We start from the raw sequence: 239218 nt of genomic DNA on the forward strand, positions 1-239218 counted from the left end.
TATTAATTTGTCAATTCAGTTCAGTCTTTTTGTCAATACAGTGATCCCTCGCTATATCGCAGTTCACCTTTCGTGGTCTCGCTGCGTCCTGATTGGCTAAGGGACTGTAGACCACTGTCAGTCTCCTCTGTGCCGCGTCTCCTGTACAGTACAGAATGTGTTCAGCCAAGTTTACATAATTGTTGCATCAACATAACAGCAGAGTGGCGACAGGACGAAGAGGCACGGTCAGAAATACATGTGAGTCACTATTAATTAATTAAACAAGACAAAAATGTGCGAAAATGTTAATGCCTTCCTGAGAAAAGTGTATAAAGTGTGTGGTGAGGGGTTTTGCAGCCTTAAAACATATATAATTGTAAAAAATAAAGCTGACCACTTCGTTGATTTCACCTATTGCGGGTTATTTTTGGAACGTAACCCCCGTGATAAACCAGGGACCACTGTGCTTCTGGGTTTAAAATGAGAACGTTGACCAGAATCCTATTATTAAAACATAAGCTACAAATCTAATGCGAATCACAATGCTCCTCAGAAAAATCACAATAAGATATTTTTCCCAAATTGTTCAGCTCGAGCTTGTCTTTCTGTGTAATCTTAGCATGGCATTATAAAACACAATTAGAATATGTCAGAATAACAAACAAGTACACAAGCACACACGGACCATGCTGTTGGACCAGACTGAATCATAAGACAGCTTCCTGATCAAGAGACCCCCCCCCCCCCCTCCCCTCTTGTGAGCAGACGCACAGCAAAACAGCCATTCAGCAGTGGGATGGATCCTGACTACTAAAGAGGAAAAGGGCGAGTGAGGGACACCGAACACAGAGGTGAGATAGTGAGAGAGAGAGAGGGGGGAGTGGGAGGCGGGCGAGAGCAGCAGGAACGCGGATACGACTCTACACGGCACAATTTTAAACCTCTGTGTTAACTGGACTTGCGCCTGAAACGTGGAAGAGGTCTTGTTTATCATGTCACTGAAGGGGTGACTGTGACGCTTCCTATGTGGGATCTGAGGGTCTTTGAGGAGGTGGGAGCACGTTGGTAAGCTGGTCGGAGGTCTCTGACTCTGACCCCCCCATCTCGTTCCGTTTCAAAGCAGAAAGCAGCGCAAAAAAAGAAACACACGGAGGTGCCGGTTAGGGACCAGCAAGCCGCCTCAGTCTTTATTACCTCCATTCACAAAAGCATCCCATTATCAGCGCGATGTAGAGGCATCGGAGGAGGAAGGGTCCCATTCACCGCTTTTGGCTTAGCTCCTCTCTCTAAACGTTAGCTCTTTTCATAGCTTCTCTGGTCTCCTCTTGCTCTTCCTCTGTGTTTTGTCCCTCGCATGCATGAGGACCTTTTCACGCTGCTCAGGACTCAGAAGAAGCTGCGTTTCTTTGGGTTAGAAGTGGGTGTTTCTGAAGCTGTCATTTTGTTTAGTGCCGCTACAAAGGGACAGCTGAGCGGGGAGAGGCGGCTTTGGAGATAATCAAATTGCTGCCTGGAGGAACAAGAGGGACCTGGGACTACAGAGACAACAAGAACAAGTAAAAGGTGAATTGTGATGAAAGCGAAAGTGCCACACAGACCGACGTGCGTTTCGCTGGAGTGTTTCTGTGGGAACATTGCCACTTCTTGAACGCTGCCGGGTGGATTGTACTGTTGCTAAGCGAAGACTATCTAAGTTCTTTGGAAGAGACAGCAAGGACACATCCACAACCATGAAGGGGAGCTCTGAGGACAGCATCGAGACCATCAGGCCCTCCAACCTCCAGGCGTTCGCCAACATGTCCACGCTACATGGCATGAGTCACATATTCGCCTATGGACACATGACGTTTCGGCGTTTCCTGTGGTCGCTTTCGTTCTTGGGTTCGTTAGCGTTGTTGATGATCGTGTGCATGGACAGAGTTATATACTACCTAGAATACCCTCACGTTACGAAGTTGGACGAGGTGGCGGCTCCCAACCTCACCTTCCCCGCCGTCACGTTCTGTAACCTCAATGAATTCCGTTTCTCGAAAATCACCAGGAATGACCTCTATCACGTGGGAGAGCTGCTGGCGCTCCTCAATAACAACTACCAAATAGCCAACCCGCACCTGGCCGATCCCGAGGTGCTTTCCGCCCTAAAGGATAAAGCCAACTTTCAAAACTTCAAGCCCAAGCTGTTTAACATGACGGACTTTTATAACCGGACGGGACACGACATCAAGGATATGTTACTGCAGTGCACCTTCAGAGGAGAGGACTGCTTCCCGGCAAACTTCACCACAGTAAGTTCCATGTCTTTGTGGCTCTTTTCTCTGGAATATCTGTCATCGTTCCTCGCCTCAGCGGACAGCTCGGCTCCTGGGAGGTTTTGATGGTTTGGGTTCATGACGGGTCAACGTGAGCTTGGGTTTTTGGGGGAAATTTGGAGACCGGAAGAGTAAGATAAAGTTTATGTTTTTGTGGCGTGACTGTTTGGTTAGTTTGACAGTGGTGGAAGAAGTAGTCAGCATTGTTACTTAAGCAAAAGACACTGGAGCAGAAAAAATACTCAAGTAAAAGTATCATATGGAAAAATCTAGTTAAATAAAAGTATTAAAGTACCAGTTTAAAAATGTACTTAAGGAGTAAAAAGTAGAAGTATTTTGTGTAGATTTTGGGGTTTTATAAAGCTTCAAATGTGGTGATTTTGATGAAGATTTGAGCTGAATTTTAATTTTAATTTTTTCATGTTTTTATTTGTATATTTTTGCTTGTTCAAATTCTGGACGTGTTAAAAATAAACCCTTAGCCTTTTCAGCAGGTCTCACACAATAATAAAAAATACTTTTACTTTTCAGTACTGTTCAAAAATATACTGGAGTAGAAAGTACAGATACTGCTCTCAAAAGTACTGAAGTAAAAGTATACACTGAAGTAAAATATTTAGGTGTCTGTACTTTACTTAAGTACAGTACTTTAACTACTTTTACTTCGTTCCACCACTGAAGTTTGAAGACAACTTTCAGTAGAATCAATCATTAGTTCGTACTTAGTCGATACACGTTTACAAGTCTAAAACCTCGTTCGTGTTCAGTTGTTTGCTGCTATATTTAGAGTTTAGTCAGTCTCTGCTCAAGGATCTCTCACTATAATTAGTTTTTGAATCGTGGAAATGTTGTGATATTTCAGTATTTCTGTGTGATTCCAAAGATGTGCAGTTAAATTTTTATTCTGTTCTTAGTGTTGCTGATGCTATTTATCTCATATTTGTTTGCTGATTTTTTTTTTTTTTTTTTTTGTACTATTACTTTTAAAGGTCCATATGATTCTATTCTCTTATCTGTTCTAATGTTGTTTCCTCATCACAAACAGACCTGGAGTTTGGAGTTTTGTTTCATTCACATGTGTTTAACACACAAACACTGCATATTTAGGCTGAGTTCTTCTCTCAAACAGAAAACACTCTGTTCCACCTTGTGATGTCATCATGTGGTGATGCAGGAAGTGCCCCACTGTGTTTTAAAACTCCACACACCTTCACTAGAATCATTTGGAACATTTCAGCTCTGGAATTGCCAATCGCTGCTGAACTAAAGGTAAAAGGAGCTTGAAAACCAGCACTTCATGACATCACAAGGTGGAACAGAGCATTTTGAGCTTTGGAGATGTAGACAGATTAATAATAAAGTGTTACTCAAACATGTGTGAATGAAACAAAACACAACTCCAGGTCTGTTTTTGAGGAGGTAACAGCATTAGAACATGGATTAAAGCTACAAGAGTCAGTTTTGTGTGATATAGGAGCTTTAAATGATTTGGCACACACATTCTTCCTCATCTGTAAGACCCCGGTGTGTTTGTTTAGAAATAAACATAAACTGTCATGTGCAGTGTGACTCCTGTTGTGTGGATACGGCTCTATGTATGAAGCCTGCCATTAATCATGTCTCTGTTTATTCAAATAGATTGTATATTCATCTTTTTTCTGCTAAATACTCAGAAGACGAATGCTGCGTTTTGTTTGCCTTAGCAAAACACCTTTATTTGATTGATTGAGCTGTAGTTCAGACAAAAGGACGGCCGTCTCTCTAAGGGATTACACTTATTTTGGAGTCGCTTTGTTAATTTGAATGCAGCAGAACTTTCGCACAGATGGATAGTTTCCAGATGAACGTGGCAGGTAATATTCTAATGGTACAAGGGTCATTTGTCAGAGTGCTGTAGTGTCATGATAACACATTTAGAAGCACTATATAATGCTGCAAATGTACATGGTGATAAAAGATAATATTGAAACTAGTTTAAACCACTGACAATAGCAATAATGCAAGATACTCACAGTAAACTGATTTTAAATGAGCAGTATAAATGGGTTGTAAAAGTCATATTAATAGCTAAATAAAGCAATAATTCGCCATAGAAGTGACTTTTTCAACCCTTTACAGCCTGAATCTGATCGTATTACAACAAAATACTCCAAATCTATCCACTCTTACAAAGCAAATGTAACGAGATAAATCCTGAGCCCTAAAATATATAGTTCTATCTTTCATATCTAGAACGGTATGGTGATATAGTGAATATGGTGACAGGCCTAGTGGTCACTATGAGGTTTACACTGGTTTCTGCTAATTTTAAAAATCTTGTTTAGTGTTTCTTTTCATTTATTTTTTTATATTAGCTGTTTGTAACGTTTCTACTACTTTTGCAAGTAAAGTATATCTGAGCTGTATCAACACCACAGACCTTATAAAGCAATGGACTGAGTAATTGTGACGTTACCCACAGCGTTTGGCTCCAAATGAAGCTCATCAAGGCTAGCAGTTATAGCGGCCAATTTGGAGAAGGGTTCCATATTTGGAATTCCGACTGCAAGTATCATAGCAACCAAAGAGCGAGGCTGCTGAAGGTAACGCCCCTTTCCCCCCACACCGCTAGTTTAGCAGGGAGCTAACACTAGTGGGAGCGACCTCAGGGAAAGAAAGCGCCTGATTTGTCTGTTATTAATGTTCATATCTTGATTTACAGACACAATAGTGAAATAAAAACCCCAGGGTCATATAGAGTGGGTTAATATGAACATTTAAGACCAAAATGACGAGTCTGGTCTGACAACAGCAGAGGTGTTGGAGTCGGAAGTGCGTCCATGATCACTTCCTGTTTAGAGCACGTTAGCTATGTCCATTTATATATACAGTCTAGGGTCTATCCTCTTTAATCAACTCTCACAACCCCCCCCCCCCCCCCCCCCCCGTGCAATTGTGTTTTGAGCAGTGTCTATGAAGTACTCAGTTTTGTTAAGTAAAAGTACAGATACAGATACAGGTACAAAGTTATTAAAGTAAAAGTATCACATGAGAAAATCAACTTAAGTAAAAGTATTAAAGTACCCGTTTAAAGATGTACTTCAAGAGTCAATCAATCCAATAAATTTTCTTCCGAATTTTTATTTTTGTTTTGCTCAAAGCAGAAGGTTGAACCCGAAAACTTCAGTCAGGATATTTCCACGAATATGGTCAAAATAACCCTGCTTTTTATTTTTCAAACCAATTCAAAAATATTGTGGAGTAGAAAGTACAGATACTGTTCTCAGATGTACTTAAGTAAAAGTAAAAAGTACACACTGTAAAATGTACTTAAGTAGAAATTCTTTACTATTTGTCCTTTGTTCCGTTGGTTTTGAGTGACTTGGCGTTGTATAGTTCAAGTCTGCTCTTATAATAAAGCACTCATTTCAGTCAGACTTGTTTATTTTATTATATTCTGCCAATATGAAGAACTGGGAATATCTTCATGTTCATTTACATTTTGTTCGGAGCCTCATCACCAGTGACGTGAGCCGAGTCGTTCAGGGGAAGCTAATTGCTGCTGTGCTGTTTGATTGAAAATGCTTTCCATGTTTAATGAGACGGGAGAAAGAGTGAATGAAATGAGACGATGCTGTATGTTGACTATAGAGCAGTATTAACAGTTTGATATCCTGATATTATGGTCTAGTTTAATGTGCGTTTTTGATTTGTCTTGGTCATGTCTGTTTTTATCTTTCTCACCGACAGATGTTTGAGGCACCACTTTACAGGGCTAAGAACTACTGTGTCTACTGTCTATACTGTCTATTTTATATTTAATTTTAATGCAGGCGACATCCACAGACTGTATAAAGAAGTGGACTAAGTGAGCGCTCGGCTCCAGTCAAATGAAGCTCACTGAGGCTAACAGCTATAGGGGACGTTTTGGAGCAGAATTCCATATTTGGAATTCTGACGCGAGTATCCTAGCAACCAAAGAGCCAATCAGGATCGAGGTTGTTGAAGGCTCCTTTCCACCCACATTGCTGGTTTAACAGGGAGCGTGCGCTTAGCAACCCTGTCAGTCAAACCTGTTGCTAATGCTAGCTGGAGCGGCTTCGGGGAAAGATGTGAAATAAAAACTCCAGGATCATGTAGAGCAGGTTAATACGAACATTTAAGACCAAAATTACGATTCTGACAGCAGCAGTTACAGAGAGAGGAGCCACAGTTTTTCAATGTAAAATAAATTGGAACCAGAGTCGATGGAACTGGAAGCGCACCCAAGATCACTTCCTATTTGGAACGCAGCGGCTAGCAGGTTAGCTATGTCCATTTATATATACAGTCTATGGTCAGTGCATAACCTCTGTAACTTCTTTCTCCTCTTTTCTCCTTAATAAAAGTTAGTGGTAGAATAACAGGTTGAAAAGAAATATAAGGTTCTTTAGTTTAAATTGGGCGAGACTCAGTCCCAGTGAATAATGGGTTGATCTTACATCGTGAGACTCTCGTTGTTTGGTCAGAGCAGGTGAAGCACTGCCCAACTACTGTGAGACTGAGGGAGCAGAGTTTGTTTTAGAGCTGGAGTGCTGCCAACAGGCCCATCGCTGTCCCTCTGTGTTCTTACTACATCCCATAATAATGTCCCATAACTTCCATAGTTCATTCTGTTCCTGTTCTGCTGGAAAATGACAATTCGATGTTATTGCACTGTTGTTGGTTTAGCAGCTTCCAGTCGTATATTACAGTCCACTGGGAATAACCATAGACTGTGTATATAATTGGACATAGCTGACCTGCTAGCTGCCGCGTTCCAAATAGGAAGTGATCATGGGCGCACTTCTGGCTCTATCGGCTCTGGCTTCAATTCACTTTACATTGAAAAAATGTGTCCCCTCTCTCTGTAACTGCTGCTGTCAGACTCATCATTTTGGTCTTAAATGTTCATATTAGCCTGCTCTACATGATCCAGTTTTAAGTTTTTTTTCTCACTACTGTGTCTGTGAATCAAGATATGAACATTAATAACAGATAAACAGGCGCCTTCTTTGCCTGAGGTCACTCCTGCTAGTGTTAGCAACAGGTTTGAGCAGCATCGCTAAATGCCTGCTCCCTGCTAAACCAGCGGTGCAGTCGGGAAGGGGCGTTACCTTCAACGGCCTCACTCAAGATGGGCTCTTTAGTGATGATGCTCACGGTCAAAATTCCAAATATGAAACTCGGCTCCAAATTGGCCCCTATAACTACTAACCTCGATGAGCTTCATTTGACACTGTGGGTGACGTCACACTCACTTAGTCCACTTCTTTATACAGTCTGTGCGAATTATAAACAGTTTTACTAAAGCTGAACATAAAGATGTGTAAACGTGTACTTAAAGTCCAGGTAGTTTGTTGTATAGTTCTCTACGATGCTCCACTCACACACAGGAAGAAGGGACATTAAGCTTTAGATTCAGACCACTCCAGGAAATTTTCAATTATTTAAATTCTGTCCCAGGCGTCTTGGGAAGGATTTACAATGCAAAGGATTGTGGGAATGATGAGCTTTGACCTTGAATAAATGAAGGAAGAATTCCATTAAGCCTGGGTTATGATGCAGAGGAGGAGGTAGCACCACAGTGTTTAGAGTCATAATAGAAGTGTGAGAGGAGGTGGCCGCGTGTGTCCTCACTGCTTTTAACTACTTTAATCCGATTAAACCATTTTCAGGGCCTTGGTCACCGCTGTCAGGAAACACGTTTTTGTTTGTGTGTTCTCCGGGTTGAGTTTGACAGTAATTGTTCAAATGGAATGGCTGACACTGTTGTGATTACACACTTGAAGAGATTGAAATTCGCTAAGTTCTTAGGTCAAAGAACTTGTTGAATTTCAAAAGCACAGTCTGAATACTGTTATTACCATGTTAGATCGTTTTAAAGATACGAAGATACAAACACTGAGCTTTAATCTTTTCAGGTTAGAAATTTTCAGCTACAGTTTGTATTATTTAAATTATGTTGTGTACCAACTGTGCTATGCGAAGTGTTTTACAGAATAAGAAAGACATTAAAATCACAGAGCTGCACATTTGGGTAATTTCAGCTCTGGAACAGTCAATCTCCACTGAACTAAAGGTAAAGGAGCTATTAATTTGAAAACTACCACTTCGTGACATCACAAGGTGAAACAGAGCATTTTGAGCTTTAAAGAAGTAGACAGACTAATAATAAAGTGTTACTCAAACATGTGTGAATGAAACAAAACACAACACCAGGTTTGTTTTTTAGGAGGTAACATCGTTAGAATGTGGATTAAAGCTCACAAGAGTCAGTTTTGTGTGATATAGGACCTTTTAAGTACATTTATAGACTTTAAACCAACCTCAAAATTTGAACCACTGTTGAACTGGTAAATCCCTGTTACTGTCTGTGAATGTGACCTTTATGTATTTCTTGGCATGTTGTGAGATAGAAAGGCGGAGTCTGGCTGACAGTGTGTAAATGTTCATTATCATAAAGTAATAGTGCAGAGGTAACTGGACTAAACCAGGGACAGCAGCCCTTCCCAATCCTTTGACAGGATATTACTGACGTTTTTCATCCAGGCCATGAAATTAAGATTCATAGTCAGTTAGGTGGATCTGGGTGTATAAAGGTGTAAATTTTCTTTCGTTATTTGATGTATAAGACAGCTGGGGCCCATGGGAGCAGCAGAGACAGGAGACGCTTACCAAAAGTGACTTGTGATCTTTTTATTATGGGCTAAAGTCGTTAACATTTACAACCTCGCCCCTCTCCTTAACCTCACTGATGTATTAATTAGTTTTGGCTACAAATCCCCATCAATATATTATTAAAATGTTCCAATATGTGTGTGCTGACACGTAACAATAGGCTATAGCACGCTAGCTAGCTCACTGTCTCAAAAATAGACTGTAAAAAGAAGTGGACTAAGTGTTTGGCTCCAGTCTAAGCAAAATAAAAACCCCAGGATCATGTAGAGTGGGTTAATACAAACATTTTAAGACCAAAATGATGAGTCTGACGGCAGCAGGTACAGAGAGAGGGGACACAGCTTTTGTGTGTGTGTATGTATATATATGTATATATATGTATATGTATATATATATATATATATATATATATATATATATATATATATATATATATATATATATATATATATATATATATATATATATATATATATATATATATATATATATATATATATATATATATATATATAAAAACAAAAATGTCTCTGGTGTTTCCTTGTCCACTGTTTGACCCTAACCCCCTAACCTCTGACCCCTGACCCCTAACCCACCTGCAGCTCCCTGTCCACAGTCTGACCCTAACTCCCTAACTTCTGACCCCTGACCACTAACCAACCTGCAGCCCCCTGTCCACTGTCTGATCTTTAAATATTTATTCATTTTATTGTGACTCTGCAAAAACCTCATAGAGATAAAACTGGACAGGAACCAGTGATGCTAACAGTGAGGTAGAGGGCGCTGTTGTGCACTATTTAGGTGTGATTTGGCTTTAAAAGTAAACCAGCACACATGTAACTGAATTTGAAATGGTATCATCTACTTGTGAGTTAGCCTATCGTAAGTTAGTGCATCTTAACACATAGAGTTTGTTCCAATTTTCTAAAATAATAAACTTTTGCATATAAAGTTTGCTGAGTAATAGATGGAAACTGTATTTTCTTCAGTTTAAACCACGGCGTTCGAAAGCTTTAGAAACTCAAAGGAGCATTTACAAGGACATTTATTTGGGTTTTATCGTTTTACAGTATTGTCTGGTAAACCTTTGGAGGAGCTGGGTGTTTGGGGAAAGCAGCTTCAAACAAAGACAAGAAGATGGCTGACTGCAAAAAGCCTCATGATATTTCCAAAAGATGATGATTTGTGAGAGCTCAGCAGAGTGGCACACAAGTACACTATAGAAACTCCAAAGCCGCAGGAGCTGGGAACGGAGACGGCGCCTTATCTGCAAAGTAAGAGAGAGAAGTCGTGTTCTGACAGATACCACTCTCTACAATACAGAACAATGCACCGTTAAAATTGTTCCGTCCAACATGTTCTCATACCCCAGACGTAACGCCACTGGTTCATCAGGTTTTTGTTAATCATGAATATTTGCATGTTGTTTGATCATTTGAGCAGTGTATACTTCATTGATCATCAGGACCTTTACTCTAATCATAAATGTTGGAATGTTAGCAATCATTCTGACAGCTTGTAAATGGTATGTTTCATAGACTGTATATATAAATGGACATAGCTACCCTGCTGGCCGCCGCATTCCAAATAGGAAGTGATTATGGGCGTGCTTATGACTGTATCGACTCCAATGGCTCCAATTCACTTTACATTGGAAAACTGTGGTCCCTCTTTCTGTAAGTAACAAAAAAAAAACAAAAAAACAACAACAATATAATATTGTTTATTTTGGCTCCTTAATAGCTGTTTATTTGACCTTTTAAGTTTAAAAGTACCATTGTATTCACCCAGTGTTGCACTGGTTTGACTTTGGTATGATTTTTCTATATATCTGAGACCAAGGTATTTGAAAATGTCCAAATAAAGTTAAAATAATAAAACAGGCTAATACTGAGCCTTTTTGTATTACTTTTTCTAATGACATTCAAATATAGGATTAGAATGTTATTTAATTTCACTGGTTAATCTTGTTTTGACTTAACTCTTTCTTCTCGCCATACTGAGACAAAACCGAGTCACGGATATTATGGCCTCATACATGATTTGTACCTATGCTGTGTATTAACTTTGAGCTTTTAGCTGGATGACCCATGCACATTACATCCGTTACACTTTAAACTTCAAATATTTTTAGTCTAATGAAGTTTCTCATAATTAATTTTAATAGATAATTTTTCAGACCAAATTTGTTTTCATCCCTGACAGTTTGGACTGCTCACTAGTGCCTCAGAGTGGCATGTTTAGACTGACACGACATGTTTAGACTGGTCTAAACCTTGGTCTAAAAAACCTATCTGTTAAAATAATCAATGCTTTCTGTTCTGTCCCTGTCAAATCAACATACTAATAAAATCATGTTTTAGAGCTCCGAGGTTGTAAACGTTTAAAAGAGCTAAAAGTGTCCTCTAAGTTATGTACATTTTTACCAATATGAAAAAACAACTATGGTGAACGAGGTCGCCAAAAGTTCCCACCAACATTACATCACACATTTGTGATGTATTTTGCATGTATTTCGCATCCATGTTTCTGCTCATCCAGGGCCACAGTAGCTCGGTAGGTAGAGAATCTGTCCACTGATCTGAAGGTTGACCGTTCGAATCCTGCTCCCATGTAAACTGTTGTTGTGTCCTTGGGCAAAACACTTAACTCACAGTGCCCTCTGTGTGTGAATGAGTGAGTGGTTCCTTGATGTATAGTGCTTTGAGTCTTGAAGGTGGTAAATGCTAAGGTTTTTATATAGCACTTTTTCATTACCATATATCAATGTATATTTCAGGACCTTTACTCTAATCACAAATGTTGCTACACAATGTTTGGAACGCTGGCAATCATTTTGACAGCATAAATAGTAAGTTCAAATACAAAAATGAAAATACGTTTTAACCTCTTCCTAATGATTCAGCAGATCTTCATCAGCTCATGGTTCTTGGTGTGCGTTAGCCTGGCTGTGCTTTGTGAGTCAGTGTTTTGGTCAGTTTGGTTTTGAAGGACAGCAGACATGTGTTCCAGAGTCTTAGTGATGACAGCACAATATGTGAGAAAGAGACAGTTGCCGGTATGTTCTCTGCTCTGTTCCCGAGTAAGGAGAATCTTTACTGGAGCTAAAAATAAATGCTCCATCTTATTGAAAAGGCTGCAGGCAAACAATATTACATTTGGGGAAGTTGTTTTGAAACCAGCTGCTGAAACGGCACCAACATTTTTATTTCAACAACTCAAAATTTGTCCTAGTATCTACTTCCCTTATTATCAATTCAATTCTATCTTTATTAAGCACACAATATCTGGTTGATAGTGAAAAAAAACAAAAAAACACAATAAAATGAATTAAAATACATTGCACGTGTCTGTATAATCTTACAGAGCACCACATTGGGCAGAGCTTGAATGATCCTATTATTCAAATTCATGTCTCTACACCATAGACTGTAGATATAAATTTACATAGCGAACCTGCTAGCCTTTGGGTTCCATATAGCAAGTGAGCATGGGCACACATCCAGCTCCATTGAGTCTGGCTGGGGTTTTATTTCACTGTTGTGTCTGTAAATCAAGATATGAACATTAGTAACAGACAAATCATGCGTCTTCTTTCAGGCGTTAGCAGCAACTTTGATTAACAGCGCTGCTAAGCGCTCACTCCCCGGTGTGAGTGGGAAGGGGCGTTATCTTCAACAGCCTTGGTCCAGATTGGGTCTTTGGTTACTATGATCCTCACTGTCGGAAATATGTCCAAATATGGACCTTGGCTCCAAATTTGCCTCATAACTGTGCAATATCAAATTTTCAAATCTTTAACCATGTTCTAGTCGTTGCTTCTCATTTCGCTGAAGTGGCTTGAAAATAATCTCTTATTTTCAAGACGCCATTTTGTCATTCTACTCCCATTTTCACCTCCACTGGTACATTTCTTTTATTTAGTCGTTTTAGATGGATATTGTGATTTAAAATGTGTAAATTATAACATAGTTTTCCACAGGGGTCAGAGATGAGAACCATAGAGACACAAGCATAATAGGACTGATTTAAAATAAATGATCAGAAGACCAGCTGAACCTCATTGGACTATTCTGAAAGACTGAATATAAAACACTGTCAAACTCTGCAAATTCTTTCTCTTGTAGCTGTGCCTCAGGTGTGGTCAGTATTCAGTAACAAAAGAATGGGAACAATTTAACTTGGATCATATTTGACATCTGAATAAATGTCATTGTTCATTGTAATTATTTAAAAGGTTTGAAAAGCAGGAGCAGTTTGAATCAGATCCAAACAGGGAGTCGCAGCTTGATAGATCCACTGACCTTTCTTTAAAAACACGACTTCTGGAAGTGTAACTGAGAAAATAACAAAGAATGCATTTTGGTCAATCGATAAGATTTCACAATGATTCCAGCTTCTATTTGTCTGATTAAATATGAATGAAACTTTAGTGCTGCTGTTTGGGTTCATGCATTAGCATATGATTCTGTGAGAGAGAGACTCAAAGGAACCACTCACCCATTCACACATCACTGTCAGAACCATAGACTGTATATATTGATGAACATAGCTAACGTGCTAGCTGCCGCATTCCAAATGGCAAGTGATCATGGGAGGACTTCAGACTCCATCGACTCTGGCTCCAATTCACTTTACATAAAAAAAAATGTGTCCCCTCTCTCTGTAACTGCTGCTGTCGTCATTTTGGTCTTAAATGTTCGTATTAACCCGCTCTACATGATGCTGGAGTTTTTATTTCACTATTGTGTCTGTAAATCAGTGCTTCTTAATTATTTTCTATCATGCCCCCCCTATAAAGAAGAAAAAAAATTCGCGCCCCCCCCCCCGAAAAAAATAAAAGAAATGAAATTATATAATGCAATTTAATGAAATATCAAATAAAAAAATAAAATTAAATAAACATCAAATGAATAAATTAAAATTAAATAAATATCAAAATAATACATTAAAATTAAATAAATATCAAATTAAAACAAGTAATTTAGCAATTTGGTACGCCACCTTATATGATCAGTGCTTGCTGCTTTAAGTGACATTTACAAAGTGGATGATTGTTGGCAATATTTGGCATGTTTATGCTGAAAAAACTCCAGCGTCTTATCAGCGTGACTGAGGTGTAATGAGGCGTCTTAACTTATTTGGCTTCATACTGTCCGCTGCCAACATTTTCAGACACAGCAGACACCGGTCTGTCCTCGTGTCCCACCGGAGTCACAGTGAAGCCAAGTGCTAAATATGCTTCATCAGACTTCCTCGTCTTATTTTTCAGGTGACTTTACCTCCGTCTATATCCGCCTTTCTTTTCATCCCTGTTACAATGTTTTCCATGGTGTCTCTTTAGCAAAAGTGTTTCTTGTTCACTGCCCTGTGTCACGATCTGTTCGCTCTCTCCTGCTCTTTGCTGTGCGCGCGCTGCGTACAGTACTACAGTGTCATACGCGGAGTCATACGCGCCCCCCCGGTATCTCACCGCCCCTGGGGGGGCGTGCCCCACTATTTGAGAACCACTGCTGTAAACCAATATATGAACATTAATAACAAACAAATCAGGCTCCTTCTATCCCTGAGGTTGCTCCTGCTAGTGTTAGCAACAGGTTTGATTGACAGTGTTGCTATGCGCCCGCTCCCTGCTAAACCAGCGGTGTGGACAGGAAGGGGTGTTGCCTTCAGCAGCCTCACTCTAGATTGGGTCTTTAGTTGCTATGATACTCGCTCTCAGAAATGGGCTTCAAATTGGCCGCTACAACTGCTAGCCTCAATGAGCTTCATTTGACTGGAGCTGAATGCTGTGGGTGACGTCACACTCCTTTAGTCCACTTCTTTATACAGTCTGTGGTGTACACAGACACCAGAGGTGAGATGGGTTAAGTGTCTTGCCTAAGGATGCAATGACAGTATTCATCTGTGGAAGCTCGAATCGCACGGTCAACCTGATGAAAGTAACTACAAAAGCAATGAGATTTGAGATTACTATTGTGTTCTATTTTATTTTTTTATTGCAGTGGACTAAAGACATGTTCTGCCGATTGACTGGTTGATTATAAAGGGGGCGTGGTAACAGCTCTAAGTCAAGTCTCGACCTGCAGGGGGAGTCGGTGATGGAAGAAATACTGTTACTTAAGTAAAAAAAATACTGCAGCAAAAGTATCACATAAAAAAAAAAAAAAAAATCTATTTATGTAAAAAGTATTTTCAGCTGATTTTAAGAAAGTTTCAAATGTCATCATTTTGATAAAGATTTGAGCTGAATTTATTCAACAGTATTGAGTGAATAAATCTTTTTTTTACTTATATATATTTTTGTTTTGCTCAAACTCTGACCTTGTAAAAAATAAATACTCAGCCTTTTCAGCTGCTGTCACGCTATGATAAAAAAAAAAACTTTTACTTTTCAGTCCTGTTTAAAAATGTTGTGGAGTAAAATGTACAGATACTGCTCTGAAATGTACTGAAGTAAAAGTAAAAAGTAAAGTACAGATACCCAAAATAAAGTACAGATTCTTTTGAGGTCTGTCACATGACCACAGTTCTCCCATCAGCTCATCCCCTGGTGATTCATTGTCGTCTTTCTCTCTTTATGATCCATTGTCTGCATCATCACATTGAGAAATATCTGCTCGCTCTGACTCGTGCTGCTCATCACAGACTGCGGCCAGCTGTAAACGCTGTCAAACCTCATGTGAGCGGAACACACACTGTCACTGCGCTGTTAGCATAGCAGAAGAATGTTATCAAACACTGTGGCTGTGTCAGACTGTCCACTATCCCCTACAGGGGGCACTATATAGAGGTCACGCCATTTTCAATGGTGTCTGAATTTCCAGTTGGTGAGAAAAAAATTTCCCACAATGCACCTTGAAAAGTAGTGGGCATCAGTGGTCACTAGGCCAGTCAATATAGACCACAATGCATTGTGAGAGTTGGAGAAACCACAGTAGACAGAGACAGGTCTTTAACTGGAGGTGAAGGTGCTGGCACAAAGGCGCACCAGCACCTCCTGTGTATGTTTTAGAATATTCATGCTGTTTTGTGGTGTGGCTGTTCGCTCTATAAGTGGCGGCCTATCCATGCCATGCTCTTGCACCATGCTCTGCGCCTCGCCCTCTGCACACCCGGGACACGCTCCTCGCCCTCCACACACTTTGGACATGTTCCTTGCCCTCTCCACACCTGGGACGCGCTCCTCAACCTCCACAGACCTGGAGGCACTCCTCATCCTCCACACACCCGGACGCGCTCCTCGCCCTCCGCACACCCGGGACATGCTCCTCAACCTCCACAGACTCGAGACGCCTTCCTCGCTCTCCACACACAGCTGTGTGTCCGAATCTCTCCTTCAATGAGTCTCCGTAGACCCTGATAAAGAGTGCAGGGCTGCGGAGTGAGTGAGGGGTCAGGAGCTGGGGGAGACATTCAAACACACCTCTTATGTCAGTGGAGCGCACAGTAGAGCCGCTTGCTTGATCTGTTAGCTTAGCATAAGAACGCTATCAAACACTGCCATTGATCTTTGCATCTTGAGTAAGAGTGAGCCAGGAGAACTCCCTTCCCTCCAGTAGATAAGAATTGTAGACATAATAGTTAACTGTATCTCCCCCAGAACACACACAGCATTTTGCACCTTCTGTTTGCATGAGTGCCTTTTCCCATTAACGTAACACAGCCACAGGGGGATGGAACACAGATGAGCATGTCTCGGAGTAAATCGATTCCTCCGCCTACACGTTCAGAATGTTTATTAATTCCCTCCAAATTTTTCCGAGCGCTTTAAAGTAGGTGACTCATTTGGTCCCTCGCATTTTAGTTCATCAAGCCTCTAATCTCTCTGACAGCACTGAGCGAAACATCATTGAGGTCGTCATTGGCCTGATGATGACCCCTACTGGAGGACCGTATATAGTGCTACAGCGGTTAGCTCGTTAGCATTCATGGGCTGCTCTGGCCTGTTTATCATCTTCTCTAAATCCGGATTACTTGTGCGATGGCCAAATTGTCAACATGTCCCTTTGTATCGGACAAACTTTGTTCATGAGAGAGAAGGCAGCGAAGCTCCTGTGTGCACATGAACAACGACATGAATAATGACATGAACGACATGCTTCCACTCTCAGTTTGTGTATTAACAGAACATGGATATAACAAAATTACCTTGCTGTTTTGGAAATATGTTGTGTAATGGAAAATTTCAGACTGTTAGCTTTTACTTTAATATGGAAAAACTGTGTGTGTGTGTGTGTGTATTTGTGTGTCTGGCTGTGTTTCTAGATTTAAATATCTTAGTTCAATTCTCTGTTGCTCCCATAGACTGTATATATAAATGGACATAGCTAACCTGCTACCCACCACGTCTCAAATAGGAATTGAAGTCAAGTCATGAAGTCATGGCCGCACTTCCGGCTCCATCGCATTTTGAGCTTTGGAGATGTAGACAGAGTAATAATAAAGTGTCAAACTCAAAATGTGTGAATGAAACAAAACACAACTCCAGATCTGTTTTTGAGGTAACAGCATTAGAACATGGATTAAAGATCACAGGAGTTAATTTTGTGTAATATATGACTTTTAAAACTTCAAATAGGTGATTTCAGGTTTTTCTAACTAAAAAAGATTTTCAGTGAAGGAAGTCAAAAATTCTAAAGCACAAAAGTCAAATGCTGCATGTGGCTTTGTGTTTAGTTTGAGTCAAACGCATCATGGTTCAGTGACTCTGGTTTTAATCTCTTTCTGTTCTCTGCCGTGAGATGGAAAAATTGGCAAAAAGAAAAAGCAACGTGTTCTTTTTAATTAATTAATTATTATTGTATGAAAAGGCCAAATAACCGCTTTATCTTGAAACATATAGACTGTATATACAAATAGACATAGCTAACATGCTAGCCGCTACTTTCCAAATAGGAAGTGATCATGGACGCACTTCTGGTTCCATTAAGTCCAATTCACTTTACATGTTAGTTTTATGATGATTATTTATTATTATTTATGTTTTGATTTGTTGTAGTGTGATTTTAATATGTTTCTTATTCTGCAAAACAATTTGAGTTACTTTGTGTACAAATTGTGCTGTAGAAATAAACTTGCCTTTCCTTTATATAGAAAAACTGTGTCCCCTCTCTCTGTAACTGCTGCTGTCAGACTTGTCATTTTGGTCTTAAATGTTTGTATTAACCTACTCTACATGATCCTGGGGTTTTTATTTCACTATTACGTCTGTAAATCAAGATATGAACATTAATATCAACAAATCAGGCGCCCTCTTTCCCGCTAGTGTTAGCAACAGGTTTGACTGACAGCATTGCTAAGCACTCGTTCCCTGCTAAACCAGTGGTGTGAGTGGGAAAGGGCGTTACCTGCTCCACATTAGACGCTATAACCGCTAGCCTCGATGAGCTTCATTTGACTGAAGCTGAAAGCTGTGGGTGATGTCACATTCACTCAGTCCACTTCTTTATACAGTCTGTGTTTGAAATGTATTTTATATAACCAGAGATTGCTCAAAGTTGGGCAGGTCCCACACTTATGAACGACTCTCCAAACCACTCATTAAAGCTTAGTTCAAACAGATCAGAGGCCAGCACATTTCTTAATAATAAATTGGGTTTCTCTCTTGAGTGTTAACTAAAATGGAAGTTGGCCTTCTTCTACCTTGGGCCAGTCTGTTGCTATGGCGCTGATCGGTGCTTCAGTGCTGTCCAATTATAGACTGCATTACTCTACTCCGGCTCTTAAGGTTGCATAATTATGGTGTTGTGTCCAAAACTCGCATCAGCAGGAGAACGTGGGTAAACAGTGTGAGTACTAGTCTGTGTATATTCATCATTTAGTTTTGAATGTGATTGCAAAATTCTTCAAAGTAAAGTGGATTTGGCAAATACCTGTACTTCTTCTGCATTTTTAGAAGGGTCCAATTTAACATCGCCTTACGCAAAGGTAGGGGCGTGTGCAAAAATAACTATATCAGGCACATCAACACATTTTGAAGTTTGATATATCATTGAAGTGAATATAAATGAAACATTATAATATTGAAACTCATCTCTGCCACTGACACAAAAAATCTAAGAGCAGATTTAAACCTAAAAAATATAAATCTACAATATTGTTAAAAATCATGAGCTGCAAGAAATAAACAGCAGAATGAAACTCTTTAGTTGTTATTTTGAGTCTGTAATGAGTTTCAATCTTTAACTAGATATAGTCGGCCTCGCCCCCATGTGCAACTTGGGCTCTGGAACCGAACTCGTGGGTGAGCGTGGGCGAGCTGATGTGGGCTTGCACATTACCCCACAGCTCAGTCGCCTCGTGTTAGAGTTCACCCCAGTGAATGTGAGGGTTGCGCCCCTGCACCTTTGGGGCAGGGACAGGTCTCTCACTGTTGTGGTGGCCTATGACACACACAACACACAACAGCAGTGCAGAGGACTCGGCCTTCTTGGAGTCCCTAGGAGGGGTGCTCAGTGCCCATGTGGGTAACGACAGTGACACCTGGAGGGGCGTGATTGGGAAGAATGGCCTCCCTGATCTGAACCCGAGCGGTGTTTTGTTATTGGACTTCTTTGCTAGTAACAGTTTGTCCATAACAAACACCATGTTCGAGCACAAGGGTGTCCATCGGTGCACGTGGCACCAGGACACCTTAGGTCGGAGGTCGATGATCGACTTTGTTGTCATGTCATCTGACCACCAGCCGCGTATCTTGGACACTCGGGTGAAAAGATGGGCTGAGCTGTCAACTGATCACCACCTGGTGGTGAGTTGGAGCCGCTGGATAGACTTGGGAGGCCCAAGCATATCATGAGGGTCTGCTGGGAAGCCCTTTGGTAAGGGCTGTCTGGTCCCTGTATGATCGGAGCAGGCGCTGTGTTCGTATTGCCTCCACACAGGCCTTTCTGTGTGGAGTTTTGCATGTTTCTCCCCGTGACTGGATGGGTTTCCTCCGGGTACTCCAGTTTCCCCCATCAACCAAAACATGAACGCCCTTCGAGACAACTGTTGTTGTGATATTGGGCGTTACAAAAATAAAATGAATTGAATTGAAGTCAGACCTGTTCCCGGTGCATGTTGGACTCCGCCAGGGCTGCCCTTTGTCACCGCTTTTGTTCATTATATTTATTGGCTTTATCCGAAGTCACGGTTCTCGACCAGAAAAAAGTGGCTTGCCTTCTTCGGGTGGGTGGTGAGTCCTTGCCTCAAGTGGAGGAGTTTAAGTATCTTGGGGTCTTGTTCACATGTGAGGGAAGAATGGAGCGTGAGATTGACAGGCGGATCGGTGCATCGCTGCATCTGCAGTGATGCAGTCGCTGTAGCGGTCCGTTGTGGTGAAGAAGGAGCTGAGTCGAAAGGCAAAGCTCTCGATTTACCGGTCAATCTATGTTCCTACCCTCACCTATGCTCATGAGCTCTGGGTAATGACCAAAAGTACGAGATCGCGGATACAAGCGGCCGAAATGGGCTTCCTCCGCAGGGTGGCTGGACCCTCCCTTAGAGATAGGGTGAGGAGCTTGGAAGGAGCTTGGAGTAGAGCCGCTGCTCCTACACATTAAGAGGAGACAGCTGAGGTGGCTCGGGCATCTGCTCAGTATGCCTCTCTAGGGAGGAGGTCCCAGGGAAGACCCAGGACACACTGGAGGGACTATGTCTCTCGGCTGGCCTGGGAATGCCTTGGGGTCTCACCAGAGGAGCTGGAGGATGGGTCTGGGGTAAGGGGAAATCTGTGAGTCCCTGCTTAGACTGCCCCCACGACGGATAAGTGGAAAAAAAATGGATGGTTGGATGGATGTCCCTTTGGTAAATCCATAGACTGCATACAGAAATGGACTAAGTGACGTCACCCACAGCATTTGGCTCCAGTCAAATGAAGCTCATCGAGGTTAGCAGTCATAGGGGACAATTTGGAGCAGAGTTCCATATTTGGAATTCTGACCGCGAGTATCATAGCAACCTAAGAGCCAATCTGGAGCGAAACTGTTAAAGGTAACGCCCCTTACAGCCCACACCGCTGGTTTAACAGAGATCTGGCAATCAAACCTGTTGCTAACGCTAGCAGGAGCGACCTCGGGGAAAGAAGGAGCCTGATTTGTCTGTTATTAATGTTCATATTTTGATTTACAAACACAATAGTGAAATAAAAATCCCAGAATTATGTAGAGGGGATTACAGTGCCTCGCTATATCGCTGTTCACCCTTTGCGGTCTCGCTGTTTTGCAAATTTTTCCAGTACAATTCTACATGCTTTTTTACATTGTATGAATGTGCATTGTGTTCTGCGTCCTGATTGGCTAAGGGACTGCAGACCACTGTCAAGCAATCTCTTCCGTGCCGTGTCTCCTGTATAGTACAGAATGCATTCAGCCAAATTTACATAAATGTTCAATAGACACTACATTGGAGTGGCACCAGGATGAAAGGGCGTGGTCAGAGGAACTGTGAACTACATGTGAGTCACTATTAATTAATTAAACAAGAGGGAAATGTGAGAAAATTTCAATGCCTGTCTGAGAAAAGTGTATAAAGTGTGTGGTGAGGGGTTTATAGCACATAATAATTGTAAAAAATAAAGCTGAATACTTTGCGGATTTCGCCTATTGCAGGTTATTTTTGGAAGTAACCCCTGTGATAAACGAGGGAACACTGTATACAAACATTTAAGACCAAAATGATGAGTCTGACAGCAGCTATCACATAGAGAGGGGACAGTTTTTCAATAAAACGTGAATAGGAGTCAATGGAGCCGGAAGTGCACACATGCTCACTTCCTGTTCGGAACACGACAGCTAGCATGTTAGCTATGTCCATTTATACATACAGTCTATGTTTAATTCACTTTCTTTTGTCTAAGTGTGTTTTTACATTACAGTGAGTATCAAACGCTATCATATCATAGCCAAATCTATTTCCTTATTGCAGATTTATGTTTAATATGCTCTTTGAAGGTTGTTGATTAAAACATAATCTGACGTCTGTATCATCGTTGGATATGTGGCCTTTCCGTTGTTTTTGTTTTGCTTGTTGCTGTTGTGCCTGTTCCTTAGAGACTCATTACAGCGGTGAAACTGGAGGATATAAAGTAATCGTTTCACTTGGGAGCAGTTCTCAGCTGTCTGACTTTTTCGGAACATTAAGTTATTGTGTTTGTTTTGTTTAGGCTCCTGTCCTTGAAGCGAGATGTGGGTGTACTTTTACAACAGGATGTAAATTGTCACTATTCCAGGCAAGGCTAATAGTTAAGATATAAACTATAACTTAGAATAGTCTGGATGTTTCCTATACTTGTACAGTTGAATATTGGAGGAAGATATAGATTCCTCCCAAACTGCTGCTGCCAGGGTTGATATAATGAAGTTACCTGACAGTTCACATTGTTAAATCAGACTTATTCTGCTAATTTTCACCATGCTATAGTTGTTTCTTCTCATTTACCCTCTTAAAATTATTTTTGAAGTGATTTGTGGGTGTTCGTGAGCTTTAATCCATGTTATAATGTTGTTCCCTCCTCAAAAACAGACCTGGATTTGTGTTTTATTTCATTCACATGTTTGGCTCAGACACAGAAGGGAAAAGTGCAGAAAAAGGCAGGGCAGACAGGGATCATGACAGGTCTATAATGACATGACATGACATGACAGGTCTATAATGTGTGTTCAACCCTTAAAGGCTTGAACATGTGTGAATGAAACAAAACACAACTTAAGGTCTGTTTGTGATGAGGGAACATTAGAACAGAGATTAGAAAACAGAGATATGGGCCCTTTAAGTAACTCCATAGAAAGTTTAAAGTGGCCTCTTGTTGTACCATCATAATTTGCTGCAGCGCTAGTAAGTACTTTGTGTGGAAATGACCTTAAATGAGTCATCATGAACATCTGAAGTGGCTTTAACAACAGCAAACGGACTGGAGGGTTATAAAGTAGGACGCTGAAGGAACTGCAGACTAGAAGAGATATGCAAACACAATGTCATAGGCAAGTGTTGCTCCCATAGACTGTATATATAAATGAACATAGCTAACCTGCTAGCCACCGCATTTCAAAAAGGAAGTGATCATGGGCGCACGTCGACTCTGTCGACTCTGTCTTCAGTTCACTTTACATTGAAAAACTGTGTCCCCTCTCTCTCTCTCTGCTGCTGTCAGACTCATCATTTTGGTCTTAAAATGTTCGTATTAACCCGCTCTACTATTGTGTCTGTAAATCAAGATATGAACAGACAAATAACAAACAAATCAGGCACCTTCTTTCCCCGATGTCACTTTCACTTAGCAACAGGTTTGACTGACAGGGTTACTAAGTGCCCGCTCCCTGCTAAACAGGAGGAGTGAGTGGGAAGGGACGTTACTTTCAACAGCCTCACTTCGGACTGGCTCTTTGGTTGCTATGACACTAGGGGTCGGAATACCAAATATGGAACTGGGCTCCAAATTGGCCCCTATAACTGCTAGCCTCGATGAGCTGCATTTGACTGGAGCCGAACGCTGCGGTGCACGTCACATTTGCTTAGTCCACTTCTTTAAACAGTCTGTGGTGGATCCCAGCAGCATATTGTTATCTGTAATTGTAACAACCTTACCTCAAACGTGTTGTTTCGATGCTTGTGAGGAGGAGTGGTGACTCATCTGGTTTGCATTTTCTCTTTCTGCATTTATCTCTAAAAAGTGTCTCCATTATTCAGCCCAGTGCAGACCTTGGTGCCTTCTGTCTCTTCTGTCTCTTTTGTTTCTTCTGTGGCTTTGGCGATTAGAAAAAGCTGTTGCTGATTCATTCTGTGCACAAAATATTTCACTTTATCGCAACTTACAGACATTAAGACATTGTCCCAACTAGCAAACGGGATATCTTTCATCGTGTTAAATGGCTCTGTATGGTTTTATCAGCAGAACATTCTTGTCTTGTTTCGTTTTATTTAAAAGTATATCAACTTGCACTTGAACCTCCCAAGGTCTATACTTGTTTACATCAAGGAGCCACTCACCCATCCACACACACATTCATACACCAGTGTACACAGACACACAGACTGTGCTCCAGTACAGAGACATATGGAGTGGAACAGTCTCAGATCAAACCATTTTAGTGGAACTCTGAATTTTGAGATCAACCAAATCTGGAAGAGTTTAATACTTTAACTTGCAGCTGAGGTTCATGTTTTTATTTAGCATTGGTTTTGTGGAGGTCCCGCTCTGGAGGTCCTGCTCTGGAGGCCTGTGTTAAACATAGACTGTATACACTGCCTGGCCAAAAAAAAAGTCGCTCCCAAAAAAGGTCACTTACTCTAATATTTGGTTGGATTGCCTTTAGCTTTGATAACAGCACACATTTCCTCTGGCATTGTTTTGATTTCGCTTCTGCAATGTCACAAGATTTATTTCCATTCCGTGTTACATTACTTTTTCACCATTGATGATGTTCGAGTCGCTGCACAAAGCCTTCTCCAGCACATCCCAAAGATTCTCAAAGGGGTGAAGGTCTGGACCCTGTGGTGGCCAATCCATGTGTGAAAATTATGTCTCCTGGCATTGTCATCTTGGAATATGCCCGTGTCATCAGGGAAGAAAAAATCCATTGATCGAATAACCTGGTCATTCAGTATATTCAGGTGTCAGCTGACCTCATTCTTTGAGCACAGACTGTTGCTGAATCTAGACCTGACCAACTGCAGCAACACCTACATATTTGCTTAGTTAAATCCAGGTGGAGACTTTTTTTTGGCCAGGCAGTGTATATAAATGGACATAGCTAACGAGCTAGCTGCCGCGTTCCAAACATGAAGTGAGACGCGTCATTTTGGTCTTAAATGTTCGTACTAAACCACTCTAAATGATCCTGGGGTTTTTATTTCACTATTGTGTCTGTAAATCAAGATATGAACATTAATAACAGCCGCATCAGGCGCCTCCTTTCCCAAAGGTTACTCCTGCTGGCGTTAGCAACAGGTTTGATTGACAGTGTTCCTAAGCACACACTCCCTGCTAAATCAGCGGTGTGGGGGGGAAGGGGCATTCCCTTCAACAGCTCCAGATTGGCTCTTTGGTTGCTATGAAACTCGTGTTCGGAATTCCAAATATGGAACTGGACTCCAGATTGGCCCCTATAACTGCTAGTCTCGATGAGCTTCATTTGGAGCCGAACGCTGCGGGTGATATCACACTAACTTAGTCCACTTCTTTACACAGTCTGTGGTTTGGACACATGTAGTCCTATGTTAAACGTGTTGCTGTCTGGACACGTATAGCAAATCTTAAAAATCTTAAACATGTTTCATTGGCTTATTGCCTGTAAACCTTGCCATCTGCATTTACCATACATCATGAGTGTGTAGTAACATGACAAACAGTGTATACTGGTGTAACGAATACAAAAAAAGAGATGCTTTTGTTTTGAGTGAACCATGTGACGCCTGTGCACAGACCGTCAGCCTCTCTCTCTATGCTTAGTCAGGTCCCACACAGCAGAGCCTCTTCCCTGTGTGCTGCATATCAATGAGAGTCCGGCCTGACCGGCTTTATCTGCTCTGCTCCCAACTTAGCTCCAGTTAATGACGGCAGAACCACTGGGGGTGAATAACAGTGAGTTAAATACATGTCAAAGAGCCACCTCCATTTACCAGGAATGTGTCATCTTTGGAGAGCTCAAAACCAGATTTCGGTTACTCGTATATCCATCTGGTATGGTATTTCTGTAGAGCATTTTTAGAATTGCTATTTGACGTATGGGCTGGCCTCAAGGTCTTTTCCCGCTGTTGGATGTACTAGTTCGTGTTTATGTTTTTCGTAGCTCATAAATATAAGTAAATGGTTGTAGTTTGGCTTACTGCAGTTGTTGTTAGAAAAAAAAAAAAAAGGTCTGCATTTTCATCACTTATATAATCCTCCGTCCACTAGGGGCAGAAACAATTACTCATATAGCTTAAGGTGCTTTGTGGCAGTGTGGGATAAACCAAAAAAAAAATAAAATAAAAAAAAATGCAAATTGAATCAGGCATTTTGTTTTTCCTGTCACTTCTTTTAATTTCCAAATGGCAGCTGTTATGTGAGTTTGCACAATTAAAATGTAATCAGGATTTTATGAGGAGATAATAGCTTTAGAATAAGGTTGATTTTGGCCATGCTGCAACTCATCATCCAGTGTTTGGGCATGACTTCTGTTTCCTTCCCATCAACAGAGCCGCGGGGGCAGGTTAAAGTCTTGGATTGGATTATTGACAAGGGCCGAAATGGCACAGTCTCAAAATGAGTCATTCAACGATCAGATCATCATGGCCACCTCAGAATAGATCAGAGAAAGAGCAAAGTGTGTCTCCAAGGATCACAGGGAGCTACTGTATTTAAAGGGCCCACATTAACTTAAGGCACCCATATTACACTGTGTTCTGATCTCTATTCTAATGTTGTTTCCTCATCACAAACAGGCCTGGAGTTCTGTTTTGTTTCATTCACACATGTTTAACACACCCTAGACCCTGCATATTTAGGCCCTGCCTTTTTCTGCACTTTTCCCTTCTGTGTCTGAGCCAAACATGTGTGAATAAACCAAAACACAACTCCAGGTGTGTTTTTGAGGAGGGGACAGCATTATAACATGACTTAAAGCTACAAGAGTCAGTTTTGCGTAATATAGGACCTTAAAACTCAACTATTTCAGTTTTCTAAGCATATATATTTATAGTGAGACTACGTTCCTCTTCTGTATGACTACACTCTGAAGGGTTCACTGTCACTGCTTTTCTCATAAATATCAAATGTGCATCAGATCACTGAGATGTCTTGTTAATTTACTCTGTTTTCTTACAGAGTAGTGACACCGGCTGTCAGCTTTACTTTGCAGACTGTGGTATGAGCAGTGTGGAGTAAGAACCTTCAACAAACCCGTTACTTCTTCCCCAAAGTAAAACAAAAATCCTTAAAAATCCACCCAGCTGCCTTTCCAAGTAAAAAAAAACGATCTATATTCAGCCTTATTCGTCCTGCAAATCACCAAATGCACTCAGAGCGATCGTTATAAGCTATGTTCCTCCACAGAGCTCAAATAATGAACTTCGATTTTAAAGCTACCACCTAACCCTCCCTCCACCTGGCCTTTGTTATACCGGGGTGGGTCGGCCAGTTAAGTTAGAGATGGTAGCTTTAAGAGAGAGACGTTACAGCATTTATCTGACAAGACTTAATCTACAGAAGTCTAAAGAAGTAGAACTAAAAGTACAGAGCAACAGATGGAATTTCTATGTTTTTAGCATCCCATTTACACTCTGTAGGTTTACATTCTCTCCATCTATAATCGCTCTGAATTCAGCTGTGTTTTAAAACTCTAAAACACGGTATTAACAGCTCAGTGTGTGCTTTGCTAATCTTAATTGCTAGTGGAGAAGCTAATACAAGGGTTTTAAATGTGCAATAGAAAGAACAGCCTTGGCTCTTTCATTATCCTAATGAACTCATTATGTACACGATAATTGTCCTCAGTCGCTAAACCGAACAGAAGCTGTGGGCAGTCTCTCTATACATCCATTTTGTACATTTCACTGGACTATAGCAGTTATAATTGGATTTCCGATAAAGGTGCGTACTGTTGTGTTGACTATTTCAGCGTCTTCACTTAAGAAAGGCTGTGGGAGAAAAATCATAATGACTTTGGAGTCCTGTAGGATGGACGCTGCAGAATGGAGTTTGTTGGTGGGGATCAAACACAATCTGTATAAAGAAGTGAACTAAGTGAATGTGACGTCACCCACAGTGTTCGGCTCCAAATGAAGCTCATTGAAGCTAGCAGTTACTCCGGCCAATTTAGAGCAGAGTTATGACTGCAAATATCATAGCAACCAAAAAGCCAATCTGAAACTAAGCTGTGGAAGGTAACGCCCCTTCCCGCCCACACCACTGGTTTAGCAGGGAGCAGGCGCTGTCAATCAAAACTATTGCTAATGCTAGCAGGAGTGACCTTGGGGAAAGAAGACGCCTGATTTGTCTGTTATTAATGTTCATATCTTGATTTAAAGACACAATAGTGAAATAAAAATCCCAGGATCATGTAGAGCGGGTTAATACAAATATTTAAGACCAAAATGATGAGTCTGACAGCAGCAGTTACAGAGTTACAGTTTTTCAATAGAAAGTGAAGCCAGAGTTGATGGATCCCCCAATTCCTGTTTGCTCACGGGTTAGCTATGTCCATTTATATATACAGTCTATAGCAGGGGTGTCAAACACATTTTCACCGAGGGCCACATCAGCAAAATGGCTGTCCTCAAAGGGCCAGATGTAAAATAGATGTAACTACTTTTTAAAATTGTTAATTAACAGTTTCTGTATTTATTACTTATTCAAGTTTCAAATATTGCATATTCATTTGCATAGATGTAAAAATATGGCTGTGTAACGACATATCTCTTGATAAAATCACATGTTAAGACCATCATACTTTTAAATTTACCATGTCGAGGGCCACATAAAATGATGTGGAGGGGATTTCGCTCCCGGGCCTTGAGTTTGACACATGTGGTCTATAGGATGATATGTTCTCACTGACCTTAACCTGTTAAATCTGCTTCTAAATGAAACAATGTAACATATTAAATGGGCTGTGTCTGCATGTCCACACTCTTCTTACAGGGGGCACTGTTTAGGGGTCACAGCATTCTTTAGTGGTGTCTGAATGTCCAGTTGGTAAAAAACTAGTGCACTCAAAATGTCCCACAATGAACCTTGAAAAGTAGTGGGCATCAGTAGTCACTAGAACGGTCAGTATAGACCACAATGCATTGGATCAGTTTTAAAAACAGCAGTGGACAGAGACAGGTCTTTAACTGGACACAACACGACTGAATGAAGCAGATAGAAGTTCTGGTTTATCTCACTGTGGATCCTGATTATGAATAAAACTCTCTGAAATAAAGCGTTATGGTGTAAAGCTGCTAGTGTTATCCTCTTTAGCATGGACTGTTAACAGAGCAAGAATTTTCACATCTCATACAAAAAAATGTAAACTCCACGAGATCCAGTTTGACGTAAACATGTCTGATTATTATTAGTCCATAAAGACTTGTGCCAGTCCAATCTGATCAGTATTTATGCCACAAATCAACTTTTATCAGAGTTTAGACTAGACTTTTTCACATGAGTCACATGACCTGAGTCACATAACCTGAGTGTAGTGGGCTGTGTGAATCTGTGAACGAGGTTCTGTAGAGTCTGATTAAGAGAGCAGGTCTGTGGAGTGAATGAGGGGTCAGGGGCTGGGGGAGACATTCGGACCCAGCCAACAGCCCCGCCCACTTACAAGTCTGCTTCAGTCCCAGAACTAAATATTACATTATTTTTTCCTGTAGACTTTTTGAAAAATTCAAAGGCATCATGCAGGCTTACCAGCTATGTGCTAACTATTATCTATAATGCTGTTGTGTTGAGTCCAAAAAGCACATTTAAAACACAAGATTAAACAAAATATTTTAATAATTTAGCAGTTTATAAAGTTTCAGAAAAAGATTTGAAATTAAATTATGGCTCTGGAGAACCCTGAGCTTTCAAACTTTTTATATTATTTTTTTTTTTGAAGTCCATCCATCCATTTTCTTCCGCTTATCCGGGGCCGGGTCGCGGGGGCAGCAGTCTAAGCAGGGACTCCCAGACTTCCCTCACCCCGGACACGTCCTCCAGCTCCTCCGGTGGGACCCCAAGGCGTTCCCAGGCCAGCCGAGAGACATAGTCCCTCCAGCGTGTCCTGGGTCTTCCCCGGGGCCTCCTCCCAGTGGGACATGCCCAGAACACCTCCCTAGGGAGGCGTCCAGGAGGCATCCTGAGCAGATGCCCGAGCCACCTCAGCTGGTTCCTCTCAACGTGTAGGAGCAGCGGCTCTACTCCGAGCTCCTCCCGTGTGACCGAGCTCCTCACCCTATCCCTAAGGGTGCGCCCGGCCACTCTGCGGAGGAAGCCCATTTCAGCCGCTTGTATCCGCGATCTTGTCCTTTCGGTCATTACCCAAAGCTCATGACCATAGGTGAGGGTAGGAACGTAGATTGACCGTTTACCACAACGGACTGATACAGCGACAGCATCACTGCAGACGCTGCACCGATCCGCCTGTCAATCTCCCGCTCCATCCTTCCCTCACTCGTGAACAAGACCCCGAGATACTTGAACTCCTCCACTTGGGGCAGAGACTCACCACCCACCCGGAGAGAGCAAACCACCTTTTTCCAGTCGAGAACCATGGCCTCGGATTTGGAGGAGCTGATCCTCATCCCAGCCGCTTCACACTCGGCTGCAAACCGCCCCAGTGCCTGCTGCAGGTCCTGGCTCGAAGAAGCCATCAGGACAACATCATCTGCAAACAGCAGAGATGAAATCCTGTGGTTCCCAAACCAGGCCCCCTCCGGCCCCTGGCTGCGCCTAGAAATTCTGTCCATAAATATAATGAACAGAACTGGTGACAAAGGGCAGCCCTGGCGGAGTCCAACATGCACTGGGAACAGGTCTGACTTACTGCCGGCAATGCGAACACAGCTCCTGCTCCGGTCATACAGGGACCGGACAGCCCTTAGCAAAGAGCCCCGGACCCCATACTCCCAGAGCACCCCCCAAAGGACACCACGAGGGACACGGTCGAATGCCTTCTCCAGATCCACAAAACACATGTGGACTGGTTGGGCATACTCCCATGAGCCCTCGAGGACCCGATGGAGAGTATAGAGCTGGTCCAGTGTTCCACGACCAGGACGAAAACCACACTGCTCCTCCTGCATCCAAGGTTCGACTATCGGTCGGATTCTCCTCTCCAGTACCCTGGAATAGACCTTACCGGGAAGGCTGAGGAGTGTGATTCCCCTGTAATTGGAACACACTCTCCGGTCCCCCTTCTTATACAGAGGGACCACCACCCCGGTCTGCCATTCCACAGGTACTGTCCCCGACTGCCACGCGATGTTGCAGAGACGTGTCAGCCAAGACAGTCCCACAACATCCAGAGACTTAAGGTACTCAGGACGGATCTCGTCCACCCCCGGAGCCTTGCCACCGAGGAGCTTGCCAACCACCTCAGTGACTTCAGCCAGGGTGATGGACGAGTCTGCCTCTGGGTCCCCAGTTTCTGCTTCCTCCTCGGAAGACGTGACAGTGGGATTGAGGAGATCCTCAAAGTATTCCTTCCACCGCCCGACAACATCCCCAGTCGAAGTCAGCAGCTCTCCACCCGCACTGTAAACAGTGTTGGTGAAGCACTGCTTCCCCCTCCTGAGGCGTCGGACGGTTTGCCAGAATCTCTTTGAGGCCGTCCGATAGTCCTCCTCCATGGCCTCCCCGAACTCCTCCCAACCCCGAGTTTTTGCCTCTGTGACTGCCCGAGCCGCGGCACGCTTGGCCCGCCGGTACTCATCAGCTGCCTCAGGAGTCCCACGAGCCAAATAGGCTCGATAGGACTCCTTCTTCAGCTTGACGGCATCCCTTACTTCCGGTGTCCACCACCGGGTTCGGGGATTGCCGCCACGACAAGCACCACAGACCTTACGACCACAGCTACGAGCAGCCGCATCGACAATAGAGGTGGAGAACATGGCCCACTCGGAGTCCATGTCTCCAACCTCCCCCGGGATCAGGGAGAAGCTCTCCCGGAGGTGGGAGTTGAAGACCCCCCTGACAGAGGGCTCCGCCAGACGTTCCCAGCAGACCCTCACAATGCGCTTGGGCCTGCCAGGTCTGTCCGGCTTCCTCCTCCGCCCGCGGATCCAACTCACCACCAGGTGGTGATCAGTTGACAGCTCAGCCCCTCTCTTCACCCGAGTGTCCAAGACACGTGGTCGGAGGTCAGATGACACGACAAACAAAGTCGATCATCGACCTCCGGCCTAGAGTGTCCTGGTGCCATGTGCACCGATGGACACTAATGTGCTCGAACATGGTGTTTGTTATGGACAACCTGTGACCGACACAACAGTGAGAGACCTGTCCCCGACCCGAAGGCGCAGGGACGCGACCCTCTCGTTCACCGGAGTGAACCCCAACACGCAGCGGCTGAGCTGTGGGGCAATGAGCACGCCCACACCAGCTCGCCGCCGCTCCCCGCGGGCAACGCCAGAGAAATGGAGAGAAGTCTTTTTTGTATTCCTCAGCTGAAGTTTACGCTCTGTTGTTACATAATAATAGCCTCTATTCTGGTGAGTTGAAGTCTTTCTCTCAAACTTTGACTTCGTGTAAATGATGCTCACACCCAGTCCCATTAACCACGTCCCCTTCCTCCTCAGTACCAAAGCTCACACTGTCTAATGTCAATATTTACTGGAAATTCGCCTCCAACACTTCATAGTTGGAGGCTACGCCCAGTTCAGTGGTTTTAAAGCACATGAAATAGGAAATGGGCATGAGTGCGTCTCCAGCTCCATCGACTCTGGCTCCAGTTCACTTAAATTTAAAAACTGTGTCCCTCTCTCTGTAACTGCTGCTGTCAGACTTGTCATTTTGGTCTTAAAATGTTTGTATTAGCCAGGTCTAAACCAGGACTGAACCAAGACTGAACCAGGACTAAACCAGGACTAAACCAGGACTAAACCAGGTCTAAACCAGGACTGAACCAAGACTGAACCAGGACTAAACCAGGACTAAACCAGGTCTAAACCAGGACTGAACCAAGACTGAACCAGGACTAAACCAGGACTAAACCAGGACTAAACCAGGTCCAAACCAGGACTGAACCAAGACTGAACCAGGACTAAACCAGGACTAAACCAGGACTAAACCAGGTCTAAACCAGGACTGAACCAAGACTGAACCAGGACTAAACCAGGACTAAACCAGGACTAAACCAGGTCTAAACCAGGACTGAACCAAGACTGAACCAGGACTAAACCAGGACTAAACCAGGACTAAACCAGGACTAAACCAGGTCTAAACCAGGACTGAACCAAGACTGAACCAGGACTAAACCAGGCCTGAACAAAGACTAAACTAGGACTAAACCAGGACTAAAACGGGACTGAACCAGGACTGAACCAGGACTAAACCAGGACTAAACCAGGACTAAACCAGGACTAAACCAGGACTAAACCAGGACTTAACTGGGACTGAACCAGTGGGAGACAGTGGCTCAGTGGTTAGAGCTTTGGTCCCCCAACCCGAAGATGGGAGGATCGATTCCCCCACTCGGACAAAGTTCTTTTAGGCAAGACACTTCACCCACATTGCTTAGTATGAAAGTGCGTGAATGATTGGTCAATAGTGAAGCTTGGCAGTCTTGCTTCTGCCAGTCTGCCCCAGGGCAGCTGTGGCTACAATAGTACCTTACCATCACCAAGTGTAGAAGTGAATGACTATAGAGCAGCGCTTTGTGAGGCTTTGACAAGCCTGTAAAGGGCATTGCAAGTGTAAGGCATTATTATTGTTATTATTATAATTTAAACCCATACTGAACCAGGACTAAACCAGGACTAAACCAGGACTAAATAGGTTGGGTCCAGGACAAACGTGCATTCATTTGCAGATATAGTTCAAGTCTGTAGGGCCAGAGCCCCCTCCAGACTAAGGGACAGAGGGAGGTCATCCAGGACAGGTGGGAGGTTCATCCAGGACAGGTGGGAGGTTCATCCAGGACAGGTGGGGGGTTCATCCAGGACAGGTGGGAGGTTCATCCAGGACAGGTGAGGGAAGGGAGGATCTGGGTCCACAGGCTCAGGGCACAGAAGGGGCTTCTGGGGTCCAGTCAAATATATTTAAGTATATTTTTTTTAGTACATAAACAGTTGTATAGTTGTGCCTTATTGGACCTCTATCTCTTTTTTCTGCTTATTTTGAATGTTTATTATCATTTTTGCTTTTGTTCTTTGCTAATCCTAATGTGTCTAAATAATTTCCCTGGTGGATATATTGTCTGTGTCCAAGTCTCATTAGGATGTTTTCAGATTTCACGTCTCCTCTTTCTTGTCGTCTTGATAAAAGTCCCACCCCCCCCAGGCCTGTTCTGGCAGACGGGCGCTCGGATGATACCAGGCAAGTGTGAAACGGCTCCGTCAGCCAGCAGAATAACGTCCTCCTGCCTCCAGTCTCACAAACACACCTCCTGCCAAAACCCTCCCACTACAGTGCCACCTGCTTGTCTGTCGTATCCCCGTCCCCGGCCAGAAAAGTCCCACCACTGGACCTCCACCAAGACCCTGGCGATGACTCGTATGAACAGAGTGTCCCCTGAGCCAAGTGTTTAGCTAATCGTCTTTGTTTGGCTGTAATTAAATCATGGGACTGAATGAGCAAATTATTTATCGAGTCAAATCACTTTCATCAGTTAATGGCACTTTGCTCAAGTAATCGTGTGCTGCAAAAGTGATTTTAAGATCCCCTGTTGCAGACAAAATGTTGAATATTGCACAGTCCATTCTAGCTTCACTACAGAAAACTGCATTTCAAGATTCTCTTATACACCTTCATATAAATAACATGAACACCAAATTCTGCTGTAAAGGCAGATGTCAAGTGATTTTAAGATCCCCTGTGTGCTCCTCATAGACTGTATATAGAAATGGACATAGCTAACCTGCTACAAACAGGAAGTGATCATGGGCGCACTTCTGGCTCCAATGACACTGGCTCCAATGCACTTTCTAATGAAAAACTGTGTCCTCTCTCTTTGTAACTGCTGCAGCCAGACTTGTCATTTTGGTCTTAATGGTAGCGGTCAACATACTTATTAAAAAGGGGGTATTATGCAAAATAGAATTATTTTGTTTGCTTTCTGTTTTAACGTTGTTCCCTCATCAAAAACCTGCCTGAAGAGGTTTTTGATGTCATCCATGCATGTTTGAGTGATGATATCTCCTGAACCCTCCAAACTGGAGGGTTATTTTGTGCAAGGCTCCGCCCACAAGCCTACATCACCCACGCTCAACAACACATAAATATATAAAAGCCTGATGCATCAGAAAACCTGTCAAATATTACATTTATGAATTAGAAAAATCCAGTCACCTGTAAAGCACCTGTTGCACACGTGTACACTGGGAAAGGTAATGAAGTACAGGTAGAAAATGATAGTAGTTAAGAACAATTTTTAGGCATCTCTACTTTACTTAAATACATTTTAAAGTGGTGCTTTTTACTTTTACTTCAATACATCTGAGAGCAGTATCTGTACTTTCTACTCCACTACATTTTTGAATTGGACTGAAAAGTAGAAGTATTTTTTTTATTGTGTGAGACCTGCTGAAAAGGCTGAGGGTTTATTTTTAATACGTTCATAATTTGAACAAAACAAAAATAGACAAATAAAAACTGAGAAAAAAAAACAAAAAAAACAATTCAATTGTTTCTGTTGTACAAAATCTCAAAATCAAATCTTTATCAAAATCACCACATTTGAAGCTGTATAAAACTCAAAATCTGAAATACTTTTACTCTTTACTCTTTCAGTACATTTTAAAACAGGTACTTCAGTACTTTTACTGAAGTAGATTTTTCCATGTGATACTTTTACTTGAGTATTTTTTGCTGCAGTATCTGTACTTTTTACTTTTTACAGCTGCAGACATCACACGGCCGACTCTGTTTGTCACAGCACAAGAATAAATGTCTGAACAACAAACAACAGCTGTGATTATTACCAACAGTATTTAAAACACACAGTATTCAAAATCACACACGGAGTTGTGTTTTGTTTCATTCACTCATGTTTGAGTAACACTTTATTATTAGTCTGTCTACATCTCCAAATCTCAAAACGCTCTGTTCCACCTTGTGATGTCATGAAGTGGTAGTTTTCAAGTGAACAGCTCCTTTTACCTTTAGTTCAGGAGTAGATTGGCAATTCCAGGACTGAAATTCCATCCATCCATCCATCTTCTTCCGCTTATCCGGGGCCGGGTCGCGGGGGCAGCAGTCTAAGCAGGGACTCCCAGACTTCCCTCACCCCGGACACGTCCTCCAGCTCCTCCGGTGGGACCCCAAGGCGTTCCCAGGCCAGCCGAGAGACATAGTCCCTCCAGCGTGTCCTGGGTCTTCCCCGGGGCCTCCTCCCGGTGGGACATGCCCAGAACACCTCCCTAGGGAGGCGTCCAGGAGGCATCCTGAGCAGATGCCCGAGCCACCTCAGCTGGTTCCTCTCAACGTGTAGGAGCAGCGGCTCTACTCCGAGCTCCTCCCGTGTGACCGAGCTCCTCACCCTATCCCTAAGGGTGCGCCCGGCCACTCTGCGGAGGAAGCCCATTTCAGCCGCTTGTATCCGCGATCTTGTCCTTTCGGTCATTACCCAGAGCTCATGACCATAGGTGAGGGTAGGAACGTAGATTGACCGGTAAATCGAGAGCTTCGCCTTCCGGCTCAGCTCCTTCTTTACCACAACAGACCGATACAGCGACCGCATCACTGCAGACGCTGCACCGATCCGCCTGTCAATCTCCCGCTCCATCCTTCCCTCACTCGTGAACAAGACCCCGAGATACTTGAACTCCTCCACTTGGGGCAGAGACTCACCACCCACCCGGAGAGAGCAAACCACCTTTTTCCGGTCGAGAACCATGGCCTCGGATTTGGAGGAGCTGATTCTCATCCCAGCCGCTTCACACTCGGCTGCAAACCGCCCCAGTGCCTGCTGCAGGTCCTGGCTCGAAGAAGCCATCAGGACAACATCATCTGCAAACAGCAGAGATGAAATCCTGTGGTTCCCAAACCAGGCCCCCTCCGGCCCCTGGCTGCGCCTAGAAATTCTGTCCATAAATATAATGAACAGAACCGGTGACAAAGGGCAGCCCTGGCGGAGTCCAACATGCACTGGGAACAGGTCTGACTTACTGCCGGCAATGCGAACACAGCTCCTGCTCCGGTCATACAGGGACCTGACAGCCCTTAGCAAAGAGCCCCGGACCCCATACTCCCAGAGCACCCCCCAAAGGACACCACAAGGGACACGGTCGAATGCCTTCTCCAGATCCACAAAACACATGTGGACTGGTTGGGCATACTCCCATGAGCCCTCGAGGACCCGATGGAGAGTATAGAGCTGGTCCAGTGTTCCACGACCAGGACGAAAACCACACTGCTCCTCCTGCATCCGAGGTTCGACTATCAGTCGGATTCTCCTCTCCAGTACCCTGGAATAGACCTTACCGGGAAGGCTGAGGAGTGTGATTCCCCTGTAATTGGAACACACCCTCCGGTCCCCCTTCTTATACAGAGGGACCACCACCCCGGTCTGCCATTCCACAGGTACTGTCCCCGACCGCCACGCGATGTTGCAGAGACGTGTCAGCCAAGACAGCCCCACAACATCCAGAGACTTGAGGTACTCAGGACGGATCTCGTCCACCCCCGGAGCCTTGCCACCGAGGAGCTTGCCAACCACCTCAGTGACTTCAGCCAGGGTGATGGACGAGTCTGCCTCTGGGTCCCCAGTTTCTGCTTCCTCCTCGGAAGACGTGACAGTGGGATTGAGGAGATCCTCAAAGTATTCCTTCCACCGCCCGACAACATCCCCAGTCGAAGTCAGCAGCTCTCCACCCGCACTGTAAACAGTGTTGGTGAAGCACTGCTTCCCCCTCCTGAGGCGTCGGACGGTTTGCCAGAATCTCTTTGAGGCCGTCCGATAGTCCTCCTCCATGGCCTCCCCGAACTCCTCCCAACCCCGAGTTTTTGCCTCTGTGACTGCCCGAGCCGCGGCACGCTTGGCCCGCCGGTACTCATCAGCTGCCTCAGGAGTCCCATGAGCCAACAAGGCTCGATAGGACTCCTTCTTCAGCTTGACGGCATCCCTTACTTCCGGTGTCCACCACCGGGTTCGGGGATTGCCGCCGTGACAAGCACCACAGACCTTACGACCACAGCTACGAGCAGCCGCATCGACAATAGAGGTGGAGAACATGGCCCACTCGGAGTCCATGTCTCCAACCTCCCCCGGGATCAGGGAGAAGCTCTCCCGGAGGTGGGAGTTGAAGACCCCCTGACAGAGGGCTCCGCCAGACGTTCCCAGCAGACCCTCACAATGCGCTTGGGCCTGCCAGGTCTGTCCGGCTTCCTCCTCCGCCAGCGGATCCAACTCACCACCAGGTGGTGATCAGTTGACAGCTCAGCCCCTCTCTTCACCCGAGTGTCCAAGACACGCGGTCGGAGGTCAGATGACACGACAACAAAGTCGATCATCGACCTCCGACCTAGAGTGTCCTGGTGCCACGTGCACTGATGGACACCCTTGTGCTCGAACATGGTGTTTTTTATGGACAAGCTGTGACTAGCACAGAAGTCCAATAACAAAACACCGTTCGGGTTCAGATCGGGGAGGCCGTTCCTCCCAATCACGCCCCTCCAAGTGTCACTGTCGTCCCCCAGGAGAACAACGGAGTCCCCGGTTGGTGCACTGTCTAGTACCCCTCCCAGGGACTCCAAGAAGGCCGGGTACTCTGCACTGCTGTTTGGCCCGTAGGCCGACACAACAGTGAGAGACCTGTCCCCGACCCGAAGGCGCAGGGACGCGACCCTCTCGTTCACCGGAGTGAACCCCAACACGCAGCGGCTGAGCTGTGGGGCAATGAGCAAGCCCACACCAGCTCGCCGCCGCTCCCCGCGGGCAACGCCAGAGAAATGGAGAGTCCAACCCCTCTCAAGAAGTTGGGTTCCAGAGCCCAAGCTGTGCGTGGAGGTGAGGCCGACTATATCTAGCCGGTAACGCTCAACCTCTCGCACAAGCTCAGGCTCCTTCCCCCCCAGCGAGGTGACATTCCACGTCCCCAGAGCTAGTCTCCATGTCCGGAGATCCGGTCGTCGAGGTCCCCGCCTTCGACTGCCGCCCGGATCTCTCCGCACCCGCCCCTCATGGCTCCTCCCGCAGGTGGTGGGTCCACGGGAGGACGGCCCCACGTCGTTCCTTCGGGCCCCATAGGGAAAGGCCTGGCCACCAGGCGCTCGCTGCCGAGCACCCACCCCAGGCCTGGCTCCAGGGTGGGGCCCCGGTAACGCCAGTCCGGGCGACGTAACTGGCCTCGCTGTTTTTCTATCCATGGGGGCTGAAATTATCCAAATGATTCTAGTGAAGATGAATGGAGTTTAAAAACACAGTGGAGCACTTCCTGTATTACAATATGATGACATCACAAGGTGGAACAGAGTGTATTCAGTTTGAGAGAAGAACTAAGCCTAAATATGCAGGGTTTGTGTGTTAAACATGTGAATGAAACAAAACACAACTCCAGGTCTGTTTGTGACGAGGAAACAACATTAGAACAGATCAGAGAAGAGTGTGATACGGGCTCTTTAATTTTCCTCATTGATGCTTTTTGAAATCTGTCTCACGGCTCCAGACATTCAGTGATTGCAGATGAGGCTCAGTTTGACCTTTTTAAATGGAGTTTTCCTTAAGAGCAGTCGCCAGAGACTCGACTTAAGGCTTCAATCTTGCAGATCTAAACTTTGACATTCACAGCCCCATGTTTATTCCATCGATTCGGCAAACGCCAATTCCCCGTCTCTCCCAATCCATCTGGTCCTTTTCTGTCGTATACCTGCGTGTGACAGTGAATACAAATCACATACGATATTTAAACTGTGATAACGTTTGGGTGAATCAAACAGGCCCAAAGCAGATGCCTCGTTTGACAGGATGAAAAACGGCTAATGATTAGTGTGAGGAGACTTTCCCTGCTGTCTGTGGTGTGAACGACGCACTTTACCGTATGCTCAGAGGTGACGGGACATGATTCCATATTATCTATTTATTCACAGAGAAATGATTCAGATTTGTCATGTCTGCTAAATGTTTACTTTGTGTCTGTTCTAATGTCATTTCCTCATCACAAACAGACCTGGAGTTGTGTTTTGTTTCATTCACACATGTTTAACACACAAACCCTGCATATTTAGGCTGAGTTCTTCTTTTAAGCTGAAAACACTCTGTTCCACCTTGTGATGTCATCATGTGGCGATACAGGAGTGCTCCACTGTGTTTTTAAACTCCATACACCTTCTCTAGAATCATTTGGATCATTTCAGCCCCGGAGTTGCCAATCTCTACTGAACTAAAGGTAAAAGGAGCTGTTAACTTGAAAACTACCACTTCATGACATCACAACGTGGAACAGAGCGTTTTGAGATTTGGAGATGAAGACAGACTAATAATAAAGTGTTACTCAAACATGTGTGAATGAAACAAAACACAACTCCAGGTGTGTTTTTGAGGAGGTCACATTATAGCATGGATTTATTGGGTGTAATACAGGACCTTTAAATAGTGTTGGTAATAATCACAGCTGTTGTTTGTTGTTCAGACATTTATTCTTGTGCTGTGATAAACAGAGTCGGCCGTGTGATGTCTGCAGCTGTGGAACAAGTACTCCATTTTGTTAAGTAAAAGTACAGATACTGGAGCAAAAATACTCAAGTAAAAGTAAAAGTATCACATGAAAAAATCAACTTAAGTAAAAGTATTAAAGTACCTGTTTAAAAATGTACTTAAAGAGTAAAAAGTATTTCTCACAGACTTATAAATCTTCAAATGTGGTGGTTTTGATAAAGATTTGAGTAGAATTTTGTTCAACAGAAACAACAGATTTTTAAAAAATCTGTTTTTATTTGTATATTTTTGTTTTGTTCAAATTATGAACGTGTTAAAAATAAACCCTCAGCCAGATCTCACACAATAATAAAAAAATACTTTTACTTTTCAGTCAAGTTAAAAAATGTAGTGCAGCAGAAAGTACGGATACCTGGTGGTTCCACTCTGCATATTAAATAATCTTATATTTGCAAATTCTGTCCTGAAACAGTTTCAAAAAGACATATTTATAGAGATAAAGTCGGTGTCTCTCGGGTGGAGGGCACTTGACTGTAGTTCAAGGCCGCTCGTATCGTTCAGCTTTAGTTCTTCCAAGGACCACCGCGTCAGACCAGCTCAGAATGGGACATATTTATAGAGAAAAGATTTGTGTTTTCGAAGTCAAAAACTCGGCAGAGAGTGTTGCAATTTGTGACGGGGCGGCCTCTCACTGCCTGCACCCACCATCCATCACGAAGCCGCCGTGACCAGCCGTGCGAGCCGCCAACCCCCGCTGGAAGTACGCGCCAAACAGCACACTTAGCGGATTAATGGACATCTTCATTCACTTCTCTTTTCAAACAAATCAAACCCTGCAGCGAGCTCTTTTTCCAGCAGTGTCCCTTGGATTGGACTTCCCTCACCCCAGACACTTTGGTGAGAGGAGGTGGTGTCTGGGAACCAGGAAGTCTGGGTGTCCCTGTTTAGACTCCTGCCCCCGCAAACCCAGCCCCGGATAAAAGGGGGCACTTCCTGTCACTGAAGTATCTGGGGTGAGGGAAATAGGGATGGTACGATAAACGATAATATCATTTATCGTGGTAAAAAGGTTGACAATAATCATTCGTGGGACTTTTTATATAATCATGAAAATGAAATCAGCAAGAGAGAGAATCGCCGTTATATCACGGGACATGCACAAAAAAGCTGCTTAACGACAGGGCCGTCGACAGGGGAGGCAAAGGGGTCTGTTGTATCAGGCCCCAGTATCTTAGGGGACCCAGAATTGTGAGGCTTCTTGACCCGGGCCCCAAATTTTCTATGGAGGGCCCTGCTCATTCATAAAGTTCTCCGCTAGATTGTAGTTGTTTTCACTGATAACAAAGTACAAGTCTAGAACAGTCGTGTAAACATGGAACTTATTCATAACAGTTCAAATTATAATCATTCATATCCATAATATTTTTAAACCGTTAGCAACTATAATCATTAATCTAAATTATTTTGGCCATGATAATTGCGACACAAAATCTCAATATCACCCCATGCCTAGAGTGAAGTCCCTGGAAAAAGAGCTCGCCGCAGGGTTTGATTTGTTTGAAAAGTAAATGAAGATGTGTATTAATCTGCTAAGTGTTGTCTGGGGAGGAGGAAGTCTGGAAGTCCATGCTTAGACTGCTGCACCCCGATAAGAAGAAGAAAATAGATGGATGTCCCTCAGATCGATGGCCATTTTAACACGGCGGGAGGGATTTAAACATGTGACAAGCGCTTATATCTTTATCAAGCTTCTCAATCTTTGTTCTATTTTTAATCTTGTTCTGCTACGGATAACCACCCCTGCTGCATTGTGGGAAAAATCAATAGGAAGCTAAAGCCTGCGTTGGTTTTGTCAAAGAGCTGATGTGAAGCTTGCAGACACGTGGGTACGCTATGGCGGGCGGTGACGACGGGGCCTCATCATCCCTTTGTTCAGGACTGAAGCTCGCGGCGAAGGCGTTTTTCAGCAGGTCTGCGGCTGTGTTGGACATGTGTAATTACCTGGGTCTCTGTAGGCAGGATTAGGCAGAGAATTAAAATAGCACAGACACTAACGGAGAATATGAGGCTCTTTTAGGTGAAGTTCAGTAATCCAGTACAAGGAGGCGCTGTCAGGGGAGGTTGTACTTGTGTAGCTCTGCGTTTTAGACATGAACCCAGTGCGCTCAAAATGTTAAAAATGGAGTGTGTTGTTGTGTCATAGTCTTGTGAGAGCAGTTTGGGTCAGATACACAGTAGTGACGTGATGTTAATGAGCACGTCGGCTCTTTTGAACAATTCCTTAACGTGCATGGTTGGATCTGGATCTTGTTTTTTTAAAAGAGATTCGATTCTGAATTATTCCAAAGGGTAAACTCTGTGCCACTCTCAGTTTGAACCATTTTAAACACATCTGAGCCTCAGTCGATTCTCTGTGATCAGTTTGTGGATAAAATGAGTTCTCACACTGGCTTCTGTCATATAAATAAAAAGCAAAAGAACCAGTTTTTTGAACGTCTCTTTCAATTGAATGGATCCAAAAGATTCAGATCCCATAAAAAAGCTGAAAGTCCCATCACTACTACACAGAGATAAGTATTAGTTATTAGAACCAGGGTAATTACTGTATAAAAGACGGCATGTGTGTTTCTGTGTCTCTGTAAATCAAAGTTGTCCAAATTGCTGTGTAGTTACTTATGACCTCCTGTGCGTTCTCCATCTGCTGTGCTGGAACAGGGGGCGGCGGCGGCGATGGCAGTGGCGGTGTGCTGTTGCCGTGGTGATGGGTGCATCTGTTGCATGAGCCTGACCTGTGGATTGGCTCTGTTTACAGTTCTCTGACACACCTCTGAGCCTGTGACCGGGGCGTGTCGGGGACATCCTTGTTTTGATTTCACTCAGGTTCCTGCAGTTCACAGCTCTCAACTTCACAGAGGTGATACATCATGGTGGCGGCGGTGCTTACGGCACTGAAACGATTGAGTGGACACAGATGGTTTGCACAGTTTGCAGCAAGAGAAGTCAAAAGACATTTTAGTTGAAATTAATTGAGTTGAGTAATTTGAGTTTTTTGTAGTGTGTTTTACTCATACATACTCACTGTAGCTTTAACTTCCTGACATGAAAATGGCTGGGGAATATTTGCAAAGGTAAGAAATGTGCTGGTTTTTGATGAAATTATGGCTTCCCATATTCCACGTAATATATGATGTGGGGCTGGGCAATTTGGAGATCAAACAACGAATCTGGATCTCTGACCGCGAGTATCATAGCAACCAAAGAGCCAATCCAGAGCCAGGTCTTATTATAGATTCATGTTATTTATACAGTCTATGGTTACAGCTCTAAATCTAAAAGCTGGATTTGACAAGTCTGTAGCAGCATAAGCACATTGCCAAAAGCCAGCCTCATATTTCTATTACTGACAGATTTACAAAGCGGAGGAGAATCAGCTGCTTTATATCTCCTTAAACGACTCCGTCAAACGCACAGTGGCACTTACACATCAAGGCTCTGACATTAGACTTTTCTCTCTGGGTTTCTTGTATATAAACCATAGACTCTGTAGAAGTGGACTAAGTGAGTGTGATGTCACCCACAGCGTTATGACCTATGGTCTGCTTTTATTTGGACAGGGATAGTGCACAACAATACATTGACCTTAAAAAACAGGAAAGGTGTATGGTCCCAGGTTATAGCATACAATAAATACTAGTTTCCACCTGTAGTCCCTGGACAGACATGTTAACAGTTTGGTGTAGATGGATGAAAGACCTGTAAACATATGGCACACACATCTAATACAACAGATCTCACCCCTCAAATACGCCATTTCTAAAAATATTCAGTTCACACAGACACACATACACACACACACACACACACAATTTCACAAATCAGATGTACAAATACTCATTTCTTTCATACACATTCACTAGTGGGTGCAAACTTGCCTTCATATTAGTCATTTCTTTGTCACATGTGCAAACCTTTGAAAACTTGTGCATGTTATAATCTCATTTGGCTTTAACTATTCCACTAACTCACTCCTACATTTTGGAATGCTGCACTCTCCTCTAGAGGTCGCTCTAGTGACTTGTCTGTGTCCGCAATGCTGGTTTAGCAGGGAGCGCGCGCTTAGGAACAGGTTTGATTGACAGCATTGCTAACGCTATCGGAAGCAACCTCGAGGAAAGAAGGTGCTAGATATGTCTGTTATTAATGTCTTGATTTACAGATACAATAGTGAAATAAAAACCCCAGGATCATGTAGAGTGGGTTAATAAGAACATTTTAAGACCAAAATCATGAGTCTGACTGCAGCAGTTATAGAGAGAGGGGACACAGTTTTCACATAGAATTGCTAGCTGATGGAGCCAGAGCGTGCCCATGATCACAGGAAAAAAAGGGAAATAACTCTGCTAAATATTTTTCGACAAAGCAAAAGGCGGATACTCTGAGGATTTGAAAATGAAATATAAAAACTATTTATTTATTTACCTTTTTTGTTTAAAATTTTTTTAAAACAACAAAAATGAAAACATTGAATGAGAGGGCGTGTCCAAACCTTTGCCTGGTGTTGACGAACAGAATCTCGCTTGCCTCCGGTGTCTTCTTGATGTCATCTGGATCCATTTTTCAAACCCTTTTCCAACACATGTTGCATAGATGCTTAAAAGTTGTTGCAAGCTTCACATACGTCTGAAGTAGTAAAGATTTTGCAAGAGCCTTGAAAACTAAAGCTGTAATTGTTTTGAGAAAGAATGCATGTTTGATGTGTGCAGTGGGGCCATGTGATCGCTCACTCTGACTTTATGAAGAGAACTGAAAGTAAAAGGAAGAAAGAAAATACAGTGCCCATAAAGTCTCTTTACAAGTTTAAAATGTAATTACAAAGGCAGTTGATGAGATACAGTTGTCCAGTTGTGGAATGTAACCCTCGCAATAAACGAGGGACCACTGTATATTAATTAGATTTGTTCTGTTTTACTCAGAGGTTATAAAAGTTTTTAATCACATGTCCAGTCAAGTTATTGATCCATTTTTCTTCCACGAGGTGAGTTATTGCAAATGTCGACCTCGACCTTTTGACTGACTCCGTGCCACCACAACCATAGGACCTTCAACCAACCAGCATTCTCCAGCAGATGGCGCCCCACAACACTGGGGTCTGCATGTTTGTGAGTTCCTCAAACATTTTCCAGACCGTAGGATTGGATGAGATGGATCAATTTCATGTTCACCAGTTACCACACCTCTGGATTTCTTTCTGTGGGGCTGTGTTAAAGATGTCGCGTATGGAACAAAGATACGGGACATTACTGAACTAAAGGAAAACATACAATAGCGATTGAACCAGTGATGAGGCTCTGCTACAGCGAACATGGCAAGAAACCCAGTCCTGTCTTGATGTGCTTCAGGAGACTAATAGAGCCCAGGTAAAGGTGCATTAAACAGTTTGGAAAACACTGAGTCCAACAGAACAAGTCTGAGTAAGGTACCTGATCAACTGCCTTTGTAATATTGTTTTTAATAGTAAAGAGACTTTATGGACACTTTCATAATGATCTGTGTGTCCTGTGAACCTGTGAGGAAAAACCCAGGCTCATTCTGCTGAAACACAAGCTAATCACACAACTCAGCAGAACTAAGCCCCTGTAGCTTTAATATGGGCTGAAGCTGTGGATATTTTGGGGCTCAATATTTAAAAAGTAGATTGATTTAGGGTATTTATGTTGTAATACGATAAGATTTAAGCTGCAGAGGGTTGAAAAAGCATCTTCTGTGGATGATTACTGCCCCATTCTGCTTTTAATTTGATGCAGCTCATGACACTTAATGAGACTGTTTCAAATATTACTGGGATTATTTTGCACTATTGTTATTGTCAGTGGCATTAAACAGTATTACTCTGCAGCCATATATATCGTGCTTCAAATTTTTTTATCATGTCAGACCTATGCAGAGATGACTGCTGTTGTGATGTTTGCGCACACTGGTGTATGAATGTGTGTGTGAATGGTTGAGTGGTTCCTTGATAGACCTGTCACAATAACACATTTTGAAGTTCAATATATCGCTGAAGTAAATATAAAAGATAAACAATAATATTGAAGCTCATTCACGCCACTCACACAAAAACTCAAGAGCAGATTTAAACCACAAAAATTATTATAAACCTACAATACAGTGGTGCCTCGTTATATCACCTTTTGTGCTCCCGCTGTTTTGCTGATTTTTTTTAATGCAATGTTGCATGCTTTTGTTTTTTACAGTGTATGAACGTGCATCATGTTCTTCGTCGTGATTGCCTAAGGGACGTGCTGCTTCTTCTGTACAGTACAGAATGCGTTCAGCCTAATTCACATAAATGTTGGATCGCAGTGTGAGGCTGAAGTGCTGTATGTTTGCAAGTTTTCTCCCCGACAAAACCCACAATGTCGATGAAAAGTTCCACACCGACAAAGACATCTGCACCCGCACCTAAAAGTCAGAGGAAGATGCTAACCATCACAGAAAAAGTTAAACTTCTGGACATGCTGAGGGAAGGTAGAAGTTCCGCAACTGTAGGGCGTCATTACGAAATAAATGGATGGATGACAGCAGCAATAAGTTTTAACAAGGAGCAAAAAGGGTTGTAACTGCAACAAGACTATCGTAAGGATGGAGTCTGCTTTAGCCTTGTGGATCAGTGACTGCAGGAAAAAGCACATTACGCTGGATACCAACATCATCTGCACAAAAGCTAAAACGGTTTATGAAACCTGACAGCGATGACATTCATGACAGTGAAGGGCAGGATGATGCGGAGCTCAGGCCATCGACGAGTCCTTTTCACACAGTACCAAGCCCATTTAATGCCAGCAAGGACTGGTTTGACAAATGTCAGAAACACTTTGGACTCAAAAGTGTTTTCCTGCATAGAGACTAACTATGGTCTTCACTCGGAAAAAGACACCTGCACCAAGGCCTTCAGTGGAAAAAAAAATAAAACACTACAACGGAGCGGCGCCAGGATGAAGAGGAACTGTGAAATACACCTGAGTTACTATTAATCATTTCTTATGTGTCCAACCTCGTAGGTTGATCATTAAAGTTAAATTAGTTACAGTATTTCTAAAAGCTGTCATTTTTATTTACAGTACAGTATAGTATTTGGTTTCGTTCTATAATACTGTCCTTATTTAACATTATTAAACATATATAATTATTCTAAAAAAAATAAAGCTGACTACTTCACAGATTTCGCTCATTGTGGGTTATTTTTGGAATGTAACCCCTGTGATAAATGAGGGAACACCGTATTGTTAAAAACCATGAGCTGCAATAAATAAACAGCAGACTGAAACACTTTAGTCATTAGTTTTATGTGACCGAGTAAGTTATAAATTCAAACTTTTACGGCTTAAATCTTGCCATATAGACAAAAGTAATAGATTAATAATAAATTTCGACCATTTACCATGTGGGATAATGACCTAATCTCTGCTTGGAAATGTTATAGTTTGATAGTACCTTGTATCTTTCCCATTTCTCCAGGACAGAGCTGGTATTGGCTTCACACTCGAGCTGATGTAAATGTAAGCACACAAGGGTTCGTTGTGTCTTTACATTGGCTGCTCAGAGGAATGGCGGTGTTTGCTCGGGGATCTATTAAATGGTTTCTGATAAGCCCCAGTGGAATTTGCGTACCTAAGGCAGCTGTTCTTTGCTCTGACTTTAAAGAAGTTTAGATGAGAATATCTGGATTTTAAGGCTCGTAGAGCTGCTGGGATGTCCTTGAGTTGGATTTTTTAATACAGCCATGAAGTGCGGCTAGAATTGAAATGGGCTGATAACGGAGCCGCATCTATCGAGCTGAAGCTAGTTTATTATTGACCAAGGCCTTTTGGTGCCAACGAGCAGTGTGTGTTCAGTATTTCCTCAAATTTACTTGTGATCTCATGTAATAAACCAAATATTTTTTCTTGTTTTTCATTATATGGCTTTGACTTCATAAGTAGTCACATTTTTAAAATAGAACTTTTCCACCTTCAAGGCTTAAAGCTTTTTACATCAAGGAACCACTTACCCATTCACATACATTCTCACACACATTTACACACACACACACACACACACACACACCCACACACACACATTAATACACCATTGTACACAGACACTGGGGGTGAGGTGGCTGGGAGAAGTGTCTTGCCCAAGAACACAACGACGGCATTAATATGTGGGATCTGGAATCACACCGACAACCTGTGGATCAGTGAGTCTGACCGCTCTACCAATGATGTTTATGTCAAGAGTGGGCTTTGAACCACCAACCTTCAGATCGTGCTGAACTACAGTCGGTCTTTTATGATTTTTAAAAGTAAATTTGCATTAAAATTGATTTTTTTTATGCATTCACACAGTCACATATCAGCTCTACGGAGGTATGGTCAGGGCACGTGCAGATGAAATGGTATCGCAGTGGCTAAGGTTCAGACGTGGACTACCTACGATTTTGTTAATTTGAAAATACCTTTATGTTCCAATCACATTAGTAACATGAACGATCTTGAGCTGTTATAGCACCACTGTGTAAAAAGTATAGTACATAAACTGATACTGTGGTGTTTGTCCAGACCAACCCACTGCTTAGGCCTGACAGCGTGAGGTCCTCTACGGTCTAACAGTCTGATGTCCTCTAGGGCCTGAGAGTGTGAGGCTCTCTGTCCTTGGGTCTGACAGTGTGAAGTTCTGTGTCCTTGGGTCTGACAGTGTGAGGTCCTCTTGGGTCTGACAGTGTGAGGTTCTCTTGAATCTGACAGTGTGAGGTTCTCTGTCCTTAAGTCTGACAGTGTGAGGTCCTCTTGGGTCTGACAGTGTGAAGTTCTGTGTCCTTGGGTCTGACAGTGTTAGGTCCTCTTGGGTCTGACAGTGTGAGGTCCTCTTGGGTCTGACAGTGTGAGGTCCTCTTGGGTCTGACAGTGTGAAGTTCTGTGTCCTTGGGTCTGACAGTGTTAGGTCCTCTTGGGTCTGACAGTGTGAGGTCCTCTTGGGTGTGACAGTGAGAGGTCCTCTTGGGTCTGACAGTGTGAAGTTCTGTGTCCTTGGGTCTGACAGTGTGAGGTCCTGTGTCCTTGGGTCTGACAGTGTGAGGTCCTGTGTCCTTGGGTCTGACAGTGTGAGGTTCTCTGTCCTTGGGTCTGACAGTGTGAAGTTCTGTGTCCTTGGGTCTGACAATGTTAGGTCCTCTTGGGTTTGCCAGTGTGAGGATCTCTTGGGCCTGATAGTATGAGGTCCTCTGTCCTCTTATTGTCATCCTGCAGTGAGGAATCTTGGGTAATTGTAGACTCTGTGTTCAAACTGGACAAGCACATTAGCTCTGTCATAAACTCCAGCTTCAGTTGAGGCTCGTTGCTAAAGTAAAGTTCTACCTTCCACAGGAGGATTTTGAAAAAGCAATTCACACATTTGTAACATGGCATCTGGATTATTGTTATAGTTTGTTTGTGGTCGACTAGGGCTCCTTGCAGCAGTCACAGAATGTCCAGACTGCAGCTCGACTGACACAAAAACTAAGACACGAGACACATCAGGCCTGTGTGTGCAGCTGCACTGGCTCCTGTTTCATACCAGGTCAATTCAAAATGTTCTTGACTGTGTTTAAACATGTTCAGTCTATGGGTCCTCTTTAAACGTGTACACTCTGTGGGTCCTCTGTTTGCACTCTATGGGTCCGTCTTGTCGTAACGACTAACCAAAGAGACAGAACTCGGGGGAAAAAGTTTAACAAGGCTTATTTACGTTTCAAAGTGCAAATGAAGGTAGATCGATCAGTGGGTTGAAAGCGGGGTGTTTGCTGTGGTCCAGGGATCGTGAACAGCAGAGTCTGAGACGAGGTGAACAATACTGGCAGTGAAGAGCAGAATCAAAGACAGAGGAGCTGAGCGGGTCCAGGGAGCAGGATCTGGGGAGGAGCAAGATATCAAATTTAGAAAAAGTCACAAATAACAAAAACATGAACTGAGCCAAGCAGAGTTATACCACAAGGGATACGTGGACGATCTAGCTCTGAGTGTCAGGTCCTGACTCCCTTTATCCTCCTCAGGTGCAGCTGATTGCAGATTAGGTGCAGATGTGCACAGGAGGAGCCCAAATCTCCACCCAGCTCCAAGCTCAAATACAGAAGGGAGGGGGAAAATACTGTAAAAAAGGACAGGACAGACTGGGATCATGACAACTCTATGGGTCCTCTGTTTGCACTCTCTGGATCCTCTGTCTGCACTTTGTGGGTCCTCTTTATCTGAGGGAGTTACTGCAGCCCTATACTCCACCCAGAGCCCTGAGGTCAAAGGTCAGCTGACCAGCTCCTGCTGCTGTGCCCAAAGCCAGGCTTAAGACCAGAGGTGACACAGCCTTTTCTGTGACAGCGCCGAGACTATGGAACAGCGCCCTCTGCCTGTCAGATCCTGTCTGACAGGCTGAGTCTTTAACATAGTTTAAGACTAGACTGAAAACCCACCTCTCCCCCCTGGTATTTAACACTAGACAGGATGTACAGGTGTTTCATTGTTCTGTTCCTATGTATCGTGTATCTGTATATTTGTTTTTTGTGGACTTTTTATGTAAAGCACTTTGGTTCAGTTCAAGCCGTTTTAAATGTGCTATAGAAATACTGAGTTGAATTGACATATCTATATCTTATTTTTGTACATTTTCATAATTATACTCGTTCTCCTGTAAGAACTAAATGGTGTGAAGGTTTCCGTTGCCTGAGAGCCACAGGAGGCGTTGGATGAGGCAGAGTGACACAGAGCTGGAGTTCAAAGGTCATGTGCGAAGGCTGGTGGAGGATTGTTTAGCCTCCAACCAAATGAACAGCTGATGGAGCTCATTATCAATGCATGAGTGCTTCATCAGGTCATCTGTTTTAAACACTGCCACTCTAATGCTCCAGCCATAGAAGGAGCGACACTGTAAATGGGTTTTGGAGATGATGCTGGTGTTATCACTTTAAATGAGTTTCTAAATAATGTTTTTCTTCCTTGAAAATTATGTATTCTATAGATCATATATAGTTTAAGATGTCTTGTTTCATTTATTTGTGTTTTAACAAAAAACACTGAAATGTGACTGGAACACTTTTATTTAAAAGATCCTACTTTACACAAACTTGACTCTTGTTGCTTTAATCCATGTTCTAAAGCTGTTACCTCAAAAACACACCTGGAGTTGTGTTTTGTTTCATTCACTTATGTTTGAGTAACACTTTATTATTAGTCTGTCTACATCTCCAGAGCTCAAAAGACTCTGTTCCACCTTGTGATATCATGAAGTGGTAGTTTTCAAGTTAACAGATCAGAACAGATCAGAGAATAGTATGATGTGGACACTTTAACGAACATTATACAAATTATTCCAGAACTTCTGTAAATAGTTAGTGCTAGAACGCAGTGAACAAGATCGCTCTGTCTATATTCATATATAGAGAGTTTGAAAATTCACAAGGTCAGTTAAATGTTATCTAGGAAGTAAACACAATTTCCTGAAAAACAAACAAACAAACAAAAACATTATGAGCTTGATAAGTAAAAGAAAGGCCATGTTTCTGCTTGAAATATTCAGCTCCTGTTGTATGAGACCGGAGGGAATGGCTGAACCCTGTGGTCTCGCCTTGTGAAAATAGGACAATTGATCTTTGTGGCTGTATCCATGATGTTTTTGCCTGTTGGGAGCTTTAGGTGGCGCTAAAGGTCAAATTGAGCTTGTGTAGATTCAAGATGAGACCTGAAAATATAAATACAAATCTTTATATGTTGTGTACAAAATCCCAGTGAAAAAGCTCTTTCTTGCTTTCCCACTCCAGACTCCCACACACAAGCACACGTCAAACCACACAAAACAGACACTGCCAAACAGGTCCTCCAAAGCATTAGAATTACACTTTGCTTTTAAGTCGGCATCAGAGCCTTTTTGAAGCTCTGCAGGGTTTTAAAAGCACCTCCACCAGTCTTAACAAAATAAAAGAACCTATTTAGCATTCAGAACTGCACTGGCTTTATCTCATTTAATTATTTCATAATTACACAGCGTGAAGGTGGGGCAGCCATGAGTATAGATCATGGACTGTATATATAAATGACATAGCTAACCCGCTAGCTGCCACGTTCCAAACAGGAAGCGATTATGGACGTGCTTTTGGCTCCATCGACTCTGGCTTCATTTCACTTTCTAATGAAAAACCACGGCCCCTCTCTCTGTAACTGCTGCTGTCAGACTTGTCATTTTGGTCTTAAATGTTCATATTAACCCGCTCTACATGATCTTGGGTTTTTATTTCACTATTGTGTCTGTAAATCAACATATGAACATTAATATCAGACAAATCAGGCATTAGCAACAGGTTTGATTGACAGAGTTGCTAAGAAAAGGGGTGTTATCTTCAACAGTCTTGCTCCTGCTTTTTGGATGCTATGATACTTGGATTTGTGTTTTCACAATACTAAAATTTATTTGTATTTAATTTTTTTAATACTGATACCGATACCACAGTGATCTTTCTTTAGACAATAGAATGTGATACTAGTCTATGTGTCTTATACTTATTCTGATACACGCAACATCATCTAAAGATATTCAAGAAAGGTTTATTTCTGTCCTGCCAATGGGTCTTTTTTAGTATCGATACTTACTCAAATGAGTATTTAGTTTTGATACTAGTTTTAATATTGATTTAGTATCTGATTTTCAATACTTTTGAGAATCACTGGCCTTATCTTGACACATTCTATAAGTATTCTGTCTGATATTGCTGAAGAAGAATCCCCTAGGGCATTGTGGGATATTGAACTGAAGGCCAGAGGCATCATGGGAACAGAGCACATGCTGACATCACAGAGGGAGCTGTTCCATGATGGATCACAGTGTTGTTCTCGTGTGTGTCATGTTTCAGTTAATGACTTGCTTGGAGGCAGAAGACAACAGCATTTAGCTTTAAAGGCGTTCTCGGTGTTCTTCTGTTTGTGTTTCAGTATTTTTCTTAAAGACTCCCTTGGGCATTTTCGCTTGTGGGATGGGACTAGACCTGTCACTATAATCACTATATCCACTGATTGTTTTATATATGAAGCTGGAACAGTATTTTTGTGGTCAATATTCATCGTGTTACTTGTCTTTGCATCACTGGGGAATTTTTGGTTATTTTTGTCTATATGATCAGATCTGAGCCATAAACGGTTGAATAAATAACTTGCCTAATTACAGATGCAAACTAACGACTAAAGTGTTTTATTCTGCATTTTATCAGCAATAGACTGTATATATAAATGGGCATGGTTAACCTGCTAACCTCTGTTAAACAGGAAGTAATCATGAGTGTACTTCCAGCTCCACGTCAACTTACACTGAAAAACCGTGGCGCCTCTCTCTGTAACTGCTGCTGTCAGACTCATCATTTTGGTCTTAAACATTTATTTTAATCCGCTCTATATGATCCTGGTGATTTTATTTCACTATTTTGGCCTTAAATCAAGATATCAACATTAATAACAGCCAAATTCTAGCGGGAGCAACCTTTCCCTGAGGTTGCTCCCGCTAGAATTTCAAATGTCTAACTCTGCTCCAAATTGGTCGATATAACTGCTCTAGCTTCGATGAGCTTTATTTGACTGGAGCCAAATGCTGTGAACTTTAGTCATGCTTCATTGTTCTATTGTTTTAGATGTAACTTTGCCAAATGCTGTTTATTAATTGAAAGAAAAACAAATTATACTTTTGCCTCTTGACAGTTTATCCTGGTAAATAATGAGCGATGCAAGGCCAGCAGTGGCCCACACAAATAAATGTGTTTATACAACTAACTTTTGCAGCAAATATATGCAGTGTTGTTGGGATGTGCTACATACAGGAACATCTGAGTCTGCAGAAGCTGCTCCCCCATTGAGAGAGTGCTGCTGACTTCAGAGCCGACATGCCGAGCCCCACAGTCCACAGCCAGAGGAGAGTGCAGTGTCCAAGATGCAGAGCCTCTTTTGGTCAGTCCTCATTGTCCTACAGAGCCATAAGCCTCTGGAACCCACTCCCACATGAAATCAGATCATGTACAAACTGTGAAATGTTTACACGCCTGAGCAAACAATGGCTTTTAACCAAACAAACATGTGCACATTAAACTGCCTGTATGAATGCAGCAACATGAACTGTAAATATGGAAATAATGTGAGGATGTGGTGACTGAGATCACATACTGTATATATAAATGGATATAGCTAACCTGCTGGCTGCCACGTTCCAAATAGGAACAGAGATCATGGGTGCACTTCTCGCTCCATAGACTTTGGCTCCAGTTCACTTTCTGTTGAAAAACTGTGTCCCCTCTTTCTGTAAATGCTGCTGTCAGACTCGTCATTTTGGTCTTAAAGTATTCGTACTAACCTGCTCTACATGATCCTGTTTTTTTTTTTTTTTTGCTTTGTGTCTGTAAATCAAGATATAAGCATTAATAACAGACAAATCAGGCTTCGTCTTTCTTCAAGGATGCTCCTGCTAAAGTTAGCCACAGATTTGACTGACAGTGTTGTTATGTGTACGCTTGGCTCTTTGGTTGCTGTGATACTTGTGGTCAGAACTCTCCTCAAAATTGACCCCTATAACTGCTAGCTGAATGCTGTGGGTGACGATTCGGTGCCAATACAGATTGTATTTGATTGACATGTTTGCCATTTATGACATTACCCTGTTGAGTGACTGAAGATAGAAACCGGTGATCTTGCTTTAACCTGTACAAATATATGGCCTAGTTGTGTAGGTTTGTTTTTTATGTGCATTGTCCCTTATAAATAAAGTAATAAACTTTAAAATAACTCACTAAAGCACAAAAAAACAAAAACAAAAAAACAACAGAGGGGCTATGGAGACGTGTTTCAGAACTGATTCAGACCTGAAATAGACCTAAATTAGACCTGATTCAGACCTGCTTCAGACCTGAATTAGACCTGATTCAGACCTGCTTCAGACCTGATTTCAATCTGATTCAGACCTGAATTAGATCTGATTCAAACCTGATTCAGACCTGATTTAGACCTGATTCAAACCTAATTTAGACCTGAATTAGACCTGATTTAGACCTGAAATAGACTTTATTTAAACCTGAATTTGACCTGATTCAGACCTGCTTTAGACCTTAAATAGAACAAATTCATACCTGCTTCAGACCTGATTTCAACCTGATTGAGACCTGAATTAGATCTGATTCAAACCTGATTCAGACCTGACTTAGACCTGATTCAGACTTGATTTAGACCTGATTCAATCCTAATTTAGACCTTAATTAGGCCTGATTTAGACCTGAAATAAACCTTAATTAAATCTGATTCAGACCTGCTTTAGACCTGAAATAGAATTGATTCAGACATGCTTCAGACTTGATTTCAACCTGATTCAGATCTGAAATAGCCCTGAATTAGACCTGATTCGGACCTGATTCAGATCTTCAAACATGCTTTGGTCCTGGTTTGGTCCCAGTGTAGTCTTGGAACTGTTTCATAAAACACTCAGAGCAGTGACATCTGGCTGGACTTGTGTTGTAATCACAGCCTTTTTCAGCGGTAGCTTTTTCAGAAAATGGACTTTGAAGTGTCACAAAGAGCACTGAGGCGTATCCGTGTCCTCCTCTCTATTTAAGATATGTGCTCAAAAAGTCCTTCCTTCAGAGTCTTTTTTTGTTTGGAGAAAGTTTGGAGAACCCAGGGATGGACCCTGTGTGACCCCAAATAGTGAGGTCTAATCTAATCAATTTTCTGATGAAAACTTGATGCCACTTTTGACGCTCATCATTTCTGCCCACTCACAGCTGTCACTTGAGCACTGCATTTGAACTTTGAATGAATATAGGTTTATTTAATAGCCCTTAAAACCAGGGATTGGTCTGTCCCTGCTCTGTGCTCAGACTTTTAAGAACATTTCCTGGGCAGGTTTTAAGTCGATAAAGCTTGCTTCCTTTTCTAAAAGTTTTGACAAGTTAAAAACCCAGAGGAATGTTGAGGTTGGCACATTTTTGTTTTAATATACTGTTGCTCTGTTTGTGAGTCCCCCAGTGAGTAAAACCAGTGCTACAACAGCGACGTGCAGCTGGAAACATTAAGTAATGTAAAAAGTTATTAAAGAGTTTAACTATGAGGCCAAAGTGCTTGTTGTTACAGCAGTGAACAAGTTTGGACTGGAACTGTACAGAATGATTTTGGTGTGTGGTTCTCTCCCAAGAGGCAAAATATATGCAACTTTTATTGGAATTATAATAATAATGGCTTACACTTGTAATGCGCTTTTTTCAAAGCCTCTCAAAGACTGACTATGACTAAAGTCATTATGCATTCATTTCCACACTTGGTGATGGTAAGCTACTATTGTAGCCACAGCTGCCCTGGGGCAGACTGATGGAAGCAAGGCTGCCAATCTGCATTTCATCCATCCAAGCAGGGTTGGGCGTGGTTGGTTCCTGGATGGGAGACCGCTGGGAATTCGAGAAGCCACAGTGAGGCGCCAGTGGCAAAAATCATCATTTCATTTCATTTTGTCCTTAGGCAAGACCCTTTCATCCACATTTCTTAGCATGAAAGTGATATGTGTTGGGTCGGAGGGGCTGATGATTGGCAGCCTCGTCAGTCCCAGGGCAACTGTGACCAAAAGAGTAGCTTACAAACAGTGAATGTGGAGTGAATGAAGAATGCATGAAATGAAACTGTGAAGTGTCTATTTAAGAATAAGGCATTATTATTATTACTACTAGAAAACATGATGGGTCCTTATAAATTACTTATGGCATAAATGCATTATTCTGTTCAAGTCTGTGGTGTTTATAGCTTCAAGTTGACAGGTGCCGGGACAGAGCTCCAGTCCTGTGAACAAAACACGATTAAAATTAACCCTAATGGAATTTGTATTTTGAATATTGATATTATTATGGTTTTATTTATATATTTTAATATATTTTTTATTATATTTGTTACAATTGTAAGCTCTTTTTTGGCACAAAGGTTAGGGGAAAAAGAAAAAACAAACAAACATTGTGTCTACTAAACTAAAATATTTTGTGTGAAACTTTAATATGGCACAGTAAAGTAGTTTGAAGACTGGATAAAAAGTCCTGTTGTTAATAGTGACTAATGAGGCTGCGTCTCTGTATTCCCAGATCTGAAAGACACGGCAGATTCTTCCAAACAAATTATTGTGTGTTCAGCCCACCCAAGGCTTCTGGAACCATCCCAGACATTTTGTTCCACTCTCGTCTGAATTTCTCAGACTTGTTTAACGTCCTATTTGAGTACTCTTCCCCACCCGTGTGCATCAGCAGGATTTCAGCTGGATATATTTATTTTTTCCATCTGAAAATCTAATGCAACCCAAGTGTCATTTCTTGGTGTTTTGTAACATTTTCCGACACGTCTGCAGAGTCTTCCCCAAAGGCCTGAAAGCGCGAGATCCCGTGGCGTTGTGTGATTGATGTGGCCGCTCGTGGTCGATGTGGCGTGCTCAGTGATGCGACGGCGCTGTGTGGAGGTACCGCTGCCGGAGCCCATCCGCGCAGCAGCTGGTCACACTTGTTTCCTGTCACTCTCTTCTTCTCTCCTCATTGCCACTCAGGGGGTAGTTTGCGGGGGACGTTTTGGTAGAATGGCAGGATTTACTGGACTGCTTTCAACCAAAGGCTAAACCAGACATGGGTAAACTATGGCCTGGGGGCCATACATGGCCCTTTGGGCTTATTAATACTGCCCAACGAACGTGAACAAATTATATTAAAATAGGTAAGAGTAAACCTTGTTCACTGCATCCAACAGATTAGTGTGTGGATGCAAAACAACTTTCTCTATGTTTCTGTGGGCCAAAGATGATGACTTCAGTCTTGTCTGAGTTTAGCTGGAGAAAGTGTCAACAGTCACCTCTTTTCTCTCTCTCTAAATCCTTCAAGTCAGGCTAGAAATCTAGGGGTAATAATGGACTCAGACTTGAACTTTAACAGCCACATCAAATCAGTAACATCTGCAGCTTTTTATCATCTAAAAAACATTGCAAAAATCAAAGGTATACTGTCAAAGCCAGACTTAGAGAGACTTATTCATGCAGTTGTCTACAGTAGGTTAGACCACTGTAACAGCCTGATTACTGGCCTGCTTGTGTACAAGTCTCTCCATGGCCTAGCACCAAAGTACATCTCTGACATGGTAGTGCCATATGAACCATCTCACACTCTGAGGACTTCAGGGACAGTCACCTGCTGGTGCCCAGAGTCAGGACTAAACATGGGGAATCGGCGTTTCAGTTTTATGCAACCTTGAACAGTCTTCCTGAAGATGTGAGACAGGTCTCTACTTTGACAATGTTTAAATCCAGGCTCAAAACAGTTCTGTTTAGCTGTGCATATGACTGAAAGGTTTTTATTCTGCACTCTTCTGTTTTAATGTTAATTTTATGATGATTATTTGTGATTATTCATGTTTTGATTTGTTTAATTTTAATGGCCTTCTTATTCTGTGAATTACTTTGAATTACTTTGAATTACTTCGTGTACAAATTGTGCTATACAAATAAACTTGCCTTGCCTATATTTACTTCAGTGATATATTGAACTTATCGTCACAGGCCTATCATTGCGTCTCAAGCCCGGTCAAATATGATCGTCCAATCAGATTCATTCTTTTCAGTGGTACATGTGAATCAAAGGAGCTCATTGGTCACCTGTGATTTACAAATAAAATCACATTTATCTCACCTCAGATTAACAAAGTTTAGGCTTCGCTTAGTGATTCTGCAGAAATTCACTATGTTTTTCAGCCTCATGTGAGATTTTTTCCTTTATTTTTACAACAGGAGCAACCTCGGGTAAACAAGGCGCCTGATTTGTCTGTTATTAATGTTCATATCTTGATTTACAGACAAAATGGCAAAATAAAAACCCCAGGATCATGTAGAGCGGGTTAATACGAACATTTAAGACCAAAATGATGAGTTGGACAGCAGACGTTACAGAGACAGGGGACACAGTTTTTCAACAGAAAGTGAAATGGAGCCTGAGCCACTTATTTGGAACACGGCGGCTAGGAGGTTAGCTCTGTCTTTTTATATATAGAGTCTAATGTGGACGGACCATCCCTGTCTAGTACGCCTGTCAATCACACACAATTTTCGGAAAGTATTGAAATGTGTACTCTAGCGCTGCTTTGGTTTATGTGCTGGTTTCCAGTGACGCTATGGAGCGTTGAAGTTAATATAAACAAACTTGTGGAGATAGAAACCTGTACCTCTGAACGCCTCCACTGGGATGACTCTATTTCACGCTTTCTACGCTCGCTCTGTCCATTAAATTTAAATGAAGCTTGACTCTGTATAGCGTCTTCTTGACCTTAACCACAGCACTTGATATAGGTAGGCTAATATATTTTCTCTGACACAGAAAGCCTTGAAGCAGTCCTGATGTTTTCTCCGCTTTAATGAGATGCTGCTAGTGCACAACATCAGCCATGCACTGAGCGACTGGCCTCTCTGCTAATAAAAATATGTACAATTTATATGGGAACGCTCAGTGATTCAATCTACAGGCTCCATGTAGAGCTGCTGGATTTAAACCAGCCCTATTGTGCTTGTGTCTCTATGGTTCTCATCTCTGACCCTTGTAGATCAGTATGTTAAAATTTACATATTTTCAATCAGAATATTCATCTAAAACTATTTTATTATTGGCGACAGTAGATCAGTTGGTAGAATGTTTGTCCAATGACCCACAGGTTGGCGGTGCAATTCCAGCTTCGACAGGTGAATGCTGTCATTGTGTCCTTGGGCAAGACACTTAACCCCCTCACTCCCAGTGTCTGTGTACACTGGTGTATGAATGTGTGTGTGTTTGTGAATGTGTGAGTGGTTCCTTGATGTAAAGTGCTTTGAGCCTTGAAGGTGGAAAAGTTCTGTATAAAATTGTGACCGTTAACCGTTTATATTTCATTAGTAATGTGTTTGATTAATATTGCGTTATAACACTCTGATTTAAAAGCGTTTCTGGCGTTGCTCCAGATTTTGAGGGGCAGAACGAGCACGCATCATTTGGAACATCAGCTGAGTGATTGTATTTTTCATTACAACATTTTTTAAATTGAACACGGTAATAAATGAAATCACAATTTTTAATCGGGTTAATTGCACAGACCTGGCTTCATCTGATAATGAGTTAACTTCTCTGTAGAATAATCATCACGAGAACATTTGGAAAGCGGATTGGGATGAGAGGATGAAAACAGAACTGGAAAACTGGAACAGGAATAAGCCAAAAATGGTGTGTAAAAACGTTTTTATAAGCTGTATAGAGAGTTCTGTCAAATCTGCAGTTTCTTTCAGAATAAGTGCAGATATGGGCTTGCATTTCTGCTTGCTGATGAAATAAAAATGTTACTCAAGGCTTTAGTCCAGTCAGTTAACTTTTAGAATAACTATTTTCCTGCTGGATTTGATTATGTTCAAACCATAGACTGTATAAAGAAGTGGACTAAAGCGCGCCCATGATCTCTTCTTATTTGGAACGTAGTGGCTAGCAGGTTAGGTATGTCCATTTATACATACAGTCTATGTGTCAAACAGTCAGTTGATACAGTGGGTGTGGAAAGTATTCAGACCCTCTTAAATGTTTTCACTCTTTGTTATATTGCAGCCATTTGCTAAAAAAATAAATAAAAATAAAAAATCTGCTGCACTTAAGGTTCCTAATAGCACAGTGGCCTCCATAATCCTTAAGTGGAAGATGTTTGGGATGACAAGAACCGTTCCTATAGCTGGCCGTCCAGCCAAACTGAGAAATCGGTGGAGAAGACCCGGGTGAGAAAGGTAAAGAAGAACCCAAAGATCACTGTGGCTGAGCTCCAGAGATGGATAGATGGAAGAAAGTTCTAGAAAGTCAACCATCACTGCAGCTCTCCACCAGTCGGGGCTTTATGCCAGAGTGGCCCGACAGAAGCCTCTCATCAGTGCAAGGCGTGGAGCTTGCTGAAAAACACCTGAAGGACTCCAAGATGGTGAGCAATAAGATTCTCTGGTCTGATGAGACCAAGATAGAACTTTTTGGCCTTAATTCTAAACTGCATGTGTGGAGAAAACCAGGCACTGCTCATTACCTGTCCAATACAGCCCCAACAGTGAAGCATGGTAGTGCCAGCATCATGCTGTGGTGGTGTTTTTCAGCTGCAGGGACAGGACGACTGGTTGCAATCAAAGGAAATGAATATATATATACATATACATATATATATATATATATATATATATATATATATATATATATATATATATATATATATATATATATATATATATATATATATATATATATATATATATATATATATATATATATATATATATAATTTTACACAGAGACACATTGAGGCTGGAATACAGTTAAGTCTATTTACTTTTTGACTTTTTAAACTCAACCTTTTCATAAAGTTATATTTGAAAAGTCACAGAGCACTTTCTGTTTCATCTTGAGGGATTTTTCCTTTTACATAAGACCAAGTTTAATTTGGCAAAAATGTAAAATCCGCAAAATCTGACAAACCAGTAAAGTGTTTTTTGAAGTAATTTGTGATTCTGCTTCAAAGGACACTCAAATTAAAACTGACAGCTTTTGAAATGAAACCCAACATGTCGAGAAAGAGTTTAATATGAGTTTAAATAGTTTTAGTTGTTAATGTTACTTTAACTTGGTTCAGATGTTTAAAAAAACCTTTATAAATAATGTTTGAAAGTAGAATGTTGGAAAAACTGTGTCCCCTCTCTCTCTTTGTAACTGTTGCCTTAGTCCACTTCTTTATACAGTCTATGATGGGATCTGGAATCGCACCGCCAACCTGTGAATCAGTGGATCTGACCACTCAGCCAACGATGTTGATGTCGAGAGCGGGATTCAAATGACCAGCCTTCAAATCTGTGTACAAATGCTCTACCAACCAAACTACTGTTGCCCCCTATATTCATATTGATATAACTTTTTGTTATTTAGAAACTACTGTTACTCTACCCTTAACAAGGTGTTTGTTAATTAAAAAGGCGGCAATATATTTAAGATTCTAACCAAGCGAGTTATGTTCTAGAGAAAACTGTCCACTTTAAGACAAAATGGTGGAACAGAAGCAGCGTTTCCTGTTTCTGCCTCACTCACCTGTTTGCAATCTCCTAAATCTATTCCTATTTGGTGATACTTGAGAGATGGAGAGAAGATGGAGAGATAAGATGGAGAGATAAGATGGAGAGATGGAGACATGAGCGATGATTCACTTTCCCCAAAGCAAAATGCTAGGGGCTAACTGCAGAACCTAACGGACATTGTTTAATCAGATCCTGTCAGTCTGATTTCATTTCGTGCCACTATGCGATACCTAAAATGAAGATGGAGCTCTCAACCGCCGCCGTCCTGATCGTCTGAAGAGACGACGCCATTTTCTTGGCACATAAAGAGCGAGGGCTATCTGTGAAAGCGCAGTGAAAAGCAACAATAATCATGGCCATGTTTATTTCCCTGTCAAAAACATACTGCAGCATCAGCGACGTTACCAACAAGGTGAACGGAGGCATCGTTTTGTTCTCATTGTGGCATCATTTACCTAAAATATAAACTGTCCTCAGGTTCAGCTCAAAGACAGAATGTGTGATAGTTTGGTTAATTCTTATTCTCATAAAACTCCTGTGCTAAAGTGAATACTGAACCACAGACTGTAGATGTAAATGGACATAGCTAACCACGTTCCAAACAGGAAGTGATCATAGGTGCACTTCCAGCTCCATCGGTTACATCGGCCCCTCTCTCTGTAACTGCTGCTGTCAGACTCATCATTTTCACCTTAAAATGTTCGTATTAACCCGCTCTACATGATCCTGGGGTTTTTATTTTGCTATTATATCAGTAAGTCAAGATATGACCATTAATATTAACAGACAAATCAGGCGCCTTCTTTCCCTGAGGTTGCTTCTGCTAGCATTGGCAACAGGTTTGATTGACAGTGTTGCTAAGCGGTACGGCTAGGAGGGGGTGTGACCTTCAACAGCCTTGCTGCAGATAAGATAAGATTTTATTTAGCTATTTCGTCCATGAATCAAGATATGAATGTTAATAACAGACAAATCGGGCAGGTGTTTGTACGTCAATGCTAACTCTAATACAAATTTTGAGGCATAAAGTATATTAAAATAACGCCTCAAAACTGAAATCATGTACATATAAAAACAATCAGGTAGTCTTTAGTCTATGCCAGGGGCGTCAAACTCATTTTCATTGAGGGCCACATCAGCAAAATGGCCGCCATCAAGGGCCAGATGTAACTGTGGGGCAGTATAAATGTCACTAAATGTAACCAAATGTCACATAAAATAAATGTAACTACTTTTAAACTTGTTAAATAACTGTTCCTGTATTTATTACTTATTCAGGTTGCAAATATTACATGTCTGTGCAACTACGTATCTCCTGATAAAATGACTGAATACTTAGCTCCATGTCTTTCACAACCGACCCCACCTGAAAACACAAAAAAATATACAGGTTTTTCTTGTCTTCACCTTCACCTTTCTTGAAACTGCCCTCCACGTCGACAATTTTGCTGCAAATATTTCTCAGTTCCAGTTGTTGGGAAAATCTCAGTACTTTATGGTTAATGCACACATTAACATAGCATGGACTTATTTTAAAATGACAGTTATGCTTTTAATTTACCTTCTCACGGGCCACTTAAAACAAAGTGGCGGGCTGCATTTGGCCCCCGGGCCTTGAGTTTGACATGCATGGTCTATGCTTTTAATAAACATTAGTATTAGCTTTGAGACACAGTGAGCTATAAGTTATAACTGTACAGAAAATGTTCAAAATGTTTGTTACTATTAGCTATAAATATGTTTTTGCTGTGCATCTGGATAAAATGCAGCTTGTGTACTAAACAGTTTCTCCTCCGATCGATGTTTCTTCTGCCTGTATAGATTTTGTTGTTCCGTGAGACAGTTTCTGCCTCGTATAAGACTGAACCTAACAACTCCAGCTTCTTATTTCCTTCATCAAGAACAACAACTGTTTCAAATCACTGGCTGCTCTGTGCATTTTGTAGCAGTAAAACGCCTTCATTCTCTCTGTGTATTATCTGAACACTTAAAGTAGGACTAAAAACAAAAACTCAGCCAAGGACCATATTTCAAATAAACTAAACTGGATAAGAAAAGAGTGAGGAAGGTGGAGTTGCATGGCCTGGGGGTATCCACACTTCAAACTCCGCCCTTGCAATCAGGTGTTTGTGATCAGAAACACCTGGGTGTAATCAGGCCAGTCCTGTGTGGTGTCACCAGCTACTTGAAATTGCAGAGGCCACTGAAGGCAGCACAAACCACAGACTGTGTAAAGAACTGGACTAAGTAAGTGTGACGTCAGCTCCAAATGAAGCTCATCGAGGCTAGCAGTTATACGGGTGAACTTTGTCAATCAAACCTGTTGCTAACACATCAGAGAAAGAAGGCGCCTGATTTGTCTGTTATTAATGCTCATATCTTGATTTAGAGACATAATGAAAGCATAGTGAAATAAAAACCTCAGGATCATGTAGAGCGGGTTAATACGAACATTTAAGACCAAAATGACAAGTCTGACAGCAGCAGTTACAGAGAGAGGGGACAATTCAATATAAAATGAATTGGAGCCGGAACTGCGTCCATGCTCACTTCCTATTTGAAATGTGGCGGCTAGCAGGTTAGCTATGTCCATTTATGTATACAGTCTATGCTGCAAAATCTTGATGTTTTTGATCAGAAAGATGCAAATGTATGTAGTCTGAAGTGAAACTAACTTGGAAGAATGGTAGAGTGGTTTAAAACACCATATACACAGTTTAAATATGACACTATATGATTTTTTCTGAGAGATTTAACTAATGCAGAGACTGAAGCTCCTCTCCTCCTCCACGTTTCTGCTCCACTGAAGCGGCACTTTGCTCTTTCCGATAGACACACCTCAGTTCTGTGTCTTTCTGCTCCTATCAGCCCTAGTCAAACACAGCACTTCCTCTTCCTTCAATTTTGGCTTGACCCTGTGTCCAACATTCTGTGTTTAATTACCCCAGACCTCATTAGACTGTAGCCCGGTGCTTCAGTATAAAAGAACAAATACACATGGGGTTTTAGGTTGCATATTCAAAATGGGTTCCTGGTGTTCGTTTGAACCTTCTCGACTTGACAAGACGAGCTTCATAATTAGTACAGGAGCGGCGGTGAAATGATGTGTTTGAGCTCTGCGTAATGATCATAATGACGTTTAAATGGCGCCAGTACCTTCCACAGCGTTCTGCTATATGTAAACGCCATACCAGGGCTAATTTGAATTCCATTTGTCTTTATCAGCACAAGACAAACGCATTGTTCTTGTTTTTCTGGAATACAGCTGCAGCTCCGAGTTGAAATTACCAGCCTGTTGCTCAAGGCTAGACTCAGTGAAAACATACCCTTTTCCGTTTCCTTATATGGGGTCTCTTTCGTGTATGTAATCTACTCAGATGTTTCAGGTTATGAAAAAATGTCACAGAATGGATTTATTAAAAATACGTTTCAACTGTTCTTGTTGATTAACATAATTCAGTATGTCAGGTTCAAAACCAAACGCAGTTCAAACAATAAAAGTCCCCCCCATCCCCCTTTAGATATCGTTCTGTTGAGTCCTGCTGCGACCTTTTCACTAAAGACAGCCGTGTAATGAGAATTAACAAAGCCTCAAACTGATAACGCAACATGAAATAAACCTAATGGGATGCTTAAATAAAACATAATTCAGAAGTAAAGTCATTTAACTGCAGCGAGCAAACGCATTAATCCACAGTGACGATACGATCTCGTTTCAACCTTGGGAGGAGCAAGAAAAAAAAAAAAAAAGGTCAAGGTGATGATTTTTCCATGTACCACTAGAGGGAGTAACACAGGGTCTGTATTTTCTGGTTCAGTGCTTTCGTGTAGGTGGAGTAGACCTTGGTCTTACTCTCTCAGTAAATGTGAGCATCCTCCTTTACAGAGAATCTAAAACGGCTTTTGGAAGCATGTGGTTCTAGTGTCAGGATACTAATGTTTCAAACTTGATTTTCATATAAAGGAATTAACATATATAGACAATATACTGTGATTTTCATGGTAGTACTTTGTGTTCTATTCCCATGTGTGTTATATGTGTGTAATCCTCAGTGTGCAGTAGGTTCATAGTGGTCCATGGGTGTGTACTAGTCTATGTGTCTTATACTCGTGAAAGATTCAGCTCAACATCAATATGAACAAATTTAGGACTTTTTGAGTATCGACACATACCAAAAAGGAAGATCTAGTTTTGTTACTAGTTTTAGTATTGGATACTTTTGACAATGCTAGTTTGTGCCAAGACGCATGTCAACTACTTAAGTCTCTCTAACTCTGTGACCACCGTTCAGGGGTCACGTGGTCACTAGAGCGGACAGTATAGACTGTCTGCTGTTGTTTTTACGACTCCAGAGACAGGTCTTTAACTGGACGCAACACGACTGAATGAAACAGATAGAAGCTCTGGTTTATCTCACTGTGGTTCCTGATTATGAAGAAAACACTCTGAAATAAACTTTTATGGTGTAAAGCTGCTAGCGTTAGCCACTTTAGCTTGAGCTGTTAATATGTTTCCACATCTCAGATTTAAAAAAATGAATAACACAGTCCATTTACTAATAAACTTGTCTGATTATTATTAGTCCATAAAGACTTGTGCCAGTCCAATCTGTTTAGACTGGTGGGTCTACACTACTGTCTAATGAAAAATACTCAATAGAGACTGTTCGAGGGGCCCCTCTCTGTACTGGGCCCTGGGTAAACACTGCCCCTGGTTTGAGATCAAGGGGGACATGGGGAGGTCTTAATATTTACTGTTGTTTAAATAATTGGACTAGTGGGACACCTTGTTCTCTCCTTGAGTTGGATAAGACAGACTATTCTACAGACAGAAGTAACTGTTCTGGCTTTAATCTGCCTGATTATTTTCTCAGGTTCCTCTGGTAACAGAAATAAGGATAATAAGGACACAGTTACACTCTCATTATTCACTGGGATCTGAGACAGAGTTAAAATGACAAATTCACTCAGCAGCCCTGGCATATGTTTGAGCAAAGATATTTGTGATGCCAACTATGGCAATGCACTCTTTTAAAATCCTGTAATACGTTTGAGGCGGTTTCAGATCTGATGAGTCTGGCAGTCTGTGTGTGAGACGTGTGAACATATCTCTGTGACAAGTTTGGCAAAAGACAGAACTGAATCAGTGTAAACCTGTGTTCATTCATGGAGGCGCATTCTGCTTCTCCTCGCAAAAGAGATGACTCGAACCTGTAATTACTCATGGCACAGAATCATATTTATTTTCATTTATTTATTTAAAACAGGGACAGTGAACAGAATACATTGATCTCAAACAGAAAAGATGCTCTGTACCAGATTTGGCTCCTTTCCGTGTGCAGTCCTTGGGCAGATGCAGGACACATTATTACATAGAAATACCTCAGACAACAAGAGTAAAGTGTCCTGAAAATAAACACTGTCCCGTTCATCATGAAACATTTAAAACGTCATAAGTTTATCACTATCTCCTGAACGTAGTTGAAAGAGTACAAAATACAACACAACAACATGATCAAGAAGAATTTCATCAGTCAAACACATTTACAGCTGCATAATGGGCTCTGTACACAGGAGCACGCTAGCTAGCTCACTGTGTCTCAAAGCTAATGCCAACTTTTATTAGAGCGTAAAATATAAAATAAACAACCTATTAAAGCTCAAATTGAGCAAAGTAAATACTACCCCATTGTTTTATGTGTAGATTATTTCAGTTTGTGGTGTTAGTTTAATAATAATGTGCCTCAAAATTATCATTAGCATTTGCATTAGCATTGAGACACAAACATGTCTCTTTCCAAACACAGGAATGTCTCTGGTGAAGTATTCATTTTTTTTGTATTTGTCAGTGACATCCATCTGTAGCTCCCTGTCCACTGTCTGACCCTAACCCCCTAACCTCTGACCCCTGACCCCTAACCCACCTGCAGCTCCCTGTCTACTGTCTGACTCTAACCCCCTAACCTCTGACCTCTGACCCCTAACCCACCTGCATCTCCCTGTCCACTGTCTGACTCTAACCCCCTAACCTCTGACCTCTGACCCCTAATCCACCTGCAGCTCCTTGTCCACTGTTTGATCTTTAAATATTTATTCATTTTAGCGCGACTCGATAAAAACCTCATAGAAATAAAACTGGACAGGAAGTAGTAACGCTAACAGTGAGGTAGAGCGTTTAAAGTCATATAGCATTTAAGAGAATGGTCAGATCAGACTTGCAGATGTTATTTACAGATGTTATTGTGTTTTCTGTGCATTTATTTTGTGCTGACTTGTACGTGAGGCCCTTTGGTCAGCTCAAGTTGTTTTAAATGTGGTGTAAATAAATATAAATACATTTGAATTGAACTGATTACAGATGAGAGATGTTACCGTCTCTTAAAGGAAGTGTCTTAAAGGGGCGGCACTGTGTAGCAGCTGCATTTCAGATCAAAAATCATATTGTTTAATTAAGTAGAACAAGTTGTATGGGTTACAAGTTGGGTTGGGTACGTTACAGCTGGGGAGTGTCTTGTTTCTTTTAGCCACCACACTTCCATCAGTGCTCCATATTTTTAAAACGAGGGGGAAACTAACTAATAAAAAAGATAAAACTTTTACAGCTCACTTTTTATCACCTGTTTGTTTTGTGTTGTGGGTTTTCCCTGCAGCAGGTGTCATAATGATAACTCCATCTACCTCAGCGTTTCATTGTGTTGTTTTATTTTTGCAGATTTTTTTCTATTCAGTGTTGTTAAAAAATGTTTCTTATTTTATTATTTTGCTGTTGGAATGAATCAGAAATATTTGTGTTAAGATTTTCTGTAGCAGTATATGGCACTTTTTATTGTGATGGGGCAACTTTTAAGAAGGAGGAACAATATTTACACTGCCCCCGGGGAGAATCTGTCTACATCTAGTTTCACAGTCTGAGGGAGTGAAGTGTAAGTTCAACCAGTAATCCAGTGTTAGAAGATGTTTGCCACGTGACTGTTTGAGAGGCAAATATAATCAGTTATGCACTGATACTAGTTTTTCCCAAATGAGTAGGAGTACTTTATTTTGAGTACTCACCGATAAAAGACATTATTTTAGAGGGGTTCATTATTTCATGGAATGATTTCATTAGAGTACAGCTGCTTTTTCACTGGAGACCTTATCAAGGGCTGGTTTAAATGTCTACTAAAATCACTGTAGTTTGGGTTAATTCCAATACAATTTAGAGAAGTACGCGGGGGTTACGTTCTAAAAATAACCCACAATAGGTGAAATCTGCAAAGTAGTCAACTTTATTTTTTATAATTATTCCATAGGTTTTAAGGCTGCAAACCTCTCACCACACACATTATACACTTTTCTCAGACAGGCATTAACATTTTCTCACATTTCTCTTTTGTTTATTTAATTAATAGTGACTCTCGTGTATTTCACAGTTCCTCTGACCGTTGCTCTTCGTCCTGGCGCTGCTCCGCTGTAGTGTCGATCCAACATTTATGTAAATTTGGCTGAGCACATTCTGTGCGGGTTGAGGCCTGGTTTTGTGTTGTCCATTGATGTTACTCATGTATTTTTATTGAAGAGAAAGTAACTTCCACTGAACTCCGATGTAAAAAGAGAGTTACAAAATTTTTATTTGCAAAATAATAATTTGCTTTGCAAAATCGTTTTTACAGAAGTAATCAAACCAACTCATTTTCAAAAATAAACGAAAACCATTTGGCTCCATCTTTATGCACTGCCTCAACTCAGCACGTTTCCCAAGCGTGTGCTCTTTTCCTCGTGCGTGCTATCACTGTTAAAGTGACGGTAACATATTTACTTAAAACTTAAATAATAACAGTTCTAAGATAATTTAACATCAACACTGATGCAATAAAATAAATGTATCTTATGTATATAAATCATCTCATGTAAACATAAAACAGCATTTATAACAAAATGTCAACACTCTGTAAATTTGCATAATTATATATGAGTTAAACTTGGTTCCCACACATTCTGTGCCGTGCGGGAGATGTGATACAGAGGAGATTGATTGTCGGTGGTCTGAAGTCCCTTGTCTGGTTGGGACGCAGAGCACAATGCACATTCATACACTGTAAAAAAGAATGTAGAATTGCACTGGTGTGTATTGCACCAATCTCGACACATTACAATATGTGCACCAGCAAAGAGATGCCACGTTAGCTGCTACTATAAACACAAGCACTGCGCTGAAATCCTCTGTGAAATATAAAAAGAGTCCTAAATATTTTTCATGTGACAGTCATGTGATTAAAGATGATCTTAATGTTCAGAAGGGTAAATGTGCCTCTTTATGGTCAGCTTCTCACAGCTCAGAGCCTCACTGCTTAGAGGAGAGCTATGAGCATCAAATGAGACGCTCCATGCTTATAATAGTATGGACTCTTGGTATCGGCAGCACATTGATGAGTATGAGTGCTGGCACCTGGTATCGGTTTTGTTGCATCCTCATTATATTTGCCATACTTCCTTTATGGCGTTCATCTGTCTCTTTCTTACTCGTGTGCTTCTACTTGTTCATAAATGAATGAGAAAAGGCTGTATGTCTGGCAGATTGGTGATGGCTCTACGATGATTTCATTTTCTTGTTGGTGATAAAATCTTAACGATTAAGGTTAATTAAAATCACTTTCTGTTACGGCTGCTGCCAGAAGCTTTGGCTTTGTTTTGACATTTTTAGCGCCATCAAAAATCTAATTACGCCTCATAAACTTTTTCTACTCAAAATAAGCACTAACCCATTTGCAGAGAGGTTTGATCATAGATCACACTCTAGTTTCACTATTGTAAAAACTCTATGGCATAATTAGACTATTTAAAATGTAATTATGTTGTATCTACGCTTCCTCCTCGTGTTATAAAAGGTGCTGGTGTGGGCTGTAGCCATTACAGATTATCACTCATCCAAACGTCTTTGCACTTTACACCTCACATCCTCCAATGATATTTTCAATTTACATCTAATTTAACTGACACAGCAAAAGCCTCCCTCAGCCTCCCGCAGAACCGCTCACAAACCCAGCCGTAAATCGTCTCCAAGTGTCTGCCTCGCTCGCCAGGCTCAAATCTTGTTCTATAAATAGTCTGGTTGGTTTCATGTCAGAACGGGCTGAAAAGGCTGTCCAGCGGTATGTGCGCCACATACCTATAGCCGATAATTAGCAGCAACAAATGCTGTGTGCTAATTATCTGAGAGAGGGGGCGGACACCAGTGTATGGAAACAGAGCGTAGACTGTGTGCAGTGCCATTCAGGGTATTTCAGAGCCGTTGCTATAGTGAAATTCTATTTTCTCAATATATAAAGAAAAGGAGTAAATGAGTGTGACACCATCCCCAGTGTTCAGCTGAAATAAAAACTCCAGGATCATGTAGAGTTGGTTAATATGAACATTTAAGACCAAAATGACAAGTCTGAAGGCAGCAGTTACAGAGAGAATGGACGCAGTTTTTACATAGAAAATGAATCTGAGCCAGAGTCGATGGAGCTGAAGTGCTCATGATTACTTCCTATCTGGAACGCGGATGCTAGCAGGTTAGCTATGTCCATTTATATATACAGTTTATGGAAGAAAAAAAAAACATATTGCTCGATCTCTGTCAGTTTATGTTCACACTATTACGAATTTATCCAAGCTGCGATCAGGTGCAATATGCTGTATATACACAGTGATGGAACAAGTACTCCATTTTGTTAAGTAAAAGTACAGATAAAGGAGCAAAAAAATACATAAAAGCATCACATGAAAAAAATCTACTCAAGTAAAAATATGATAATACCCATTTAAAAATCAGCTTTTTTTGTTAAGCTTTTTATGGTTTCAAATGTGGTGATTTTGATAAAGATTTGAACTGAATTTTGTTCAACAGAAACAATTGAATCAATCGTTTTTTTCTCTGTTTTTATTTGTATATTTTTGTTTTGTTCAAATTCTGAAAGTGTGAAAAATAATATAAGACTTTTTTACTTTTCAGTCCAGTTCAAAAATGTTGTGGTAAAAGTACAGATACTGCTCTCAGATGTACTCAAGTAAAAGTAAAAAGTACACACTGTAAAATGTACTTAAGTAAAGTACAGATACCTACAGATTTTAGTGCAAAGTATAGTAGTTGACTAGTTTTCCTTGATTATGTTCCACCACTGTGCACTGTAAACATTTAGCGCCCCCTTGTGGTCAGGTTAGTTCTTTCAACCCAAGTATGAATGAACAGAAAACTCCATTTTTGTTGCAGTAGGAATGTGTGGCCTTCTCCTGTGAATTTGACATGAACCTATTTAAGCCATATTTGAGCGTCTCTCCCAAAACGGTGTGAGCAGAGAAACGCTGGCTCCGCCTCCAGCTCACTCCATCTGCAGCAGCATCATGATGGAGACATGTGTTCAATAGAAGGAGAGGTTAACCCTAGGCCATGGATTCTGCTCTTTCTAAAATGAGACAGATCAATAGAACGGATAGGAGCGAGAAGGACGCTTGGGGATACAAACACATCTAGCGCCACCGTGGGTCCAGGCTCATGCACGAGGGACATGAGGAAACGCTTATTTAACCCTGTTTTAATGGAATCTACAGTACATATGTTGGTGTGTGAAATTTGGTGTCACGATTCCCATGGCCAAATGAAGTTAGATTAACGATTATATCATGATAATTATTCAAGCTGCAGGCAGTTTAAAAATGTTCTGGCTATGAATCGTTGTCATTTTGATATTAAGAATAGTTTCCATATTTAAACAGCTGTTATGGTACTTGACTTTGTTATCACCATAGAGTTCCAAACAGGAAGTGATCATGGGCGTGCTTCCGGCTCCATCGACATCGACCAGCATGATCCTGGGGTTTTTGTTTCACTATTGTGTTTTTATTTCACTATTGTGTCTGTAAATCAACATATGAACATTAATAATAGACAAATCAGGTGCCTTCTTTCCCCGAGGTCGCTCCCTCTAGTGTTAGCAACAGGTTTGATTGACAGTGTTGCTAGGCGCCCGCTCTCTGCTAAACCAATGAAGTGGGTGGGATGAGGCGTTAACAGCTTTGCTCCAGATTGGCTGTTTGGTTGCTATGATACTCGCGGTCAGCTCCAGATTGGCCCCTATAACTGCTAGCCTCAATGAGCTTCGTTTGGAGCCGAATGCTGTGGGTGACGTCACATTCACTCAATCCATTTTATACACTTTACTTTATACAGGCTATGGTGAAAACAACAGTGATCTAGAAAAAAACGATTACTGTCAAACCTTTTTAATGATAAACGATATTCTTGTTGTTTTGCCCATCCCTGTCCTACACTCACAGACACGCTCAGCCGAGGGAACATTATTCATATCTATAATTTATGTTAAAAGCGTGTACATATTTTTATCTTTGCAAACACATTTAATACCTAAAATGAAGCTCTCTATTGATGCTTTGGAGCCACATCTATATTTACCCTGTGACTTTACTTCTGTACGCTGTTTGCATATGTGAATCTACTTTACATAGCCATTGCGACTGTAAGTGAGACCCAGGCTTGACACGTGAAGCCCACACAAAGAGTGCATATGTGGGAGTGGAGCCTATGCATCTGCAGCTCACCATCTCCTCCAGTCTATTAAAAAAAAATCCATGGAAATCACCCAGAATGCTAGTCTCTTTGCACCAAGCCCTATCACAAGCAGCCTACAGTCTAACGTGTTCCCATAGTCTGTGTAAAGAAGCGGACTTAGCGCCTGATTTGTCTGTTATTAATGTTCATGTCTTGATTTACACACACAATAATGAAATAAAAAAAAAGAAAAACAGGATCATGTAGAGTGGGTTAATACGAACATTTTAAGACCAAAATGATGAGTCTGACAGTAGAAGGTACAGAGAGAGGGGTGACAGGGGTTTTTCAAGTTGACAGAGCTGGAAACGTGCCCATGATCACTTCCTGTTTGGAAAGAAGCGGCTTGCAGGTTCACTATGACCATTTATATACAGTCTATGCATGTTCCCCACATTGCAATGCATGAGTAATATTTCACTTCCCTCGAGTATCTGATGAAGAGATGGATGACTGATGAAGAGGTGGGGGGCCTTTGTGTTTCCCAGCCCCCAAAGCTCCCAGCGAGAGTCTCCGCAGCTAATGATCCTTGGCAAATTAAAAAGTAGCAGCCCTGAAACCAAAGCCATTCTGTTCCATTCATCAGAAACACGCCCATCTTCAGACCGAGCGGTACCAACACATGTTCTATCAGCTGTTTACCCAACCTCATCTCCTTAGATACGAGAGAAAAGTGACCTATGGTGGTAATGTCACGGAGGCATGATGCTTGGTGTGCTTAAAAAAAAAAAAAAACTCAAGCAAAACATGGGAAAATCCACTTAAGTAAGTACCTGTTTAAAAACATACATAAAGAGTAAAAAGTAAAAGTATTTCACACAGATTTTGAGTCTTATAAAGCTTCAAATGTGGTGATTTTGATAAAGATTTGAGTTTTTGTTTTCTCTTTTCTGCTGTTGTGTCTATAATGTTATAATGTTTATCCAACATGATTAATTACAGTGTAAATGTAACATGTGAGCCATTTTGAGAATTTTTATGTTCCTATCTCATTCTGTATATAGTTTTTGCGAGTTTAAACAACTTTATATAAACTCTAGTAACATAACAGCCATGCCACCATTTTGTAATTCAAACTCAACATACTTTGCTAGCATTGTAGGTTAATGGGGAACTACCATATTTTCCGGACTACAAGTTGTGCTTTTTTTCTTTTCTCAGTTTGGCCGGGGATGAGACTCAGAATATAAATCGCATCTGAGTATATAATTTCACATCTTCATTACGGTCACACTGACAACCATGTTTTTTCATTATTATGCATTTTTTGACTTATACTCCAGAGCAACTTATAGTCTGGAAAATACAGTATTTCGCTATATTAACCCTTCGTGGTCTTGCTGTTTCACTGATTTTTCCAATGTAATTCTACATGCTTTTTTACAGTGTATGAATGTGCATTCTGTTCTGCGTCCTGATTGGCTAAGAGACTGCAGACCACCGACAATCGATCTCCCCCGTGCTCCGTCTCCTGTACAGTACAGAAAGTGTTCAGTCAAATTTACATGAATGTTCAATTGGAAGCTGGAGACGGATATTCACAGAGGCGCTTGGCTTGATCCCTTTTTGTCTTGTCTTGCGTCAATGGAGAAAAACCTCATCAGTGGCCTCCAAAGAACACACAGGAGATTTGATGAGCGGGCAGCTGTTCTGTACAAAAGAGCTGTTTTTACTGTACTGAGCCTTGAGACGGGATAACTGTCTGTTAACGGCTCTAGATTACATAGTTAGATAGTTATAACCTCAAACGTAAGACTACAGCTTACGACTCTGGGTGCATACAAATTACAGGTAAAGATTATGGACAGGCTCCATCTGCTGGTGACAGGAGGGATGTTAAAATAATTAAAAGCAGCATGGCTATCAGCAACTCAGCATTTCTGCAGCATAAAAAGTTCGGTGTGTGACCCATAGAGGGCCTTGCCCCATTCAAAACAGATGATTATCTGAGCGACAGTGGCTCAGTTGGTAGAGTGTTTGTCCACTGATATGAAGGTTGGTGGTTCAAATCCTGTTCTCGACATAAACATCAGGAGAGGTTGGTATGGCATTAAACATATCTATCTTTATGGAGAAAAGTAGGTGACAGTAGCAAGAAACATCATTGGTTGAGCAGTCAGATCCACTGACCCACAGGTTGGCGGTGCGACTCCAGCTCCCACAGATGAACATTTTTGTTGTGTCCTTGGGCAAGACACTTAACCCCTCTTGTCCCCAGTGTCTGTGTACACTGGTGTATGAATGGGTGAGTGTTTCTTTGAGGTAAAGTGTGTTGAGCCTTGAAGGTGGAAAAGTGCTGTATAAAAATGTGACTGTTTACCATTTGATTTGAATTGCATAATTGCTATGATGACAGAGGGTGGCTGCCATATCGTGAAACCCATGAGTGGGATTACTCATTCAGTAGGTAGGTTTGTGAGCATAGTACATATTGTAATTCATCAATGTTTGTTGTTTGTTAAATAAATGAAATTATTTTTTTGTTAATACACCAGAGTTGTAATGTTTTGGGTGCATTTGCTTAATCACTCAAACTTTTAATTTTATGTCTATCGCGCTGTCAACAGTAAAGATGGGATAAAAAATGTAGAACAAGTAAAAAGTACATTTTGCTACTGAAGGCCATTCTCAATGAGTTTTGAACAGGGGCAGGTCTTTGATAGAACATTTTAGTTTACTGCTTCTCAAAGCCAATTACTGGAATGAACAGTAACTAAAACATGTTTCTTTGCTCTGTGTGGATTTCCATTTTTGTTTTGAACCAATGAACTCACAAATATGGTAAATGGTCAGGTTTTTATACAACGCTTTTCCACCTTCAAGACACTTAAAGCTCTTTACATCAAGGAACCACTCACCCATTCACACACACACTCATACACCAGTGTACACAGACACTGGGAACGAGGGGAGTTAAGTGTCTTGCCCAAGGACACAACGACATTAATCTGTGGGAGCTAGAATTGCACCAACAACCTGTGGGTTGTGGATCTGACCGCCCAACCAATGATGTTCATGTTGACAGCGGGAAGTGAACCACCATCTCATTAGTGCATAAATGCATGGACCTCATTGGACCTGCTCAACGTTCCAGGTGCATCCCACAGGGGCAGTGCAGTTTCTCAGGGACAGTTTGTGTCCTGTCCCACTCTAAGCCACATGATAAAAAGCTTATCAGGACCTGATCTTTTTAGGTCACAGCGAGAGTTTGAAATGATGGCTTTCACAAAATGAACTTCATTTGCCTCCTTGACAGCGGCGTCCCTCATGTCCAGCACCGGCTGGTCTGAAGAGGATTTCTTATGGTCAGGCGGAGCCGCTCTGTCTCCCATCGCTCACCACGGCTCGGGGGGTTCAAGTGAAGGCCCCTTTCGCTGGAGCATGGAATGGACCAGCTCTGCTCCCTGCCTCTGACTCCAATCTCGCACATGACTGAACGCCAATTAAACGGAGGAGTCTCAGGTGTCAGACGTTGAGGGCTCTTCTGGAACGGCCTCAAAACATTTACAGACTCTCTTCCTGTGTTTCGCCTCAGAGACAAACATTCATTTCACAGTGGAGATAGTTTTGCTCATGTCACAGAAATATCAAAAGCCTCCCAAACAAGGGCGACGTCAGTGGGGTGCATGGGTGGGGTCTTGAGGGGGCACTAGCCTCCCCTAGAATGGCCAATGCTCACCCATTGCTCCCTCAAATATATTTTCCCCGCTTTCATAACACATCCAATTTCAACTAAATATGTTCAAATGGTGACCACACAGCCTTCAAAATGACACTATAATAAAAAGAGAACTTCATATTAGCTTGTATAAATCACTACAGGGCCTAACTACATTTAAACTGGTTTTAAAGTGAAGAAAACATGTTAGCGGTTAACCATATCATCACAATAGTTATTAACGGCTGTAGAGTTGTAATGTAGGCCCAGGCCTACATTACAACTCAGTTGGTGAGTTGAGAGTGAGGTGTTTGCCGTGGTTCATGGGTAGAGCGAGAGTAGCAGAGTCTGAGACGGGACAGACAGTACAGGTAGAGAAGAGCAGGGTCGGAGACAGGAGAGCTGAACAGGTCCAGGGAGCAGGATCTGGTGAAGAGCAAAAGTACCCAAATAAGCAAAGTCAAAAAAGCGCAAAAACATAAACTGAGCCAAGCAGGGTGTAACACAGAGATACGCGGACGATCTGGCGCTGAGTGTCAGGTCCTGCCTTAGCTGATTGTAGATTAGCTCCAGGTGTGCAAGGGAGGAGCCAACATCTCTGCCCCAGCTCCAGGCTCAGACACAGAAGGGAGAGGAGAAAGTACAAAAAAGGGCAGGACTGACAGGGATCATGACAATTCAATAGTTTATTTCACATTCAAGTTTGGCAAACAATGCAGGGTGGTTGTTTCATAAATGCATGTGTAAGTTGCTGGTGTTTGCCCCCGGAGCCTCAACTTTTTTCGACAGGCTCAGCCACCAGACTAGGCACAGAGGCACAAGTGTCATTGCTATGCCCCCCTTGTGAGCAAACACCAGAACTGACATCTGAACATTGTATTGAAACTGCAAACCTGAGGAAGTCTGGTGCCAGTAAATTCGATTATAATCGTGTGTGATGATCATGCTTATTAAAAAAATGACATTTTTTATTGCGATTAGTGTTATTATCCTATATTGTTTCCATCCCTAGTGCGATGCATAGTTAGAAGGCTCTAAATGAACTTATGGGGCCCACACTGAAGACTTAAGCCCCCTCTTAGCTCCTCCAAACAAAAATGTCTGGCTCCGCCCCTGCAAAACAAAACACTGTGACGATTGAGGCGATGGTTTACAGCCTCATTTGAATGTATGTGTTTCTTTATATATGAGCTTCAGTTAAAATTAGACCATGTGAAAGATGTTTCAGAGAACACAGACTTCAGGACGTAATCTCCAGTGGTGGAAGGTAACATGCTGACTCAAGTTTTCGAGTTTGAGCTTCGGCTTTGAGAAAAAATAAATACACAAAATTCAGAAGAAGAATTATGAAATGGATTTGTATTGTTACTGTTGAACAAAATATGTGACATTTTAATCTATTTCACTACATTTACCCTTAAACAAATAAAATACTTTTACTTTTTACTTTTACTAAGTTCATTTTTAAACAGGCACTTAAATACTTTTACTTATGTAGATTTTCTCATGTGATGCTTTTACTTGAGTAGTTTTTTTTACCTCTGTATTTGTAACAGAGTTGAGTACTTGGTTCACCTCTGCTCATCTCCAGAACTGCGTGTGCTGACAGTGGAGCTCTGACAGCGGCGCTCTGACCATGGGGGAGACGTGGCTTGTTTATGTTTGGTAACTCTCTGATTTGTGGGAGGAGATACGAGTACGGCTCTTTTTCTGATGGCCTTGCCCTTTTTTTGACTTTGCAAAATGGCATGATGTTAATCTCTGTGTTTCATTTGCATAAACAGGGACAGAACAGTATTTTCTTGGGATCGTTCATTCATTTTGGCTGGTCTTTGGCAGCTCATTTGGGCATTGGTGGGGGATAGTTTAGATTAATGAACTGAAATCTGATCTGACCTCCTGGACCTTTTGCTGTAGATTGTGACATTTACAAATCTCTTAAAAATATTTTGAGGGGATGTGGCAGCCAAAGTTTTCCAGTTTACTCATGTCTGAATGTAAAAAGCCTTGAAATACTGGCGTACTCCATTCACTCATGAAACTGAGAACATGATCTCGTCTTACTTTAGTACAGTTGTCCCTCGCTATATCGCGGTTCACTTTTCGCCATCTTGCTGTTTCGCAGATGTTTTTTTAGTGCAATTTTGTATGCTTTTTTCTTTGGTTCGGCACATAAAGAAGGAGGAAAATAACATAAGGACGACAGCAGCAATAAGTTTTAACAAGGACCAAAACCAACAACAAGACCATTGCGCAGATGGAGTCTGCTTTAGCTTTGTGGATCAGTGACGACAAGAAAAAGAACATTATGAGACACTACAGCGGAGTGACGCCAGGACGACGAGGTGTGGTCAGAGGAACTGTGAAATACACCTGAGTCACTATTGATCATTTCTTATTAAATTTGTTACAGTATTTCTAAAAGCTGTCATTTTAATTTACTGTACAGAATAGTATTTGGTTTTGTTTGTACTGTGGTTATTTTTAAAATCTACGAAAGTTTGACCTTTGAGAGAGAAATGTGAGAGAATGTTAATGCCTGTGTGAGAAAAGTGTATAAAGTGTGTGGTGAAGGGTTTTACAGCCTTAAAACATATATAATAATTGTAAAAAATAAAACTGACTACTTCTCGGATTTCTCCTATTGTGGGTTATTTTTGGAACGTAACCCCTGCAATAAAGGAGGGAATATTGTATTTCAGTTAGAGTACTGTACTGTACAGTACTGTGTTTATTACAGTGTTATGTTTAGTTTTTTAATTATTATTATTATGAAACACATTAAAATGCAAAATACACTGTTAGTGATTTCAGGCTCCCACCTTTCTAAACAAAACCATGATATTTGTGTTCTTCCACTGTCCCCTGGTTATTTATGCAGGTCCATGTGCTTTCAATAGAGACACTGTCAAACAGAGATAGCAGAAATTAGTCTGTTTTACTATTATTAAAAAGTAGTGACATATTTCAGGTTTTATCATCGATCTCCCCTTTAATTTACAAACAGAACTCAGACTTCTGTTTCACTCTTGTAGCTTTAAGTCATATTCTAATGTTGTTTCCTCCTCATAAACAGACCTGGGGTTGTGTTTTACTTCATTCACACATGTTTGAGTAACACTTTATTATTAGTCTGTCTACATCTCCAAAGCTCAAAATGCTCTGTTCCACCTTGTGATGTCATGAAGTGGTAGCTTAGGGGTGTGCATTTATTCATTTATACATTTGCATTGATATAAATATAAAGCAGTGCCTCCATTAACCCACTCCACGTTGCCACAAACCTTTTCTCTCTCATATCAGATCTGCATGTCTGGGTTCATAAACGGCGCCACCTACCGCCCATCTTCATGACCTCACACTCTGAAGACTCTTTGAAATCTGTGAGTGACTTTTCCGTTTACTGTTACGAGCAAATGGATCTTTTAATCGACCTGGAGAAATGTCAGACACAAAGCCTCAGGAGGACGAGGACATTTAATGCCTCACTCCGTTTTTTTTTTGTGTGCATCAGGCAGTAGCCTTGTGACTTTAGCGAACGAGCCGGCTCTTTTGAACGATTCCTTAATGTGATCTCATTTTTTAAAAGAGCCTAATCTTTTTCTTTGGTCACATCAAGGAACCACACACACATTTATACACCGGTGTGAACAGACAGTGAGAGCCAGGTGGGTTAAGTGTCTTGCCCAAGGATACAACAACAACATTCATGTGTGGGAGCTGGAATTGCACCGCCAACCTGTGGATCAGTGGATCTGACCGCTCAACCAATCATGTTCATGTTGAGAGCAGGACTCTGCAAACCTTCAGATAAGTGGACAAACACTCTACCAACTGAGCCACTTTCTATTTTTCGTGCATTTTTCCACTGACTAATCCAGAATCAACACAAGAATCAGGATAGAAGCAGAATGGAAAGTGGAATGTCACTCTGACCATGGGAGAGATGTGGCTTGTTTATGTTTGGTAACTCTCTGATTTGTGGGAGGAGATAGGAGTACGGCTCTTTTTCTGATGGCCTTGTCCTTTTTTGATTTAGCAAAATGGCAGGATGTTAATCTCTGTGTTTCATTTGCATAAACAGGGACAGAACAGTATTTTCTTGGGATCCTTCACTCATTTTGGTTGGTCTATGGCAGGTTGATGGTGCGGTTCCAGCTAGGCCGGTCAGTATTTGTCATGTGTACATTTTCTTTGTCATAATGGGGAGGTTTTTGTTATTTTTGTTGTGATGCGAGATTTGAGCTGTAGATGGGTGAATAAATAACCACGATATAGTGAGGGACCACCGCACAGCAGTTACAGAGCGAGGGAATACCGTTTTTCAATGTAAAGTGAATTGGAGCCAGAGTTGATGGAGCCAGAAGCGTGTCCATGATCACTTCCTATTTGGAACGTAGCGGCTGACAGGTTAGCTATGTCCATTTATAAATAAAGTCTATGGACCAGACCTGTAACACAAAGTACGCCTGGGTAACATTTGCATTTCTAAATATACTTTGAACCATGGGAAACAGTTCACTACCACGTTTTCTCACATCACAAATATAACTAAGAAAGAATGTAATTAGGGAGCGTTTGTTTGTACTGAACAATGTTTAAAACGCTGGAGTTTAGTCTCAGAAGCAGGCGAGCGCTCTACAGCTCTAAGGCACACAGGAGAGCTCGTTAAACAGGGACCTGGAAAGATAATTGACCCGTCTCACAGAATGATAAAATACTTGATAAAACACTTGAACAAAAGATACAAAACATTGATGTGGAGTGGAGCAAGTACAGGCCCGACTTCTGAAAAAACACCTCGGACCTGGAGGAGCATTTGGCCTGTTTGACCAGAGATTAGAGAGTCTAGCTTCTCTCTTAGAGGAAAGATCTGACATCCAAAGAGGAGAGAGCAGAAAGACCAGATTAAAGGGCCCATATTACTCTATTACACTGTACTTAAAGGGCCCATATGACACTATTACACTGTACTTAAAGGGCCCATATGACACTATTACACTGTACTTAAAGGGGGAGGGAACAGCATTAGAACATGGATTAAAGCTCAAAAGAGTAGGTTTGCGTAATATAGGACATTTAAACATTAAAAGGCTAGAGTTTAAAAGAGGGAATCTTAATGTTTTATCACTAACTACTGTTATTCCAGCTGTTTGATAAAGAAATCACGTTGGTTGCTACTTTTACAGGGTTTAGTTCAAGAAAGAATATTATCACGTGGATAAGGGCAGATAGCCTGACAAAGCCAGAGTAGTCTCTTTGTGTTTTTCTATACAGATTAATATCAGTCTGGTCTCCTCACCCTGTGTCACATCTCAGATCAATCATGATCGTCCTATCAGATTTGTTTATGTCAGTGACACATGAGTCAAAAGTAGTTTTAGATGAATATTGTGATTTAAAATGTGTAAATTAAATATATATATAAAAAAAAGATCCACAGAGTCAGAGATGAGAACCATAGAGACACAAGCACAATAGGGCTGATTTAAACCAATGCAGAATGGAGCAGGTATAGGTCCGACTCTTGAAACAAACTCCTGGCCCTTGAGCTTCATTTGGCCTGTTTGACCAGAGATTGGGAGAGTCCAGCTTCTCCCTTATAATAAAGATTGGACAGCCGGGGAGGTGAGAGCAGAATGACAGGAGTTAATGGGGTAGGTACAATGAAGTAGAAACTCTTCAGCCAATATTGATGCACATTAAGTCAGCTTGACCCGCTCTGAAGTGAAGTTAAAACAACCAAACTTTTCCATTTTAGAAGTTGAAGTGTTGTTTCAAGTGTTTCAACATGTGAAAGAGACAGTGATCAGCACAACTATAATGACGAACCTGATCTTCCCTTTGTTACTTTCGTCTTTTTTATATTGCTGATGATTTCTAAAGTGGAAAATTTCAAGGTTCTAATAATGAGCACAGTAATTTTAACTGTCTGGAGAAAGAGTCTGAAACTATAAAAAGACCATTGTGATATCCTGATTTTCAACAAACAACTAATTTCTGTTTTGAGTGTACCTGGCCCTAAAAATGTAAATACAGGCACTGGTGTAATCTACACTGTTTTCTGATCTATATTCAAATGCTGTTACCTCCTCAAAAACAGACCTGGAGTTGTGTTTTGTTTCATTCACACATGTTCGAGTAACACTTTATTATTAGTCTGTCTACATCTTCAAACCTCAAAATGCTCTGTTCCACCTTGTGATGTCATGAAGTGGTAGTTTTCAAGTTAACAGCTCCTTTTACCTTTAGTTCAGTAGAGCTTGTCAATTCCAAGGCTGAAATGATCCAAATGATTTTAGTGAAGGTGTATGGAGTTTAAAAACACAGTGGAGCACTTCCTGTATTACCACATGATGACATCACAAGGTGGAACAGAGAAGAACTCAGCCTAAATATGGAGGGTTTGTGTGTTAAACATGTGTGAATTAAACAAAGCACAACTCCAGGTCTGTTTGTGATGAGGAAACATCATTAGAACAGATCAGAGAATAGTGTGATATTGGCCCTTTAAACTAGAATAAAATAAGACAAATCTGGGCCAAATGTGTTATGTAGCTGTTCGCTGCATCTCTAATTTTCTCCTCTGAAAGTTTGTTTACACCATAGCTTTCTGCAGTTTGATGCTGTGTCCTGCTGGTGTTGCACACTGCACAGTTCATTTCAGTAGAGCTCTGGGTGTTTCCACGGATTAATTTAACCGTTCTTGGCTGAGCGAATGTTTACTTGACCATTTTAATTGAATTCTGTCTGTTTTATACACAGCCGTTTGGAGGTGAAGGAGCCTGACTGGTCTGAACTTGAGCCTGCAGCCCAATAACAGCTCAGCTCCTTCAACTGTGTTATCCAAATGAAATGGATAAAACCATAGTCTCTTTATATAAATGGACATAGCTAACCTGCTAGCTGCCGCGTTTCAAATAGGAAGTGATCATGTGCGCACTTCCGGTTCCATCGACTCTGGCTCCAATTCACTTTACATTAAAAAACTGTGTCCCCTCTCTCTGTAACTGCTACTGATTTGTCATTTTGGTCTTAAATGTTTGTATTAACTCTACATGATCCTGGGGTTTTTATTTCACTATTGTGTGTGTAAATCAAGATATGAACATTAATAGCAACAGGTTTGATTGACAGTGTTGCTAAGCGCCCACTACCTACTAAACCAGCGGAGTGGGTGGGAAGGGGCGCTACCTTCAACAGCCTGGCTCTGGATTGGCTCTTGGTTGCTATGATACTCGTGGTCAGAATTATATTTAGTACAATCAGGCTTTCGTGAGTCTAGTTTAACAAAACAGCTGAGATAATTTAAGCATGTAATTAACCAAAGACGTGAGCGTATTAGTTTGTAATACAATACGACGTGTTGCTAATTCTTTTATATGGACATGCACAGATAAAGTGCAGGGTAAAACACATCAGTGAGAGGTGACCCACATTAAAAAGCCTCAATTCAAGTAAATAATGTTTGGAAACAAGGGGAGCGTAATGTGGCATTATAAACTGCATTTATACTCATCGTTTAATAAAGAACGCGCATGGTCTGCTACTTATATAGGGTTTAGTACAAGAAAGAATATTTATACAAACGAAGACTAGAGAATAATCTGAGACTTTAGGTATTTTGGTTGTTTTTTGCTGTTGGTCTCAACTTCATAAATTTTAGGCTGGACAAGTTTATTTGTTTAGGACAACTGCTACACAAAGTAATTCAAAGTGTTTTATAGAGGTAGAGTAGATGTCTGTCTCACATCTTCAGGAAGACTGTTCCAGGTTTTAACTGCACAAAACTCAGACGATGATTCAACATGTTTAGTCTTGGTTTAGTCCTGATTCAGTCCTGATATGGTTCAGTCCTGGTTTAGCCCTGGTGTAGTCCTAGTTCAGTTCTGGTTTAGCCCTGGTGTAGTCCTGGTTTAGCCAATGTGTAGCCCTAGTTCAGTCCTGGTTTAGTCCTGGCTTAGTCTTAGTTTAATCCTGGTTTAGTCCTGGTTCAGACCTGGTTCAGAGTCCTGGTTTAGTCCTGGTTTAGTCCTGGTTTAGTCCTGGCTTACTCCTGATTTAGTCCTGGTTTAGTCCTGGTTTAGTCCTAGTTCAGTCCTGGTTTAGTCCTGGTTTAGTCCTGGTCCAGTCCTGGTTCAGTCCTGGTTTAGTCCTAGTTCAGTCCTGGTTTAGTACAGGTTTAGTCCATGTTTAGTCTTGCTTTAGTCCTGATTTAGTCCTGATTTAGGCCTGGTTTAGCCCATGTTTATTCCTGGTTAATCCTGGTTAATCCTGGTTTAGTCCTGGTTTAGCCCATGTTTAGTCATGGTTTAGTCCTGATCTAGTCCTGACTTTGGGACCAGCAGAAGGCTGGTCCTGAAAATGATCGTAAAACCTTAATCAGAGTTGACTACATTTTCTCATTATATTCAGACTTTTAATTTGTGCACATTAATGTGAAGAAACTATTTGAAAAAGACACCCCAAGCTTGGCATTAAACCCACTCTCCGAAACGCACCCCTGGCATTAAATCCGCTCCGAGACGCCCGCCCTGGCATTAAACCCGCTCCGAGACGCCCGCCCTGGCATTAATCCTGCTCCGAGACGCCCGCCCTGGCATTAAACCCGCTCCGAGACGCCCGCCCTGGCATTAAACCCGCTCCGAGACGCCCGCCCTGACATTAAACCCGCTCCGAGACGCCCGCCCTGGCATTAAACCCGCTCTGACATTTGAATGCTGATATAACCTTCATACAGTTCTGTTCTTTTGCTTCAGTCTTGTCCACACATTTGCTCCATTGACCGTTACAATTGTTGGCATCAGAAAACAAACCGACACATGTTTAAACAGAACAAACAGCGCGAAAATGCAAGAACACATCTGCTATGTGTCCACCCATAGCCAGTGCCAGTGTGTGGTCAGTGTCATTGTGTGGATGGGAGGGTGTCAGTGTCAGTGTGTGGTCAGTGTCAGTGTGTGGTCAGTGTCAGCGTGTGGTCAGTGTCAGTGTGTGGATGGGAGGGTGTCAGTGTCAGTGTGTGGACGCGCAGCCTCTCTCCCTCGGGGGAGTGAAGCTGACCGCTTCAATGGGCCTGTCACACTCGTCCTGTCCAACTCTCTCCCCGACACCCATCAAAACAGCTCCTCTACTTCTTTCTTCCTATTGGTCAAATCCGGTTAATAGCGATAGTAAACTAGGAAACACTATCTTATCAAATGAGTTCTCTTTTGACGAGAGGTGGCGTTGTAAATCCAGTTAGCTCATGTAGCAGATTAGCAGTGGATAAACGTCTGGGGCTATAGAATATCAGTGCTTTTGGTTCAAACTATATCGACTCACGGCTCACAGTGCTTCACATTAACGATCAGTGATAAACGGATCTACATCAGTCTCTGTCAGCTCCAGGTCCGCTGGGTTTTACTGAATCATTGCACTGATCTGACTTAGTTTAACAGCAGCGAAATAATATAAAAATATTTTAAAATCCACAAAAATACGGCATATTCATTAGCTACTGGAGTCATCTTCTGTTCTTAAAGGTCCAATATTACACAAAAACTGTGTTCTAATGCTGTTTCCTCCTCAAAAACAGACCTGGAGTTGTGTTTTGTTTCATTCACACTTGTTTGAGTAACACTTTATTATTAGTCCGTCTACATCTCCAATAATCTGGGCGTTTAAACTTATTTCAAGTACTGTTTAGTAGTTTGGTTTATGGAAACATGTCTTTTGAGTTGCTTATCTTGTTAAAGCATGACTAATAATCTTATGTATCTGTAAAATAGTTTTATTTTATTATGACATTTTAAATATTTCTCTTCAGTTTGATGCTTTGCCCTTGGTCTCGTCTCTGTAAAAGTGTTCCGTGTCTTTTGCAGCGTCTTGTGTTTTCTCTTGTTGAACATAGTTTTACTGTTATGAGTAATGCTCTTACTCATACTGACGTCATATTTAGATCGTTTAAGAAAAGCTGAAAGTGAATCAAAAACCTTTTCAAGGCCCTGTAAATGTCACTCTTTGTTGTAAATGCTTTTTGAGTTGTTTTTCACTGATGGTGTCATGGTGGCTGAATGGTGAGCCTTCTATCTCCCAGTGAGAAGCTGTCAGGTTCAGATCACAAGCTGGATGAGAGCTCTCTGTGTTCTTTTGTGTTCTTTTACCGTAGACAGTATATATAAATGGACATAGCTAACCTGCTAGCCGGCGTGTTCAGAAGTGATCATGGGAGGACTTCCGGCTTCATCACCTCTGGCTCCAATTCACTTTCAATTGAAAAACTGTTCCCTCTCTCTGTAACTGCTGCTGTCAGACTCGTCATTTTGGTCTTAAATGTTCGTATTAACCTGCTCTACATGATCCTGGGGTTTTTATTTTGCTATTATATCAGTACATCAAGATATGAACATTAATATTAAGAGACAAATCAGGCGCCTTCTTTCCCTGAGGTTGCTCTTGCTAGCATTGGCAACAGGTTTGATTGACAGTGTTGCTAAGCGGTATGGGTGGGAGGGGGTGTTACCTTCAACAGCCTCGCTTCAGATTGGCTCTTTGGTTGCTATGATACTCATGGTCAGAACTCTGACACAAATTGGCCTCTATAACTGCTCTAGCCTTGATGAGCTTCATTTGGAGCCGAACACTGTGGGTGACCTCACACTCACTAAGTCCACTTCTTTATACAGTCTGTCCCTTTTACACACACTCTGGACTGTGACTGGTAGAGTTTCGTGTGGCTTCATTAACATACATGTCAAAAGGCAAAATCTTCCTTCTGTCCAAAACTGTCTTCTCCTGCCCACTGCCCCAGGATCAAACACACAGAACACGTTTGACCCATCCATCCATTTTCTTCCGGCTGGGAACCTCAAGGCATTCCCAGCCGAAAGACATACTCCCTCCAGTGTGTCCTGGGTCTTCCCCAGGGCCTTCTCCTGGTGGGAAATGCCCAGAACACCTCCCTAGGGAGGCATCCAGGAGGCATCCTGAGCAGATGCCCGAGCCACCTCAACTGGCTCCTCTTGATGTGTAGGAGCAGCGGCTCTACTCCGAGCTCCTCCCGTGTGACTGAGCTCCTCACCCTATCTCTAAGAGAGTGCCCAGCCACCTTGCGGAGGAAACCCAATTCAGCTGCTTGTATCCGTGATCTTGTCCTTTTGGTCATTACCCAGAGCTCATGACCATAGGTGAGGGTAGGAACGTAGATTGACCATTAAATCTAGAGCTTCGTCTTTCGACTCAGCTCCTTCTTTATCTCAACGGTCCGATACAGCGACCGCATCACTGTGGACGCTGCACCGATCCGCCTGTCAATCTCACGCTCCATCCATCCCTCACTCGTGACCCTGAGATACTTGAACTCCTCCACTTGAGGCAAAACATGTTTCACTGGGGATTAATACAGAAGCCCTGAGTTGCAGCTTCTAACTTTAAAGTTGATCCATCTGCTTTGGTTTGAATGAGTGACATTTGGCCTTTTTCGTTTATCCTCAGCTGTACGGTGTCATCTGGATGTGTGTAATATTCATGCTTCCCGAGGAGATGGTCATTATGGGAAAATGGACTGTGGCAGACAGAAGGAATTCAAAGGAAGTATTGATTTATCCATGTGGAGCAATGGGATACAGCGAGATGGAGAGAATGATCGTTTACAGAGACGTAAACGGGGTCCGCATGTGGACAATCGATGTCCAGAATCCAGATCTATTTTTATTTCATGCAGATTTTTAAGTGTTTCCAATTGACAGTATTGATCCAATACCAATGTCCATGGTCAGACCACTCATCTTCACCCTGCAGACCAAACTCATTTAGAACAGGGGAAAAGAAATGACTATAAACCCAACCAATTAAAGAAAACAGATGCTTTTTGGGTAGTAATAACAGCAGTGATGGAAGAAGTTCTCAATGTTGTTACTTCCTTACTGAAAGGACAGGTACTGGAGCAAAAATACTCAAGTAAAAGTAAAAGTACACATGAAAAAATCTACTTAAGTAAAAGTATTAAAGTACCTGTGTAAAAATGTTCTTAAAGAGTAAAAAGTAAAAGTATTTCTTATAGATTTTAAGTCATTGTTTTTATTTGTATATTTTGATCTGTTCATTATGAACGTGTTAAAAAATAAACCTTCAGCCTTTTCAGCAGGTCTATCCATTTTAAAATCTACTTAAGTATCGATACCTGTGCACTTGCTCCGTGTCATTGAGCGTAATCATGGCAAACTGGTTTGCAAACAGAGTGAGAGGACACTTTCTCACTGAGCTGGTCACATTATAGACTTTAAATGCGTTCATGTTCCAGTAAAAGTTCTTTGATAGATTGTAATTTCTAACACCTATTATGGCCTTGTTGAGTTTGGACACCTCCAGGTGGAGACTTGATGATTTTTATTCACCTTTATAATAATTATCTCATTCATTCTCTGCTCTTCCACTGTACTGGTGTCCTGCTGGTGTAATGGGACAACAGTGTCATTTTAATTGACTTTCTGACCCTTAAAGCACAATGTCCATATTTTTTTATTTTTTTATTTATTTATTTTTTTTATTTGTCTTGGGCAAATGGACATCTTTTCTCTTGCATAGCCTAGGCAGCCACAGTCGATGTCAATCAACACATGATACAAGAGACAAGGAAAAATAAACAAAAACAGACAGCAAAACACACACACAAAAAAAAAAGAGTATCTCCGATTGCCCAAAAAGGAGTGGGAAGAAGAAAACGTATTTAATCCCACCCCCTCTGTTATTATTTCTTAACTTTAGCATACTTTACTTCCTTTTCATGATTGTATTACATGATTACATTGGGGACTATGAATTAGACTCATGCAACTTATGTGTTACATCATATTGGATAAGGTGCCAACAATGGTAAGGAAAGTTATTAATACCAACAATGGTAACGGACAGTAAATACCAACAATGGTAATGAACAGCAATACAGCAATAGTAATGGACAATAAATACGACAATAGTAATGGACAGCAAAATACAACAATGGTAATGGACAACAAATACCAACAATGGTAATGGACAACAAATACCAACAATGGTAATGGACAACAAATACCAACAATGGTAAAGAAATGGTAGATACAAAGCCAACATTACAAGATTACTGAAATTATATTAAGACTCTTCCTCTAGATACTGCGACCAGATCATATTTTTATATCGATGCTTGAACGTACTGATACTATGGCATTGCTTGATGTGTATATCCAGACTGTTCCAAAGTTTAACACCACATACCGATACACAGAAACTTTTTCGAGTAGTTCTAACTTTAGGCAATTTGAATTTCTCATATTCTCTAAGATTGTATGTTCTCTCTTTGGCTGTAAACAAAACTTGCAGCTTACTCGGTAACACGTTTATGGAAGCGTTAAATAGTATAGTTAATGTAACATATTTTACAAGATCAGGATTTTTTAGGAGCTTTGAATATATGAATAAAGCATGTGTGTGCTCCAAGTATCCGACTTTTGTGGATTGTGTATTGCCATTACTGTTGGATGTTTTCATGACGCTGATGCCTATGTTGAGCCTCCCCTCAGACATTTTCTGGGGTCATGGACTTACATTGAAATGCACAGAGCCAAATCTTTTTCTTTCTAGTTTTTATGGATTTTTACACTGTTTAACACTGAACCAACACAAGAATCAGAACAGAACCAGAACAAGCAACATGAGTGAGAGATTTGTGCCAAAAACCCCCAAAAACAAACCATATTTGGGATTATAATAATAGTTTTAAAATTATTATTACTGTTTCTACTTTGGCTCTGCATAGTTGCAAAGGGTAAACTCTGTGCCACTCTCAGTTTGAACCATTTTAAACACATCTGAGCCTCAATCGATTCTCTGTGATCAGTTTGTGGATAAAATGAGTTCTCACATTGGCTTCTGTCATATAAATAAAAAGTAAAAGAGCCTCTCTTTTGAATGGCTCTTTCAAATGGACAGATCCAAAAGATTCAGATCCCATAAAAGAGCTGAAAGTCCCATCATTCATTCTTATTAGTATTACTATATTTTCCGGACTATAAGTCACACGTTTTTTTATAGTTTGCGACTTGTACTCAAATGCAATTTATCAGTGAAATACAGTGGTCCCTGGTTTATCATGGGGGTTACGTTAAAAAAAATAACCCACAATAGGTGAAATCTGCAAAGTAGTCAGCTTTATTTATTTATTTTTAACAATTATTATGTTATGTTATTATGTTTTAAGGCTGTAAAACCCCTCACCACACACTTTATACACTTTTCTCACGCAGGCATTAACATTTTCTCACATTTCTCCCTTGTTTAATTAACTAGTAGTGACTCACATGTATTTTCCTCTGACCGTGCCTCTTTGTCCTGGCACCGCTGCGCTGTAGTGCAAATCGAACATTTATGTTAATTTGGCTGAATGCATTCTGTACTGTACAGCAGACACAATACAGAGGATTGATTTTTGGTGGTCTGCAGTCCTCTGGCCGATCGGGATGCAGAACACAATGCACGTTCATAAAAATTGGCGAAACAGCAGGACCGTGAAAGGTGAACCGTGATATAGCGATGGGCCACTATATATGTTGTTTTCTTCATTATGCATTTTTTTTGGCTGGTGCCAAAGTGCAACTTATACTCTGGAAAATAGGGTATTTTATCTGATAACAGTATTGTATCGGCGTCTCTCCCGTGTTGAGAATTGGCTGTGTGTGTTTGAGATATTGCAAAACCCCTCAAGGGCTGTGGTCTTTAAAACGAGCCAAAGATCACACAGGACGAGAACATATACACCGTAATCCCATCATCACCATCATCATCATCATCATCTCCGCACCTGGCATCATCAGATCTTTTTGCGCTCCTTCCCATTGCTGTTAGCATCCACACAGTGCTGGCCAACTATTTTCTTGGCTCGGATTAAACCAATTCATAACATGGGGTTGTTGTCGAGGCTTGTTCACATACAGTGAATCAGGAAACAATGTACCTCCACAAGGTTCTTTGACACCAACAAAGTAATTCAAAAGGTCTATATCAGAGCAGAGTGTTCTGGGCCCTGCGTGTGAGGAGACTCAGAGCAGCCGGCGGAATGGAGATGCATCAGGCTGATATTGGAACACTGAATAAACAAGGAGAAGCACAATATCAGCGTGAAATAGGAACATCTGCACAGAGCCTGCTACTGATATAAACATTATACTCCATTCATTTTAATAGGACAGTCAATTAAAAGTATTTGTTATGACGTTAGCACAGACAAAGTTTGGACGCAGACAAACGTTTGAACGCACCCTCTCTTTTTTTTTAAACTTATTTCTACATTTTATATACACACAGAAGGCATCAGATATATGAAGTAAGATATATGGAATTATGTAGTAAAGAAAAAAAAGTTTAATAGCGCTACAAAATATTTTTTTTTTATATTTTACGTTCAGATCCTCAAAGTTTCCTCCCTGGATCTGTTGGTTGTCCCGGATTCATAAATTATTTTGTTTTCCAAATGTAATCCGCCACTGCTTATAGAAGTGGTTTAGAAAAAGTGAACTGTGGTGGTTCTTAAACTGTGGTATAAACATAGACTGTGCAAAGAAGTGGACTGACGTCACCACAGCGTTCAGCTCCAGTCAAATGAAGCTCATCTAGGCTAGAGAAGTTATAGGGGCCACATTGAAGCACAGTTACTTATTTGGAATTCTGATTGCGAGTATCATAGCAACCTAAGAGCCAATCCAGAGTGTGGCTGTGGAAAGTAACACCCCTCCCCCTCCCGCACTGCTGCTTTAGTAGGGAGCGGGCGCTTAGTAACACTGTCAATCAAACCTGTTGCCAACGCTAGTGGGAGCGCCCTCAAGAAAGAAGGCGGCTGATTTGTCTGTTATTAACGTTCATATCTTAATTTACGGACACAATAGAGAAATAAAAAAAAAAAAAACAGGATCATGTAGAGCGGGTTTAAACGAACATTTTACACTCCCTGGCCAAAAAAAAAGTCGCCACCAAAAAAAAGGTCACACACTCTAGTATTTGGTTGGACCACCTTTAGCTTTGATTACGGCAAGATATTCTCTGTGGCATTGTTTTGATTTTCCTTCTGCAATGTTACAAAGGTTTAAAGATTCCATTTTATCATCATTGCTTCAATTTACGCTGCAGACCTCGTTTAGAACAGGTGGTATACTCGAAAAGCCAAGGAGCCACTCACCAATTCACACACACACATTCATACCCCAGTGTACACACACACTGGGGGGCGAGGGGGGTTAAGTGTCTTGCCCAAGGACACAACAACAGTATTCACCTGTGGGAGCTGGAATCACGCCGGCAACCTGTGGGTCAGTCCTCATGTTTTATGAGGTGGCCCTTTGAGAGTTGTATTCAGGTCCTTGTAGCTTCTCGAGCAAAATGACATGATAATGGATCATAACTGAAACATTCCCAGTCATTTTACGCACGTTTTAAATTAAATCCTAAGATTTAATTTAAAAGCTGCCTTTGTTTCGCCCTCATAGTTTTGCAGTTATATTTGTGAACTCGAGTGAGCGCTCTCGTTTCTTATACTGTCTGAATGAGGAGGGATATAGTCACCTTTAAATCCCCCTTAACTGTACTTACAGCTCATTACCATCTTAGATTGACAGAAATGAATATTTGAAAGGACCTTTGAAGTTGTTTCAGCGACGTGCCGGAGCCATTATGCTCTGTGTGATTACTCTGGAGCCACACTGAAGTCCTCTGCTTGTTCCTGATGAATAACTGTCACTGTGGAGCAGAGCTTTAAATCAAATCACAGGCAGAATTTAAATCCAAGGCTGAGCCATCGTCTTCTGCCTTCTCTCAAGGATCTTTTTTGGATTTGATATTCTCAGGCTTTTGGGTCAGTCGGTGATCCGTTTCCTCATTTTTTGTTGCCCAGTTCCTGTTATGTGTAAAAGGCCAGCTGCGTGTGCTTTCAGACCGAGCTTCTGATAAGTCCTCCATAAAAACCTGTTTGGCTGTGAGTTCAAAGTATTTACTGAGAAAATGGAACAAAAGTAGACACATGTGTTCCCCAGTTTAACTAAATGCAAGCTATTTTTAGACTTTAGAGTATTTTTTTTATGTTTATCCAATATTTATTTATTTATTTATTTATTTATTTGATAGGGACAGCGCATATTAATGAACATCTGTAAACACAGTGTAAATATGCCAGATTATAGCAAAAAATACTAATTTCCATCTGTTGTCCCTAGGCAGGTACAACAAATACAACATAGACATTACAAATACAAACATGATTAGTCTTTGCGATGTAGGCCTGTCACAATAACACATTCTGAAGCATGACATATATAAAGAAAACAGACTATACGAGCAGGGCCGTCCACAGAAATCTGGGGGCCAAATGAAACACTAGTTACTTCATGTGTCACACAATATGAAATAAAATATTTGAACTCTCTACAGCCCAAATCTAACTCTGGTACAGAAAAAAATGCAACTTCCCCACTAGCAACAATAAATAAATATTGACCCTAAAAATGATTGTTCCATGTGACATCTTTGGAACAATTATCGTGACAGGACTATATTCATCTCTATTAGGAGATGGAATGTAAGCAAGTAGTAAAGTACTGTACTTAAGTATCATCTTAGGCATCTGTACTTTAGGTAAGTATATTTTTAACTTTATACTTTTTACTTTTATTCCACTACATTTGAGAGCAGTATCTTTACTTTCTACTCCACTGCATTTTTCAAGTATTTTTTATTCTTATGTGACACCTGCTGAAAAGAGGGTTTATTTTATCAGTGTCATAGTTTGAACAAGGTACTGGTTGTTTTTAAATGTGCTTTACAAACATACATTGTATATATAAATGGACATAGCTAAATCGCTAGCCGCCACGTTCTAAGTAGGAATGATTATGGGCGATGGGCTTCCGCCTTCATCGACTCTGGCTCCAATGCACTACTATTGTGAGTTCCAAGTATGGAACTGGGCTCCAAATCGGCCCTTATAACTGCTAGCCTCAATGAGCTTCATTTGACTGGAGCCGAATTCTGTGGGTGACGTCACACTCACCTTTTACTCTTTAATATTTAAGTAGATTTTTTGCTCTGGTATCTGTACTTTTACTTAAGTAACAAAATGGAGTACTTGTTCCACCTCTGCTGTGATTCTGGTCAAGTATTGACCAGGTCAAGTCCAGTATTTTTCTAGAATGTTGTGCTTTTCCTCATAATAGCACCAAAGTGGTGGGTCCCAGTCGAATGTGTTCTGAGCTGAGGAGCTAGGCTGCTGCTCTGACACATTGCTGCACAGGGACAGGTGTGCTTATTTTGGCCAGACACTTTTCCACTGAGATGAACACTCCCGAGAGCTCGGAGCCAATGGCCCCTAAGCACTGCTCAGTTTCCTCCGCCTCAAGAAATAGTTCCTCTGGGAATATTTTGCTTTCTTCACAAATGAGTGTGTGATCTATTTGAAAGATTTATACCCTCCGTGCAGCCAGTGGTCATGAGCTCAGAACTGCCAACAGCTGTGCAGTCAGTGTGAGGGCAGGAGATAAGCCTGAAGCTCCACGAGTCTGCAGATCTCTGACATGAGGGAGTCCTTGAAAGTCATTGTATTGGGCTTTTTAAAGACATTTTAAAGTAGTCAAGGGAGTGATTTATTTTTTACAGACACGATTTGATGAGTCATAATGCTGTGTGTATTATGACATGGGTGATGGGGGGATGTGAGGAAGTATGTACATAGAATGTGCCTTTTACTGAGTGTTTTATAGTGTCACAAACAATTCATCTTCTCAGGGGCACATTTACTGAGTCAGGTGCTAAAGCACGAGTGCAATGGCCTAGAGAACATCTGCATTTTCTCCCTTTTTCTGCATTTGAGCCAAAAAGTTTCACAGCTTAATTTGGTCACAGACACAATCTGCTCTGTGTGTGTAAAGTGTCTGTAAAGTGTTTGTAAAAGATGCTAATCTGAACTGTGAGTGCTTTTAGCATGTGTCAAATGTTTATTAAATAAATCTAAGATGTTTACAGTGTAATAAGACATGATTATTTAGATATCTAATGAGACAAAGGTTTTTCATTTCCTTTTTAAACCAGTTCAGTCCCTGAAAACAGAATGACTATAATTACATGAACTCATGTTCCATTTTATAAAAGGATTTCAGTTCTGTTTTCAATCAGGCTCAATCATTAAATGTAAAAATAATAAACTAAACACGACCATTATTATGATTATTATGATTATTAGGTGAAAATCTGGCAATCCTGTGTCCTGTTGAACAGTGAGGTTTGTGTCTGCAGCTCGTGGGTCGTTGAGACCTGTCGTCTCCCGGGGTCATGGGTCACTGGAGAACGCGCTCTCTGAGAGTTTAACTAATGTCAAACAGGCCACAGGAATAACAATGATTTGTGTGTGCTGTGTTTCACTTTGGATAAAAGTTCAGCTCCAGCTAGGAGCTGTCCCAAAAAATGTCAACTTGACTGGGACGGCTCTGGGACGGCTCCGTGACAGCTCTGTGACGGCTCTGGGATGGTTCTGTGACGGCTTTGGGACGGCTCTGAGCCTCCTTCCTCCAGCACATTGCATTTTAATTGTTTATTTGCATCTTTATCTCGTCTTATTGATGTGAATGTGTCATTACACTTTTGTCATTTCAGCACTTTTCAACTTGTCTCGTCTTTGAGACTTATTAAGGCCCCTCCCCCTCACTGAGGCAGACGTTTTTAGAGAAACTTTAGTGTGTGAAATGACTGTTGTGTTTTTGACATTTGGCCTAATATTTTAAATGACAGAAAGAAATTATACTAAACAGTTTATAATACTTTAAGTGTCGATATTTAGTTTCTGTTTACACAGTCTTACTTGTACCTGTAGGGGGCGACAGTAGCTCAGTGTTTGTCTTCTAATTTGAAGGTTGGTGGTTCGAAAACCGTTCTTGACATAAAAAACATCTTTGGTTGAGTGCTCCAGCTCCCACAGATGAATACTGTTGTTGTGTCAGTGGGCAACACACTTAACCCACCTCACCCCCAGTGTCTGCACGCTGGTGTGTCATTCTTGATGTACCCTTGAATTTTGAGTTGATAAAACACTTAAATATGCAGTAAAATAAAAACATTTATTCTGTAACCGGACAAAAGAGTCATTAGACTGTATATATAAATGGACATAGCTAACGAGCTAGCTGCCGCATTCCAAACAGGAAGTGATCATGGGAACTCCTATGGTTCCATTGACTCTGGCTCCAATTCACTTTACATTGAAAAACTGTGTCCCCTCTGTCTGTAACTGCTGCTGCCATACTCATCATTTTGGTCTTAAATGTTCGTATTAACCTGCTCTACATGATCCTGGATTTTATTTTGCAATTGTGTCTGGAAATCAAAATCTGAAAATTAATAACAGACAAATCAGGCATTTTCTTTCCCCGTGGTTTTGGTTTGATTGACAGCGTTGCTAAGCTCCCGTTGGCTGCTAAACCAGCGCTGTGGGCGGGAAGGGGCGTTAGCTTCAACAGCCTCGCTCCGGACTGTCTTTTTGGTTGCTAGTTCCTAGTTGGTCGTAGTTCCAAATATTCCACATTTGCCGCAAAACTTCTGGCCTTGATGAGCGTCATTCGACTGGAGCCCTCAGTCCTGTTGTTCATTCCAGTCCCACACATCGGCAACAGTGATCCAAACTCATGCTGTGGGTCTACAGCTGCAGTACTCAGTTTGTTCACACTCTTTGTTCTCACTCTGTGTTTTCAGGGCGGGCTGGAGCCCAGATGTACAGAATGGTTGATCTAGCGAGGCAGTCCATTAACCAGCACATCTTACTCAGAGCGAGGGTGAAAAGTCCAGTATATCGATCGAGAGCCGGCTCCCTCAGAGTGCTCGTTTTATTTACTGACCGCTACCTCCACTGTAACAACAAAGACACGGCTAAACGGGCCGTGAGCGTTCATTAAGATAAAAGTGTTGTTGTGCGCCTCGTTCTCCTGCAGTTGTCCTCGCGTGACTCGTGAGGATGTTTTAATCACAAAAAACTTGATACATAGCTCTAGGGTCAGTGACTCAGAAACTTTATGACTGGATTTTAATGGCAAGTAAGGTGTTATTGTCCCCATATGGAAATATGTCCTCCTCATTTGACCCATTGTTCAGTGTGGCTTAGGCAACCTGTGAGGAGCAGTGGGCGTCACAAACCCATCTCCATATCTTAGGCTAGTCTTGGTCAGGACTCAGCTGCGAAAGTGAGCTAACCCTTACTGTTCCTCCCAAACAATAACATGCAAACTCCACACAGACACAGGGAGAACACACAAACTCCACATGACACAGGGAGAGAACATGTAACCTCTACACAGACACAGAGAGAACATGCAAACTCCACTCAGACACAGTGAGAACATGCAAACTTCACTCAGACACAGTGAGAACATGCAAACTTCACTCAGACACAGTGAGAACATGCAAACTCCACAGACACAGAGAGAACATGTAAGCTCTACACAGACACAGCGAAAACATGCAAACTCCACTCAGACACAGTGAGAACATGCAAACTCCACAGACACAGAGAGAACATGCAAACTCCACAGACACAGAGAGAACACACAAACTCCACATGACACAGAGAGAGAACATGTAACCTCTACACAGACACAGAGAGAACATGCAAACTGCACTCAGACACGGTGAGAACATGCAAACTTCACTCAGACACAGTGAGAACATGCAAACTCCACAGACACAGAGAGAACATGTAAGCTCTACACAGACACAGCGAGAACATGCAAACTCCACTCAGACACAGTGAGAACATGCAAACTCCACAGACACAGAGAGAACATGCAAACTCCACAGACACAGAGACAACACACAAACTCCACATGATACAGAGAGAGAACATGTAACCTCTACACGGACACAGAGAGAACATGCAAACTCCACTCAGACACAGTGAGAACATACAAACTTCACTCAGACACAGTGAGAACATGCAAACTCCACAGACACAGAAAGAACATGCAAACTCCACAGACACAGGTAGAACATGCAAACTCCACTCAGACATAGTGAGAACATGCAAACTCCACACAGACACAAACAGAGAACATGCAAACTCCACACAGACACACAAAAATAATATGCAAACTCCACACAGACACACAAAGAGAATATGCAAACTCCACACGGACACACAGGGAGAACATGCAAACTCCACGCAGACACAGGGAGAACACACAAACTCCACATGACACAGGGGGAACATGCAAACTCCACGTAGATACAAAGACAACATACAAACTCCACACAGACACACAGAGAGAACATGTAAGCTCTACACGGACACGGAGAGAACATGCAAACTTCACACAGACACAGGGGGAACATGCAAACTCCACACAGATACAACCTCCTGAGCCGCTGGTATGGTGTGTACGGACCCCATTAGGAGATGTGCAGATTGGTTGATATAAAGCTCACTCAGGTGTCGTTACTACGCTAACAGCTCCATGTTTCCTTGTTGATGATTATTCTGCTAGTGCACCTCCGCAGGCTAATAGCAGACCTTGTTTACCCCACATTGCTGTTTTATGATAAAGTGGCCTCTTCAGAGCTAATGCAGGCAGATCATTAACACACATTTATAAAGCTAACTTTTATTCGTGGGTCACTGAAGCTGTGTTTTTACTTTAGCATACTGGAGCTTGTGGGGTGTGATATCTGTGATGCAACAGCTCTGGGTGTATCTATAAAATATACAGTGTGCTGCACATGGTGGGATTACTGAGGCTGACTTTAGTCTCTCGCCTGAGGGGAGGCGCAGAGGTGAGATAGAGCAGGAGGTGGAATAAGTTTGTAGAGGTTTTGGCTCAGGCCCTGGATGACAGAAGCAGTAATGATAAGGTTAAAGCAACAGGACAGAATGAGCCGCCAGTCAGAGTGTGTGTATAATGTGTGTATGTATAGTACGTATATAGTGTGTCTGTGTGCTTGTGTGTAGTGTTTATATAGTCTGCTTGCTGGAAAACTACAATCTATCTGTGTATAGAAACTGTTTGTAGAGGTTAAGGTCAAACCCAGGCAGAGTGTGTGTATGATGTGTGTATATTGTGTGTCGTGTGTTGTCACTTCTGAGCTCATTTTACATTTTTATAAGCCTCAGCCCTTAATTATATGTTTATGACATTTTTCAATGAGCATCAAGCCATAGTATTCAGTTCTAGTTTATTTTTGTAGCACATTTATAACAACTTGAGGTGAAATGCTTCACATAAAAGTCAACACAAAAAAGTAAACTGGCACACAACACACAGGAACAGAACATTGAAACACCGAGATATCCTGTGTAGTGTTAAATATCAGGGAGAAGAGGGGGTCCAGTGTGAAATACCAGGGAGTAGAGGGGGGTAGAGGGGAGGCAGAGGGAGTACAGCCGTAACACACCCAATGTCTCTATAATGTTTCATACTACAGCACGTTTCTTAATATGGGAGGTGTGAAAACTGAAACAGATGGATGAGACCGTCCCAGTGTCACATCAGAGGCTCATTTATTTTGAGTTTAAGTCGACGTCTCTGCGTGAACATCAGTCTGAGTTATGACAGATGCTTATCACTGTACCCTCACATAACCTGCGGGCGACTGCGGAGACAACACCTCCTGGACACGAGCAGGGAACGCAGTAAAAATAGATACCGTTACAAAACGCGTGAGGCTGAAAGCACGAGGACCTCTTCTGCCATCCTCATACAAATACACTCTCTGGTTTCAATGACTTTATGTTGACTGTAAAGATGGTATGTGTTTTGGATCTGTATCTCTAGGTGTAATCAAAGTAATCCCATGTAAAAATGCTGCTGCCTTTGTAACTACAACCACCCACATTTGTGCACTTTATATACTGCCCCTGACCCCTGACCCCTCGTTCACTCCACAGACCTGCACTCTTTAGCAGCCTTTCTACAGAGAGATTCAGATACACTGCTCACTACTTTCAGGCCATGTGACTCTGGGTCAAAAATGTCTAAAGAATGTTTTCTTTATAATCAGGATCCACAGTGACATAAATCAGCGCTTCTATCTGCTTCATTCAGTCGTGTTGTGTCCAGTTAAAGACCTGTCCGCTGCTGTTTTTCAGACTGTCCCAATGCATTGTGGTCTATACTGACCACTCTAGTAACCAGAGCTGGACAACTTTTCAAGGTTCATTCTAGGAAATTTCTTGAATGCACTACTTTCTCACCAATTGGACACTAGTAAAAATGATGTGACCCCTGAACAGTGCCCCCTGTAGGGAATAGTGTGAACATGCAGACACAGCTCTGGTCTTTAGGGAGGTTTGATTTATCCATTTATGCATTTATTTTTACATATTCAGAATCAAAATTAATAAAACATGTTTATTGTTTATCTTTTTTGTATTTCAACTTAAAGTGATTAAGATTCTTTCCTATACACTGATTTGGGTGTCTTGTTCTTCTTCCTCCTCACCAGTGTTTAAACTCCAACTATTGGCTAACACAGCAAGAATTATTTGGTGTTTTAAAAATAAATGTGATGCTAATTGGGAATTGGTGACATTTGGTATCTGTGAAATGTCAGATTTTCAAAGGGCTGATTCTGAAGAGCCCCTCAGCTTCAGCCTGTGTCTGTTCTGGCCTCTGTAATTGGTCTGTTCATGTTTTATCATTATGGAAATATTAGATTTAACTCACACAAAACTGGACAATGGCTCATTCTTACTCCTTAAGTTTGTAATACTTCTATCTTCAGTGCCTGATCCATGTCGAGCTCCTGTTGAGTTGAATAAAACATCCATCTTTGATAGAGGTGGAAGAGGTACTCAACTTTATTACTTCAGTAAAAGTGCAGATACAGAGGCAAGAAGTTACGTATCAAAGTCAAATTATCAAATGAGAAAAATCACACAAGTAAAAGTATTTAAGTACCCATTGAAAAATGCGCTTTAAGAGTAAAAAGTAAAAGTATTTCACTCATTTTTTAAAGTGTAAATGTAGAGATATTGATTAAAATGACACATATTTTGTTGAACATTAACAATCCATTCAGTAATTTTTCTTCTGAATTTTGTGTATTTATTTTTGTTTTGCTCAAAGCTGAAGCTTGAACTCAAAAACTTTAGTCAGGATGTTTGTAACCGGTGGACTTCTGCGTTGTGTTGTTTTGTGCAGCTTGTGTGTTAATGAGCCATGGGACGCAGTGGTAACTTTTCAATTCATTTTTCAATTCATTTTATTTTTGAACGCCCAAAATCACAACAACAGTTGTCTCGAAGGGCGTTCATGTTTTGGTTGATGGGGGAAACCGGAGTACCCAGAGGAAACCCATCCAGACACAGGGAGAAACATGCAAAACTCCACACAGAAAGGCCTTTTGGAGGCGCTCTCCATTTAATCTGCTGTTGCTGCTTCACAAAAGTACAAAACAGTATTAACATGTGCCACTATTTGTCAGTCCAGAGAAGACAATAGACAAAGTTAGCATCTCGTCCCACTTATGAGCTCAATACTAACTTAAATACAAGTAAAATATTATTAGAGATGTAAATAAAAGCAAAATTAATAACGAAAGAACACTTTAATATTGGGATTACAATAGAAGACTGACCTCTTCCCGATACTGGATTTACAAAGGGAAGAGGCAGCAGTCAAACCCCGAATTTATAACAGGGGCAAAGGCCACACAAAGAAGAAACAAAAACACAGAAGAGGTGGCTGTGGGACCAACACTGCACTTTAAATCAAATGCCAGGTATCAGCAAAACTGTAATAAACAAAAGCACAATTTTATGTATTTATACAGATATATATGAACCGGTTACATGGTAAAAATAACCAGTCAAATCATATGAAAAATACTTTTTACTTTTCAGCCCAGTTAAAAAATGTAGTGGAATAGATACTGCTCTCAAATGTCCTGAACTAAAAGTAAAAGTACCCACGGTAAAATGCTCTTAAGTAAAGCAGATACCTAAAAATTCTACTTAAGTACAGTACTTTACTACCTGTACTTTGTTACCTTCCTTCACCGATCATGGACCATCCCGTCCCCGGTATACAGATTCACTTCGCAAAAGTAACCAGATCTTTTGAACGCCTCGTCTGTGTCGAGTTGGTTGATGCCTCGCCCACCTCTCTGCTGCAGATATCACTTCCTGTCTCATGGGTGTGAACCTGAAACTGGACCCTGCCTCGTCCACCCTCCTCTTTGCTCTTGGTCTTTGGATGCTCGCTCCATTACTCAGAAGGCCGCCACCTCTGCAAGACCTCGCCTAGCTGTTTTTGCAAAATCTTTCACAACGCCAACATGGGAGCCCCTGAAGAAGAAGCCCCTCGTCCCCCGTCCGATATCACCGTTTTCGGGGCGAACTGTACCCTCCACGGCCTCAGCCATATCTTTCTGCCCGGAGGAGTGACCCTTCGGCGGCTGCTTTGGGCCGCAGCCTTCAGTACCTCCCTGTCCATCTTTCTGTTGCAAGTCGCTGACCGTGTGATCGAATACTACCAGTACCCGCACGTCACCATTCTGGACGAAATGGACAGTCCTGAGATGTACTTCCCGGCAATCACTCTCTGTAACTACAACAGCTTTCGGAAATCCCAAATCCGTCGGAATGATCTGTTTTGGATGGCGGGGCTCTTGGGCGTGGAGCAGGGAGACTTTGATGACTTCATGGCGGCACTGGGACAGCCGAGCGATAACACCAAGTTTTTCCCGAGCAAATCGTTTAACATGCTGGAGTTTGTACAGAGAACGAGTCACAGCATTGAGGAGATGTTATTAGACTGTAAATACAGGGGGAAAGACTGCGGCCCGGAGAACTTCACTACGGTAAGTATCTCCACAAAGGATTTCTGCTCCTGAGAGAAGGATGAGCTCGCGAGCTGCAGACTGGGCTAGGTCAGTGGTGGAAGATGTATGCATTTAAGTAAAAGTACAGATACTGGAGCAAAAAATACTCAAGTAAAAGTATCACATGAAAAATCTACTAAAGTAGACCTATTAAAGTACCAGTTTAAAAATGTGCTTAAAGAGTAAAAAGTAAAAGTATTTCACACAGATTTTGAGTCTTATAAAGCTTCAAATGTGGTGATTTTGATGAAGATTTGAGCTTTGTTCAACAAAAACTTTTTTCTATCTGTTTTTATTTGTATATTTCAAATTATGAATGTGTTAAAATAAATAGTGGAGTAAAAATAAAGTACAAATGCCTAAAATGTATACTCAAGTACTTTACTTTACTACTCTGCTACCTGCCACCACTGACTTAGGTGTGTCATATTTGTAGCATCAGCTGCAATTAACTGGAATAACTCAGTCATAATAAAAAGAGAATCTGTTTTAGAATATTTGGTTTTGCTTGTCATTTTAAGACCTGAAATATTGAGAGAAAAATATTCATTTACGTCTTAAAGTCAGATCAGTTGAGGATGAGCGGCTCGAGCCTCCACATGTCGTCTGCAGCAGCACAGAACGAGTCAGCTTGGGGGATTTCATCTGAAAATAAATCAACAGTTACTGTTTATATGATTATTTAGTTTCACTTTGGTTAAGCTGTGTAAAATATATCCAAATAGTGCTGTCGTTTTTCACTATAAGATCTCACTAAGAACATTAACACACTGTATCTGTGTTTACGAGAGCCAGAGCCGCACACTGTGAGACCTGTGACGGCTCCTCTGTTTCCATTGTGTCACTTTCACCATGTCTTCGTCTGGATTGGATCAGACTGGTTGTAATCCTCAGTAGTGTGGTTACGTTATTAAACTCGTGTTCAGATTTGTGCCATATGGTTTTGCAGCCTCCTCTGACATCACACATAAATTATGGAGGGGACATATGGTGTTTTCAAGAGCGGCGGAATTTTCAGTTTTTAGGAAATACTTGAAGAATGTGATTGCTTCTTTAGGGTAATGTGTTCTAATGCTGCAATCATCACTCAATCAGACAGTCACATGACCAAAACAACCAATTATAGGCCAGTGTTAGTTTATTTAAAGGTCCTATATTGCACTAAAGTGACTCTTGTAGCTTTAAGGCATGTTCTAATGCTGTTTCCTCCTCAAAAACAGACCTGGAGTGGTGTTGTTTTTGTTTCATTCACACATGCTTGAGTAAGCCTTTATTATTAGTCTGTCTACATTTCCAAAGCTCAAATTGATTGGTTCCACCTTGTGATGTCATGACGTGGTAGTTTTTAAGTTAACAGCTCCTTTTACCTTTAGTTCAGTAGAGATTGGCAGTACCAGATCTGAAAGCATCCAAGTGATTCTAGTGAAGGTGTATGGAGTTCAAAAACACAGTGGAGCACTTTCTATGTTACCACTTGATGACATCACAAGGAGTGTTTTCAGTTTGAGAGAAGAACTCTGCCTAAATATGCAGGGTTTGTGTGTTAAACATGTATGGATGACACAAAACACAACTCCAGGTCTGTTTGTGATGAGGAGACAATATTAGATCACAGATCAGAGAATAGCATGATATGGGCCCTTTAAGTTAATTTAGGGTAAATGTATGAGGCATGAAAATGCATCAGCAAAACATATGGAACTGACTCAGGCTGCAGCAGAGACACAGGGAGGATTGTGTTTCATTAAAATGGACCATTGATTTGATGAAAGACTAGACTGTGTTATGTGGATGTCATGCTGTACAGATGTTACACAACAAGACGCAATGAATGAGAAGCTGTTTATGTAATTAACTTAAGAGTGTTACTTTTATTTCGCAGTAAAAAGTGTTAGGGTTAAACCATAGACTGTGTAAAGAAGTGGACTAAGTGAGTGTGACACACAGCGGTCGGCTCTAGTCAAATGAAGCTCACTGAGGCTAGCGGTTATAGGGGCCAATTTGGAGCAGAGTTCCATATTTGGAATTCCAACCACGAGTATCATAGCAACCAAAGAGCCAATCCAGAGTGAGGCTGTCTAATGTAACACCCCTTACCACTCGCATTTCTGATTGTTGCTAAGCGTCCACTCCCTGCTAAACCAATCATCAATCAAACCTGTTGCTAACGCTAGCAGGAACGACCATGGGGAAAGAAGGTGTTGATTTGTTTGTTATTAATGTTCATATCTTTATTTACAGACACAAAAGTGAAATTAAAAACCCAAGATCATGTAGAGTGGGCTAATACAAACATTTAAGACTAAAACGATGAGTTTTAGTCTTAAAACTCATCGTTTTTGCAGCAGCAGTTACAGACAGTTTTTCAATAGTAAGTGAATTGGAGCCAGAGTCAATGGAGCCGGAAGTGCGCCCATGCTCACTTCTGCGGTGGCTAGCGGGTTAGCTATGTCCATGTATACATACAGTCTATGGTTAAAATGTGCCCACTAAACACACTCGAGAGACTATGGCCCCTTCTTGCTTTGGTAAAACCTGATACCACTAAAGTAGAGGGTTAATCCAGTTCCTATCGTTGTTTTATCCAGTGTTGGTGTGATCTTGCATATATGGTGTATCCTTTAAAGTATTCTTGAAAGCAGTTTGAATCCTTATCCATATTTATAAGCTATTCTTACTTGCAAATAGAGAGAAACAAAATAACAAAACAAAAACAGAAGACGGACTAGATTCTGTGTGATATAACCTCAAAGCTGACATCTTGTTTGGAGTATGCTGGCTTTAAACCCCCGATGACAAACTCCTGGATTTGATATGACAGTAATCCATCAGCTGACCTTGGGTTTTCTCATGACCACACTCAAAGGGCAAATTTCAGCTAAATGTCAGAAACTGGAGAAGCTCTGCGGACCTAAGTATAGAGGCGAGTCATTAAAGATTCATGGGACTGGCTGGATCCCCCTCGTCTGACTGCGATACTGCTCGTCGCTGATGTGAAAGAACGAACAGCCATTATGAAACTGGACAATATTAACACGACTTGTACCATGACAAGCAGACATATAACACACAAGTACCCACATGGACTGAGTAAACAAGTGGATTAAGTGAATGTGACGTCACCACAGTGTTCAGCTCCAAATAAAGCTCATCAAGGCTTAGCAGTTATAACAGTTTTTCAGTGTAAAGTGAATTGGAGCCAGTGTCTATGGAGCTGGAAGTGCGTCCATGATCACATCCTATTAGGAATCTAGCAGCTTAGCTATGTCCATTTATCTATAGAGTCTATGTGTCACTATGACATCACTATAGCAATTGTGTTAACACGGACGTAAGCAGACTTATTTCTTTCATTAAGTAGTTTTAGATGAATATTGTGATTTAAAATGTGTAAATTATAACAAAATGATCCACAGGGGTCAGAGATGAAAACCATAGAGACACAAGCACAAAAGGTCGTCTAAAAATAGTGTAATCTTCATAATCTGGTGAATTCATGAATGCATAAAAAGAATATTTACATTTAACCAATACTTAAACCTGGACCTGATTTACATTTCATTGATTCATTGAGGAAGTCTCACTTAGGACTCACCTCTTATCACAAAACCAACTGTTGTCTTGCGTTACGTTAATGCCTCAAAATATTGATCTGAGGTCATCAGCTGAAACCTACTCTGAATTATAAATAGTAAAATTAATTATTGGCCTGTGTGTGGGAGGCGTTTGTTTCTGCAGGAGACACAGGATCGATGTTTGAGAGCGAGACTAGAGCCCACGAAGCAGCAGATGTTTGAGCTAATGAGCTGAATACGGCTGCACTAATATTACCAAGTCTTGTCTCAAAGAAGTACAAGGCTCCCAAGTGTAGATATTCCCATTGCTTAAAGTAATCAAATACTTTGGGTTTGGTGTGGGGAAGTATTAAAGGATCAGCAGATGGTAAACACAAAAAGTTTGTGCCTACGACTTCTCTCGTTAAAGGTCTTAAAGGTCCATATTACACTATTACTCTGTACTTAAAGGGCCCGTATGACACTATTACACTGTACTTAAAGGGCCCGTATGACACTATTACACTGTACTTAAAGGGCCCGTATGACACTATTACACTGTACTTAAAGGGCCCATATGACACTATTACACTGTACTTAAAGGGCCCGTATGACACTATTCTCTGATCTCTGTTCTAATGTTGTTTCCTCATCACAAACAGACCTGGAGTTGTGTTTTGTTTCATTCACACATGTTTAACACACAAACTGCACATTTAGGCTGAGTTCTTCTCTCAAACTTTAAACACTCTGTTCCACCTTGTGATATCATCATGTGGTAACACAGGAAGTGCTCCACTGTGTGTTTAAACTCCACACACCTTCACTGGAATCATTTGGATCATTTCAGACCTAGAATTGCCAATCTCTACTGAGCTAAAGGTAAGTGTTAACTGCGTACTACCACTACATGACATCACAAGGTGGAATAGAGCATTTTGAGCTTTGGAGATAGACAGACTAATAATAAATTGTTACTCAGACATGTGTGAATGAAACAAAATACAACTCCAGGTCTGTTTGTGATAAGGAAACAATGTTAGAAAAGATTAGATCCATGTAATCTGGGCCCTTTAAATTAATCTGGGCCTTGAGTTGGTCTTGGTATTGGCCTTCTGAGTCTGGCTCTATGGCTGCCAGGTTTTGGTTATAGCTTTTATGAGCGATATGTCAGTTTAAATTTACATTTCATTTGAGGGGATTCATTTTTACAGCCCATTAGCTTCCATTTAACTTCCCATTGGCACATAAGAGCTGGATGTCCGGCACAGTGACCTGGCCAAACGGTTTATGACAAATAATAATGAGACACTGACGATCAACCAGAGAAAAAACATGTTGTTTTCAGAGGAGCTGCCGTGTTTCAAACCAGCGGAACATAACTCCAGTGGCGGAAGGTAAAAGTCATAAAGTACTGTAGTACTTTAGTAAATATTTTAGATATATTTACTTCAGTACATTTGAGAGCAGTATCTGTACTTTCTACTCCACTAAATCTTTGAACTATATATTTACTAAAAAGCCTGAGGGTTTATTTTTAACACAGTTGGTAGAGTGTTGGTCCACTGATGCAAATGTTGGCAGTGCGATTCCAGCTCCCACAGATGAGTGCTGCCGTTCCTTGAGCAAAACACTTAACCTCCCTCGCCCTCAGTGTCTGTGTACCCTGGTGTATGAATGTATGTGTGAATGGGTGAGTGGTTCCTTGATGTAAAACGCCTGTGACGAATGTGATATTTTCCGTTTTGCCCACAAACCGTCGTAATTACAAAAGCAGCACATCTCATTGGCTCTTTATCAGATACATCTGTCTTGGGGAGTGATGGATCGTCTCATTAATGCTAAAAAAGCCCTTTACTTTGCTCGTCCCTCTGCTCTGTATTAAACCTGGGAGAGTGTTTCGGACCAGATAAATCATCAGCGTGTGTTTGTGTGTCCTGAATGCAGAAGATGGAGCGCTGCAGTTTGAATCGATCAGGGGCTGCATGCTCCAGCAGCCCCACACATTGGCTCATATCTTGCATGTGGTGACAGGACTTCCTCTCTGTCTCTTCTCTTTGCTGAAATCAAAGCTAGTATTAAATAAAATATAATGGTGCAATTGTGTGTGTGTGGCAAGAAACAGGTTCTCCAGGTCAGAATCAACCAGAAAATAAAGACAGGAAGTCAGTAGTGAGTGTCAAGAACGATGTGTGTGAACAGCAGTTGAGAAATATGTTATGAAAAATGTTCCAGATTTTAAAGACCCTGTACTGCATAAAACAGACTTTTGTGAACCTCTTCAAAAACAGAAATGGCGTGGTTGGTCGTACTATAAAATGGCCACTGAGCCATAGTTCCATGTCGTCTTGGTGCTCCGCTGCAGTTAGCCTTTTGGATTTGTGGGAGTGGCGGTCCTGTTTTCGCCTGTTGTTTGATAAGGTCGATTTGGGGACGTTCTCGCTTTTAGGTCAGTGATGTCGGCACTGGCTTCTTCTGAGGTTGGCCCTGTGCCGCTTCCTTTTGTTCTGTTTGGCCCAGGTCCACGTTTCTGTTGGAGCACATGAAATTACCCAAATGATTCTAGTGAAGATGTATAGAGCACTTTCTGTATCACCACATGATGACATCACAAGGTGGGACAGAGTGTTTTTCTGTTTGCAGAGTTTGTGTATTAAACATGTGTGAATGAAACAGAAGACAACTCCAGCTCTGTTTGTGATGAGGAAACATTAGAACAGAAATCAGAAAATGGCGTAATATGGGCCCTTAAATTAAAATGGCCGACACTACAGATTCGTCTCGTTTGTGTGACCTTATGAGAGGTAGGAGGAGCTGTCCAGAGTCTGGGGCATCTCTGATGATATTGCTGCCCCCTGAACCTACCCTGGGAGTGTTGTAGAATACATTACGTTACTATTGGTTCTGAGCGGCTAAATAAATGCTTGCATGGTTTTCTGGGAATGTGGCCTGACAGTTATACGAGTTTGGAAAGACAAGAGAGGTGAAGACGGGAGAGGCACAAATGAGAGCGGTGAAGACGAGAGCGATGAAGACGAGAGCAGCAAAGACGAGAGCAGCAAAGACGAGAGCGACGAAGACTAGAGCGGCGAAGACGAGAGAGGTGGTCTGTAAACAGAGGATGGTCAAAAAAATAGGTGACGTGAAGTGGAGACAAAGGCTGTTGTAGAGACAGAGGGAGGCAGGCGAGGCAGGACGAGACAGGGGGAGACGTAGGAGACGGGGGGGGGGGGGGGTGTAGGAGCAGGCTGGGGGAGGCAGGTGGAGGCAGGGAGAGGCCGGGGGAGGCGGATAGAGGTAGAGTGAGGCCAGGGGAGGCGGGTGAAGGTAGGGAGAGGCTGTGGGAGGCTGGTGGAGACGTTTGGAGGCAGGGAGAGGCTGGGGTGAGAGTTGGTTCAGACTGAGGTGGGACTAAGACATTTTACTGTCATTCAGCTGGATTCTGGACTCTGGCCAGAGTCTGAGACAGAGACGGCAGAGACGACAGAGATGGCAGAGACGACAGAGACGACAGAGACGACAGAGACGTCAGAGATGACAGAGATGACAGGCTGAAGTGTGAGACAGAGCAGAGAACGACATCTGCCTCGAGCATCAAACGAGCCCAGGGTCAAACTCAGCCTTTCCTCAATGTAAACAATGAAATGAAACAATCCGAGTAAAGGTGGCAGGTCACGTAGCACATACGAGCTAATGTGTTTGGGCCATTACTCAGTGTGAGTGGCCAGCGTTACTGTAAGTGCTCTATTGGCATGAGGATCGATGGCCAGGCTGGAAGAATACTCAAGGTATTCATGGGGAAGGCCGTTTCCGCTGAGTTGCACATTGGCCAGCTGATAGAAGCACAAGCACAAACTGAAGGTGCCAGTTGACAGAACCTCTTAAGATAATGAGCTTGTTAGGTTGAGACACCCAACACAAGGGAGCCAGTGTCCAAAACGATTGTGCCGTAATGTGATGCCATACGTTATCTTTGGCTCCGGGCACAGGGCCATATATAAACAATAGTGTTTTAGATCAGGTTTGACATCCCTCTTCCATCTTAAAAATAAAACACAGTTAGTCCGTTATTAATACTCTGTTGCCTTTAAAACTGGACACTGGACAATTACTTTACTACAGGTGCAGTCAAGAAACCAAGCAAATAACATAACAACACATCAGTCCTATTGAGCTTGTGTCTCTGTGGTTCTCATCTCTGTGGATCATGATGTTATACTTTACACATTTTAAATCACAATATTCATCTAAAACTACTTAATAAAAGAAACAAGTCTGCTGACTTTCATGTTAGAAATCTGCGGTGTCCAATGGGAGCTGATGTCGGCGTAACCTTCATCACAACAAAGCGCCACATGCTGTCGGTGCCCCCTGTGAATAGCTGCACATCACACTAGAGCAGCACTTTTTTTTTTCATTTATACCAAAATGAGTCCACGATGCTGCCGAATCCTATGAGTATCACCGATTAAGATTTTAGCCACATCATTTTAGCTCCTCCTCCCTGCATCAGTGTCGTGCAGTGTCCAGGGGTTACGATTTGTGATTACCTGTTCACGATGAATGCACAACAGCTAACGCTAATGCTAATTTTGAGAATAAATATTAAAACAATGCCACAAACTGAAGTATTCTACATATAAAAACAATTGGGTGTATCTTTTCTGGAGATCTGTTTTATGCCGTAGTGTAGAATATTATAGCAAAAAGAACAACATTTCCATGGAAATAAGCAGGACAAGGCCATGGCCAAACAAAAGTCGGGTTTGTGGAGATGCAAGCACGCTCACAAGAATACAGACAAAATTTTAAAAGAAAAAGTCTGTTTTTGGGGGCTATAAAGTTACATTCTGTGGCTTTAATTAATGCCCTAACTCCTCACCCCTTGATTAAGCAATTACTAACTCTGAATCTTTGTAATTACTTTATTAAGGCTAATTAGGGCGTAGTTATAATTGATACTTTTTAGCTGATGTCCTCAACATTCTCTGGGGGTATGATGCTAACTATGGGCACTCCTCTGCCTAAGGCTTTGTTAATCGTTTGCTTAACACAATTTGACCAGAAAAAACGAGACCTACTTGGAATTACAACAGGTGAGCTGATTTGTGCCCTTACGATGAGATCCCAGGGATTCCTCACATGTTTGATATTTGTGGTGAGTCGCAGGGTCCAATCATTGCTGACGCCCGTGAGTGCTACTGAAGCCTGTGAGTGCTACTGAAGCCTGTGAGTGCTACTGAAGCCCGTGAGTGCTCCTGAAGCTCGTGAGTGCTCCTGAAGCTCGTGAGTGCTCCTGAAGCCCATGAGTGCTCCTGAAGCCTGTGAGTTCTCCTGAAGCCTGTGTGTGCTCCTGAAGCTCATAAGCGCACCTGAAGCCTGTGAACGCTCCTGAAGCCCATGAGTGCTCCTGAAGCCCGAGCAGTATCGTGTTTTACCGCAGCGTGTGCAGGTAAAACACAGCTGCAGGTGTAAACGCAGCTCCCGGTTCTTTAGGAAGGAAGAGGAGCAGGGCTGATGAGCCTCCGACACGTCTTTGAGCACATCACCACACACAGACATAACGGAGAGTGACCTCAGACTTTAAATAAAGCTGTGATAAAGCTAACAGTCCCAGCAGTCTGCTAACTGATGTTGTGGGAGTTTAACTGTATCACAAGCTAGCAGGTTCACAAACATGTCCACAGCCCTGCACACGGCCTTTGTCTGGCTCATGTTCCTCGTACAGTGTGAGCAGGTCAGAGTGGAGGCAGGTGGAAACAGGGAGAGATGGGTGCAGGTGGATGGAGGCAGGGGGAGGCAGGTGGAGAAGGGGACAGGTGCAGGGGGGTGGAAGCTGGGGGAGGCAGAGAGAGGCAGGGGGAGGTGGGTGGATGCAGGGGGAGACAAGTGCAGGTGGGTGGAGGCTGGGGGAGGCAGGTGGAGACAGTTGGAGACAGGAGGAGCTGAGTTTGGGAAAAAATTTGTAACATCTTAAAATCATACAGGGCCATCTTAACACGCAAAATCGCTTTGATGATTAAACAAAAAGGAATCACTCTGCCGCATCCTGTTCTCTTCATCTCAAATGACTGCTAATGACTAAATATAGATATGATCTTGACTAATGGGCCCCTGGAATCTATATATCCTGTGTTCTCGTCCAGTCAAATGTCTCCATGCATCTTCTGAGTATTGGATCCAGTTTCAAGTAAGCTGAGTATCCCCATGACGACATGTGGCTCCATCGTAGACTGTACATATATAAAAGGAAGGACATAGCTAGTGTTCCAAATAGGAAGTGATCATGTCCGCACTTCAGGCTCGCCATTTTGGTCTTAAATGTTTGTATTAACCCTCCCTACATGATCCTGGGGTTTTTATTTCGCTTTTGTGTCTGCAAATCAAGATATGAACATTAATACCAGACAGATGGGGGTTGGTGATGTCACACTCACTTAGTCCATTTCTTTATACAATCTGTGGTCTCCATTCACATGAGGAGCCGCCAGGACACATTGGGAAGTGTAAAATGGGCAAATTATGTCAGATGTGTTGTAATATTGCTGTGAAGAACTTGAAGCTGCAAATTTATGCTGTGGAATTTTTCAATAGAGCGCTATCCCTCTTTCCCTCATTCCTCTCTGTCCCTTTTCCCCTCTTTTCCTTGTTCCCTCGTTCTTCTCTATCCCTCGTTCCCTCGTTCCTCTCTGTCCCTCTTTCCCTCTTTTCCTCGTTCTTTCATTCCTCCCTGTCCCTCTTTCCCTCATTCCATCTTTTCCTCGCTCTCTCGTTCCTGTCTGTCCCTCTTCCACTTGTTTCATCTTTTCCTCATTCTTTCGTTCCTCTCTGTCCCCCTTCTCCGTGTTTTCTCATTTCTCTCTGTCCCTCTTTCCCTCTTTTCCTTGTTCACTCTTTCCTCTCTGTCCCTTTTTCCCTCGTTCCATCTTTTCCTCATTCTCTCGTTTCTCTCGGTCCCTCTTTCACTTGTTCTGTCTTTTCCTCGTTCCTCTCTGTCCCTCTTTCTCTTGTTCCTCTCTGTCCCTCTTTCCCTCGTTCCGTCTTTTCCTCGTCCTTTCGTTCCTCTCTGTACCTCTTTCCCTCGTTCCGTCTTTTCCTCGTTCTCTCGTTCCTCTCTGCCCCTCTTCTCTTTGTTTTCTTGTTCCTCTCTGTCCCTCTTTCCCTCGTTCCCTGTTTTCCTTGTTCACTTGTTCCTCTCTGTCCCTCTTTCACTTGTTCCATCTTTCCGTCGTTCCTCTCTATCCCTCTTCTCCTTGTTTTCTCATTCCTCTCTATCCCTCTTTCTGTCGTTCCCCCTTTTCCTCGTTCTCTCGTTCCTCTCTGTCCCTCTTCTCCTTTCTCGTTCCTCTCTGTCCCTCTTTTCCTCGTTCCATCTTTTCCTCGTTCTCTCGTTCCTCTCTGTCCCTCTTCTCCTTTCTCATTTCTCTCTGTCCCTCTTTCACTTGTTCCGTTTTTTCCTCGTTCTCTCATTCCTCTCTGTCCCTCTTCTCCTTGTTTTCTCATTCCTCTCTGTCCCTCTTTCCGTCGTTCCCGCTTTTCCTTGTTCACTCGTTCCTCTCTGTCCCTCTTTCCCTCATTCCCTCTTCTCTTTGTTTTCTCATTCCTCTGTCCCTCTTCCCCTCATTTCATCTTTTCCTCATTCTCTCGTTCATATCTGACCCTCTTCCCCTTATTTTCTCATTCATCTCTTTCCCTCTTTCCTTCTTCCCCTCGTCCCCGCTTTCCCTCATTCCCTCTTTTCCTCATTCTCTCGTTCCTCTCTGTCTCTCTTTCCCTTGTTCCCTCGTTCTTTTCTGACACTTTTACCCTTGGCAAATGCTAACACAGCTTAACTTTTTTGGGGCGAGCGGCAAAAATCAGCGGATACGGAATGCCTCCAGCTGAGCAAACAGGATGAGAGGGCGCTCAAAACGTCCAGATTATCCAAGGAAATTTGAGGAGCCGGTTTATCAAAGTGAGACTGCTGCTTGGCACGCTCACAGTTTGACTGACGCGGGGTTTTTTCACGTATTTTTCCAGTGAATTTCGCAGAGTACGGGACATGGGTGGAGGAGAGCAGGTGTAGCCAGGAGTGCCTGTTTTTTATTGATACGAGCGGCGGCTGAAGTGGAAGCACGCGGCCAGATGGGGCATTATTATGGGCTGTGTGCTGAGTCAGAGGCCTATCACACAGAACATTATAGTGTTGTGTAAAGTGTATGGACGCAGTGGGACATATTAAAGCCGTTGTACATGTTCTAAGGCCTGGAAGCTGTAGTTAGATTTACAGTGGAACTTCATGTCAATTGTTTCGAGCGTTTGAGGCTCAACAGAAAGAGGTCAAACAGCCTGCTCACTGTTATTATATTAAACTTGTATTTACTCAGAGCTGTTCTGTAGTTACTTTTGGTATCGGTTGATATTGGAAATCGGCAGATACTTAAAGCCAAAGTATCGACATTGATATCAGAACAGAAAAACCTGGATTGTTGTATACCTATGTTTTGCCACCAGATGTCACACCGTACTCCATTATACACCATATATTTTCAGTATAAAGCAGTTAGTCCTTATAATGTAATATAGAAGTTACATGTTTTTTACCTTGCCATCAGAGCAGTTATCATTTTTCTCTTTTTCACTTCATCTCTTCTCTTTAAAATATATAATGTTGTTTAAGGGTGAATTAGATATGATTATTAGCAGATTACTGTGAACAGAACACCACATATTTAACATATATATCACACATCTGCTCTGTGTCCCTTGCATTTGATTCACGTTCATTCCACACGCTGATATTTCCTCTTTGGTTCGTTTGGTATGAGTCTTTCACAGCGCGCGCACACACACACACACACACACACACCCACACACACCCCTACACCCTCATACACACGCTCACAGATCCATTGTTGCAGCTGTGGCATTACTGCGGCTGCATACAGAGCAGCTCCATCAGTTTAGACCAGGCCACAAGGTGTCTCCCTCGTCTAAAGAAGCCGAGGTTCTCTCTATGACAAATCTACTGCTCTCAATGTGTCTGTGTGTTACTGACAAACACAAGCTCAGATCACACGGCTGTGGGACGCAAACACTGTTGTACGTTCTGTTATTTATATTATTCATGTCCTTCACTTCATTCATCTGCTGTGTTATTTCCAAATGCTTTATACACACAGCCTTCAGTCACATTTTTCTTTCACAAATCCATGCTTTTACAAAATACTATGGGGCTAAAAATAACTTTGCCATGTCACAAAACTATAGTTCTGTACCACACAAAACAAAAGCACCAGACCTTTAAAGCTATAGTGTGTAGCTTTCTGAAGGCTGCATGTCACTTTCATGACTCCATGGAAACAGAAAGTTAAAGCCATATCTCGAAACAACTCAATGGACATAGATAAATACTGTGGAAGATTATAGCTATTTCTATGGAAACAAGTAGGAGGAGGCCATAAGAGTCACGTTTATGGAGATGCAAGCCTGCTCACAAAAGACCAAAATGAAACAGTAATTGGACTTTTATTTTAATGGATTCTTTTTCCAGATCAAGGTTTAGTTTGTTTTCATCCTTGACAGTTTGGACTGCTCACTAGCGCCTCAGAGTGGTCACATGATGTAGCTGTGATGTGTCCAGCTGATTTAAACAGATTAGTTTTTTGTCTTCCTACCAGTAGAGGCAGTAGGACAGCGCCATCTGCAGTCCGATTCTTCAGGACAGTACCCTGCAGGTGTGAGAGTAAAAAGGTCCCTCGTCCCGGTTTAAAGTCCCGTACCGGTCTGATTATGATTCTCTCTTTTGCAGTGGGTGATTTGAGTTGTTCTGATTTGTATTTTGTTGCTCGTGTTCACACCTTCACTGTTTCCTCCTCACATTCTGTCCTATGTTCCTTTTCCATGCACTGGATGCTCTTCCTGTTTCCCCCATGTGTGTTTTATTAAGACATGCAGGGTATTTCATATTTGGCATTACATTTGTGATCCGGTTTTGTTTTAACTTTTGCGTAGATGAGAGTTGCACTACAGGTGGCGCTGTCGTCCTCCCTCCACTGGTAAGAAGACAGAGCCAACACCTGTTTAAATCAGCTGGACACTCTGAAGGGCTAGTGAGCAGTCCAAACTGTCAAACAAACTAAACCTTGGTCTAGAAAAAGAATCTATTTTAAAAGTTCTCAAAAGAGCAGACAAACCTCATTGGTCTACTGATTGGGACTGTATTTCTCAACTGGCTGTCTATTAAAATGAATAGACGAGCTTCTCTTTCTATAATGCATCAACCTCTGATCATTTGCTTGTTGGTTGGTGGCTAAATGTCAGGTCCATCACTTTTCGTCTCTAGCAGACACCCTCACACTGTCAGGAGTCATAAATCACAATGTTACCAGCTCCGGTTTAGTACAGCCCTGTGTCATTTCAGACGGGCTCCACAGGACTCTGTCATTGCCCCTCAGCTCGTCCCCCTGCCCCTCAGCTCGTCCCCCTGCCCCTCGGCTCGTCATCCTGCCCCTCTGCTCATTCTGTATTTCTTTGTCTGTTTCTGTTTCATTTTTTCTGTTTCACTTTCTGTTGGTTAAATCAATTCTCATGTTAAGCCCTGAGAGGCAACTACTGTTGTGATTTTGGGCTTTACAAAAATAAAATGAATTGCCCCTCGGTTCTTTCTGCCCCTCGCCTCGTTCTGCCCCTCAGCTCCTTCTACCCATCGGCTTTTTCTGTCCCTCGGCTCCTTTTGCCCGTCAGCTTGTTCTGCCACTGCCGCGTTCAGCCCCTCAACTCATTCTGCCCCCACCTTGTGCTGCCCCTTGGCTTGTCCCCCTGCCCCTCGGCTCTTTCTGCCCCTCGGCTCGTTCTGCCCCTCACCTCATTCTGCCCCTTGCCTCTTTCTGTCCCTCGACTCGTTCTACCCCTCATTTCGTTCTGCCCTTCGGCTCGTTCCCCCTGCCCCTCAGCTCTTTCCACTGCTCCTCACCTCACTCTGCCCCTCGGCTCGTCGTGCCCCTCAGTGCATTCTGTCCCTCAGCTCATTCTGCCCCTCAGCTCGTCCCCCCTGCCCTGTGGCTCATCCCCCTTGCCCCTCGGCTCATTCCACGATCCCTTGCTTGCTTCATTTCTGAAGCCTAGCTGATTCTAATCATTATTGGTCAATGATCCTTGTCTGTAATCATTGACTGAACAGCTGACAGTGTTTATGTGTTTTTAATTATGTAGGAACAAGTTAGCAGTCCAGTTGTATCACACAAAACTGACTCTCGTGAGCTTTAATCCATGTTCTAATGCTGTTCCCTCCTCAAAAACAGACCTGGAGTTGTGTTTTGTTTCATTCACACATGTTTGAGTAACACTTTATTATTATTCTGTCTACATCTTCAAAGCTCAAAATGCTCTGTTCCACCTTGTGATGTCATGAAGTGGTAGTTTTCAAATGTACAGCTCCTTTTACATTTAGTTCAGTAGAGATTGACAATTCCAGATCCAGAAATGATCCAAATGATTCTAGTAAAGGTGTATGGAGTTTAAAAACACAGTGGAGCACTTCCTGTATCATCACATGACATCACAAGGTGAAACAGAGTGTTTTCAGTTTGAGAGAAGAACTCAGCCTAAATATGCAGGGTTTGTGTGTTAAACATGTGTGAATGAAACAAAACACAACTTCAGGTCTATTTGTGATGAGGAAACAACAACAGAACAGAGATCAGGGAATAGCCCAGTATGTGCCCTTTAAAATAAAGTATTAAAGTATCTGTTTAAAAATGTACTTAAAGAGTAAAAAGCAAGAGTATTTCACACAGATTTTGAGTCTTATAAAGTACTGTAAATAGGACTTGAACTAGTTTAGTACAGTACCAGAGAGACCCACCCAGTCCTCTAGTCTCTGTAAGAGGATCCCATGATCCACAGCGTCAAAGGCAGCACTCAGATCTAACATGATCAAGAGTGAGACTTTGTCGGCATCAGTGTTCAGGCGGATGTCATTTGTCTCCTTGATAAGAGCAGTCTTAGTGCTGTGGTGGAGTCTAAACCCTGACTGGAAAATATCAAAGGAGTTGTTCATTTGGAGAAAGTTAATAAGATGTTGGCAAACAACTTTTTCAAGGACTTTGCCTAAAAACGGCAGATTTGAGATTGGTTGGTAATTGTTCAATATTGTGGCATCAAAACTGCTCTTCTTTAAGAGAGGCTTGATAACCACAGTTTTCAAAGCTCTTGGGAATGTTCCAGATTGAAGTGACATGTTAACTATACGAGTGAGTGGGAACAACAAACTGTTGAGCACAGACTTTAGAAATTTAGTGGGTAACACATCGAGGCAGCATGTAGATGAACTCAGACTGGTGACCATCTCTTGGACAGTTTTGTCAGTTACAGGTGCAAAGTGAGTCAGCTCTAAGTGTCTAGGTAGGTGCTGGGTTGTTATTTGCGTTGTTGAATTGATGGCATTTTTAATGCCCTGAACCTTGTCATTAAAGAATACTGCAAACTCATTGCACTTAGATGTGGAAATTAGTTCTAACGGCAGTGGAGCTGGGGGGTTTGTTGATCTGTTTACTGTTGCAAACAGGACATGAGAGTTGTTACTGCAACTTCCAATAATGTCAGAAAAATACCTCTACCTTGTTCTACATAAACTGTGGTTATACATGTGCATCCTTTCTCTGTAAATGTCATAATGAACCTGGAGCTTTGACTTGCTCTATTCCCGCTCGGCCCTCCGGCACTCCCTTTTCTGTGCCCTGACCGAGTCATTATTCCTCCATTGCGTTTTCTGCTCATCTTTAACCATTCATCGGGACAATGGTGTCCAGAACATTCAAAACACTCGAAGTCACAGAGTATAACAAAGTAAAAGTATACACTGTAAAATAAGTATACGTTTTAGCTATAGGTATAGATGAGTATAGTACTTTACTGCTTTTACTTTGTTACTTTCCACCTCAGCAGTCTGGACATGCAGACACTGTTGTTGAAATTGAATGGGCTGACCACGTTGCTGACCACAGAACTGACTGTCTGATCTGGAGTCCAGATAACACCGGAAACATCGGCCTGTTATTCTGCGGAGCTGTGTTTTACATTAGACCTGGAATAGTCCTGTTATAGTCCTGGTTTAGACCTGGTTTAGTCCTACATTAGACCTGGAATAGTCCAGTTATAAACCTGGTTTAGACCTACATTAGACCTGGAATAGTCCTATTATAATCTTGGTTTAGTCCTACATTAGACCTGGAATAGTCCTATTATAGTCCTGGTTTAGTTCTACATTAGACCTGGAATAGTCCTATTATAGTCCTGGTTTAGTCCTACACTAGACCTGGAATAGTCCTGTTATAGACCTGGTTTAGACCTGGTGGTGCTTGGAAAGTAAAATATATTTTTTGTGAATGAAGCTGTGTGGAGTCTGCTCTGTGGAGTCTGCTCTGTAGTGGCTCATAGAGACATTCAGACACACTGCTCGCTACTTCTGGGTGAAAAAAGTTTAAAGTTTAAACTCTGATAAAAGTTAATTTGTGTCATAAATACTGATCAGCTTGGACTGGCACAAGTCTTTATGGACTAATAATAATCAGATCAAGTTTATGTCAAACTGAATCTCATGTAAAAAGACTGGATTTTACATTTTTTGTTTGAGATGTAGAAATTCACGCTCTGTTAGCAGCTCAAGCTAAAGTGACTAACGCTAGCAGCTTTACACCATAGTAGTTTATTTCAGAGAGTTTTATTCATAATTAGGATCCATATTAAGATAAACCAGTGCTTCTATCTGCTTCATTCAGTCGTGTTGCCGTTGAATCACACATAAAGAATTCTACATATCTGTTTTTAAAACCAATATTTTTATTTTGTGTTGACTTTTATGTACTGCTCTTTGGTCAGCTGGAGTGCTCTTAAATGCGCTATAGAAATGAACTTGAAGTAAAGTTTTTTACTCACACAGTTTTGACAAACATATTCACTTATAACAGCCGCTTTAATATTATTCTCCCTGTTACCGTGGTGACGCTGTTGAAGGCAGAGCTTAAGCCTTAAATCCTCGGCCTATTAAAGGTGCCGGACGGTGTTTCTTTTGTCTGTGATGTGATGTGGACCTAATTGGTGCAGAGATGGACTCTGGCTCTGGACGTCGTTACGGTCCTTGAAGGCAGCACCTCTCCTTAGCCCCGTCCACAGCCCAGTGTGTTGCTCTAATGAGCCCCCTGGAGTTCAGCTCTGACAGGAGACAGTGGACAGTGAAACATACTGACAGGATTTCCCAGCCACTCTGCTCACATAGAATAAAAACACACACACGTGGAATAAAAACAGACACACACATACACTCTCTCTCACTCACACACATACACACACACGTACACACACACACTCACACAACACAATGATTTTCAGATCTTTATCCATGTTCTAGTCGTTTCTTCTCATTGAGCCTCTGAAGTTGTATTTGGAGTGATTCATGTTTGAGTAATCTTTAATCAACTTTTATCAAGACGCCATTTTGCCAAGCTACCCCCGTTTTCACCTCCACCAGCACGCACCCGCTGTGACATACACTCCCACTGTGACGTACACGCCCACTCTGACACGCCCGCTTAATCAGTGATACTCTTAGGATTCAACAGCGTCACATAGTAATAGTAAAAATGTGCTGCTCTAGTGTGATGTCCAGCTGTCCATAGGGGGCGCCGACAGCATGCGGCGCTTTGTTGTGATGACATTTAAGGCGACATCAGCTCCCATTGGACAACACAGTTTTCTAACACAGAAATCGGTGGACTTGTTTTGTTTGAGATGAATATTGTGATTTCAAATTTGTAAATTATAACAGAATGATCCACAGAGTCAGAGATGAGAACCATAGAGACATATCCTGCTGCAGTCTTTGTGCTCAGAGATCATAAGATTTAAAATCTTATCCCATTCTCTTTGTGTAGGTGGTCTGAGCTTTCTATCTCACATTTAAAAATCATTGAAGGTAATAGTCTGCATAAATAAATGGACATAGCTAACCTGCTAGCCTCCGTGTTGTGATCACGGGTGCACTTCTGGCGATGACCATCAACAGCCTCGCCCTGGATTGGCTCTTTGGTTGCCATAATAGTCGCGGTCGAAACTCAGCTCCAAATTGGCCGCTGTAACCGCCAGCCTCAGTGAGCTTCATTTGACCGGAGCTGGACGCTATGGGTGACGTCACACTCACTTAGTCCACTTCTTTACACAGTCTATGTTTAAGACTTAAAATCCTGCAGTGATTTTAAGTCTTAAACACTGCAGGCGGGCTTTAGTAGTGCAGAGTTAAAACATGTAAAGGTTTGCAGATACCGGTCCAAGGTTGTGGGCAGAGTTAAGGTAAGTGAAAACAGACCACAGAAGCATCAAATGGAGGACCTGTTATTCAGAACAGGAACAGAAACGCTCCAGCTGGCCTCTTGTGGACCTCATCTTTAATTATGTTCAGGGACTACGCCGCTAAGGGACTGAAGTGTTTGAAGGTAACACAAGGAACATAAACAAAGAGATGAGACAGGAATATTTCAGTTTACCCCGGAGCGGTTTGAATTCGTGATTAACTTTACATCTTTCAAATGAATGATTTAGTGCAGTGAACAGAACTTGTTTAGTTGGTGTTTGGCTTTTGCCCAGTGTTTGCAGAGATGTTTCAAATGGACTCGTTTATACTGACATTTTTATACAGCACGTTTCCACCTTCAAGACTCTCAAAGCTCTTTACATCAAGAACCACTCACACATTCATACACACATTCATACACACATTCATACACACATTCACACACACACCCCCACACACCCCTACACACATTCACACACACATTCACACACATTCACACACACATTCATACACACGTTCACACCCACATTCACACACCCATTCACACACACATTCATACACACATTCATACACACATTCATACACACACACACACCCCCCCATTCACACACACACATTTATACACACATTCATACACACATTCATACACTCATTCATACACACATTCACACACACCCCACATTCTTACACACATTCACACACACACCCCCACACACACACACACATTTATACACACATTCATACACACCCCCACACACACATTAATACACACATTCATACACGCACACATTCACACACACCCCTACACACATTCACACACACACCCCTACACACATTCACACACACACACACACCCCCACACACATTCATACACCAGTATACACAGACACTGGGGCGAGGTGGGTGTCTTGCCCAATGACACATTCACAGCATTCATCCGTGAAAGCTGGAATCGCAAATCCAAATTGTGGGTCAGTGGATCTGACCGCTCAATCTATTGTTTTTTTTTTTTGTTTGTTTTTTTTTATGTTGAGAGTGGGATCTGAACCTCCAACCTTTAGATCAGACGAAGACTCTACTGTTGAAAACATAAGATAAGTTTGCATCATTCAGATCTCTGCCAGATGGGTCCCACAGGCTGTTGGTGATGATAGAACAACATTTACCGGCAGATATTAGCTAACACGTGATGTTAGCTAACACGTGATATTAGCTAATACGTGATGTTTAAAGTGCACCTGGTTAAGTTTGTGTGTCGCACTTAGGTCAAGGAAAACAAACACATTTATTATTCTTCATGTCATGAACCTGGACAAGTGAACAGCTCCATCAGTGTTTGTGAAGATGTAATTGTGCAGTTGAGCTAGACACTTTACCCTCCCTGGATTCTTGTCTTGGCATGACAGATTCTTGTCTTGGCATGACAGTGTCTGTGCTCATGAGTGTAAAGAGTTATATAAGATGCTAACTTGGTGTTGTCTCAGATACTTATTTTTAATGTATCTTTATTTATACAGGGAGAAGCAATGACATCACTTAGACTCTCTTTTCAAAATTCTGTAAAAAAACAAAAACAAACCAAACACATGCATTTATAAGTCCATTTAAAACATTAAATAAGGAGCAGGTCTGGGTCTGAAAGTTCATTAACACTTTATTAAATTAAGTTTTTGGCACCAAAGTCTTTCATTTTGGTTTACCTTGAAAAATATTCCATTTTTGTGAAGCAAAACGGCCAAAAGTTGTTTTCCCATCTCAGTCCTTAGACTTAGGCAGTCATGTGACCTTAAATAACTTTAATGCCATACTGTGGAACATTTCAGGCAAAGAAATAATATCTCCTTGGAGGCAAACATGTGGCTGACCCTCCACTGGAAATGTTACACAGTGCACTTTTAATTACTTAAATGAAAGAAGTAGAAAGTTCTTTGAGTTATTTAATGTTTTTTCTTAACTACATAATTCCATATATCTTACTTCATATATCTGACATCTTCTGGGTATATGAAATGTAGAAAGTAGTAAAAATAAATAATAAAACACTGAGAGCTGTGTCCAGTCTTTGTCTGTTTATGGTCACTGTTCTGATATGACCAAGATAAAGGTGTGAAATCGCCGCTAAACAAAACTCCCACATAGTGACATCACTGGAGGGTTCTACAGCTCCTCCTCTGCAGCTCCATCTGACCTCCTTCTCCTCGGCTCGTCCTCTCCTGCTCCTCATCTTCTCCTCAGCGTGTATGTGGTGCAGGAGATGGATGAGATAAGTGAACATGGAGCAGTGAACAGGCTGTAACTGAATCTATGGGCTTTTTATATTCACTACTTCTGCCGCAGCTCACATGGAGACAGTCCTGCTTCTGACCGCACCATCCTCTGACCACTCCATCCTCTGACTGTACTAGCCTCTGACCACTCCATTCTCTGACCGCTCCATTCTCTGACTGCTCCAGCCTCTGACTGCTCCAGCCTCTGACAGCTCCATTCTCTGACCACTCCAGCCTCTGATCTCTCCATCCGCTGACCTCTCCATCCTCTAACCGCTTCAGCCTCTGACCACAGCAGGCTCTGACTGCTCCATCCTCTGACTGCTTCAGAGGCTGGAGCTCTGACCCCTCCAGCCTCTAACCGCTCCATCTTCAGACCGCTCCCGCCTCTGACCGCTCCATCCTCTGACTGCTCCATCCTCTGACCGCTCCATCCTCTGACAGCACCATCCTGTTACCGCTCCAGCCTCTAACCGCTCCATCCTCTGACCGCTCCAACCTCTGACAGCACCATCCTCTGACCGCTCCAGCCTCTGACCGCTCCAACCTCTGACAGCACCATCCTCTGACCGCTCCAGCCTCTGACCACTCCAGCCTCTGACCACTCCAGCCTCTGACAGCAGGAGTCTTGGAAAGTTGGCAGTGAAGAGAATTTTAATTTTATACAGCTCTTACAAGGAAAAACTTGGTTTTTCAAATTAGAATATTTTGGTATTAGTGGGATGGATGCTGGCCAAGTTTTACCTGAGATCCAGAATACACACTTCTTCACTACTTTACTCAATACTTTACAAAGCATGTGAGCATAGACTGTAAATACAAATAGACATAGCTAACCTGCTAGCCGCCGCATTCCAAACAGGAAGTGATCATGGATGCACTTCTGGCTCCATCGACTCTGGCTCCAATTCACTTTACATTGAAAAACTGTGTCCCCTCTCTCTATAACTGCTGCTGTCAGACTCATAATTTTGGTCTTAAAACGTTTGTTTAACGTCCTTTGCTAGCTAAGTCTATTTATATACACAGTCTAGGAACATACCAGAGAGTGTGGGGACCAGACCGATATCATCTTTTCATCTCTGTGAAAAAAATAGAAAAAACACAGAGATGACATTATGAATTTGCCAGGAAAGGCTAACACAGAACAGATCGAATTAGCATCTTTCATCTTTTAATGCAGTGACCCTAATCTGCTAAGTAGGGCTTTTCCATACGTCAGTCCTTAGAACACCTTTATATTTAGTGTCCAGCAGAAGAAGGGAACCGTCGCGAGGGAACAGCCAGCATGAAAGAGACGAACGATAATCTCATGCTTTCAAGACATATACTCAAACTAATGAAATGTGCTTTGACTCCAAGTGCTGAGGAGGGCCAGAAATCTCCCTCCCTGGCCTAATGTTACACAAAACGAGCCTATGCAATTAACTTCCTGCCTAAATGTAGCCCACCCCCCCTCCATGTTTCCGTAGTAACCAAGAATAGAGGAAATCGATGCGGCTGGTCGATCAGTGGGTGAACCAGGCAACGGCTATACGTCTCTGATACTAGTGTTGTGAAGGAGAAAAGAGTTGTGTTGTTATTTAAAGGTCCAATACTACAAAAAATGGACTCTTGTGCGCGTTACTCCATGTTATAATGCTGTTGCTTCCTCAAAAATTGTTTCAAAATGGTGACCAGTGGTTTTTTTTGTTTTTTTTTATGAATGGACTCACCTATTTGCTCCTCTGACCTTTAGCCTTTACCCTGAGGAGAAAACGATATTGTTGCTGTCGTGGAATGGATCCGAGTAATTAATAACGAGCCGGTGTAAACCTTCATGGACTTCCTGTAGTGTCGCATTGTTTGGACCTGGGTCAATACACAGCAATACAAATGTCGAACACGGATTTTACTATTTGAATTGGCTCAATCATTTTAATTAAACCAAAAATGTTTAATTAAAATAGCTGAGTTTACAGTTTAAATCATTTGAAGCAGTTTGATCGTGTTTAGTGATACTAAGGCACAAACAGAACACGGGATGTTTGTTACTACATTATCAAAGCTATTTATAACAGACAAATCAGGCACTTTCTTTCCCTTAGGTCATATGTGTCAAACTCAAGGCCTGTGGGCCAAATGTGGCCTGCCACATCATTTTATGTGGCCCGCGAGAAGATAAATTAAAAGGCATGACTGTCATTTTATAATAAGTCTATACTGCTTTAATGTTTGCACTCACAATAAACTAATGAGGTTTTCCCAGCAAGTGGAACTCAGAAATATTTGCAAATAATCATCACAAAGGGAAGGAAGTTTGGAGGAAGAAAGTTGAAGGCGAATACAAGTTTGTGCTTTGAGGAGAAAAAACTGTATGTTTTTTGTGTTATGAGTTGAGGTTGGTACAGTCCACGTCGACATTTTGACACCAAACACGGAGCTAAGTATGCAAAAGTTAGTCTTCAAGAAAAACAACAAATTGTCCAATAATTAAAAGGCTGTAAAAGGCCATATTTGAAGCAGAGCTGAAGGTCTGTGAGGAGGTGTGTCCCGACCAGATACACACTTTTAAAAACGTCAGTTTATCACAGAAGCTGTTATTTAACAAGTTAAAAAGTAATTACGTTTCTTTTACATGACATTCGGTTACATTTAGTGATATTTACACTGCCGCACAGTTACATCTGGCCCTTGATGGCGGCCATTTTGCTGATTGTGGCCCTCGGTGAAAATGAGTTTGACGCCCCTGCCTTAGGTCATCACCGCTACCGTTAGTAACAGGTTTGATAAAGGTGTTGCTAAGCGCCCGTTCCCTGCTAAACCAGCGGTGCAGGTGGGAAGGGGTGTTACCTACATTCGCCTTCCTCTGGATTGGCTCTTTGGTTGCTATGATACTCGCAGTCAGAATTCCAAACATGAAACTCAGCTTCAAATTGGCCCCATAACTGCTAGCCTTTTAGTCACAAACAGCTCAGTAAAATAATATAGAAATGCATGTTATTGTTTCATTAATGTTTTTGACCTATGGTATTCCAGATGTATGCGTGTGAGTGTTTTAAATCCCTATCCCTCGCCTCCATAGATCTTGCTAATGGTGGACAAGGAGACGGACATATTGACAGCAGTAGGTCTTATTTTACCAGCTCCTGTCAGTGTAATCCAGCCTAAAACACCCAAGAGATATTACCACACTTACAACACCCTCCGTGCACAGATCCAATTCTTTTCAACCAATTTGAGCCAAACCGTCTATGTAAAGTGTACTCAATTGCCGCGGAGATGACACCGTTCTATATTTTTTCTATTTGTAATTTTCTGCAGCTGTATATTGCGCTGTCCTGCTGTGGTTGGGTTCCTCCAGCCAGTCGCAACATTATAACTTGAATCATCGGTGTAATAAAATCATGCCAGAGTTGAAATAAGCACTCGGTAACTCGTTTGACTAAAAAGACAAAACACCAACAGAGCATCTGAGCTGGAACTCTCCCCATAAAGTGAATATTAAAGCAACTCCAGGTCTGTTTGTGATGAGGAAACAACATTAGAACAGATAAGAGAATAGAGTCATATGGGCCCTTTAAGTACAGTGTGATAGTGTCACATGGGCCCTTTAAGTACAGTGTAATAGTGTCATACGGGCCCTTTAAGTACAGTGTATTAGTGTCACATGGGCCCTTTAAGTACAGTGCAGTAGTGTCACATGGGCCCTTTAAGTACAGTGTGATAGTGTCACATGGGCCCATTAAGTACAGTGCAGTAGTGTCACATGGGCCCTTTAAGTACAGTGTAATAGTGTCATACGGGCCCTTTAAGTACAGTGTAATAGTGTCACATGGGCCCTTTAAGTACAGTGTATTAGTGTCACATGGGCCCTTTAAGTACAGTGTATTAGTGTCATATGGGCCCTTTAAGTACAGTGCAGTAGTGTCACATGGGCCCTTGAAGTACAGTGTGATAGTGTCACATGGGCCCTTTAAGTACAGTGTCATAGTGTCACATGGGCCCTTTAAGTACAGTGCAGTAGTGTCACATGCGCCCTTTAAGTACAGTGCAGTAGTGTCACATGGGCCCTTTAAGTACAGTGTCATAGTGTCACATGGGCCCTTTAAGTACAGTGTGATAGTGTCACATGGGCCCTTTAAGTACAGTGCAGTAGTGTCACATGGGCCCTTTAAGTACAGTGTGATAGTGTCATACGGGCCCTTTAAGTACAATGTGATAGTGTCACATGGGCCCTTTACGTACAGTGTGATAGTGTCACATGGGCCCTTTAAGTACAGTGTAATAGTGTCACACGGGCCCTTTAAGTACAGTGTAATAGTGTCACATGGGCCCTTTAAGTACAGCGTAATAGTGTCATATGGGCCCTTTAAGTATAGTGTGATACTGTAACATGGGCCCTTTAAGTACAGTGTAATAGTGTCATACGGGCCCTTTAAGTACAGTGTAATAGTGTCATATGGGCCCTACAGTGTAATAGTGTCATATGGGCCCTTTAAGTATAGTGTAATAGTGTCATATGGGCCCTTTAAGTACAGTGTAATAGTGTCATACGGGCCCTTTAAGTACAGTGTAATAGTGTCCTATGGGCCCTACAGTGTAATAGTGTCATATGGGCCCTTTAAGTACAGTGTAATAGTGTCATATGGGCCCTTTAATGTTTAGCTCATATGAATTATTCTATTTTCTAAATCATCTTTAACGCAGCAGAATGCATTTGCAGACTGGCAGTACTTATGAGCCCTCGTGGTCCACTTCTTTGGAAAAAAACTCCAAACTGTGTGTGTACAAAATGCTGATGAGTTTTACCAGCGCAGGTTTGCTAAAAGAAACGTAAATTATTTCATCAAAAGGAGCCAGATTTCCTGAGATTCCATGTTTCTGTTCTTCCATTTATCACTGATGAGATTTTAATTTGAGTAGCACATCACAGTTCTTCTCCACGGAGGGAAATGCACAAAATGAAGACTTCACATATTCGGCAGACAAAATGGCACAATGTACTTCCTGTATCTTAAACTGAGAAGAGGAGACACCGCGGGCTTGTCAAAAGTACTCAAAATCAGATACTAATCAATACTAAAACTAATATAAAAAATCATGGATGCACCAGTCCGGCTTTTTCAGCTTCGATACCAATTCTTATACTATAGCTTTAAGCATCTCCCCATTCTTGATACCAGAGACTGAAAACAGCCTTTATTTCCTTAAAACAAAACTTAAATAAGACAGAACTGATCCAGATGTTTATGGAGCTGTTATTTCTCTCTTAAATAACAACAGAACTGCTTTGTGTAAATACAAGTTCACACGTCCTGAGACTTTCTGGGATGTCAGTGATTACATCAGCCCAACCAGGATGTCCATCGATCGATATTTGGAAGACGATTTCTGATCCAGCTAATTTTTCCGCTTTGGCGCTGATATGTTGAAGCAGTATCGAGCTGATGCTTCCCTATATAAAAAAAAAAAAAAAAAATCACATTCACAATCATTTACCTTAAACTAATCTTGAAACTAGATACTCATCTAAGCAAGTATCAACACTGCAAAAACATCACATTAACAGGGCAAAATTTGAGCTTTGAGATTTGTTTTTGAGCTTCATCAGAACAAGTATCAGACTGTGGTGTTACTTTGTATATGAAAATGACACTCTATTGCTTTAAAAGGATCATGTTTTTGTCTTCATTGTGGTTTCTTCATAATCAAAGTTTAAATTTTAGTACCATGACAGCACCAAGACGCCGTGTACATGTTTCACTATTCACACAGCACATCAGCATCTTTTTGGTGTGTTTTATTTCCTCTTCCATTGATTCTCCTGCCGCCTCCACACACTGGACTTCATCACAGGAGCAAAACAATTTCACCCAGTGGCTCCACCTTATTCTCCAGCCGAGCGCGGAGAAGAGGGTGGAGCGGAGGAGGGTAGGGGGGCTCCCTGCGTTTCCCCCTCTGCAGGCGGAGAGTCAGTGCACGCACCGAAACGCATCTCGTCCATCTGTGGAGTGGAGGGAGGAGTTATGATACGAAAACCCAACCAAATCTGCAGGTTTTGTGAGGCAGCGGTGTGAAGTGAAAGATCTGAGCAACAGGGGTGAGCTACTCTGGATGTTTTTTTTCTTTTTCAAGTGACTACCGCCGGGAGTGAGAGAGTCGCCTTTGTGTGCTGTTTATCACATCTATTTATCTGAAGATGGACTATGTTTCGCTTGGCGCCTTTGTTAATGGGACATTCAGCTGATTTGCTCATAGAAGGTATAGGAGATCATTATGTAAATCAATTTTGCATCCAGGTGCAGCGCGTTTCTTTGTCTATCTTCACTGCAAAGGAACAAATCCACCAGTTTTTTGATGTGTCTGAGATTTTTTTTCCAAACCTTGAACTAAATGTGAAGAATTCCCGCGCACTATTATGGTTATTACCACTGCTACGGAATCGGTTGCCATGGGGCTGGAGAACGCACCTGATACCCAACGAAGACGAGACCACAGTTTGCTCAAACCTACCATGAAACAAATAACGGCAAGTTTTATAACCAGAACAAAAATCCATGGTTTGAAGTTCATGTTTTCTCCAGATAAATCGAAACCACACCGATTCATCTGGATCCTTTCGTTTCTTTTTTGTCTGGGACTACTTTTTACTTGGTCTTGGAACCGGATTCTCTATTTAATGTCCTACCCTGCGGTCACCAAAATACACATGGTTTGGGCTCACAATATGTCATTCCCAGCGGTCACTTTCTGCAATAAAAATATTTTCCGAGTGTCCAGTTTGACCAGGGAGGACTTGTACCACAGCGGCTACTGGATGGACCTCCTGTATCCGAACCACACCGTTATGGAGAGGAGTTTGGCCATTCTGAAGGACAGTCATAAGAAAGGACTTTTGAACCTGTTGGATTTTAATAAGTACTCGCCTCCTCCTGGTTACCGTGTCAACACCACGGAGATAATGAGCCGTTTGGGTCACCAGCTGGAGGACATGCTCCTCGAGTGCAAGTTCAGAGGCGAGACCTGCAGCCACAAAAACTTCACTCCAGTATGTATCAGGCAAAAACATCAACATCATGACGCTACAACTGAGAAAGATACACAGGTCCAAATATTAACAATTTTGGATTGTGATAGATATAAAAGTTAAAGAAAATGTGTATATCTCAGTAAAGGCAGTTTGGGTTATACAGACACACCATGGAACTTTTCTGCTACCAGTTCTGATCCGTGGAGAGGTGACCCTGCTCACATGATTAGAATTATTTTTTTCAAGGGATACACTCAAACACTTGTAACTGAAAACATGCTAGATAAATGATTTTAAAGCCATACTGTGGCACTTTCCAGCTCAATAAGCAGGTGGCGGATCCCCCAACAGAATGATGACATAGTCCACCTTTAATCACATACGGCAGAAGAAGAATCACTGGACCTGAAGTCATAAATAAATACATCAGTTTGGTGAACGGCATCAAGTTGTAGTAATAGTAGTAGGAGCAGTAATAGCAGTAGTAGTAATAGTAACAGTAGTAGTAGTAGTAACAGTAGTAGCAGTAGTAACAGTAGTAGTATTAACAGTGGTAGTAGTAGTAGTAGCAGCAGCAGTAGTAGTATTAACAGCAGTAGTAGTAGCAGTAGCAGTAGTAGTAGTAGTAGTAACAGGAGTAGTAGTAGTAGTAGTAGTGGCAGTAGTAGTAATAGCAGTAGCAGTAACCCCAGTAGTAGTAGTAGCAGTACTTGTAGCAGTAGCAGCAGCAGCAGCAGTAGTAGTTGTAGTAGCAATAGTAGTACTAGCAATAGCAGTAGTAGTAGTAGTAGTAATAGTAGTAGCAATAGTAGTACTAGCAATAGCAGTAGTAGTGGTAATAGTAGTAGTAGTAGCAGTGTTAGCAGCAGCAGCAGTAGTAGTACTAGTAGTACTTGTAGCAGTAGCAGCAGCAGCAGCAGCAGCAGCAGTAGTAGTAGTAGTAGTAGCAATAGTAGTACTAGCAGTAGCAGTAGTAGTAGTAGTAGTAGTAGTAGTAGCAATAGTAGTACTAGCAATAGCAGTAGTAGTAGTAATAGTAGTAGTAGTAGCAGTGTTAGCAGCAGCAGCAGTAGTAGTACTAGTAGTACTTGTAGCAGTAGCAGCAGCAGCAGCAGCAGTAGTAGTAGTAGCAATAGTAGTACTAGCAGTAGCAGTAGTAGTAGTAGGAGTAGTAATAGTAGTAGTAGTAGCGGTAGCAGTAGCAGTAGCAGTACCAGCAGTAGTAGTAGTAGTAGTAGTAGTAGTAGTAGTAGTAGTAGTAGTAGTAGTAGTATTTAGTTTATTTATGTCCAGTCCTTATGTAGTTTGTAGTATACGTTTCAGCAGCGTTTTATCTTGACATTAACATGACAAATGAGAGCATTAAGTACAAGTCTGTAAGTCTTACATTGCAAAGTGCAGTGCACATAAATACTGTGTGACTTTCAGTTTAACAACGCAGAAGGAAATGTGATAGAACCACAACAGCACAAGGTGGTGCTGGGTGGTGTTGGATGATGTTGGATGATATGGTGTAAATGTGTGAATAGTGTTGGATGGTCCTGGGTGATGTTGATTGGTGTTGGATGGTCTTGGGTGGTGTTGGTTGCTGTTGGTTGCTGTTGGATGATGTTGGTGGGTGTTGGTTGCTGTTGGTTGCTGTTGGATGATGTTGGTTGGTGTTGGGTGATGTTGGCTGGTGTTGGTTGGTGTAAGAGGATGTTGTTTGGTTTTGGATGATGTTGGTTGGTGGTGGTTGGTGTTGGATGGTCCTGGGGGTTTGGATGATGTTAGATGGTGTTGGATGGTGTTGGTTGGTGTTGGATGATGTTGGTTAGTGTTGAATGATGTTGGTTGGTGTTGGATGGTGTTGGTTGGTGTTAGATGATGTTAGATGGTGTTGGTTGGTGTTAGATAATGTTAGATGGTGTTGGATGTTGTTGGTTGGTGTTAGATGATGTTAGATGATGTTGGATGGTGTTGGATGGTGTTGGTTGGAGTTGGATGATGTTGGTTAGTGTTGAATGGTGTTGGTTGGTGTTGGATGGTGTTGGTTGGTGTTGGATGATGTCAGTTAGTGTTGAATGGTGTTGGTTGGTGTTGGATGATGTTGGTTAGTGTTGAATGGTGTTGGATGGTGTTGGATGGTGTTAGATGATGTTAGATGATGTTGGATGGTGTTGGTTGGTGTTGGATGATGTTAGATGATGTTAGATGGTGTTGGATGGTGTTGGTTGGTGTTGGATGATGTTGGTTAGTGTTGAATGGTGTTGGTTGGTGTTGGATGGTGTTGGATGATGTTAGATGATGTTGGATGGTGTTGGATGGTGTTGGATGATGTTAGATGATGTTGGATGGTGTTGGTTGGTCTTGGATGATGTTAGATGATGTTAGATGATGTTAGATAGTGTTGGTTGGTGTTGGTTGGTGTTCCATGACCCTATATGTCAACACATGCTGACATTACAGAGCTGCTACAAAACCTTTTTTCTTTTTTTATTGTCATAGAAAACAACAAAATGATGCTTAGAGCAACAAACACAGCAGAGTTTTGATGTGAAGTGCAAGAGCCCATCCCATAATAACTCCATAAATAAGCCCAGTGTAAACATGAGCGAAGTAATGACATCAGAACATTCAGAGCCGTACCCGTGTTACTCCAGTGCCCTCTGCAGACAACTTGAATCCAAAGTTGTGAAATTAAAAAAAAAAAACTGTTGTCACATTCAGGTGAAGAAATATGTGTTGTTTACAAGAGTTATTAATAATTCATGCTAGCCCCGGTGCTTCATCCTCTGGCTGTTTCCAGGTTGTTGTCAGAACTGAAAACTACCCTGTCCCATTTTCTCTGCACTCACAAACCTGGGTCTGCGGTTCAACTTCCACTCCCAAAACACACCATCTGACTGTACCATAGAGTGAATATATAAATGGACATAGCTAACCTGCTAGCCGCTATGTTCCAAACAGGAAGTGATCATGCACGCTTCTGAATCCATTGACTCTGGCTCCAGTTCACTTTATTTTTATTTTTTATTGACATTTTTTATCGCATTTTAACATTTTACAGCCCTCCTACCCCTCCCCCCCAGATGGGTAAGCACAGGAACAGAAAAAAGTATATATATATATATATATATATATATATATATATATATATATATATATATATATATACACACACACACACACACACACACACACATACATCTCTATATATGCATACATATACACATATATGCATACACACATATAAATAAATTAACAAACAAATTAATGAATTAACGGAAAGCAATAATATGGGCACAGACGTTGACCAGAAAACAAAACACAAACCACACAGAATGTGCAATAAAAAAATAACTGTGATAAAAAAAAGAAGAAGAAATAAATAAATTATGAATTTGCATCTTTTCAATGGCTCTCTATTGATCACCATCCGCTCCTTCTCCACCACTACTATTTGATACTATTTGATAGCAAGTCATGCTACAATTCAGTTTCTATGTAAAAACTGTGGCCCCTCTCTCTGTAACTGCTGCTGTCAGACTCGTCACTTTGGTCTACATGATCATGACTCTACATGATCATTTTATTAGGCCCGAGCCCCTACAGGGCGTAGGGCCTATTGCTTCCGCAACGATGAGTGCGAAGCACTCATCGTTGCAGACTGTCTTCACGAAGTTGCGCGCGAAGCGCGCAACTTCGTGGCAGCACCGCGACCTTGCACAGACTCCTGTGTCCTAGCAACCCATGCCGTAGGCATGGGTTTTCATATTTGTTGTTGCTAGCATGTCAGCGTCAACATCGAGTCAATGGGCGAAGCCCATTGACTCGATGTTGACGCTGACATGCGTTAACAGGAGTCAATAGGAGGAGTCGTCCCCCATCGCCCCCTGCACAGACTCCTGTGTCCTAGCAACCCATGCCGTAGGCATGGGACATACATGTTTGTTTTTGCTAGCATGTCAGCGTCAACATTGAGTCAATGGGCGAAGCCCATTGACTCAATGTTGACGCTGACGCAGCGCGAAGCGCTCATGTCTCCAAACACACTCCTGGCATCGAGCCCTATCCAAGCCCCCATGCCGCAGGCATGGGCCATACTTATAACTGCTAAAATGAATGGAAGTCAATGGGAGGTCAATGGCGGACCCCGACGTCATGTCTCCAAACACACTCCTGGCATCGAGCCCTATCCAAGCCCCCATGCCGCAGGCATGGGCCATACTTATAACTGCTAAAATGAATGGAAGTCAATGGGAGGTCAATGGCGACCCCGACGTCAATGGCGAATGACGAGCGCTAACGCGCTCGTCATTCGCCATTGACCCCACGGTGACGTGGGGAAAGTTGAGAGCTTTCAAAAAACGTATAATATGTCATTGTAATGTTATCGGATATATTGTTTTTGCTAAAATTATTAGGCCCGAGCCCCTACAGGGCGTAGGGCCTATTGCTTCCGCAACGATGAGTGCGAAGCACTCATCGTTGCAGACTGTCTTCACGAAGTTGCGCGCGAAGCGCGCAACTTCGTGGCAGCACCGCGACCTTGCACAGACTCCTGTGTCCTAGCAACCCATGCCGTAGGCATGGGACATGCATATTTGTTCTTGCTAGCATGTCAGCGTCAACAATGAGTCAATGGGCGAAGCCCATTGACTCATTGTTGACGCTGACGCAGCGCGAAGCGCTCATGTCCCCAAACACACTCCTGGCATCGAGCCCTATCCAAGCCCCCATGCCGCAGGCATGGGCCATCTTTATTACTGCTAAAATGAATGGAAGTCAATGGGAGGTCAATGGCGGACCCCGACGTCATGGCGAATGACGAGCGCGTCAGCGCTCGTCATTCGCCATTGACCCCACGGTGACGTGGGAAAAGTCAAGAGCTTTCAAAAAACGTATAATATGTCATTCTAATGTTATCGGATATATTGTTTTTGCTAAAAATATTATTAGGCCCGAGCCCCTACAGGGCGTAGTTAGGCCCGAGCCCCTACAGGGCGTAGGGCCTATTGCTTCCGCAACGATGAGTGCGAAGCACTCATCGTTGCAGACTGTCTTCACGAAGTTGCGCGCGAAGCGCGCAACTTCGTGGCAGCACCGCGACCTTGCACAGACTCCTGTGTCCTAGCAACCCATGCCGTAGGCATGGGACATGCATATTTGTTCTTGCTAGCATGTCAGCGTCAACATTGAGTCAATGGGCGAAGCCCATTGACTCAATGTTGACGCTGACGCAGCGCGAAGCGCTAATGTCCCCAAACACACTCCTGGCATCGAGCCCTATCCAAGCCCCCATGCCGCAGGCATGGGCCATACTTGTTACTGCTAAAATGAATGGAAGTCAATGGGAGGTCAATGGCGGACCCCGACGCCATGGCGAATGACGAGCGCGTTAGCGCTCGTCATTCGCCATTGACCCCACGGTGACGTGGGGAAAGTCCAGAGCTTTCAAAAAACGTATAATATGTGTTTCTAATGTTTTCGGATATATTGTTTTTGCTAAAATTAGGCCCGAGCCCCTACAGGGCGTAGGGCCTATTGCTTCCGCAACGATGAGTGCGAAGCACTCATCGTTGCAGACTGTCTTCACGAAGTTGCGCGCGAAGCGCGCAACTTCGTGGCAGCACCGCGACCTTACACAGACTCCTGTGTCCTAGCAACCCATGCCGTAGGCATGGGTTTGCATATTTGTTGTTGCTAGCATGTCAGCGTCAACATCGAGTCAATGGGCGAAGCCCATTGACTCGATGTTGACGCTGACATGCGTTAACAGGAGTCAATAGGAGGAGTCGTCCCCCATCACCCCCTGCACAGACTCCTGTGTCCTAGCAACCCATGCCGTAGGCATGGGACATGCATATTTGTTCTTGCTAGCATGTCAGCGTCAACATTGAGTCAATGGGCGAAGCCCATTGACTCAATGTTGACGCTGACGCAGCGCGAAGCGCTAATGTACCCAAACACACTCCTGGCATCGAGCCCTATCCAAGCCCCCATGCCGCAGGCATGGGCCATACTTATAACTGCTAAAATGAATGGAAGTCAATGGGAGGTCAATGGCGGACCCCGACGTCATGGCGAATGACGAGCGCGTTAGCGCTCGTCATTCGCCATTGACCCCACGGTGACGTGGGGAAAGTTGAGAGCTTTCAAAAAACGTATAATATGCCATTGTAATGTTTTCGGATATATTGTTTTTGCTAAAAATATTATTATTATTTTTTTTTTTATTCTTCTGCTCTTTGAGCAGTAATTTGACCCCCTGAACATTTTCAAAAACTCACCAAATTTTGCCCAAAATTCAGGTCTGGCGAAAAATTTATTTTTTTATGTGGTGCATCATTGGGCATAAAAAAATGGCGCGACAGCGCCCCCTGCAAAAGTCAAAATACATTGCGTCAATGGGAGACGTCCCGACGTCAACTTTGCCATAGAGCCACGAAATTCGGTACACGCATTCTTCAAGTGATGCCAAACAAAAAAGATTATTATGGCCACGCCCTCGGACGCACCGGAAGTCGGCCATCTTGGATTGAAAATTCCAAAATGCAAAGTCAGCGTTTTCACTGACCTCGCATTTTCGTCAACTCCTCTGAAGGCGCTTCACCTGCAGGGCTGAAAATCACTGTACATCATCTAGACAAGTGGGGCATCAAAAGTTATCCAATTTATGATGATCCCTTTTACGGTTTCCGTGCGGCGAAGCCGCAAAATTCCATCAGAATTTTTGCAATTTTCAAAAGTCAAAATTTGCTCCCGTTTGCGCATGCAAAGTCCAATTTCGCTCAAATTCGAATCAGTTGTAAAACTTTCGGGCCTAAAGCTACTCATTATGACAGAAACTAAATTGGCGCGATAGCGCCCCCTACAGAACATCTAATATATTTGTATGGAAGGCCAAAAATTTAGTTTTCCCAAATGTTACCAAATTTGACACAAAATTCCATTGGGTCATCCCAATCAATAAAGCCAATCAGACCTATGTTGTCTTTTGCACCGTGTTGCCATGGCGATGCGCCAAACTGCCAATGTTATCCTAATGGGAATCCTCACAATTTTTCCCATTCATGGGAAAAATATTAGTTTCATGGAATAATGTGAAATTTGGCACCATGACTCGTCATGTCATCCTGATCAAAAAAGTCAATCAGACCCAAGTCATATTTTTCACTGGGTTGCCATGGCGATGCGCAAAAGCGCCCATGTTATCCTAATGGGAAAATTTCCAAATTTTCGTACATTTCAAAGTTTTATAACGACTTATTTTCGTCAACGACGAACATAAAATTTGGCACAGTGATTCTTCAGGTCGTTCCCGTCAAAAAAGTCTGGGGGGCCAAGTTTGTATTTTGCACGGTGTTGCCATGGCGATGCCTGGAAAACCCATGTTGTTGCATTTTGTGCATCAGCACAAATTGACTTGTTTGGTGACAAGTGCAGCCCAAAGCCGCAATAAAAAAGGGACAAGTGGCGCGTTAGCGCCACCCACAGGGAGTGCGGGGTCGGCCGAGTGCGAAGCACGGCCCGCGAGGGCCGTTCGATGCCGCTTGCGGCTTTAATTTTTAGGCCCGAGCCCCTACAGGGCGTAGGGCCTATTGCTTCCGCAACGATGAGTGCGAAGCACTCATCGTTGCAAACTGTCTTCACGAAGTTGCGCGCGACGCGCGCAACTTCGTGGCAGCACCGCGACCTTGCACAGACTCCTGTGTCCTAGCAACCCATGCCGTAGGCATGGGTTTTCATATTTGTTGCTGCTAGCATGTCAGCGTCAACATCGAGTCAATGGGCGAAGCCCATTGACTCGATGTTGACGCTGACATGCGTCAACAGGAGTGAATAGCAGGAGTCGTCCTCCCCTGCACAGACTCCTGTATCCCAGCAACCCATGCCGTAGGCATGGGACATGCATATTTGTTGTTGCTAGCATGTCAGCGTCAACATTGAGTCAATGGGCTTCGCCCATTGACTCAATGTTGACGCTGACATGCGTTAACAGGAGTCAATAGGAGGAGCCGTCCCCCATCGCCCCCTGCACAGACTCCTGTGTCCTAGCAACCCATGCCGTAGGCATGGGACATGCATATTTGTTCTTGCTAGCATGTCAGCGTCAACATTGAGTCAATGGGCGAAGCCCATTGACTCAATGTTGACGCTGACGCAGCGCGAAGCGCTAATGTACCCAAACACACTCCTGGCATCGAGCCCTATCCAAGCCCCCATGCCGCAGGCATGGGCCATACTTGTTACTGCTAAAATGAATGGAAGTCAATGGGAGGTCAATGGCGGACCCCGACGCCATGGCGAATGACGAGCGCGTTAGCGCTCGTCATTCGCCATTGACCCCACGGTGACGTGGGGAAAGTCGAGAGCTTTCAAAAAACGTATAATATGTCATTCTAATGTTTTCGGATATATTGTTTTTGCTAAAATTATTATTATTTTTATTATTATTATTTTTATTCTTCTTCTGCTCTTTGAGCAGTAATTTGACCCCCTGAACATATTCAAAAACTCACCAAATTTTGCCGATTATTCAGGTCTGGCGAAAAATTTATTTTTTTATGTGGTGCATCATTGGACATAAAAAAATGGCGCGACAGCGCCCCCTGCAAAAGTCAAATTTTTGACGTCAATGGGAGACGTTGACGTCAACTTTTTCATACAGCCACGAAATTCGGTACACGCATTCTTCAAATGATGCCAAACAAAAAATAATATTATGGCCACGCCCTCTGACGCACCGGAAGTCGGCCATCTTGGATTGAAAATTCCAAAATGCCGAGTCAGCGTTTTCGCTGACCTCGCATTTTCGTCAACTCCTCTGAAGGCGCTTCACCTGCAGAGCTGAAATTCACTGTACATCATCTAGACAAGTGGGGCATCTAAAGTTATCCAATTTATGATGATCCCTTTTACGGTTTCCGTGCGGCGAAGCCGCAAAATTCCATCGGAATTTTTGCAATTTTCAAATTTCAAAATTTGTTCCCGTTTGCGCATGCAAAGTCCGATTTGGCTCAAATTCGAATCAGTTGTAAAACTTTCGGGCCTAAAGCTACTCATTATGATAGAAACTAAATTGGTGCGATAGCGCCCCCTACAGAACATCTAATAAATTTGTATGGAAGGCCAAAAATTTAGTTTTCCCAAATGTTACCAAATTTGACACAAAATTCCATTGGGTCATCCCAATCAATAAAGCCAATCAGACCTATGTCGTCTTTTGCACCGTGTTGCCATGGTGATGCGCCAAAGTGCCAATGTTATCCTAATGGGAAACCTCCCAATTTTTCCCATTCATGGGAAAAATATTAGTTTCATGGAATAATGTGAAATTTGGCACCATGACTCTTCATGTCATCCTGATCAAAAAAGTCAATCAGACCCAAGTCATGTTTTTCACTGGGTTGCCATGGCGATGCGCGAAAGCGCCCATGTTATCCTAATGGGAAAATTTCCAAATTTTCGTACATTTCAAAGTCTCATAACAACTTATTACCGTCAACGACGGACATAAAATTTGGCACAGTGATTCTTCAGGTCGTCCCCGACAAAAAAGTCCGAGGGGCCAAGTTTGTATTTTGCACGGTGTTGCCATGGCGATGCCTGCAAAACCCATGTTTTTGCATTTTGTGCATCAGCACTTCCGATGTGTTTTGACTTGTTTGGTGACAAGTGCAGCCCAAAGCCGCAATAAAAAAGGGACAAGTGGCGCGTCAGCGCCACCCACAGGGAGTGCCGGGTCGGCCGAGTGCGAAGCACGGCCCGCGAGGGCCGTTCGATGCCGCTTGCGGCTTTAATTATTATTATTTTTATTATTATTTTTATTCTTCTTCTGCTCTTTGAGCAGTAATTTGACCCCCTGAACATATTCAAAAACTCACCAAATTTTGCCCAAAATTCAGGTCTGCCGAAAAATTTATTTTTTTATGTGGTGCATCATTGGGCATAAAAAAATGGCGCGACAGCGCCCCCTGCAAAAGTCAAAATACATTGCGTCAATGGGAGACGTCCCGACGTCAACTTTGCCATAGAGCCACGAAATTCGGTACACGCATTCTTCAAGTGATGCCAAACAAAAAATGTTATTATGGCCACGCCCTCTGACGCACCGAAAGTCGGCCATCTTGGATTGAAAATTCCAAAATGCCGAGTCAGCGTTTTCGCTGACCTCGCATTTTCGTCAACTCCTCTGAAGGCGCTTCACCTGCAGGGCTGAAATTCACGGTACATCATCTAGACAAGTGGGGCATCAAAAGTTATCCAATTTATGATGATCCCTATTACGGTTTCCGTGCGGCGAAGCCGCAAAATTCCATCGGAATTTTTGCAATTTTCAAAAGTCAAAATTTGCTCCCGTTTGCGCATGCAAAGTCCGATTTGGGTCAAATTCGAATCAGTTGTAAAACTTTTGGGCCTAAAGCTACTCATTATGATAGAAACTAAATTGGCGCGATAGCGCCCCCTACAGAACATCTAATATATTTGTATGGAAGGCCGAAAATTTAGTTTTCCCAAATGTTACCAAATTTGACACAAAATTCCATTGGGTCATCCCAATCAATAAAGTCAATCAGACCTATGTCGTCTTTTGCACCGTGTTGCCATGGCAATGCGCCAAACTGCCAATGTTATCCTAATGGGAATCCTCTCAATTTCTCCCATTCATGGGAAAAATATTAGTTTCATGGAATAATGTGAAATTTGGCACCATGACTCTTCATGTCATCCTGATCAAAAAAGTCAACCAGACCCATGTCATAGTTTTCACTGGGTTGCCATGGCGATGCGCGAAAGCGCCCATGTTATGCTAATGGGAAAATTTCAAAATTTTCATGCATTTCAAAGTCTTATAACGACTTATTACCGTCAACGACGGACATAAAATTTGGCACAGTGATACTTCAGGTCGTCCCCGTCAAAAAAGTCCAGGGGGCCAAGTTTGTATTTTGCACGGTGTTGCCATGGCGATGCCTGGAAAACCCATGTTTTTGCATTTTGTGCATCAGCACTTCGAATGTGTTTTGACTTGTTTGGTGACAAGTGCAGCCAAAAGCCACAATATAAAAGGGACAAGTGGCGCGTCAGCGCCACCCACAGGGAGTGCCGGGTCGGCCGAGTGCGAAGCACGGCCCGCGAGGGCCGTTCGATGCCGCTTGCGGCTTTAATTATTTTTAGGCCCGAGCCCCTACAGGGCGTAGGGCCTATTGCTTCCGCAACGATGAGTGCGAAGCACTCATCGTTGCAGACTGTCTTCACGAAGTTGCGCGCGAAGCGCGCAACTTCGTGGCAGCACCGCGACCTTGCACAGACTCCTGTGTCCTAGCAACCCATGCCGTAGGCATGGGACATGCATATTTGTTCTTGCTAGCATGTCAGCGTCAACATTGAGTCAATGGGCGAAGCCCATTGACTCAATGTTGACGCTGACGCAGCGCGAAGCGCTCATGTCCCCAAACACACTCCTGGCATCGAGCCCTATCCAAGCCCCCATGCCGCAGGCATGGGCCATACTTATAACTGCTAAAATGAATGGAAGTCAATGGGAGGTCAATGGCGGAGCCCGACGTCATGGCGAATGACGGGCGCGTCAGCGCCCGTCATTCGCCAATGACCCCACGGCGACGTGGGGAAGGTCCAGAGCTTTCAAAAAACGTATAATATGTCATTCTAATGTTTTCGGATATATTGTTTTTGCTAAAAATATTATTATTTTTATTATTATTATTATTTTTATTTCTTCTTCTGCTCTTTGAGCAGTAATTTGACCCCCTGAACATTTTCAAAAACTCACCAAATTTTGCCCATTATTCAGGTCTGGTGAAAAATTTATTTTTTTATGTGGTGCGTCATTGGGCATAAAAAAATGGCGCGACAGCGCCCCCTGCAAAAGTCAAATTTTTGACGTCAATGGGAGATGTCAACATCAACTTTTTCATACAGCCACCAAATTCGGTACATGCATTCATCAAGTGATGCCAAACAAAAAAGATTATTATGGCCACGCCCTCTGACGCACCGGAAGTCGGCCATCTTGGATTGAAAATTCCAAAATGCCGAGTCAGCGTTTTCGCTGACCTCGCATTTTCGTCAACTCCTCTGAAGGCGCTTCACCTGCAGGGCTGAAATTTACTGTACATCATCTAGACAAGTGGGGCATCAAAAGTTATCCAATTCATGATGATGCCTATCACGGCTTCCGTGCGGCGAAGCCGCAAAATTCCATCGGAATTTTTGCAATTTTCAAATTTCAAAATTTGCTCCCGTTTGCGCATGCAAAGTCCGATTTGGCTCAAATTCGAATCAGTTGTAAACCTTTTGGGCCTAAAGCTACTCATTGTGATAGAAACTAAATTGGCGCAATAGCGCCCCCTACGGAACATCTAATAAATTTGTATGGAAGGCCGAAAATTTACTTTTCCCAAATGTTACCAAATTTGACACAAAATTCCATTGGGTCATCCCAATCAATAAAGTCAATCAGACCTATGTCGTCTTTTGCACCGTGTTGCCATGGCGATGCGCCAAACTGCCAATGTTATCCTAATGGGAAACCTCACAATTTTTCCCATTCATGGGAAAAATATTAGTTTCATGGAATAATGTGAAATTTGACACCATGACTCTTCATGTCATTCTGATCAAAAAAGTCAATCAGACCCATGTCATATTTTTCACTGGGTTGCCATGGCGATGCTAGAGAGCGCCCATGTTATCCTAATGGGAAAATTTCCAAATTTTCGTACATTTCAAAGTCTTATAACGACATATTACCGTCAACGACGGACATAAAATTTGGCACAGTGATTCTTCAGGTTGTCCCCGTCAAAAAAGTCCAAGGGGCCAAGTTTGTATTTTGCACGGTGTTGCCATGGCGATGCCTGGAAAACCCATGTTTTTGCATTTTGTGCATCAGCACTTCAAATGTGTTTTGACTTGTTTGGTGACAAGTGCAGCCCAAAGCCCCAATAAAAAAGGGACAAGTGGCGCGTTAGCGCCACCCACAGGGAGTGCCGGGTCGGCCGAGTGCGAAGCACGGCCCGCGAGGGCCGTTCGATGCCGCTTGCGGCTTTAATTTTTTTTTTTTTTTCTTCTTTCTTCTGCACTTTGAGCAGGAATTTGACCCCCTGAACATATTCAAAAACTCACCAAATTTTGCCCAAAATTCAGGTCTGCCGAAAAATTTATTTTTTTATGTGGTGCATCATTGGGCATAAAAAAATGGCGCGACAGCGCCCCCTGCAAAAGTCAAAATACATTGCGTCAATGGGAGACGTCCCGACGTCAACTTTGCCGTAGAGCCACGAAATTCGGTACACGCATTCTTCAAGTGATGCCAAACAAAAAATGTTATTATGGCCACGCCCTCTGACGCACCGGAAGTCGGCCATCTTGGATTGAAAATTCCAAAATGCCGAGTCAGCGTTTTCGCTGACCTCGCATTTTCGTCAACTCCTCTGAAGGCGCTACACCTGCAGGGCTGAAATTCACTGTACATCATCTAGACAAGTGGGGCATCAAAAGTTATCCAATTTATGATGATCCCTTTTACGGTTTCCGTGCGGCGAAGCCGCAAATTTCCATCGGAATTTTTGCAATTTTCAAAAGTCAAAATTTGCTCCCGTTTGCGCATGCAAAGTCCGATTTGGCTCAAATTCGAATCAGTTGTAAAACTTTTGGGCCTAAAGCTACTCATTATGATAGAAACTAATTTGGCGCGATAGCGCCCCCTACAGAACATCTAATAAATTTGTATGGAAGGCCAAAAATTTAGTTTACCCAAATGTTACCAAATTTGACACAAAATTCCATTGGGTCATCCCAATCAATAAAGTCAATCAGACCTATGTCATCTTTTGCACCGTGTTGCCATGGCGATGCGCCAAACTGCCAATGTTATCCTAATGGGAAACCTCCCAATTTTTCCCATTCATGGGAAAAATATTAGTTTCATGGAATAATGTGAAATTTGGCACCATGACTCTTCATGTCACCCTGATCAAAAAAGTCAATCAGACCCAAGTCATATTTTTTACTGGGTTGCCATGGCGATGCGCGACAGCGCCCATGTTATCCTAATGGGAAAATTTCCAAATTTTCGTACATTTCAAAGTCTTATAACGACTTATTACCGTCAACGACGAACATCAAATTTGGCACAGTGATTCTTCAGGTCGTCCCCGACAAAAAAGTCCTGGGGGCCAAGTTTGTATTTTGCACGGTGTTGCCATGGCGATGCCTGGAAAACCTATTTTTTTGCATTTTGTGCATCAGCACTTCCGATGTGTTTTGACTTGTTTGGTGACAAGTGCAGCCCAAAGCCACAATAAAAAAGGGACAAGTGGCGCGTCAGCGCCACCCACAGGGAGTGCCGGGTCGGCCGAGTGCGAAGCACGGCCCGCGAGGGCCGTTCGATGCCGCTTGCGGCTTTAATTTTTTTTTCTTCTTTCTTCTGCACTTTGAGCAGGAATTTGACCCCCTGAACATATTCAAAAACTCACCAAATTTTGCCCAAAATTCAGGTCTGCCGAAAAATTTATTTTTTTATGTGGTGCATCATTGGGCATAAAAAAATGGCGCGACAGCGCCCCCTGCAAAAGTCAAAATACATTGCGTCAATGGGAGACGTCCCGACGTCAACTTTGCCGTAGAGCCACGAAATTCGGTACACGCATTCTTCAAGTGATGCCAAACAAAAAATGTTATTATGGCCACGCCCTCTGACGCACCGGAAGTCGGCCATCTTGGATTGAAAATTCCAAAATGCCGAGTCAGCGTTTTCGCTGACCTCGCATTTTCGTCAACTCCTCTGAAGGCGCTCCACCTGCAGGGCTGAAATTCACTGTACATCATCTAGACAAGTGGGGCATCAAAAGTTATCCAATTTATGATGATCCCTTTTACGGTTTCCGTGCGGCGAAGCCGCAAATTTCCATCGGAATTTTTGCAATTTTCAAAAGTCAAAATTTGCTCCCGTTTGCGCATGCAAAGTCCGATTTGGCTCAAATTCGAATCAGTTGTAAAACTTTTGGGCCTAAAGCTACTCATTATGATAGAAACTAATTTGGCGCGATAGCGCCCCCTACAGAACATCTAATAAATTTGTATGGAAGGCCAAAAATTTAGTTTACCCAAATGTTACCAAATTTGACACAAAATTCCATTGGGTCATCCCAATCAATAAAGTCAATCAGACCTATGTCATCTTTTGCACCGTGTTGCCATGGCGATGCGCCAAACTGCCAATGTTATCCTAATGGGAAACCTCCCAATTTTTCCCATTCATGGGAAAAATATTAGTTTCATGGAATAATGTGAAATTTGGCACCATGACTCTTCATGTCACCCTGATCAAAAAAGTCAATCAGACCCAAGTCATATTTTTTACTGGGTTGCCATGGCGATGCGCGACAGCGCCCATGTTATCCTAATGGGAAAATTTCCAAATTTTCGTACATTTCAAAGTCTTATAACGACTTATTACCGTCAACGACGAACATCAAATTTGGCACAGTGATTCTTCAGGTCGTCCCCGACAAAAAAGTCCTGGGGGCCAAGTTTGTATTTTGCACGGTGTTGCCATGGCGATGCCTGGAAAACCTATTTTTTTGCATTTTGTGCATCAGCACTTCCGATGTGTTTTGACTTGTTTGGTGACAAGTGCAGCCCAAAGCCACAATAAAAAAGGGACAAGTGGCGCGTCAGCGCCACCCACAGGGAGTGCCGGGTCGGCCGAGTGCGAAGCACGGCCCGCGAGGGCCGTTCGATGCCGCTTGCGGCTTTAATTTTTATTTCTTCTTCCTTCTGCTCTTTGAGCACTAATTTGACCCCCTAAACATATTCAAAAACTCACCAAATTTTGCCCATCATTCAGGTCTGGCGAAAAATTTATTTTTTTATATGGTGCATCATTGGGCATAAAAAAATGGCGCGACAGCGCCCCCTGCAAAAGTCAAATTTTTGACGTCAATGGGAGACGTCGACGTCAACTTTTTCATACAGCCACGAAATTCGGTACACGCATTCTTCAAGTGATGCCAAACAAAAAATATTATTATGGCCACGCCCTCTGACACACCGGAAGTCGGCCATCTTGGATTGAAAATTCCAAAATGCTGAGTCAGCGTTTTCGCTGACGTCGCATTTTCGTCAACTCCTCTGAAGGCGCTTCACCTGCAGGGCTGAAATTCACTGTACATCATCTAGACAAGTGGGGCATCAAAAGTTATCCAATTTATGATGATCCCTATCACGGTTTCCGTGCGGCGAAGCCGCAAAATTCCATCGGAATTTTTGCAATTTTCAAAAGTCAAAATTTGCTCCCGTTTGCGCATGCAAAGTCCGATTTGGCTCAAATTCGAATCAGTTGTAAAACTTTTGGGCCTAAAGCTACTCATTATGATAGAAACTAAATTGACGCGATAGCGCCCCCTACAGAACATCTAATAAATTTGTATGGAAGGCCGAAAATTTAGTTTTCCCAAATGTTACCAAATTTGACACAAAATTCCTTTGGGTCATCCCAATCAATAAAGTCAATCAGACCTATGTCGTCTTTTGCACCGTGTTGCCATAGCGATGCGCCAAACTGCCAATGTTATCCTAATGGGAAACCTCACAATTTTTCCCATTCATGGGAAAAATATTAGTTTCATGGAATACTGTGAAATTTGGCACCATGACTCTTCATGTCATCCTGATCAAAAAAGTCAATCAGACCCATGTCATATTTTTCACTGGGTTGCCATGGCGATGCGCGAAAGCGCCCATGTAATCCTAATGGGAAAATTTACAAATTTTCGTACATTTCAAAGTCTTATAACGACTTATTACCGTCAACGACGGACATAAAATTTGGCACAGTGATTCTTCAGGTCGTCCCCGTCAAAAAAGTCCGGGGGGCCAAGTTTGTATTTTGCACGGTGTTGCCATGGCGATGCCTGGAAAAACCCAAATTTTGCAATTTTGTGCATCAGCACTTCCAATGTCTTTTCACTTATTTGGTGCCAAACGGAGTCCAAAGCCGCAATAAAACAGAGGCAAGTGGCGCGTCAGCGCCACCCACAGGGAGTGCGGGGCCGGCCTAGTGCGAAGCACGGCCCGCGAGGGCCGTTCGATGCCGCTTGCGGCTTTAATTTTTATTTCTTCTTTCTTCTGCTCTTTGAGCAGTAATTTGACCCCCTGAACATATTCAAAAACTCACAAAATTTTGCCCATAATTCAGGTCTAGTGAAAAATTTATTTTTTTATGTGGTGCGTCATTGGGCATAAAAAAATGGCGCGACAGCGCCCTCTGCAAAAGTCAAATTTTTGACGTCAATGGGAGACGTCGACGTCAACTTTTTCATACAGCCACGAAATTCGGTACATGCATTCTTCAAGTGATGCCAAACAAAAAATATTATTATGGCCACGCCCTTTGACTCACCGGAAGTCAGCCATCTTGGATTGAAAATTCCAAAATGCCGACTCAGCGTTTTCGCTGACCTCGCATTTTCGTCAACTCCTCTGAAGGCGCATCACCGGCTGGGCTGAAAATCACTGTACATCATCTAGACAAGTGGGGCATCAAAAGTTATCCAATTCATGATGATCCCTTTTACGGTTTCCGTGCGGCGAAGCCACAAATTTCCATCGGAATTTTTGCAATTTTCAAATTTCAAAATTTGCTCCTGTTTGCGCAAGCAAAGTCCGATTTGGCTCAAATTCTAATCAGTTGTAAAACTTTTGGGTCTAAAGCTACTCATTATGATAGAAACTAATTTGGCGCAATAGCGCCCTCTACAGAACATCTGATAAATTTGTATGGAAGGCCGAAAATTTAGTTTTCCCAAATGTTACCAAATTTGACACAAAATTCCATTGGGTCATCCCAATCAATAAAGTCAATCAGACCTATGTCGTCTTTTGCACCGTGTTGCCATGGCGATGCGCCAAACTGCCAATGTTATCCTAATGGGAATCCTCCCAATTTTTCCCATTCATGGGAAAAATATTAGTTTCATGGAATAATGTGAAATTTGGCACTATGACTCTTCATGTCATCCTGATCAAAAAAGTCAATCAGACCCAAGTCATATTTTTCACTGTGTTACCATGGCGATGCGCGAGAGCGCCCATGTTATCCTAATGGGAAAATTTCCAAATTTTCGTACATTTCAAAGTCTTATAACGACTTATTACCGTCAACGACGAACATACAATTTTCCACAGTGATTCTTCAGGTCGTCCCCGTCAAAAAAGTCCTGGGGGCCAAGTTTGTATTTTGCACGGTGTTGCCATGGCGATGCCTGGAAACCACATGTTTTTGCATTTTGTGCATCAGCACTTCCAATGTGTTTTGACTTGTTTGGTGACAAGTGCAGCCCAAAGCCGCAATAAAAAAGGGACAAGTGGCACGTCAGCGCCACCCACAGGGAGTGCGGGGTCGGCCGAGTGCGAAGCACGGCCCGCGAGGGCCGTTCGATGCCGCTTGCGGCTTTAATTTTACTATTGTGTCTGTAAATCAAGATATGAAAACATGAACTTCAACAGACAAATCAGGCACCTTTTTTCCCCAAGTTAGCGTTAGCAACAGGTTTGATTGACTGCGTTGCAAAGCACCCACTCCCTGCTAAACTGGTGTGAGCAGGAAGGGGCGTTACCTTCAACCGCCTCGCTCCAGAACCGCTTTTTAGTTGCTATGATACTCGTGGTCAGAATTCCAAATATGAAACTAGGCTCCAAATTGGCCGCTATAGCTGCTAGCCTCGATGAGCTTCAGTTGCAGTCGAATGCTGTGGGTGACATCACATTCACTGAGTCCACTTCTTTACACAGTCTGTGGGTTGGATCTGTCAGCCTTCAGTTTTGTTTCCACCCTCCACACTCTATAAATTGTTTCTGCTGTTGTAAGAGAAAATGAAAACATTAATAATTCAGAGCACATAAATTAGCTGAAATCTTGTTTTTTTTAATTAAACATCTTGAGGGTCTGAAGATTTATAACCCTGTTTGAAAATTCACCCTCACTTTCCCAATTTAAGTCGTAAGATATTAAACTCATTCATTTTTTAAGGAACTGCAGAACACCACCCCAAAGAAATAAACGAGGCTCGGGAGGTCGTACATTACAACGACAAGTCCAAGAGAAAAAAGTGTAGACCCTCAAACTCTAGAATGGGAGCGTTTCATTATGCAGAGAGAGACGCTGCTGATGCATTACTGTTTAGAATGAGAATTATTCAAAAGGAACACACAAGTGTTCTGCTGTTAAACGCAGCCTGTATTTTTGTGGGAGGAAACACATACATCACCATCGAATTACCATAGACTATTTATATAAATGGACATAGCTAACCTGCTAGCTGCTGTGTTACAAACGGAGTGAGCATTGGTGCGCATCTGGCTCCATCGACTCTGGCTCCACTTTTTTATACATTATGTTGAATTATTTAATTGCTTTGACTCCATAATAAACCAGAGGAAACAGAAATGACCTGATGTGCTGATGGTGAGAAGCTGCATTATAGCGGCGAGGCGAGTTTATTTGTATAGCACAGTTGGTACATAAAGTAATTCAAATTGCTTTATAGAAGAAAGTCTGTATAACAGTCTGTATAAAGAAGTGGACTGGGTGAGTGTGACGTCACCACAGTGTTCTGCTCCAGTCAAATGAAGCTCATTGAGGCCAGCAGTTATACGGGCCAGAGGTGTGGGCAGGAAGGGGCGTTGCCTTCAACAGCCTCACTCCTGATGAGCTCTTTAGTAGCTATGTTACTCACAGTCAGAATTCCAAATATGGAACTCTGCTTCAAATTCACCCCTATAACTGCTCTAGCCTCGATGAGCTTCATTTGACTAGAGCTTAATGCTGAGGGTGACGCCACACTCACTTAGTCCACTTCTTTATGCACTTGTCTCTCACTATATCGCGGTTCACTTTTCACGATCTTGCTGTTTTGCGGATATTTTTGTGCGATTTTGCATGGTGCAGCGTATGAACGTGCATTGTGTTCTGCATCCTGATTGGCTAAGGGATTGTAGATGTTTAGGCCCTATGCTTGTTCCATCAGTTTTGTTATGGACCTGCACATATACGATCACAAACAGATCAAACCAGTGCCATGAAAACAATCATCTTCTGCAGCGGTGGATTGTTCATTTAAAATATAATTCTTTCCCATGTGCTCCTCAGCGTAATCGCTGACAGTCTGGAGCCAATGTGGAGCAATAATGGAAAAACTGGAAAACTGCCGCTGTAAACATGTTTTAGAGGGAACGAGGGCCACGTTCTCCCCTCGATCGCAACAGTGTAATAAAAAAAACATGAAAATACAAGGATCTTTTCAAATATGACACTCGCTAATTAAAACACAAGCCGCTTTATGTCAGAATTTATACAGCTAAATGTAATAATCTCTCTGTTTCCAAAGTTTACGTTGTATATATTAATGAAGTAAACAATGGAATCTGAACATCAAATACCAACAAAATGGTTTGGTCCATACAATTCTACCAAAGAACACATCACAGTTTCAGATCATTTCAGATGTCACTCCTGTATTCAGCTTGTGTTTGTAACTTAAAGAAGAGGTATTATGCAAAAAAATGTACCATGTTCTAATGCTGTTCCCTCATCAAAAACACTCCTGAAGAGGTTTTAGATGTCATCCATGTTTGAGTAATCTAGAGATCTCTCTTGGGCCCTATTCAAACAGTTCTGTCCAATGTTCCACAAGCTGACACGATCCACACCCCTGCACAGCAACTCTCCATAAATGTACTAAAACACGATACTAAACAATACACTACAACTTGGCAAACCTGATGTGATGTGCAGTAGTTTCATTAGTGAAATGCACACTGATTGTGTTGTAATAGTGGTCTGAAGGGGGAGTGACTTAGCACAGAGAGCAAAGGGCAGAGAGTCTCAGAGTGAAATTTAAAACATGTTAATACGTTGTTTTGGCATTTCAAAACAATAAAAGGAAACATGGTGATCTAAATATGTGATGTGTTACAGTAAATACCCCATAAAAGGAAATACCTAGCTAAACCTGCACAGAACTAAACCAGGACTAAACCAGAACTAAACTAGGACTGAACCTAGACTAAAACAAGACTAAACCAGGACTAAACCAGAACTAAACCAAGACTAAACCAGGATTAAACCAGGACTGAACCAAGACTAAACCAGGACTAAACCAGAACTAAACTAGGACTGAACCTAGACTAAAACAAGACTAAACCAGGACTAAACCAGAACTAAACCAAAACTAAACCAGGATTAAACCAGGACTGAACCAAGACTAAACCAGGACTAAACCAGAACTAAACTAGGACTGAACCTAGACTAAAACAGGACTAAACCAGGACTAAACCAGAACTAAACCAGGGCTAAACCAGGACTAAACCAGAACTAAACCAGGACTAGACCAGGACTAAACCAGGACTACATCAGGACCAAAGCAGGACTAAAGCAGGACTAAACTAGGACTAAAGCAGGTCTACATCAGGACTAAAACAGAACTAAAGCAGGCCTAAAGGAGGACTAAAGCAGGGCTACATCAGGACTAAAGCAGGCCTAAAGGAGGACTAAAGCAGGTCTACATCAGGACTAAAGCAGGCCTAAAGGAGGACTAAAGCAGGTCTACATCAGGACTAAAGCAGGTCTACATCAGGACTAAAGGAGGACTAAAGCAGGGCTACATCAGGACTAAAGCAGGACTAAACTAGGACTAAAGCAGGACAAAAGAAGGACTAAAGCAGGACTAAAGCAGGACTACATCAGGACTACAACAGGACTACATCAGGACTAAAGCAGGACTAAACTAGGACTGAACCAGGACTAAAGCAGGACAAAAGAAGGACTAAAGCAGGACTAAAGTAGGACTACACCAGGACTACATCAGGACTAAAGCAGGACTACATCAGGACTACATCAGGACTAAAGCGGGACTACAGCAGGACTACATCAGGAGGCCAGTCCCTGATGTCCTCAGAGTGTGAGACGGTTCATATGGCCCTAACATGTGGGAGATGTACTCTTTGTGATGGGCCACTTGCATTTGCTATGTTCTTTATTATTCAAAGTGTGATCCATGAAAATGTCATGAGGATAAATATATAAAACATTTCATTGGGATTTCATTGGGTTTGTACTTGTGTCTTGTCATTTCCAGTGGCTCATTATAACAAGCAGCAGAGAGGAGCCAGAGTGTCTTGTGTGGCTCTGTGCTGCTCTGTCTAAAGCCAGACATGGAAGGCTGGCTCTGCGTCTCTGGAGAGTTTTCTGTGCCGCTTCAGTGTTCTCCGGATGCCTCTGACCCTGACCTCCAACTCTCTGGGAATACTTTGGATTTACTTCCAAATCAAGTCATCTTCCAATCTCCTGTGACAGCGCGAGCCAGAGGTTTGATGGGGAACTGTTTGGACTGAGACTGCCAAAGTGAAAAATCTGCAATGAAGACGCCATAAGAGGCTGTTTTGGGTCTGTTTTATAGAATGTGAGGCAAATGTTAGGAATCTGAGCCAGAGCGTGGATGGCTGCAGCAGAGCTCAAACAGGTGGCTTTGTGTAGAGCGCAGGCCATTCTCATATTGTTGCTATCACTCAGACAGTTTGAACAAGCTCACTGAGAGCATCTCTGCAGAGGAATATAAACTGAACCATTCTATACTTCTACTTTAACATAGTACAACATCATGTAAGTTTAAAGGTCCTGTATTACACTAAATGGACTCTTGTAGCTTTAAGTCATGTTCTAATGCTGTTACGTTCTAAAAAAAAAAAAAAACAGACCTGGAGTTGTGTTTTGTTCACTTGTTTGAGTAACACTTTATTATTAGTCTGTCTATATCTCCAAAGCTCAAAGTGCTCTGTTCCACCTTGTGATGTCATGAAGTGGTAGTTTTCAAGTTAACAGCTCCTTTTACCTTTAGTTCAGTAGAGATTGGTAATTCCAGAACTGAAATTATCCAAATGATTCTGGTGAAGGTGTATAGACTTTAAAAACACAGTGGAGCACTTCACACAGTGGTAATACAGGAAATGCTCTCTGTTTTAATGAGGAAACAACATTAGAACAGAGAGCACTTCCTGTATTACCACATGATGACATCACAAGGTGGAACAGAGTGTTTTCTGTTTGAGAGAAGAACTCAACCTAAACATGCAGGGTTTGTGTAGTAAACATGTGTGAATGAAACTAAACACAACTCCAGGTCTGTTTGTGATGAGGAAACAACATTAGAATAGATCAGAGAATAGAGGAATATGGGCCCTTTAATATTGTCCAGTGTTTTGGAATGACGTTTGTTCCATATCTGTGGGTTTCAATGTGATGAAAAATGAGTACCTTTGCCAAAGCAGTCAACAAAATATTATATGAAATGATGAGTCTTTAAAATGGTGCCTGTAAACACTAAGCTGAAACTCATGTTCAGCCCTATTGTGCTTGTGTCTCTATAGTTCTCATCTCTGTGGATCATTATGTTATAATTTACACAATTTAAATCACAATATTCTTCAAAAACAGCTTAATAAAAGAAACAAGGTCGCTGACTTCTGCGTTAGAAATTGCAGTGCCCAGTGGGAGCTGACGTCGCCTTAAACATCATCACAGCAATGCTGTCAGCGCCCCCTATGGACAGCTGGACATCACACTAGAGCAGCACATCATTTTTCATTTGTACCAAAATGACTACGCGCACTGCCAAATCCTACGAGTATCACCGATTAAGAAAATAAAACTGGAGAAGAAAGTGCATATGTCACAGTGGACATGTATATCACAGTGGGTGTACGCCACAGTGGGCATGTATTGGTGGAGGTTAAATGGGGGTAGCTCGGCAAGATGGCGTCTTGAAAATAGTCGATTAACGATTACTCAAACATGAATCACTCCAAATACAACTTCAGAAGCTCAATGAGAAGAAACGACTAAACATGGATAAAGATCTGAACAAAACAATTTGTAGAACAGGTCTGATTTAAAGCTTACTATTTTTGTAGTTTTAAAAAAAATATATATGTATAAAAAAGTTTTGACATCCCCTTTTATTGACTGATGAGTCAGTGAGTTTAAGAAAATGAATTACCTACATTTTAGTTAGGTTAAATTTGACATTTGCAGGTTTGTTCTAATAAAAACTGACATTTTTACAAGCTTAAAAAAACTTCTTTTTACCTTTGGTGGTGTTACCTGATGGTGTCTCTTTGAATTTTTCATTTTATTTTCATTTGATAACATTTAAAATCTGAAACTTTGTATCAACACGATTGTGTCATTCATAAAGCATCATACAATCTAATCATTTTAAGGCAGATCGTCTTATTTGAAACAGCACCATTGAAAGTGCTCCCAGACTCACTTTCACCAAACAACTTTAATGAGCTTACGCTGTGTCACATTTGCCACATAGAGCATGCCGACATGGCTCCCAGCTCCACAAGTGTGAAAATGTCTCTGGAACCCGTAATTTTGTTATTTAAATCAGACCTATCTTGCAAACTGGACTTTTCAATCTTAACCATGTCTTAACCATGTTCTAGTTGTTTCTTCTCATTGAGCCTCATTGAGTGATTCATGTTTGAGTAAACTTTAATCAACAATTTCCAAGACGCCATTTTGTCGATCTACCCCTGTTGAACCTCCACCGTTACACGCTCACTCTGACGTACACGCCCACTGTGATGTACACGCCCACTGTGACGCGATATGCGATGTGTAATGTGCAGCTAACCATAGGAGGCTCCCATTATACACAGCAGTTTTCTAACAAGGAACTTGTTTTGTTTCTTAAGTGGTTTTAGATGAATATTGTGATTTAAAATGTGTAAATTGTAACATAATGATCCACAGGTGTCAGCGATGAGAACTATATAGAGACAAGCACAATAGGACTGGTTTAAACCCTCCTCTCTGTCTTTGGGCACTAGTGAGATCCACAAATGCACGACTGGGTCTCTGAACAGATTCCAGTCTAGACATACACCCATTTAGTGGATGTTTACCCATTCAGAGTGGCTTTGGCTCAGATGTTTGGCGTTAATCTTGGCTCTGCTTTACCCCGAGGACATTTAGAGTGAAATGAGGTGATAAGACTGATGTCTGCTTAGGAGACGCTCGTTCATTTGTCTGCGCAGGTGCACAGGTGTGTGACCTGGAGCCTGTGCAGAGATGAGCTGTCGAGCCCAATTACAGGTCACATCTGAAATCTGGCCCACCTGTTTGCATCTGTCAGCTTTAGGCTTGGGGATAGTTAATGTTTGTTTGGACCAGCGTTTGGTGATGCCAGGTTTTTGATGTATATATAAATGTAGGCCTGTCACAATAACACGTTTTAAAGTACAATATACTTCTAAATACAAATATCATGATAAACCATAGACTGTATATATAAATGACAATAAATGACATAGCTAACCTGCTAACCAGCTGCTTCCAAACAGGAAGTGATCATAGGCATGCTTCCAGCTCCACTGACTCTGGCTCCAATTCACTTTCTATTGAAAAACTGTGTCCCCTCTCTCTGTAACTGTTGCTGTCAGACTCGTCATTTTGGTCTTAAATGTTCGTATTAACCCACTCTACATGATCCTGGGGTTTTTATTTCACTATTTGTGTCTGTAAATCAAGATATGAACATTGATAACAGACAAATCAAGCGCCTTCTTTCCCTGAGGTCACTCCTGCTAGTGTTAGCAACAAGTTTGATTGACAGAGTTACTGCACTGTCCCAGCAAAAGGGAAGGGGCATTACCTTCAACAGGCTTGCTCCAGATTGGCTCTTTGGTTGCTATGATACTCAAGTTTGGAATTCCAAATATGGAACTTGGTTCCACTCAATGAGCATCTCAGTGGTCAGTGGTTACAGTTTTCTAATGCATTTTTCCACCTTCAAGGCTCAAAGCCCTTTACCTCAATGAACCACTCCCCCATTCACAGACACATTCACACAGACAATCACATTGTACACAGAGACTGGGGATGGCGACAGCATTCATTCGTGGGAGCTGGAATCGCACCGCTAACCTGTGGGTCAGTGGATCTGACCGCTCTACCAATGATGTTCATGTCGAGAGTGGGATTCAAACCACCAACCTTCGGAAGTGGACACATTCTACCAACTGAGCTACTGTCGCTCCACAGACCTTGCTTGTCACCATGTGAATTGTATTTCTTTTATGCCATACAATCTGTCTCTATGGAGAATGTTCCGCAGTGTGGCCTTAACATTCTGCTTCCACAGAGTCATATCGCTGATGTGCCTTCACTTTAAAGTTGTCCGTTGTTGCTTTAAAAAGATCAAATTGCTTTAAAAAGACGTTCTATCCAGCTCAAGTTATGTGCTTGTGTGTAATGACCATGTTCTTTCCTGTTTTGTAGATTTACACAAGATACGGAAAGTGCTACACGTTCAACTCCGGGCAAGACGGCAACCCACTGCTCACCACACTGAAGGGTGGAACGGGGAACGGGCTGGAGATCATGCTGGACATCCAACAGGACGAGTATCTGCCTGTGTGGGGAGAGACAGGTCAGTGAAACACACACAGGGTCAGCGGCTTCCTGGGAAAGTGTCGTGTCTGTATTAAAACAGTAAGAGTAAGTTCTCAGGTGGAGGGTCCAAAACCTTCTGTTCTCCATGGAGACCCTCATTTGCCTTGAATGTCATGAAAAACAATCTTAGAAGGTGATTCAACCTACCCAATTAGTTTTTGGCAATGAAAAAATGTGATTAAATAGATGAAAGATGACTTACTTTACTTACTGCCATACAGTGGAACATTCCAGAGTACAGCAGGGGGGCGGACCCTTCACCAAAAAGTATACTTTAGTAAACAAATAAGAATACAAATACAAAACAAAATGGATAAAAATGTGCAAATTACAGTTATGTTAATAAGGGATCGATAGTGGAATCAGATATTTGCGCTAATCCTGGAGCATTTGCTGGATCAGATATTGACTTCAGATATTGGTTCAGTCGATTGGACGTATAACCTGATCTAATAAGACAATTTATAGGTTTTTGTTGGTCCAGAAAGTCTCAAAGTTGTTCTGTCGTTACTTGTTAAAATCTTATACATTTTAGTTCGCAGATTTGGTTGTATTTATGGCTGTATTTCACTGTATATAATCTTTAACTTGTACAGCAGCAGAGACTCTTGTCTATAATTGTTTCAGCGTCTATTTGAATCACACGATAAAAGGCCTAAGGATAAAAATAACATCTGCATATCTCTTTGATCGTGTAGTTCATGGTCTGTTCTGAGCGCACACTGATTTAGACCAAGAAAACACTTCACATACTCTGAGGTTTAGGGCTCGGAGCAGAGAGCAGCTAATGACACTGACTTATTCACTTTATCAACTTCATCATTATGTCTGTGTGTGTTCATTAGCTTTTGTAATTAAATTTGTTTTGTTTTTTTAATCCTACATCAGGTAACTGTTTGCTCTCACTGTGATGGAAAACACTAAACCAAGGAAGCAGCCGTTTGGACAGTTCAGAACCATATGACTCTAATCCTCATTACTCAGCTCTGAATGCATCCAGGAGCACTGGGCTGTGGGCTTTTCAGGCAGTAGAACAACAGTTGCTAAATACTTTGTTTTTGCCATTCTGAAATTTGTTCCAAGTTCATCAGCGCCTCTCTAAAAACGCCAAATGGAAACTCAAACTCACTTTGGCTGTTCTTTTATTGAGCAGTGAACCTTTCCACACCTTGCTCTGCATATGTGCTCTCCGCTAAATCAGCAGCTCTTTTAAAGCCGCATTAGTGACTTTTCTGGTGGTGGCTCTGCCATCTGTTTGTCTCTCTGGAGATGTGCCTGGAATATTACACAGTGTGGCATTAAACTTTTCTGTTATTCATGTATTTCAAGAGTGGCGTTTGTGTTGCTCAAAAATACCTTGTAAAACATGAATTCATACTTTGAGTGAGGTCACCTCTCCACAGATCTGACCTGTAATGTACCCTTCTGATGCTGCCTGTTTGTCTCCGTGATGATGGATATTTAATGTCATACCGTGGGTCATGCACCGATACAATACTGGTATCGGATGGGGTTCAGTTTCTGAACCAAACACCTTGTAATATATTTGTTCTGTAGTTACTTTAAATGATAAAAACAGTTCCAAAACACATTGGGATTTTTTTAAACAATACATCATTTGTTTAAAGGAAACAAATGCTGTTTTGAGTCTCTGCCTTGGTATTAGTTGATATCGGGTATAAGCAGACACTTAAAGCCAAAGTATTGGCATCAATATTGTAACATTGATATAATCTGGATTGATGCATCCCTAATTCCAAGCAAAGCAAAAATATATCTTCATGGAAACAAGTAGGTGGCAGACCCTCTACTGGAAAAGTGACATACAGTTACAGACAGATCCTTTGAATACTGTTCTGTAGTGTGTGCTTTGGACTAAACCTTTACCCAACATACACATATTACATACACATGTTACATGTTACATACACATGTTAGATACACATGTTACATGTTACATACACATGTTACATACACATTTTATAATCAGGCCTGTCAACAGAAATCTGGGGGCCCTTGGTAAAAAAAAAAAAAAGAAATAAAAAAAACTCACATGGGCCCCCCGTCAACACCCCTGTTTATAGCAACTCATCTATCACTTTTTGGCAACAGGAGATGGTGGCCATATTTCCAGGTTTGTGGGGCTGTTTTCCATCACAGTGACTCCATAAATGTCAGATCCAGTGAACTCCCCAAAGGCCCTGGTGACATGTTGTGACTATATCCACAGATGAGACCTCATACGAAGCAGGAATCAAGGTTCAGATCCACAGCCAGGACGAGCCACCCTTCATTGACCAGCTGGGGTTCGGAGTAGCCCCCGGTTTTCAAACTTTTGTCTCTTGTCAACAGCAACTGGTACCTGCCTCCAGCCACTGACTTTCTCCTGCCTTATTTTGTGTTGGTCCCCCAGTTCGCACCATTTCCGTGTTGTCACCAAGCCTGGAGCAAAATCGGATGCTTACTGCCCTCCTGATAAATGTTCATAGAAAGGTGTGACAAAAACAGGCAGTGAGAAGTGAAGCCAAAGAATATTGACAGAGTTGGACCAAAGTAACGACTGTGAGCATACTGTGTTAACGGAGCCAAGAGGATGACTTCTCAGCAGGCAAATAGTATCTGGCAACCCGTACTGTTTGTTTTACTCCACAGAGCGCCTTCACGGCTTCTAAACAGCTTTAACGTGGCCATCTGAAAAGAGAAAGTATCATTGAAGCATTTGGCAAAAACACATTTCGCACCTTTGATTTGGCTGCACAGACTTGCCGTATTTAATCAGGCCCTGAAATCTGGTCTCACATTGGCTGACTTTGAGCAAAAGCACAGCAAACTAGAAGGGATTTTAGTGCAGGCAGTTAAAACTTAGAAACATATTTAACACTTCTGCAGCTAAATAGAGAAGTGGAACATCTGACATGTTTCAAACTGTTATTTTAAGTATTAACTTAAAGGGCCCATGTTACACTGTTACACTATTCACTGATCTCTGTTCTAGTGTTGTTTCCTCATCACAAACAGATCAGGAGTTGTGTTTTGTTTCATTCACACATGTTTAAAACACAAACTCTGAATCGTAGGAGTTAATTATTTCACCCTCTACAGCTCAAGTCTTTTAGCCAAAAAAGTAACAAAAAATCCCCATGATATATAGTGACCTCCAAAAATTATTGTTCCATCAAAAATATACTGAACAATAAGCTTCATGACATCACGAGGTGGAACAGAGCATTTTGATTATTAATAAGGTGCTACTCAAACATGTGCGAATGGAGCAAAACACAACTCCAGGTCTGTTTTTGAGGCAGTAACAACATTAGAACATGACTTAAAGCTCACAAGAGTCCACTCTGTGTAATATAGGACCTTTAAACTTCCAGTAAATATGAAACCATCTGCAGAACTCAAATAACCAAAGTAATTATTCTTTTGAGTCTACACCAAACTACAGAAAACTGGCCTCTCCAAGACATATTTTATTTCCACGCTTCCATACTCAGCTTTTAAATTCAAGCCGACTCCCTCACCTGTCCCATTATTTCCTCTGTAACAGCTCCCACAGTATTCTCCATGACAATAGGCACCTGCAGCTATTTGGAAGGACATCCACATTGATTAAGAGACAGAATCAAAGTTTGAGCGTCTAAAATGGAAGAACGCTGCGTCGCCCGCGGCTGACAGTACAGGCTTATTCCCAGACTTATTTCCTCTGCCTTCAAACCAGGAGGAAAAATAATATCTGAATTGGAGACGCGATTGATTGGCAGTCGTGTGTGTACGGGGTCAATACACAACGCCATACTCGATTTTCCATTTTGTAGTTTAGACAGAGCGCAGTCTATATCACAACGCTGCTCACCTGCCTGCTAATGGAACAGAGCATGGAATAAATATGCTACGCTTGGTTAGCTGGGTGCTTTTCAGACAGTGCATTCTGCCTGTAGCATTTTTCAACAATTGATAAGGAAAAAAATTAAACCTTACTAAAATCTATATTATAATGGTAGACTAGAGCTTCCTGTCCTGACGGCTGTAACATGTTCATGTTCACCTTAAACTGCACTTTACAGAGGTGGGACTGGGACCTGAGTCAGACTTGAGTTACTCTTTTGACTTGAGACTTAATCAAATGGACTAAGACTAAGGACTTGTCGTGGATTTAAGGCTACTGACTTGGGACTTGACTTGACTATAGCCCTATGACGTGACATGACTTGATGGTTAAAAAAAAAGTTAAAACATAAACAACACTTTTCTCTATATAGTTGATACTTTTAGTGCTTAATTTTAAAGAAGCAACCTGGAATATGTCCCTCCCCACTCATGTATATGTTACTAGGGAGTAACTGAAACACTGTGAGATCGTTTGGACAAATGTTTGGACAAATGTCTCATAATAATATTGGGCCTGTCATAATAAGGGGATTATAAGCTCCTCTGAAATGAATTGTTTGACTGCAACAACAGTTAAAAACATAGACCATGATGCTTTGGTTGATTTCAGTGTAGACTGCATGGAGAAATAAGTGTTATTAACCACTTTTGGATTATGACAGTAATGAGTCACACTAAGATCTTTTTAAAAGCAAAAAGGAACATGTCTGTTTGCCTCTCCAAAATATTGCAACAAACAACTATATTTATCACCATGATTTTTTTAGGTAGTATAATTTAGTTTAAAACCATATAAACTGCAAAAATATAAGCATTATTTGGTACGTTGATTTTGAAGACGTAATATGACTTGAAGCTCAACAGACTTGTCTGTCTGTGACTTGGGACTTGACTTGGACTTGCCTGTGACTTGGGACAAGACTTAGACTTGTCTGTGAGTCGGGACTTTACTTGGACTTGCCTGTTTGTGCCTCTGGACTTGGCTCGGACTTGAGGCCAAAGACTTGACTTACATGAGACTTGCAACCACTTGGTCCCACCTGTTTTCTCACAGTTTTCTTGATCCAAAATGCCATTTGCTTTGATGATATTTGGTCCTCAAAGGTGAATATCTCAGATTTTTTAAAAGTATTCCTCATTTATTTTTTAGAACATAATTTTGAAGCAAATCTAACCTTTAAAAAGAAAATGGTGGAAGTGGAACAAAGGCTCTGGCTCTGATTCACTTTGATAACACAGGTTCGGCGCTGTGTTGCCTGAAGGCTCATTAAAAATTCCCTCTGCAGTATGAGCCTTTGTGAAGTGGTGAAGCGGCGAACGCTCCGACAGTAAATCAAAGTCATTACTTTAGTTATTAATCAAGCCTAATTTTAACGATTTTGCTCCTCAAGTTAATGGCTTTGGTTGCTTCATCAGGACGAGCTAAATGATGTCTTTTTGTTGTTTTTGCTCGTGATGACTCATTCTCACCCATTATAGCACAATAACATGGGAAGATGGAGTTGCAGGGACTTGGACACCACAGAGATGGCAAATTTTACTGTTTTTAATATGTCTCCTTTTGAAATCCACTGCTCTTCCAAATGCATTCAGACATTTTGGAAATTTGCTGAATTAATCACTGTCATAAAAGTTTGTCCTAGCAGACAGCCCTCTTCATCATCTATAATCCTGACGTGAGCGGCCCAGACAGCCAAAAGACACGTTTACAATATGAAAGCAGTGGCTGAATTCATTAGGCTGCCATTAAAATCTGCCCCATGTTTATTTCAGTCCATCTCCGGTGAGTTTCCGTTACCGTTTCTTCAATAGAAGCAGAGAAAAACACTTACGATGTTTGTAAGGACGTTGGGGTGAAAGTATGAATAGGGAACGTTAGCTTGTGTGTGCCCAGGGAGACCAATTGAGCCTAGAATTGGATATCAGCACAGAACGAACAGTGATTCATACAAAATGGCTGCATGAAAAGAGAGATATTTGGGGCATTGGTGGAGGCAGAACAGTTTGCAAATTAGTGGAGAGTCTAGTTTAGAAAAATCCAATTTGGTGAACACTTTACATCCCATCACCATTCGATATTACATAGATACATTTATATTAAAACAGGACTTCTTCAAGACAAAATACCACAAGGATTTAAGTTGGACTTTTCAAAGCTTTGTGATTTGTTTTTTAGGTCTTTTCTTGCTGTTGTAAGCGTTCGACATATTTGGATATTCAGTTTGTCTCTGTGCTCAAAGCTTATAGTTAAAGGGCAAACCTGGCACAAACCTTAAATGTCACTGCTCCAGTCCACATTTATGTCCAGTACTTACAGAATAATCGTCTTTTATACTTGAGTCGTAAATGCAACTCTCTGTTCTCATTTGTAAATTGTTCTGCAACAGTTTTGGCCCATACTTTAGCCTCATAAGATTTAAAGTGTTGAGAGTGTTGGGAGCTGCATAACATTTAAAGTGTTGAGAGCTTTGGGAGTGGTGTGTGTGTTGGGAACAGTGGAAGTGTTGGGAGCATTAGGATTATTTGAAGGGTTGGGAGCATTGGAAGCGCAAGGAGCTGCTTAACATTTAAAATGTTGCTGGGAGTGGTGGGTGTGTTGGGTGTGTTGGGTGCATTGGGTGCGTTGGGAGCGCTGGGAGCATTGGGAGCTGCATAACATTTAAACTGTTGTCGGGAGCTTTGGGAACAGTGGGAGCTTTGGGAGCAGTGGGAGCTCTGGGAGCAGTGGGAGCTTTGGGAGCAGTGGGAGCTTTGGGAGCAGTGGGAGCTTTGGGAGGGTTGAGAGCATTATTGGGAGCGTTGGGAGCTGCATAACATTTAAAGTGTTGGGAGCATTTGGAGTAATGGGAGTGTTGGGTGTGTTGGGTGTGTTAGGTGCGTTGGGAGTGCTGGGAGCGCTGGGAGCGTTGGGAACGTTGGCATGTGTCTGTGAGGATGCTTCCATGTTAACCTTGAGCTCACACTGCTCTCACTGTAGATGAGACATCGTATGAGGCCGGCATTAAAGTCCAGCTGCACTCTCAGTCAGAGCCGGCGTTCCTCCACGAGCTGGGCTTTGGGGTACCCCCGGGCTTCCAAACCTTTGTCTCCACCCAAGAGCAGAGGGTATGAGGCCCACTGCATGCATGGCAGTATGACTGACTCCATCCACTGTGTTGTTCTCCCCTGTGGAAGAGTGCCCTGTGTGCCCAGTGTGCCCATATACATCTGCAGTGTTGTCTGTGTCAGAGTCTAATCAGCAATGATTATTTTGGTCAAACGCGTCATCATTAAATGGCTTTAATTTAAAGATAGATTAAAGCTGCCAAATCAATGTGCTTTATTAACACTTTCAAAAGGGGTGTCCAGATACATAGCAGTTAAGAACGTGAACTCTACTTATTATAATGATCCATACTGGCTTTAGTGTTCAGTCAACTAGAAGGTAGCACAGTTGTTTTTGATCTGGAGACCAAAACAAAACACAAAACACTAGAGGAGGCATATCACACACTATATTTAAAGACGGCAAATAAAATGGATAAAGAAAAGTGGGTTCACTTTTTATTTGACAACTATTGTCTCTATGCTAAGTGTCTTATCCAAAGAGATGTATATGAAAACTATTGCAAAACTCCACATCTGTTTTATGGACTGGCCCAGTTACATATGTATCAGGACATCCCTTTGTTTTCATTTTGTTTTTGTGCTTTGACTGTTCACTGCTGCTTTATTTCACCTGCAGACTAGAGCTATGTGAGATTGATATTGGGCCATAGCGTTAGCACACTGCCATCCACCAGGAGGCATTTAATACGGACTTAATCGTGTTGGCCAGTTTGAGTCAACTTTGTTCTTTGACTCACTCTCTATTTCTGTCACTTCCCATTGACTAAATGAGGTTTGATGGTGAGGCGTAGCCTGCTCAGCGCTGCCAGAGGTGATGGGAAATTGTAGTGAAAGAGTGTAAGAGTTGCTTTGTATATCTTTGTCAGGGAAATAAGACTTTGGTATTGATTATAGTGTGGTATTTAAACTCAGTCTGTTCAACGCAACTGAGCGCATGGAAATAAACAGAGTAAATATTTGGTCCAGTAAGGGTCATCTGGTAAGTTATTTAAATAAATTCTTTAGGGTTTAGTTTGTTTTCATACCTGACAGTCTGGACTGCTCTCTAGTGTCTCAGAGTGGCCATGTAATGTAACTGTGACGTATCCTTTCAGCTGATTTGAACCATAGACTGTAAATACAAATGGACATAGCTAATCTGCAAACCTCTGCGTTCCAAATAGGAAGTGATCATGGGAGCGCTTCTCGCTCCATCGACTCTGACTGCAGTTCACTTTCGATTGTGAAATTGTGTCCCCTCTCTCCGTAACTGCTTCTGTCAGACTCGTCATTTTGGTCTTAAAATGGTCATATTAACCAGCTCTACATGATCCTGTTATTTTTATTTTGTTATTGTGTCCATAACTGAACATATGAACATTAATAACAGACAAATCAGGCTGTCTTTCTTTGAGATTGCTCCTGCTAGCATTAGCAACTGGTTTGATTGACAATGTTGTTACGTGCCTGCTCCCGGCTAAAACATCGGTGCGGACGGGAAGGGGCGTTACTTTTAATAGCCTCGCTCCAGATTGGCTTTTTAGTTGCTTTGATACTCACAGTTGGAATTCCAAATATATAACTGCTAGCCTCGATGAGCTTCATGTGACTGGAGCCGAACGCTATGAGTGACGTCACATTCACTTAGTCCACTTCTTTATACAGACTATGATTTAAAGTGGTTTTGGTTCTGTCTTTTTACCACTGGAGGCAGGAGGACAGTGCCATCTGCAGTCTGACTTCTTCAGGACATAAGGCGTGTACATGACCAACAAAACACAAAACAGGAGCAACTCAAATGGGCCATTTCTGACATTTCTGAGCACATTATGGACTGGAATGGGGCAAACATCACTGGGACAGAGGACAAAAAACATGGTCGCTGGACTTTAAACCCGGACAAGGGGGACCTTTTTACTCTCCCACACCTGTCGAACTGCAGCTGGAGCTGCCATCCTGCCTCCACACGTAGGAAGACCACACCAAAACCTGTTTAAATCACCTGGACACATCACAGCAACATCACGTTGCTGTTCTTGAGAAGGTAACAGCATTAGAACATGACTTAAAGCTCACAAGAGTCAATTTTGGATAATATAGGACCTTTAACACAGTTTTAATTTACAAACTGAGTAAGGAGGTAATGTGCTAACCAAGACCTTAGAGACTCATTCTAAAAAATATTTAGATATTGCCAACCATTTGCTTCCATACTCAGAAGGCTGTTTGCTGCTAATCTAATATGGCCATTGAGAGGCTTATAACAGCATATCCTCATTAGTGAATGTATAAAACATTAACAGAGTTCTTCACAAGACAACGACCTGAGTCTTACCTTTTAATTACTGCTTCCTTTAATGAGACTGCGATTGTGCTGCAACTCACTGGGCTTTGCAGGCAGAGTTTTGGTAATTACTCCCACAAATTTTATAGAAATCAGAACTTGTACCACTCCATAACATATTCATATTTCTGTAGTATTTTATTCATTAACCCAAGATGGAGGACGAAACCTTGCACACAGAGTTATATACATGTGAGGATGGAGTTTGTAAAATTTGTCAATTTCTTGTGGTGTCCTGTCAGAAATTGTGTGGAGCCTGTCTCTACTCCCATGGTATTCTGCCTTTTCCTGGGGTCCTGCATCTGTAATGTTGTGCATGATGCTTGCCGCTGCACACAAGTAACAGCAGTGCACTTTTTCTCTTCTTTTCTGTGTGGAACTTTTGTTTATTGTGGGCTTGCTGTTGCCTTTCGTATGATCAGTGTTTAGCGTTAAGTATGCAGATGTATAGTATGTTTACTAAGACAGGACTGTCTGCTGGGCTCTTTCAGCTGCTCTACCTCCCTCCGCCCTGGGGGGATTGTAAATCAACCCCCATAGACTCTGAGTTCTTCAGCACATACAGCATCACGGCCTGCCGCATCGACTGTGAGACACGCTACCTGCTGGAGAACTGCGACTGCAGGATGGTGCACATGCCGGGTAGGGGGCACTACAGACAACGCAGATAGGGGATAGGTCTGTAGACCCATTTCACAGAGCTGCCTGGGTAGTTCCGGTTCTCTCAAAAACTGTGGAACCGCTCTTCCTGCTGCATTTATTCTTTGTGAGAATTTAACAGATTGTGGCTAAAATAAAACAATATTAAATATGAGACAGCCAACAGCAGGTGACAGACAGAGGATCACAGACGCCATGTTAAGACCTTTACAACAATGTCAGCACTTAACCAGAGGAAACGTGTGTTTGTACGAGTAGGTATTTGTGTTTCAAAGCAAATGCGATTGCTAATACTAGCCTAATTTAAATCTCAGAATAGAACAAAACAACTTTATGAAACTACATCTTATGACAAGGCCATTCTTTTTCTGTGTAAAATCGTTTAGATTGTAGCGCTATTTTAACATCACTGCTTCATTTTAATTTGAGTTAGCATTAGCATTAGCTTCTAGACACAAATTCCTACTTTTCTAAACACAGACGCTTTCTCCAATTTACATAGCAGTAAAAGTCTGGACTGTTCCTGCCGCGGAACAGTGCAGACTCAAACCTTGCTTGCTCCTGCTGCTTCCTTCTTTACTTTGCTTTTTAGTCATTTTACCTCTTCCAGTGCTGAGAAATCTGTCTAATTATGATTTTCTTTAAAAAAAAACACGACTTTTAATCCATTTAAAACATTTTTTAACTACATATCTGACGAGCCAGCGACATGGCCACAGTTTTTTGAAGAACCTGAACAAGCAAACGGTTCTGTGAAAAGAGTCTATTGTAGAATGACAGAAGAAAAATGCAAATCCTATCATCATTGTCAAACCTTAACAAAATAAACATGAAAATGAAAGTAGAATCAAACAGCAGTGAAATAATACACAGATTAGCTTCTGACTGCAACTGGCAAAATGTTATTATTTACACCTTATGAATTTGAAATTGACTGTTTGTGTGGACATTATAAACAAGCAGCTGCAGACAGAGAAACCTGGACCTTTGAGTTTGCTCTGTGCTTTAATTTCATTTATTATTGATTATTAAACCACTCTTTTGATGAAAACAAAGATGTAATTCATGTGCTGCAGTAAATGAGAGACAGGAAACAAATTATTTCTCTCCCATCACTGTTATAATCTGCTGAGTCATTATTATAATCTGACAGACAGACTATTCAGAATCTGTAATGAGAAAATACACTTTTTTCTTAATTTTAACTACGTTGTAAATTTTATATACACGCAGAAGACCTGAAATATATGAAGTAAGAAATATGGAATTATGTAGAAAAGAAAAAAAACTTAAATGACTCTAAATATGTTTTTATATGTTATATTAAAATCCTCAAAGTATCCATCCTTTGCTTTGTTGAAAAATATTTACACAGAGCCCTCAAGATGAGACTACAGTGTTCCCTGGTTTATCATTGGAAATAAAATAACCAAAAAATAACCCACAATAGGCGAAATCTGCAAAGTAGTCAGCTTTATTACAATTATTATACATGCTTATCTTACATCTTACATCTTAAGGCTGTAAAACCCCTCACCACACACTTTATACACTTTCTCAGACAGGCATTAGCATTTTCTCACATTTCTCTCTTGTTTAATTAATTAATACAATAAATTAATTAATAATGACTCATGTGTATTTCACAGTTCCTCAGAGTGTCTCTTCATCCTGGCGCCATTCCGTTGTATTGTCGATCGAATATTTATGTAAATTTTGGTGCATTATGTGCTATGCGCACGGAGATCGATTGACAGTGATCTGTAATTCCTTGGCCGGTCGAGACGCAGAACACAATGCGCATTCATACAGTGTAAAAAAGCATGTAGAATTACACTGGAAAAATCAGCCAAACAGCGAGACCGCGAAGGGTGAACCGCCATCTAACGAGGAACAACTGTACAATAAAAAATAACTCCATATTAGGTTTTGTAAATCACTACAGGGGATAACTACATTCAAACTGGTTTAAAACAGCAGAACAAACATGGTAGATGGAATCCATATTTAGCACCCCAGTTGAAGAACTTGGCCCCCCCATTGCTCCTCCAGCCAAAAATGTCTGGCACCGCCCCTGCTTATATCAATCCTCTGCCAGTATTACTGTAGCATTTGCAGATGTCTTCCTCTGTTCTGACTGTGACTCTTGTGTTAAACAGGTACATCCAGAGTGTGTACTCCTGAGCAATACAAGGACTGTGCCGACCCGGCTTTAGGTGAGTCACTTACTGTATCTTCACTATTACATCTTTATTCATATAGCTCTTTCCTACTTGGTGATTACATTTACTTACTCCTGGACATTATGAAGATTAGTGATGTTCTCCTTATGCTTGACTGATTCTGAATACATCCCATAGTTTCCTCTTCAAAAGTAGTCATGGAAAGTGAACGATGGCAGCGTTTGGAGCTCAGTTTTGTGGTATTTTTAGTTTCGCTTTGATGTGAGTCTATTTTTGAATGACTTTGATCCTTCGCAGACTTTTTGGTTGAGAAAGACAACGATTACTGTGTCTGTGAGACCCCCTGCAACATGACTCGCTATGGAAAGGAGCTGTCCATGGTTAAGATCCCCAGTAAGGCGTCTGCTAAATATCTGGCTAAGAAATTCAACAAAACTGAGCAGTACATCGGGTAAGTATTCGGCGGTCAGATTTGTAGATTTGAAGGTAAATGGTCAGATTTTTATCAAGGCTCAAAGAGCTTTACATCAATGAACCACTCGTCAACCTGTGGGTCAGTGGATTGGACAACTCTGCCAATAATGTTTTTTATGTCGAGAGTGGGATTCGGACCACAACAATTTGGACAAACACTCATATATACAACATTTAACAACGTATGCAAGATAGATATTTTTAATGCCATGTTGTGGAACCTTCCAGGCAAAGTAGTAACATTTCCATGGGGACAAGCAGGTAGTGGACCCTTGATCAGTTTCATAGTGCAGCTTGAGTCAATCTAACCAAGGAGAAGCCAAAACATGGGTCAGATTCTTCTTTTGAGAATAGTCCAATAGTTAAATGTTAGTATTTCTCTTGTGTGCAGTGGTAAACTGAAATAACACAATAATCAATTATACTCAGCCTTATGGTCCTCTGTCACTTTAACACATGGAGAATGAACGTCTGATGTGAAGAACTTTGAGAGCTCATTTGTATAAAACACGAGGCTCACAGAACACAACAGCATGGACACAAATCAAACATACTTAATGATTATAATAATAATAAATAACTCTACAGACTTTGGCCCTGTTTCAAGAAGCAGGTTTAGTTTAGTCTCAACTCACTTTGTTAACCCTGAAAAGCATTTTCAGTTTCACAAAGAGTGACCCTAAACCCTGAGTCAGTCTCCATGGTCCAGAGCAGGTTTGACCCTCTAACCCAAACTACAGCCCAGGGGCCACACATGGCCCTTTGGGCTAATTAATCCGGCCTTCTGAACATGGTCAAATTATATTAAAAAAGATTGGGGTGAGCCTTGTTTAGAATTTTTCTGCTGTGTTTATTTAACTGAAAATTAATAAATTAATTATTAACTTAATTCATGCATTTGCAAAACAATTTGTACAATGAGCCTATTCATGCTTTGCTACATGTTACAGGCCAGATCTCTAATGAAACATATATATAAATATATATATCCTGGCCCGGCCCCTCTGTCAAATTTTAGAACCCACCATGGCTTGTGTGTCAAAAACGTTGCCCTCTCCTGCTCCAACCCCAAGTTTAATTAGTTTGCTCCTGAAAGAGAGCTCTGATTGGACAGTCTCAGCTCCTGAAGGAGAGCTCTGATTGGACAGTCACCGCTCCTGTAGGGGAGCTCTGATTGGACAGTCTCAGCTCCTGAAGAAGAGCTCTGATTGGACAGTCACTGCTCCTGAAGGAGATCTCTGATTGGACAATTCACTTCCTCATTCACAGAAGTAGGAACAGTTAATACTGAGTTTAATGATAAGGATTTAACTTTATAAAGTGATTTTTTCATACATTTCCTGCTAATGATCACTGTTTAAATGTGTTTGGTTTATCAGCTTCAAGCAGATAAATCAGTTAAATGAGCTGTGACCTGAATGTATTTAATACCACGTTAAAAAGTACAGTTTATGATACTGCTCCAAATACTCAAATATATTTTAGACCTTTATGAGCAAAATGATGGTGTGTAAAATGTGTTTCATTTAAATATTACTTAACACTCAATTTTAATATCAAACCTGACCCTGTGCGCGGTCATATGACTTCCTGTCCTTCTAAGATGGACGCCTCCTCTTGTTTATTGTTGCCATGGTGAATCCTCTTTTCTGGGATCCACTGGTCATGGCTTTTCTCCTCCTGGTCCAATGCTGAGTTTCCTGTTTCAGAAAACAGGTTTGGAGCAGGGTTGGCCCAGTCTGAGTCTCCGACTGGACCAACAGGAATTACACTCTGGATTAGCTGAACCTGTTTTGTGAAATAGGGCCTTGCTCTCTTTCCAATTGTACATACAGTGTTACTTAAATATTTCACATGCTTTTATATGTTATCATAACTATTGTGTAAACCAGGTGAGCTTCGGCCCTTCGAAGCTCACCTGTGTGTGGAGTGTGGTCTCTAGGTAACAGAACTGGAACTATTTCTACATATGTCATATCTGCAGCCCATGTCCAGTTAGTTGTTAAATCTTTAATATAATCACGGTAAAATAGCATTTTTCCAGTCTCCATCGTTCACCTTCAATGTAAAAGTAAAAGGATCAAATTCAAACGAGTTAAACGTTACTGTCTACAATCTGAAACGTGTTCTTGGTATTTCCTGTTTCTAGAGACAATATTCTGGTCTTGGACATCTTCTTCGAGGCTCTGAACTATGAAAAGATCGAGCAGAAGAAGGCCTATGAGATCGCAGGGCTTCTGGGTAAGATTCAGAGCGTCTGCATGATCCTCTGCCACACCACTCTGAGCTCATGCTGTGTCTGTCTCCATGGAGACAAACTGCTGACAAAAGCAAGGCATATTATAGGTCAGGTCTGTGGAGACTGAGGCAAACCCATATGAGAATGCATATTTTTTTTTAGCACTAAAACCTCTGTATTTGAGATTGAGATTGCAGATTGAGATTGTAATTGTGAACGAGAGGGTCGCGTCCCTGCGCCTCCGGGTCGGGGACAGGTCTCTCACTGTTGTGTCGGCCTATGGGCCAAACAGCAGTGCAGAGTACCCGGCCTTCTTGGAGTCCCTGGGAGGGGTACTAGACAGTGCACCAACCGGGGACTCCGTTGTTCTCCTGGGGGACTTCAACGCCCATGTGGGTAACGACAGTGACACCAGTGACGGCCTCAAAGAAATTCTGGCAAACCGTCAGACGCCTCAGGAGGGGGAAGCAGTGCTTCACCAACACTGTTTACAGTGCGGGTGGAGAGCTGCTGACCTCGACTGGGGATGTTGTCGGGCGGTGGAAGGAATACTTTGAGGATCTCCTCAATCCCCCCATCATGTCTTCCGAGGAGGAAGCAGAGACTGGGGACCCAGAGGCGGACTCGTCCATCACCCTGGCTGAAGTCACTGAGGTGGTTAGCAAGCTCCTCGGTGGCAAGGCTCCGGGGGTGGACGAGATCCATCCCGAGTACCTCAAGTCTCTGGATGTTGTGGGACTGTCTTGGCTGACACGTCTCTGCAACATCGCGTGGCGGTCGGGGACAGTACCACTGGAGTGGCAGACCGGGGTGGTGGTCCCTCTGTATAAGAAGGGGGACCGGAGGGTGTGTTTCAATTACAGGGGAATCACACTCCTCAGCCTTCCCGGTAAGGTCTACTCCAGGGTACTGGAGAGGAGAATCCGGCCGATAGTCGAACCTCGGATTCAGGAGGAGCAGTGTGGTTTTTGTCCCGGTCGTGGAACACTGGACCAGCTCTATACTCTCCATCGGGTCCTTGAGGGTTCATGGGAGTATGCCCAACCAGTCCACATGTGTTTTGTGGATCTGGAGAAGGCATTCGACCGTGTCCCTTGTGGTGTCCTTTGGGGGGTGCTCCGGGAGTATGGGGTCCGGGGCCCTTTGCTAAGGGCTGTCCGGTCCCTGTATGACCGGAGCAGGAGCTGTGTTCGCATTGCCGGCAGTAAGTCAGACCTGTTCCTGGTGCATGTTGGACTCCGCCAAGGCTGCCCTTTGTCACCGGTTCTGTTCATTGTATTTATGGACAGAATTTCTAGGCGCAGCCAGGGGCCGGAGGGGGTCTGGTTCGGGAACCACAGGATTTCATCTCTGCTCTTTGCGGATGATGTTGTCCTGATGGCTTCATCGAGCCAGGACCTGCAGCAGCCACTGGGGCGGTTTGCAGCCGAGTGTGAAGTGGCTGGGATGAGAATCAGCTCCTCCAAATCCGAGGCCATGGTTCTCGACCAGAAAAAGGTGGTTTGCTCTCTCCGGGTGGGTGGTGAGTCTCTGCCCCAAGTGGAGGAGTTCAAGTATCTCGGGGTCTTGTTCACGAGTGAGGGAAGAATGGAGCGTGAGATTGACAGGCGGATCGGTGCAGCGTCTGCAGTGATGCGGTTGCTGTATCGGTCCATTGTGGTGAAGAAGGAGCTGAGCCGGAAGGCGAAGCTCTCGATTTACCGGTCAATCTACGTTCCTACCCTCACCTATGGTCATGAGCTTTGGGTAATGACCGAAAGGACAAGATCGCGGATACAAGCGGCCGAAATGGGCTTCCTCCGCAGAGTGGCCGGGCGCACCCTTAGGGATAGGGTGAGGAGCTCAGTCACACGGGAGGAGCTCGGAGTAGAGCCGCTGCTCCTACACGTTGAGAGGAGCCAGCTGAGGTGGCTCGGGCATCTGCTCAGGATGCCTCCTGGATGCCTCCCTAGGGAGGTGTTCTGGGCATGTCCCACTGGGAGGAGGCCCCGGGGAAGACTCAGGACACGCTGGAGGGACTATGTCTCTCGGCTGGCCTGGGAACGCCTTGGGGTCCCACCGGAGGAGCTGGAAGACGTGTCTGGGGTGAGGGAAGTTTGGGAGTCCCTGCTTAGACTGCTGCCCCCGCGACCCGGCCCCGGATAAGCGGAAGAAAATGGATGGATGGACCTCTGTAATTGAATCATAGACCGTATATATAAATGGACGTAACTAAACTGCTAATTGGCGCATTCCAAATAGGAAGTCATGGGCGCACTTCCGGCACCATCGACTCCAATTCACTTTTAAGACTAAGACGAGTCTGACAGCAGCAGTTACAGAGAGAGGGGACACAGTTTTTCAACAGGAAATGAATTGGAGCCAGAGTCGATGAAGTCAGAAGTGCACCCATGATCACTTCCTTTTTGGAATGCACCAGCTAGCAGGTTAGCTATGTCCATTTACATAAACAGTCTATGCACAGAAATGAAAAGCACACACACTCTGTATAATAATAACACAGTCATTTTTATACAAGCTACAGTATTTATGCACAACCTTGCCACTGCTCAGAGCCAACGCCGTTTGAACTCGTGAAAAGACCACAGACGTTTTCATAATCGGACAGAAGGGCGGGCAGGTCAGGTTTGAACAGTTTGAGTGCACGATGGACATTTGTGATAACTCCACTCTGATAAATGGTGTTGATAGAGGAGGAGGAGCAGGAAGAAGAGGAGGAGAAACACGTTCACACACCATCAGGATTCTGCTCTTATCTGCATATCTGTCTGTTCCAGGGGACATCGGAGGGCAGATGGGACTCTTCATAGGAGCCAGTGTGCTGACAATTTTGGAAATATTTGATTACTTGTATGAGGTAAAGCTTTCAAAACGTATACGTAGTAATATTTTGTATATTTTTGGGGGGGATACAAAGGCCTAAGAATATTGGTACATTTAGAAGAACTTAAAGACGTTACACTGTGTTCAGATCTATGTTCTAATGTTGCTTCCTCATCACAAACAGACCTGGAGTTGTGTTTTGTTTCATTCACATATGTTTAACACCCAAACTCTGCATATTTATGCTGAGTTCTTCTCTCAAACTGAAAACACTCTGTTTCACCTTATGGTGTCATCATGTGGTAATACAGGAAGTGCTCCACTGTGCTTTTAAACTCCATACACTTTCACTAGATTCATTTCCATAATTTCAGCCCTAGAACTGCCAATCTTTACTGAACCAAAGGTAAAAGGACCTGTTAAACCAGTTGAAAACTACCACTTCATGACATCACAAGGTGGAACAGGTGGAGCATTTTGAGCTTTGGAGATGTTACAGACTAATAATAAAGTGTTACTCAAACATGTGTGAATGAAACAAAACACAACTCCAGGTCTGTTTATGAGGAGGGAACAGCATTAGAACATGCCTTAAAGCTCACAAGAGTCAGTGCTTTAAATCTGGAACATTCTCTTTGGGAAGATCAGGGAGCATTACAGTGGTCTGGACACAGGTGATGAAAGCATCCATCAGTGTCTCTGTGTTGGCCCAAGAGAGAATGGGGCGAGCTCTGGCCATGTTCTTTAAGGAATAAAAACAACTTTGCTACATTCTCATTTCATGGGATAAAAGTCAGGTAGGAGGAGTGTTGTCACGATACTAAAAGTTCAAATTCTATTTCGATACTAAGGAATAGACTTAATATTCAATACTGATACCACAGTGGGTTAAGGTTAAAATCACTCTTTTTTAGAAAAGATACTGTTATGTTCCACATTAAGTGTTGGTACTTGATGTTTTATTCTCATGTGTGTTACATGTGTGTGTCCAGTAAGTTCATAGTGGTCCATGGGTTTAGACTAGTCTATGTGTCTTATACTTGTGAAAGATACATCTCAATACCATTATAAGTATATTCAGGAAAGGTTAATTTTTGTCCTGTGAATGGGACTGTTTTCGTATTGATACCTGTAAACAATAAGGATTTGGATACTAGTTTTAGTATAGATTAGTATCTAGTTTTCTATACTTTTGACAGCTAATAGTCAAAAATGATAGATTCAGAGACAGTAGTTTGGCTTATATCTTTATCTGTATTACAAAATATAATATCTTTATTTGTCTCATTGCTCTTTGGATTCATGCAGTTTTTACATATAAGCCTTATATAACACTGTTCAGTTCTACAGTATATGATGTCTTTTGTTCTGCAGGTGTTCAAAGATAAGGTCTTGGGCTCATTTTTGAGGAAGAAGCGTCCCCAACGCTGTCAGAGCGATAATCTGGTAACCTCCTCCTCTTGTGTTCTGATTCTGAATATGGCACCTGCACAGACACTGTTCCATACACTGCTCACTCACACTGAGGGCTGGGCCAGACGCAAAAGAAATGGAACATGATTTGTTCATCATGTTGATTGGTCTGGACTTTTTATTTGATTTTATTTAAATACAAATAAACAAAATCAAGTGGTATTGATTAGTATAGATTTCACAAACCTAATCAATGCAGTATTTTAATCAATGTAGTTTATCCCTGGAGTGATCACTGAAGTCTCTGCTGTAGACCTCACTGACAGGTACAGGCCTAGGCCTCCTCACACTGGTACAGGTTTGAATAAACAGCACCAGAGAGAACACACAAACAACCTCACAGAGAACACTCAAACAGCACCAGAGAAAACACTCAAACAGCACCAGAGAGAACATTCAAACAGTACAAGAAAGAACACTCAAACAGCACCAGGGAGAACATTCAAACAGTACCAGAGAGAACACTCAAACCGCCCCAGACAGAACGCCCCAGAGAGAACACTCAAACAACCCCAGACAGAATGCTCAAGCAGACCCAGAGAGAACACTCAAACAGCCTCAGAGAGCACTCAAACAGCCCTAGAAAGAACACTCAAACGGCACCAGACAGAACACTCAAATGGCACCAGAGAGAATGCTCAAACTGCTCCAGAGAGAACCCCATAGAGAACACTCAAACAGCCCCAGACAGAACACTCAAACAGCACCACAGAGACCATTCAAATAGCTCCAAAGAGAACACTCAAACGGCACCAGAGAGAACACTCAAACGGCACCAGTGAGAACAATCAAATGACCCCAGAGAAAACATTCAAACAGCCCCCGGGGAGAACACTCAAACAGCAACAGACAGAACGCTAAACAGCAGCAGAGAGAACCTTCAAACAGCCCCAGAGAGAGCACTCAAACGGCACCAGACAGAATACTCAAACAGCCCTAGAAAGAACACTCAAACAGCACCAGAAAGAACACGCAAACGACCTCAGAGAGAACACTCAAACAGCCCCAGAGAGAACACTCAAATGGCCCCTGAGAGAATGCTAAACAACAGCAGAGAGAACCTTCAAACAGCCCCAGAGAGAACACTCATCCTGCCCCAGAGAGAACACTCAAACAGCTCTACACCTTCAGCTTTCTGTACAGGCCAGGCTAGATTATTTGTATAGCTCAATTCGTACACAAAGTAATTCACAGAATTATATTTTACAAATAAGAAAAACATTAAAATCACAAACAAACAAATCAAAACATAAATAATCATCATAAAATGAACATTAAAAGAGAAGAGGCAGAATAAAACTGCACAAAACTCAAACGATGATTCAACATGTTTAGACCTGATTCTGGACCAGCAAGAGGCTGTGACTAAACCAGGAGTAAACCAGGACTGAACCAGGACTGAACCAGAACTGAACCAGTATTAAACTAGGACCTAGCCAGGACTGAGCCAGGACTAAACCTGGACTAAACCAGGACTGAATCAGGACTAAACCAGGACTAAAACAGGACAAAACCAGGACAAAAACAGAACTGAACCAGGACTAAAACAGGACTAACCTGGGAATAAATCAGGACTGAACCAGGACTAAACAAGGTCTAAACCAGGACTAAACCAGGACTGAAACAGGACTAAATATGGATTAAACCAGGACTAAAACAGGATTAAAACAGGACTAAGACAGGACTAAACTAGGACTAAACCAGGACTGAACTTGGACTAAACCAGGACTGAACCAGGACTAAACTGAAACTAAACCAGGACTACACAAGAGCTAAACCAGGTCTATATCAGAAGGCGGGTCCTCAGAGTGTGAGATGGTTCATGTGACTCTAACATGTGGGAGATGTTCTTTGGTGCTGGTCCATGGAGAGACTTGTTCACAAGCAGAGCTGCTTTAAAGTCTATTATTCTCTCTCTGATTCTCTCTGTTTATTATTATTATTATTATTATTATTATTATTATTATTATTATTATTATTATTATTAATAATAATAATAATAATAATAATAATAATAATAATAATAATAATAATAATAATAATAATACATTTCTTTATTTATGTTGTTTTTTTGTTTTTTTTTTGCTCCATGAACAAGAAAGTCCAGCTCAATTATTTCTCGCTTTAATCAGAAGTCAAACTCTGCCTTTATATATCTGAGGACTGACCTTGTCTTCTACACTCCCATCTCACAGCATGGCACCACATTACAAAAGGAGAGGGACCAGCATAATGTAATTGAGATTCAAGTAACAACATAATAAGCAAACCGCTGCAAAGATTAATGAGGTCTCCACAGCCTTCTTCCACGTCTCACTTCTGCTTCTCCAGGAGAATTCAGAGCTTAGCAAGGCTTTAGCACACTGTAAATCTGAACATTTCACTAGGCTCGGTGTTTAAATAGTGTGGGGGAGAGATGGAGGGGAAGCAGTCGGAGAGGCAGGGGTAGAGGCAGGAGGAGAGGCAGGGGGAGAGACCGGAGGAGAGGCAGGGAGAGGCAGGGAGAGGCAGGGGGAGAGACCAGAGGAGAGGCAGGAGGAGAGGCCGGAGGAGAGATGGGGGGAGAGGCAGGAGGAGATACAGGAGGAGAGACAGGGGGAGTGGCAGTGGGGGAGAAGGGGGAGCGGCAGGTGGAGAGGCGGGGGGAGCGGCAGGGGGAGCAACAGGGGGAGCAACAGGGGGAGCGGCAGGGGGAGAGGCGGGGGGGAGAGGCGGGGGGGAGAGGCGGGGGAGAGGCAGGGGGAGAGGCAGGGAGAGGCAAGCGCAGGGCTCCATTCTCTAGCCTGTGGCTCATTTTCCAACTTCACACTGAGATCGTTCCATTATTTATTACACAAATGCAGCTCTAAATATTTCGATCAGCAGAATGTTCAGGGCACTCTGCTGAATCCAAACCTCGTTTTATGCCGTTTCTCTCAGAGTGTTTGGGTTATATTGTGTTTATAATGTTGTAATCTTTCAATATCATTTTGTCCACAGTGACAGGGCCTTAACAATATGAAAAAATAAACAGCTTACTACTATTTACTATTACTATACTACTACAGTAAAGTAGAAACAGCATATAAAATGGAAGGTAATGCTTGTGATCATGTAATGGTTTGATCCACAGCAACAGAAAAATGTTATTCTGTAACTGGACAGAGGGTTTAGAGCGAAGATGTTCAGCTACTCATCCAAGACGGTTCTTCAGTTCTGGTCAGATTACTGCTGTACAAACTATATCTATCTGAAGGGGGGCTAACTACACTGACGCTAACACACCTGTTTGTTTATAGCTTCTGTTAGCTGGCTATGTCTAATGAACTCATAGACTGTATAAAGAAGTGGACTCAGTGAGTGTGACGTCACCCACAGCGTTCCGCTCCAGTCAAATGAAGCTCATCGAGCAGCTTCAGCAGTTTTAGTGGACAATTTGGAGCAGGTTCCATATTTGGATTTCCGACCACGAGTATCATAGCAACCAAAGAGCCAACCTGGAGCGAGGCTGTTAACGGTAACGCCCCTTCCCGCCCACACTGCTGATTTAGCAGAGAGTGGGTGTTTAGCAACGCTGTCAGCCAAATTTGTTGCTGACGGTAGTGTGAGCGACCTTGGGGAAAGAAGACGTCTAATGTGTCTGTTATTAATATTCATATCTTGAATCACAGACAAAATAACCAAAATGAAAACACTGTGGATTCGGAGGCGTGCCCATGTTCACTTCCTATTAGGCATGTGGCAGCTAGCAGGTCCATTTATACATACAGTCTGTGATTGAACTACACTACACCTGATTATTTATGCTAAATATGACTGAGGCACAGTTTACACTTAGTGTAGCTCAATAGACCTAGCTAACAAACAGAAACAATAGGTGTGTTAGCTTCAGCGTAGTTAGCTCCTCTCTTCAGACAGATACTGTATATGGCAGTGTCCAGTAGTAATCTGACCAGAACTGAAGAAGCGGCTTGGATGAGCAGTGAAACGTTTCTTCAGTTACAGAATTTATTTTTCCTTTTGCTAATAAATACATAGTTGCTAATAGCTGTGTTGAAAAGCAATACAACTGTAAAAGTGCTTATGTCTGAGGCTTAAACACAAAACACGCAGAAACACAGTTAGAATTGTAGTCAGCTGGAATCCTTTTCGATATCTGTTTGTCTCATGACCTAAGGACATTTTCTGTGGTGTCCCCAAAGACACCTTATTAGGACCACTTAAGATTCAAATGAAAGTACTTTTGTAAACCTCATACAGGCGACGTTTGGGTTCAGACTGTATAATGCAGATGCTGGTTTCGTTCTCTGGTGAAACGCTGAGTTCCAGCCCTGTCACAGAGCCTGCTGAATACAGTATGTACATTTGCATGACAGTAGCTCTTGATCTCAGTTGTAGCTCACAATGGAGGGCACATTCTGCAGAAAAAGCACATTCATTTCTTCTTTGGTGCTGATTTGTTCAAACTGTTACAGAGGCTTTTTCTGTCGCTTTTTGAGTCAATCAAATCCACATTTCTCTTTGGCTGAATTCATTTTTTACACGTCAATCGAACCCAAAGTTTTTCATCAAACACAATGAGTCTGAGTGGCTCAAACACACAACTTTCCACAGCAGCAATGAAAAATCTCTGGGTTCGTTTCTGGCTGTTTTATATTTGCATGAACTCTCGTTCCAGGGTTCAGCCAACGCTGGAGAGCTGAGGTTGAGATATTAAAACAAAGAGTTGATTTTATTTTGAAAAGTGGAATTAGATATTACCCCACAAATGCCCAGAGGGAGGGTTACATAAGGCACAGGTCCAGTTCAGTGTTTGGGGGCGTGGCTTAAGGTTTACGTAGTGTTCTTTCTCTGTTTACTGCGTTCATGCCACATTTTCCTCATCATATAAAATGCAGGGCCACAAATCTACAAAACAAAATAATGTCTCTACATTCCTCTGTTTCTGTCATGTTGTGGAATTTCTACAAGCAAAACAACAAGAATCAAAGAGTCAGAGCGTTATTTTGTCCTAAGCTGTGTCAGTGTCAGCACATAAAGCATATTTATAAAAATTACATGAACCAGCAAACCAGTTTAGACTCGTTTAAGGTGGACGAGGCCAAAACACTTCTTGGCACACAGGTTAAGCAGTTGTTATCATGTGACAACAGTGATCAGACGGTGGACACAGAGCAGAGTGTACTGGGTCAAAGGTCAAATGGATAATAAGAGACTGGGACTCAGAGGTCCGCACGCCAGCAGCGAGGGTATATGACAAAGTACAAATGAGGTAAAACACTGTAAGGAAAGATTCTTCGGAACCGATTTGTTTACAAAGTGATACAGAATAAACTAATATTTTGCCATATTTTAGCACCTGCGTATTAGTGATGAGTTAAATCATTCAGTCATCATTATTGGTTTGCCTGGAGTTTCCCCACAATCTGACAGCTGCTTGGATAATTCTGTTTCTCTCTAAAACTGCAGAGCCACACTTCCGGCTCTGTTCATTGTGTGTTGGAAATTAGTCGAGTCGTGCTAAAATAAATGAATATTTAAATATCAGACAGCGGACAACAGGTTACAGACAGATCATCACAGATAGCATGTCAGGAGTTTTACTACGATGTAAATACTTCAGCAGAGGAAGCTTTTGTGCTTAGAAATATAGGAAAATGTGTCTTGAAGCCAATAATAATGCTAACTGAAATCAAAATGAATTAGTGATGTTAAAATAGCGCTGCAATCTGAATGATTTTACACAGAAAAACAATGGCCTTGTCATTAGATGTATTTTCATGAAGTTGTTTTGTTCTACTATGAGATTTAGATTAGACTAGCATTAGCATTAGCATCAGTATTTTGTTTGAAACCCAAATACCTACTTGTATAAACAACACACAATGACAAGCCCATTGTTTTTCTGTGTAAAATCATTCAGATTGCAGCACTATTTTAACATCACTAAGGGGGATTAATTCATTTTGATTTCAGTTAGCATTAGCATTAGCTTCAAGACACAAATACCTACATTTCTAAAGAAGCATCCTCTGGTGAAGTGTTTATATCATCGTAAAGGTCTTAACATGGTGTCTGTGATCCTCCGCCTGTCACCTGCTGTTTGCTGTTTCATATTTAAATATTGGTTTATTTTGAGCAAGATTCTATTAAAAGAATGAATGCACCAGGAAGAGCGGCTCCGTCTCCGGTTCTCTCAAAGAGAGAACCAGAAATACCCAGGCAGCTCTGTGAAATGGGCTTTTGCTGATACCAGATCAAGTTCCCTGCTTGTGCCGCCATTCGCACCCGATGTAAACTAACTGTACTGTACACTTGATAGAAACAGAGCCTTGGACATTCATTCAGTCCCGTTTTCCATTCTGTTCCTTACTCTAACTTTTATTTTATTTCCCCGTCCACCTCCTCACTGGACCTGAAAATCCCTGGGAGCTGTAATGATGTCTCTGCCTCACGCACTCTTCCTCCCTCCTATGTTCTTTTGATATGAGCATTGTGCTTTATTTCCATTCCAGTCACCCTCACCCATCTTTTCTTTTCATCATGTCTATTCCAGGAGTTTCCAGAGAACCCAACCAGCCCTGGTGTCACGCCAAATCATGCCCCCAGGTAGCACACCCCATTGATAAAAGATCCTCCCTCCACGCTGTCCCTCTCTGTCATACATTCTTAATACCATCTCATACACCCAGCCTAAAAAGAGGGCAGATGTCTTTGCAGCACTGTGCTCGTACTGTCACGGTCAGGACAGATTAGTGACCTCGAGTTGGTTGGATTCTTGGAATTAGGGTTAAGAATATACATAGTTAAATGTTGCTGCAACATTTTTTTAAACTGCTAATTGGCTAATTGGCTAAACGCATGTAACTGCAGACAGTGGAAGAATATATCGTCCATTTTGCTTATGCGGTTTGACTTGGCTACAACATGTGGAATATAAGAGATAGTGTTGGTTTAAAGGTGCTATATTACACAAAATGGTCTCTTGTGAGCTTTAATATCTGTTCTAATGCTGTTCCCTCCTCAAAAACAGACCTGGAGCTGTGTTTTGTTTCATTCACATGTTTGAGTAACACTTTATTATTAGTCTGTCTACATCTCCAAAGCTCAAAATTCTCTGTTCTACCTTGTGATGTCATGAAGTGATTGTTTTTAAGTTAACAGCTCCTTTCACCTTTAATTCAGTAGAGATTGGTAATTCCAGACCTGAAGTCATCCAAATGATTCTAATGAAGGTGTATGGAGTTTAAAAACACAGCGGAGCACTTTCTGTATTACCACTTGATGACATCACAAGGTGAGACAGAGTCTTTTCAGTCTGAGAGATGAACTCAGCCTAAATATGCAGGGTTTGTGTGTTAATCATGTGTGAATGAAACAAAACACAACTCTAGGTTTGTTTGTGACGAGGAAACATTAGAACAGAGATCAGAGAATAGAGCAGACATGGGTAAACTATGCCCCGGGGGCCACACACAGCCCTTTGGGCTTATTAATCTGGCCTGACGAACGTGACCCAATTATATTAAAATAGGCAAGGGTAAATCTTAATAAATAAATAAATAATTAATTTAATTAAAGCATTTGGAAAACAATTTGTAAAATGAGCCTTGCATATTCATGCTTTACTACATGTTACAGGTTAAATATTTAAACACACATACATATATTTATATATTTTAAACCTTTAAACTGAAACTCAAAATACTTGTTACTTCAGTCTTGATCAAAATGGTTGTAGAGTAGAAAGTATTAAAAGACCAGGATCAAAGTTGCTCTGTATTAAAACTATAGTGGAGGGTACATCACCTGCTCATCTCCATGGAGATGTTAATGGTTTACCTGGAATATTTCACAGCATAGTAATAAACTTGTGTATCTAGTGTTTAGAAAATGACTCCTTTTTTGACATGGTTGTGTCTCCTGCTTGGAGATGTGTTGGTTTAATGCTATACTATGGAATATTCCAGGCAAAGCATAGATACTATAAATATCTACTAGTAAAACAGGCTGAGCATGAACTCACCCCTGGTCCTGGTCCAGCAGTGATCCTCCTGTGGGGTCAGCTGGTTCATAATGATGTTTTTGTTTGGACACTTCGTCTCATTCAGTTTTACTTTAAACATTTTATATACACGCAGAAGACAAAAACTGTGCCATATTGGGTTATATTTTGCATAATCATTCAGGGACCTAATGGGTGCTCCCACGCCTATTAGCATACTAGCTATTAGCATACTGGCTATTAGCAAACTGGCTAGCACTATTGTTTTACTTGTTTAGGTTTAGGTCTAAGGATGGATTCACCTTTTTTTTCTTCACTACATAAGTCCATATATCTTGCTTCATATATTTGATGTCTTCTGTTTGTTTATAAAATGTATAAATTAGTAAAAATAAATAAAAAATAGGGCTGTCCAGACTTTGGATTGGCAGATGAACTACATATTTTTCGCGTTATGAGACACTGCCTGTTCTTCTGCTGTCTACGGTTCTGCTCTGGACACACAATAGAACTGAACTCTGTGACTATTACAAATACAAGATCAACCCCACGACTAAACTGTTTCTTCTCTCCTCTTTCTCTCTCTCCTTCCACTCGTCCCTCACTTCCCTCGTTTCTTTTATCTCTGTTACATCATCACGTGATTATACATCATGTTTTGTGCTCATCGTTTTCATTTCTGTCATCTTGGTCCACCCGCTGTCCACTTTTCCTCCTCCTTTTCCTCCTCCATCATTTCTTCCTAAATCCGGTTGACATCTTCTTCCTCTTTGTCCTCCTCCCTCTTTTTTCTTCTCCTCATCCCCTCCTCCTCCCTTCTTCTCCTCCTTCTCCCTCCTTCTCCTCCTCCTCGTCCTTCTTCCTCCGCCTCCTCGTCCGTCCTCCTCCCCCCTTACTCTTTTTCCTTCCTTCCTACCTTCTTCTTCTCCTCCCTCCTCCTCCCCGTCCTCTTCCTCCTTCCCTTTTTTCTTCTCCTCCTCTTCCTCCTCCTCTTTCTCCTTCCCGCTTCTTCTTTTGTGTTTTTTCCAGAGCACCTGTGACACACTGCGGAGTCACTCGGACAGCCTCGGATTCACGCCGAACATGTTACCTCGTCACCCGACTCTAGGCAACTTCGAGGAGTTCGCCTGTTGACGACGAGGTCCACAGAGGGGGCGGGGTCAGGGGGCGGGGACAGGGGGTAGGGACAGGGGGCTACAGACAGCAAACTGTGAAACCATTTCTGTATTCATCTCACAAAGAGCGTACATACAATTTAAAAGAGGGATAAAAATGTCTGAAGAGGAACAGAATACTGTCATCAGAGAAACGAAAGCAGATCTCAGGTTTCCTCCATGTCCATCTCACTGTTCTGTTCTCTCATTCTGTTCTCTCCTTCTGTTCTCTCGTTCTGTTCTCACATTCTGTTCTCTCATTCTGTTCTCTCATTCCGTTCTCTTGTTCCGTTCCCTTCTCTTCTTCTGTAAGGTCCTTCTAGAGACCCTGGATTATAGAATCAGGTTTGCGTTTTGATTGTAGAGCTGTGAGTTTTTGTAAAGCTGCTCCTCATCCTCACTGAATGTAAATAGATGATGAAGAAGAGCAGAGGTGGGATCAATTCAGAAATTGTACTTCATTTTTACATCAGACTTTTGCTCCTGCTCAGTGGTGGAAGATGTGCTCAATTCTGGAGCCAAAAAGTTCATCCATCCATTTTTTTCCTGTCATGTGGGGCCGGGTCATGGGGCCAACAGTCTAAGCAGAGACTGGCAAACTTCCCAGACACTTCCTCCTGCTCCTCCGATGGAACCCCAAGGCGATCCCAGGCCAGCCAAGGCACATAGTCCTTCCAGCGTGTCCTCAGTCTTCCCCGGGGCCTCCTCCCGGTGGGATATGACCGAGCGACCTGCTCCTCTCGATGTGGAGGAGCAGCAGCTCCTGTGTGACTGAGCTCCTCACCCTATCTCTAAGGCCAGCACCCAGCCACCCTACAGAGGAAATCCATTTTGGCCACTTGTATTCACGATCTTGTCCTTTCGGTTATCACCCAAAGCCCATGACCGTAGTTGATTATAGGAACAGAGATCTAAACCAGAACTAAACCAGGACTAAACCAGGACCACAGATGAGGGTAGGAAAGTAGATTGACCGGTAAATAGAGAGCTTTGCATTTGGACTCAGCTCCTTCACCACAACAGTCCGATACAGCGACCACATTACTGCGGACATATCCTTCCCTCACTCATGACCAAGATCCCAAGATACTTGAACTTGTCCACTTGAGGCAGGGACTCACCACCCACCCGGAGAGGGCAAGCCGCCTTTTCCGGTCGAGAACCACGGCCTCAGATTTAGAGGAGCTGATTCTCATCCCAGCCAGACCTTACTGGGAAGGCCGAAGAGTGTGATTCCCCTATAATTGGAACCCCCTTCTTAAACAGAGGAACCACCACCCCGGTCTGCCAGTCCAGCAGTATTGTCCCCGACCGCTGCGCGAAGTTGCAGAGATGTGTCAACCAAGATCCACAACATCCAGAGACTTAAGACACTCAGGACAGATCTCAGCTTCAACCACCTCAGTGACTTCAGGGTGATGTACAAGTCCGCTTCCAGGGTCCCCAGTCTCTGCTTCCTCCTTGGAGGACATGACGGTGAGATTGAGGAGATCCTCAAAGTATTCCTTCTACCCCCCAGGCGAGGTCAGCAGCTTTACACCCGCACTGTAAACAGTGTTGGTGAAGCACTGCTTCCCCCTCCTGAGGCGTCAAACGGTTTGTCAGAATCTCTTTGAGGCCGATAGTCCTCCGCCATGGCCTCCCCGAACTCCTCCCAACCCCAAATTTTCCTCTACGACCGCACGAGCCAAAAAGTCCTCAAGTACCACATGAAATAATCTCCTTAAGTAAAAGTATTAGTAACCTATTAGTACCTGTTTAAACATGTGCTTAAAGAGTAAAAAGTAAAAGTATTTCATGCAGATTTTGAGTCTTATAAAGCTTCAAATGTAGTGATTGTGATAAATATTTGAGATGAATTTTGTTCAACAGAAACAATTGAATCGATCATTTTTTTCTGTTTTTATTTGTATATTTTTGTTGGTTTAAATTATTAACATGTTAAAAAATAAATCCTCAGTCTTTTCAGCAGGTCTCACACAATAATAAAAAATACTTTTAATTTTCAGCCCAGTTCAAAAATGTAGTGGAGTATAAAGTACAGATACTGCTCTCAATTGTACTGAAGTAAAAATAAAAAGTATACACTGTAAAATCCTCTTAAGTAAAGTACAGATAACTTTTTTTTTTTTTTTTTTTTACTTAAGTACAGTACTTTACTACTTCTACTTAGGTTATGTTCCACTACTGATCCTACTTGAGTAATATTTAGTTTGCAGTAACAGTACATTTGATATACTCTCAGATAACAGTTCTGTGTCCCACAGATATGATTTTTACAGCTGTGACAGTTTTGTGGTTTATATTTTGAGCTTTATTTAATGTTTTCCTCCACTTTACATTAACTTCAAACTATACCTCTGATATTACTCTTACTCTACTCTTAAGTAGGTCCCCAAATATGTTTTATACTTTTACTCAAGTAATGTTTTGGACCACTACTCTGTACTTTTATTTGAGTAACATTATTCTAAAGTAACATTAATATTCATTAAGTACATGTTTGGCTTGTCTCTCACCTCTGAGTAAGTTGATTGTAAAAACAGTTGATGCTTGATTGGAACAGCACACGAACACTGAGCTCAGCCTCGGTCTAAGTTTCAGTCTGAGCTCATCCTCGTGAAAGTGCAAGGTGCAGCCATTTTGAAAAGCCGAACTTGAGCAGAGCAAGTGCAGGGTTCTCACATTAAAACCTCATGTTGAATCTATAGTTGAGTCTATTTGAGCCTATTTTTGTCTTTGAACTGCAGGAGGCGCAATGAACCAACGCTGTCAATATAAGCGCATGTCTGAAACGTAGAAATAGTGTAGTCAGATATTCTTTATTGAACAGATTAACCAGAGCGACGCACAGAACAATATCAACATATTTCAGCTTTCAAGATGCCATTTAAAGGCCCATATTACCTTAAAGGGCCCATGTTACACTATTTAAAGTGCCCATATGAGTCTATTCTCTGATCTGTGTTCTAATGCTGTTTCATCATCACAAATAGATCTGGAGTTGTGTTTTGTTTCATTCACAGATGTTTAACACACAAACCCTGCATTTTTTGTGGGTTCTTCTTCAAACAGAAAACACTCTGTTCACAGCATTAGAACATGGGGTAAAAAAAAAAAAAATATATATATATATATATATATATACATACACACACACACACACACACACACACATTTTAAGGCTCTAGAATTCTGATCCAATCCAGCATCAACTATACAATTGGTATTTGTTACAATAAGGTTCCATCTGTATTATTGTTTTTCAAATGGGAGAGGCTTTATAAACACCTCAGTGACGATCGTAACACTGTTCTGGTGTTTTGCTGCTCCATGATTGGTCACCCTGGTCTTATGGTCACATAATTATTATTGTAAATGTATTTGAGAGTGAGTGTGGATCCTCGGAAAACAGACGAGAAAACATGGGTTTCTTTTATGTATGTGTTATGTATATGTTTATGGTTCATTTTTGTTTTTGATTGGATAAAAATTCTTCATAAAAGGGGTTTCATCATCGTCTTCATCAGCAGCACAAGTCTCTGTGATGGTATTCTGCTCTGAGACATTAATTGTATACGGAGACCCTCTTAAACTGTGTAAATACTCAAATGCCATTCAGAAATTCAGTACCGCTCATGTGATCCATCAGATACAATATTTAAATAGATATATATAGAGTACATATTAGCAGAGCTGTATTTACTTCTAGACAAACTGTTCATCTGTGTGGAAGCAGATGGCGTTTTTTGAGTGGGCCACAAGTGTCTTTGAGTTCCTGGTGATAAAACATGAGACTCACCTCAGACCAGAGGAAGCGCTCACCTCAGTCCTCATTTCAAACACATTGTACAGATCTACCATTGTAATCTGTTACTACTATTGTTACTCTACCAGAACATGTATAAATACCTATAATAAACTATTTACTCATCTCCTCCTCGGGCCAAGCCCTGACAGCTGTGTTTCCATCTTTAAAGGAGCTGTGTCCAGGGGCGGTGCCAGACATTTTTGATTGGAGAGGGCTACGTTCTACAATGGGGGCGCTCACTTAACACGTTCTTACAGGTGCCGGGCTCCGGGCGCCGCACCTGGCGCCGCTCCTGGCTGCGTCATGTTTGTAGAGGCTGCGTTCTCCATGTGAGACTCTGCACAGGCTGAGTCAGAATGATCTAGATGAGCTCATGGTTTTAACTATGTACAGGGGTCTGGGGCTCGATTCCCTGATGCCCCAAACTCTTGAGCAGGTTTTAGATGCAGTTTTATCATGGTTAGCCTTGGTGTTTGTTTAACAATGCTGCTAATGCTAAGCTAACATTTCAAATATGAATCTCTGCATTCAATGGCCTACACCAGTATTTCATTGCATCCACAAGTCCAATGGTTTTAACAGAAAACTGCTGGACAAAGCCAGTCTCTGACCTGACAATTGGTTCCTGTTGTGTAAATATCAACTGGTGACTCGATGAGCAGAACTGAAGCATTTACCACTAGTGAATACTATCATCTCATGTCCGTTCTAAACCTATTTCCCTTCATCATACCCAAGCCAGAGGCGGAGCTAGCATCTGGGGGGCCCGAGTCAAGTTTGTGGAAAACGGACGATGATATAAATGCCCCATTGTTCTTGAAACACACACATCTATTTATTTTACTTAGGGTGGATTTGAAACCTTAATTCAGAGTGTGTGTGTGTACATGTGTGTGTACACGTGTACATGTATATGTGTGTGTTTGTTACAGGGGGGGGGGGGGGGGGGGGTGGATTAAAGATTAAAGATCAGACACACACACACAGAGTCTGATCCAGAACTCAAGTGACTTAAGTGATAGTCTGCATCTAGATGTACTTTTTCAGTGGGATAACCTTGTTGGGTGCAACATGTAAATACACACAGTTAATATTTGGGTAAATAAAACACATGTATTCATGGGCGGCTTGTTCGTTGTATTGGTCTAAAAGTGGAGCCAAAAACTGACTCTGTGAAGAGACTTTTTGATGAGCAGCTGTGTCTTTAGTGAAAAGTATAGTCAGCAGAAATGTTTACCTTACCACAGACCTCCCCCCTCCACAGAGCAAGAAAAACTGAAGTTGGAATCTTTCAAAGATGTTTAGAAAATGAACACACATTGAATTATTGAAACTACCACAGCAGCAATGTGGCCTTCCCCCCTCAGTGTGCACTCTTGGACTAGTCCATTCTAAAGGGGGGAATAAGACAATCAGATACTGATACTGTGTTGTGTAAAAGTAAACTAATCTGGTTTATTGTGATATTGATAGAATGAGTCTGAGCCCACTGGTGGCTCTGAAGGGCAGTTGATTAGAGGCCCCTCTAGCCTGATGATAGCGCCGCCCCTGGTCCAAGCAGTTCCATGCATAAACCTGATCACGCTCACGTGTTCATATCAGTGTAGCTTTAGAACTTTTGTCTGTAATCGACTGTTGACACGAAGCACAAAACTCGGAGATGAGCCATCACTTTGAGAGTCTCTGACCAAACGTCTGTGGTTCTTACTACCTTCAAGGCTCTTGTTTAGAGACGGGAAGAGGAATGATGCCAGAAACTATGGGCTTAAATCATTTTGAAAGTCCTTTATAATGTCAAGGTTTAATCCAATCAACTGGACTGTGGTTTGAAGAAATCACTATAATGTGGTCCACTCAGCCTGTTCTTTCTGGCATCAGCACAAGAGCCTCCACCTTGGAAAAAAACTTGAAAATTTCGACAAACTTAAAATGCGGCGCTGTGTTTAGAGCAATAAATGCACTGGGTCCGATACCACTGTTGGAAAATCTGGGTTCTCTTTCTGACTTAATAAAAGCAGGCTGTAGTCTTTGAGTGTGAAGCCAGTTCAAGTTACACAGTGATGCTGTTCTGACAATATTGGGTTAGTGCTTTAATTTGATCAAATATTAAAGGTCCTAGATTACACAAACTTGACTCTTATGAGCTTTTAATGTTATGAAGCTGTTACCTCCTCAAAAACATACCCAGAGATGTGTTTTCTTTGATTCACACACGTGCAAATGAAACAAAACACGACTCCAGGTCTGTTTGTGATGAGGAGACATTAGAGCATAAATCAGAACATGATGTAATCTGAGACTTTTTAAAAACCTGTTGTGACGTTTAGTCTCTAGCCCCTGCCTTATATCCAGTCCAAGAACAGCAGAGTGTATTTGAACTTTCATACGCCGTTTTTGTCCAGTCTTATAGTGCAATCTGCCATTCAAGTTATCAGCCAGTTTAAACTCTTTCTCAAACTGTTTCCACACTTGCGTTGCTTCGACCCTGCATGCCCATTATGTAATCCTAAAACAGTCCTATCTCTGCTCTCAGATGTAATATCATCCTCCATTTTGTAATTTTGAAAAATGTACTTGAGAGCCAGATGAAACAAACGATTCATGTTGTTCAGATTAATTCCTCCTAAATCCTCATGACCCCGACCTGGGACTGTGCCAGTTCTGACCTCCTCTTACAGGTAGCACTGAGCGGATGTAGAGATGTTAATGTCTGGGGAGCTAGCTTTGCTTCATCTGGTTCACCTAAACTAAGTGCATTCAACTGTAGATAACATGTGATTTTAACTATGTACATTAAATAGTTATTCTACACAGACGTGTCCATGTGGTTTGTTTTTTTAAATCACACATGGTAAATCCATCACTATAAAAGACACACATTAGCAAAGCTCGTTTAGAATACGACCTTAAAGTGGGAGGAGCTGACTTTACTTTATATTACACAAAATGGACTCTTGTGAATTTTAAGTCATATTATAATAATGCTGTTTCCTCATCAAAAACAGAAAATGGAGTTGTGTTTTGTTTAATTCACACATGTTTGAGTAACACATTATTATTAGTCTGTTTACATCTCCAAAATTCAAAATGCTCTGTTACACCTTGTGAAGTGGTAGTTTTCAAGTTAACAGCTCCTTTTACCTTTGGTTCAGTAGAAATTGGCAATTCCAGATCTGAAATGATCCAAATGATTATAGTGAAGGTGTATGGAGTTTAAAAACACAGTGGAGCACTTCCTGTATCACTACATGATGACATCACAAACTGAGTTTTTTCAGTTTAAGAGAAGAACTCAGCCTAAATATTCATGGTTTATGTGTTAGCCATATGTGAATGAAACAAAACAAAACTCCAGGTTTGTTTGTGATGAGGAAACTACATTAGAGCATATCAGAAACTAGCCTGATACTGGCCCTTTAAGTTAATATGGGCCCTTTACTATCTGTGCCACTTCTACACTAAGAACACCAATCTGAACTGCATCCATTTGTATACGCAAACAAACAGGCCCATCAACAGAAATTTTGGGAGCACGGGACAAGAAGCCTCACATGGGCCACCATCTAATATAACTCCCCTGTGAGCACATGCAACTAGCCTATAATAAGTGCAAATCACATTTGCATTTTTAATTTTATTTTCACTTTAGCACCAGTTTAAAGGTGTGTTCACTGTTCAGGTGAAGGATCCACTACCTGCTTCTCTCCATGGAGACATTACCACTTTGCCTAGAATTGTCCATACTATGGCATTAAATGTTTTCATCTTGCATTCATTCCAATACAGTTGTCATTGCTCTGTGTACCTTGAAACCTAGCAGCACCAAATGCTTGTTTAATGTGGAACAGTCAAAGCAATTTCTCTAATGAGTTTTATCTGGTCTTCTGATAATTCAGTTTAATAGATTCTTTTTTCAGACCAAGGTTTAGTTTTGGGGGCTTTTTATTCTCACACCTGGGATACTGTCTTGAAGATGTTGAACTCCAGATGGCAGTGTCGTCCTACCTCCACCGGTAGGAAGACAGCGCCAAAACCTGTTTAAATCAAATGACTGGACACATCACAGCAACATCACGTGACCACTGTGAGGTACTAGTGAGCAGTCCAAATTGTCAGAGATGAAAACAAACTGAATCTTGATGTGGAAAACGAACCTATTATAAAAAAATATATATATATTAAAAAAAAAATCAACGCATTGACAATTCCATGGAGATGAGCAGTTGTTGGACCAGTTACACAGTGGACCTTTAACATTTTTGAATACACAGCTTAGGTCTTTTGAAATAAAGCTCTGTCCTGTAACCTTCAGTTGCTATGGTGAATAAACAGGCAAACACAGGATGTGCAAAGCATTTTTATATCATCTCTACTGAATACTGAATCTTATTGGCTGATTTATGCACAGAATACCAATGACATTTGTTCCAGGTCCTACCATCGAAAGCTAAATGTTCTAGCAAAGTGCAAAATCCATTGTTGGTTCATGGTACAAAATGACTTCCAGGATTTTGTCTGAAAAAAGAAAAAAAAACATCGTCTCTAGATGACATGATGCTACACAGAACAGAACAAACAGAATAGTCGTTTCTTTGTTAATAAATACATGCACTCACAACCTGGGTCTAGATCAGCAAAAATTTAAAATCTGTTTATGAAGAAGGCGACTTAAAGGGCCCATATTAACTTAAAAGGCTCATGTTACGCCATTTTGTGATCCATGTTCTAATGTTGTTTCCTCATCACACAGACCTGGAGTTGTGTTTTGTTTTATTCACACATGTTTAACACACAAACCCTGCATATTTAGGCCGAGTTCTTCTTTCAAACTGAAAACACTCTGTTCCACCTTGTAATGTCATATGGTGAGACAGGAAGTGCTCCATTGTGTTTTTAAACTCCACACAGTTTACTAGAATGATTTGGATGTAAATGGTAACTGTCAATTTGGAAACTACCACTTCATGACATCACAAAGTGCAACAGAGAATTTTGCACTTTGGAGATGTAGACAGACCAAGTGGTACTTAAACATGTGTGAATGAAAAAAACACAACTCCAGGTCTGTTTTTGAGGAGGGAACAGCATTAGAACATAGTTTAAAATTCACGAGAGTCCATTTTGCATAATATAGGACCTCACCTTTAACCTCACCAAAATGCTAAATTCAAAAATCTTGAAAAATATTGACAAAAATAAGTTTTAATATTTAAAACTACTAACACAACCGTAATGTAAAATTCTGATTTCTAGAGTAAAACGATACAAAAGCGCTTCTAGGGATGGGACAATACTATAATTTATCGTGATAAAAAGGGACGACAATTATAGATCGGACATTTACATAATCGTGAGAATAGCCAACAAAGATAATCCCCCTTACGTCATCAGAATGTGCAGAAAAAAAATCTACTTATCCACAGGGGAGTCGATGGAAAGGACAAAGGGGTTTTAGGGGGCCAGAATTGGACCCTCTTCCTATTAATTTGTCTTAGAAAGGAACCCATGTAAGGCTTCTTGCCCCTGGTCCCAAATTTCAGTCAACAGCCCTGCTCACCCAAAATATTCTCTGTGAGATTGTAGTTGTAGAGTATAGCAGATGTTTAAATATGGAACTTATTTATAATATTAAAATGATTCATATGCAGAATATTTTTAAACTTAAATCATTATTGTGATATTATTTTGGCTCTGACAATCGTTACTCATAATTTCAATATTGTCCCAAGACCAAGCGCCACCAAAACTCTCAAAGCAATGTGTTACTACTGGTCCACATCTAATTCATATTGGCCCATTATTAAATAACCAGATTTTAACTGGTTCAACATATAATAAACAGAATTAAAATAAAATAAAATAAATGTGCACAAAAACACAGAAAAGCCTGAGAAAATTATAAACTTTCCATATTAATATTTTACAATCATTTCAAGGTAGTGAAATAACCACAGACTGTATAAAGAAGTGGACTAAGTGTGACATCACCCACAGCAATTGGCTCCAGTCAAACGAAGCTCATCAAAGCTAGCCGTTAGCCAATTTGGAGCAGAGTTCTATATTTGGAATCCGGACCGTGAGTATCATAGCAACTAAGGAGTCAATCCGTCGAAAAGCTGTTGAAGGTAATGCCGCTTCCCACTCACACCACTGGCTTAGCAGGGAGTGCATTCTTAGCAATGCTGTCGATCAAACCCGTTGCTAACACTAGAGAGCACCCTCAGGGAAAGAAGGTGCCTGATTTGTCTGTTATTAATGTTCATATCTTGATTTACAGACAACAGTGAAATAAAAAACCCAGGATCATGTAGAGCAGGTTAATACGAACATTAAGGTCAAAATGACGAGTCTGACTGCAGCAGTTACAGAGAGAGGGGACACAGTATTTACATAGAGAGTGAAATGGAACCAGAGTTGATGACCAGATCATGATCTATTTCTGTTTGGACAGGGGCTAGCAGGTTAGCTGAGTCCATTTATATATACAGTCTATGGCAAAACTACTTTAAATATGTAACTATGTCAGTCATGTGATGGGATTATGATTTTAAAAATTATTAGATTATGTCATTATTGCCAAACAGTAGCGACCTTTAGCTGCCAGGCAAATGTAAAAGACAGTTGTGTGTATGTTTCAAATCTTCACGGTGCCTACTGGACAATTTCTTAGTTTTTAAAACAAAAAAACGTCCCTATTGCAAAAAATAATCCCATATACTTCAGATATATTAAAGTGGTTTATTGTAACATTTCACCTCCTGTGAAATGACGGGGAGAACTTTATACCAGTATAAATACGTTAAAAGCCTACTGAGCCTTTGTGAGTTTCTTTCACGCTGAGGCACGACCAGAGTGAGTGATGGGAGTGTCATGGAAACAGCTCGGGACAAAATGGAGAAATATGATTGGGGGATGAGAAGGCGTCTTTTCCTTATGGAGGGCAGAAGTCGGCAAAGTACGGGTGCTGCAAGGCCTCTTCCGCTGAGATCCGCTGGACTGGGTTACATTTCAAAAGGTTCTGGAGAAAAAAAAGCAATTTGAAAATTGTTGAAGAATCACCCCGAGGATTGAGTGGTTTAAGCTCAGGGAAATAAATATAGTTTAATGTGATTTGATCTTTATAAAAAACCTAACTCTCTATTTTTGATGTTGCTGTGCGCTTGTTGCTAAGGATGTGAAGAAGGCTCATTGTTGCCTGGAGCAGTTTAACAATTTAACTTCAATATATATTTGAAAAGTCAAACTCAAATCCCAAAACGCTTTGTTATTACATTGCTGTTACATAATAGTTTTTAACTACATATTAAATTGACACTTTTATTAAAATTATAATTTATTAAAATAAAGGTGACCTGATTAAATTAACACTCAAAATTAGCATTAGCACTGAGACACAAACATGCCTTTCTAAACACAGAAGTGTCTTTGGTGAAGTATTAATTTTATTAGTGTTGTATTTGACATGTCAGTGACATCCACCAGCAGCTTCCTGTCCACTGTCTAACCCCCTAACCTCTGACCCCTAACCCACCTGCAGCTCCCTGTCCAGAGCCTCAGCTTTACATATTTTTCATTTTATTGTGACTCGGTAAAAACCTCAGAGATAAAACTGGACAGGAGGCAGTGATGCTAACAGCGAGTTGGAGGGCGCTGTTGTGCAGAGACTATTGAAAGCTAAAAAGTTTGGAATATGGGATGTTGACATTACCTGGAGTAAATCCCGCCCTGTGCTACTGAGTTTGGGTACCACATTGACCAGGGAGGTGGTGGCTGGGTACATGGGATATGGCTGCAGACAAAGAAATGAGTTTGAGTTTGTCAGTGAAGCAAACTTCCCGCTAACAGGAAGTCAATAGCTCACCTTGTAATCTGGGAGCTTGGTCATTGTGGGCCACTGCTCCTCGGTCGGCGTTCCCAACAACGTTTGTGGGTTAAAGATACACCAACTGAAACGTTTCCATTGGAGTGAATCATTCAATCGAAGAGGCTGAATGTAAAACCATCATGTTTTGAGTGTTTGGCTCACTAAGCAGAAGAGAGAACTATGCTTTTGTCGATATCTACAAATTATTCAAAAGGATATCTGAAAATTCTCTTCAGTTGGTCGTCCACATCGTTGCCAGGGAAGAGTGGGCGCCCTGCGTTTGCCAGCTCTGAACACAGAACACAGAATGCATTCTTAACAAGTGTGATTTGTAAGAACAGTTTTTAAATAGTGAAGGTGTTTGAAAGCCCAACCTGAGGCAGAAGCAGAGTTTTATACAAAGGCAGAATGTGCTGAGCTAAAGCTTTAAATCGTTTACATAGGAGCCAGGTTCTAATTAGGCCTGTGAGGTGGGCTCGAACCTAACCACCACAGGCACAGGACACACTCCTGCTGGTTAATGTATAAACAGCAGAGGCCTCACACAGTACCAGGCTCTAATATCTGCTTCACAACTCCTACAGCCTGGATAAGACTAGACTAGAGTTACATACAGAGAAAGAAGTCTGGAAACTGCTTATCAACTAGTGCAGGAGTGTCCAAATGCAGCCCTCAGACCAATACCTTCTTCCTTCAAAACTGAGGACAGATCAGAATTCACTAAATTTCACATTATCTTCAAAGGGTAGAGCCACTATAAAGCACCCATTCCCTGTGTCCCATATTACACAAAATTGACTGTAAACTGACTTGTAGCCTTAATCTATGTTATAATGCTATAGTTCAGTAGAGATTGGGAATTCCAGAGCTGAAATGATCCAAATGATTCTAGTGAAGGTGTGTGGAGTTTAAATATACAGTGGAGCACTTCCTGTATCAGGAAGTGTTTTCTGTTTGAGAGAAGAACTCGGTCTAAATATGCAGTTTGTGTGTTAAACATGTGTGAATGAAACAAAACACAACTCCAGGTCTGTTTGTGATGAGGAAACTGCATTAGAATAGATCAGAGAACAGTGTAATATGGACCTTTAAATGCAGCTCTGGGGTCAAGAACAGACACTTTCCACTGCTCACTCCTCCTATTGGTCAGCCTCAGTCTAGAGCGACAGGTGGATTTAACCAATCTCAATGAAGACTTTCAGAAACAGCAGACAGCTTTAATTATGTCTTAAAATACTGGATAGAAATATTCAGAAAACGTGAATCATGTTTCATTAACACATGTTTAACACAAACCCTGCATATTAAGGATGAGTTCTTCTCTCAAACTGAAAACACTGTTCCACCTTGTGATGTCATGTGGTGATACAGGAAGTTCTCCACTGTGTTTTTAAATTCCATACACCTTCACTAAAATCATTTGGATGATTTCAGCCCTGGAATCTCTACTGAACTAAAGGTAAAAGGAGCTGTTAACTTGAAAACTACCACTTCATGACAAAACAAGGTGGGACAGAGCATTTTGAGCTTTGGAGATGTAGACAGACTAACAAAGTGTTACTCAAACAAGTGTGAATGAAACAAAACACAACTCCAGGTCTGTTTTTGAGGAGGTAACAGCATTAGAACATGGATTAAAGCTCACAAGACTCCATTTTGTGTACAACCCCAATTCCAATGAACTTCGGACATTGTGTAAAACATTAAATACAAAATGCAATGATTTGCAAATCCTTTTCAACCTATATTGGACTGTATAAACTACAAAGACATGATATTCAATGTTCAAAGTGATAAACTTTATTGTTTTTATGCAAATATTCACTCATTTTCAATTTAATGTCTAGTACATGTTCCAATAAAGCTGACACAGGGGCATGTTTACCACTGTGTTACATCACCTTTCCTTTTAACAACAATGAATAAGACAATAATTGTTGAAGCTTTGCAGGAGGAATCCTTTCCCATTCTTGCTGAATGTACAACTTCAGTTGCTCAGCAGTCCGGGGTCTCCGTTGTCGTATTTTGCGCTTCATAATGCACCACACATTTTCAATGGGAGACAGGGTCTGGACTGCAGGCAGGCCAGTCTAGTACCCGCACCCTTTTACTACGAAGCCTCGCTGTTGTAACACGTGCAGAATGTGGCTTGGCATTGTCTTGCTGAAATAAGCAGGGATGTCCCTGAAAAAGACGTTGCTCGGATGGCAGCATATGTTCCTCCAAAACCTGTACGTACCTTTCAGGATTAATGGAGCCTTCACAGAAGAGCAAATTACCCATGGGTACTAACACACCCCCAGACCATCACAGAGGCACTAACACACCCCCAGACCATCACAGAGGCACTAACACACCCCCAGACCATCACAGATGCTTTTTTCAACTTTGCGCTGGTAACAATCCACATGGTCTTTTTCCTTTTTAGCCCACAGAACACAACGTCCATGATTTCCAAAAACAATTTGAAATGTGGACTCACACCACAGCACACTTTTCCACTTTGCTTCAGTTCATCTCAGGTGAGCTCAGGCCCAGAAAAGCCGATGGTGTTTCTTGGTGTTGTTGATATATGGCTTTTGCTTTGCATGGTACAGTTTTAACTTTCACATGGAGATGTAGCAACGAACTGTGTTGACTGACAATGGTTTCTTGAAATGTTCCTGAGCCCATGTTTTAATATCCTATACACATTCATGTCAGTTTTTAATAAATGTTGGTTTTCGGCCTTGTCACTTGCGTGCAGAGATTTCTTCAGATTCTCTAAATCTTTTGATGATATTATGGACTGTAGATGAAATCCCTAAATTCCTTGCAATAGTATGTTGAGAAACATTGTTCTTAGACTGTTGGACTATTTGCTCATGCAGTTGTTCACAAAGTGGTGAACCTCGCCCCAGCCTTGCTTGTGAATGACTGATCCCTTCGGGGATGCTCCTTTTATACACAATCATGACACTCACCTGTTTCCAATTAACCTGTTCACCTGTGGAATGTTCCAAACAGGTGTATTTTAAGCATTCCTCAACTTTCTCATTCTTTTGTTGCCCCTGTCCCAGCTTTATTGGAACGTGTTGCAGACATCAAATTGAAAATGAGTGAATATTTGCATAACAACAATAAAGTATATCAGTTTGAACATGAAATATCATGTCTTTGTAGTTTATTCAGTTCAATATAGGTTGAAAAGGATTTGCAAATCCTTGTACTCTGTATTTGTTTTAAAGTTTTACACAGCATCCCAACTTCTTTAAAAGTTTCCATAACTCACCTGCAAATATACATCCCGCGGACCACATGTCGATTGAGGTGGAGTAGAGCTTAGCCCCAAACAGCACGTCTGGGGGGCGGTACCACAGTGTCACCACCTAGAGGACACAGAGCGCACTACATCACACACACAGATGATAAATGTGCCACGATTATGAGCCCTATTCTGAGAGAGGCCGGACATTTTTAAACTGACAGGACTTTGACAAATCGCACCCGAGCGACTTGGCAGCTCTGTCATTCCTCGCTCTGCTTCTTGACGTCTTTAACAAAGTCCTGCCTCGCCAGTCCAATAGAGAGACTCAAATCTCCTTTAGTTACCAGAAAAAGTCCATAATGAAGTGAACATTCAGGCAGAGCTCAGAAATAAGTGATGAAAAGTGATTTTTTCTCCCAGAGAGCTAGAGTGGGCGGGATGAATGCAGAGCTGAGAGGGCTTGAATGTTTTAGCGATGCAACAGCTCACCCCTTGCTAACCCTCAAAACTTTTACAAGCAATTTGGAAAAACAAAAGCATTGCAACAAAATTATTTTGTGAAGTAGCTTAAAAGTCTTAGAAAATCAAAATGAGAAATGACTGAAGTGCTTTTAAATTCAAATACATTCAAGGGTTTTTAATTAGTTCTGATCCTATTTTTCCCCAATCAGACAGATATTGCATTGCTACTTTCGCAGATTTTCAAAGCACATTACACCATTTGTCTGGGCTTGAGAACTGATGTAAACGCTCAAGAAGACCTTTGACAGATGACTTCACCTCACCAAACCTTTCCTTAGTCTTTAAATCATGCCTATTGTATCTCTATGGTTCTCATCTCTGACCCCAGTGGATCATTATGTTATATTAATTTTACACATTTTAAATCACAATATTCATCTAAAACAACTTAATAAAAGAAACAAGTCCATCCACTGGCATTTGAAAACTGATGCCCAGTGGGAGCTGACGTCGCCGTAACATCATCACAACAAAGCGCCGCATACTGTCGGTGCCCCCTATGGACAGCTGCACATCACCTAAGAGCGGCGCATTTTTTTCCATTTGTACTAAAATGACTATGCGACGCTGCCGAATCCTACAAGTATCACCGATTAAGAAAATAAAACTGTAGAAGGAAGTGCATATGTCACAGCGGGCGAGTCACAGCGGGCGAGTCACAGCGGGCGAGTCACAGCGGGCGAGTCACAGCGGGCGAGTCACAGCGGGCGAGTCACAGCGGGCGAGTCACAGCGGGCGTGTCACAGCGGGCGAGTCACAGCGGGCGTGTCACAGCGGGCGTGTCTATGTTTACCACTTTCTACATTTTATACATATGGAAGAAATGAAATATATGAAGCAAGATGTATGGAATTACAAAAGAAAAAATTGTAATAGGTTTTTCAACCAAGCAAAGGATGTTGTGTATGTACAATACACATATAAAAAACCTGCTGTCTACCCTTGGCAAGTCTCTAATAACTTCTACTTAGGAATGAAACCACAGACCTTGTATTAGTGAGATAAAGCACCAACTTCTACACCTCCATGCTGTAAGTTAAACTAGGAACTTCCATCAAAACGGCTCATTCATAAACAGAATATCACATGGATATTTTATAAAACATGATGATGAAAACATGTTATTGCTCATTTACTAGTTATAATTTCGAGTTCTTTTCTGACATTGCTAAAAAATATTACTTGAATTCAGATTCAAGTTCACAAAGTGAACATACCTCTGCGGAGTAACACCTGACAGGAATCCCAAACGCCCGAGCCAGGCCAAAATCTGCCAGCTTCAGCTCTCCGTTCTGAGAAAGGAGAAAAAAAATAAACATTTAAGATTTAAACAAGAAAACACAACACGACTCCCTCGTTTTACTCCTGACTAGGGTTGGCAAAAGTATCAAAAATCAGATACTAAGCAATACTAAAACTAGTATTGAAACTAGATCCTCAATGTTCACAGGTATCAATATGAAAAAAAGTCCCATTGACAGAAATGAACCTTTCCTGAATATGTTTATAATGATGTCTTTCTGTATCTTTCACATGTATAAGACACATAGACTAGTTTACGTACATGGAGCACTATGAGCCTACTGGACACTGAGCACTGTTTTCTCTTTCTCTTTCCTCTCTTCCCCTCCTCTTTCTTTTTTCTCTCCTTTCATTCCTTCACACTCTCCTCATCTTCCACCTATTCTTCCTCTTTCCTCTCCTCTTCCTCCCTCCTCTCTTTTTCCCCATTCTTTTACCTCCTTCCTCTCCCACTATCCCTCCCCTATCTCTCTCTGATCTCCTCTTTCCTCCTTTCTCCCCCCCTCTCCTTTCCTTTACCATCTCTCCTCCCTCCCCCTCCTTCCTCTCCTCACATAGACTAGTACCATGGACCACTATGAACCTACCTGCACCACTGAGGGATTACAGATATAAGGCTACATGGGAATAGCACACAAAGTAATGTGGAACAGCACAGTATATTGTCTAAAGAAAGAGTGTTTTTATTGTCATTGTGGTATCGGGATTGGTATCAAGTCCATTCCTTAGTATCGAAATCTTGGCATCATGCCAACACCAGTCCTTACTTACTCTGTTGATGAGCAGATTCTGTGGCTTCAGGTCTCGATGCAGAACGTTCCGGCTGTGGCAGAACGCGAGGCCCTTCAACAACTGATACATGAACGACTGCAAAACACAACGCAATAGTTAAGATTTTAATGTCGACTTGAACAACAGAGTCAAAACATTATTATATATTTTACCTTCACAGTTTCAGGATCTAAATCTCCATTACAACTGTCAAAATATTTCTTCAAATCCTTAAATACAAAAGTAGGATTAGCTAGTCTTTAGGCTAGTCTTTTGTAGTACATAGTAAATGTATTCTCACCTGGTCACAATATTCAAAAACCAAAGTTAATTTCTTGTCACTGTGTAAAACATCGTGTAGCCTGTGGAGAAACAAACACATTTACACTTAACATTAAAGACACAACAAAACTTTGTCTGATGGAGGGTCTGCTGTGAGGAGCCCATATTTATCTGAAATATTACACAGTGTGGCATGTGGTGAGTCTATCGTCATGGAAACAAGAAGGTAACAGCATCAGGGTCAGATATGCAGAAAGGGGACCCCACTAAAAGTAAGAATTAGTGATGCACTGATCTGAAACTGGTATAGGTGTTGTTACTCAAGAAATAAACAGCTAAATAACACACATCAGTTTTATATTATTTGTGTTGACAGGGATTAAAGATACTTGAAGCTACAGAATCAAAATCAGTATCGAAAAAGAAAAAGCTGGATTGGTGTATCTCTAGTAAGAAAGTTTTTCAAGATATAATAAAATAAAAAAAACATCCTCAATTGAATAAATGCAGGATGGATTTTAAAACCATACTGTGGAACTTTCCAGGCAAATCAATAACACAGAGACAAGCAGGTGGCATACTCTTCACCATAAAAGTGTACTGCAACTTTAAATCTCCAAACACATGTGAAATAAATAAGATACTCACCTAACAATGTTTTTATGTTTTAATTCTTTCAGCAGACAGATCTCTCTGAGCGCAGAGCTGGGCACCCCCTGAACACACACACAGTGGTGTCGCCCAGTTTATGAATGAAACCATGAATCAAACATGAAAGCATGACACAAACACACACCTCATCATCATCGTCGAGTCGGACTCGTTTCAGAGCCACGATCTCGTGTGTTTCTCTGTTTTTGGCCTTAAACACTGTTCCATAAGTACCTGCCAACATAAACAGTATTAGCATCATTAGCCTGCAGCATCCCACAAACTCAACAGCAGCTTTAACACACATCTCTTTAACCCTGATGCAATGCGGCCACATACAGATACAATATGAAGGAAAAAAGACACGTTGCAATTAAAAAGAAGATGCTGTTTTTCTTCGTAAAGCCCGTATCAATGGATGCTAATACTAGCTCTGTGTAGCTGTGGATGCTACTTAGCAAATCAAGGAGTTATCTGTCAAAGATCAAACTCACCCTCTCCGATCTTTTCCAGCTTTTCATATTTCTGCATGTTTGACCCGCACAGCCTCCCGCACTCACGTCTATCACGACAGATCTAGCGAAGTTTGTGGTGAATTTGTGTTTAGCTCAAAACAGTCTGCAGTGTCTGCACAGTCTGCTCCAGTGCGCAGGCGCGGCTCTGCCTCTGGGGCCCCCTTCAGGACAAGAGGCGAACTGCAGCGCTGACACAAACAGCCAAAAGTTTGAACACACCCTCTCATTCAATGTTTTTTTTTCTTAATTTTTACTAGTTTCTACATTTCAAAATATATATATTATATAGCAAAGATAAAAGTTATATATAATATATACATATATATATATATATATATACACACACATATACATATATATATTATATATACACATATATATATGTTCCAAATGTTTAAAAGTTTATATATATATATATATATATATATATATATATATATATATATATATATATATATATATATATATATATATATATGTATATATATCCTTGTACGGATTTTTTTTTTTTTTCAGTGTGGCTAGCAGCGGTACGTCACAGAGTCACAGAGCGGCTCTCAGAGACTCATGTCCCGATGTTGAGCTGGGCCTGGTCAGGAGTCAGTACGACCTTTAGCTGGAGGATTTGACCTGCTGTGTGGTTATGGCTGTGTCTGGGGGAAACCCACCCCTCGCTGTTTGGAAGTTGAACCCTGAACTTTCTTATTACTTTGAATTACTATAAAAACCTAAACAACCCAACATTCAAAGACTCTTTTAGATAAGAACAAGTCACTACATTCTAAAAAAAAAAAACAGATGACAATAATGACATTTAAAAAAGACTCAAATAGAAACCTCAGGTGTAAAAGTGCAGATATCTGTTTGTGTAAATGGAGTAATGTTTGTGATATAAATGATTTGCACTGAAATATTTTCAAGTGATGATCACAGTTAAAGTTTTGTCTGGAAAAGCAGCAGATGCATCAGATAACTCTTTAAGCTTTTTTCATGAATTTCTTGTTTAACTTCACGAGACTGTGGAAGTCTTTTTTGTATTTCATGAATGAAATGAATTAAAAAATAAATAAATAAAATATTTTTTTTAGCAAAATGAGGCAATGCTGAGTCTAATATATCAACCTCTTTATTAACATTGTTTTCTAGAACAAAACATGACTTAAAATTTTTTTTTTTTCCTTTAAGACTTTAAAATAGTGTTGTTGTTGTTGTCATTGGTCCATTCTACTCATCTCACAGACTTTCCATTTTCATTTTCCTAAACAAACACATTCTTAAATAAGCTTCCCTCTGCACACACAAACACATACAGACACACACACGTCTCTCATAGACCCTCTCTATAAAGCCATGAGGGTGTTCATGTCTGCTCCTCGGCTCTTTGCCTGCGGATCAGATCGGCATAGAGTCCTCCTTTGCTCAGTAGTTCCACGTGAGTCCCAGCCTGAAAGCAAAGACGAGGGGCTTCAGACGCTAGTTAAAGGCTACAATTCAGAGAGTAGTGTCCAATAGAAATGCATGGATAAACATTGACTGAAGGGGGCGCTCACCTACAATAAGGCTCCGGTACCAGAGAAAACGAGCCGTTATCATGAGACATACAAACCAGTTCTGTTTTATTTTCTTCTTCCCACAATTAACAGCAGTAGTGTAGTTCCCAGCAGCATTGTTACTTAAGTAAAAGTACAGATACTGGAGTAAAAAAATACTCAAGTAAAAGTATCACATGAAAAAAAACTACTAACGTAAAAGTATTAAAGCACCTGTTTAAAAATGTACTTAAAGAGCAAAAAGTAAAAATATTTTCATGATGATTTTGAGTCTATTGAATCTTCAAATGAGGTGATTTTGATAAGGATTTGAGATGAATTTTGTTCAATGAAACAACTGAATCGATCATTTTTTTCTCTGCTTTTATTTGTATATTTTTGTTTTGCTAAAATTATGAATGTGGTAAAAAATAAACCCTCAGCCTTTTCAGCAGGTCTGACAATAATAAAAAATAATTTTACTTTTCAGTCCAGTTCAAAAATGTAGTGGAGTAGAAAGTACAGATACTGCTCTTAAATTTACTGAAGTAAAATTTTAAAAGTACACAAAGTAAAATGTACTCAGGTATACATTTTAGGTATCTGTGCTTTACTTAAGTACTGTACTTTACTAGTTTTACTTTGTTTCGTTCCACCTCTGGCTCTCAGATATCGGCATCGGTTAGAGATAGAAAATTTTGCCGATCTTTGGCTCTATTCTATTGGATATTAATATCGGCTCAAAAAATACAAATCTTTTCCCAACTTAAATTACTGGTAATGAATGAATATTAAAGTTAACTCAGCATCAGTTCTCTCACAAACAAACAAACAAACAAACACAACTTGGTTATTTCTAGTGTTGTCAAGAGAAATGGTGTCTGGTATAGAACCTTTAAAGGGCCCATATTACACTATTCTATTCTCTGTTCTAATGTTTTTCTTCACAAACAGACCTGGAGTTTTGTTTTGTTTCACTCACACATGTTTAACACACAAACCCCGCATATTTTGGCTGAGTTCTTCTCTCAAACTGAAAACACTCTGTTCCACTTTGTGATATCACAGGAAATAATCCACTGTGTTTTTAAACTCCATACACCTTCACTAGAATCATTTGGATGATTTCAGCCCTGGAATTGCCAATCCCTACTTAACTAATGGTAAAAGGCGCTGTTAACTTGAAAACTACCACTTCATGAACTCACAAAGTGGAACAGAGCATTTTGAGCTTTGGAGATGTAGACTGACTAATAATGAAGTGTTACTCAAACATTTGTGAATGAAACAAAACACAACTCTAGGTCTGTTTTTGAAGAGGGAACAGCATTATAACATGGGTTAAAGCTCACAAGAGTCAGTTTTATGTAACATAGGACCTTTAAAGAACAGTTTTAGATTTGTTTACATTCAGTTTTTGTAGTAGTTTACTTTTACTTTTTTTCCCTATATTTTACAAAAGTGCAGCCCATTACATAAATAACTAAAGGCTGTGGTACCTCTACTATCCGGCCGTTGCTCATCACACATATGAGGTCGGCTCCTTGGATGGTGCTGAGCCTGTGTGCAATGATGAGGACGGTGCGCCCCCTTGTGGCTCGGTCCAGCGCCTCCTGGACCACTCTCTCTGACTCTGCGTCCAAAGCACTGGTGGCCTCGTCCAGAACTAGGATACTGGGGTTCTTAATGAGCGCTCGAGCTATGGCTATACGCTGCTTCTGACCCCCAGATAAAGTCACCCCTCGCTCCCCTGGAAGCCCACAAGGAAAGAGTATTAAAGTACGTAAGTAAAGATGATATTTCAAGGCCTGAAGATCTTAAGGGTACAAAAAACTACAAATGCATTCACAAATGAGGCAGAACAATTCAAGATGATAAATATTCAGACAGGGGTCAAATCACATTCTTAAAAATATATAAATGACCAGTTAAAGTTTTGGACACGCCCCCTCATTCAGTGTTAATTTGTTTATTTTTTACTTCTTTCTACATTTTATATACAAACATAAGATATTACATATATATGAAGTAAAATATATGGAATTATGTAGGAAAGAAAACAATTTAAACTACTAAATACTGTTTTTTATATTTTAAATTCAAATTCTCAAAGTTTCCTCTCTCTGCCTTGTTGAAAGTTGAGTTATTTAATTGTTTTTCTTCACTACATAATTCCATGTATTTACTTCATATATTGATGTCTTCTGTTTGTATATAAAATGTATTTCTGTATGCTTGTTTTTGTTGACTTATGTGAAGCACTTTGGTCAGCTTGTTTTATATGTGCTATTGAAATAAACCTGAAACAACTTGAACTGTAGAAAATAACTTCTACCAAACAAAAAACGAAACAAAAGCTACACTACATCCTTCTGGCATTAGGTATATTCCCCAGTTTTATTAGGACTTTTCCAGCAGTAAAACAAATTATTTTTAAGCTTATTTGAAAAGAAATTAATTTAAACTTATAAATTAAACTAGTACATTCTGCCCAAGCTGTCACCTTTTCCCACCTACCTACTACTGTGTTATATCCATCTGGGAAGCTCATCACAAACCCATGAGCGTTGGCCTGTTTGGCGGCATTAACGACCTCAGCGTCTGAGGCCTCGGGCTTCCCAAACCGGATGTTCTCCATGATAGAAGATCCAAACAGCACCGGCTCCTGCACAGACAGAGGCGAAGGTTTGAGCTGCTGCTGGGAACAAAAACGTGTAAATAAATCATCAATGTCCATCATCGTCCATTTACCTGGTTAATAAAGCCGATGACCTGACCCCTGAGCCAGGACAGGTCCAGAGTCCGTATGTCCAGTCCGTCCAACATTACTACTCCGCTGTTGGGGTCGTAGAAGCGCTCGAGTAAGGAAGCCACGGTGGATTTACCTACAGTCCAAAAGCCAAAGTGCAATAATTAGAACTAATAATACGACTGTAAAAGCTTTCTTCACTGTTTTATTACCTCCGCCTGATTCTCCAACTATGGCAACTGTTTTACATGGAGGCAGCGTCAGGTTCAGCTTCTTTAAAATCTGATGGCCAGGTCTGGTTGGGTAACTGTAATTCAAAATGTGTTATCAACACAATGTTTTGTACCCATTTAACTGACTCATTTAGGCTGTTTTAAGGGTAGACATGGTTAAAGCTGCTCTATGTTTGTCTTTAATGTCAACAAAGTTTCAGTCGTGGTCATCCAGACACTGTTTTTGCAAACAAAATGTTTCGGTTGAAAATTACGCTTTCACGGGTTTTGAGACATTTGTTGTGTCCAGTTTGTCTCAAAATTATTTGTAAGTGCAAAAGCTGATTTGAATATGAAGACAGCCACACTGGCCTTATTAGCAAAGATTCCCGCTAGCATAAGGCACTAGCGAATGCTATACTAATGTCATTTTCTAAAAAATATTTTTGTAGCCACACTGGCTGGATTCCCGCTAAGCTCCGCCCTTTTTCTCTGTGACAGTTGTGAGATTTACGCTCGCCTCGCCCCTTGTCTGATGACAATCATACATGCCATTTGCCCTGCCCCTCGTATAATTCATGCTAAGCCTTGTCCCTTTTCTCAGATGATTCACACTAAGTCCTGCCATTTTTTTCTGTGATATATGATTCCCGCTAAGCTTTCCACTTTCTCTGCAGTTGTGTGGTCCATGCTAGGCTCATATGATTCATGCTAATCCTTGCATCTTTTCTCGTATGATTCATGCTAAGCCCCACCCTTTTTCCTCTGTGAGTTCTGTCATTCACTCTAAGCCCCGCCCCATTTCTCTGTAAGTCATGTGATTCACATTCCCCGCCCCACGACATGCACACATCTCATTTGCCCCACCCCTTGTGTGATTCAGGCTCAGATGATTCACACTAAGCCCACCCTTTTCCTCTGAGTTGTGTCATTCACTCTAAGCCCCGCCCCTTTCTCTGTGATTCACATTAGGCCCCGCCCCACGACATGCACACATCTCATTTGCCCCACCCTTTGTGTGATTCATGCTCAGATGATTCACACTAAGCCCACCCTTTTTCCTCTGAGTCGTGTCATTCACTAAGCCCCACCCCTTTTCTCTGTAAGTCATGTGATTCACATTAGGCCCCACCCCGTCTGACGACACGCACACATCTCATTTGTCCCGCCCCTTGTGTGATTCATGCTGATGCCCACCCACTTTCCAGGGGGTCCCTGCTAACCCCTACCCCTTTTAACTCAGTCATGCGATTCAAGCTAGGCTCCTGGCACCCTGGGTTTTGAACCCAGATCCCCCGTGTGAAAGTCAGATGACTTACTAGATGAGCTAGCCAGCAGCTAGCACATACTGTCATAGCTGACACGTGTGTTTGGCTCTGAGAAACAAAGTTGGCAACAACAAAGTTGGAATGCCAGATTTGGCATCTAACTTATTTTGTGGATATAATTTCTTCACTAGATTATATTCTCTGGACCTGTACGGAACTCAATCGGCCCTTAGCTTCGTTTGTGTTTTTACATGTGGCCCTTAATGAGAAGTTTGGACACCCCTGGTGTAATCAATTTAAACCAAATTAGATGTAATTGTGAGATCTACTTCATTCTAAATCAATATCACAAAGTAGCAAACCTAAAAGACACGTTCATGAAGTCCACTCTCCCGATGAGTGAGTGATAAGGGATGCGACCCCCCACACTGACTGGAATAGTGGGCTGCAAAACAAGGTACTCAAAAACCCGAGCGCCTGAACTCATCCCCCTCACAACCTGCAAGAAAACAAAACATGAGAGCTGTTTTAATCCTATGTTGTTTAACCCTCATCATTTAATAACGAACTTATATACTCCTGCTCCTATTTTTAATGTTTTATATGGGCTTGTGTACTTGTGTGTTTCGTTTGTTTTTTGTTTGTATTGTGTTTGAAACAGGGTGCCCATGAAAAAGAGTCTCAGTGCTCTCATTGGGTTCCTCTGTATAAATAAAGATAAAGAAAAGAAGGAAAGAAAATATAAAAGTATTTTCAGTATTCAGAACACAGCACTTCGATTGGCCTATGTGTCAGACATTACAAAATACATTTTAATTTACATAATACGTAAATTATTTTGTATTCTGTAACTAAACACATAGTGTGTGAGACTCACCTGCCCAAACAGGATAGAAATACTCGCCAGTGACCTGAATCACACAAAACATTAGCATTAGCTCAAGTGACAGCCAATTTTATTATATAAACTGATATACTGCCCTTGTTACCTCTGTACTGTCTGTGAAGCCACCAGGAACGACATCAAGTTTCCGGGGGACATTTCATTACTGGATATTAACGTCCCTCCAGCAAAAATAGTTCCCAGTACAATGCCTATGTCAGGATTATACAGGGAGATTAACATCAGTCCCACAGTAGCAGTCTATCTCCCACTGTAAAAAAAGACACTCACAGTTCAGTGCGATATTCGACAGGCCCTGAAAAACGGCAATTCCGTTTCCGAGTGTTTCGTTCATTTCGCAGGATTTGTCGACTTCGTGGGAATATAATCTTTATGTGAAATAAAGAGAGTGAGTAAATATGTGGTTTGTGTTTTAAAATGAGAAAAATGACGCACTGAAGCTCCCGGTCTTCCATCGCAAACGCCTTCACTGTGCGGACGTTTCCGAGAGCTTCGTCTGCGACACCTGTGGCTTTAGCGACCTTCAGAGAAAACACGAAAATGATGTTTATGCAGATGACACAAGCACTCAGCATTCACCACAGTCAGCTAGTAACATAGACGGAATGAATATAATGTATGTAATAATAATAATAATAATAATAATAATAATACCTGACTCGCTCAAAATAGAACATAAACATAAATACCTTTAACGATGGTCATAATAAACTCACTTGTTCTTGGGCGGCTCTGGACAGTTTCCGCAGCAGTGAGCCAATCAGTGCCCCTCCCCCAACTAAACAGGGCAAAACCACCACAGTGAGTCCTGTGAGTTTGGGAGAGATGAGGTAGAGAGAAACGAAGCAGCCGAGCGTCTGCGTCACACTCCTTAAGCCCTGAAAGAACAATACACTTCTGTTTAATACAAGGAACCACTGGTTCTGTGGAGCTGATGGCTTCTACACCATGTAAACTCTTCCCTCATGTGTGTGTATCTGGTTTATATCTTAAAGAGCACTTTTATTTTCACTTACATGACCAGTCAGAAGTTTGGACACGCCCCCTCACTCAGTGTTTTTTTTCTTTATTGTTAATACTTTTTAACTTTTATATACACAAAGAAGACATCAAAAATATGTAAGGAAGGTATATGGAATTATGGAGTAAAGAAAAAAGTGAGATATCTCTTTTTATATTAAAATCCTCAAAGTCTCCTCCCTTTGCTGAAACATATTTAGTAGAATTATTTAACTTTTTTCTTTACTACATAATTCCATATATTTGATGTCTTTTGAAAATAAAATTTGGAAAAAAATTGTAGAGAAAACATTGAATGAGATGGTGTGTCCATCTCATTCGTGCATACAAGTTTTAGAAAAAAACAGGTAAAGGGTATCTATATAATCAAATGCAATGGGCGGCTTCAGCTGTGTCTTATTTACAGTGTACTTTTTTTAAATAAACTAAACTGCACTTTACAAATTAGAAATCCTCTAAACGTGACCGACCTGAGATATGACCAATTTGAAGGACGACTTAAATTCTTGAATATCAGCGGTCAGACGGTTCACCAGCTGCCCAGTTTTATTGGCATCGAAGAAAGCCACATCCTGCCTGAACAAACAAGAGACAATAATATTTTAATGAATACAGAGCACTGGCACATTAGCTCTGTTATAAAGTCCAGCCTGTCTTAAAGTAAAGCTCTATCTTCCAGAAAAGACAAGACACATCAAGCCTGTGCTGTGCAGCTGCACTGGTTCCCGTTTCATACCGGGTCAATTCAAAATGTTCATGATTATGTTTAAATGTGTGACTCTATGGGTCCAGTCCGCACTCTGTAGGTCCTCTGTCTGCACTTTATGGGTCTTCTGTCTGCACTTTGCGGGTCCTCTTTATCTGAGGGAGCTACTGAAGCCCTATACTCCACCCAGAGCCCTAAGGTCAGATGTCAGCTGACCAGCTCCTGCTGCTGTGCCCAAAGCCAGGCTCAAGACCAGAGGTGACAGAGCCTTTTCTGTGGCAGCCAGGGACTATGGAACAGCGCCCTCTGCCTGTCAGATCCTCTCCGACAGGTGGAGTCTTTCACACAATTTAAGGCTAGACTGAAAACCCACCTCTTCTTCCTGGTATTTAACACTAGACGGGATATACAGGTGTTTTATTGTTCTGTTCCTATGTACCATGTGTCTGTATATTTGTTTTTGTTTTTTTATGTGAAGCACTTTGGTTCACGCAACTTGTTTAAAATGTGCTATAGAAATAACATTGAATTTAAATTAATCTGAATCCTCGTGTCCCAGATGTGTTCTTCTTCCTCAGTACCTGAGTAGAGATGAGAACAAAGTCTTCCTCATGTTGGCTGCCACTCGCTCACCGACCCGCGACAGCAGTATGATGTAACTGCTGGTGAGCAGGCCCTGCACACATCAACATGAGTGACCAGGGAAATACGCCATTTTCCACTGAATAACTCTGTGACATAATGAGTTTGCTCTAGGATTTATGTCGAGTCGAGGATGGAAGAAAAACAAAGGAGTAATGTACACAGCTCATTTCTATTAATCTCATTATTTTGATTAAAGAAGTACTCCATTTTGTTAGTACAGATACTAGAGCAAAAAAATACTCAAGTAAAAGTAAAAGTAGCACATGGAAAATCTACTTACAAATATTTTTAGATTTAATAAGCTTCAAATATAGTGATTTTGATAAAGATTTGAGCTGAATTTTGTTCAACAGAAACAAGTGAATTGATTGTTTTATTCTATCTGTTTTTATTTGTATATTTTTGTTTGTTTAAGTTATGAACACGTTAAAAATAAACCCTCAGCCTTTTCAACAGGTCTCACACAATAATAAAAAATACTTTTACTTTCTACTCCACTACATTTTTGAATTTGACTGAAAAGTACAGATACTGCTCTCAAATGTACTGAAGTACAGATAACTGAAATTTAAACTTAAGTACAGTACTTTACTGTTTATTTCTTTGTGATTTCACATGGTAATACAGGAAGTGCTCCACTGGGTTTTTAAACTCCACACACCTTCACTAGAATCATTTGGATCATTTCAGCCCTGGAATTACCCATCTCTACTGAACTAAAGGTAAAAGGAGCTGTTAACTTGAAAACTACCACTTCATGACATCACAAGGTGGATCAGAGCATTTTGAGCTTTGGAGATGTAGACAGACTAATAATAAAGTGTTTCAAACATGTGTGAATAAAACAAAACAGAAATCCAGGTCTGTTTTTGAGGAGGGAACAGCATTAGAACATGGATTAAAGCTCACAGGAGTCAGTTTTGCATAAGATAGCACCAGCTGTTATGTTATTGTATTTTCTTTTATGTGAAAACAACTATAATCTAGTGGAGCGCATTATGGGTAAGTAGGTTTGCTCTGTACATTCTGGTGATGTAATAGAGATTATCTTTGTGATTCTCAAAATTATATAAAATGCCCCATGCCCCGATTTTTGTCAACAGTTTTTATGTCTCATCTCTAACTCAGAAAGCCAAATATTATCTTAGGTGGTTGTTGCTGTGACAATTATGGGATAAAGATAAACAAAACAAAACATACAAATAGAAAGATTAAAATCAACTATTCCTTCTTTTATCAAAGCCTCATATTTATTTTACTGTTTAACTCCAAGTCCATTTCCCTCATTTCTGATCATTTTCCAGTCTCCCGTTCCCAGGTCTGACTTTATCTTGTACACATCTTATACAAGCAGCCTCTTTGACACGCTGGAGTTGTTTACAAACAGCACTTTACCTGCAGCCCGTAGAGCCCCAGCAGCTTCAGAGCGGGGACTCTTATCTCATGGATGTAGTTTCCGGCTTGTTCTCGGAGATAACGCGCCACCACATTCACCAAATCCCCGAGCATCAGCGGGATCTGAATATTAAGGATAGCAGCGCCGAAAGCAAACTGGGAACAAAGAGAAAAACACATCAATCCACCAACTGGGACAGTGCTCAAAATATCAATATGGCAAAGTATCGATACAGAGATGACTATCGTACTTTTTTAAACAACATTGGTTCATTACACATTGTAGAGTTGTACACTAAAAATACTTGTGACTATTGAATTAAGACTGAATCAGCTAAAATGCATATTTATAAGACAGTTGGTTCAGTTGGTAAAGTGTCTGTCCACTGATCTGAAGGTTGGTGGTTCAATTCCCGCTCTTGACGTAAACATCAGTTGTAGAGTGCATAGACTGTATATATAAATGGACATAGCTAACCTGCTAATGCGCCATGTTCAAAACAGGGATCATGGGCGCACTTCCGGCTCCATCGACTCTGGTTCCAATTCACTACATTGAAAAACTGTGCCCCTCTCTCTGTAACTGCTGCTGTCAGACTCGTTATTATTTCAGGCTTAAAATGTTTGTATTAACCCACTCTACATGATCCTGGGGTATTGAGTTTGTAAATCAAGATAAGAACATTAATGGCAGACAAATTAGTCGCCTTCTTTCCTCGAGGTTGCTCTCACTAGTGTTAGCAACAAGTTTGACTGACAGTGTTGCTAAGCTAAAACAGCGACACGGGCAGGAAGGGGCGTTACTCAGGGTCAGAATTCCATGTATGAAACTGGGCTCCAAATTCGCCTGTGTAACTGAAATTCCGGTGAATTTCAGATACATATGACACTTTACATAAGAGTCAATACCTCAATTAGCCCTAGCACCGAGTATTTACAACTATTTATTATATATTTCACATATATATATATATATATATATATATATATATATGAATATTACTTTGCACTCACCACAACAGCACCAATCAGAGCGATGAGTTCAGGTTTAACAAACTCCCAGAGGAGATACCAATTAAACTCAGGAGTGTCTTCAGTCTGCGTTGTTAGTATGTTGTTGTTGACGTCCGCTTCACAAAATGCAACTTTACAAAACATTCGCCCGGAGACAGTGAGGAGGGCAGGGGCCAGGATGAAGTGGAAGACAGATCTGGAGGGTCTGGGGTTCCTGGAGTAACGCAAACATGTTCTCTGGACCAGACTCTTAAAGTGACGGACTGCACTGATGGACCGGAATGTGGAGATGGCCGATTCTGGAGACGTGTGTGGCCTGTGGCAAAAACAAGGGTGAATATTTAATGACAAGACAAAGATTATTAATATACTAGTAGTTTTTTGTATCCCAATAGAAAGCTGATTTTATTATTTCATCTTTTGTATTCGTACACAAAGTAATTCAAAGTGCTTTACAGAATAAGAAAGACATTAAAATCACAATACAACAATTCAAAACATAAATAGTCACAAATAATCATCATAAAATGAACATTAAAGAAGAAAAGTGCAGAATAAAAAGTCATATGCACAGCTAAACAGAACTGTTTTGAGTCTGGATTTAAACATGTAGAGTCAAAGTAGTCTGTCTGTCTCACATTTTCAGGAGGACTGTTCCGGGTTTTAGCTGCATAAAACTGAAACGCTGATTCCCCATGTTTAGTCCTGACTCTGGGACAGGAGGCTGGTCTCTGAAGTCCTCAGAGTGTAAGATGGTTCATATGGCACTAACATGTGGGAGATGTACTTTAGTGCTAGGCCATGGAGAGACTTGTTCACAAGCAGAGCTGCTTCAAAGTCTATTCTCTGAGCCACAGGAGCCAGTGCAGAGACCTGAGCACAGGACATAAAAAGCTTTAGACTGACAGAAGCAGCAGCCCCTTCAACTAGGAATGCACCAATCCAAAGCTGGTAGCTGATATTGGCGCAGATACTGAAAATTTAGCGGGATCTGAAATCGGAGGACAAGCGCTCTAAAACTGAGACACTATACAGTCAAGTATTCCAAGGTTGTGGGTTTGACTCCCAGGCCAGAAGGAGTATATATTCTCCATGAAGTTTGCATGTTCTTCCTGTGTCTGGTTTTCCTTCAAAGATCTTGGCTCTGCTTTTGATAAGTTGCTTTGTGGTACTGGATCAGTTAAAGATCAGATTTCCCTAAGCGCCACAAGTGCATAATAGACAAATTCAAAACAAAATGACAATTAAAAAAAAATGCAATAGTTATTCTTACAACATAAACCGGTCATCTGCTTTATCCCCTGTGTACTTTTAATACTTTATATGTAAAGTGGTCAGTCACGTTATCTCCCTGTCTGATGTCAGTAGCAACAGCCAGTAGCCATATTAGCACCGGTCAGTCCCATACACCCACCGTGAAAACCTGCAGAACCCGGCTGTTTGACCGCTCCCCCGCAGTAAGAGCGCAGGGACAGATGTGTTTATACGACAGCAGAGTAAATGAATCATTGCGCTGCCCTTTTCTTCAATAACAAGCTAATAAAGCCGTAATAGTTACTAAGCTCTGTAATCCACTGCAAACCTGCGAGCTGCCATGTTGACTTTGACCCACAGTGCAATTCTGTCACGGAATAATTACATTTTGTGCATAATTTTGTTTACAGTCTATAAAAAAACAAACAAATTTCTCACAATAATTTATGCAATTTGGATATCAAGCAAAATCATTTCATAATTTTATTTACGGTAAAAAAAAAAAAAAAAAAAAAAAAAAAAAACTACAAGCACATAGCGGAAGTGAGGTACGCATTCACCGGAAGTGACGCTACTACGTTTTGTTGACATTTGTTTGTGTAAGACAAAAACAGTGGACTCGGGCTGGAGGATGGTGTATTTTTGGACACTACTTGACCTCGAAGAAGCGTGAACGGAGACGCCGCTGCGATTTACGAACATTGTGTGAATTCCGCCTGATCTGACCAAGAATGCACCGCGGGCTAAGATGAAATGTCACTAAGCTAGGCAGGTGGACGGAGCAAGTGGCGAACAAAACAAAACCGTGTCACCCTGACTACACTAGAGGCTGAATCATCCACTGCAGAGCCACCTCCAGCATCGCATATCACACAGGAGCCACTCTTATAACGCAGATATTTGGATCAGCTCCTAGAATCGTCCAGTTAGCTTCGTAACAATTTCAAAGTGTCCAGTGTTATTACGTATGATTGTTGTGTATCTTCGCCAGACTAGCATGCTAACAGCGAGCTAACGTTAGCCTTAGCTGCCCTAATATGAACTGCTACATTTACAAGGCACTCTGCGACAAAATGAAGCAGATGTTTTATACAAAACACTAGCACAAGAAAGTGTTCACTAAAAGTAGTTTAATTAAGTTTTGGCCCTAAGAATGTAAGGAAAATGGCGAACTTTGAAGAGTATCAGGAGTACCAGAGGATAGAGGATTTTGAGGAGGACTCGCCACCAGGAGAGGAAGACCTGCTGCTACACGTGCCAGAAGGCCTCAAAGGTATAACAGTATAATAACGTGTAAACCCACCAGTTTTAATACTGATATCAGTTTTTCTTACTTGTTAGTTGCATTTTGTGATCTCAGTATGTTCTGTGTAAACTGTCAGCTATCTTATTGTGTGACTGTGCATTTTTCAGACTCATGGCACCACATCAAGAACCTGGACAACTTCTTCACAAGAATATCCTTTACAGCTTTCATTTATAAGTTTTAAATTAAATTCTATTAAATTATTTGTTGCTAGTTTTCATCTTAGGTTTATGTATCCTGATGTTTTCCTTGACCATTTTATCTACATCTACCATTTCCATCAAAAGAATGGATTCGCTTGTATGATACTGACCGAGTTTTTTGAGCTTATGTGAGTATTCTGTTGTTCTATATTTCATTAATGGCATTTCTGTTCCTATTTGAATTGTCTCACTGCAGTACTTTGAAGTTCCTGGATGCTTGTTTACAACCACTTGTATTGCTTGGGGAATGTGTATTTAGACATGGTTGTTTTTGGAGTAGACAGCATTGCTCCAGGCCTCCACATGAACAAGCTCAACAAGATCATTTGGAAGTTTATGGTGGATATACTTGTTGCATGTGTAGGCCTGTCAGTCGATAATCTCTATATCAACTTTCAGTAAATGAAAGCTGGATCGATATATTTTGAGACTCTATATTTATTGTGTGTATAGTTTCTTTGCAACTTATTATTGGTTCATTCAACAGTTTATTTGTTGTATTTTATGTGTTAATGATTCAGTATATTTAAATATTTCTTGACTGGAATAATCTTGCTTTATTATTAATGTGTCAGTGGCATAAAGTAGTTCCAATATTATTGTTTATTGCAGAATGTCTCTGTGGCAATATATCACCCTTCAAACCTTGCTGTCATGACAGGCCTTTTAATGTGACAGCTCCCAATTGAACCCCTAGTCCTTGTATGCATTTAACTAACTGATGAAGCATGTGTCTGTATAGAGCAATGCACTACAATATATAGCCCCCCCGTAGTGGACCACTTTTCCCTTTGGCCTTCCATTTGGGAATAATTAATACTACATTTACTTACTAGAAAAGAAAAGTTAAAAAAAACAAACTTGTCATTGTTATTAATATCGTCTCTCTTTTTCCAAATAGCCAATTTCTGTTCGTCGTCACATTCACTACTTTCCTAGTCAACTGCGTGGAGTATGACGTCCTATTCGCTAACCGACCCGTCAATCACACAGAACCAGGGCACAACCCCATGGACCGAAACAAAGTCACTCTTCCTGATGCCATCCTGCCCAGCCAGCAGTGCACCCAGAGGTAAAGAGACATTGTACTGCATGGAACACAGATTGCATTCATAATTAGCCTTTTGAGCCAGTTCAAAGCTTCGTTATCACTCCAGGCTTTTAAAGAAGCTATTTCACAAACTTAAATTCTTTAGAGGAGTCTATTGTAGCGGGCTTAATGCTCTGTAATCACCAGTCTGTAACTCTGATGGGACGTCACACTGCAGAATAGCGCTAACATTCTCAGGCTGGAAAATGGGACAGTGACCTATTAGTCTATATCCTTGGGCCGTTTTGTTCAGCCTATAAAATAAGACATGCCAACTAAGATAGCATCAGTGGTTCAAATGAAAAGAGTTCTTATTTCAATAATGTGGCCGTAGCTGGCACTTGACAAAGATATCAAAATGTGTATTATTTACTGAGAAATTGGATTCTTTAGAACAGATGCACATTTAAATTGAGACAATGTGGATTTGACCCATTACTGTAATCACTGTATTATGTTCCCAAGCACTAGCTTGTGAATCAGCGTCTTTGTCTGTAAATTACAAACCACAAAATAAATACTTTTCATCATAAAAAAAAAAAAATGGAAGATTCTCACTTTTACAGTTACTGTAAGGCAAGGCAAGGTCATTTGTATAGCACAATACGTACACAAGGTAATTTAAAGTGCTTTACAGAATAAGAAAGACAGAGCAGATTTTTCTTATTGTGAAAAACATACCGGTATCTAGTATATATTGTTCACTTACCTAATGCATTCCTAGCATCTTAGTTATTCACCTTAAGTACTTTTAAATTAATATAATCGCTTTTCACAACTTCAGAGGTCAAAGCAGAGTTTACTGTCATGCTAAAACTAACAACAACTAGCATGCTATGAGCACACTTACCATTTGGCTGAGAATGAAATGCTCTATAATAAGACACAGACATCTGACTCATTTTCACCCTAAGAGCTTGTTTTACAATATAACAGTGCAGGGGCAAAATGGGTTTCAGTTAATAACATGAAAAAAAAGGTGTACTGTCCCTTTAAGTGCTAGCGTACTTTTATATTGTGTGATGTGAACTTTATGATATTGAACAGAGCATTACATTAAGCGATGAGGTTAGGAGGATGCTGTATTTTTCCCATTACCAGTACTGTTGTCTCTCTGAGGGCCTGTGGGCTTAAGTTAAGGTGGGTTGTTTTTTCCTATTCAGTGCTGTTACTCATGATTGCAACATTCCGACAGCTTATAGTTATGTACAGGAAGGAATTTAAGTGCTGTGTGTCCCGGCTCACTTCGGGAACAGAGACGTGTAATGGATAGCTCTGCTGAGGTACACTGTGATGACTGCACTGGCCAGCAAGCTGACACTTCACCGGCCCAAAAAACATTCTGCCTGTCCTCTGTCCTCAATATATCAGTATTTTTTTTTTTTTCTCAATTTTTAATTTTTTTGCAAAACACATACGTTGTTTTGTATATTATATATATTTATTCCATTATCAATTCTATTTACTGCAAACATCATCTTCCACAATTTGGACAGGTCTTTTTCACTGTGTTTATTTGTGTAACTAACTGGTTGCCTAAATATTATTATTATTATTATTATTATCATTATCATGTGAGATACTGGTGTGGGTTACATACTTCATTAGGTCAGTGTTGTGACACCGTGTACTTGGAAACTTTTTAATTATAGAATAAAAGGAAGCCAGCAGACTGGATTGCCAAATAATATGTGAACTCTAAGCCAGTGCAGGAAGTGAAGAAACAGTCATGCATTTTAAATGTGGCATTAGAGCGGTGAGCAGTATTAGAGGAAAAGTAGGACTTCACAAATTGGTATTTGGTCCTATTAAAATTAAATAAAATAAAAAGTTTCAATATTAATTTCCAGTAGAAATACATTGTTCCAATATTTACCCTTTTTAGCGCATCATCTATCGGCCTTAAAACTCCAGCAGAGACTGATATTAATTTTGGGCTGGCTAGCTCCTTAAAGTTATGCATGAAGCCTTATATGAACACTTTAGTACAAAGAGGTTACTGCAAAAAACGTGACTACACAGCTTTCTAATCCAGTTGGTTGTAAAAGGAGATTGTGGGTTAGTTAAATAATTTAAATTCTTCACAATTGGTGGCAAAAATATCGCTAGTTCTTATTGTCCATCGGTTTTCTGGACTCTAAACGGCATCGGCCGCGAAAAAAACCCATATTGGTTCACAACATAAATTCAACATTTTATTTAGTTCCATTAACTCAAAAAAATATTTACCGTAAATCCTCTGAACTCTGCTCTAAATCACATGGACCTCTCCATTAAAGCTGATCACTGATCATAAAAACTAATCACATCTTGATAAAAATCTGATTAGTTACACCTCCCTAAGCAGCTCTAACGTGTGTTTCATGAGTGGGCCTGTTACATTTTCACAAAATATAAAACAAAATGATGCTCCTCGATGTCAGAGCTTTAGTCTTTAAGTAGGAGTTCTGAAGAGGCTGTTCTGAATCACGGCTCTTCACTCATGACAATGCCACTGTGGGGCTGTGGTCACATTATGGGACTGTCACATTTTGACCAACCTGCAGCTTGTCTATGTTATTATCATGAACCTCCACAAACCACCATCTTGTGTTTGTGTCCAGGATTCAAGAAAACAGCTGGATAATATTTCTCCTCATCATGGCGGCCATTTTCTGGATTTATCGACTCATCAAAGTGTTTTGTAACATCCTGAGCTACTGGGAGATAAGGCAGTTCTATATCAAGGCCCTGAAGATCAGAATGGTGAGACATAAACAATCAGAGCTATTCTTAACCTTTCAGGCAGTAGTGTTTTGGTCAAATATTTGATCTTTGATATTACAACCATGAGCCCCAAACATATGTCTGAGGAGGGATCAACGTATACACAATATCTTGCAACTGAATCAAAATATACCATCCAAATGTACATCAAAGACAAGACACACCCTCTTATTCAATGTGTTTTTTTTTCTTTATTTTTACTTTATACATTTTGTACACACAAAGAAGACATCAAATATATAAAGTAAGATATATGGCATTTTATAGTAAAGACAAAAGTAAATCAACTACATATTTTTTTCGACAAAGCAAAGGGAGGAAACTTTGACAAATTGAATATAAAATATATTTTAAAAAATGTGTAGTAACTTTTTTTTTACTTCACTCAGTAGTGCAAAGAAAAAGTAACACAAAAAATATTGACCCCACATAATACTGTTCCAGCTTCACATGTAGAATGATAATTGGATAATAGTAATTAATGTTTTGACATTATTGTTTAAGTGTATTGACATTTTGCTAACTCTATGTATAATGTCTTCAGTCTACATTTGAGTGAGCACTGAGGAGATCTCGTCAGACTTGAACTGTTTCTTGAAACTGGCAAACGTTGCATAAATCTTTGCATACTTTTCCAAGTTAGCTTGTGTCATCGTACAATGGGTGCGTTCTAAAGTGTTTTTGGCCTCTTCTCCGTTCTGCCTCAGGATGAACTATGCAACTTCACCTGGCAGGAGGTTCAGGACCGCCTCATCAGCCTGCAGCGCGAACACCAGATGTGCATCCACAAGAAGGAGCTGACTGAGCTGGACATCTACCACCGCATCCTCCGCTTTAAGAACTACATGGTGGCTATGATCAACAAATCCCTGCTGCCTGTGCAGTTACAGCTCCCCCTGCTGGGCAACGTTGTGTTTCTCACCCAGGGCCTCAAGTACAACTTTGAACTCATCCTTTTCTGGGGGCCGGGCTCACTTTTCCAAAACAAGTGGAACCTCCATCCCAAATACAAACGCAGTGGGAACAGGCTCGAACTGGCGCAGCAGCTGAGTCGTGTCATACTTCTGATCGGGTTAGCCAATCTCCTCCTCTGCCCGTTTATTCTGGTCTGGCAGGTTCTCTATGCGTTTTTTAGCTACACAGAAATCATCAGGAGAGAACCGGGGAGTCTCGGGGCAAGACGCTGGTCGCTCTACGGCCGATTGTACCTTAGACATTTTAATGAACTGGATCACGAGCTGCACGGGAGGCTGGGCCGCGGGTATAAAGCCACGTCCAAGTACATGAACTCCTTCACATCGCCCCTGCTCACCGTCCTGGCCAAAAACGTAGCCTTCTTCTCTGGCTCGGTGCTGGCCGTGCTTATCGCGCTCACGGTGTATGATGAGGATGTGCTGACCGTGCAACACATTCTGACCGCGATCACTGTGCTGGGTGTGGTTATCACAGTAACTAGGTAAGAATGGGAGAGAGTGGGTCCGGCCCACTGTCCAAGTTTTTACATCACCCCTGAGATGGCTACTTTATTTTTCTATTAAAATAAAGTGTCCTTACGTTGAAAGGTCCTCTATTATGCAAAATGGACTCTTGTGAGCTTTAAGTCATGTTCTAATGCTGTTATCTCCCCAAACATATAGCACTTTATTGTTAGTCTGTCTACATCTCCAAAGCTCAAAATGCTCTGTTCCACCTTGTGATGTCATGAGGCTGTAGTTTTCAAGTTAACATCTACAGTTTATCTTTTGTTAAGTCGAGACTGGGAATTCCAGGTCTGAAATCCTCCAAAGAATTCTAGTGAAGGTGTATGGCAGGCGTGCCCAAACTGTGGCCCGGGGGCCAAATGTGGCCCTCAGACTGATTTTTGTTGCTCTCAAACTTCCAGGTAAATTGGCCCATATTACTTTAAACACTACTTTTTATTGTACATTTCTGAAAATCTACTCTAAATCTAACAAACCCATATCACATATTAATGTGTCCCATTGAGGATATAAGCATGAATAAAGATCTATTGGTTCAGTCCAACTTGTAATAATAACGCAGATTTGATGTATTGGTGACCAATCTGTGGTCTTCAATCGGCCCTTAGCTTTGTCTGTGTTTTTATATGTGGCCCTTAATGAGAAAAGTTTGGACACCCCTGGTGTATGGAGATTAAAAACACAGTGGGGCACTTCCTGTTTTACCACATAACATCACAAGGTGGAACAGAGTGTTTTCAGTTTGAGAGAAGAACTCAGCCTATGAGGGTAATATGCAGGGTTTGTGTGTTAAACGTGTGAATGAAACAAAATACAACTCCAGGTCTGTTTGTGATGTAGAAACAACATTAGAACACAGATCAGAGAATAGTGTGATATGGGCCCTTTAATGTGCTATGTTTGTTATTATCAGAACATAGGCCGAGATACATTAATGTGTGGTTGGCTGACAAATTGGAATTTTCAGTGGTCTTTTACCACTGCATGTAAAGGTAGCACTGGCTTTTGTGTTTACTACCTGAAAAGTAGAAAAACACAAGAACACAAGACTTTAAATGAAGCAAATGAGTGAAATTAGAAGAAAACATCTCAAATTTTACTTTTTCATTCCAACACATTTTCTTATGAGGCTTTGATGGCAAGGAAATGGAAAATATTCAAATTTCCAGCCCTCAAAGGTGCCCCTCTGTGCCGCCTATGTCGCTGTTGGAAGTGTTCAACATCGTCTCCATTTTGTCCCTGTCTGGTGCCAGGTCCTTCATCCCCGATGAGCATATGGTGTGGTGCCCTGAGCAGCTGCTGCAGTGTGTGCTGGCACACATTCACTACATGCCCGACCACTGGAGAGGCAACGCTAACAAGAGCGAGACCCGGGACGAGGTGGCACAGCTGTTCCAATATAAAGCGGTAAGCTCACCACTGATTGGCAAAGGGAATTACACCTGAGACCTGGTTAAAAAAAAACAAAAAAAACACACACACACCTGAGACATGGCACCAGGCTGAAAAGGGCAGAAACACTGGAGGGTTTGGGCAAAACAGTCTTTCCTTTTCATTACACTGTTTACCACAGAATCTGAGTCTTTAATGGGAGTGGTGTGCTTATATCATGTTAGCTATAATCTGTCTTTCCACTGCAAACACATACTGCATAAAGAAGTGGACTAATTGAGTGTGACGTCACCCACAGCATTCAGCTCCAAATAAAGCCCATTGAGGCTAGCAGTTATAGAGGCCAATTTGGAGCCAAGTTTCATATTAAGAATTCAAACCGCAAGTATCATAGCAACCAGAGTGTGGCTGTAACGCCCCTTCCTGCCCGCACCACTGATTTAGCAGGCAGCGAATTTGACAAAATTGTTGGTACCCTTCGGTTAATGAAAGAAAAACTCACAATGATCACAGAAATAATTCAGACATTGCTTTTCAACAATGCTTCAACAGAAATTCTTAAAAAATAAACTCATGAAACGGGCCTGGACACTTATGGTACCCCTAGAAAAGACTGAAAATAATGTGACCAAAGGGACATGTTAATCCAAGGAGTGTCCATTAATTAGCATCACAGGTCATCACAGGTCTTGTAATCAGTCAGTGGGCCTATATATAGGGCTACAGGTCATCACTGTGCCGTTTGGCGACATGGTGTGTACCACACTCAACATGGACCAGAGGAAGCAAAGGAAAGAGTTGTCTCAGGAGATTAGAAAGAAAATTATAGCCTTTACCTTTAACATGCTTGTCTATAAGACCATCTCCAAGCAGCTTGATGTTTCTGTGACTACAATTGCACATATTATTCAGAAATTCAAAGTTCAAAACCTCCGTGGATGTAGCCACAGGAGGAAAATTGATGACAAATCAAACAGACGGATAATAGGAATGGTAACAAAAGAGCCCTTCTAAAGAGATTAAAGGTGAACTTAAAGCTTAAGGAACATCAGTGTCAGATTCCACCATCTGTCATTGTTTGAGCTAAAGTAGACTTGATGGGAGACGATAAAGGAGGACACCATTGTTGAAAACAAATCATAAAAAAGCCAGATTGGAATTTGCCAAACTACATGGTGACAAGCCACAAAGCTTCTGGGAGAATGTCTTATGGACAGATGAGACAAAAATGGAACATTTTGCCAAGGCACATCAGCTCTATGTTCACAGACAGAAAAATGAAGCATATCAAGAAAAGAACGCTGTCCCTACTGTGAAACATGGAGGAGGCTCTGTTATGTTCTGGGTCTGCTTTGCTGCATCTGGCACAGGGTGTCTTGAATCTGTGCAGGGTACAATGAAATCTCAAGACTATCAAGGGATTCTAGAGAGAATGTGCTGGCCAGTGTCAGAAAGCTTGGTGTCAGTCGCAGGTCATGGAAGAACAGGACAATGCAACAGGACAATGACCAAAAACACACAGCTAAAAACGCCCAAGAATGGCTAAGAGGAAAACACTGGACTATTCTATGAGCCCTGACTTAAATCCTATTGAGCATCTATGAAAGGAGCTGAAACATGCTGTCTGGAAAAGGCACCCTTCAAACATGAGACAACTGGAGCAGTTTGCTCATGAGGAGTGGGCCAAAATACCTGCTGAGAGGTGCAGAAGTGTCATTCACAGTTACAGGAATCGTTTGATTGCAGTGATTGGCTCAAAAGGTTGTGCAACAAAATATTAAGTTTTATTTATTATTACTTTTGTCAGATTCAAGTTTTTCTTTCATAAACCGACTAGTACCAACAATTTTGTCCGTGTGTATGTCCATTTATATATACAGTCTCTGGCTGCAAAATGAACAGTCCAATAAACCAATCCATTAGATGTTTTCAGAATTCCAATCTGATAAAACGCTTCCATCATGGCAACATTCACACAAAGGGCACTGTTCATCTCAGGTGTTCATCCTGGAAGAGCTGCTCAGCCCCATCGTCACACCCTTCATCCTCATCTTCCACCTGAGGAACAAGTCTCTGGAGATCATCGACTTCTTCAGGAACTTCACTGTGGAGGTGGTGGGGGTTGGGGACATCTGCTCCTTTGCACAGATGGACATCCGTCGCCATGGAAACCCGACGGTAAAGTCTGATTTATAGTGTGCTGTTTTGATTTGATGAAATGCAATTCCTCTAAACTTTATGTGTATTTTTAAACTTTTATTTTTAGTTCGTAGTTTAGCGTTTCATTGTGTAAAAGTGAACATTATGACTCCCTGATGTCCTTCTGTCCTTTTGACTCCTGTGGGTCATATAATTTTAAATAACCCTAATAATTGTTTTAACATGTATAAATAATGCAGATTCTCTATGGCTGCCCTATGGTATTCTCTCCATTAACCATGAATGCCCCTGAAGTTAAACACTCTATGAATGTAGAACATGACCACACTGTTCAGAATATCATATTTTATTGACATGACCACACTGTTCAGAATATCATATTTTATTGTTAAGATTATTCTCATTAGTGAAACAGGGTCACTCACAGTTATTGACATGATTAACTGAATAATCTCTCTCATTGACATTGTAGATGACCGTAGCTCGAGTATTGATGTAATTTAGATGTAATCAAACTTTCTGAATTATAAACCAAAATGACAGAACCATGAACACACAGATAAAACAACACTTTACTTTTTGGGCATTGATTGAGTTGAAATTACTTCATTTTATTACTTTTATTTTTTGCCTCTGAAATCTATCCTTGCATGGCTTGTGATGTTCGTTATGTTTTTGAGTTCATGAGGTTTGCGTGAAAGCCAAAGGTCGAGCGTCCAAATGAACCAAAACAAACCAAAAGAAACTTAGCGAAGCCTATTTTAGCTGTACAACAGCAGCTACAACAACAATATACATGGGTTTAATATAGCGTTTTTCACAGTAACTCAAAGACACCTCACAATAGTTTAACACAAGCCAAGCACATGACAAACAAAAACAAGTAGTGACGGAGCAGTCATGTGTGGTGATGAAGCAGTTGTGTGTGGTGATGGAGCTGTCGTGTGGTGATGGAGCTGTCCTGTGTGGTGACGGAGCAGTCATGTCATGACGGGGCAGCCGTGTGTGGTGACGGAGCAGCGATGCTGTGATGGAGTAGCCGTGTGTCAGGTTATAGGTTGTGATGGGAAGCTGAGATTTAAGCTGTTTTTTGAAAGTGTTACGTGAGTTTGGGTGTCTGATGTGGAATGAGGGAGTTCCACAGAGGAGGACTCAGTCCTCCATGGTCAAGGTCTTTGGTTTGACTGTGGGAGTGAGGAATTCAGAGGTCAAAGGTGATGGGAGCAGTGGTGGAGGCTGGAGGAGGACAGTGGGGTATGGATTGGCCTGATGATGACGTGCTGTGCAGGTGATAATGCTTCCTGTTATGTGCCATTTTGAGAGCTGACCATTCCATAGATTTAATATTTTGTTTTGAATTGTTAATTGCTATGGCAACACTCCTAACTTGTGGATTGTTTGGATCACAGTGGATGTCCGAGGGTCAGACGGAGGCCTCCATTTACCAACAGGCGGAGAATGGCAAAACTGAGCTTTCCCTGATGCATTTCACCATAAAGAACCCACGCTGGCAGCCCCCACAAGAGAGCTCTGTGTTCATCAGCCACCTGAAGGAGAAAGTCCACCACGACGCTCTGAGCGGGCCCAGCACACAGCAGCTTCTGTCCGAGGCACCGCTCTGCACCTCCCTGCAGTCTAACGAGTCCGGAGTCACAGGGGTAAGAGAACATGTTTGGAAAGCACTGTTTGGATTCAGTAGTTCATAAAAAAGCCTTAAAATTTGTATAAAAAAACCACATTCTGAATTGCCGAACTTTTGTAACTCCCGTTGTAACGACAATAGAGACAGCGCCTGGAGAAGTCTGATAGTTTGGGTTTGATGGAGGTCATGTGAAAGCCAAAGTTTGAGCAACGGAAATAATAAAACACTTTGTAAATTCTAAGTCCAGTCAACTGTTAATCTGCTCTGTCAACCCTACTTCAGTACCTTTTTGCTGACAGACACAGAACAGTCTGAGTTTCATAGTAAGGAACAATATTGACAAAAAATTCTCTCTATATATTTTTATGGTCACAAAACCGTATTTAAAAAGCTCTGAATGTGCTTGTAAATGTTTTGGTTGAAGTTCAAGTTTCGTTCTGTTTCAGCCTGATAACCTTTTGGCCAGTGTCTTGGCTCACCCCATGTTGACGGCATCTGGGCTTCAGGGCCGCGAGAACCGGTTCATCCCCCCGAGCACCGCTGCCTCTGCCGCTGCTAGCGTCCTGGCTTCTCTGTCCACCTCGCAGCTGCATGGACACACCAGCAGAGGCCGCCCCCATGGCCTTCTGCCCACCTCCATCCACCCGGAGAGCACCTTGTATCACAGCGCACACACCAACAACGACAGGTGTGCAAAACACTCGTCTGCTAGTGTCTTTGTAGAAGATCATTTATGTAGGTAAAAGTGACTCATAACCCACCACTGGTTTGAAGCCTATATTGCATCATCAGGACTAAATAAATATACAACACCCTAAATGTTGTATATACTTGAGTTATTTATTAATCTGATTTAGTTTCAATATTTAGTCCTGTTTTTTACCCTGTTTTAGGGTTTAGTCCTGGTTTAGTTCTAGTACGATCAGTGTTCTGTAATGCTTTTTTAAGTTTACATTTTAGGTAAACAGTTAATCAAGATAAATGGAAAGTTTAGAACTTGAATAGCTTACCAACATCAGATTTCACTATCCTAACATTTCATGTTGGTAAGTTAGCTCAGTGGTTCCCAACCTTTTTTTGTTTTGTGCTTTTTCCATTGACTGTATATATAAATGGACATAGCTAACCTGCTAGCCGCCATGTTCCAAACAGGAAGTGATCATGGCTCCAATTAATTTTCGATTGAAAAACTGTGGCCCCTCTCTCTGTAACTGCCGCTGTCAGACTCGTCATTTCGGTCGGGTCGGACTCCAAATTGTCCCTATAACTGCTAGCCTCAATGAGCTTCATTTGACTGGAGCCGAACACTGTGGGTGATGTCACACTCACTTAATCCACTTCTTTACACAGATTGTCTCACACATTTTTTTCTTTTTTACTCTTGTAACCGATAACAACTATTCTATTCTCTCATTTTAATCATATTTATGTCATACTGATCCTACATAAATATATATATATTTTTTCAGTTTGACGACGAGCGATTACCGCACGAGAAGCAACGCACTGCATTCGGAGTTTGCCTCCGCGGAGATGAGTCTCCACGCCATTTACATGCATGAGGTGAGATCAGCTAAAAACTTATGGTGAAGTTTGAACAATAAGTGTTCTTCAAATGGTTTAAACGTTTGTGATTTGCCCTCCAGCTCCACCAGCAGACCTTTCATTCTCAGAGAGTATCGGGGCATTGGCAGAACCCAGTGCCAATGAGAGACCTTCACCATCTGTCTGGTATTTAAGTTCATCTGTTCAGTTCTCTCTATCAAAATGCACTGTATTGTTTAATGGTGGTTTCCTTCTATACAGTGGTGTCTTGGTTGTGGTCAAATGAGTTTGTTGGTTTGCCACAGCCCCCAGGGTCAGAACTGTGGGTGGATTAGCTGAACTATAAAGCCCCCCCCCCCCCCCAAGGGGTAGTTTTCAACAGTTCCCTTTTGTTCTGTAGAGATTGGTAATTCCAGGGCTGAAATTAGCCAAATGATTCAAGTGAAGATGTATGGAGCACTTTCTGTATTAGCACATAGTGACATCACAAGGTGGAACAGAGTGTTTTCTGAACTCGGCCTAAATATGCGGGGTTTGTGTGTTAAATATGTGTGAATGAAACAAAACAACTCCAGGTTTGTGATGAGGAAACAACATTATAACATAGATCAGACACGGGATTGTACCAAAAGTATTCAAAAAAGTCATATGTCCCTTCATACAAGACCAAACCATCCCATAATATCCCCATCTGACCGTACATTCTCACCCAGGTGGCCTCAGCACCAGTCTCTCTATGCCCGCTCCCGTGCACCTCGGCGGCTGGAGAGAAGAAGATGAGGAGGAAAACGAAGATGATCAAGAGATTAACAGTGGGTCGACTCCTAAAGAGGACACTGGGGGGATCTGCTGATGCCTTACGTCATAAGGTATGCCAACTCTGAGGAGTCCACTACCTGCTCGTCTCCATGGAGATGTTGTTTCTTTACCTGGAATGTTCCACAGTATGGTATTACAGTGTAACAGGCTGAAGTCCGTCTGATGTTTACAAAGGGCTGCAGTACATTTTAAATATGATCTGACATTCTGTGTTTTTTCTTTATTTTGCAGTGTTTACATTGTACTTTCTTCAGTGAACATCGTGGCCTTAGAAGATCTTGATTTGGGTTTTAGCATGGACCTGTTTTTGGACATCCATCGAAAGCTTGCATCAGGGCGGGCCAGTTACATAATGCGATAACCACTGTCTCTCTGCACCTGCCCTGCCCCAGTGATGGCAGACTGTGGCATCAGGGAAAACATTTTGTCTTCCATTCCCTCCATCACAAACGTATGCCATATTATTATTATCAATATTATTATTATTATTAATCAAGTCACATGTGAGACAGAACGGCGAGTCTTGTTGAAAGTTTTAAAGTAATAATTGCAATTATATTTTATCAATGCGTGTGTAGTTTCTTTCATCTGACCCGCCATCTTGGAAAAACTATTTTTTACAAGTACAGCCCCCTACATTTGTAAATACACTAGCGCGTCTTACTTACATCTTTTATATCATTCTATTGAAAAGTACAGATAAAAAGCCACATGCATGGATCAGTATCGGGTCAGTATCGTACTCGATTAAACAAGCTTTGATGCTACTGCTGCTGCTGCAATCACATTATATTTGTATTACACAGTATTTGAGGAACTAACAAAAAAACAACAAAAGTGCTCCATACCTGAATATTAGGACACCAACTAATGCAAGATATTTTTAAAGGTGCACTATGGGGCTTTTTGTGGGAAGGGGGGATCTGCTACCTGCTTGTCTCCATGGTGATGTTGTTGCTTTGCCTAGAATGTTCCACAATATGGCATTAAAATATATATAGCATGTATTCTATTACAAGCATAGACAGTATATATAAATGTACATAGCTAATCTTCTAGCTGCCACGTTCCAAAGAGGACGTGATCATGGGTGCACTTCAGAAAAACTGTGTCCCTGTTGCTGTCAGACTCATCATTGTGGTCTTAAAATGTTCGTATTAACCTGCTCTACATAATCCTGTGGTTTTTATTTCACTATTGTGTCTGTAAATCAACATATGAACATTAATAACAGACAAATCAGGTGCCTTCTTTCCCTGAGTTCGCTCCTGCTAGTGTTAGCAACAGGTTTGATTGACAGCATTTCTAAGTGCCCACTCCCTGCTAAACCAGCCATGCGGATGGGAAGGGACGTTACCTTCAACAGTCTCGCTCCAGATTGAGTATTTCACTGCTATGATACTTGTGGTCGGAATTCCAAATACGGAACTCTGCTCCAAATTATCCACTATAACTGCTAGCCGCGATGAGCTTCATTTGACTGGAGCCGAATGCTAATCCACTTCTTAATATAGTCTATGATCACAGGTGTTTTTAATTTTTCAGTAATACCTTGAAAAATATGCAGCTTTGGCTTTGTGGTGTGACCTGCTTGTTTCCATGGAGATGGATGAGTTTAATGCAATCCTGTGGAATATTACAGGCACAGCAACAACATCTCTATAGATACAAGTAGTGGTGTAACGTCATCAGAGAAAAGTTCCATAGTGTGCCTTTAATAAAAAAAAAAAAAAAAAAGATGGCTAGCTTCTTGCCTTATCGCCAGTTCATTAGACTCCTTTGATACCTCATTGGTAATGGAAAAAAAAAAGTCTGTACCTCTAATTCATTTCATTATGTGTAAATAAAAAAGCTACTTTTTTTGTAGTGTCCAGACAGAGATGTCATTGGCCACATTTTTACACTTGTACATTTTTATGGATAACTGCTTTTCCAGAGCCGTGTATCAGAGCTCCCTGTAAAAAACACGAAAGACAATGAATCATTTTTAAAAACAGGGTGTGAGTGCTTTTACAAACCCCATTAATACTGTCGTCCCCACATGTGTTTTTGTGTTAACTTTAGCATCGTCCCCACGTGTTTTTGTGTTAACTTTAGCCGCTTTAGTTTCAAACATGAAGTTGTTTATGACTACAGTATCTCTCAGTATTCACTAACATTACCTCATGCAAAACACATTCATTTTATTTATTATATATTCCCTAGTTATTTAATTAGACAAGGAGACTATTTATTGGCAAAGTATTTAAATTATGTGAATCGAAATAAAGTTTATGATTACGCCACTTTTGTTACACACTTAAAATGTGTTTTCAATTTTAAATCCTCATATTTGGTTAGCAATAGAAAAGAAAGTACATTATATCTGCATATTAGCTCTTTAAGCCATTTTTAATATACCCATAATGCAACAGTTTTACCAAGAGTCCCTGTTAATTACAAAGAAATGTTTGAATGTTGAATGTTAAAATGTATGCTCCAAATGAACAGACATTGTTATTCATGTACTGCCCCCTTGTGACTGGAGTTGGAATGGTTCATATTGGTTAATATTTCAAGCAGTACTGAAGAAAATCTAACAAACATACTAACAAATCATTCAAAACAATATTATTTTACACAAAGGGACATGTGGTTTTCATTCATTTCATTAAATGTTTGACTTGTATTCTGCTGTTGTGCACAGAGCGTTTAAAAGGTTGGCAACAAATATATTTTTATTTCTGAAATGGAGGCAACTGGAGGCAAAAGTGAAGTGGAATCATAGACTGTATATATAAATGGACATAGCAAACCACCAACAATGTTGACATCACTTTAGTGTTTTAGGATTATTTAATCTATTAAATAATGTATATGTATGTGTATTTTGTGGGATCTTTTCCTCCTTTGTGATAGAAAAACAAAGTGACTGATATTTGCAGCTTGGAAATTCAAGATGGCTGCTTCCTTTTGGTCATTCTGAACTATTTCCATTCTGATCTGATGTCAGTGAAAATGTTTTATGTTCTTTTTGCCTCCAGTCGTCCTCGTTCTGTCATTCTGAACATTGTGATGATGTAGTATTCTAAAGGCTCTGAGCAGAACAGACCAACACACACACAGCTTCACTTGAATATTATGTCAAAATGTTGGTTCTCGTTGCAGTCACATACTACAGATATGGTGAGTTGACTGTGTAGACTCTGATGGAGTTCACCCCAGTGTGATGTTTTATTTAAGCAGTGCCTTTGTTTTAAGGATAACACTCACTTTCAGAAGCCATTTCCCTGCAGTAACTCCACATGGATTTTTGTGTGTTATATCGACTTTACACCGGTCAGAACATCATTGTGACTGGACAAGGTGCTACATTTACAAACTGAATTTTGGTTTTGTTTTTTTGGTTACTGTGTGTGTGTGTGTGTGTGTGTGTTTGTTTGTCAGTAGACTCCATATAAAAACACTAGAAAACAGAGATGCCAAAATGTGTAGTTTTGGGCACAGCTTTATGACGCGTGTTACCTGTGTGTGAGTATAGAGCCAAACTTTTGTCTTTGGAGTGTGTTTAATCATTTTAAGAGTGGCTGAAACCATGTGATGTTTACTTGAGTTCAAAATAAAATAAAAAAAACTACTGGAATCTGTAATGTTTGTGGTGATTATGGTCCTCTCCTGCCCTGTACTGGTGACTCTCGGCAACACATCCAAAATGAGCGACATTTAGCTCCTGTGGTGTGAAAATGAGTTTAGTTTTAAATTACAATGGTGGAGTTGTTCTAAAGGTCACAGTGCCTCTTGTTTATACTTTAGACATGTTCCGTCTCTGTTTATGGCACAGTAGCACAGGGACGAGGAAAAAGGAAAGAGTACAGCGAGGGTATGTTAAGCCCCTTCTTATGTGTTCAGACGTGTAAAGAGACTCTAATGGAACATAATGGACTGTTAGTAACGCCACTTTGTATTAATAAAAACATATATGTTGAAGTCACCAGGGGCGCTCTTTGCAATAAGACAAATTACTCCAATATGTTTCTAAATCCTTGGTCTATACAGATATGATATAAACTAAAACATGTAACAAGACACAGCCCGTATCATACAGCTGTATTGTAGTTTTGTTAAAGAAAATATTACTCTTTATTTTGCTAAAAATAAATGAAATGACTGTAAATACACTTAAACGTCCCATTGTAGGAAAACATTTTCCTTGTTTAAAAATTATGACACAAAATAAAAAGAACCTAACTGAGTTTAAAGAGTGAACCTGCTGTTGCTCTTTTCTGCTGAAGTTCCACATTGCGGCAAACTTGTCTTTCCACTGAGACAAGAAGTGACAAAAAACAAACAAAAAACTATAATTGAATAAATGCAAAATATAAATGTTAAATGCCATACTGTGTAACGTTGTCTCCATGGAGACGAGCAAGTGGCGGATTCCAAAGTGTACCTTTAAATGTCCTATATTACTCAAAATAGATGCTTGTGAGCTTTTAGTCGTGTTCTAATGCTGTTACCTCCACAAAAACAGACCTGGAGTTGTTTTGCTTCATTCACATATGTTTGAGTAACACTTTATTATTAGTCTGTCTAGAGCTTAAAACCTCAAAATGCTCTATTCCACCTTGTGATGTCATGAAGTGGTAGTTTTCAAGTGAACAGCTCCTTTTACCTTTACTTCAGTAGAGATTGGCAATTCCAGGGCTGAAATGATCCAAATGATTCTAGTGAAGGTGTGTGGAGTTTAAAACACAGTGAAGCACTTCCTGTGTTACCACATGATGACATCACAAGGTGGAACAGAGTGTTTTCTGTTTGATAGAAGAACTCAGCCTAAATATGCAGGGTTTGTGTGTTAAACATGACAGGAAACAACATTAGAACAGATCAAAATGTGCGTAATAAGGACCTTTAAATTAAAAGTGTATTTACCATTTGAAGGTTGGCGGTTCGAATGCCACTCTCCACATGAACATCACTGGTAGAGTGGTCAGATCCACTGACCTGATTGGTGCAATTCCAGCTCCCACAGATAAATACTGTTGTTGTGTCTTTGGGCTATACACTTAACCCCTCTCGTCCCGGTGTCTGTGTACACTGTTGTGTGAATGTGTGAGCAAATGTGTGTGTGGTTCCTTGATGCAAAGCTCTTTGAGCCTTGAAGGTGGAAAAGAACTGTGTAAAAATGTGACTATTTACTAAAAACATTCATGGTAACATGAAGATGCTGCTAACGATCCCTGAGTTTCAGAATAATGAGACATGTGAACAGTTACCATGATGATTAACAATTAAAATATATGTAAATTTTGAGAACTTTTTCCCATTCAAAATATATATATTACAGGAAGTTGTAGCCAATGAACACTTACAAACAGCAGCACATGTAAATATGTTGAAGTGATTATCAGTGTTTTTAAATGTGTCTCTAAATGTTTGACCACTCGATGAGCGATCAGTGTGCTTTGAAATGTCCCGTGTGTCACTGTACACCTCTGATTCTCAGTGATGGAAAGGGCCAAGCAGGAGCCAGGGGCAGAGTGGAGCTGTGCTTCCAGAGGATTACCGTGTGCTAGAGTTTCTGCAGTTTAAATCAGGGCCAGACGACCTGCTCCTGTCACTCACAGGCTCTGGGGAAAAGCCCACGACACTGACCTCTCCTGGACCAGGCTGAGGCCAGAGGTACTGCTGTGAGACTGGACTGTTAGGTACAT

The 239218-nt window shown here is 41.6% G+C and overlaps 4 protein-coding genes across 5 annotated transcripts; 2 read left to right on the plus strand and 2 right to left on the minus strand.

The window, feature by feature from the left end:
- Window positions 1–1712: 1712 nt before the first annotated feature.
- On the plus strand, window positions 1713–187440 carry asic1c (acid-sensing (proton-gated) ion channel 1c). The gene is made up of 10 exons (XM_055228262.1): window positions 1713–2267; window positions 158975–159125; window positions 161379–161506; window positions 168962–169112; window positions 171290–171346; window positions 171611–171764; window positions 173937–174028; window positions 176804–176883; window positions 178224–178295; window positions 187336–187440. Exons 1-10 carry the CDS (start codon window positions 1713–1715, stop codon window positions 187438–187440), a joined length of 1545 nt encoding a protein of 514 aa, XP_055084237.1.
- Window positions 187441–195612: 8172 nt separating this feature from the next.
- On the minus strand, window positions 195613–206577 carry cdk5 (cyclin-dependent kinase 5). The gene is made up of 12 exons (XM_033982409.2): window positions 206405–206577; window positions 206056–206144; window positions 205908–205975; window positions 205279–205339; window positions 205151–205207; window positions 204978–205073; window positions 204122–204196; window positions 202407–202503; window positions 199355–199424; window positions 199133–199193; window positions 198980–199060; window positions 195613–198289 (listed from the first exon to the last, which is right to left on the minus strand). Exons 1-12 carry the CDS (start codon window positions 206439–206441, stop codon window positions 198203–198205), a joined length of 879 nt encoding a protein of 292 aa, XP_033838300.1. The 5' UTR covers window positions 206442–206577; the 3' UTR covers window positions 195613–198202.
- Window positions 206578–207534: 957 nt separating this feature from the next.
- abcb8 (ATP-binding cassette, sub-family B (MDR/TAP), member 8) lies at window positions 207535–219483 on the minus strand. Of its 2 annotated transcripts, none has more exons than XM_033982212.2 (16): window positions 219282–219483; window positions 217868–218183; window positions 216854–217009; window positions 215395–215489; window positions 214578–214683; window positions 213804–213965; window positions 213523–213608; window positions 213358–213455; window positions 213173–213278; window positions 213061–213094; window positions 212546–212682; window positions 210916–211010; window positions 210706–210839; window positions 210472–210619; window positions 209454–209704; window positions 207535–207869 (listed from the first exon to the last, which is right to left on the minus strand). In XM_033982212.2, the coding sequence occupies exons 1-16, from the start codon at window positions 219374–219376 to the stop codon at window positions 207786–207788; spliced, it is 2103 nt and encodes a 700-aa protein (XP_033838103.1). In that variant the 5' UTR covers window positions 219377–219483; the 3' UTR covers window positions 207535–207785. The 2 variants fall into 2 exon arrangements, with proteins under 2 accessions (XP_033838103.1, XP_033838104.2); XM_033982213.2 differs by lacking the exon at window positions 219282–219483 and adding an exon at window positions 218506–218734.
- A 199-nt stretch (window positions 219484–219682) lies between these two features.
- atg9b (autophagy related 9B) lies at window positions 219683–237133 on the plus strand. Its single transcript, XM_033982211.2, has 14 exons — window positions 219683–220394; window positions 220535–220578; window positions 220694–220758; window positions 221532–221702; window positions 224324–224465; window positions 225194–225942; window positions 227221–227374; window positions 229358–229537; window positions 230929–231177; window positions 231608–231849; window positions 232631–232724; window positions 232808–232892; window positions 233420–233575; window positions 233757–237133. Exons 1-13 carry the CDS (start codon window positions 220286–220288, stop codon window positions 233557–233559), a joined length of 2424 nt encoding a protein of 807 aa, XP_033838102.1. The 5' UTR covers window positions 219683–220285; the 3' UTR covers window positions 233560–233575; window positions 233757–237133.
- Window positions 237134–239218: the final 2085 nt, after the last annotated feature.

This window comes from Periophthalmus magnuspinnatus, chromosome 17 (genome assembly GCF_009829125.3).
Source record: "Periophthalmus magnuspinnatus isolate fPerMag1 chromosome 17, fPerMag1.2.pri, whole genome shotgun sequence".
Lineage (NCBI taxonomy): Eukaryota > Metazoa > Chordata > Actinopteri > Gobiiformes > Gobiidae > Periophthalmus > Periophthalmus magnuspinnatus.

What these genes read in the sequence shown, in the direction of transcription:
- asic1c (XM_055228262.1), top strand. Translation starts at nt 1,713, where the DNA reads ATGAAGGGGAGCTCTGAGGACAGCATCGAGACCATCAGGCCCTCCAAC. An exon ending in AAAACTGAGCAGTACATCGG is followed by an intron (nt 171,765 to 173,936) that starts GTAAGTATTCGG and finishes TCCTGTTTCTAG; the next exon opens with AGACAATATTCTGGTCTTGG. An exon ending in GCTGTCAGAGCGATAATCTG is followed by an intron (nt 178,296 to 187,335) that starts GTAACCTCCTCC and finishes TGTTTTTTCCAG; the next exon opens with AGCACCTGTGACACACTGCG.
- cdk5 (XM_033982409.2), bottom strand. Translation starts at nt 206,441, where the DNA reads ATGCAGAAATATGAAAAGCTGGAAAAGATCGGAGAGG. An exon ending in AAACATAAAAACATTGTTAG is followed by an intron (nt 205,340 to 205,907) that starts GTGAGTATCTTA and finishes GTTTCTCCACAG; the next exon opens with GCTACACGATGTTTTACACA. An exon ending in TCAGGTGTTACTCCGCAGAG is followed by an intron (nt 202,504 to 204,121) that starts GTATGTTCACTT and finishes TGTGTCCTCTAG; the next exon opens with GTGGTGACACTGTGGTACCG.
- abcb8 (XM_033982212.2), bottom strand. Translation starts at nt 219,376, where the DNA reads ATGATTCATTTACTCTGCTGTCGTATAAACACATCTGTCCCTGCGCTC. An exon ending in TCAAATTGGTCATATCTCAG is followed by an intron (nt 213,966 to 214,577) that starts GTCGGTCACGTT and finishes TTGTTCTTTCAG; the next exon opens with GGCTTAAGGAGTGTGACGCA. An exon ending in ATGGAAGACCGGGAGCTTCA is followed by an intron (nt 213,456 to 213,522) that starts GTGCGTCATTTT and finishes TTTCACATAAAG; the next exon opens with ATTATATTCCCACGAAGTCG.
- atg9b (XM_033982211.2), top strand. Translation starts at nt 220,286, where the DNA reads ATGGCGAACTTTGAAGAGTATCAGGAGTACCAGAGGATAGAGGATTTT. An exon ending in GTGGTTATCACAGTAACTAG is followed by an intron (nt 225,943 to 227,220) that starts GTAAGAATGGGA and finishes GTCTGGTGCCAG; the next exon opens with GTCCTTCATCCCCGATGAGC. An exon ending in GTCGCCATGGAAACCCGACG is followed by an intron (nt 229,538 to 230,928) that starts GTAAAGTCTGAT and finishes TTTGGATCACAG; the next exon opens with TGGATGTCCGAGGGTCAGAC.